General features: G+C 44.5%; 2 protein-coding genes across 3 annotated transcripts; both read left to right on the forward strand.

Moving 5' to 3' along the window:
• The first annotated feature begins 15968 nt into the window (after window positions 1-15968).
• On the forward strand, window positions 15969-162759 carry GUCY2C (guanylate cyclase 2C). Its single transcript, XM_054989132.1, has 27 exons — window positions 15969-16299; window positions 17887-18005; window positions 18717-18784; window positions 19596-19811; window positions 38182-38303; window positions 56521-56617; window positions 58522-58636; window positions 63797-63932; window positions 66184-66269; window positions 68524-68635; window positions 77856-77937; window positions 78243-78348; window positions 79641-79703; window positions 90694-90765; window positions 92281-92385; window positions 98671-98757; window positions 111010-111142; window positions 112767-112904; window positions 123049-123137; window positions 129762-129853; window positions 136563-136721; window positions 139925-140117; window positions 140448-140622; window positions 144232-144330; window positions 151261-151355; window positions 151826-151902; window positions 161817-162759. Exons 1-27 carry the CDS (start codon window positions 16095-16097, stop codon window positions 161989-161991), a joined length of 3216 nt encoding a protein of 1071 aa, XP_054845107.1. The 5' UTR covers window positions 15969-16094; the 3' UTR covers window positions 161992-162759.
• Window positions 162760-170816: 8057 nt separating this feature from the next.
• Window positions 170817-235010, forward strand: PLBD1 (phospholipase B domain containing 1). Of its 2 annotated transcripts, none has more exons than XM_054989266.1 (11): window positions 170817-170839; window positions 203274-203493; window positions 203852-203935; window positions 204510-204648; window positions 214450-214611; window positions 215698-215842; window positions 220620-220820; window positions 220905-221045; window positions 223319-223504; window positions 225649-225755; window positions 234752-235010. In XM_054989266.1, exons 2-11 carry the CDS (start codon window positions 203300-203302, stop codon window positions 234917-234919), a joined length of 1527 nt encoding a protein of 508 aa, XP_054845241.1. In that variant the 5' UTR covers window positions 170817-170839; window positions 203274-203299; the 3' UTR covers window positions 234920-235010. The 2 variants fall into 2 exon arrangements, with proteins under 2 accessions (XP_054845241.1, XP_054845239.1); XM_054989264.1 differs by lacking the exon at window positions 170817-170839 and adding an exon at window positions 170975-171237.
• The last annotated feature ends 37139 nt before the right edge of the window (window positions 235011-272149 follow it).

A 272149-nucleotide genomic window follows, 5' to 3' on the forward strand; every position in this document is an offset into this window, starting at 1 on the left:
CTATCTAACTGTCAGATTTGCTGCCCCCCACAGGTATTCTGTGTCTTCTGTCTTCCCTGTACACAAGACATTGTATTTTCAACACTTTGCACTCATACAGGGGAAGAGAGCTAAGTCCAGAATGTCTGACTGCCACCCAAGTTCCCTCACAGGTTTACCTGACTCATGAGTCCTGGCTTGGGAAGGGCCGAGGGCACACTGACAGGTAAGAATGAGCTGGGAAGGTGACTGCCCCAGCTCACTCAGTCACATGGGCCTCGTCTCTCCCATGCCCCCCCCAAACAGTGGCCTCTGTGGTTGATGCTCTCTGTGGGGGGCGGTCCAGCCTGTGACCCAGTGCGACTCATGCCTGCTATGGAGGCGGGCGCTCAGGGAACCACACTCAACATAGCTGTGGGAGGGGGCTTCCAGCTGCCCATGTTGGGGCCCCATTCTGACTCCCTTGGCTGCACTCCCCTCCAGGCAGAGGAGAGAGCATGGCTGCAAGTTGGGGTGACTAGATGCTTGTTCTCTTAACTAGGGGTGTGCAAGGCCAGAGCGATTTGGTATTCCTGTTTTGGTTATAACCAAAACAGGAAACCGTTTCGGTAATCGTGAATACCAAAACGGCAAGCAGTTTCGGTATTCCCGATTTGGTAATCGTTTCGGTATTTCGGCTTGTTTCGGTAATAGATTTCAATGGGAAAACCCTCTCCAGGCTTTCCGGAAGCTTGAGGGGGGCATTTCCTCACCGAATCAAGCCAAACTTGGTGGGGACCTCCTCCTAACTCTCCTCTAACTACCCCCCAAGTCTCAAAAATATTTGACTTTGGGGGGCCATGTTATGTCCCCCCAAAGAAGTTGCCCCCTTCCTCCTACACTCTCCATGGTTCTCTATGGGGAAAAACAATTCAACCTCTTTCTAGGTGGCCTTGGGTGGCATTTTGCTTGCCCAGCCGTCAGGGGACCTCCTCCTACCTGTCCTCCCTCCCTCCACCAAGACTCAACCTGCTCCCACCTTGGGGGGCCATTTTATGGCCTCCCAAAGTAGGTGCTCTCAGCTCATGCCCTTTTTCTCTATTTTTTTCTATGGGGGAAAAATAGAGGCTTGTCTGGCTAGGGGTGGCATTTTGCATTCAAAATGCCACCAACCCTCAGGGGCCCTTCTCCCACCTGTCCTCCCACCCACCACCAAGGCTCAGCCCACTCCCGCTTTGGGGGGGCATTTTATGGCCTCCCAAAGTAGGTGTTCTCAGCCCCCCAAATCCACCCCCTACAGCCCCACACAGACCCAGATCCCCCCAGCAGCCCCATGCAGACCCAAATCCACCCCCAGCTGCCCCACACCCGCCAGAACCCCTGGAGCAGGCTGGCCAGCCGTCCCCCATTGTTCCCTATGATGGTAACTTTTGAACTCTCATTCCCAGGGCAATTCTGCACAGCCCAGGGGTGCCACAGTGTTGGGTGCACTCCTGAGTGCGAGCTTGTCCCTGTGAAAGAGCACCTGATACACAGACACCCTCCCCCTGATACCTCCACCACCCTCAGAGGTGAATGGCCAGCCTGCCCCATTGTTCCCTATGATGGGAACCAACCTCACAACAAAGAATGAACTGCAAACACACACTGAATAAAGTTTTTTAAAAATTATTTTCTCACTTTCAAAGTACAATTGGGCAAATCATCATGATACATCACACTAGCAGTCTCCCACACACAAGAATAACACAATTCACTTCACATCAAAGAATCGCAAAACAACAACAACTCCTTTAATAAACAATTAATTTTTTGAACTGCTTTAGGTTACACAGCAGGAGGGCACAATAGGGCACGATAGCAGCCTATTACAGAAAAATAACTCACTTCAGATTAGAGAATTACTAAAAACACAATAACCGTTCTAAACACTTTATTTCTGGAAAAGATGTGGGTTACACAGCGGGAGGGTTACACTACACAAAAATAACACAACTCACTTCAGAAAAGAGAATCACCCAAAACACAATTCCAGTCAAAAACACTTTATTTCTTGAACAGATTTAGGTTACACAGTAGTAGGGCACACCAAAGGGCATGCCAGCATTATCCTAGCCAAAAAAATAACACAACTCACTTCACATCAAGTAAGCACAACACAATTCCTGACAAAAACACCTTAATTCCTTAACACCTCTAGGTAACACATCTCCCATTGCTGAAAACAAGGACAGAATAACAAACAAAACACACACACTTTCCCCCCCACCCAAAGTCTCTTTATTTCTTGGCATGTGAGGCCATCACCCATCCCTCCCAAACCAAAGTCAGTAGGGGGAAACCATTGCAACAAGGTCCAGCAGAACCATTGTTATTTCCTGCAGCTATGCTTTCAGTTCAGCCAGTGGGGAAATGACACAAAGCTGAACCGGGCACTGCCACGGGCACTACACAGTGGCATTTCCACAGCAGTGTTGCAGAGGTATCCCCCCCCTCCACCTGCCTCAGCCTCTATCTGAAAACATCTGTGAGACATCATCATCAGCTGGTGGTGGCCACCCGCAACATCCCCAACTCTCCCCCAACTGTCCCCCAACCCCACCAAGCACACCCAACATTAACATTTCAACTTTGAAACAACATTGAAAACATTCAAAAACCATTTAACATTTTAACATTGAACATCAGCATCCCTACCTAACCAGTCCCTATCTTAACCTATTTCTCCCTCCAGTGGCAATCAACATTTCTGGGGCATGTCATTATATTTCAGAATAAATTTGATCCCACAGGGTCTGTCACAGTATTGGGAGATGTTTTAAATTCCCTTTGGTGGGGGGTGTTCAAATTGCAGGGTGGATTCCCTTTGCCACTGGTACCTAACCACCCTCCTTCTGCTGGCCGGTTTTAACCGCCTCTAAGATTTTTATGCAGGGGAGAACGCAGTTCCAAAGGACTGGACTCTCAGAGGATGCAGGCCACAATGTGGGCTCACCTCATTCACTCTGGAAGTCCAGTCCTGAGAAATCGAAGAGGCGAGAGTTGACCTTCAGGAAGGTCGCATCCTCTGTGACCTTCAGGAAGGTCAACTGCTCGACTCTCCATGGGAGAAGGCGAGAGCGATGTGGGCTGACAATGTTGCCCGCATGAAAAAAGACGCGCTCGCTCTCCATGCTCGTCGGAGGGCATGAGAGCAGCCGCTGCGCCTCGAAGGAGAGGTCCGGCCAGACTGACGCCTTCTTGGCCCAGTAGCTGAGCAGATGGGTGGAGAGCAACTCGCAGGCCTCCGCAAGGTAGTCCCTGACCACTGCCTCCACCGAATCCTCTCTCACACGCCTCATGATTCCAGAGGGGCCAAGGGCCCACCGGAGCATCTCCATCGGCACTCCAGTGGTGGCTGCGGGGGGAGCCCGCTCAGAGGGGGCGTGAGAGGGACCCACATGGCAGGGCCCCTCTCCCATCCCCTCTGTTGACAGGTGTCCCCTCGCGGCCTGCTTGCGCCTCACCCAAGTGCAGAGGCCGTCTCTGGCTTGGGTGAGGTTCCCGTCCCACTCGGCGAAAGTGCCCTTGATTCGTGGGTCACACATGGTGGCCAACATGTATGACATGTTCTGTGTGAGAGGCGTTAGCCTGGCAGCTATGCCATGCTGCAGCCTTTTCACCAGCGCGTGCGCTGCTGGAACTATGTCAGCACGAGGTGCATCTAGGTCTGAAAAGGTGGCCAGATTCCTCCGGAGCATGTGCACCAGGGGAATGACCAGACCCAGGGTCGCCGTGTCTGACGAGACCGCCACAGTGAAGTCCTTGAAGGGCTTCAGGACCTCCACTGTCTGGGTGATGGTGAGCCAATCCTCACGGCTGAACTCACCCACCTGACTCACTCCACTGCTCTTGAGAGCCACGCATGGAGTGCAGCCTGCTGCTCCACCAAGCGCTCAAGCATGGCACAGGTGGAGTTCCAGCGAGTGCTGATGTCAGTGAACAGTACGTGCTCCGGCACACCTGTCCTGACCTGCTTCAGGCGCAGTTCGTGAGTGGCTGTCACGCTGCGCGAGAAGTGACTCGTGAGCCTCTGACATTTCTGGAGCAGTAACTGGAAGTCACAAGTCCGGGGATCATGGGGTCCCTTCGAGGAGCCCGCCCCAAGCGCATCTCTCACCACTAGGTGTAGCTTGTGGGCCACACAGTAAATGTGCTTTTGGCTCACTAGTTGCGCTGCTGCCCTCATGTTGCTGCCACCGTCCGTCACCATGCATCCCACGGTGGCGGGTCCCTGGCCTATCCACTCCTCCAACTGTCTCCTTAGGGTGGCAGCAATGTTCTCCGCAGTGTGTGACACGTCGAGAATCTCGGCGTGGAGCAAGGCCTTGCGGCAGCTGGCCTGGCGGTCTCCCATCCGTCCCTGGCTAGCTGCAGACACCTCCCCCCGCCAGAACCTCCTCGGTTTCCCACCAGTGAGCAGTAAGCGACAGGTACACTTGCTGCACACTTGGGCAGGTCCAGATGTCAGATGTGAAGTGCACAGTTCTCCTGGCAACCCGGGACAGCTGAGCCTTCACATGGTCCCTGGAAGCCCTGTAAAACGAGGGCAACACCGATCTGCTCAATGTTGTGCAAGCAGGGATGGTGTACCAGGGAAAGAAATCGCAGAGCAGCCCTGAGAAACCGAAGTCTTCAAATGTGGAGAACGGTCTTCCATCCACAGCTACCATATTGATGATGTGGCACGTGAGGCCCCGGCTCACCCTCTCGATCCCCTCTCTGGGCACACTAGGACCCTGCTTACCAAGCACCTCCAGCAGAGAGGCTTGGCATCCCTGCCCTACAGGAACCCTTGGGGGGAGAGCACCAGAGGAGCCTGCCTCCTTCTGGCTAGCTGGCAGCCGTGTGGTGCCACTCGAACTCTCCCCCCGAAGAAGCACTGCCTGGTGGTGCCTCTTCACGTGGGTCCTCATCCCAGACGTGGAGAGATGGTGCACATCTCTGCCACGGCTGACGCACTGCCTACAATGCAGGCACTGGGCTACTTGGGGGTCCTCCGTTCTCTGGAAGTGACTCCAGAGTTCGGAGCTGAAGGGTTGCCCACACTTCACAGGAGAAGCGCTTATGGGCCCACCCTGAGACACCTCCTGTGAGGTGCTCTGGCCGGACACACCGTGTCCCACTCTCGGCCGGGCAGTTGGGGATGGACGAGGCTGAAGGGGCAGAGATGTGGGCTCTTCCACCAGTGTCTCTTCCTCTTCCTCCTGCACCCTCTCCTCCTGCACAGCCACGAGAGGCCTGCTGCTGGCCTCAGAGGAAACAGGGATGGACCGCCCCACAGGTGGTCTCACCGGCAGTTCCTCCAACATCCTCCGGGTTCCTGGGCTGATCATGAGGGATGGAAAAGTCACATGCCCCACATCCATCCCAGGAGACACCACATGCTGCCCCTCCTCCAGCAGCTGGCTCACAACCACTGGAGGAGGAGGAGCCTCAGCAGCAGGCCCCTGCCCAGGGCCAGCCCCTGCCTGAGACACCTGGGTTGGGGATGGCCCTCCAGCAGCTGCCTCAGGAAAGAGAGCCTTGCAAACCCTCTTCCTGTCACCAGAAGCCAGGCTGGTGAACGGCAGCAGCGCAGGGGAGGGCCTCCTCCGCTCAGATGGGGGCGCTGCTGCAGCAGTCCCCCTCCCCCTCCCCTCCTCCCGTCTAGATTTCTCTCTGGCCTTTCCCCCAGGGCCCCTCTCTGCTTTCCTTTCTGCCATGCTTTCCCCTCGCGCAAGCTACTCTGACTTTTCAGAAATCAAGAGAAAACAAAGGTGAACTTTGTTTTCAAGACCTATCTACCTACTTCTAAATCTGTTCTTCTTGTGGCTCTGTAACTTGTCTTGGAGACGGTCAATCTAATGTCTTTTTAAACAACCCTATTTATGTTGGGGGACCTGAGCCTGCCAAACAGCTGAATTCCTCCAGAACTGAGCTGGCCCTAAACCCCAATAACAAGTGAAAGCCTTAGACACTAACAAGACTAGTATGCCCGGGCCAGCCTGGCTCCACCATGGGTGCCAGAGATGGGCCAGTGAAACCCTAGTTATGGGAGCACTAATGGGAAGCCTATTAACAACTATACCAATATGAATAGAAATCAAATATAACTTAACTCTAACTACTGCTTGTCCTGCTGATCCCTATTTACTGTTTTAAACAAGCTACGCTTGGTTCCCTATCGATTAAGTTGAGGTAAATTATCCACTGAATGCCTACAAACTGGCCTACCTTCCTAAGACAGTATTTAACAGGAAAAACTTTTATGTGGTGTGTCTGTGTGGGGTGTGGATGCGGTGTCCTGAAAATGTACCTCCCCCCACCCAGGCAAGCAAAACCAACCCCTATGCTCACCCAAATGTTAACCCCAGGGAGTCACAGACTCACTTACCAGTCCTGCAGTCCAGCGATGTTCAGGCAGACAGGCGTGCAGCAAGTTCTCTCCTCCTTGAGGCTGGGAACAGAAAGGTGGGGTGTTAGCAGAGATCCATAAACTGCACAACCCCCAATAGTCAAGGCCCAGGTCTGTTTTGGGCCTGGCCAGGCCCACAGCCACGGTGTAGAGCCAGGCCAGAGAGTTAAAAGGCAGGAAACATGCAAGCAGGGGTGCAACCCCCCCACACAGTAAAAATGCTCCCAGTTTGGTGCCATGGCTGGCCCCAAAAGATGAAACAGGGAACAATAATCCAAGCCATAAGCAACCCAAGGCCCTCCCTGCAGTGCAGAGCCAGGCCTGGTTTGGGCCTGGCCAGGCCCACAGCCACGGTGCAGAGCCAGGCCAGAGAGTTAAAAGGCAGGAAACATGCAAGCAAGGGTGCAACCCGCCCCCAACACACACACAGTAAAAATGCTCCCAGTTTGGTGCCATGGCTGTCCCAAAAAGATGAAACAGGGAACTATGATCCAAGCCATAAGCAAACCAAGGCCCACCCTGCAGTGCAGAGCCAATGTCACAGTAAAACATTTTTTAGAAAAGGCCAGCAAATTGGCCCAGCATCAATTTGAACAAACTCTGTGCCTTCCCTTCCTCACATCTCTCCCCTAAAAAGAAAAATATCATACCAGCCCTCTCCTGAATATCCAGCCCTGAGTTGATCCACAGGCAGAAGTCTACTCCACAGGCAGAAGTCCACTTGGTGCAGTCCAGAAGGCCAAGGCAGAGAAGCAGCAGCAGTCTCTCACTCTCTCCACAGTCCAGCACAGCAGCAACAGAGGTTGTCCCAAGTCCAGCCTCTAATTTAAATCCCCTGCCTCATCTTCTGCCAAAGATTTGAATCTATTGGCTGGAAGAAGGAAGCAGCATTGGGATTGGACACTCCTAAGTTCCCCCTCCCTTGCCTTACCCCCCCACATCCCCCTTGGAGTCCTACTCTATCACTCCTTCCTGCTCCCCCCTCCCTTACTTGGGAATTTTGGCGGCAATTTTTTGCTGCTTGCTTTGCATTGCATTGCAAAGAGCAATGCTAGCAAGCAAGCACCTTGCAAAGCAAGGATCCCCTCCTTTCCTAGCAAGAGGGGTGAGGGGTGAACAGGAGGTAGTGAGTCACTCACTCCTTCTTCCCCCTCCCCTCTTCTAAGAGCCTGCAGGAAGCTGTAGCTTCCTGCAGGATTTTTCTAGCCGCTTGCAAATGCAAACGGCTAGCAAAATGGTGATTCTCTGATTACCGAAACATACCGAAACGTTTTGGTAATTGCTGTTTCGGTATTACCTACACGTTTCGGTAATCAGAAAAAGTTTCGGTAATACCGAAAAAAACCGAAACAGGTTTGTTTCGGTAATTTTTCAGTAATCAGATTACCGAAATGCACACCCCTACTCTTAGCTCCCCACAATGGCAGGCGTGCAGCCCCATGACTGTCTCCCCCACAGGGCCCAGACTCAATCTGAAATCATACAGTCAACCAATACACACAGGTATTTCTCAGATTTTCAAACTGTAATCTGCAAGGGTAGAAAGGGTAAAATGAGCAGCATCTTTACAGCTACAAGTAGCAAACAATGCCAGATATAAAGCCTTTTGATACAAAAATGATCTCACCAGCTGGTGGAAGAGGTACACAGATAGGGTGTCTGTTGGGTGTCTAGGGCTGCCAATCTCTAGGTAGAGCCTGTATATCTCCTAGAATTACAGCTAATCTCTTGACTACAGAGATCAGTTCCCCTGGAGAAATAGCTGCTTTGGAAAGTGGACTGTATGGCATTGTCAGGGCTTGCCGCGGCCGCCGCTTGGCAGGGCACCGGGCTGTCTGCTCCTGACGTCAGAGGGGTGCCAGGGATGCTGCAGGACCCTGCTCTGTGAAAGGAGGGGCGGTATACATCACCCAGACTCCCTCTCAATCCACTCGCTGGTCTGCTCAACCTGTGCCACTCACCCCCTTTGGCCTCTGGCCTCTCCTCCTTCATCCGCCCTCGCCCTCGCCCTCGCCCTCGCCCTCGCCCTCGCCCTCGCCCTCGCCCTCGCCCTCGCCCTCGCCCTCGCCCACTCCATCACTCCTACTCAAACCCACCACCTCAGAGCTCTTCCCAGCCATCCTTTATAGGGCTTCCTTTCTCTGGTCCGCCCTCCTTCCAGCCTTGTCTTGGGCTGCCCCAAGTAGTTGCAGCTGGGGTAGCTGATCTGGCTCCACTGACCAGCACCAGCTGTGCCTTGTTCTCTGGCTGCCAAGCCTCCCTGCCTCTGTTGATTGCCAAAGGCAGGTCCAGCTGCAGCCCCCTGGCTGGCTGCCAGGCCTCCCTGGCTGAGCTGATTGCTGAAGGCAGGCCCAGCTGTGGCCCCTTGGCTGGCTGCCCAGCAGAGTGCCTCCAGCAGCTCCACCTGGAGGGGCTTGGCTCTCGGCATCTCCTGGGCCAGGCTACTCTCCTCTAGCTGGGGCGTGGCTCTGGGCTGTTGGGGCTGCTGCTCCTTCTCTTCAGGTAAGGGCTCTGTGTGGGTGACTGCTGGGTCCCCAAACCCGCTGTCCTTGCCCCCTTCCTCTGCTCTGCTTAGCCCCCTTTCCTCCCCCAGGGGGGGGTGGGACCAGCTGGGCTCCCTTTGTCTCCTCTCGCCTTCTGAGGCCTTGAGGCCTCGCCCCTTCCCCCTGGCACAGGCAGGTTCTGGCTCTGTTTGCCAGTCAGAGCGGTTGAACTGCTGTCTCCTGGCTGCCCCCCGCCGCTGCCTCCCGGCAAGTCCAGGGACTGGGCTGCTGACCCCGGACAGACATAACACTCTGCTGATGTCAGTCCCCTCCCCAGGCTCCACCTCCAAATCTCCAGGAATTTCCCAACCTATAGTTGAGAACCCTAGATATCAGCATGCTGTAGGGCATGAGAGTGGAACAAATTTAGGCTACTTATTGTGTGTGTGTCAGGTGCTGTCAAGTGTATCAGGTGGCGCAAATTTAGGCTACTTATTTTGTGTGTGTCAAGTGCTGTTAAGTCACAGCCAATTTTTAAGGTGAGACAAACAGAAGTAATTTGTTATTGTTTACCTCTATGTAGCTAGTTATTACATGCTAGTCAATGTAAATTGATTTTGTTATGAACTTGTTATTATGACATGTCTTAACATTCTCCAAGCATAAAGAATATTGAAACGTTTGTAATTTGGGCTTTGGAAAAGACTCATTGATGTGGAATATACATAAACACTACTTAACCAAACTTCCTTTATCACAGCATCATGGAAAGTCACTCTGGCTTGCTGTATATTGAATGCTTCAGTCATTTGTGCAGATAGTGTCTAATTTCCTGTGTGTGCTTGTTCAAAAATCTTCTCTAGAAGGTAATAAAAGTTAACGGTGTTTGTTCAAGTGAACTGAAAGCCATTCTAGAGCTCAGTGACCTATTTTAAAAGGCAATTTAACACCATAAAGTATCTTAGTGTAGAAGTTAATGTTAGAAGTACCTAGAAAAGAAAAACAGGGTGAGATGTATACAACACTTTAATACAGCATACAACACTTCAAATTATCAACAAATAAAATAAAGATGCAATACTTGACTGGATAAAACATTATATTATTGCTTTAGAGTTATTGTGCAATACGATTAAAAAGCAATAGCAGTACTGTAATATCTTATTTGGACCAACAGTAGCTTTTGGGCTTTTTCTAATGGACCAACATGAATACCTACAATTTTGGTCAAGAGGGACGAGATTCAGTAAAATTAACCAATGTGAGCCAGCACATTGAGCCGATTGGTTACAGTATAGTGGATAGAGGTTCAAATACTCCCTTTGCCATGGCAGCCTGGGGCAGTCACACATTCTTAGCTTAACCTACCTCAAAAGTTTGTTGTGAGGATAAAAAGAGGAGAGATGTAAGCCACTTGGGGGCCCCATTGTGGGCAATGTGAGAATTTTGTTTGTCATTTTTAACAAAATACATATGCAATGAATGCTGAAAGGGAGTTTATTTATACCCTACCTGTCCATTTAAATATCTGTGAAGTAGCTCCCAACAAGAAAACAACAAAACCCCAAAAAGGTAAAAACAACATTTCACATTAGATAAAACAATAGAAAAATAAATTATATAAAAAAAGAATATAAATAGAATCAGGTTAAAAATTAGGACAATGATCTTTAAATGGCAATACATAAGCCATCTTGAGCAAGAGTATGAAGATATGGCATAGAAATATCCTAAATAAATAAATAGAAAAGTGAGAAAAATGTTTATCACATGCAGCCAAAGGCCATCACAACTGAGCAGATAAAACACACAAGTAAAACATGAACAAAGAATGACAAATGACAAAACTATAATGTTAAAAGCACAGAAAAGTACATTTACAGCCCAATCCTAAGTGGGAGGGTGGAAAGTGCATAGGAAGAGGCTTACATGGGCGCAACATGCACTTACACGGGTGTAACCCTCCCTTCCGCCAGCAGGCAGGGAGGCGCGCTACCATAGGTGGGCCGCCGCCCGTGACCATGCCGGGCGGCCGTACGAACATGTAAGTGAGGCACAAGACCCTGTGCCAGCACTGGAAGGGGTGGGGTGGGGGTGGGCTGCAAGTTAGTCGGCTTCCTAAGCTTCTCCAGGCCCGAAAACGCGCCCTGTAGTGGCAGAAAGTTATGCCACAAAAAAAGCAGGCGTAGCCCATAGGTGCCCATTGAACGGGAAAACGTGGGCCCCTCTCCTTGTGCCCAGTCCCACCCCCACGGCCTGAATGGGGCATAGGATGTTGATTACCAGGCGGACCAATCCACGTGCGCTTTCAAGGTGGGCAAGTCCCCTTCCCTGTGCCCAATCACCTGCCCATGTACCCTACAAAACCTCTGGCTGTGCCACTCACAAACTCAGGTAAGTGGGCGGCGGCTGGAGGCTCTGGCCAACAGCCTCCTTCCGCGGGGACTCTGTGCACAAGGCGGGAGGGTGGGTACTCACGGTGGTGGGCCATGAGTGCACTGGAGGGACATAACGGGAAAACTGGAAGAACTTGCTCAATGGAAGGACAAAGTCCAGAACGTCTGACTAACTAACAATAACCACCCAGGTCCCCCTGCATGTTTTCTGACTCTGGAGTTCCAGCTCTGTAAGAAGCGAGGTAGTACTGACAGGTAAGAAAGAGCTTGGGCGGCAGCTAACCCGACTCGCTGATTTGTGCCAGCTGCCACCTCACTGAACTCGCCTGACTGCCAGCCTCTTCAGGTGAGGCTCGGCGGGGGGAGAGGGCGGTGGTGGCAGCCCCTGCCTGCCACACAGGCAGTTGCCTAGATAACTACCCATCATGATACAGTCAATTTGGAGGGGCGGTGCTCTGATTAAATTTCTTCAGCTGGGGCCCCTCCCGGCAGAGGAGGAAGTGTGGCCAGTGTTTGGGTTGACTGGGTGTTTGTAACACCCTGTTGCTGGAGGGTGCTTAGCCACTTGACTTTCTCCCTTATGGGATAAGATCATCCCAAGGCAGAGCACTGTCTCACCCGAAGGTCATGCATCATGTGGTTGCGAGCTGTACCTGTGGAGCTACTGCCTCAGCTCTCAACCAATGGACACCTTCCCAGACGTTGCAGATTGGTCTTGGCCTTGGCAACGCATCGGCCTGGATCATGTACAATATGTGTCTGTTTCCCTTGAAGGCAGATTACTACTCGTCCAGGAGACCAAGGAGCATGGCTGTCTGAGCCCCCTGTAAGCCTCCGTGAGTGCTATTCAGGTCCTGCCCAGGGAGCAGTTTACCAAGGCAGCCCGCGGCTCGGCCAGATTGGCAGGAAATACTTCCAGAGTACCTCTGTACCTTTTGCAGTTTAATGTGTTGAAAAACAATAAACTACTGTCTGTTTGCTCACTCCCTTGACATTGACAGTAGCAACCACTGCCCACAACTCACTGTTGGGATGTCTTCTCACACATGCCTACAAATTTTTCCTGCCTTGGGGCTGAGGTCGATGGGGGGTGGGCAGGGGGAGCAAGTGTCAAGTAGCACCCTGTCTAGCTTCTCTACCCCCTCCCCTCTCCTCAGTGTAACTTCAGGCAGTGGGGTGGGAATTGAAGTGTATTTGTAACACCCTGTCTGGCAGGGCGGTTGGGGAGGGGAGGCTCCACTGAGGACGTTCATTTTCTGACAGACTGAGCTGCTGGCATCTGATAAGCCAGGCAGAGGGGAAGGCAGAAGTTACTGCTGGGAGGTGGGGGATGTGGAGCGACATTTTAGGATGTCCAGGAGGATGGACCACCCTCCATTTCGCTATTTGCGGAAGCAGAGATGGACTTGGGAAATCTGGCACGGGGAAGGGGTGAATGGCAGCCCTCGGAGCAGTTTCTCTGCTCCTACGGGATGTCAGTCCACTGGGGGGGCATCACCCCTGGACTCGGGCATCACGTTCTTGCATCGTTGTGACGCAGTGATATGTTCAAATGGCGCCACCACAAGTCTGTGGGCGCTATGCACTCCCTTCTGGCCTTTTGTGTGGTTTCCAATGGGCATTCCTGTCACTCACGGAAGAACCCGGCCCTCCACCTAGATCCCGGGAGCTGCTCCCAAGTGCTGCAGGCTTTCTGGTCCCACTTTTTAGGGAGGGGGAACCTGTTTCTCATGGTAGTGGCAGTGGCGGGGGGGGGATTTGCATGCGCACCAAGCTGCGGCCACCGGCCTGGCCCTCATCAGAAGTGGGGGGTGGATGGGTGAGAGGGTGAGTGTACGATCCAGACCTTCACTGTCATCTTTGCTCCCCTCCCTGGCAGTGATGCCTGCTCCTTGATGGGGGGGGCTGTCGGTGGGCAGCTGGAATCATGGCATCCTCATTGGTTGCGCCACCGCTTGCCCCTCACCTGCCTGTCAGGGGAGCAGTGTGGCCATTGGTTGTCAGGGGAATGGCGGGCAGGTGCTCCTGGTGGCGGATGCACCTCGCTTTGCTGCACTCAGGCACCAGCGGGACTCTCCTGCACAAGTCCATAGGGAGTGGCAGAGTGGTGTTGCATTTATGTCAACGCACGAGCTGAGGCATTGACTCAGGGCTTAGGATTGAGCTGCCCAACACCTTAGCACCTTTGTTATACATAGGTGAAGGAGTCTCAACCATTAAGCACAACTCAAGCCCAAATGATCAGCTGCCAGAGTGAACTGTGCTACTTTAGAAGAGACATGCAGATTCAAATCAGAAAGGAAGAGAGTTCATTTTTCCACCACCGGAGAAGAATCTTCAAGAAATTTATTTCTGGACTCTGTATATGGAGGGCAGAACAAAATATAGCGTGGAAGGTCTTTGGGGACTAAAGCTCCACAAATAAAAATACGGGCAGCAATCGCTATTTCTGTATAATGACCGTCTAGAATGGCTGACGGCATGGTTTGAAAACTCAGAGAAACCCATTCTAAGACTAGGAAAGGTGATTTTGGTCAAATAAGAGGCTCTGCCATGTTCCCTCTTAAAAAACTTGAATCAGGGAGAATTTTTGTAACAGAGAGTTGTACTTCTGTCCAACACAACATCGATCTTAAAGATCTAGTCATGTATATTGAGACCAGGCAAGGGTACACCTCGAAAGTCATCCATCAGAGAATAATGATGGAGGATGTAACAAAATGGTTACAAAGGGTGAAATGAGTGCTGGTTGCAGTTAATCTGTCTTAAAGAAAAAAAATGTTCCCCATGAGGTTTAATGGGCTGTAGGGCCAGGGAGGGGCCTGCAGGAGTCTTGGTAGAGGATGCCCTTCTTCCTGGACTACAGCTCCCAGCTGCCCCAGGGCCAAAAAAGTGCAGGAAAAATAAGGGGTGGAGCAGCCTCCATGGAAATACCCAGCCCATTCTGAGGGGAAGTTAGTCACCTTCTTGGTTGAAGAAGGAGAGGCTCCTGTTACTGGGTGAAACCCGGTTGCCTAGGCCCTAAATGTGGAGGGCCTGGGGGCAGCAGAAAGGAAAGGAAGGGGGAACCTTCCCTAAGACCCCCCCGCCTTACGGTAGAGTAGGGAACAGTGTGGTAGGGAAAGCAGACAGCGGTTCTCTTCAGTTTGATTTTCTGCCCTAGGAGTTCTGAAAAGAGGGGGTCTACCCCTATGTGTTGTGCCTTTACCTGCTTTGTATATAGTGCTCTGTATATAGTTATTAAATTACACTTTTTGAATATAAAGAAACTTGTGGTGCTCTGACTACATAACCTCCCCCACTTGGCACGCTACAAGAAGGGAGGGAGCCTGGGAGAAACTGATCAGGCCAAACCTTGGTAGGTTGCCAATTCTCCAGGGCCCAACCGAAGACTGGGTCATTCACTTCCCAGCACAGAAATTCAGCCGGAGGGGTCTCATTGCCCCTCAGCCAGGCGGTGTACAAATCAGTGAGTGGTGGCAGCGATGGAGAGTGTGAGTCACGCCCACCAGGGACAGTGGGAGGCGGATAGCGGGGCTAGCAGAAAAGTGATGGCAGCTCAGTTGCCTGGACTGAGAGCCAGTGCCCGTTCCGCCACAGTGGATATTATTAAATCCAGCTGTGCAAATGGCATCCGAATGCAGCAGTGCATTGCGAACTAGTGGAAAGATTCCTTTGCTTTCTCCAGAATCTTAACTGGGCCAAGTGCAAATGGACTCTGATAGAAGGTAACTCAAGTTCAGCCCACACTAAAGCCAATCAAGTGCCATGAGGCAAAGCTAGAATTCTCTTTAAAAAGAGATTTTGGATTGGTTCCAGGATTGACAATACATGCATATATACATACATACAGAGAAGGAATGACTTCTAAAACTACAGTGACATAAAAACAGGATAACTACTAACAGAGAGAGGAAGATGGGTTGTCTAATGGCTTGGTAAATAAAACCATCTTCACTTGGCGCAGAAAAGATTCTAAAGAGCCAGCGCAATGTATTGGTAAGTGCTGAACTATGATCTGAGAGACCCATGTTAAATTACCACTGCAATGGAAGCTTCCTGGGTGACTGTGGGCTAGTTACACACTCTCAGCTTAATGTATCTCACAGTGTTTTTTGGATAAAATGGAGAAGGGAAAAACGTTGTAAGCCATTTTGGGTCCTCACTGGGGAGAAAAGTGGGGTGTCAATGAACTGAAATAAATTCTGTGGGGAAGGGTTTCTACAACCTGGATGTTGTAATGGATGTAAAAAAGGCCAGTTTTGTGTGAAACAAAGTTCCATTTTTTCCGAGATTAGGAAGTTATATAAACAGTCAAGATTTGACACCCACCCACCACTCAACCTAGAATTATCTGTGGACTTTGCTGTGCACCCATCTCCAAAAGTTCTGTGTGGAAAAGCACAAAGGATCCTCTGGAATTAGACAACTGGTTTGGATCTTTTTGGAGGGCACATTTGCACGCACACACACCCCTTATGATTGGTCAAAGGGCCCTCCTCTTTTTTATTTTTCCGACCTATAACATTGTATTCTTATCTAGCAAGGTGCGGTTATTGCGTCAGTTTTATAGGTCTCAACAGCAAACATGTAGAACAACCTTTGGCCCTTTCTCATTTCATGAGTTCTGCTGCTGTTAATTGTTCACAAGCAGAAGTACCAGCTGGGGCAGATGGGTGTGTGGGTGGAAGGGGAGACAAGAAAGGGAATAGAAGGACCCTTCACAGAAGTAAATTTTGACTGAGTTAGTGGGTTTGTGACAAACATCCTTCTTTTAGTCTAATACACCAGTCATGTAGCACCTGAGACAACAAAGGAAGAATGAGACAACAGAAGCTGGGTCAGATTCTTTGGACACTGTTACTCTCTATCCAGCTGCTGTGGCAGATTGGTGAGAGTAGATGTCAGAGAAATGATTGTCTGATCAATATAATGATGCTTAATGACTCTGAATTCCCAATAGCCTCAAAGAACATAGAACCGGCTGTGAAACTGGGATTGAGTAAGGTGGAAGAAGACCTGAAAGGTAAGAGCACTGTGTTATGGCATTCCAGTACCCTGTTTATGAATATATGCGTGATGGTCTTTGGATATTGTTAGTGCCATCCTAATTAGAGTTACACCCTCTAAGCCAATGGACTTCAATGAACTTAGAAGGATATAACTCCTCTTAGGATGACACAGTGTATCTCCTAGCTATGTTGAGCAAAGCAATAACCAAGATTGTTCTTGTAAGGCCTGCTGGGCCTTTCCAGAAAATTGGATTTGTTAACTTTTGTGATTATTTAGACTGAATATTAGGTAGCATTAGATAATACTTAGTTAAGTAGAATAAGTTTTTAGAGGTTGAGACTTACCTTCTGTATTACTTCAGGGTAGGGTTGCCAGGTCCCTTGAGTCCCCTGGCGGGAGCCTGGCACTTACCCTGTGGTGGCTTCAGTGTCTTCCCTCGCACTTCCAGCATGCATGATGACATCACTTCTGGGAAGTGGCATCATCACCTGGGTCAAAGGGCAGCCCAGGAGCGCTCCCGTGCTAACCAAAGGACTGAATCCCCCCCCTTGCGGGCCCAATTTAGCCCAAAATGGGCCCATTGTGGAGCATGGGAGAGCGTCGCAGCAGGACATGGAGGTGTGCCGTGCCACCAAGGGCACCCTGGAGGGGTGTCCCCCCACTGGCCAGGTTAGTGGGGGCGGGGGAGAGGAGGTGGGAGCAAGGGATCCCCCGCCCCGGGCGGGGGAATGGGAAGCCTACTTCAGGGTCTCATCTAGCCTTTAAAAATTGGGCAAATGGGAGCATGGTCGCTTTACTTGTATGGAAAATGTTCCACCATGCCATGAATGTTTAGCTTCTCAATGCTGTATATGATATGGAATTTCTGCACTTCCTCTATTTACCACTGAAGCGCACTTCTGTACTTATCAGAATAGGAAATATGTACTTATAGCACAGCAAGACTTATGAGTACAGTATACAATCTCTTTCACATAGGAAAATTGGTGGTGATTATAGCTTCTGTGCCCCCCACCCCCCACTGGCTCCAGATCCAGTTCTTCCCTCTTTCTTCTGGTGGAGTGGCTATCCCTGCAAGATCAGGCACAAATTCAGGTTACTATAGCAACCCAATATGCCATCTGGACTCTGTTTTTTAAACAATATCTGCACATGCAGATATTGAAGAAGTGAGCTGTGGCTCATGAAAGCTCATACCCTAATACAAATTTTGTTAGTCTTATAGGTACTACTGGACTCTTGCTCTTTTCTACGGCTACAGACAGACTAACATGGCTTGATCCATTTGCACATGCCCAGACATTGTTTTTAATGTTTGTTTTTTATCCCCAAATTAGTTTTTAAAACCAGTTTTCTGCAAAGCTGAAGGTTCCCTTAGGTTTGCAGAGCACTGAATTTTAGCCCATAGTACAGATATCTGTGTGGGGGAGGGGGGGTCAGCCCTTGTCTACTGGATAGAAGGAAATTCTACTAATATTCCTCTTAAAGACAAATAAATCAAGTGAGTATTTGATCAACCAATCATCTAATAGATTCAAATAACTATTGGAAAAATTTCTTTAACAGTGCAGTATCTAATCCTCCTGTGTTTTTGTTGTAGCCCACAATGTGAGTGTTCCTGTTGAAGCAACATTTGATGGCTTCAATACATCTCTCTATGTCTCAAAAGGCTGCCGCACTAGCACTTGTGAAGGTGTGGAAATTATTAGGCAGCTCTTTGTAAGTATTTTGTGAGAATTATTTTTTAGATTCACGTAAACAATGACTGAGCATTCTGGTCAGAACTGAATGTAGCAACCAATGGAAAAGTATAAACTATTCTTATATCAAGAGAGTATCTCATCATAATGCATAATCATAATTTACAGAACTTCTAAACTACAGTCCTGTATATATATCCATACCCTGCCCTGGATATCCCAGGCAAGACCCATTTAATCAGATCTCGGAAGCTAAGTAGGGTTAATAATTGGATGGGGGACTTTCAAGCAAGACCAGGGTTGCTATACAGAGACAGACCATGGCAAACAACCTCTGTTAGTCTCTTGCCTTGAAAACCCAGAAGGGTTTGTCATAAGTCAGTTATGACTTGATGGCACTTTCTGACACCACCATATATATCCACATGCATTGCTCTGCTGATGCTACCATTCTCTCACATTAAAGCTCCAACTGTTCCTCAACCACATACTTTCTATAGCTTTGATTTATGCCACTAAATAGACCATACATGAGGCTTTATCTTATTTCATGATCTCCATGTCTGGGATCTGCTCTCTTAACCAATATTCATCTTCCTATCCCTATTGCCATTTTTAGCATCTTCCTACAAATTGTTCCATTGGCATGGTAGCATTTTGCATCTGGGTGGCATTTTTCCCCTGTCTGAACTTTCTGCCTCCTGCTGATAGTGGTATTTTTTAATTACAGAATAATGATAAACTTGGGTGTACTGTTCTGGGTCCCTCATGTACCTATGCCACATACCAGATGGTCTCGTAAGTATCTGGCAAACATTATATTTGAGGTTAAAAATATTGAATAAACTTGATCCTTATTTAAGAGACTAGCTGAGACATGTATAATACTTCAAGGCCATTTCTGTCTGCATTTCCTAACTTCAGCATTTAAAATGCATGTATGAAATGCCTTGAAAGACATGCACCTTTGTAAAGTTGGAAAGGTAAAATGTTATGAGTGCTTTTTCCTAAATCCAAGAACCTGGTAATTGCACCATGATCTCTCTGACAATGCAGAAATGCATCTCTTCACTTGCTTTTGGCCATTCTGCTGCAGATCTTTCAAAGCATGAGTAATGCAGTAGTTTTTTGGATGGAGTTGCTCTCCACCTAAAAAAGCTGGTTTGCAACTTGGAGGGGCTGTTCGAATGATCCATATGGATAGAAGGATGTTCAGATCTCAGTGGTAGCACATAGCATATTTAACCAACTTTAGTTGGTGTGTCAGTTGTAATTTTTCCTTGCTTCTCAAGATTTGGCCTCGGATTCAAGCTCTAGGTTAGATCAATGGCCTCTAAATGACTTTAAAGGCTATTCAGAAATGTCAGTTGTTTCGAAATGCAAGATTGCTAGCAGGAATTGATTAAAGAGAACAGATTTCACCGGTATTGAAAGAACCTCATTGGCAAACAACTTGTGGACTTCCTTTGAAAAACTATTATATCATAGTAAAGAGATGGGCACTGAAAATATGGAAAGAATATTGCAAATGTGATCCACACTTTACTTTGATAAGACGTCAATAGATATAACACCCATACTGGAATAATTTTCTTTTCATTTTTTTTAGAGTAGAGACAGTAATGGGCCTCCCTCTGATCTCTGCAGGGAGTTTTGGGCTGTCTTGTGACTACAAAGAAAATCTAACACGGATGATGACACCAGCCAGGAAAGTGAGCTATTTCTTGGTCGATTTTTGGAAAAATTCTGGATTGCCATTCAAAACTGTCTCTTGGGAATCTGCTTATATCTATAAGACAAACGAGCTCACTGAAGACTGTTTCTGGTAGGGAATTCTCCTTATATGCCAGGTTTCTATAAGGTTTTTGTTATTTTTAGAGTTGATGACTCCAAGGCCGATTCCACATGGCTTACCTGAAGCTGGGATGTTGTGGAACATGCCGGAAAAAACGTGGAAGATCGCATTTTCTCACACGAGTTTTGCGCGACATTGCACAAAACTCACACGATAAAACGTGATCTTCCACGGTTTTTCCGGCATGTTCCGCAATGTTCTGCAATGTCCCGGCTTCAGGTAAGCCCTGTGGAATCAGCCCAGGTTGGGATATTCACAGAGATTTGGGGGTGGAGCCTGTGGTGTGGCAGGGTTTGGGAAGGTGAGGAACTTTAGTGGGTCCACCCTCCAAAGGGTGTCCTCCCTCCAAAGCAGGCATTTTCTCCAGAGTAACTGATCCCTGTCCTCTGGAGATCAGTTGTAATTCTGGAAAATCTCACCTGGAGACTGGTAACCTAGTTATTTTTAGAACACAGGCTGTTTTCACATATGAGACTTATATCATGACAGAAATATCTGTGTAAAAGACTTGCTTAGATCTTTTGTGAACGTATTTCATTTAAAAGGAATTCCTGCAAGAGAAATTCCTAGTTTATTGAGCACCTACTCTCCAGCATTTATTTTCCTCTGGTGCAGGAAAAGTATAGTTAGGGGTTCAACCAGACAAGAGGCTGGAAGATGTATGAATGGATTACCAACCTCAAATGGCCCTTTGGAAATAGTCTGCCCACTTCAGAAACATACAGGTTGCTTATATGCTTTACTCAATGGGCAAATAGTGACTGGTGCTGAGGAACCATGAGGTTAGGAAAGTGTTAGACCTTCCTCCCCTTTCTCTGTGGCTTCAATCCAAATTGAAATTTAGCAACAAAATATGTGCTAGATATCAGGTCTTACTCTAAGATAAAACAACAGGTGAAGATGCCCAGGGTGTGCCTCTCATCATGGAGAAAAGGGCATCTCAGGGAATGAAAAAGAATGTTCTTTTGTGCTTTTGACTGATTGTAAAGTGCATAGGTTGGCACTGCTTATACTCCCATTTCTATGTTTGAAATAACAAGATTTTTGAAACATCTGAAAGTTCGTATGGGAACAGAACAAACATTTAGTTCATCTTCGTTCTTCTGTGCCTCCACACATGGGGACTGCGCAGGCGCAGGCCAGCCGCCGGAGAATTTTCTAGAGCTTCCATGGCTCCGAAGGGGCCGTTTGTCGCGCGCCTCAGCGACCGTTTTCCTGCCCAAACGGTCACGTGATCCTCCAGCGACCAACGGCCCCTTCCCTCAGTTCTCTTCTTGCCGCCGCTTGGAGAGAACGTGAGCTTTGTTGCTCTGTGCTTTTTTTGTGCTTCGTGCTTTATTCTGACTGATTGCTTGGCTTTTGACTTCGGACTTCGTGACCTTGACTATTCTTCGGATCTCGTTTTGGACTTTGTTGTGGACTCGGTAATTTGACTCGGACTGTTTTTTGACCTTCCTTTCGCGTGCCCCTGAAGATGGCCTCAAAGGCTCTCTTCAAGCATTGCCTCCAATGCCACACGAAAATGGCCAAGACCGATGGCCATGAACTGTGCCTGTTTTGTTTGGGGGAGACCCATAACGTGTCGGCCTGTAAGATTTGCCAGGGCTTCACCAGCAAGGCCCGGCAGGAGCGCAAGGCCCGACTGAACTCCTCCCTGTGGCAGAAGGTCATGTCCGGAGGCGCTCCGTTGCCCTCCCCCAAGGCCGGCCCTAGCCCCTCTGCCGAACGGCATTCAAGAGCTGGCTCAGTGGCCTCCGCGAGGTCGGGGTCGAAACCGCGTCCCCCGAGTACCTCGGCGTCGAGAGCGGCCTCTCCAGCGCAGGGACCGGTGCGGCCGCCCCGTAGCGCGTCATCTACCAGGTCGGATCCGAGACCTACGTCGGAACCGAGGATCCTGGTACCGAGTCCCCGGTTGGAACCGACGTCCGGATCGGTTCCGATGAAGCCTAAGAGGTCGAAGCCGAGGTCCCCTTCGAAGGCGAGGAGCGCGTCGGTTCCGAGGTCTTCTTCGGAACCGGCGAAGAAGAAGAAGAAGACCAGGCATCATCGGTCGCCGCGTCCCGCTCCTCAGGAGGAGGTCATCGTGCTTCCTCACACGCCTTCCCCTCATCTGGGCTCCCCTGAGCCAGAAGGCATCTCCATGCCGGTGCCGGATCCGATGGCCTTCGAGACGGTGCCCGCAGAATTCTCGTCGGGGCCGGAGCCGAGCCCGCACCGTCGGAGCCGACCATCGCCTGCCCTTCGGTCGCCGAGGCTGGAACCGAGCCCATCTCCTCGTCGGAGCCGTCCGTCGCCTGTCCGTCCGCCACCTCCGGTCGGTCGTGAGCGGCATGGTTCCGGGGACAGTGTCCGATCAGTCCGGTCCACTGCGTCCCAGCATCGACAGGCTTCCTACCTCCCCTCGCCATACCGTTGCCAATGGGAGGGGGCACCTGCGGGCTTCTCTGTGTCGGAACCGAGGCCTTCGACATCGAGGTCGGCGTGGGCTCCCCCTCCACTCCGGGCTCAGGAATCCGAGCTCAGTTCCGATGAGGAGGAAGTGGGGAGTTTTGGCTACCAGTCGGAGTCCTGGTCCGAACCATCGCCAGCTGAGGAGCTAGTGCCATCTGCGGACTCGCCATTCGAGGACCTCCGCATCTACGCCGACCAGATGGCAAGGATGGCCAAGGCTCTCGAGATGGATATCTCTTCAGCAGTCCCCCAGACCAAGGATAAGCTCCTCAAGCGTATCTATGGGGATAATCCGGCGTCCGTTGGCTTCCCCATGCTCGAGGGTATTGAGGAGATTGTGGAGAAGGTGTGGCAGGTGCCCTGTGATCAACCTCCAACATCCAAGCGCATCGAGCAGCTTTACAAGATCAAGCAGGGCACCTGGCCGGCGTTGGTGAAGCACCCTCCACCTTCCTCCTTAGTCACGGAGGAATTCAACCCCCGACGGTCGGGTCACTCCTCGGTGCCTGCCGATAAGGAGGGCAAGAAGCTGGATGCCATGGGCAGGCGCCAGTACATTGTCTCTTCACTGGGTCTGAGGATTGCCAACTACCAGACCATCATGGCAGGGTACCAATTGTACCTCTGGGAGAAGTTGGCATCCTACACTCGAGACCTCCCACCTGAGCAGAAGGCTGTCGTCTCCCTGTTGCAGACAGAGGCTGTCCGGCTGTCTAAACAGCAAATGAATGCTGGGAGCCACGCTGCTGACACTGCTGCTCGGGGAATGGCTTCGGCGGTGGTCCTCAGGCACCACTCTTGGTTGCGGTCGACGGCCCTGTCCCAAGAGGTGCGTTCCAGGGTGGAGAGCATGCCCTTTGAAGGGGACTCGCTGTTCTCCAAGTCCACCGACGAGACCCTGAAGAAGAAAAAGGAAGACAGGCAGACGGCGCGGTCTTTGGGTCTGGCTCCAGCGGACAAGCCCTCCTCCAGGTCACGGTACGCTCCCCGGTCCGGCCCTTACCATTACCAGGGCAGATACCAACAACAGCGGCCGGGCTACCAACAGTATCCTGCCTACCAGCAGCGGCCTTACCCTCCCGCACAACAGCAGAGGAGGCGTCGGCCCTTCAAGCCTCGTCCGGCACAGCAACCGGCCCAGCAGAAAGATCAGCAGGGCGCCGGGAGGCAGTACTGACGGGTCGCGCCAGCCGTATCCCCGAACTTTTCGGACAGACTGAGTCCACTCCTCTCTGAGTGGGAGTCAATAACATCTGACTCATGGGTCTTAACGATTGTTGAACTGGGATACGGGCTGGAGTTTGTTGAGCTGCCTAGATGCAGTTCACCCCTGACAGCTGTCAATAACACTATGGCCGAGCTGGATGCGGAGATCGTGTCGCTCTTGGCCAAGGGTGCTGTGGAAGAATTGCCCTATGAGGACTCTGTAAGGGGTTTCTTCTCTAGGTTCTTCCTGGTCCCTAAGAAGGATGGGGGCTTACGTCCCATCTTAGATCTGAGGGGCCTTAATGCCTTCCTCAAGGTGACCAAATTCAAAATGGTAACGTTGGCGGCTGTGATCGCCTTGCTGAAACAGGGAGATTGGTTTGCGGTTCTTGACTTAAAAGACGCATACTTTCACGTGGGCATACGGAAGGAGCACAGGAAATACCTGAGCTTTGTTTACCGGCAAAGGGTTTTCCGGTATAAGGTGCTCCCCTTTGGCCTGTCCACTGCACCACGAGTGTTCACGAAATGTGTGGCCCCTGTGGTTTCCTTCCTGCGGGAAGAAGGCTGTACCATCTTTCCGTACCTCGATGACTGGCTCATCGTGGCTGAGTCGGAGTCTAGGCTGGTGCAGGACATTGGCTTGGTACTTAGCACTTGCCAACGCCTGGGGCTCCTGGTGAACTTGGAGAAATCCAAGCTGGTGCCCAACTGCAAAGTGTCCTACATTGGTGCACTGTTAGACTCTGTGGAGGGTAAGGCTCTGCTTCCCTTGGAGAGGGCTCGGTCCCTAAAGGGTCTGGTGTCCATGTTTAAAAGGAACCGATTCCAGTCTGTGCGCACTATCCAGTGCTTACTAGGGCATATGGCAGCGGCCACCTCTGTGGTGCCTTTCGCTAGGCTGCGTATGCGCCCTCTCCAGAACTGGTTTGTGCGGAGGTACGATGCTCTGCTGCACCCTCCGTCCCTCAAATTCTCTATCCCGAGGGTCATCCTCTCCTCCTTGGACTGGTGGCTGTCTGATGACAACTTGTTTAGAGGGACCCCTTTTGGGTATCAGCACCATGACATCACGGTTACCACTGATGCCTCTCTGTTGGGATGGGGGGCTTACTGTGGTGATGTGTCTGTGCAGGATGTCTGGTCTGAGAGGGAAAAGACCCTCCATATCAATGTGCTTGAACTAAGGGCCATTCGTTTCGCACTTGTGTCTCTTACAGCACTGCTGAGAAATCGTCAGGTGTTGGTGCAGACGGACAACACGACTGCCGTGTACTACGTGAATCAGCAGGGGGGCACAGTGTCCATGGCCCTGTGCCGGGAAGCCACACTCACTTGGCAGTGGGCTATCAAGAACGGCGTGTCGCTCCGTGCTATACACGTGGCTGGGTCAGACAATGCCCGGGCAGATGCCCTCAGCAGGGTCCCTTTACTGGACCACGAGTGGGAACTGAACGTAGAGTGCGTTGGGCCGATCTTCCAGATGTGGGTTCATCCAGTGATAGACGTGTTCGCCACTGCGGCGACCACCAAGGCCCACACGTTCTGTTCCAGGGCAGGGAGCGACCCCCTCTCTATTGGGGATGCCTTCCAGTTTACGTGGACGCAGGGCTTGCACTACATGTTTCCTCCATTCCCCTTGATTCCCAGGGTCCTGTGCAAGATAGAGGAGGACGGGACGGACTGCATCCTGGTGGCCCCCTTCTGGCCACGGCAGGTTTGGTTCCCGAAGCTCCTGCGGATGTCCCAACGGACGTATGTGAGTCTGCCCCCTCGGCAACACCTTCTCCTAAACGGGAGCCTAGTCCACCACGATCCCAGGAAGCTGCACCTAACGGCTTGGCGGATCGTTCCTCCCCGATAGGCTTTACTGACGAGGTACAGAGGGTCCTCCTGAATGCTCGTCGGCCATCCACTAGGCGCGCTTATGCGGCCAAGTGGCGCAGGTTTGAGCTCTGGGCACTTGCCAGAGGAGTGGTGCCTGACAGAAGTCCCTTGGGGGTTGTGTTCGAGTATTTGTGCCACTTGCGTGGCCTGGGCTTGAAGGTTTCCTCCCTCAAGGTCCACCTGGCAGCGATATCAGCTGCTCACACCCGAGTTGAGGGTGCTACGGTGTTTTCTCACCCACAATCCCGCCAGTTCCTTAAGGGCATGTACAATCTTTACCCACCTGTGTCGGCGCCAGTGCCTCAGTGGTCACTGTCCTTGGTGCTCTCACGTCTCATGTTGCCTCCATTTGAACCAATGGCTACCTGCCCCTTGGATATGCTATCCTACAAGGTGGCGTTCTTGGTGGCCGTCACATCGGCCAGAAGGGTCAGTGAGCTGTCTGCGCTGCGGTCTGACCCTCCCTTTCTTGTGTTTCATCCCAACAAGGTGGTCCTGCGTCCCTGCCTCGGGTTCCTGCCCAAGGTGGTGTCCGCCTTCCACCTCTCGCAGGATATCTCACTGCCTGCATTCTTTCCTCAACCTTCCTCTAAGGGGGAAAAGGCCCTCCATTCCCTAGACTTGAAGAGGGCCCTAGCCTATTACCTGGATAGGACAAAGGAATTCCGCACCTGTCCTCACCTGTTTGTATGTTTTGGGGCCAAGGACAAGGGTAACAGGGCTTCCTCACAGACCCTGTCTAGGTGGATTGTGGCGGCCATTAGCAAGGCCTATTCCCTGGCAGGGGTGGCTTGCCCGCTTCATGTCAGAGCCCATTCCACGCGGTCCCAAGCATCCTCTTCGGCACTCCTCAGGGGGGTGCCCCTGGTTAACATTTGTAAAGCCGCCACATGGTCCTCTGCAGACACCTTTGTCAGGCATTACGCCATTGATGTCAATGCGGAGCAGGATGTATCTGTGGCCAAGGCTGTCTTACACTCCCTTTTTTCCTGAAGGAGTTTTGGTATGACTTTCTTGGCGTACCTGCTGGGTACCCTTGAGTGAAAGTGTGTATATATGTACCTGGGGTGTGTATATATGTAAATATTGAGTATTTATGTGTCCTTACACAGTTTTTTACATAGATGTATATATGCATATCTATTTATTGTTGTTCTTGTTTGTTCAATAAAATTGTGTTGGACTTCACCCCCGCCTTCCTTATTGTGTGAAGCTTGGTACACTCCCATGTGTGGAGGCACAGAAGAACGAAGATGAAAACAGGGTTAACATACCTGTAACTTATGTTCATCGAGTTCTTCTGTGCTGACACACAACCCTCCCTCCTACCCCGCTGTGAACTCCAATGCACAATACTGTGATGGCTGTAACGGAAATTGGTGTTTTTAAGGTGTTATGGCTGAAGTGTGTTGGTCAAGCGGCGGCAAGGGAGAACTGAGGGAAGGGGCCGTTGGTCGCTGGAGGATCACGTGACCGTTTGGGCGGGAAAACGGTCGCTGAGGCGCGTGACAAACGGCCCCTTCGGAGCCATGGAAGCTCTAGAAAATTCTCCGGCGGCTGGCCTGCGCCTGCGCAGTCCCCATGTGTGTCAGCACAGAAGAACTCGATGAACATAAGTTACAGGTATGTTAACCCTGTTTTTTCTAGAATTGCAGAACTGTAATTGTAATTTTTGCTTAGCAATGGAATGAGATGTAGCCTTTTAGCCAGGATACAGAAATGTCTACTTAAATCTCTGTGCCAATGTATACCTTTAAGGTAACTGTCAGTCTGAATTCTCTTGACCTGTCTTTAGGAAGCAAGCTAGTTTCTTTTAAATGTCTTTTAAGGATGTTTATGAAAACAACTAGGCATTCAAATATGTATCTGCATTAAATGGAATAAATTAAATCTGTCATGGCTGGGAAGAATAGCGGCAGTCAAGATGAATATGTTACCACGGATTATGTTTTTATTACAAACAATTCCAATTATTAGAGACAGTAAGCAATTCAAAAAGTGGCAGAGGAAGATTTCTGATTTTGTATGGGCAGGCAAGAAACCACGAGTAAAAATGAAAGTTTTGTGTGATACCAAGGAAAGAGGTGGACTGCAATTGATGAATATCAGATTATACTATGAAGCAGTTTGTTTGGTTTGGCTTAAAGATTGGATGTCATTGGAGAACTGTAAGCTACTAACTCTGGAAAGCTATAAAAAATTGTTTGGATGGCATGCCTACTTGTGGCACGATAAATTAAAAGCTGATTCTATGTTTCTACATCACTATGTGAGAAGGAGTCTCTTCACAATCTGGAAAAAATATAAAAGTTATTTGGGCAAAGGTATCCCCTCGTGGGTGGTACCATATGAATCCATCGACCCGAGAGTTATTTATAACAGAGATCAATGTCTGTCCTATAAAAAGATTCTCATTCAGGAACAAAATATGATAAGAATTAAAACAGAAGAAGAGTTAGTTTCATGTTATGGATGATTTCAATATAGGCAGATAAAGGACTTATATAACTCGGATCGCTCAAAAGGTGGAATTAAATGGAAAGATTCGGAATTGGAAGAAGCTATATTGCAAGAAAGTAAGAAGAAAATTTCAAAAATTTATAAAATTCTTTTGAAGTGGCACACAGAGGATGAAACTGTTAAAGTCTAGATGATGAAGTGGGCTATAAACTGTCAAAGAGACATAACAATGGAGTCATGGGAGTATTTGTGGAAAAATACAATGAAGATCTCAACTTGTACCAGTATTAAAGAAAACATTTTTAAGATGTTATATAGGTGGTATTTGACACCAAAAAATAGCTTATGGAAATGCTAAAATGTCTGATAAATGTTGGAAATGTAAAAGGCATGAAGGATCATTGTATCATATGTGGTAGACTTGTGAGGTAGCTAGGGAGTACTGGGGAGATATTTTAGAAATGATGAGATTTTGCAGATTTCAATAATAAAGAACCCAGAACTCCTGCTACTGAACTTAAATATGGAAGATGTTCCTATGCAACACAGGACATTGCTATTTTATACAACAACAGCGGCAAGAATACTATATGCACAGAAATGGAAAGTGCAAGAAATACCATCTATTGAAGAATGGATACAAAAGTTGCTGTACATGGCAGAAATGGACAAGATGACAAGAAGGCTGAGAGACCAGAACTCTGAAGAATTTTTTAAGGACTGGGGGAGACTGAAGGAGTATTTGGAGAAAAAATGGAATGTGAAGGGGAAATTATGGCAATGTGATAGTTACTAATTGGGGAAAATATTGGAGATAGGGATTTTTACCATTTAAAGTGAAGTTTTAATTATTGTTAAGTATAAGTTTTGAATAGATATGAATTTAATGGATATAATTTAGTTTATTAGGGAAATATGAGATAATATATAAATGGAATAGATAAGTAAGGAATAGAATAAGATAAGGGTTGGAAAGCTGTTGGAAGTCTGAGAAAAAGGGGGGAGGGAAAGGGTGGGGGGAAATTGATATTTAGGTTTTAAATAAATAGGTTATTTGTAATATGTACTCACCTAATAAAATTTTTGTTTAAAAAAAATATGTATCTGCCAATTTACACTAACTATGCATTTTTATTAATTTGTTTGTATGATCCACGCATACCTCTTCAAGAGCTCCACAGGGAATGTCAATTATCCTAAGTATTGGGTGTGCTACATTTTGTATCTGGGAAAATCTTATTTTCTCACAAGTAGCTCATTCATTTCTATTTTGTGTGCTGTGTGGAATATGGTTGTACAGGTATCTGAGACATCAATTGGATACTGTCTCTGGCAAGCCAAATGTTCCTGCAAGCTGATGTTACGATCATTTGCAGTTTTTTATTTACTATCTGTATGTTCTCACATTGTTCCACCCCAGTGCTGGATTCTTCACTAAAGCTGATTTCTATTTTAAAATGTGCAAACTGTCAGGGCTTGCCACAGTGGCCACTGGGCGGGGCGCCGGGCAGACGGTTCCTGACATCACAGGGGAGCCAGGGAGTCTGCAGGACCCCACTCTGTGGAAGGAGGGGCAGTATACATCACCCTGACTCCCTCTTAGTCCACTTGCTGGCCAGCTCAACCTGGCCTCCTTACCCCCTGTGTCCTCCATCCTCTCCTCCTTCCAGAACTCCCCTCCAGTCTTCCACTCTCCTTCTCGCCTTGGCTCTCACTCTGCTTCACTCCAACTCTACTCCATCACTCCTTCTCAAACCCACCACCCCAGAGCTCTTCCCAGCCACCCTTTATAGGGTTTCCTTTCTCCACCCCGCCCTCCTTCCAGGCTTGTTCCCTCTCCTGACCGGGCCCAGCTGTGCATTCCTCCAGGTGTTTCCCTCCAACCACTAATCCCTTCTGGGCTCCTTTGCCTTGCTGGCAGGGTGGGGTTGAGTGCAAGCCATCCCCAGCTGAGGGCTCCTTGGCCTTGCTCATGAGGAGCTGCCCCAGCCAGCCTCTGTGCTATTGAGCTTGCCTGGCCTTGCTCACGAGGAGCTGCCCCAGCCAGCCTCTGTGCTATTGAGCTTTCCTGGCCTTGCTCACGAGGAGCTGCCCCAGGCAGCCTCCGTGCTATTGGGCTTGCCTGGCCTTGCTCAAGAGGAGCTGCCCCAGCCAGCCTCTGAGCTACTGAGCTTGCCTGGCCTTGCTCATGAGGAGCTGCCTTAGCCAGCTTCTGCGCTGCCTGCTCAGCAATGCTGGGTGGGGCTACCCATCTCCTCCCCCAGAATGCCTGTGGCAGCCCCCCCTGGAGAGGCTTGGCTTCTAGCAACTTCTGAGCCAGGCTGCTGTCTTCTAGCCATGGTGTGGCTCTGGGCTGTAGTGGCTGCTTCCTCTCCCTGCCAGGTAAGGGCTCTGCTTGGGCTGCTGCTGCTGGACCCACATTCCCCCTGCTGTGGCCCTTTTCCTCTGGCCTGCCTAGCCCCCTCTCTTCCCCCTGGAAGGTGGGACTGGCTGGTCTCTCCTTGCCCCCTCCACCTCTCTGAGGTTCTGGCCTTTTGCCCCTTCCCCCTGGAGTAGGTAGGTTCTGGCCCTGGTTGCCGGCCTGGGGGGCGGAGTTGCTGCCACCCTTTTGTCCCCTGCTGTTCCCTCTTGTCAAGTCTGGGGGCTGGGGCTCAGACCCTGGAACCCCCCCCCCGCTTGGCTTTGAGTTGTGGGGGTCCGGTTCAGTCTCGAACATGCAGGTCATATAGTCCACGTCCACATGCCGTGCCCCCCGGCGGTATTTGATGGTAAATTGGAAGGGTAGGAGGGAGAGGTACCATCGTAGCACCCTGGGGTTGTGCGCCTTCATGCGATGGAGCCACTGCAGGGATGCATGGTCTGTCAGCAGTATAAAGGGGTTGTTGGCCAGGTAGTACTGCAGGGCCCCCACCGCCCACTTGATCGCTAGGGCCTCCCGCTCCACCGTGGCATAGCGCTTCTCGGCGGGCTGTAGCTTCCAACTCAGGAAGAGAATCGGGACGTCTGCTCCATCATGTTCCTGGGTCAGCACAGCCCTGAGGCCGGTGTCTGAAGCGTCTGTGGCCAGTGTGAAGGGCCGGTCAAAGTCCGGGTTCCACAGGGCAGTGGCTGTCATGGTCCAGCCTGGGCTCAGTGAGAGTGAGGACTCCTCCTCAGGAGGAGAGGGGCTTCGTGTAGCCAGCCAGGACTCCTCAGGAGAAGAGGAGCTCCATGCAGCCAGCCCTGACTCAGCAGAGGCTGGTAATCAGGAGCCACAGCTGTTGGCTAATCAGAGCCTACAGCCAGCAGCTGAAGCAGAGCCATCAGTACTCTCCAGCCCCAGCACCACAGGGGAAGTGCAGCCAGGGACTTCCACAGGGGAAGCTCAGTCAGGGACTGCCAGCACCACAGGGGAAGCCCAGCCAGAGGCTTCCACCCCCCCAGGTTCACCCACACCCAGAGAACGCCGCAGACAGCGCCAGAGACTGGAGCTGCAGAAGAGACGGCGCAGTGCTCGTCTCCTGAGCCAACGCCAGCTGCTGGAGGGTGATGATGAGTAGCTTCAGGATGGAGCCCCAGCAGCTGGCTGAAAACCATGCCTGGCTATAAAAGCCAGTCAGGAGCAACAGCCAGGCGTGGAAGCAACGTCTCTACTGTCTGCAACCACTCTGTGCTCCGTGAACCTTGCCCGTGCCTACTGTTGGACCTGACACTACCGGTAACTGACCTTGGACTGTGCCTGACCTTGCTCTTGGACTCTGGACTCAACTCTGGCATTAGCTTGTGCTCTGACCACTGCTTTGACTTGGCTTTTGGCTCCTGAAACTCCCTCTGGACTTGGTATCAAGGTTTGGACCTGCACCACCCTGCTTGGGCTGGCCCAGCCCGTGACAGATTGCTTCCACCTCACTTCCCGGCATGGACGCAGTGATGCCCACCCCGGGAAGCCTGGCAATGCTGCAGGACCAGGTGCTGCAATTAACCCAAGCACTGGTGACTTTGCAGCAGCAGATTGCTACTCTTCTTGTTGCCCCTGCTGCACCTCTGCCTGCAAAATGCCCAGTGAGGCCTCCTGACAGTTTTGAGGGCAATGTGGAAGAATTCCCAGCGTTTCTTGCCCAGTGCCAGTTGTACATTGAACTCCGGGCCAGAGACTTTCCCATGGATAAAGTCAAAGTTGACTTCATCCTCAGCCTGTTAAAGGGGCAGGCAGCAAGATGGTCCACACCCTTGCTACTGGCTAAATCCCCTCTGCTGGGGGACTTTCCAAACTTCGTGGCTCACATTACCGCCGTCTTTGCCAACCCTCTGAAAGCCATCAAAGCAAACCAGAAAATCCGTGCCCTCACCCAGGGAAATGGGACTGTGGCTCAGTATACCACAGAATTCCAGCTACTGGCTCAGGACCTGAACTGGAACGAGGCAGCCCTAGTGGATCAGTACCTGGAAGGGCTGTCCGACGAAGTTCCTGATGAAGTGGCTCGATCGGAACGGCCGGTGGATCTGCAGGCTCTTATTCTCCTATGCCTACGAATCGAGGGGAGACTGGAGAGCAGGAAAACAGCCCATGCATTGTGCCATCGGCCTCCGTCCAGAGCCTCACCTGAAGACAGGGGTAAGCCTGTGCAGTTAGGGGGGCCTCGCCCCCCCTTGCCCCCAGAGGAAAAGGAGCGACGCCAGGCCCACCACCTCTGTTGGTACTGCGGTGAGGCAGGCCACTATGCCAACAGCCGCCCTGCAAAGAAGAAAATCTCCGCTACAGGGCGAGAGCAGCCTCTTGTAAAGCAACTGGTTGGGGTGGCCAATGCCTCCGACGACCATCCTGAACCTTTCTTGGTGCCAGTGAAGCTTTGCTTACCCGACAGCCGGGTCCTGTTTGTGTATGCCATGATAGATTCGGGAGCCTCCCACTGTTTCATAGATGCTCACTTCGCAGCCCAGCACAAAATTCCTCTTCAGTCCAAGGAGGCACCCACCATAGTTGAAGCCATTGACGGGCGCCCGCTATGCTCTGGCCCAGTGGTCAAAGAGACCCAGCCACTCACGCTACGAATCCAGCAGCATCAGGAGAAGCTCTGCTTCGATGTTGCGAGTACACCTCGGTTCCCCCTCATCTTGGGACTTTCCTGGCTCAGCCTCCACGACCCCATCATCAGGTGGGGCCAACTGGACCTCCAATTTCGGGACCCATGTCCGCACCTGACCCAGCCTACGGTCCTGGCCACGGTCACAGCTGCACCAACCTCGTCCACCCTGCCCAAACTGTATATGGACTTCCAGGATGTGTTTGAGGAGAAGGGAGCGGACCAACTTCCCCCCCACCGGCCATATGACTGCGCCATTGACCTGCTTCCAGGCTCACCCCTGCCGGTGGGACGCCTGTATTCACTGACAGAGCCTGAGCTGGCTGCACTCAGGGATTTTCTTGCCAAAAACCTGCAGCGGGGGTTCATCCGCCCGTCCACCTCGCCCACCTCCGCTCCTGTATTATTCGTCAAAAAGAAAAGTGGGGAACTCCGGTTATGCAACGATTACCGGGCCCTGAATAAAATCACTGTCCGAGACAGGTACCCACTTCCCCTGATCACCGACCTGCTAGAGCAATTGAAGGGAGCCCAGATCTATACCAAACTTGATCTTCGGGGGGCATATAACCTAGTGCGTATCCGGAAAGGCGATGAGTGGAAGACAGCTTTCAGCACTCGATATGGACAGTATGAGTACCTTGTAATGCCGTTCGGGCTGACCAATGCACCAGCTGTGTTCCAGAGGTTCATGAACGACATCTTTCGCAACCTCCTGGATCAGTTTGTCATAATTTATTTGGATGACATCTTGATTTATTCCCGGGATCCTGCAGACCACCCACAGCATGTACGAACCGTGCTTCAGCGACTACGGCAACATGGTCTGTTTGCCAAGTTGGAAAAGTGTGCCTTCCACCTCCGGACGGTGGAATTCCTTGGCCATGTAATTTCACCCCAGGGGATTCAGATGGACCCCAGGAAGGTTGAGGCCGTACAGACTTGGCAAGCCCCCCGTTCCCGAAAGGATGTGCAGCGTTTTCTGGGCTTCGCCAATTATTATCGCCAGTTTATCCCCGGCTTTGCCGAGACCACTGTACCACTGACGCAGCTACTGCGGCCCCGGGTGCCATTCCAATGGACTCCTGAAGCAGACCAAGCTTTCCAAGCCCTGAAGGGCTGCTTCACTGCTGGACCGGTCTTGCGATACCCAGACCCCCAGCTGCCATTCACTGTGGAAGCGGACGCTTCTAGCACCGCGATTGGGGCTGTACTGTCCCAGCGAGAGACATCCTCAAGCCCTCTGCGACCCTGCGCCTATTACTCCCGCCAGCTCACCCCAGCAGAGAAAAACTATACCATTTGGGAGAGGGAATTGCTCGCCATCAAGGCAGCCTTTGAGGTTTGGCGGCACCACCTTGAGGGGGCACGACACCCGGTCCAGGTACTCACAGACCACCGAAATCTGGAACACCTCCAGACAGCTCGTCGCCTGAACCAGAGACAGATCCGGTGGTCCTTATTCTTTTCCCGGTTCAACTTTAAAATCACCTATGTGCCCAGCTCCCAGAATAAACGAGCTGATGCCCTCTCGAGAAAGCCGGAGTACGCTTCACCGGCTGGAGAGGAACATCCCCTGACCACCATATTACCTCCAGAAGCTCTTGCAGCCGTCCAAACCACCCCGGGACTCTCTGCCAGAATTCGCATGCAACAATTTCAGGACTCATTCGCCCAGAAGCAGCTCCAGGACCTCCACATGTCCTCACACCCAAATGCATCTGGATTTGGGGAAGAACATGGCCTGCTCACCCAGCGGGGTCAGGTTTATATTCCCCCAGGCCCATTGCGCACCGAAGTACTACAACTGGCACATGATGCCAAGCCTGCTGGACATTTCGGCCGTCACAAAACCACCCACCTACTGACCCGGGAGTTTTGGTGGCCCCGGATTCAATCTGACGTGGCCCGATATGTGAGCACCTGTGATACCTGCAGACGGGCCAAGGACCACCCTGAGAAACCATCTGGACTCTTATTGCCCCTGCCTACACCTCCGGGGCCCTGGAAATTTATCTCTATGGACTTTATCACTGACCTGCCCTGCTCCAAAGGTCACACCTGTATCCTGGTGGTGGTGGACCTGTTCACTAAGATGGCTCATTTTGTTCCCTGTCCCGGACTTCCTACAGCCCCGGCTACTGCACAGCTCTACTTACAACACGTCTTCAGGTTCCATGGTATACCAGACCATCTGATCACAGACCGGGGAGCCCAATTCACCTCCCGGTTCTGGCGTGCCCTGCATACCCTCCTCGGCACCCAGGTCCACTTGTCCTCTGCGCACCACCCCCAATCCGATGGGCAAACTGAACGCACTAATGCAACCCTGGAACAGTACCTGAGGTGCTATACGAACTACCAGCAAGATAACTGGGTGGCCCTACTCCCCCTGGCCGAGTTCGCCTACAACAATGCGGTGCACACGTCCACCCAACAAACACCCTTCATGGCAAACTATGGATATCACCCTCGGTTCTTCCCCAGCACTACCCCCTCCACTGGTGTTCCTGCTGCCAATGACTACCTCCAAGAACTCCAGTCTCTACACCAACTCTTGAACGAGCAGTTGCAACAGGCCAAGGAGGCATACAAAAAGGCTGCAGACCGGAAGCGCCAACCCGGTGAACCCTTGAAGGTGGGAGATCAGGTCTGGCTCTCAACCCGCCACATACAGACCCAGAGACCATCCCGAAAACTGGATGCCCGATTTATCGGCCCATTCACCATCACGGACCAGGTCAACTCTGTGGCTTTTCGACTGCACTTGCCTCCTACGCTCCCGATCCACCCGGTCTTCCATCGATCTCTCCTCATTCCTGCCTTGCCCCTGGACCCACAGAGACCCAAGCCACTTCCTCCCCCACCAGTGCTTATTGATGGGCAAGAAGAATATGAAGTTGCCCAGATCCTGGACTCCCGCCGCCGCCGGGGACAGCTGCAATATCTAGTCGACTGGAAGGGTTATGGCCCGGAAGACCAATCCTGGGAGCCTGCCAGTAATCTCCATGCTCCGGACATCATCTGCCAGTTCCACAGGGCCTACCCCCGGAAACCCGGTCCGCGGAATGGAGGGGGGCCTGAGGGAGGGGATGGTGTCATGGTCCAGCCTGGGCTCAGTGAGAGTGAGGACTCCTCCTCAGGAGGAGAGGGGCTTCGTGTAGCCAGCCAGGACTCCTCAGGAGAAGAGGAGCTCCATGCAGCCAGCCCTGACTCAGCAGAGGCTGGTAATCAGGAGCCACAGCTGTTGGCTAATCAGAGCCTACAGCCAGCAGCTGAAGCAGAGCCATCAGTACTCTCCAGCCCCAGCACCACAGGGGAAGTGCAGCCAGGGACTTCCACAGGGGAAGCTCAGTCAGGGACTGCCAGCACCACAGGGGAAGCCCAGCCAGAGGCTTCCACCCCCCCCCAGGTTCACCCACACCCAGAGAACGCCGCAGACAGCGCCAGAGACTGGAGCTGCAGGAGAGACGGCGCAGTGCTCGTCTCCTGAGCCAACGCCAGCTGCTGGAGGGTGATGATGAGTAGCTTCAGGATGGAGCCCCAGCAGCTGGCTGAAAACCATGCCTGGCTATAAAAGCCAGTCAGGAGCAACAGCCAGACGTGGAAGCAACATCTCTACTGTCTGCAACCACTCCGTGCTCCGTGAACCTTGCCCGTGCCTACTGTTGGACCTGACACTACCGGTAACTGACCTTGGACTGTGCCTGACCTTGCTCTTGGACTCTGGACTCAACTCTGGCATTAGCTTGTGCTCTGACCACTGCTTTGACTTGGCTTTTGGCTCCTGAAACTCCCTCTGGACTTGGTATCAAGGTTTGGACCTGCACCACCCTGCTTGGGCTGGCCCAGCCCGTGACAGTGGTGTTAGAGAGGGCTGACCGCAGGTCTTTGGAAGCTGCCTCTAGTTTTGGGGTCCACCGGACTCAGTTGGGCATCCCCTTCCTTAAGCAGTCCGTCAGAGGTGCCGCTTGGGAGGCAAAGTGGGGGATGAACTGTCCATAATACCCCAGCAGTCCCAGGAAACGTCGAACCTGCTTCTTGGTCTTGGGCTGTGGGGTGTCAGCTATTGAGGCCACCTTGTCCAGTGGTGGTCTGACCCATCCTCCCCCGACCACGAAGCCCAGGTACTGGAGTTCCTGGAACCCCAGGTGGCTCTTCTTCGGGTTGGCCCGTAGCCCGGCCCATTGGAGGGCTTTTAAGACAGCTTCCAGGTGTTGGAGGTGGGTGGGCCAGTCCGGGCTGAAGATGATGATGTCATCTATGTATGCCATTGCGTACGCCCGGCACTCCCCCAGCACTTGATCCACCAGCCGCTGAAACATGGCGGCTGCCCCATGGAGACCAAACGGCATCTTCTTGAACTGGAAGAGGCCTCGTGGGGTGGCGAAGGCCATCTTCTTCCGATAAACACAATCTGATTTAAAGTTTATCATATAATTAATGGTATATGTAATCTTTTTTTAACATGGCAAATAGCAGCTCCTCAGGGCTGTTTTGTGTCAGGAAAATAATGTGTAGGGGAAGGCTTGAATTCCTTCTCCTTACATGCCATGGTCCCAACCCAATTCAGACACTTGCACACTTCAGAATTGAGTTCCAAGGATGGGATTCACAGTGCATATCTCATCAGAAGCCCATGCGGCAAATATAGGGAGGACATAAGGAGAATGTAATGTGTAGTTAAGCCCTTCATAGAAAAAGGAGAAAGGAGAGGAGAAGTATGAGAAGAGAATGATCATATAAATGGTCCCTGTCCACCATGCCTCCATGCTAAGGATCAGGACCAGACCACCATAATAATGAAATGTTTCCCAAACACTTAATCCAGAAACTGGATTATATTAATCAACCCTGTTTCTAACATGAAAGGGTGAGGAAGGGGTATTGCTGTAGTATTGCTTTAATTTTAAAATATAGTGTAAGGAGGAGGGAAAGTTTAGCTCCCTGTTTCTGTGTTCCTCTTCAAGGAAAAATAGATCTTCCACTTCCCATTTCATATGTGAATAGGCAGATACATAAATAAATACATGTATGTGTCCTCATCATGTCTGGTTTGACACTTAGTTTGTACATTTCAGTATGTTAATAGTATCACTGCCAATGTATAAGAGGTGTTCCCTTCTTTGGATGAACACAGATCCATGCTTCAGAGAGGTTGTGTGGCAAGTATTGAGCCAGCATTCCAGTATCCCGTGGCCCAACATTTAGTTCAACGGTGTACCACTGTCCACAAGATGATTTGCAACATGCACTTCCTTTCCTAATTTCAGGTATATGAATGCCCTAGAAGCTGGAGTTACATTCTTCTCTGATATGATAAAAGACAGGGAGATCATAAGGACCAAAGAACTGCTGCAGCAAACTCTGAAGAATCCATCTCGAAAAAGTAATGGTAAGGAAAGATGGGCAATTCTTTCATCTATGTGACTGTGTTACCAGAACTGCTCTTTATTATAAGGGGGAAATTAGCTTAGCAGTCTGTAACTTAAAATAAGCGCGGATCTTAACCTATGTCTACGGAGGTCCCGATTCCAGACACTCTAGTGAAAAAGAGGCAGACTACAAATAGGTTCCAAACACGTGTATTTGCTATCAATGTGGCGTAAGCCTAAACTTGCACAAGCATACAAGAAACACACAAGATCTAGGAAATACAGAGTATGAAATACAGAGACGTTCGCATTAGCTGGTTCCCAACGATGATAGGGGGAATACTCACTTATCCTGGAGCGAAGCAGAGACACAGCAGCGAGGGTGGCCCAATGCCAGCACTGGAACCACAGGCGGACAGCAAGGAAGTCTGAATAGGGAATGGCCGAGGCCACGGGCAGCAAGGGGGGGGGGTCTGGATAGGAATGGCCTAAGCACAGAGTGGTCTGGGAGACCAGCTTAAATACCCCAAAACGTACCCTGGGGCTGGTGCTGTACTTGGTGGTTCTCACAGATTAAAACAAAGGGTCTAATGGGTTACTGAATGGCTTGGATGGGCCACTTTGGTAATCAGATCGTGATAAGTGACACCTCAGGAAGAGGGGACAAAAGAGGGAGGGGGAAATCCAAGTGGGCTGAAAGGATGTTCCAGTGGACAGGGCTTGTCCTGATGTCATCAGCTCTGGAATGTGGAGGTTTCTTTGAGATGCATTCTCTAAGTGCTTGGGATGGTCAGCACTTAGTTCCTTCTCCGGGGCGGCTCCTAAGATATGCAGAGCGGGGCGAGGTACTCTCGCTGCGGACGTGGTGTGCCCGCTTCGCCGAAATGGCTTCTCAAAGCAGTCTTCTTCCCTGGGTCTTCTGGGTGCCTGAGAACATGGATGCCGGCTTGGGTATAGCTGGGGCTGGATAGCAGGCTGCCCGGTAGCGAGGGCAAGCTCGGCGACCGGCCCGCGGGAAGCTCCAGGCGGGAACTGACCAGGGAGCGCCTAGCCAGGCTCGCTGGAGGTTTCCCCGGCAGGCGCCCGGCTGCTAGCAGCGGCTTGGGCCCATATGAGGCAGGCTTCCATGGAGGCAGGGGGAACAACACTTTAAAACACAGTCCAAGGCAGGGAACAGGCACGGTCCGTGGCAGATGGCAATGCAGGCACGGGGCACACTTGTAACACAGTCCAAACGCACACTAGGAAGTCCAGATACAGGTCAGGGCAGGGCTGCCCAGAAAAAGAGTCCTTTGTGCAGTTAACCAAACATGGAGTCAGTAAACTACACAGGTTTATAACAGCAGCAAGGCAATTGACACGCAGGCAGGAAACTGACACGTGTATTAACACACACACACGTGCAAGGCAGTCTTTGGTGTAGCAGTGAAACAGTAATGCAGGAAACTTTAACACAGTTCATGGCAGGCCTTAAAGCAGGAGAGGGGGCCTACTTGGCAACAATTCCCCCCCTCGGGGACTCCGGGACGTCAGGCACGACGGTCCCCGAACTTGACTTCAAAGGCGAGGTGGTCGGCAATGTCCGGTGGTTGAGCTTCGAGCGAGGAAAGGAGTGGGAAGGGAAGGAGGGGGAGGCATCACTCGAAAATTTAGTTTGGAGAACCACCTAACCGAATAAGTGCAATTTAGATCAGCCAATGGGCTGCAGGTCTCTGGGTTCACACCAGGGGGTGTGCTAAGTGCAACCGTCAGAATAAATAGCAGTAATTTATAAGCAATAGCAATTCATAGTGATATAAGCAGCAATGAGCAATTCATGCATATAAATAGCAATAATACATGTTTGTGTACATTGATCAACTCATGGATGGGGGTAATTCATACGTAATTCATGGTGGATTAAAAGCACTAAAAGCCAGGAGCAATTCATATACATGGATTAATTCATAGGCATAAGATTAAAAGCAAAGGCAATTCATGGGTCAATTCATGAATGCAGGATTAAAAGCAATTCATACAAGATAAAAGTGAAATGTGCAAGCGAGGCATATACCAATTTCATTGAGAGTGGAACAATTCATAGGTGGTTGTTGGGGGTTTTCCGGGCTGTATTGCCGTGGTCTTGTCGTGGTCTTGTATTGCCAAGACCACGGCAATACAGCCCGGAAAACCCCCAACAACCATCGTTCTCCGGCCGTGAAAGCCTTCGACAATACAATTCATAGGTGATTAAAAACATAAATACGGGTATCTATATAGGATAAAAGCAATGATCTAGGCAGTTAAAACCAATTCATAGAGATAGTAGCAATAAAAGCAAGTGCGGAGAAACAATTCATGAGGGTAAGCGGTGGAAGGGCTCATAGGGGGTCAGAAAAATAGAATTCCCAATTAAAAGACCAACTCATACGGCCAGATTAAAACCAAATCCATAAAGTTTAAAATCAGTAATTAAATAACCTTTAAAAAGAGACCATTCCGGAGGGGTCTCAGTTAAAACCAAATTCATACGATGATAAATAGGCTAAAATCACTTCGGCGGAGGGAGTCAGGTTAAAAGGCAATTCATAAGGTTAAAATCAAATTCATAAGGATAAAGTTAATAGGGGGTGATAAAAGGGTCCCAGTTCATGGGAAGATCATGGGCGCACTTGCATTAAATAGAGGGAGGGACTAGTTCGGGGCTAAATTCATGGGAGTAAAATTCATAAAAGCAATGGAAAGAAACTCATAAGACCATAAAGCAACAAAGATCACAGATGGCTCAGTCCACAGTACAGCTGCTGGACTGGGTTGCATATTTACAGAAACAAGCAAACTTAGTCCATGTGTTCCAAAACACACTTCCACCCCCCCTTGCTGTCTGCGTTAATCCGCAGAGCAGGGCCGGCAGGCGGCGAGAAGGGCTTCAGGCACACAGTTCTAGTCCTCATGGAGGTAGTGCCGCTAGCGGTCGTTTGTAGACGGGCCGTGGGCTGGGAGGCAGGGAAATACGTCCTCCCCTAGTCCACAAGAGGGCCTCGGAGCGGTGTCCAGCAGCAAAGCGTCCATGGAGCTGGCTCAGGATCCGTACACATAAAGGCACAAGCATAGTTCATAATCACACAAGCAACAAAATAAACAAGGGTTAAAAACGGGGTGCCAAGAACAACCATTAAGGCAAGAGGAGGTCGGGATTGTAGTGATCCAAGCGGTAAGACAGCTGGAGTTGCTGGAGCTGTCGGCGGCTCCAACAGCCCAAATAAAGTAGTGAGGCACATAACAAAACTTGAAAGGCCAAAATAACGATGATTGGGTGCAAAGCCAAATTGTAAATTCCAGTGGCAGTGGGGCTCCAGCCAAAGAGGGTTTCCCACCACAAATGCTCTCCGGTGGTCTTAATCCGCTGGACAAGATCCAAAATCTCCTTGCCGTTGTGGGACACAACCAAAGCAGTAGTGTCCCCATCCCTCTGGATGCTCTGGAGGGTGCGGTGGAGCTGCGGGTGGGTCAGGAGCTCGTGGATCAGCTCCAGACCGATGCCAAGGGAGACTGGCTTCACATAACGATAGATGGAGGGTGCCACCAGGATCTCTTCTTGGGTCCAGACCGGTACCGTGTAGGTGAAGTCGCAGGCTGCCACCGAAGACAGGTTGCAGAAGCAGCGATTGACTCCCGGGATCACGGGCTTGAGCTGGAACGAGTTCAGGATCACAAAGTCGCAGGCCGTTCGCACGCAGGCACATCCTTTCCCAAGGTAGACCACAGCGGAGCTGTTCTCCCGGACGACCTCGAAGGAGCATTCGTTGAGGGCGTCGACTTGCGGGGCTACACAGGGGTGATGAGGTGCAAAGGCTTGGTCTTGGCAAATGAAGCCGGTCTGGTCTCGATGCTGGCACCCTTGGAGGCTGACGAGCTGCCATCCGGTCGGGGTGAAGTGGGCCCAATGGTCGGGGTGGCGGGCGTAGAGGACTTCGGTGTCGCTGACTTGGAGTCCCAGAGGCACGACTGGATACACATGGAATGACTCGTGCGCACTGGCCGTTAATAAAAATAATTTAAGCTCCTGGGTGGTCGGTGAGAATGAGGAATTTACGAGAGACCACCAGGATTCAAGCTCCAGTTCTATGGGTGACAATTTGGGCATAATCAATCTTTTAATTTCCAGGGGCAAGTGCCCGTCCGTGGCTTGCCGAATTAGCCCCATGGCCACAGCCTGGTTTAATTGTTGGGCTTGCATACATGCCATGGCTATTGACACGTTGCGTTCAAAGGACTGTGTTCCCTTTGAGCAGCAGAGAAAAATCTCTTTCAATTTGACTCTCCCAGTTAACTAAAATGGAGCTGATCTCGTGTTGCCCATTCGAAATGGAATTTAGGGACTGCACCACCGGTTTACCTAAGTCGGAGATGCTAGTCGTGACATGGGCAAACTTATTAGCGAGAGTCTCAATATTGACCGAATCCATGATTGCTAAGCCTCCAGCTGCAGGAGCAGTCCAGTCGGCAATGCTTCGTCTGGCATGCGAGAGAGAGGGGGAGGGATCGATCCACAGTTGTAGCCATGCATTCCAACCCTTGCTACCGGCCTCCAGATAGGGAGCGCACTGCAGCAGCCTCTGGGTTATATTTAGCTCAGCTAAGTCTATGCGGATCTCTTTTAAAGACATTTGCGGGCGGACTAGAACTCTCTCTCGAATGTCAGTTTTCAAAACATGGGAGCCCACTATATGCGTGCCACCTTGGCTTAATTGTTCATTGCTAGCAATCAAAGGGTCAATTTGGATGGTGTGGGTCTCCTGAGTCCGGATCAGCAGGGAATAATTGCCTGGTTCGTGAGTCAAATTTACAAAGAGCAGCCCAAGCCGGTGAAATTTCTCTACTAGGGGCTTGGTTTGGCATTCGGGCGTCTGTTGAACCAGTATCCAATCGGGTGGGCCGTGTTTGGCTAGGTCTTCTTCTTTTACAATCCAGGTTAGGTTCTCCCAGCGCTCTATAGCAAAGGAGAGAACTGCACCTGAAGGGGGCGTGATGGTGACTGATGCAGATTCAGTGGTGGTGGTGCCTAGTAGGATGGTCATTCTAAAGGGGTCTCCTGCCTTCCATACTGCGGCCGACACTAAAATAACTTCACAGTATGGTCCGAAAGCCTCAGTGACAAATGGCGAGGTTTCGAAGTTGGCAGGGGTGGTATATTTGTCTACCACCGGGACTGCGGTGGGGGCTGGCCTGATACGGGGAAGGAACATACAAGGAATCGGAGCAAGTGGTGACACTGTGTCAGTAGGCGAGTAGCACACTAGTTCTTGGGACATGGTTTTCACTCCTATGCATAAAATAACAAGCTCTGGGGGTCGGATCCACTGCTCTTCACAACTGCGGAAGTTTGTGCGATCTGTGGGGGTGGTCATATTAATCTGCTGCACAACTTTGCAGACCATCATTTCGTTTCCTGCTAGTGTATTGATACATCTCCAGTGGGGGTAGGGCATTAATTTGGACGGGCGTCCCTCTATTAGGGTGCCTGCCAGCACGAGCAAACACAGAGTAGCCAGGTGCCTCATCTCCTGGCCTTCCTTTCCTTTTGTGGCGAAAATATCCTGGGGAGACCTGCGGATATAAGTACAGGTTCCCTGAGTTTGTTGCAGCAAAATAAATGAAGTGAAGCGGGGAAAAAAGGGGAGGGTGTTTTTCTGCCAGCACTGTATGTTAAGCGGGGTTCGAACGAGAAGTCCCAGGGGCACTAAGCGAGCCTTCCAGCTTGTTGCTCTGGGGGACTCCTATGCGGGGGCTTCTTCCTAAGGCATGTATATTTCAGAGGGTAACGTCTTTACGTCGAGCGGGGGTCGGCTGTGCGTTAGGCGGGATTATGCAAACTCGCCCCAGGGGTCCCTGGGTGCCTAGACTATGTGGCCTTCAGGTGCCCCTTGCTCGGTGGCGGGCTGCTTTTATTTTGCGGGCTGAGAGCTATCGGTCCGGCTCGGCCTGGCCTTGCTGCTTTAAAAGGGAAAAAACTAGAGAGCGGTATCCAGCAACTGTAAGGGTTGCTGCTAAAGGAGACCTTCGTTCTATTTTTCTAAAATAATTTTTAAGTAGATGAGGTTAGGGTTGAAGGTATGTTTTATGATGGTTTGCTTTTGCTTTGCCTTTTTCCCTCTGCTTTTTTGCAGGACCTCATGTATGTATTTCAGCGGACCATTTTTTTTTCCTAGGATCAATTTTTGGAGGGACTCCCTCGGGAGGCCCCAATTTCATGTTAAAAGAAAGAAACACACAAAGCAAAAGCACACGGGCGTGGGTTACTTTCAGGTTGCCCTCACTTGGAAGGCCTGGCGCGGCTTCATTAAAACTTCAATATATCTCCCCCCCTTCTTTTCCCTTATACGGTACGGGCAAGGGAAAAGATTACGTGAGGCGGGCGGCTGCTGGTGGAAAGGGCCGAAGTGGAGCCGAAGGTGCTCGGCGGCGTTTATCAAAAAGCGGCGGAGGCGGCCGAGATCTGCCGGCGCCACTGGGTCTGGGTTGTTCGGGGGTCATCTTGGCGCGGGGGATCCTGGCTATGTAAATGAGGCACGCTGCCCCTTGTGCGTAGCGAACGCACCTCAATAACATATTCCAGAAGGTACATATTTACAAAATACTGGCGGGTCTTTTACCTTTGCACTAAAGCGTACTAAGTGGTGGTGCCGTATAGCAACTCACCATGACGACTATGAGCATTAGTAAAAGAGGGGGTTGACGGGCTGGACGGGGGTTTCCTTCAGGGGAGGCATGGCCCTCAAAGCCAAAGCCGACCATCATGCGAAAGCGTGGGTCTGGCAGGTGAGACCCCGAATCTACGTAGATGTGGGATCTTCACCAGCACGGCGGGTGATATATTTTCGAATACAGGGATCACCTTTTTTGGTGGTTCCACTATGTTCGAAAGAATGTATTCACCTTTGGGCTAACGCCTCTCCAAACACTTTCACACACAGCAAATCTCTTTTGCCTGTGCAATTTTTTTCCGAACATGCGGCTTAAAATCCTATTAAGAATCACTCTCGGTGGTGGTCCTATTTGGCTTTGGTTGCCGTGTTTCCCCCTAGGGTCCCAACTGTGGGGCCCGCCTAATGAAGTTAAAGAATAGAACTGGAAAAACTTTTGACATTCACACCTACATCTACATATTCTGCTGTTTCTTTTATACTAAGGCTACAAAGGTCTGGTCTAAGGGGACACAGGGTATCTCTGGCCCAGGGTGAAGGGATATCTGGCGAATCACTGGGCAGAGGGGGGCTGGGCTGGCGGCTGTTCCCCCAGGATCATACACAGGCGTGGCGGTTTGGAGCGGCTTCCCTTTCCATTCCTTTAATTGAGAGGCATGGAAGTATTTTAACCAAGTGCCTCCTGTCTTCCTCTGGATAGCTACCTGATAGACGGCTGGAGAGACTCTTTTCGTGATTGGGACGGGGCCTTGCCATTTTGCCGCTAGTGAGTGTGCCTTCTGTGAGAACTTTCTATATAAAACGAGCTGTCCTTCCTCCCACTGCCTGGGGTTCCTGACCCATCCTAGTTTGCGGTCCATATCCTTCTGAGCTGTGCCTAACTTCTGGGCCACTTGCATGTGGACGGCGTGTATGGATGAGATGAGGTCCTGAACCCAGGCGTCATTAATTATTACGGGTTGCATATCAGAAGGGAGCTGCGTGTCTAGCCAGAAGGCTTCTGGGAGCTGCATTTTCCGTCCTGTCATGACCATATGGGGCGTGAGTCCGTGAACTGCGGTGGTGCCTCTGATGGCCATTAGAGATATGGGGAGTTTTTCATCCCAGTCTCTCCCGGAGGAGTGAACCATCTTGCGGAGAGCCTCCTTGAGGGTCCGGTTGGTTCTTTCTATGGCGCCGGAAGCCTGGGGATGGCCGGCTATGTGAAAGCGTTGTTGGATGCCTAATGCCTTGCAAAGTTCCTGGGTTACCTCTCCAATAAAGTGTGAGCCCAAATCGGAATCCATGACTCGCACAGTGCCCCATCTCGAAAACACATTATTGAACAGTAGTTTGGCCGTGGTGGCTGCAGTGTTATGCTTACACGGGAATGCCTCGACCCATTTACTAAAGGGATCTGACAGTGAGACAGTAGCGATTGCCGCGGGGAGTGGGAGGAAGGGGACCGATAAAGTCAATCTGTATACGAGCCCAGGGTCCATCAATTCTCTGATGCTGGAGGGGAGCTCTAGGTCCAGTTGGGTCTGCATTGACCATAGCACAAGACAGACAGTTGTCCACCCATTGTGCTACTTCGGTACGCATGCTAGGCCACCAACCAACCTCTTTGACCCTCTCCAGAGTCAGATCCTTGCCTCGGTGTCCCTGTTCGTGGACAAACTGAATCAGGTTGGCCCTGACTTCCAGTGGCACTACCCAGTGGCGTTCACCGGCTGCATCTACTGCCCAAACTATGCCTTCCTCTTCTCGGATCATTAGTCTTCCTGTCTGATCTCTTCCTGCGACTAGGAGGTCAGCTACTTCTGGGTCAGATATCTGCAGTTGTGCTAGGTCTAGTGTTCCTGCGGTTCCCTGAGCCTGGCTGCGGGCTTGTGCCCGGGTTGTGACAGGGTGGAGGGGACAATTGGTGGCTGGTTCCGGTAAGGGAGCATTCTCCGTGGCGGCCGTCTTGGCTGCGAGGTCTGCCTGGTCATTCCAATAAGCGGTCTCTGAGTTTGTCTTTTGGTGTCCTTTAACATGGGTAACCTGCGTTGGGCCTGTGCGGGACTGAAGGAGCGCGGCTACTTGCTGCCATAGCTGTAGGTGGGCTACGGGTTTCCCATCACTAGCTCTCCACCCTTGATTCTGCCACACCGGGAGCCAGACCGTGGCGGCTTTGGCCGTCCAATCCGAGTCTGTGTAAATGGCAAGTGGGCTTTCTGGGGGCTCAAACTCAAGCACTGCCAGAAGCGCTTGCACCTCAGCCGCTTGGCTGGAATGGGGGCGGGCTGGACCCTTTAGAGTGCATGTGTCGCTCACTCGCACGGCGCCGTAGCCTGTCCGAGGGGAGCCTCCAACGTGAAAGGAGGAGCCGTCGCAGAACCAGCACGTGAAGCTGTTCAGTCGGGCTTCCTCTAGCGGGACTCCCCAAGTGACTGGCCAAACAACCTGCGGTGGCGGGTCCAGGGGGCACTCGTGCTCGGTCCCGGTTACTAACAGGCCATAGGGGGCTGGTGGTTCAGTGGCTTCCTTTTTAAACTCTACTCCGCAGTTAACCAGGGCCAGGGTCCACTGTGCTATGCGAGCGTTTGACACTTGTCCATCTTGTATTTTGCCAGACAGAATATATTTGAGGGGCGTGTGAGTGGTTTGAACTATTGTGCGTGAGCCTCCTATGATAAATTCCCAGTGGGTCAGACTCCAAACTAGAGCAAGGCAAGTCTTTTCGCATGGGCTGAACTTGGTCTCTACTGAAGTTAGGTTGCGAGAGGCATAGGCTACTACTCTAGCGGCTCCCGCTTGCTGCTGGGTGAGCGTAGCTCTGATGCTCTTGTCTGACACGACTAACTGAATAAAGAATGGCTGGGTAACATCTGGATGGGCTAGGGCCGGGGCTGCGGCTAGGCTGCGCTTCAGTTCGGCTAAGGCTGTCTGTTGATCCGGTCCCCACTCCCAGGTAGTGTTCTTCTTAAGGAGAGCATAAAGGGGGCGAGCCTTGTCTGCAAAGGACTCGATGAAGTCTCGGGAAAAGTTAAAGGTTCCTAGAAGGGCTCTAAGGGAGGGGACGTCGGTGGGTGCAGGCAGCTTGGAAATGACCTCCATTCGCTGGGCGTCCGGGGTGCGACCCTCGGGTCCCAGGGTCAGACCCAGGTACTTGACGCTGGTCTGAACCAATTGGGCCTTTTCCCTGCTTGCCTTGAACCCAGTCTCGCGGAGGAGTTCTAGGACTTCCCTCGTGACTTGGCGAGCTAATTCTTCTGTGGGGGCGTGGACTAAAATGTCATCCACGTAGCTCAGAACATGGGGCCTCGAGGAGGGTTGGAGGCGTTCCCACATCTGAACTACATGGGCATGACAAATACTGGGGCTGGAGTGGAAACCCTGGGGTGTCCGCTTGAATGCGTATTGCTGGCCGCGGAAAGTGAACGCGAATTTGTACCAGCAAGACTCATGCAACCGGATGGAGTGGAAGGCGTTGGCCAGGTCTATGACCGAGTAGAACCGGGACCCAGCGGCAATGGCCGTCAGGATCTCGTTGTACTTGGCCACAACCGGGGCAACTGGAGGGGTGGTGGCATTCAGGGCACGGAAGTCGACCGTCATTCTCCAGGTCACTCCATCTGCTTTCAGAACTGGCCACAATGGGGCATTGCAGATGGACTGCATCGGGAGTATGACGTCCCACTCAAGGAGTCCTTCTATGGTCTTGGCTATCCCTGCCTCGGCTTCGGCTGGGTACTTGTACTGTCTTTGGGGAGGGGGGTCTTTTCCTTCAATCAGGACGCAGGCGCCCTTCACTATCCCACACTCGGCTTTGTCTGTCACCCAAACTTCGGGAAAGTTCTGAACCCAGGGGTCTCCTGTGATGGGGGCGAGAGGCAAAGGGGCCTTAAGGGCTGCACATCGATGGACTGCATTGACGAAGTCTGGGCCTCCTGGGATGCGCCACAGGAGCCCATTTGCTAGGTCAATGGTCAGTCCCTCGGCTCGGAAGAACGGCATACCCAAAAGTCCATCATCTTCTCCCCGGTTTGCGCATGCTGAAATCCAGGTGGCCAGGCTCCCAACGGAGAGGGGGATATCCTGCCAAACCGGGGATTCCTGCATGCCGCCTCCAAAACCGGCGAGCTGCATGGTAGTAGAGGTCTGAGTTCCCTTCGTAACTAAGGTGGGCCGGAGTATATTAAGCGAAGCTCCGGTATCTATGAGGAGGGTGGCAGGCTTCTTCTTTTCCCCGGGAGTCCCGATCCCTGCCTTTACTGTCGGTCTCCCCCATGTGTCCGGCTTTAGTTTGGCAACTATGCCCATGGAAGGAGACTGGGACTCGGGGCGACCCTATTCTGATCCTGCACCCTGGTCGGTGGAAGCGGCGCTTCCTCTAAAGGGGTTGTTGGGGCTCGGGCGTTCCCGGACCACAGCTATCGGGGGACTCGAGAAGGGAGGGTCTGGCAGTAAAGGGGGCGCCGACGGGGGTACTGGGGGCTGCTGCTGGTCTTCCCACTCCATGATCGCCTTCATTAGAACGGACATGGGCTTCCCATCGAATAGCTCCATGTTCGCTCCAATGTTTTTGAGGCGCATCCACAGTTCCCAACGGAGGGGGTCCCTGGACTGGGGCGTGCTGCCGCGGTCCCGGTAGCCCTCGTGGTCGCCCTGCGATGCTCCCCAAGCATTAGACTGATCTGGAGGTGGGTAGACCTGATGGTTGTACGGGTGCGATGCTCGAGAGTGAGAAGGGGCTAGGGGCGCATCCTGTGATCGGGGCTCGTGGGGTCCCTGCTGGGAGGAGGAACCATAACTCGGGGTGGGTGCAAAGGAAACTCCCGGGCGGTAGTCCCTTGGCCCTCTTTCCCGGTTAAAACTGCTGCTCCTTCCCCTCAGGATTCCTCCCCTTGTCTCCGAGTACGAGTTGCGTCCCTGCGGTCGGTACTGAGAGTGGGGGCCATGATTGGCGTAAGTGACTGCACTTATCGACTCGCTCTCCTTCCTACGAGAGGCCGGGGACTTCACATGACGGATTGCTCCGGTCTCTCGCAACAGGCCAGCAATGCTCCTGATGCGGGATTCCAGCTCTCCCCATGTAATGCTCCCGGGTTCGACTCCCGCCAGGGCCAGGCGAGTGGTGCTGTTGAGCCCATCTATGACTGCTCTCCTAAACTCTAAGTCATCGAAGTCAGGCATGTCGCTCAAGTCTAAGTCTACCTCGTCTGCTAGTTCGGCTAGGAGCTGCTTTCTGGCTAAATATGCCTCTGGGTCCTCTCCGGGTTTTTGAGATTCTGCTATGTATAAGGCCTTCAAGCTCTTGGTAGGCCAGAGGAAGGCGCACAACTCCTTCATGGCACCATACTGACTGCGAGTGGCTAGTCTCCGGTTAGAAATATATGCGTTAAGAGAGGTAACTATTTCGGGGCTGGCACAATGGCGAGCCAGCTGAGCTACATCGGAGCCACTGGCAGAGGGCTGGGACATGGTCACGTGTGCGAACCATTGTATAGCTGATTCCCGGTTCAGGGGTCCCATGCGGTCCGCTATGGCTTGGAGCTCATTGGGCCTCCAATTGCAGGTCTCTTTAACTATCCGGTCTGTCTTCCTGCCATCCTCGTCTGTGGAGACAATTTCTTTGGTAGCTATTGGATGGAGGGGCTGTGGAGCTTCCTCGGGCTGGGATGAAGGGGGTGACCAACTGTTGGTACTACCTTCAGGGAGGGCCAAGAGGGCTGCGGGGTGCACGGCGGAGATTACGGCCTGCTGCATTCCCAGGTGCTGTTTTAGGGCCTCTAGCTCCTTCTTACAAGCGGAGTGATCAGCGGAGGTTACCTTGGAGTGGTTATGCTCTGCCATGAACTGGGCGGCATGGGTCATCTTAGCGATTCTTTCCTGTCCCTCAATTACTGCATGCTCAGCCATGTCGGCACGAGCAGTGGCCGCTTCAGCCTTGTGCTGAGCGTCCTGGAGGGCAGTAGTTAGTCCTTGCTTTTCTAATATGAAATTGACGCGTTCAGCGCGCCACTCAACTGCCTTTTCCTCATGGTCTCTTTCCTGTTCGGCTAGTTTGGCCCTGAGACTCTGGATTTCTAGATGCAGGGTGTCCTGTTCTCGCTTTGCTTTTTCGTCTAGCTCCTTCCTCTCTTTGTCCTGGGCTATTCTAAGCCTCTCTATTTCCTGCTCACTATCTTCCTGCGCTACCTGCAATTTATTAATTAGGGACACGCTGTCCTGTAGGGCAGTGAAAAGTGCCCAAGCTCCGTATCTGTCTTTCTTACTCGACTTAGGTTTCTCCTTCTCGCAAAAATCCTGGAATGCGCTTCTAACTATCTGGAGCGGGTCAGGTCCCTTGAAGGAACCAGCTTCCCAAGGGCAATCTCCCTTCTTCACTAGCCACTTCTCCAGGCGGGGCACGGTGGGGTTTGCTCGGTACATTTTACTTTCGTTTAAGGCTGATCTCGGGGGAGGTTAAAGAGTGGATCAGCGGCACCAGGGGTGGGGCGGTTTGAGCTCCCTATAAGTTTTCCCGTCTAGGGGCCATTCGGAGAGGTATTTTCCTTCGGGTCCTCGGGGATTCTTACACTGGATTCTTAGGGGTTTTTAACAACTTTTCCTCTCTATGTTCCTTTGGGAGGTTTATCCTTCCCTCCGGTTCTCAAGGATTTTTAAACTGGGTTCTACACAGGTTCTTACCAGGGGGTTTTAAGGTCCTACTTTTAGGGTTAAAGGGTATTTTAAGGGTCCTACACTCGGTTCTTCTCCACCGGGGGAGAAGGAAAATTCCTATTCCCGTTTCAAGCTTGCCTACAAGCCACAGGACCAGGAAAGCTTACTGGCTCAGAAGGTGCTCCCAAGCTCTCTAAGCCCAAGAACAAAAACGCTCAGTGCTCCCAAGCCTCTGCTCAGAAGCCAAAACTCAGGGGTCTCCCAAGCCTATACTCGGAAAACCAAAGCTCAGGGGTCTCCCAAGCCTATGTGCTCAGAAAACCAGAAAGTGTCCCCAAGCCTCTGCTCAGAAACTGCAACTAAGGGGTCTCCTAAGCCTCTGCTCAGGCAACCAGAAATGCTCCCAAGCCTCTGCTCAGAAGCTACAAATGCTCTCAAGCTCTCTGCCCAAGAACTAAACTCAAAAAGTCCCCAGGCCTCGTGCTCAGAGACAAACAGTTAAACTGTCTCCAAGCCAAGACCAAAAGACTAAAGCGCTCAAGGACTGCCTCTGCAAGTCCCCAAGCAAAAGTGCCCAGGAGTAAAACTTACTGTACTCCCAAGCGAGGTGCGCTCAAGAGTTCTACCAACTCCCAAGCGAGGTGCGCCCAAGAGTCCTACTAACTCTCAAGCGGAAAGGCGCCCAAGAGTCTTCCTTAAAACTCTCAAGCGAAAAGGCGCCCAAGAGTCTAACTTAAAACTCTTAAGCACGGTGCGGCCGGCTGCCGTGGGGCTTCAGAAACCTGGCTTTAGATTCCCAAAGCTAAACTGACCAAACGGACTATCGATCCCTTCACATTTCCTCCGGAGCGGGGATTGAAGACTAAGTGCTGGCAGGAACGGGGTTTTGGACGGACTTAGGAGAGACGGGGGAGGGCGAAAAATAATTTTATATGTGCTGCTTCAGGATGTATATATGCGTATATATCTAGAGCCTACTTCTGGGATCCCACCCACATAGATGCGTTTAGGCGGCCCGGAAGGTGGCCAGGAACTTCACCAGTTCAGAGGTCCTCACCCACAGTACACCGGTTATAACGGCTGGAGGGCCTCGCGGTGCACCACAAAAGGCAAGTAGTCCAAAGCTGGCTGAAGGAGGAAATGGGGGAAAAGCCAACCCACAAGATAGAAATGCTCGCTAGAGCCACACACATTCACACTTTTAATTCCCTGAGCTAAATTGCACTCTTTACACTGAGGTCTGGAAAATTTTCCTCTAAGTCAGTTCGCTGAAGACACGCGTGTCGACTCACGTGTATTCACACGAACTGGGTTATGCCCGCATTCTCCACCAGTAAACTGTTACCAGAACTGCTCTTTATTATAAGGGGGAAATTAGCTTAGCAGTCTGTAACTTAAAATAAGCGCGGATCTTAACCTATGTCTACGGAGGTCCCGATTCCAGACACTCTAGTGAAAAAGAGGCAGACTACAAATAGGTTCCAAACACGTGTATTTGCTATCAATGTGGCGTAAGCCTAAACTTGCACAAGCATACAAGAAACACACAAGATCTAGGAAATACAGAGTATGAAATACAGAGACGTTCGCATTAGCTGGTTCCCAACGATGATAGGGGGAATACTCACTTATCCTGGAGCGAAGCAGAGACACAGCAGCGAGGGTGGCCCAATGCCAGCACTGGAACCACAGGCGGACAGCAAGGAAGTCTGGATAGGGAATGGCCGAGGCCACGGGCAGCAAGGGGGGGGTCTGGATAGGAATGGCCTAAGCACAGAGTGGTCTGGGAGACCAGCTTAAATACCCCAAAACATACCCTGGGGCTGGTGCTGTACTTGGTGGTTCTCACAGATTAAAACAAAGGGTCTAATGGGTTACTGAATGGCTTGGATGGGCCACTTTGGTAATCAGATCGTGATAAGTGACACCTCAGGAAGAGGGGACAAAAGAGGGAGGGGGAAATCCAAGTGGGCTGAAAGGATGTTCCAGTGGACAGGGCTTGTCCTGATGTCATCAGCTCTGGAATGTGGAGGTTTCTTTGAGATGCATTCTCTAAGTGCTTGGGATGGTCAGCACTTAGTTCCTTCTCCGGGGCGGCTCCTAAGATATGCAGAGCGGGGCGAGGTACTCTCACTGCGGACGTGGTGTGCCCGCTTCGCCGAAATGGCTTCTCAAAGCAGTCTTCTTCCCTGGGTCTTCTGGGTGCCTGAGAACATGGATGCCGGCTGGGCATAGCTGGGGCTGGTTTGCAGGTTGCCCGGTAGCAAGGGCAAGCTCGGCGACCGGCCCGCGGGAAGCTCCAGGTGGGAACTGACCAGGGAGCGCCTAGCCAGGCTCGCTGGAGGTTTCCCCGGCAGGCACCCGGCTGCTAGCAGCGGCTTGGGCCCATATAAGGCAGGCTTCCATGGAGGCAGGGGGAACAACACTTTAAAACACAGTCCAAGGCAGGGAACAGGCACGGTCCATGGCAGATGGCAATGCAGGCACGGGGCACACTTGTATCACAGTCCAAACGCACACTAGGAAGTCCAGATACAGGTCAGGGCAGGGCTGCCCAGAAAAAGAGTCCTTTGTGCAGTTAACCAAACATGGAGTCAGTAAACTACACAGGTTTATAACAGCAGCAAGGCAATTGACACGCAGGCAGGAAACTGACACGTGTATTAACACACACACACGTGCAAGGCAGTCTTTGGTGTAGCAGTGAAACAGTAATGCAGGAAACTTTAACACAGTTCATGGCAGGCCTTAAAGCAGGAGAGGGGGCCTACTTGGCAACAACTGCATTTCCTATGTATTATACTCTTCCTGGATCTCAGGAGGTGAATTTTACTCTTAGGACAGGAAAAGGGTAGACAGGGAGAAATATACTGATTGTTATCTATATTTAAAGGTGACAGGTAATATCAAAACTCTTGCTTGTCCCTTGATAAACTGGGCATTAACACTCTGGGCAACGTCTAGAAGACATTAAGAACTCTCTTCTTGATTGTATGGATTATTTTCATGGTATCCTGGCTATTTTTTTAACCAAACTGCCAGGGTGGATTGGTGGGCCAATGTCCTGGGGGGGGGGCTGCCTCACAGCCCTCACCCTACCAAGGCCACCCTGGCTCCAAGAGAAGGGTGGCCCTCATAGCCACTGATGCAACAAGCCAGAAGCCTTTGCAGCTGCCACAGGCGAGTCGCCTGCCCCAGGTCTTTGTGAGGTGAGATGCAGCAGTGACAAGCAAGCCATCTGCCGCAACCTCATGCACGACAGGTGAGTCACTAGTGCAAGTGAGCTGGCTGCGCCCCAGCACTGTGCTGGGTGGGTCACTTGCAGAGGGATCAGCTTGCCTGCCGCACATGGGGCCCATGCAGCTGGATCACTCATGGCAGCGGCTCCACCATCCTGCAGTGAACCAGGGCAGTTGGCTTGCTCACTGCAGCAGTAATACAGCTGTCTTTTGCTCCTTTCCCCCCCTCTACTGGGGGGCATGGCTGGGGCAGGCCAGGAATGAAGCCCTTTCCTGGGCTATTTTTGCTTCCCAGTCCACTCCTGCTAAAAGTCCCCTGTCCAAGCACCGAGTCATTACTGACCCATGGGGAGACATCACAGCATGATGTTTTCTTGGCAGACTTTTTACGGGGTGGTTTGCCATTGCCTTCCCCAGTCATCTACATTTTACCCCCAGGAAACTGGGTACTCATTTTACTGACCTCAGAAGGATGGAAGGCTGAGTCAACCTTAAGCCGGCTACCTGAACCCAGCTTCTGCCAAGATCGAACTCAGGTCATAAGCAGAGCTTGTGCTGCAGTGCTGCTGCTTACCACTCTGCACCATAGCCCTACAATTCAGGGCTAGAAAATAACCCTTTCAAAATGGACAACATTTTGGAACGTGCTAAGCCTGTGCAAGCCCTGATGTGGATAGCCCAGGCAAGTTCGATCTTGTCAGTTCTTGGAAGCTAAGCAGGGTCAGCCTTGGTTAGTAATTGGATGGGAGACCTCCAATGAAGACCAAGTTTGCAGAGGCAGGCAATGGCAAACCCACCTTGGTTAGTCTCTTGCTATGAAAATCCCATCATGGCTCTCCATAACTTAACTATGACTTGTTGGCACTCTCTACCACCACCAAGCCTGCACAAAGGAGGTGCGTTTTATGAGAACTGTAGTGGAACCAGGCCCGACACCAAAAAGACTCCAGAATAGTTTGTAATCTGGAGCTTTGGACCATCCACATGGGGATTTTTTCCCTCACGGATGCCACAAAACCTGTTAATTTAAAAGGAATGTCCACACAAAAATGTGGTTCTTCTGAGAATGACTTGTGGGCTTCCCAGGGCTTTTCCCTTTAAACCATATTTAACCAAAGAAATCCTCTTTGATCTGGTTCAAAGAGGAAACTGTGGAATGGCTGTAGGTGGAGCATCCATTTGGATGCTCTAACCTCAACCAATTTGGGGAGGGGGTGGAGCTAAGCTCTGATTTCAAATGGCATAGGGCAACTCAGTGCAGTGCACTGTTTCCCATCCTCTTTTTTGCTTTTTAAAGAGCACTTTCCCTTTCCCAGATCAGTTATGCTGTATCCTTACAGCATGGCTATGCTGAGAAATAGAAACTGAAAGGGAAGGCATTCCAAGTCACAGGGAATCTGGAACAATCACTTTTGTGCTGCAGTTTTGAACATAAGAGGAGCGGGGGTGGGGGCAGCAGGAGCAAGTGGAGTGAAAATAGGTGTATGCAGACCCAGTTCTATCCCATTCTCACTCCACTTGTTTCTGCTGCCACAGAGGGGTGCATTTTTGTATCTCTGTGTACATGCAAGTGATGTGATCTGGCTTGCAATCTTGAGCTATACTTGCTGCTAGATTTTTGTGTGTGATCGCAAATGCCTTTTCCACTGCTTTAATGCATTATTTGCTGTTCTAAATTTCAGTGATCATCATATGTGGCACACTAGCAGACATCCAAGAAGAGTTAAAGAATGGAGATGTGGATGAGGACATAGTTATTATCCTGATAGATCTTCACAGGTAAAACAAAATGGAAATAAATTGAAATTGTAAAAAAAGGAACTCATATCCCTGCTATGTTTCTACCAGTAACTGTATCTGGAGCTAGGCATATTTTTAAAATTTTTAAACCCATGTTAAAATGCTATGGCAAGACAACCAAAATTCTGTACCAAAAAAAAAAAGATTAATTCTGTGACCTAAATACAGGGCCGGATTGAGGGGGGGCAGGGGGGTAGTCTGCCCCCGGCACCACCAGGGAGGGGGCGCCGGGAGTAGCTGCCAGCGGGTGCAGGCAGCAGCCCCCGCACCTGGCAGCCCCCCGCGCTGCCTTTCACCTGCCCCGTAGGACAGGGGGCAGCCAGCTTGCCGCGCACTCCCTGTCCTGCAGGGCAGGCAAAAGGCAGCGCGGGGGGTGCGGGGCCGCCCGCGCCATTCGCCTGCCCTGCAGGACAGGGGGCGGCCGGCCTCCCCCTGTATTGCGGGGCAGGCGAATGGCGCGGGTGGCCACGCTGCCTTTTGCCTGCCCTGCAGGGCAGGGGGTGCGTGGCAAGCCGGCTGCCCCCTGTCCTGCGGGGCAGGCGAAAGGCAGCGTGCGGGGCTGCGAGGCCACCCGCGCCATTCACCTGCGGGGAGGCGAATGGTGCGGGCAGCTTCCCAGCCCCGCACGCTGTCTCCGCCGTTCCGCCCTGCGTGATGATGTCACCGAAGTGATGTCATCACGCAGCGCGAGGAGCACACACGCGCTGTGCGTGCGTGAGGTGGTCAGCCTAGGGTTCCCCTGGGCGCGGGCAACCCTAGATCCGGCGCTGCCTAAATAAATGATGCAAATCAAGCCAATTTGCTTTTTAGTAATTGATTTCACTTCAAGATATGGAGACAGACAGAGAGCAATGCAGGTCATTGAAGTTTCACCCCTGCTTACCTCAGTTCTACCTTATTGGTTCCTGAGATACTGTCACACACTTCCACATCTATGTTTGTGGCCATCAGGGCCAGGATTTTGAATTTATAGCAAAAATGAAAATGAGATTTGTAGAATGCACACATTGCATGTAGAATACATACACTGGTATGTTTTTATGTCCTTCTCATGATCCTCGTAATCCTTTTTTAATATTTTGGGAAATGAGCAATGAGCATACATGCTCCACATTATATGATTTCATGTACATTAGGTTTTCCTAAGTCTTTTGCTATTTAGCCGAGATTTCATTATCAACAAAATGCCATCTTAATATGTAATGGAATGGCAGAATTAGGGACCTCTAGTTGGAGGAGACTTTTGAATTGCATATTGTTCTGTTGTTTGCACCAGTAGGTCACATAGGACCATTAATTCACACAGGTTCTGCTTACAAAGATTTTTGAAGATCTTTATGAGAAAAAGTGATGTGTAGACCGATGTCTGAGGTCAGATTACAGTAATATTTATGTAGATCTCAAAAAGTTTCAGATATATTTTGAAGTAATCTTTACAACAAACTTGCAAGTTGACAGTATCATGAACAGGTTAAGGCTTCTACAATCCGAAGTATCAACTGGTAAAGTATCAGGTGGTAAACTATACTATTTCAGATAGCTATCGGTGGCAAGACTGTCACCATGTCCAAATTATTGCTCTCTGAGGGCTTCGCTGTCTCAGGCATCATCTCAGCAATTCATATATTCCATCCTTGCCATTGCAGTGTTACATTTTTTATTAGCTAACTACCATTGTTACCATAAGAAAGATGTGAGGTCTAGAAAGCAAAGTAATCCAGTGAGAAGAGAACCACAATATGAAAACAAGAAGGACAAATTCTGATCGTACGAATATACCTGCTAATCAGCAGTTAGGAAAGCATCACTCTCTCTAGGCTGTATAACTTTCTGTTGCCCTTTATCTTCACTAACCTGTGGAGCATTTGTGCTTTTCTTCACAGTAATAAGTACTTTGAAAATAGCTCTTCATCCTTTTCTATGCGAAACGTCCTTGTCCTGACATTGGCACCACTGAACAGTAGCTTGGCTTCTGTGGATCCCAAAGATGTCCACTTGGTAATATTTTATAGTTATTCCTTCACTCATATCTACAGTGTTCTAACAACGTTGCCACAGATACAACAGTAATTTAAGATTGTACTTGTTCCACAAGGTGGACCTATATGAAATGGAAGCAAAAGAAAAGTTCTGTGGCAAACCCACATCTTTGTAATACGATGCAATCTATGCCACTGGTAACGTGTGTGTCTACACACATACATGCACACATTCAACTGGTCTAACTGGATGTGGTGGGATCAACTTCGCTTTAACAACCCCCAGGCCCCTCACTTACTTAGCCATAGTATAGCTGATTAGGTGTGAGAGTGACAGATTTCCCAATAAATTATAAGGTCCAGCTACTGAATGGTTAAACAAATTAAAATTTAATTTTATAAGTAAAGCACTGCCTTTAAATTAACAGAGTTACACCCAAAGGACACAAAATAGAAATAAAATCTGTGTGTAATGCCAGTCTGTGCTCTAAGTATACTGGTGTTGTCATGTCTCCATTTAAAGCAGTTACTAAATATATTTCTGAGGTAACTAAAATGCCACAACCCCGCTGATTCTTCTCAGCTTTTTCTCTTGCTGCCACTCACCTTTCAACTGTCAAAATCGAACTGTCACTTCAGACTTTGTCCATGGAATAATGGGTGCTCCAAAATTTTCCACCTGGCATAATCTTTAGCAGTATTTTTAAATAATATTTGACATTTGTAGAGGGCCACTAGCAGCCAGCAGCATATGGGTTGGGATAGGGACAATTTCTAGTGGAGAAGCAGCACATTGGTCAGTAGTGCTGCACTCTTCTTCCTGCTGTTCTCCACCCCCCAAATGCTCTCCCCCAACTACTGCCCCCCCAGGTTCTGACTGGGACACATTCTGATTCTCTGCGTGTCCTTAATCCACTTTAGCATGCTTTACAAGACAGCATGCGTGTCCTGCCTGCAAGGAAACTCTTCCACATTCCAACTGACATGCTGCACAACAGGGATTCTTTTCACCCAAACCAATCATAAAGTTAGATTTAACATGATTTGGTGGCAGGAAGGCCTACTTCATAGCCTTATATCTAATAGCCATAGGTGGTACCTATACAGACAGGGGTGGGAAAATCCATTCAACAGCGCCAGCCAGAATTAGGATATAGATTTCTAAAAATCCAGGGAAAACTTTAGGTTTCAAAAAAAAATCTGATTTTTTTTTTAAATGTGTGTGTGTATAAAGGTACTAGCAAAAAGAAAAAAAGAATGTAGGGGGCATATTGTGTTGCTGTAGCAAACAAAAATGTCCCATGAATATATGGCAGCAGTAGCCACAAGCATACCATTATTAATGGTATGCTTGGTATGTGGATGACACCCAGCTGTATTTGTTGTTGGACAGATGGCCTGGATTGGTCCCAGTTGTTCTGGAGTGTGCTTTTGAAGCTGTGGCTGGATGGTTGAGGCAAAGTCGGCTGAAATTAAATGCTGTGAAGATGGAGATCCTGTACTTGAGTCGTGGAAATGTGGATTTGGGACCCTGGCTTCCTACACTCGATGGGGCAGTGCTTACACTAGCTCTGAGAGTTAGGAGCCTGGGGGTGATCCTCAATCCCATCTTGACAATGGAGGATCAGATTACTGTGGTTGTCAGGTCTTCTTTTTGTTACCTTTGACAGACCAGGCAGCTTGCCCCTTATCTTTTGTCTCGCAACTTGACTACTGTGGTCCAAGCAATGGTCACATCTAGGCTGGACTACTGTAACACACTCTACGCTGGGCTTCCCCTGAACCTGATCTGGCGGTTACAGCTGGTGCAGAATACGGTGGTGCGGGTCATCACCGGAACGCTGATATGTGTGCATATAACACTGGTATTGCGCCAGCTGCACTGGTTGCTGGTGGAGTACTGAATCAGGTTCAAGGTTTTGGTACTAATCTATAAAGCCCTATGCAGACTGGGACCGGCGTATCTGCGGGACTGCCTCTCCCCATATGAACCCCAGAGGACTCTTCGCTTGAGCGATAAACATCTATTAAAGATCCCTGGCCTTAGGGAGGCCCACCTGGCATCGACCAGGGCTTTTTCTATCCTGGTCCCAGCCTGGTGGAACACTCTGTCCAATGAGACCAGGGCCCGGAGAGATTTGTTAGCTTTTCGCCAGGCCTGTAAGACGGAGCTGTTCCGCCAGGCATATGGTTGATGTGAGGCGGTGCCCCCTAGCCAGGGGAGTATAGCATATGCCCTCCCTTCCAGTGACACCTTCCATCTCTCACATATTTCCCTGCCAAAATGCTCTGGAGATAGCTAAAAAAGTGGTCGTCCAGATTATGTGCCGCTGTGTCTACATTTATATATATATATATATATATATATATATATATATATATGTATGTATGTATGTATGTATTTTAATCTATGGTATTTAAGGTGTTTTATGTTTTTAAATGGTATAAATTGTGAAATGTGATTTTAAACTTTGTTGTAATCCGCCCTGAGCCTGCTGAGGTGGGGAGGGCGGAATATAATTTGAATATAAATAAATAAATAAATAAATAAATAAATAAATAAATAAATAAATAAATAAATAAATAAATAAATAAAATGGTATAAGAAACTGCTGAAAGGTCCGGGAAAATCAACAGGGTCAATCTTGGAAGATCTTGCAATCCTGTCCCGCCCCATTGGTAAGAATGCTTAAAAGATAAATATGATGTACCGTCATATCTTTAATAGAACGTAGTATAGAAGGTTCTTGCAGGATCTGACGAAGTCCGTTACTGATAGGACGTTTTGGAGGTCTTTAATTCATAGGGTTGCCATAGGTCAGAGATGACTTGATGGCTCATAACACATACATACAGTATAGAAGGTAGCCCCCTTGAAACTGTGCCTTATTTAACCTTACTGAATATTATTTTCAGGAAAAATTATCAGCAGCAGTCCCTATTTTCCTGCGGGTATACTGGGTTACAAGGAGCAGGTGAGAAAAGGAAGCTTCATCTTGCTTCCTTTACATGCCTGCTTCTTCCCGTTTTCACTGTGCTGATGGGACTGCAGGGATGAGTTGACGTGTGAAGGGAAGACGGGGTAATTTCATGTTCAGTCTTTTCCTCATTTTCAGTACTTGTTCCGCTTTCCATGTTTGTCTGCGTTTTACACTTCCGAGCTAGTCATGTGATCTCAGTGTGTACACTTTTGTTTCCTCTCCCCCCTCCATTCTTCTCGGTTTTTGATTGGTCACAGCTGGTTTAACCGCACCCACCTTCCACATCCTTTATTTTGGTGATTTTAAAGTGGCAGTAACATTTCAGTGTTATTGTCGAAGGCTTTCACGGCCGGAGAACGATGGTTGTTGTGGGTTTTCCGGGCTGTATTGCCGTGGTCTTGGCATTGTAGTTCCTGACGTTTCGCCAGCAGCTGTGGCTGGCATCTTCAGAGGTGTAGCACCAAAAGACAGAGATCTCTCAGTGTCACAGTCTCAGCAGCTGTGGCTGGCATCTTCAGAGGTGTAGCACCAAAAGACAGAGATCTCTCAGTGTCACAGTCTCAGCAGCTGTGGCTGGCATCTTCAGAGGTGTAGCACCAAAAGACAGAGATCTCTCAGTGTCACAGTCTCAGCAGCTGTGGCTGGCATCTTCAGAGGTGTAGCACCAAAAGACAGAGATCTCTCAGTGTCACAGTCTCACTGTGACACTGAGAGATCTCTGTCTTTTGGTGCTACACCTCTGAAGATGCCAGCCACAGCTGCTGGCGAAACGTCAGGAACTACAATGCCAAGACCACGGCAATACAGCCCGGAAAACTCACAACAACCATTTCAGTGTTATTTTGCTACATGTGCACACTGATTTCTTTAATATCTAGTATCCCCTCACTATTTCTGTTTTGTTGCCATCCTTCTTCAGGATCTCTGCTGAGCAAATTTTCTTTCTTAAATATGGGGCAGGGGCAGGCAGGTGCCACTGCACCTGCAAACTTGCACAGTGAAGCACCGTTCGGTGCTTCACTAGGTGGGCTGAAGGTGCTTGGTGTGTGTGGGGGGGTAGGCGGGCACCAATATAAAAATATCCCGCTGTTGTGCTCCTCCGCCGTCGCTTCCCAGGTTTTATTTTTTTTAATGCAATGCAACGTTACAGCCACTACACACCCATACCATTGTCACGTGGACACGTTGGACAAATGGAGGACTGGCATTTTGAAGGGGGAGGGTTAAGGGGAAAAAAGACATGATGTGGATTTCAGAGCCCACAAAACCTACTACTGAAACAGTGCCTGATAAGAAGTATAAAATCAAATGCAGAACTTTGAATCAACTCTGTTGTTAAAGTGTAAAATGCACGGGCACAAAACCGATGCCATTGAGATTACGGCAAATGGCGATTCAAAATGTGAGTGGGAAATCAGCAAGGGAGGGTGGAAGAGGGAAGAGTGGACAGGTAAGCAGGTAGGTAGACTGCACAGCGGGTGAGGAAGTTGAGGGAAAGCCAGATCAGGCAGGTGAGAGGGAAGGAAAGTGTCAGCAGGGGAGAATGGTTGGGGGTGAGTTAGTGGAAGGGAGAGAAAATGTAGCAGAAACAGTTAGGGAAGTGCGGGCTGGCAGAGGAGAACAGTCTTTTCCCTTCTCTGGATTTTCTCACTGATCTACATCTCCGATTCTCCATTTCTTCCTTGAGTGAGGTTTAAAATATGGTCTCTGTGATTTTCTGCAATGAAAGAAACTGATTTTTCATTTTGTTTCATTCTCTAGGGATTTTTCAAATGGCCACTGGTGTGTTGGGAGGTAATTTCACATTCATAGGCAGCAAGAGTCACAATGTATCTTTCTGCTCAACCATTTTGCACCAGCAATATGTTTCATTCAAAGCCCACACATTACGCTGATTTAGACGATGCAATTCAATTGAATATAGCTTGCGGATGGATCTTAGAATTTACATTCTTGGGAGGCACAGCTGACTAGCCACAAACTGTTCTTCTCAAGCGTGCAGATGATGGACATCTACTTTCTTAAGAGCCTGTTTTATTTACAATTTCTAATTGCCCTCCAGCAGGGAACAATATCAGGGGCAATATTCTGCTGTCTTTTGTGGAAGCAAGAGTTTCACACAGCCTTCAAGAGGCTCACTGAAAGAAATGCAAACTCTCTGTCTTCTGTGAATTATTTCCTTTCCCCATTTCTTGCAGCTGGATGATTACTTCCTTGTTGGTTATGTGGATGCAGTCTTGCTCTTTGGACATACCTTAAAGAAACTTCTTCTCACACAAATAGACTTTTCTGCAGCAGATTTCATTCAGCACTTCCGGAATGTCACTTTTCCAGGTAATCAAATCTGGTTCTTTCCTATTACCAATTGAAATTTAACTCTCTAAAGGCTTTTCATCTCATTAAAGCAAAACATTCAAATTTACAGAATATTAAAATATGGATTATCCTTAAAATATTTATTTATTTTAGAAAATTGTATGCTGCATTTGCATCCAACAATCAAAACCATGTCTAAAATGCAGATAAAATATATTAACTATTTTAAAACAATTAAATAAAATATATGACCATATAAGCACACAAACAGAGGAGTAGCAGTAAGACTTAATGAGAGAGCCAAACAAAACACAAAAGTCTTCCATCGACTGGCAGGAGACAATGATAGAGGGAGACAGACATATCTCCCAGGGAAGGGAGTTCCAGAGCTTTGGTGCTGCAACTGAGAAGACCCATTCTCTGGTTGCCACCCATGTAGCCCCAGATGGCAGGGACACTTGAAGCAGGGCCTCTGAAGATGACCAGAGCAGTCACCTGTGGAAGTAGGTGATCTTTAAGGTAAGCTGGGCTCGCTCTGTATAGGGCTTTTAAGGCCAATGCCTGTACCTTAAATTGGGTCCAGAACCAAATCAGGAGCCTGTGTAAGAGAAACAAGACTAGAGTTATATGGTCCCTATGACCCACTCCAGTCAATGTTCTGACTAGAGCATTTTGTACCAACTGTAGCTTTTGGACACTCTTCAAGGGCAGCCCCACAGAGACCACTGTGCAGTAGAGTAATCTAGATGTTACCAGGGAATGCACCATCGTGGCAAGAACTTTTCCACCTAGGATGGGCTGCAGCTGGCTCACCAGCTGCCTCCTGTTTATTCAGCAGGAGGTCCAGGTCCAGCAGCACCCCCAAGCTATAATCTGCTCCCTTAGGGGGAGTACAAACCTTTCCAGAACAGGAACATCACAATTCCTGGGTCAATTCCCCTAGGAGTAGCACCTCTCTTTTGTCAGGATTAAGTTTCAGCTTGTTAGCTCTCATCCAGACCAAAACTGCCTCTCTAGGCATTAGTTCAATTTCCACAGCCTCCCTGGGATCAGCTGGAAGCACATAGTAAAGATGAGTGTCATTTGCATGTTGGTAGCAACTTAGAGCAAATCTTCAGACTACCTCTCTCAGTGGCTTCATGTAAATGTTGAAAAGCTTGAGGGACAAGATGGAACTTTGCTGGACCTTGTAGGCCAGAGCCCAAGGACCCAAACAGCAATCCTTATACTACATTCTGAAACTTGCCCTCGAAGTAGGACTGAAACCACTGCAGAAAGGCAGTCCAGAAGAATGCCATTGTCAATGGTATCAAAAGCAGTTAAAAAGTCCAGGAGAATCAACAGATTCAGTCTTGGAAGATCTTGCAATCCTGCCCCCCATCCTACCCCCACCTCAAGCAAAAGGCAAAGCTGGAGCTTTGTATGTATTCTTGATTGGTCAGGATGCTAAAAGATCTGGGACCATCATACCTGAAGGACCACCTCTCCTGATATTATCCCCCACGATGTCTGCGCTCTTCAACTTGCGGCTTACTTGTAGTGCCTGGCCCCCGAGTGGTTTGTGTCTCTTCTGCCAGGTTGAGGGCTTTCTTTGTGGTGGCCTCCTCGTGGTAGAATGCTCTTTCTGATGACATGTGTGACCTGTGGGACCTTTCTAGGTTCCACAGGGCATGCAAGGCAAAACTGTTCCAGCAGGCCTTTAACTAGCCATGATGTAGTATTGGAATTGCCACCTGGTTGTTTACCTTTGGGTTGTCCCAGTCACTGGGATTACACTGTTTTATTGGTTGTGGGACCTCTCTCAGTTTTGTTGATATATTTTTTAGTCTTTTTAATATATATTTACTGTGGATTTTAATGTAAACTGCTTTGGGCCTCGTTTCAAGGGAGAATAAGTAAATAAAATATGATATATCTTCACATGTTGTAGCATAGGGGTTAAATGGTTGGGATGAGAATCATCAAGCTGCTGGTTTGAATTCCACTACCACCATGAACTCAGCAGGTGGCGCTAGGTAAGTCACTCCTCTCAGTCCCATCTTCCCAGCTATATCATGGGGATAATAATACACTGACTTTGTTCACCACTCTGAGTGGGGCACTAGTCTGTCTAGAAGAGCAGAATATAAGTGCAGTTATTATTATATTTAATAGAAGGTGGTATGGAAGGTAGCCCCCAAGAAACTGTGCCTTTCCTCATTATTTTATCCTTATTACTGAATGTTATTTTCAGGAAAAAAGATCAGTGACCGTCTCTCTTTTCCTGCAGGTATACTGGATCGTGTAATCCTGGATGAATCAGGGGATATTGATGTCAATTTAACCCTTATGTATACATCTGTGGATGACAATGAAGTAAGCACAGTCATAAGGAAGTTGTTCCATGATGAGACATGTCAGAGAAGGGTGGGGGATGGCACTTAAATTAATATATGAGATGCAGAAAATGTCAATGCTAAAATGCGGCAAGAAAACAAGAGACAAAGGTGAAGCAGTAAACAAAGAAAGTATCCTCTGTCAATCCTGTTCTTTGCCAAGGGGGTCGTGTGGTTAGTGGATCGGCCAAGCAGCATTGTCTGATGGAGTGTTTGTGTTGCGAGGAGAATTTGTTGTAACAGTAATTGTATGGCCTTTTCTGCATGGGCAACTTGCTTCTCTCTTTTTGGATGCTTGCTTTTCAAGGCTCATTTTCAGATTCATTTTGGCCACCTATCTTTTTGCATGCCACTTTTAATCCTGACGTGGGTGCTGTCTTTTTTTGCCCACATTGCCATGAAATAAAAAAAAAAATTATGTGGTGAAGTGTGTGGATGTCATCATTGACGTCACTGTTGGCATCACTGGTGCCATTACACCACCACCACACCTTTAAAACAATTTTTGCATATGCTCAATCATGTTATTACATTATGACATTATGACAACTGGAAGTGCCTATCACTCAATTGTTAGCAGTGGAAAAGAAAACCAAAAAAAAATGAAAGCAAAAGGAAACACAACATGGTGTGTGTGCAGTGTTGGCGGAGGAGGAAAAAATGAAAGAAAATTCTGCATGAATGAAAAAGCCAACTCAAAAGTGCATCAAGAAAAACATTAGGAATAAGTGCACACAGAAAATTCAGAGAACCCATGAAAACACTGCATCTGGGAGTTAAGCATACGGAATTCGGAAGAAAGCCTGAAGTAGTATGGGGCCAGAACCAGTAAAAATTGCCCATGCAGAAAAGATCTATCTCCTGTTGAAGATGCAAGTAAACTATGGTTCCTGCCTGAAAACGCTGTTCCAGGTCTTTTGGTGCGGTGAAGGTGACTTACTGGTGTCAGTGACAGCTATTGGATGATGTCCATGTTGTCATGGGACAAATACCTTTCCTGACTACTCACAGCATTTTAAATTAGTATGGCATTCCAAAAATCATTCCTCATGTTTTAACCAAAAAACTCCCAAACTTTTGGACAGATTTCTTCTGTCTATAGCAAGTATGTATATTTATTTTCAAAATAAACTATCCCTGCTTTTGCTAGGCTAATCCTGTCCCTGTCATTTTGTAGTCTCCAAATGGGATATCACTGTGCATAGTGACAAACTATGAAAGCAAGATACTACAGAAGAAGGACATCTGCATAAGAAATAAATGCATATATTAAAAAGTAAACCCTCATGCGTTAATTGATGAATATATTTTAGAATCGAAAGAGTCCAGTAGCACCTTTAAGACTAACCAACTTCAAAGAATTAATATCTTCACTATTGGCAGCAGCTGATAATGCCATAGCATCAAGATGGAAATCGCATTTTCCTCCAAGTTTAGATACATGGTACCTTAAGGTTTGGGAGCAACTTACTATGGAAAAAATTACAGAGAGAATACAAACATCTGCAGACCCTCTTAAACCAACACATTTCTATGAGAAATGGTACCCTTTTTTGGACTTTCTTTCTAGGAATGATTTTTAGTTACTAAATTACCTTATTATAATATCATTAATCCAGAAATTTGAACTTCTGTATTTAAGCTTAATATAGACATGGTTTTACTAATTGGCATAACTACTTCGGAACTAGATAGCTCTAATAGGACTGGATTTTACCTATTACTTAAAATATTGTTATGAAAATCTTATGACAATATCGCACTTTGTAATTGTTGAATGTTGTTGTTGTTTTAAAAAATTATTAATAAAAGTTTTTTTAAAAAAAGACTAACCAACATTACTGTAGCATAAGCTTTCGAGAATCACAGTTCTCATTGTCAGACGCATCTGACGAAGAGAACTGTGATTCTCGAAAGCTTATGCTACAGTAAAGTTGCTTAATCTTAAAGGTGCTACTGGACTGTTTTCGATTTTGCTACTACAGACTGACATGGCTAACTCCTCTGGATATTTTAGAATGTTACAGAGCGTCAGGGTCTGTACACTTTCTTTTGGCAAGGATAACAAAACCAGAGATAATATGGTAGAGAAAGAGTGGATGCAAGATTAAGTTAAGAAAAGTATTGGGAAAGTGCCCAAGGTGATTAGTCTTCATTTTATCATTACTCAATATAGTTATCCAGTGGAAAAGAGCCTGGAATGAATTTGACTTTCCACTGCTTTCTCATTCTAGTATAAGACCCTCCTTCAGTTTGACACGCATTTGAATAAGACAACGGCAAAAACAGAGAAGCCATCTTTCAGCTGGAGAAAACACACTCTGCCTAATGATATTCCTAGCCGCGGTGAGACAATATGTTTCTTGAGATCTGATTGTATCGGGTTATACCATGCTGCCCCCTCTCCTTATTCAAAAGTATACAGAATGGTTAAAGTGCTTCATAGGTTCCAACTGTCCCTGTTTACCATGTCCAGTCCTTAGTTCTTGCTACCTGTCCCTGGTAAATTACTGTTATTTTGACCCTGGGATGCCTTATACATTTTGATAGCATAAATTACTACTGTTGTCATTCTTTAGGGTTCAGTTCCTTCCCTAAGTTCCCAGAGGGTAAATTTCTGAATGGGGAATGGATGAATTTTACCTCTAGCACAGATTCATGTAAATAAATGCTAAGGCATCATGCTGCGGATAGCCCTCCATTTTGCGTGCTGCAGATGCTGTTATAAATTTTGAAACTTTGATAACTATATTTGAGGACAGGTATGTTTTTTTAGTATTATTTATTTATATAAAAATTCCTCTGCTGTCTTTTCAAAAAATCTGCTTGATGCAGCTTATAAAGTAAAACATGAGAAAAAAATAGAGTAGCATAAAATCATTAATAGTCAACAAATCATTAAAATCCAGAATTAAAAATTCAGCGTATAAAAATAACAAATCATTGAGTAGCTTAAAATAAATCTTGTATATCAGTTCTTAGGCTAGAAGCAGATGTAAAAACGATCTAAATGATTGATCACTTAATTAAAATCCCAGGTAAAAAGGAATGTTTTGGTCTAGTATCTACAAGAGAGTAAGATAGATGCCAGATGATCCTGAAGAGGAAGGACATTCCATAGGCAAAGTGCCATCTCTGAAAAATCCCTGCCTCTGGTCACCATTTATCTTACCTCTGTAGGCAGGGGAACAGAGAGCTGAGCTTGGGAGGAGGTTCTTAGCAGGTGGGCTGGACAGTATGGGAGGAAGTAGACAGTATGGGAGGAAGTGGTTCTTCAAGACTCCTGTCGGGGCTTAAGAAGTAGCACTCTGAATTGTACCTGGAAACAAATGGTCAGCCAGTGCAACTTTTCAGTACATGGGCATATCTTGATTCTAAATATCAAACAACTTACTGGCTTTTAAAACAGTCCAAGGCTGACTATTGGATATAGATATTTCACATATAGCAGGCAGAGAAGAGCCTTCAGTAAAGGATGAGTCTGTGGGGCTTTTGTGGTTATCCTTAGGACTGTTACAAGCATATTTTTATTTTATTTATTGAGTTTAGATATCGTGCTGTGATGTTGCTAACCAACTATAACAATGATGAAGCTGGTTATGATGAGGTGCCATAGTTTTCCTCTGGAAATAATTTCACAAGTGTTCCCATCCTCCATTATCAATACCTTTGTGCAGTTTGCTTGCTATTATTTCACAGTATACTGACTTACTAATTTACACCAAGCCATTTCACTGTGAAACCTATGAGAGCGATTTTGCGGGCAAAATCTTGTCCCTCTGCCACGCCTTACCAGCCACGGTTGACACAGTCAGGGAACTGGAGGCCCCTTGGCCGTTTTCTGGATCTATATCAGATCATTTCAGTCTGCTCTCCAAGGACAAGATCAACAGTGTCCTGCGGGGGGTGGTGCCCACCGCCTGTTCATTGGACCTTTGCCCGTCATGGCTGGTGAAAGCCAGCGCTAACAGGCTGTGAGGTTCCTTGGAGGCCATTGTCAATCTCTCCTTGAGCTCTGGGGTTTTTCCTGGAGTGTTGAAGGAAGCAGTAGTTTGGCCCTTCCTAAAGAAACCATCTTTGGACTCCACCAACCCGTCCAATTACCACTCAGTTTCAAACCTCCCATTTCTGCATAAGGTGATTGAACAGGCGGTGGCAGAACAACTGCAAGTATTCCTGAAGGCCTCCTCTGTCTTGGATCCATTCTAGTCCGACTTCTGTCCTGGCCATGGAGCGGAGATGGCACTGGTTGCCCTCACAGATGATCTCCACAGACACCTGAACCAAGGCAGGTTGGTGCTGCTAGTGTTGTTAGATCTCATGGCAGCATTTGATACAGTTGACTATGATCTGTTGGCCCACCATCTTGCCAATGTGGGGATCCGCAGGACAGCTTTACAGTGGCTGATCTCCTTCCTCCATGGTTGGGGACAGAGGGTGGTGCTTGAGGAGGAGATATTGCCTTGTTCCCCTTTGGTGTGTGGTGTACCCCAAGGGATGATATTCTCCTTGATGTTATTTAACATCTATATGCACCCCCTTGGCCAGCTGATGCCGAGTTTTGGATTGGGTTGTCACCAGCATGCTGATGACACCCAACTGTATTTGTTGATGGATGGATGGCCAGATGCTACCCCAGATAATTTGGCCAGGGCCTTAGAGGCCATTACTGGTTGGTTAAAGCAGAGCTCACTGAAATTGAATCCTACTAAGATGGAGGTCCTGCACCTGGGCTGCGGGATGTCAGGTCTTGGGATCCAGCTTCCAGTACTTGATGGGGCGCCGCTTGCACCTGTGATGGTGGTGAGAAGCTCAGGTGTGGTTTTGGATGCCTCCTTATCGATGGAGGCCCAGGTCACAGCGGTTGCCAGATTGGTGTTTTCCCAACTTCGCCAGGTCAGGCAACTCTCTCCCTACCTCTTAACCTGCATCCTAGCTGCAATGACCCATGCAATGGTCACCACCAGGTTGGACTACTGCAAATCGCTTTATGTTGGGCTCCCCTTGGTTCTGCTCTGGAAGCTGCAACTGGTCTAGAATGCAGCAGCGCATGTTCTGACCGGGACTCTGTTCCGGTCTCATATAGCAGCAGTGCCAGCAGCACTGGCTCCCAGTGGAATTCTGGATCATGTTCAAGGTTCTGGTCTTAACCTTTAAAGCTCTTAATGGACCGGGACCAGAATATTTCTGGGACTGCCTCTCACCCTATGTTCCCCGAAGGACTCTCCGTTCAGCAGATAAACATCTTCTGGTGGTCCCTAGTCCCAAAGAGGCTCGCCTTGCTTCAACTAAGGACCTTCTCAGTCCTGGCCCCCACCTGGTGGAACTTTCTGTCTATGGAGACCTGGGCCCAGCAGGAATTGTTATCCTTCCACCGGGCCTGCAAGACGGAGATGTTCTGCCAGGCATATGGTGGTTGAGGCAGGCGGGCCGTGGAAACGGCCTCCTGCCACGGGGAGGGGGTTACCTTCCCCCATTTTGCTAACATCTAGCAGTTAGCCACCTGGCCCCATGGTTTGTTGTTATTGCTGGGTTGTGTAATATGCGTGTCACTGCCACTATCTTTTAGAAATTGCTGTTTTTAGTTGGTTTTAAACTAAATTGTTATGCTGTTTTTTATTGGTTGTACTCCACTCTGAGCCTGCTTGCAGGGACAGTTGTCTAGAAATATAATACATAAATAAATAAAATTCCTTACAGTCCTAAGCAGAGTTACACCCTAAATCCACTGGAGTGGGCTTAGGAGGGTGTAACTCTGCTTAGAATGGCATCACTATCCTCCCAGGATGAGAAAGCCGAATGAGTGGTTATTAGTATAGAAACACTTTGTGGTTGAATTATGAAGCATTGATATTTGTATTCAAGAAAACATTTGGATTTTAGAATGGTCACATGACCAAATACTCACCTCTAGCAAAAGAAGCAGCTATTTAGGTTGTAAATGAAAGCTGAGATTCTCAAGATAAGATGTCCTGATTTCTCCAATGTCAGTGCCACACAGTCCCTGGCAATACAGTTTTCAAACTACTTGCAAACTATGTAGAATGTAGTTCTCAAACTACATTCACTCAGTGTATTTTTAATAAAGTTTTAGAAGTGTTTTACAGCCTTAGCTACCTGTATTTCTGTTTGTTTTATGAGTCCTACCATGCTGTCTGATCAAACCAGAAAATAGCTTTACAGATTCTAAGTGCAAATGACAACACAGAATCTCTCCTAAAAATCTAGTTTAAGACTAATTTTGACAGTTCAGTGAAATTATAACCAATAAGAAAAAGCAGTAATCAAATTCAAACTGAATGTTAAAGAAAATTGGAGGTGGTGATCTCTAGCTCCCAATAGATATCTATATGTTTTGAAGTGACTGTCCTGGATATCTATGGTGAACATACTTTCTTTTCTCTGTGCCTGCTTTCCCCTGTTACCTGCTTTCCTATACCAATGCCCTGCCATTCAAAAACATCTTTAAAAATCTCTTTTCACTTACTCAATGCATAGTCCTATTCTCCAGCACCAGCATTTTTTTAAAGGAGTGGCCAGACTTCCCCCTGCACATCTTCCCTTCTCCTTTGCTATGTTTTTTATAATTATCACGCTACTGATGCTAAATTGGGGTTAGCATCAAAATAGAGGTGAATGGCAGGAGCAGTCCTGTTACTCCACAGAAATAATTGTCTATATACAGGATAGCTGTATGCATAGCATGCTCCTCACTTGGGTAAAACTAGCTATTTTCTTCCTTTCCTATGTTAAATGAGAAACTGTATGACTGCCAATGCACCACGAGATACGCCTCTTTTGTTAAAGTAAGGAAAGCTGTATATCATACCCTTGGTAGAAGAGAGACCCCTCAGACAGCCATCTAGTTCTAGGAGAGAAATATGGAAGGTGATGATGAAGCAGGAGCTGCTTTCTCTCGGCAGGAAGGCTAATAAGAGGCACAGTCTCTGTTGCCTGTGAACTCAGAAGCTTTGAAGAAGGAAGAGGAGGAACATTTCCATAGCACCTTGGCTTGTTGGAAGTGCTTCACATAAATTCTCTTAAAGGATCTTTTCTACAACCTTGTCAAATAGATCCATATTATTATCATCATGTTAAGAATGGGAGGTTGAGAATGAGAAAGGTATGATGCTTTAAGAGATTCATATTGCCATGAATCAGAGCCTGGCTTTGGCTGTGGTTCATGCCGTAAACCGTTCCACACTGGAAAGCTTCATATTGTGTTAATGTCTGATGCACAGAATTCCTGATTCATAGCTTAGTCCAGGCCTGCATCAGGGGTTAGCATCATTGGGCAGCAGTTGGGCTCCTAAAGTCAAGGAAAGCCTACTACTGTCCCCTGACTGTCAGAGGATGGGACCCCAGAACTAACCTCTGAATAAGACTATTTCCACACAGGTTATAAAGCTCTTTCCACACAGGTTATTTGCCCCAGGTTCAATGCTGTTGGGAAATGGGATTGTTTTCCTGCTTCCCCACAATATTGTGGTACATTCATGCAGCTCCTGAGGTTTCCCCAACTCATCTCTCAGATCTTTCCCAAATCTACTTTGCTGCAGTTTTCGGGAACTATTGCAGCAAATTGAGGTGACCTGCTACAAGATAAGCCCAAATAAAACAACAACAGAACGCTGCTGGTAGTCTCATACAGTTTCCAGCTCAAACCAGTTCAACACATCATTAATCATTTACAACCTATGCTGGACAATGAAACTGCTCTTTCACAGGCATTAGGATAGAAACCTTTTCTTGCCCGTGGATAGCCCCCTCACTCACAATAATGCCTTTCCCAACATGGACACGAACTCTGGGACCAGGGCCTGCAATATACCAAGATGCCAGTTCTGTCTCCGTATTCACTCCAACTACACAATCACTTGACCTTACAACTCTTTACTTTAAAACGTTTCAGTCTTTGAACAGAGATTAAGTCCGTTAGGGGAGATAGTGCTCTTTACTCTCTTTCACTCTCATAGGGTTGTACTCATTGCCTCTTTGGCTCCCTTCTGGTTAAAATCTGTTTCTGAAGCTTGGGTATGAAGATCCTATGCCAATTAAATGACTCCAAAGGTTGCTGCAGAGATATTAGCCGCCCCTCTGGGAGGGGATCTTCAAAGCAGATGGAGAATCCTTGATTCAGAACCCCCCCCCCCTGCCGAGATCACACCCTCTTAGGGCTATCGAGCGTCCTTGCCCAATTTCTACCTGAAATTGGGGGGCTATGGGTGATCAAAGTACCCTCCTAGCCCAAAAACAGCAACCTGGATGGCTCAGCTCCCTGAGACACTTCATATCCCCATGATCCCCAGCCGGAAGTCTCCACTTGACCTTGCAACACAAGTTATACCATCTCAGACACATTCACTTGTTCATCTTCCAATGTTATATATGCCCTCAAGTGTCAGCAATGCCCTAACTCTCTATATTGGATAAACAGACCAGTCCCTTTGCAAAAGAATGAATGGACATAAATAGGATATTTAAAAAAATCACAACATTCAAAAACCAGTGGGAGAACATTTTAATCTTCCAGGACATTCCATCACTGACTTAAGAATAGCAGTTCTTAAGCAGGGAAACTTCAGAGGAAAATGGCCTTGGAAATCTAGTGGGTCTTTAAGGTGCTATTGGATCCCAGATCTTGCTCTTCAACTGCAGACTAGCACAGCTACCCACCTGAAACACAGACTGTTATAACAATATTCCTGGTTTTAAGAAAAATGAAAAAGCCCTCATGGCATGGGGAATGGCAGCTGCTGGGGTATGGAAACAGCAAGAAAGCCTGCCGTGTGTGAAGCCCCATTGCTGCTACTCTGAATTGGCAGCCATAGCAGCCTTGGGCAAATTATACAATCCAGTCCTCATGTGCAAAACACCTCATACATGAAAGAATGGGAATTCCACTGCTTCTTTCTGGGTGCTTTTGTCAAACAGAAATGGGAGATCATGCTAGGAGGTTCCTGCATCATCATGAGGCCTTTGTGAGAATCTCCAATTTCCTTTGTCTTCCTTTATTTATGTACTTCATTTATACTTTGTTTCTCTCTCTCATGGGCCCCTCAAATGGCTTACATGGCTCTCTGTTCATCCTCACAACAACCCTGTGAGGTTGGAAAGGCTGACAGTGTGTGATTGGCCAGAGCAGTGTGTGATTCACCCAGCAAGCTTCCATAGCAGAGTGGAGATTTGAACCAGGAGTTTCCCAGATCCTAATTCAACTCTCTGGCCACTACAGTTCTCTCTCTCTCTCCCTCCCTCTCTCTCCCTCTCTCTGGTGGTGCTTGAAAGAGTCATTGTCTTCTTTTTCCCTGGGCCCCCTTTCTTGTTGCAAAAGGATAATTGGTCCAGCTGCCTCTGTGATATCACTCTCTGCCTTTTGGCCGCCTTGTTGGCAATTCCCATCTTTCTCCTGCAGGAGGAAAGTGTGTGAGTGTAAACATGAATGCATGAAAACAGACAAAGAAGGCTATTTTCCCTCCCTCCCCACCAGTAGCCCTGGATCTAGTACTGGCTTAAACCTGGTGTACTTTAGCGGCTAAGAGACTAAGCCACCGTTCCTGTTTTGGCTAGCAATAGCTTTCCAAAGTCTCATGAAATCATAAAGTTTATATCAAAGGAATGCCTTTAATTGCCAGATTTAGGTTGAACTAAATTAGGAGACCTTCGAAGAAGAGTCACTGTGAAGAAGCAGGGAAGGGCATACCACTTCTGTGAATCTCGTGCCCTGAAAACCCTGGTAAGGTTTGCCATAAGTCAGCTATGACTTGACAGCACTTCCCGTTATCATATTACCCTGATGTCCATTTCAAATGATTGTAGAAAAGTTTCCCTATGCTTTTATGGGTGGAGAAAAAAATGCTGCAGAACCTAATGTTGTAAAACCCTGCTGAAGCTGTACCTTCAGCAGGGTTTCAGTCTGCCAATTTAAAAATATTTTCCTTTTAAATTTAAATTAAATATTTCTTTTTCAGATTCTAAAAGCATGATTCTTCAATTTATCTAGACACTATTCGGTCTGTGCAATTTGATGTGGTTATAATGAAATGTCTTGGTTCTTGTGGTGGCTGCTCTGTTTCTGGCTGCAAAAGTTATTACATTTCTTCTAAACTAGATGTTCAATTAAAATGAACCACAAAACTCATCACTGCAGATACCACCACCTCCCATCTGAATGTGTTGTAAAGATTAAAGGGTTTCAATTTCTCAGTACCTTGTCTGGTTCAAAAGTTATTAAGTATCCTTTCACCCATATGTTCTGAAATTCAGAAATGCAGAGTCATTTTAATAACTACTATAACACGTACCACAATTTACAAAATGCTCATGAAGTTTAGGATTCTTCCTTAAATAGAGGAGAAATAAGTAGGGTGGGGAAGAGCAGATCTGCAAGTGAGGACTCTTGCATGATCATAACCGCTAGGGGGCAGCAGACTCTCATAAATATGAATACGTCTTGACACTTGGCACCACCTTGCTTTTCTCTAAAGTATGCTTGGAACTATTTAGCCTTCTGTCACTCAATCCGAGATGCAGGGCAGGAAAGCACCCTGTACCTTGCCAAATACATTTGCTTGCCAACTGATTTATTTGTGACCCAATGTCCTGCCTTCCCAGTAGGATCAGAGGCCCCAAATGTTTTAACAAGGATGATGTTGTCGGGAAAATAAGATTTCCCTTGAATGAAAAGATTGATGGAGAACATGAACATATGCCAAACAAAATAAAGGTCAAGAGTTTGCAAGGTAGCTGATGCAAGAATTGCCAAAAGAGTTTCCCACAGCTCCTTAGGACCAGATTGTCAGTAGAGACTTGTTCTCCCCACCCCTTGTGGGGTTCTAAAACTGGAACAAGAGACTATGAGGTTAACTTATCTTGTTGTAAGTCTCTCAGCTTTTGTCTACACTACTGAATTAATTGGAAACTATATAATTCTTAAACTTTTGAACAATAAAAGAGATTAAAGATGTATTTTAGCCTTTTTGTACCACTCCCTTGAGATTACCTGGCAGGCAGGCATCCCAGCAACTATTCAAGCTAATCTTCTAAACCAATATGAAAACAAAAGATACACAGCACATTGAATTTCAAACAAGTAACTGTATTCATCTGTCACAGCAAAAACATAAAGTATCTTGTGCCAGCTTAAAAAAATGGTTTATTGGTATATCAGCTTTCATGGACTACAGCCCACAGGGGTAAGAAATTGTTTTCTAACAAGCTTGATTCCAGAACTGTCTCTTTCTACAACAATTAAAGAGGAAGTGTTCATACAAACATACCCCCATCCTCTTAATTTGTTTACTGATAACCTGAAGTCCTTTGATTTGGCTGGTAAGATATTACAATAGTGCTTAGGCTTGGCGTTTTCTCCCTGGAACAAGGATGCAGACAATAACTTATCGAAGGTTTAATTGTATTAGCCATTTAGCCACTAACTGTTGAGCCTAAAATTATCCATTGTTTAACGGCTGCTTTTGTATGTTTGTACTAGGTTGTTCTATTCTCATTCAACAACAGTTTTAATATTCTTCTTAAGGTTTTCTGATTGCCCATTTCACTCTCACAGGTCCACACATTCTGGTTATAGCTGTTTTTACACTTACTGGGACAGTGGTGCTGGTTCTGATCATCGCTCTACTAGTGCTGAGGTATAATCCTGTTCCTTTCCTCTGTCATTCTTGGATATGGGTCCCCAAATTATTTCTGATATTTGCCTTTCTAAAGCCTTTCCTCTTCACAGGCTATTCAATGCAAATGACATTTACTGTGATACTCCCTGCTCTGCCAATTAATCAAGTCTCCTATAGCAATTTGTTATCTAATCCTAATGTCTTATATGTTCTATCTATCTTGCATTAAGGGTTCTTTCACTCAATACACTCTTTCCCCCTCCCTATTTCTTCCTCCCTTTCTGTCTCTGACTCTCTGTTACACACGCCACATATATGTAAAGAAAGTACAGAAGAGACAATGAAATCCGGCAGAAGAGATGGTCGCACATATCACCTGACAAGATCCTGCCTCTGGAGACCAATGAGACAAACCATGTCAGTTTGAAGGTATGAGGCAGTGGCCATCCAAGGCAGTGCTTTTTTCTTTATTTAATACATAAGGTATATTTATTTATTTGATTTTTAGCCCTCCCTCCCCACAAACAGGTTCAGGGCGGGTTACAGCAATATAAATAGTACAAAAATAAAGCATATAAATACATTAAGACCAGAAACAACAATACAAATACAAATACATTCAGGATCTCAGCCCCCTGCATTTTCCCAATGATGATATAAGCAAAAGGGGGGAGGGAGTGTAGGGGAGGGGAAGGTGGAAGAGGTAGAGCTTGTCCTGTACACACTGAATGATGATATCATAGATGCTATCTGTAATAGTGCTCTACAGTCTTCTAATCTCTCCTGCTCTGCAAAAGAGAAAATTATCCAGTTTAATATAGCTCCATGAAGAGTCTTTTAATCAGAATGATGACAGGGGAGGAAGCAATGGATTACTTTTAGATCTTTTTCACTGGACTTCTGTGCCATGTGTTGGTATGACAGTATTACTAATCAAAATGCAAGTCATTATATTATGTGAGTAATACACTTTCCAGTGAAATGCAGACCCTTTTCACATAATCTGTCAATGCATGCCACAAACACATTTTAGCCATTGATTGATACTCCCACAAATGGCTTTTCATGATAGCAGCACAATATTCCATCTACCTGTTACAGACTGCTGGAGGATAGCTGGTTAGACTATATTCCTACACCATCATTGTACAATGAGGGAGTAGTTCTTCTCACCCTCTACCCCCCATAAGTTTCTGTACAGCTGTACTGCTACACAGAAGCTATGTAATGGGGGAATGTACAACCTTCCAACAAATAGATCTCCCTTCACACATACACATAGCAGAAGTTAAGCTAAAAATAAAACTTTCAAAAGTGTCAAAGGGGCAGGAATTATGATATATCTCGCTAAGTGTATCCCAAATAATATCCAATAGATGTTCCCAGCTCTCACATTCTGCACAACAATCATAATAGCAATGTGTGCAATATTTAGAGATAATATCGACTTTCCCAGGTATTAAATACTGTGTTTTAAGTACTTGGGAAACATAATAAACTTCTCCCCCTACCTCACTTTCCACAAAAGTGCTTTCTATGGACTGTGAGTCGCTTTGGGGACATTTTAAAAGTAGAAAAATAGCTGATATTGACAGATATATACATAAATAATGGGAAACGTACGTGGCTCATGCACAAAATGCCAAAACAGTACTCACGTTGGGCATTCCATTTTGCTTTCTGGCACACACAGCACATAATGAATTTTCTTTGTTTCTCAGATAGATGAAGACAAAAGGCGTGACACAATCCAGAGGCTGCGTCAAGGCAAATATGACAAGAAGGTATATCTTTCCTAGCATCTTTGCTTTCCTTGTATTCTCTTGAAAGGATCTTTCGCAAAACGAATCTCAAGGTGCGGTTTCTGTAGTAAATTGCAAAGCTTTATAGATTAACAATGGGGTAGAACCTTTGTTGTAGAAGATATGATTTTAATCATATATACTCTTGTTATACATGTATATTTTGGTGAACTTTAGTATAGTTTGTTAGCAGGTTGTGGAAAAATAGATGTTCTTTTATCTTTGACAACCAATTAAAAGTAGTTGGAAAGGCTAGATAAATGTTTTTTAATTCACAGAATCATAGAGTTGGAAGGGGCCATACAGACCATCTAGTCCAATCCCCTGCCCAGTGCAGGATCAGCCTAAAGCATCTCTGACAAATATTCATCCAGCCTCTTCTTGAAAACTGCCAGTGAGAGGGAGCTCACCACCTCCCTAGGCAGCTGATTCTACTTCTGACCTACTCTGATCGTGAAAAGGTTTTTCCTAATGTCCAGCCGGTACCTTTGTGCATGCAATTTAAGCCCATTGCTTTGGGTCCTACCCTCTGCTGCCAACTGGAACAGCTCCTTGCCCTCCTCCAAATGACAGCCTTTCAAATATTTAAATAGAGATTAGAAAGTAGAATCATGTCCCCGCTCAATCTCCTCTTCTCCAAACTAAACATTCCCAAGGCCCTCAGCCTTTCCTTGTAGGGTTCAGTCTCCAGACCCCTGATCATCCTCGTCGCTCTCCTCTGCACCCTCTTGATTTTGTCCACATCCTTTTTGAAGTGAGGCCTCCAGAACTGCACACAATACTCCAGGTGTGGCCTGACCAAGGCAGTATAGAGAGGGGCTATGACCTCCTGTGATTTCGACGTTATGGCCCCTTTGAGACAACCCAAGATTGAATTAGCCTTTTGTTCTGGTAGCCTATTTTGTGTGTAATTAGCTGTAAAGGCAGCCTTGCCCCAAAAGATGTGTGGTAGGTGTGAACTTTTAATCATGCATCTCACCGCATCCAGTAGATAGTGATTCTTCCTTTCAGCTATGCCATTTTGTTCTGGACATCTGGGGATGGTCCTTTGGTGAACGATGCCTCGGTCTCTCAGGAACTGTTGGAGCTCATTGGACATGTATTCGCCTCCGTTGTCTGAGCGCAGGACCTCTGGCTTTCTTCCAAATCTGTTGGACACCATCGCTATTTATTCTTTGAGCTGGCAAAACACTTGAGACTTTTCCTTTAAGAGATAGCAAACATCATACTTGCTAAAATCATCTATAACATTCCTCCCACTGTGGTTGGGAGTGGTCCACATAAGTCTTTGTGAACCAGCTGGATTGGGGCATTTGTCCTCCTGGCTTCCCTTTGGGAAAGGCTGCCGCACTGCCTTGCATTCTAAACAAGAAACACAGCTTTGGTTAATTTTGCAATCATTAATACACATATTTCTGACAAGCCCCTTTGTATGCACTTCCTTTATAGTTTCTAAGTTCCTGTGAAAAAATCTTAGGTGCCACAGGGTGGTACATTCTTTATGGTCGCAGGTTGTAGTGAAATTTACTTGCTCCTCTCTATTTTTACAATCAGAGGACTCTTGCTGCAACATATCAGTAAAGTCTTTCTCTTCATCATCTTCCTCTATGTCTGATCCTTCTTGATATTTGTCCATGTAAAATTATTTTGGACAGTCTCTGATATTTTTCCAGTATATAAAGTTCACTTTTGGTACTGCCTGAGAGATAAACCTTTCTATTCTTTGCAAGTACAATGTTCTCTTTATCAAAGTGTCCCTCCAGGTTATGTTGTTCACAGATTTGCTTTACAGAAAGCATATTGCTTTGGAATTCAGCAGCATACAAAACATGTATTTCTAGCTGTTCTTTGGAAGTGTCACGTGGAAGAGGAATGCTGATAGTTCCACATCTGATGGCAAGGATTTCATGTGAGTCAGCCAGTTTTAACTTGATGGACTGTTCTGAGTCCTTTAATTCTTTGAAGAACTCTTTAGAGTGAAAGACTGATACAGATGCTCCACTGTCTAATACTATGTTATTTGTATTTGTAAGGCTGGTGCTGACTGAATTCTGACTAAACTTCTTTTGCTGATCTGTATGCGTTTAAAATTATTTGCTTTCGTGTTAGGAGAAGGAGGGAGAGCTCCCATTGCTCTGGGGGAAGAGCAGTCGATTTGCTTATGGTCTATACCCCCACAATTGTAACATGTTAATTGTTTTGCCTTTGGAGTGGTTGCAAATGAGTTTGCCCTGTCTCCTACTGGGTTGCTGTAGTGAACCTTTGTTTGCTTAAGGATGCTCTTTTTCTGGCCAATGTAGTCCCCTTATGATGCTTGCCAATTTGATAGTTTGAGAAATGTCTTTCTCCAGGGCTAGAGATGGCAACTTGCATTTGTGCTCTTAGGGAGATTTTATGAACAAACTGGTCGGGCAATTCTTGTAAATTTGAGTTTAAAGCTTTACATCTTGCAAGTTCCTTTTCTTTTTCTTTTTTTATTTTTAATAAAATTTTTATTGGATTAGAATCATTTAATTTCACATTACAATCAATTCCCCCATTTCCCAATTTCTAACCCCCTCCCTTTCCCCCCCTTTTTGTAGACTTCCAACAGTTTTCCAACCCTTTGTCCCTTTTCCCTTACTCATTTTAAATTCATCTATCTAACAAACATATACTTTCCCTTTATTCTAAGCAATAATTCTTTAACTATTTTTAATACTCTGTACCCTATCTTTAAGTCCCTTCTTCCATGTTAGACAAACAATTTGTCCCATTTTTTCATAATTTCAAATATTTCTGTAAACCATAAACCATATAAACCATACATTCATATAAGTCAACCAATTTAACTTATACTCTATATGTTACTTTTTCTGCATATCTTATCTTCATTCTGCTTTAGTTATATTTAATTATATTATTATTTTTATTCTACTTCGATTATACATCTATATAACTATCATCAAAAGTTATCAATCAATTTGACCCATATATATCTTCAGGTAGACTTATTCAATTTAGTACATTATACAATTTTTACCCAAAATAGTATTAGTTAGTCAGTCCTTATAGTTAATTATTTTCTATCAATATTCTATGTATTATTCTATATATAACAATCTAACAAGGTAGCTGCTTAGAAATTCTCATTTGCCTCTCCGCCCCCCGGTAAAGTCACCCCCCTCTGCATTTTATTATGTTTCAATAGTTCTCAAACTGCCACAGTTCTCCTCCCACCTCCCATTTCTTCACCAAATATTGTTTCAGCTTCTCCCAGTCTGTGTTGAACTGCCCTGGGTCAAGGTTTCTCAATTTTCTTGTCATTTTGTCCATTTCCGCCATATACAGCAATTTATAAATCCAATCCTCAATAGTTGGCACTTCTTGTACTTTCCATTTTTGCGCATACAAAAGTCTAGCCGCTACTGTCATGTAAAATAGCAATGTCCTGTGTTGAGCTGGAATGTCCTCCATTCCCAAGTTCAGTAGCAGGAGTTCTGGGTTCTTATTAATTTGAAATTGTAAAATCTCACTTATTACTCTTATTATTTCCCCCCAGTACTGCCTAGCTACCTCACACGTCCACCACATATGATACAGGGAACCCTCATGTTTTTTACATTTCCAGCATTTGTTAGAAGTGTTCAAATTCCCTAGCGCAATCTTCTTTGGTGTCATGTACCAACGATAAATCATTTTGTAAATGTTCTCTTTAATATTAGTACACGTCGTAGTCTTCATTGTATTCTTCCACAAGTATTCCCATGCCTCCATTGTTATTTCTTTGTTGAAATTTATGGCCCACTTCACCATTTGTACTTTAACTATTTCATCTTCAGTATACCATTTCAGCAGTACTTGGTATACCCTGGAAATTTCCTTCTTGTCCTCTTTTAAAAGTGTCTGCTCTAGTTCCGAGTTTTCTGTTCTAATGCCTCCCTTTGCACAGTCCGAATTATAGAGATCTCTAATCTGTCTGTACTGAAACCAATCATAGTTTGGTGATAACTCGTCCTGTGTCTTTATTTTAAGTTTAGAAGATTCTATTCGGGTTATCTCCTTATACGTTAAACACTGTTGCTCAGTATCGACAGCTCTCGGATCTATTACCTCATATGGAACCACCCATAGGGGGGTTCCTTCTTGTAAATAATCTCTGTACTTCTTCCAAGTTGCATAGAGGCTTCTCCGTATGTAATGATGTAAGAACATAGAGTTCACTTTTACTTTATCATACCATAGGTATGCATGCCATCCAAATATTTTTTTATATCCCTCTAGGGCCAATAATTTCTTATTCTTCAGCATCATCCAGTCTTTCAACCACACTAGGCAGATTGCATCATAGTAAAGTCTTAGATTGGGCAGTTGCATTCCGCCTCTTTCTTTTGCATCTTGTAAGCCTTTCATTTTCACTCGAGGCTTCTTGCCTGCCCAAACAAAATCTGATATTTTCCTCTGCCATTTTTCAAACTGCTTAGAGTCTCGAATAATTGGTATTGTCTGTAGCAAAAACATTACTCTTGGTAACACATTCATCTTAACTGCTACAATCCTTCCCAACCATGACAAGTTCAGTCTATTCCATTTAATCAGATCTTGTTCAATCTGAGTCCATAATTTTTCATAGTTATTTTTGAATAGATCTATGTTCTTTGCAGTCAGTTCAATTCCCAAATATTTCACCTTACTTGTTACTTCGCAGTCTGTTATTTCCATTAACAGTTGTTGTTTTTGCTTAGTCATATTTTTACATAATATCTTTGACTTCTTTTTGTTAATATAAAACCCTGCCAAATCTCCAAACTCCTTAATCTTCTCTATCACTTTTGGCATGTTCTCCGTTGGGTCTTCTACAATTAACATTATATCGTCCGCAAATGCTCTGACCTTATAAGAAAAGTCTTTTATTTTTATTCCACGAATTTCTTCATCTTGTCGTATTTGTATCATCAGAATCTCCAATACCAGAATAAATAACAGCGGAGACAACGGGCAACCTTGTCTTGTTCCTTTACTTATAGTCAGTTTCTTAGTAGCCTCGTCATTCACTACAATTGCTGCATTCTGGTCTCTATAGATTTCTTTAATTGCTCTTATGAATCTTTCTCCCATTTGTAGCTTTTCCATAGTGGCAAACATAAAGTCCCAGTTCAGGTTGTCAAACGCTTTTTCAGCATCAACAAAGAAGAGACCAACCTCTTTATCACAACGCTTATCATAATATTCAATAGCATTGATCACTGTCCTTAGGTTATCTCTAATTTGTCTATCTGGCAAAAAGCCTGCTTGTTCCTCCTCAATAACTTCCGAAAGCCATCCCTTCACTCTCTCCGCCAGTATCTTCACAAAGATTTTATAGTCATTATTAAGTAACGATATAGGTCTGTAATTTTTCACATTAGTCAAATCTTGGCCCTCTTTGGGGATCAATGATATGTTAGCTTCATTCCAGGTATCTGGAATCCGTTGATCCTTTAAGACTCCATTGATCACCTCTTTTAGGAATGGTGCCAGTTCGTTGGCCATTGCCTTATAAAATTTAGCTGTAAGTCCATCTGGCCCTGGCGCCTTTCCCAGATTTGTTGACTGTATTGCCTTTCTTATTTCTTCATCCGTTACTTGGTTGTTCAATCTATCTCTCCAGGCTTCCGAGATTACTGGGAGCTTCATTTTCTCCAAATATGCCGCTATTGATTCTTTGTTCACCTCTTTCTTGTTATACAGTTTAGCATAAAATTTATAGAAGGCTCTACTAATGGCTGTCTGTTCCAAATACGTTTTGTTATCTTCACAAATTTTATTTATTGTTTTCTTTTCCTTTCTCTTTTTCAGTTGCCATGCCAAATATTTCCCAGGTTTGTTTGCACCTTCAAACGCTTTTTGATTCAATCTTTTAAGATTCCACTCCAATTCTTTGTTATTCATTGCTGTCAACTGTTCTTGAAGTATTTTAATGTCCTGATAAATTTTCTTTTTCCCTGGTCTCTTTTTTAGCTGTATTTCTTTGGCTTTTATTTTCTCCACAATCTCCTGTCTCTTCTCCTCTTTCTTTTTTCTGGCTCTTCCATTTAAATCCATTAGTATGCCCCTAATTACCGCCTTGTAGGTGTCCCAAACCTTGTTGGTTGGTACTTCTTTATTCATGTTGTATTGTATGAAGAACTTTGTCTCTCTTCTCAGCATCTCCTTGTTCTCTCCCTCTTGTAACAAATCCTCATTTATTCTCCATCCTTTCCTTTTGCTCCTTCTCCCCAATTTCCACATAATTGGATTGTGATCCGAGCCTACCATCGGCATTATTTCCACCTCCTTAGTCCATAACGCTAAGTCTTTTGAGGCCCAGATCATGTCAATTCTCGATAATGTAGAATGTCTTGCGGAGAAGAACATGAATTGTCTACTTTTAGGGTTTTGTCTTCTCCATACATCTTCTAAGGTTTCCTGTTGTATCAATTCAAAAAACAGCTTTGGTAACAGTCCTCTTTTCTTTTGTGCAGTTGATGATTTTTTATCTAATTCCAAATTTGTCACTCCATTGAAATCTCCAGCAAGAATTATCTGGTCGTATGAAAGTTCATCTAGTTGCTTCCTCAAATCCTCAAAGAAGCTTTCTTTTGCTCCGTTAGGTGCATAAATTCCGACTACCAGCACTCTCTTTGAATTCCATATACATTCCACTGCTATGAATCTGGCTTCCACATCCTTCATTACAAACTTTGGCTGCAGCTCCTCTTTTATATACAGCACCACTCCTCTTTTTTTCTTATTAGAGGCCGCTGCAAAATCATTACCCAATTTTTTCGATTTTAAGTATTTTACGTCCTGTTTTCGAATATGGGTCTCTTGCAAACATACAATATCACATTTTTGTTTTAATAGCCAGTGGAAAATGCTTTTTCTCTTATTCGTTGAATTAAGTCCATTTACATTCCAAGATAAAACTTTACACTCCATAATCATAATCTTGTTGCTGGTAAGTCCTTTTCATTGTCCCTTAAAAATCGCTCCATCTCTCGTTCAGATCTGATACGCTTTTTGGCCCCTCCAAATTCAAAGGACACTCCTTCTGGTAATTCCCATCTATACCTGATTTTCATGTCCTTCAGAATCTGAATTAGCGCTTTGTATTTTTTCTGATCTAGTAACACCGATCTGGGTAATTCCTTCATAATGATAATCGTCTTGCCGTCAATCTCCAATGGATCTTGAAACTGTTTAGTCACAATCTTCTCTTTCATATTTCGGGTCGTAAACTGCACAATCACATCTCTTGGTAATTTCCTCTGGGTCGCAATTCTTGAATTTACACGATATACCACGTCCAGGATAGCCACAACTTCCTCCTCCTCCTTTCCCAGGTATTCAGCTAACACCTCAGTCATCTGTTCTTGTGCTGTCTTTCCTTCCACTTCTGGCAAGCCGCGAAATCTCAGCTGCTTCTCCATGTGTTTACTTTCCGCAACCGCCATTCTCCCCCTCATCAATCTCATCTCTGTTTGTTGCGTATCAGCTAGATTCTCCACCGCGCCTTCCACCACTTTGACTCTCTGCTGTGTTCCTTGCAATTCATTTTGCATTGTTTCCATACCTTTCTTCACTTCTGACAGCTCACTTTTCACTGTCTGTTTAACCTCTTTAATCAGCTCCGGTTTCATGTCCTTAAGTTCTTTAATCACTTCTAAGAGTTTTTTGTCTAAATTTTCTATTGCCGATTGCCACTCTTTTTTCGACATCGTGGGGCTTGCTTTGGCTCGCTCCCACGAGTCCGCTCTCTTCCTTAACTCCGTGGCGTAAAATTTAGTGTCCTTTTAATTTAAATGTCCCGGTCTTCTTGCAAAAAAAAGCTTTTAGAAAATCCAAAATGTCGGGCGTTTTTTCTCTATGGTTTTTCTATGATTTTTGTAATCCAAAATGGCTTACTTCCTTTTCTGCTGAAGCCGCGACTCTTCCCCTTTCAAAGATGGCGATTCCCTTCTTCCTGCCCTCCGGCAGGGGCCGTTTCTCTCCAGCAACTCTATTATTATTATGTACTTCCTGTTTCCCGACTTCCCACAGTAGCTCTCGCGATGGTAAAATCTTCTCACAGCTCCATAACCGCAAGTATTCAAAACAATAGTCCGATTTCTTTAATAACTTCTTTAAACTTAGTCTTTTTTCTAATACAACTCTTGCCGAGTCTTCCCCTCCTTATAATTAGCCTGTTGCAGTTTGAAAATCTACTTTTATTCTTCTTTATTTTTAACAATCTGTCCCGTATCAGAAGATAGTGATCTTTACCTTCTCATTCACTTTCCTTGGGTTGTAATCACTGTTTCAATCTTAATTTCTCCTCAACTCTTCTTTCCCCTATTGAAGCTTGGGTACGTAGGTCTTATGCCAACCGCATTGGCCCCGAAACTGCCGCATAGATCATAGCCGACCTGTCACAGGGTGGGACCTCAAGGGTCGAGAGCGGGCCCGTTGCGCAGAACCCCCCCTCGCCCGAGATCAACGCGCCCTGAGGTCTTGAGCGTTCTTTGCCTGCTCTCCGTCTGAGAGCAGTCGGCCGCGGGCTGAATTGCCCCCGCCGGCCGCTTAAAACGGCAGTCCGGTCAGCTCCGCAAGTGGAGCTGCGTCAGACCTCCATAGATCCCAAACCGGAAGTCCCCTTGAAGTTCCTTTTCAATTTGTATGACTGCTTCTCGAAAATTTAATTTCCCCGTTATTTCAAGTTGGGAGATTATTGGCAGAAACGTGTGGTCTAGAGATTTAAACAAAGCTGCAACCTTGGCAGAATCATCTTTTTCTTCCCATGCTTGGGCATACTGAAAGAACAGGTACTGTAGTTTTCTCACATGACTTTTAAAGCAGTTTCTGTCTGAATATCTTAACTTTCAATTGTTCTTGCAAAAGTGACCTGGTTGCCCAATCATCTGTCACATGCTCTTTAAGTATAAGGTCATACATCTGCTTAGCTGTTTCACAGTCCTGAATCAATTCTAGATAATTGGTAGAGACAGAACTTACAATGACTGCTTGTGCTACATCGTCTTCCTAGTTCCACTTCACTCTCTTGTGGCCCTCAACTGGTGGGCCTTCTGTGAGGTATTTCCCCAGGTGCTTTTTCTTGAGATTAAATTTCAGCCTTATTTTCCATTCATCAAAGTATCATCCTCAAGAACAAAGACACGTGTGTCTTGATCCTTTATAGTAGCAGCCATTATGCCTTATACTTTCTTTTTCTCTCTCCACAGTTTTGAGGTTCTACTTGGTTAATCAGCACTCAAATAGTATGTTCTGATAATTAACTTGGTGAGGCTGGGCCCATAACCATTGTTGGGTTTCAGTTAAGGCACATTAACTAAACAAACTGCACGTAGAAAGCTCTCATCCAAGTTAGAGAACCGATAACTGTTTATTTATCTAAAGAAATATATTTGCATAAGTTTAGTGGAGAGAAAGAACTAGTAACTGATCTAACTAGCTAGGATGGCTTAAGATTGAAAGTAGGTCATCTCTCTCAGGATGAGACACCATGCTGCTTCTCCTTGTGCATGCAGACGAGAGGAAGGGGAGAGAAGGGAAGGAAGTTCCCCTGGCAAGAGGGGGACTGATAGCAGCCTATCTATCTAACTGACTCTATGGTTGTTGCCTTCCTTCTTCTTCACTGGCAGTCCTAAAGACCTGAGCAAGAGACATTGCCAGTCCCTTCTTCTAACAGGTTCTGCTTGCAGCTACTGTATAGTGCCATTTCCCCTCTAAATCAGAGCAAAGGGGTTTTTCCTTTGTCCAAAGGCAGAAAGGAGAGGCTCAGATGGAGCCTTGGTTAGGAAAAGGCAGAGCCCTTTCCAGGGTTGTTTTGGCCTTTGAGAGAGGACTCATTAGGACCAAGACTGGCAGCAACCATGGGCAACTTGCTACCATGCGACTTGCATGACTCACCCATGCCCAGCTGCTTGCTACTGTTCAACAGTAGCCACTCCATGAAAGCTGTTGTGGTGTAGTGGTTAAAATTTCAGATTCAAATCTGAGAGGCCCAGGTTTGAATCCCCACTCTGCTGTGGAAGCTCACTGGATGACTTTGGCTTGTCACACACTCTCAGGCTAATCTACCTCTCAGAATTGTTGTGAGCATAAAAATGGAGGAGAGGAGAATAATAATAACAACAATAACAGCCATTCGATTTATATACCAGCCTTCAGGAAAACTCAATGGCCACTAAGAACGGTTTACAAAGTGTGTTATTATTATCCCCCCAACAATCACCCTGTGAGGTAGGTGGGGGTGAGAGAGCTCCGAGCAGCTGTGATTGCCCCAAGGTCACCCAGCTGGCTTCAAGCAGAGGACTGGGGAATCAAATCTGGTTCTCCAGATTAGGAGTCCTGCCACACTTAACCACTAAACCACTAAACCAAACTGACTAATGTAAGCAGCTTTGGGTTCCCACTGTGGAGAAAGGCAGAGTATAAATGAAGTAAATAAATAATAAATGTAGCTGAAGATGGGAGGCAGATAAAAATAGGATGGTGGTTGATGTGAAGGAGAGAAGGAAGCAGGGAAAGGTATGGATATGGAGGCTGCCAGGAGGCAAGAAAAAGAAAATAACATGGAGAGGGGAGAAAGGGGGAAGTAAGGTACGCCCTGCAAGTCCTTGCAGATTTACCACCACACAACTGGGCCCGGCTCAGCCGGGTACCATGAAATTTGGCCAGAATCTTCCTGCAGAGAGGGGCTGCCTGGGGGAGGAAAGGAGGTAAGCTGGGGGGCAGATAAAGGTAGGATGGCTGGTGAGTAGGAAGGAGAGATGGAAGCAGGAAAGGAGGAGAAGTTATGGGACCACCAGGGAAGGGAAAGAGGAGATAGGGGGAGGGGAAATGAAATCTGCTCTACAAGTCCTTGCAGGTCCTTTGCTTATGTCTTTCTAAAATATAAGCTATTTACATCTCTCATGGTCTTCTATGTGGATTACTCTTGATTCCAGTATTGTTTCTTTCTGATGGTTTTTAGGTGATAATCTTGAAGGATTTCAAACACAACGATGGAAATTTTTCAGAAAAACAGAAAATAGACCTCAACAAGGTAAGCGTTGGATCTCCAGCTAGTAGGTAAGTACAATAAACATTAGTAACTAATGCATAAAATACATGATCCTTTATCTATGTAAACATGTTTTGTTTAAACATTATTTTGCAAAATCCCATTTCTCTTTCTCGTGAACTTTTAGATTTTTCAGATTGCATTATAGATAGCAAATAATAAGGAAATATCTCTGCAGTCATTGCTATTCACGTGTGAATGATCTGAACTAGAAGACACTAGGGCCGCTTCCACATGGAGATTTTTCTGTGTCTTAGCTTCAAAGTGAAGCTTTCCCCCCCAAGCCTCCACATGATGTTGTGCTGTAATCATCCTTTTTCTAGGTTTTCCCTATCCTCAATATGCTCTTTCCCAAAGTCAGATCTTTTTTTGAAATAAAATTCTCTCCAAGTGTGTTATTGTGCCATCTGGTGCCATTTTGGCACTGTTTTCCTATCATCAGCTCCTTATGGATGCCATTTCCCCCCATTTTTTTCCTTCCTCACCTCTGCTGGGCTTTCAGCAGACTTTTTGTAAAAAAAGTAATTGCTAGTGCGAAAGAGCACAATCACATTTTTACTTCAATATCCATTTCCATTACAAATTTTAGTTCTGAATTCCAAGTTTTTTTTTTTTAAATGAAGTATCCAGCCCTTTTGGTCTTTGTTTTATAATAGGAAAGGTAAGGCAGTTTTTATCCAGATTGCTTGAGAAGCAATGGAGAGGGGAAGCTGAAAGATGGCTGGAGCAGGCAGAAATTCACCGCTTAACTGTAGAAAACGTCCTCTGTGGGAGCGCCATTGCCAGTGTATATGTCTCTGTGTTTGTCACAACTATAAAAGTGGAGAATCCTCGCTGTATGGAAGTAGCCTCGATAACAGCAGCTCAGCAATAAGCCCCTGTCCAAATCAGCAAAAATACCCCCATATGAACATGAAATACTGAGAGTTTCTTTAGTCTGTGTTGGCTCAATTCATTGTGCTGACTGAGGTTAGCCTCATCACCCCCAGACCTCAACTCGCATCCCTGCCTCTGATTCCACACAGGTGCTTCAGCAGTGAATCCACCTTTCTCCTTTGGCTCTCTTTAAAAACAAGCCACGTATGCCCTAGTGGGCTTCCTACACACCCTCTTGCATGAGTTTGGCCAGCAGTTTGGTTTTCCTGAAAACTCTGCCAATTAACTGTGGCTGCTTTGGCAACCATAATAATAGTGCAACACTCATGATAGGAAGAAAACTCGCAAAAATAGCTTGCTTTTTGAGAATGGGCAGGGAGGATTAAGTGCTCTGGCTCTCAAGTGGAGGTGGAAGAGATGACAAAGGCAGTGAGGTGGTAGGGAGGAGGAGAGTAACAGCCAGGGGATGGGAGATTGCTGCCCCTACCCAATCTGCCACCTAACCCAAATGTCTCAGCTTCATAATTTAGTCCATCCCATATGTTTCTCTGATAACTAGCCTCTTTTCTTGCCTTAAAGTAATCTTTCTGTTTCTAATGTATATGATATTTTTGTTTGTAGCTCCTTCAGATTGACTATTACAACCTGACTAAGTTCTACGGAACAGTCAAGATGGATACTATGATCTATGGAGTGATTGAGTATTGTGAGAGAGGATCACTGAGGGTAACTATCTTTGAAACCCACTGATCGGTTTACATGGAGACAAGCTTTTGATAAGGCCTGGAGATGTTGGGGAAGAAGGGTAGCCACAAAAGATTTCAGATTTCATTATCATCAGGCATGGCTCCATTAGAGCCTATGGATCTATATTATTTTATTCTGGACTCTTCTCTCACTGACTTAATGCAACCTCATTGAAAGTTCATTCTAATAATTTTATTAATTTCAATTTAACATTAAGTGTGCTTGTCCTTTTCCAGATTCAGGAGCAGAAGTCAAGTTAAAGGGGTTCACTTACCCTTCATAAGAGGCATAGATTGACTTGGGAGAGTAGGGGATGTTCAAGTTAGCTGTTGTGGTTCCTGTAAAACACACAGTATGTATCAGAGAATACATGGCTCTGGGCCCAACTACACAATATGTTGGGAACTCCATGTACAGATCTCCCAGTGTTTTTTTTTTAAACTAAGTGTATGGAAGCCCAGTTTGGAATAGAGACTGCCCCATGAGGTAGGGTTGCCAGATCTTTCTGGTGACAGGTGGGGGGAGGCAGTACTCACCTGGACTTCTCTTGCCCCATTATTGATGATGTCACTTCCTTGTGGAACACAGGAGTGATTGCACACTTCACACCAGAGCTGACCCCAGGCAGCAGGAGAAAGGGGCTGTCAGTTTCACAGACCCCGCACCGGTTTCAGCCCATTGGCTGAACTCAGCATGGGGTCTGTGAAACTGACAGTCTCTTTCTCCTGCTGCCAGAGAGGCAGGAGAAAGGGCCTGTCAGTTTCACAGCCCCCACACTGGGTTCAACCACGGGGTCTGTGAAACTGACAGCCTCTTTTCCTGCTGCCCAGACTGTCAGTTTTACAGACCCCGCACCGGTTCCAGCGTGGGGTCTGTGAAACTGACAGCCCAGGCAGTAGGAAAAGAGGCTGTCAGTTTCACAGACCCTGTGGTTGAACCCAATGTGGGGGCTGTGAAATTGACAGGCCCTTTCTCCTGCTGCTCTGGCAGCAGGAGAAAGAGGCTGTCAGTTTCACAGCTAGGTTCAGCTGATGGGCTGAAACCAACCCAAAAATGGCTGTTCCTGCAACAATACCAGTTGGAAAGAAGAAGGGAAAATTCCCTGCAGGAAGCAACAACACTCAATGTGCAAAATCTCTCTTATAATAATAAATATTTGATTTACAAAGTGCACGTGCCTCTTACTTCTTCTGACAGTGTTACAAATCCATTCATAACTACAATTCCTAAACATACAATAATCCAAAGACGGCGAAGTATACAAATGGACTTAGGTTTGGACATTTTGGACATTTTGTACTCACACTCCCCCTCCGAGGAACCATCACCACTTCATATCTCTCCCGTCCTGGACAATGGCTAGACCTGCGCTCTCTTGCGTATTCACCCCTGCGAACTGCACCCTTATCTTCTACACCAGTTGATTGGGAACACTCCTTCTTAAAAAGACAGCACATAATTTTCACATCACCTAGCATAATCACTGTTCTACGTGGACCACTCACAAAAAACAACTCAAGGACAGTTCATTGTTCAGTCCCTTGGGCCTGACGGTATCAAGTCTGTGTATCCAAAAGGCTTCTCGGCGGAGAAGCCAAGTTTGTAATGTGTCAGCACTACTCCTAGTAATGACCTCCAGAATCATTACCTTAAGGGCATTCTCTACATGACTATACTCCTTGTAATGTTGTGTAAGGGGGGCTTCCTGAATGTTGTTGCGGATGCGTGATATGTGTTCTAATATTCTCACTTTCACAGGTCTTAACGTGCACCCCACATACAACAATCCACAGGGGCACTCCAAAGCATATATTACCCCTTTAGTATTGCAATTTGCAAAATGGTCAATGGTCACCCTAAATCCTCTTATCATAATTTCCTTCCCCTCACAAAATACATTACATATTTGGCAGTGGCCACATCTGAAATTCCCCCGTGGTAAGTTGTGTAACCTGTCTCCGTCTTTAATATCTGCCCGTATCAGATCATCTCTCAAGCTTTTAGTTTTACGAAAGCCTATTCTGGGTTTCAATTCACAGCCTTCTAATGGTCTGGGCTTTGGATTATACCCCGAGAGCCAATCAGATCAAAAGGATAGTGTATCAACATTGGACGCTGTTAGAAGGCATAGAAGGCTGTGAATTGTCCAGGACGGGAGAGATATGAAGTGGTGATGGTTCCTCGGAGGGGGAGTGTGAGTACAAAATGACAAGTATAAATGTGGGAGAAGTGTTTATAGCTGGTATTAGACTCATAGATCCTTGTCAACCACAGGTGACACGCTCCTGAAGAAGGTGGCACGAAATCTGTGTTCGTAGCCGGCCCCAGATTGAGCGTGGCGGTCCTTCTTTCCCCTTAACATTGAGAACGGTATCACCTACCTGGAAGAACCTGGGATTGAAATAACAACATGAGAAGAATGAACAAACTAACTAAAGGAAGTATTTGAAGGACTGGAGCTGGACTGAGTTTCTACCAAACCTAAGTCCATTTGTATACTTCGCCGTCTTTGGATTATTGTATGTTTAGGAATTGTAGTTATGAATGGATTTGTAACACTGTTAGAAGAAGTAAGAGGCACGTGCACTTTGTAAATCAAATATTTATTATTATAAGAGAGATTTTGCACATTGAGTGTTGTTGCTTCCTGCAGGGAATTTTCCCTTCTTCTTTCCAACCGATGGGCTGAAACCGGCATGGGGTCTGTGAAACTGACAGCCCCTTTCTCCTGCTGCCTGGGCTGCCAGTTTTATAGACTCCGCAGGGGTTCCAGCGCGGGGTCTGTGAAACTGACAGCCTGGGCAGCAGGAAAAGAGGCTGTCAGTTTCACAGACCCCACGGCTGAACCAGTGCGGGAGCTGTTGGAGCTGCCAGAGCAGCAGGAGAAAGGGGCTGTCAGTTTCACAGACCCCGTGCTGGGTTCAGCCGATGAGCTGAAACCAGCATGGGGTCTGTGAAACTCCGAACTTGCCATGGAACGGTTGGAGAAAGTCGTTTGTTCCGTAAAAACACGGTCCCACGGAACGCGTGTTTCTCTGCAAACGAGCCAGCCATTCCGTCTGGAATTTTGTTCCATGGTTCATTTCGTGCACATCTCTAGTCAGGAGACAAGTGTTTTCATAGCTTTATAAATACTACTTTCTTGAATTATTTTTAATTGGGAAAATGGTTGGGAAGAGTCATTGGTGTGAGGCATTCCACAGGGGGCAATACTCTTCCCTCTGTTATTCAATCTTTATATGCGCCCCCTCACCCAGCTGGCATGGAGTTTCAGACTGGGTTGCCATCAGTATGCAGATGACACCCAGTTGTATCTGTTGATGGACAGATGGCCTGGCTCTGCTCCCAATGTGCTAATTAGAGCTCTGGAGGCCATGTCCGAATGGGTGAAGCAGAGCAGACTGAAGTTGAACCCCACAAAGACAGAGGTCCTGTACTTGGGTCGTGGGATGGCAGAAGTGGGGATCCAGCTCCTGGCCTTTGATGGGGCACCACTTGTGCCCGTTCCATCAGTCAGGAGCCTTGGTGTGACGCTGGACTCCTCTTTATCAATGGAGGCCCAGGTCATGGCAGTTGCCTGGTCTGCCATTTCCCATCTTCAGCAGGCCAGGCAGCTTGTCACCTATCTCACTGCCCATGACCTAACGGCAGTGATCCACACAATGGTCACCTCCAGATTAGATTACTGTAACTTGCTCTATGTAGGACTTCCCCTGGGCGTGACCTGGAAATTGCAGCGGGTTCAGAATGCTGCCGCATGGGTCCTGATGGGAATCCCATTCAGGGCACATGTGACTCCAACTCTGCAGCAGCTACACTGGCTCCCTGTGGAGTTCTTGATCAGGTTCAAGGTTTTGGTCTTGACCTATAAAGCCCTAAACTGACTGGGATCAACATACCTGAGGGACCGCCTCTCCTTGTATGTACCCCAGAGAGCACTTAGATCTGCAGATAAACACCTACTTGTGGTCCCTGGCCTCAAGGAGGCTTGATTGGCCTTGACCAGGGTCAGGGCTTTTCTGTCTTGGCCCCCACCTGGTGGAACTCTCTGTCAGAAGACACTTGAGCCTGCCAAGATCTTGTATCTTTTTGGCAGGCCTGTAAGATTGAGATGTTCCGCCAGGCATATGGCTGAGGCCAGAAAAGGATCCATCTAATCAGCCTCCCTGCCGGTCTCCTACCAGTGGAAGGGCTCTATGATCATTTGCCCCCCCCCCATGTATGATGAACTAGAGTTGAGTTATAAACTCACACCTCCACCCTCTTTCTATGTGTATGATGTGCAGGGAAAGAGGAAGGGGGGCCATCTAGGTTACTGGTAATTTCGCTGTGGAAAATGAGTTTGTGACTTTATCGTCTATTTACTGTAATTTTATCTACTGCTGTAACCCTGAGCCTGCTCGTGGGGAGGGCGGGCTATAAATTGAATAAATAATAATAAAAATAATAATAAAAAGCACCTTCCCCTCACACCATAGTCCCAATCCAAACCAGGCCCCTGCATACCTGGTAAGTCAGTTAACATTAAGTCAGCCTAGGAACTGGAAGACCCAGTTTGAATCTCCACTGTACCATACAAGCTCACTAGATGACTTTGGGCTAATCACACAAACTCAGCTTAACCTACCTCATAGGGTTGTTGCAAGGATTAAGTGTAAGAGAGGAGAATGATGTAAGCCTCTTTGGGTCTCCATTGGGGAGGGAGGCACAGTAAAAATGAAGTAAAACGATTTTTTCAAAAACAAACACTAGTAGTTTGTACACAGAACTCTCAATGTACCATGCAGTTAGGTTCAAACTAGATATAACTTGAGATGGGGTGCAAATATAGGCCTTGCCAATGGGATGAACAGCATGCCCTGGGGCCATTTCAGGTTACGGAAACAGAGCAGGAGGAGTCTGAAGCCCATTCTTCCCTTGTGCTGTGGTCCCAATCTCAATCTGACTGTGGAGATTTAAGGGGTTCCCCTGATCCAACCTCTTAAAAAAAAATCACATTTAATTTTAGCCTCAGGCCTTCAGTTTTAAGGTAGGAATGCAGGACCTGATTCAAAGTGTGGCAGACAAAAGCAACAGAAATAAGATAGTTCCAGGTATTCCAGGCTAGCCATTATACACCTTACAAAGAGTGGGATGAGAAGATCTTTGGATATTTTATCACCTTTGTGGTATATTCATTGTACTCAAAACTACAAAGTCAAGTGGTACCTGGAAGTAAAATACCGCATTTCCCCCAAAACAAACTCTTTTTTGTCTTTTTGAGTGCTGGTCAAATACCAGTTTCCAGTATCACCACTTTCTTGAAGCAAGACATCTGCACTCTTCTATAATTACTGAGAAAGGACAATACATTCAGCCTGAAAAAAATGTGTCTTCCACACAGCAATGATACTGTGTGCTTTTTTCTTTGCTGCTGTAGCTGCCTATTCATTGCAGTGGCAATAGGGGTTTCCATATGGCAGGTTACCCGTATTTTCCCTGCCTCATTTCCTATGGTGACCATTTACCACCTATTGCAGACCGTTAGGGGTTTGTTTCAGTGACTGATATATCATTACAACATTCTAACATTGTAACAGGTCCTTTGAATTTCCAATTTCCATTTTTTTAAAGTATGTCTCTAGCCACTTTCACTACAGAGATATAAGGAGAAAGACATCTCTGCAACAAAAATGACTAGAGGTTTATTTTTTTTAAATTAAAACTCAGATTTCCCAGGATCTCATAGACAGATTATAATCTTTTAATGCTATAATGATCTGCCAATTAAAAAAAAACCCCTTCCAATGGCACAGGGGAGAGGAAACGGCTGCTGCATTGAACTGAGGCAGAGGATACAGTGCCCGTGTTAGTAGAACCAGAAAAGATCCAGACTTTTTCATTCATATGGCGGCAGCTTTGGTTTTGCTATAGTCTTTCCTAACTGATCATAGTAAAGCAGAATTTCAAGATTTCAGGAAAGCTGGACAAAGCCAGATGGTACAAGGAGCACCCCAATGCTGCGTGGAAGTGGGAACCCCCTCCCCTCACTTCCCATCAACTACAACACTGGACTAACTACTCAGCATGGAGACAACCTTGATTGTATGGATAAGCACAAATTGCCTTGCGGCTGTTCCTAGAGGATGATTCCCCCTTCTCTGTTCCTTGAATTTCCCTAAATTTATTGCATAGATAAAACTGAGAAGTGTCTTTCTGGTCATTAAACTAGTCTGTTAATTTTACCCAAGATTCCTACCATATTTTTTTATCTGTTTATCTCAGGATGTCTTAAATGATAAAATCTCTTACCCTGATGTTACCTTCATGGATTGGGAATTTAAAATTTCTGTCATGTATGATATTGCCAAGGTAAGTAGATGAATGGCAGCAATCAATTAATGATGAATATAAACTTGCATTTGCAATATTATCTGGATAAGAAGTGAGTGTTATAACATTTTGTTAAAACTATCCAACAACAAAATTGTGAGTGCCTTCCCTGCCCATAGCATAAATCGGAAATCTGGAATTCTGGGGAGAGGTGAATTTCAGTTAGTTAAATTTTGACATTTTTGTCAAAGTGGCAGAATAACAGTCCTATGACAAATCAATAGAATGAGCTCTATTTTACAAATGAAGAGTAAAAATGAACTTCGTTTCAGGGGAAGTTTTATAATTCAAGAGGCCCAAAATTCAGTCTGCAAATAAGTTAAGCAGTGTTGGGAACTACAGATTAAAGTGATTGTTGTTTTAAACAGAATTACAAAAGAACAAGATGGGGACCAGAAGCTTCATTTTAAGCACCTCTCCACACCCCTTTCAGTCTCCTGAGAATTGTATGCAAATTACATTAGACACGGTAAACATTCATTTGGGAGAGTGTCTTTGTACCTTCTCACCCTGCCCCAACCCTCTATGTGCAACTAATGTAATTGTACAGCATTCTGCTATTTGTATGCAACTCAGCTTTTTCTAATGTGATGCTGAAGGGCTGGGATGGGGCAAGTGGGCGTGCTTCTTCTTGCCTCATATGTGTTTTCCTTGTCCACATATATAGCCTTTCTCAACCTTTGGGTCCATTCCATTTCACGGTGAAGCCTGCATGCGCAGCTATGCTGCTGCAGCTGTTTTAATACCAGGTAATTCTGCTAGCTGAGACAGAGGAATGTACCTCTGGCTAAAGCTGGCCTCATCTGGCTCCAAAGTGGACCTTTGTCATTCTCCCTGCCACAAAGAGTATGGAGTGGGGGTGAGAATGAAGATGCACTGGAAAGATCCTTGGGCATGAGAGAGTCAGTCTGGCTCTGGTAGAGCAAGTCTAGCAAGACTTTCCACAGGCTTTGGGAAGAAGGAAAGGAGAAGGAAAGCAGATAATTGTACCACTTGATCACCACATTCTGTTAAGAGTTATGCCAGTGATGTATCATGTGATACCTAGACAGCACTGGCCTGGGGACTAGTGGGGAAGCTTCTTGCATAGGGTCTAGTGAAAACCCGAGGACCTGTAAGTCACAGAAGGCGCTTTTCTAACAGTACAGGAACACCAAGAATGGAAATTCATGGCAAGTACAAACTTTATTTTTAGATAAAGGATTATAAATGATTATTTTTTAGGTAATAGATTATAAAAAACTCTTTAATTTTGGTTTTATCAGTAAAACAAGCTTGATTGTCTTAGTCAACAACCTTCATGAGAGATGGATTTTGATACTGTTAACCTTGCTATCCTTCTGGATGGGTTATCTGGATGGGATTGGGAAGTAAAGTGTTGCTGTGATTCGAGTCCTTCCTGCAGGCGACCACTGCTCTTCCCTGGGGCTGTTGGCCAATGGAATCTCTCAAGGCCATGTTCTTTCTTCTAGATTATTTCATGTCTACATGAAACTGTTGGGAAATCCTCAGGTGATTTGGAGTGAGGCAGTTCTCTTTTAATAGACTCCTAAGTAGGCTGTAGGTTTGCCTAATGAGTGCCCAGAATCAATGATTGGCTGAATGAGGGCGAACAAGTAGAAGCTTAATCCAGAGAAGGTGTTCTGCTGATCTGTGAAGTTAGGATAATCTGGTAGTAGATGGGCTTGTGAGAGAGCTTCTGGACCTGAATTTGCTCCTGGATGACCAGATAACTGTGGCTAAGAGTGCCTTATACCAACTGAAACTGATATACAAACTTAGAAAACTTATACTAGCCATGGTGGACTTCAACACTGGATCATCTTAATGTTGTGTATCTTGTCTGCCTTTAAAAATATTTTGGAAATTTTAGCAAGGCCAAAACAGCTGTCCAAATGTTTTCTTGGGTAAATTATCACGAACATATTAAGCCAACCATAATGTGATGCCAGTAGCTTCCAATTTGTTTTAGGGCTCAATTTAGGGTTGCCAGTAGGGTTGCCAGGACCTGATACCCTCCCAGTGGGAGGAGGGGGAACTGGTACTAACTGGGATGATTTTTGATGTACACGCGCAAAGCCTTCATATGCTCCCAGTGCTGACACAATGATATCACTTTTGAAAGTGACATTGTTGCATCTGCTGGGAGCATGCACAGCGCACATGTGCTCAGGATGCCTGCTGGTGGCAGGTGACCACTGGGCGGCTTGAAATCTCCCTCTGGTCACCAGCGAACGGCAAACAATTAGGCAAAGCAGTGGGTGCCTGGGATCCCTACTTGCCAGACCTGCATCTAGCACTCCTGGGAACTTTTGAGGGATGGGCATGGGAAGAGGAGTGTTGTACAACAAGAGAAGACCCGAAAGGGACACAACTGCATCATGTAATGCTGCAGGTCTTTAACTCTATGGTAAAGACCATAGAGATTGGAAAAACCCCGGGATAACTGTGGTTGCTGTCACCAGAAATGACATCACTGATCTATGACTTTAATCCCCACACTCCATTTTCTCTTGTTGAGAGAATGGGTGGGATTCAGAAGGGTGGGAGGTTGCCTGACAAAGTGGTAAGCCTAGCCAATTCAAATGGCTGGCCATGACACTTAAAACCCTGAAAGGTTTGGGACTGAGGTAACTCAATTTTTATTTTTTATTAATGCAATTTATATCCCTCATTTATGCCTTTCTAAGGGTCACTTTCTCCAATATGAACCTACCTATGAACTGAAATCAGCTGGATAGGGCCTGCTGTGTGTTTTGCTGCCTTTAGGGTTTTATCAGTTCATTATTAGATGAGAGAAGGCCTTCTCAGTGGTGTCATCAAGATTTTGAAATTCACTCTTGAGTTGGGTTGCCAGCCCCCCAGTAAAAAAATTAAGAAATGGCCATTGGGCTGACGGCGAGATGTCACTCCTCTCTAAGGAGTGATGTCAGTCCTCTCTAAGAATTGCTGGAAACTCTGTGGTTTTAACACAGAGGGTCAAATTACACATTTGTGTTTTTAAAAAGCTGAGTCTGGATTTCTTAGATCCAGCTCAAGTTCCCCACAGCCACACAGCAGCTGCATGGAATGACTTTTTAAAAAATAAAGGACAGCTCAAACGGGTTTGGAAAACCATGCAGGACAAGGAAGAGCTCCTGCCTCCCCCCATCAAAGCCATTTTTCCATACTGAAACAGCACTGGCGTTTTTTTCCTGGTTTGCTGTTCTACATGCATAGAATACTGCACATGGAACAGCAAGAATGGGGAAATAACTTCCCCAGTAGCAATTTCCACATGGACAAACAGCTTGGGGGAGAAGGCAGAAGCCCTTGCTCCCGCTGCTGTGGTGTTCTGAGCCTGTTTGGACTGTCATTTTAAAAAAGCCATTCCCCACAGCTGTTGTGCAGCTCTAGAGAACTTGAGTTTGGTTCACTCTTAAAAAACACAAATACTTAGTTTTGCCCAGAGTTTCCAGCGATTCTTAAAGAGGTGTAATGCCACTCCCAGGTTCTCCACAGAAGTGATGTCATGCTGTTTCCTATGGCCACCCCCATATTCTTGTCACTTTGGAACAAAATAAAGCCCAGTGATATCTCAATATCGCTAAAGTGGCCTCTATATGTAGCACCGATGCCAAAAACAGTTGGCCACCTCATCCATTTATTCACACTATAAGCTCAGCTGCTTATCAGACATAAAGTAGCCACCTATGGAATTATGATCAGAAGATCTAGGTTCAATATGTAGACAGGCTGTCTCAATATTTCCTTGTTAATTATGACAGCAAGAAGCACACATTTTTACTGGGTATTTATGGAACAAAGAAATCTGGCATAGGAGCTTCATGGTGCCTGAAAAATCAATGCCGAACAACTAATTGAAAATATTTTGAATCACCATAACCCCATGGCATTATAGATTATACTGTAAATTAAAGTGAGATATCTGTGGCTGTTGGGTGACAGAACCTTTCAGGTCATTGTTTGGGAGACACTGGATGCATTGCTCACACATAAGCTGGTCTTCCGTCAGTAATAAGTGGATTCAGAGAAACTTATAAGCAGTATCCAGTTTAGACTTTTTAAAAGTTCGGAAAATTGCACAAGGTATTGTGACAGATGATGATTCTAAACCTTATGTGACAATAAATACTACTGTCCTATTCAGTACTTGATAAGTTGGGCAGCAATGCTCAAAGGTCACAGGCAAACATGCAGGCAGGCAAGAATCTAGTGGTTAAGGCAGGAGCAAGACTAGCAATTTTCATGCAGTGGGTGGGGGAGCCTAGATAGCACTTGACAATAAGCTACTATCCAGGCTGAAGCACAAGGTGATTGATAGAAGATGTCAAATCAGCAAAGGCTGAGATAGATGCAACTGCAGGATTATATAGGGAACCGAGAGCCCCAACTTTTCCTGTAGCCAAGACTAGGTGCTTGATCCTGCCAAGATCTAAAGTTAGGTCCTTGATGTTGCCAAGATTTAAAGAGTTGCATCTTCTTCCTGAGAGAGCATGGAGTGTGAGAGGCCCCAAGCATGCAAGCCTTGTCTACTTTTGGGGTTCTGGGAGAGACTCTGGAGGTGCAGAAAATAGGTCCACTCAGGAGGGGTTTGCTGGTACCAAAGAAACTTGAATAGGAGCCTGCTGTTGGAAAGGGTGAGTAAGTCTTCCCCTGAAGTTTCTTGAGTACACAAAGCTCTGGCCATGGGAACCATGGGGAGCTCTTCTGCTGCTGAGTCATCTTTTCATGTTCTGGGCAGGCTTTGACAACTCCATAGAGACTGCTTCTTCACAACCTGTATCTTTTTGGTGTATCAGTGCTTCTTAGGGTTTTTCAGTACATTCCAAGGTATGTCACATATCTGTAAGTACCTTGATTGCATCTTGATTACAGGAAAAATCGAGAAGGAACACTTGCAACATGTAGATCAACTACTGACAAAACTGCCAGAAAAGCATTTCTCAGGCCTCTGATGAGGAAGTGTCAGAACCTGAAACCCCAGGGACACTGGCTAATTAAATTTGCAGGAATTTTTCGTTGTATACATAGGGAAGTGCCTATGTATTCAGATCTCTGTGCACTTTTTTTAGTTGCAGGATCATGAGTCATTTGCTTATGTTTTCTATGCCAGCAGTGACACAGAATGATCTTGTTTAGAACAGCATTTCCCAACCTGTGAGTCCCAACCCAAAAGTGGGTTGTGAAGCCCGTGAAAACGTGTCCCAGGCTGTTGCAGTTTTATTGCTTTCTGCTTTCTGTTTTTTTCAAGCGAATCACCACAGCTGTTCCCTCTGGGCTTCTTTTCTAGCAGTGGGGAGCAGCATTTGGCTGTCGCTGCCATGGAGAAGCCAGCTGGCATCACCCACCCCCTTCCACAGCCAGCATCTGGTGGGCTGACCCACTTCCCCATTCTCTACCCTGACTGGACCGGCATGGCATGCTGCCTCACCCACCCCACACCTGCTTCGGCCGGCCCCAGCACCCTCCCAGAAGGGAGCTCTCCCAACCTGGGCTGGGAGGGGGGCCATGCGGGGCTGCTGCACCTTCCCAGGCACTGGAAAGGAAGCCCAAAGGGAACAGCCACTTCTCCCCCCTTTCCCACCCACCTGTCTCACTCGCTCATCCAGTGCCTGGGTTGCTGGCAGGCAGAGCGCAGGGGAGGGAGCAGGGGAGCCAGTCCATATGCTGCTCTGCAGCTGGGGATCTCCACGGTGTGGGCGTGGCAAGGCCCTGGAGCTCTCGCCCCTCCGCCCGAAGGACGGCAGAAGGTGGCAGGCACAGGGCAGGCAAACCAAGTGCGGGGTGGGCAGCAGTCAGACGAGACGCCTCACTACATTTCCTGTCAAAACTTGCAGGAAACTGACACTATTTTCATGTCTGGTGTCTCATCTAGTTTGCCTGTGAATGGCCTTGTTGCAACCTGGAGAATGAGCAGTTACCTTTGAATGCACAAATAGTTGGAGATGAGGTAGTAGTGGTTGTCCCTACCAGCCCTTTTCCCATCTCTTTATTCTCTCTCCTCCCCCATCTATGGTAGTGAGAAGAACTCCACTGTTGCTGTTCTGCAGAAGTGACTGAAAGAACCAGAAGAGTGATGGGTGGGTACGTGGGAACCAGTCAAATCTATGTCATTTCCTGATTTATCAGTGTTTTAAAAGGTGAACACTCATTCTCCAGGCTGCAACCTGACCTTTCTACCTGTCAGTCTTTGCTTCTTATGTCTGCTAAAACAATAAAATGACAGCAACAACATCATGGTTTCTAAAAGTAACAGTAATTTTAGAGAATTAATGTTAGAAACTATTATGTTGTTGTCATTTTATTTTTGAGACATATAGTCTGGTAAAATTGAATTAAAGTTTATCAGGGTCATTTCTGCATAGCCACATGTTAACATTTAATATATTTCAAGATCAAGGGTGTTACCGAGGACTATCATGTATCATATCTTGCATGCATAGGTCAGTTATATTTCTTTTTCTTAGTATACAATACATTTTATTTATGGAAGATGGCTTCCAAAAGTTCTTACTGACATGGATACTTCTGAATGCATTTATATCTACAAGCTTGTAGCTGGTCAGATTGATCTTATTTCAGGAACTGTTGTGGCAAGCTGGGAAACTAAGATTACTGAACATTTCTATAATTACTTTCAATTTCTGGCACATCACAAATGTTTGTGGTATGCATAGAGAAGGAGAAAAAGTCTTCAATGAAGAAGTCCTGGAATCTTCTGCATGTTTTCAGGCTCTGGACCATAGTAGCTTAGAAGGGTACCTGTTGCCAAAAGCCAACTGTTCCATTGCCAGGCTGTAAGGCAAGGTGAAGTGAGGAGGTGGCACACATTTCTTCAGTTTCTTCCAAGGCAGATGTTTATCAGTTCAGCCTGGGATCAACTACCTGAGTATCTCAGATTAGTATCAATGCCAGGTAGTATTGCCAGGAAACACCATCAAACACCTAATAGAAGGTCATCAAGACAAAGAGATGTTTTTGCATGGTTTGAAAGCTTGGATTGCAGAGAAAAGAGGCTTTAAGTAGTTTTCCGAACATGGACAGTTTTACATTTGCATTACAAAGTGATTTAAGCTTCATGTGTGAAAACTCTGATAGAGTGCATGTGTCAATTTCCAGCACAGAACATGCACATTATTTTGTTTCCTCTGAGTCTATCGCAAAAACAGAGATTCCTAGAAGACGGATTTGTCTCAAACCAGCTCCAGTTTCAAATTTCTTTTTGTGTGGATTGCTAGTGCAATTGATGCTAATTTGACCTTCTCAGCAGCAGAGAGGGTGTGTCAGGAAAGACAAAAGAGTGCAAGTAAGTACAAGTTCAAGTATCCCATTGCTACTTTAATTTCCATCTAAATGTGTGGTGGTTTTCCTTCTGTTCTTCTTTTCTGATGCACTGAAATACAATTTTCTTAACAGCTTTCACTTCCTTTAAATCACGGTCCTTTCCTGTGGAGGAGCACACAGCTGCCAAACATTTTTTAAAGAAGAAGAAGAAAAATTAAAAAGAGAAAAAAACAATGGTCTGTAAGAAGAATTATTAGCTGGCTGCTGAGGTGCCTCCCCCTTTCCCCTTCTTTAGATGGAAAGCAGGGGCACCTTTGAGAATGTCCAGTAAGCCTTCTGCTACTTTTCCTTACGAACATAAGAAAAGCACAGCTGGATCGGACCAGTGGTCCATCTACGCTAGGATCCAGTCTCACACAGTGGCCAACCAGTTGCTCTGGAGTGCCGACAATAGAGCAAAGAGGCTGAGGCGTTCCCCTGACGTTGCCTCCTGGCACTGGTCTTCAGAGGTTTACTGCCTCTGAATGTGGAAGTTTTCTTTAGTTACCATAACTAGCCACCACTGATAGAAGATCCATCCTCCATGAATCTGTTGAATCCTTTTAATGCTGTTTATGCTCATGGCCATCCCTACATCCTCTTGCAATGCATTACACACATTGGTTACTCAAGAAGTACTTCCTTTTGTCTGTCCTGAATCTACTGCCCATCAGCTTCACTGGGTGCCCTCACATTCTTGTATTTTGGGAGAAAGATAAAAGGTTCTCTCCCCCATGCATAATTTTATGAATGTCTATCGTGCCCTCGTCTTAGTTGTCTTTTTTCTAAACTGAAAATCCCAGACTCTTCAGCCTTTCCTTATAAGAAAGGTGTTCCAACCCCCTAATCATCTTGGTTGTCCTCTTTTGTGCTTTTTTCAGCTCTGCAACGGTGACCAAAAAAGCACACAGTATTCCAAATGAGGCTGCATATAGATCTACACAGAGCATACTAATACTGGTTGTCTTATTTCAGTCTGTTTCCTCATAATAATCCCCTGCATAGTTTGCCTTTTTCACTGCTACAGCACAATGGGTTGACATTTTCATCAAGCTATCCACAGCAACCCCGAAGTCTCTTTCCCTCTCAGTATCAGCAAGTTCAGTCCCTATTAGCATATACTTAAAGTTTGGATTTTTTGTTCCAATATGCATCATCTTACATTTACCTAAACTGAACTTCATTTGCCACATTGTTGACCACTCACTCAAGATGTGGAAATCGTCCTGGAGCTCTTCACAGTCAGCCTTGGTTTTCACCATCTTGAATAATTTTGAGTTATCTGTAAACTTGCTGCTGCACTGCTTACCTCCAGGTCTGGATAATTTATGAACAAATTAAATAGCACCAGCCCTAACACTGATTCTTATGGGACCCCACTGCTTACTTTCCACCATTGAGAGAACTGTTATTCTTACTTTCTGCTTCCTTTTGTTTAATCCATTTTTAATCCATAAAATGACCCATCCTCTTATCTCACAACTGCTATACTTTCTCAAGAGTCTTTTGTGAGGTACTTTGTGAAAAGCCTTTTAAAGTTTTTTTAACAGTAGACTGCCGTCCTGGTGAAGTGTTTGGAGGCAGAAGTAAGTATTGGGGATGTGCCTTGAAGTGGTTTAAATTGTTCCTCAAAGGACTCAAAGAGTTGCTGTTAGTGACCAGCTATCTTCAATGTAGGAATTACCTTGTGGAGTTCCACAAGGAACAATCTTAGCCTCCATGTTAGGAGAAATCACTCATAACTTTGGAACTGGATGTCATCAATATGCAGAGGATACCCAGATATTTTGAATAACAAGATGTCAACAAATCCCCTGATGATGCAGTAGATGTCCTGAGGTACTGCCTGACAGCTGTGGTCAAATGGCTGAAAGTCAACTATACTGGTTGGGAAGGTGGAGATCGTGAAGGACATTGTGCTTCCCACTTTCGATGGGGTTCAGTTGACCCTTGCTGACTCAGTTAAGAGGCTAGGGGTTATACTGGATCCAGCACTACTGCTAGAGGAGCAAGTAAATGCAGCTACAAGAAAAGGCCTTCTCTGAATTCACACTAGCCTCGAAGATCGCCTCCTATCTTGACACAGCCAATCTGGCCACCTGGATTCACACCATTGTGATATTGAGTTGAGACTTTTATAATGCACTCTGCTTAGGTCTTCCCTCAAAATCAACTTGGAGACTGCAGCTGGTGCAGAACACTGCAGCTCAATTGTTACTGGGAGTTAGGCAGACCATACATATTACTCCCATTCTGCAAGTCACTCCATTGGTTACTTCTCAGTTACCAGGCTCAATTCAAGGGATACCACATCTGTTCCATTCCCTCGATCGGAGATTCTCACCGGCAGGATCTACCGCAGACATTTTTGGAACTACAATACCCGCCTGAAGTAATAAGGAAATAGATCAACAAAGCCAGAATGATACCAAGGGATAATCTGCTACAAGACAGACACAAACAAACAAACAACAATAGAATGCCACTGGTGGTTATATATAGCTCTCAACTCAAACCAGTTCAGCACATTCATCAATGACTTGCAACCTATGCTGGACAATGATATTCTTCTCTCACAAACAACTTCTCACTCATAACAATGTGCTTCCCAACACTGACATGGACACTTGGACCAGAGCCTGCAATAAACAAAGATACAAACTCTGTCCCCATATTTATGCCAACAGCACGATCACTGGTCCTAACAACACCAGTTATACCATTTCAGGATAATCCACTTGTTCATCTTCCAGTGTTATATATGCTATCAAGTGCCAGCAACGCCCTTCTGCTCTCTACATTGCACAAACAGGTCAGTCCCTACGCAAGAGAATAAATGGACATAAATCTGACATTAGAAATCACAACACTAAAAAAACAGTGGGGAACATTTTAATGTTCCAGGACATTCCATTGCTGACCTAAAAGTGGCAGTCCTCAAACAGAGAAACTTCAAGGGGAGATTACAATGTGAGATTGCTGAAATGGAGTCCATTCACAAATTCAGAACAATACAGAGATTTAGGATTCTTGTCTCACTACAGATGCTAATTTCTGCTCTAATCAAATTGCATTGTACCTTTACCTCCTGATGTCTTCCTTTGCTACACTTGTTCCATCTATCAAGCTGCATCGTACCATTACATCTTGATGCCCTCCCTTGAAACGCCCTACCTACCTTTGGCTGGGATTCAGGGATCTCCATTCCTACTTTTGTCTGAAGAAAAGAGCTCTAACTCTTGAAAGTTTAAACTCTGAAAATCTTGTTGGTTTCTAATGTGCCACAGGACTTGAATGTCTTTTCTAGTTGCTTATTCACCCTCTCTCAAACCAGTGTTTCCTATACATTCTTCAAGGTGACATTTATTCCTCATTTGGTCGTTTAATTGTTTGAACGATATGTTCTTCTTTCTTGTTGGCTTGAATGGTTTTAAAATGTTATTGCATTCTGTAAGTTTTAATTTGTTGGTTGCCTTGGTGGCCCCTGTAAAGGCAGAAAGGCAAGATATAAATTTTGTAAATTAAAATAAAAATAACAAAATAAAAATAACAAACCTGTAGATCTAGTTCTGTTAGATCTATGCTTTTCTGTTATGCAAAGAAATGGACTCCATCATCATAAACCTAACCACTGGAATACCACTGGTGCTGGTGAGGCCTATCCTATTCTCTCTTAGCAAACAGATATTTTCAAAAAGATCCAACTGCGAGTTCATAGCAATTGCATTGGAGTCCACAGTGACATCACTCACATCATGAAGCAGTTAAGTCATGACAGTTCCAGCACCTGTTGCAGACATCACTCTACCTCTACCCACCAACAAAGCACAACAATGGACGCAGCAAATCAAACAGTTCCCAGTGCTGTAGGGAGAACCAGGATGTAGATGGCAGGAGCCCCTCAATTGCCACCTGAGAAGCACTTAGGTAAGAAAAATGAGTGAGAGGGTTGAACCCATCCAAGAGGGGATCTGGTATGAATGCAAAGCTTATCTTTTGGTTAGAAACAATCCGATCAACGATGAAACAGGAGGAGGAGGGAGGACCTGAACCCCCAACTTACCCACTCTAGGCCATTCCTGTAACCATACACCTATCTGGCACACAGGCGCAGTTGGACTCATTAGCTCATATATACTAGGACATGAAAGACTTCAGATAAAGACAGTGCTGTGGAACAATGACATTAATATAGTACTGATGTTTAATTTATGATTGAATCACCTTTATCCCATGCCAGAAGGTACATCTGTTTAACAGGTAAGTAGCCATGAAAGAATAGTGAGGAAATAATACTTCGTACTTTCCATCTAAGTTAATTGTACATGCTTACTATTTGTAAATAGATAAACAATGATAGAATACAGGTTTTAGAAATATTTTTGGACCACTGACGTGTAAGAAATTTCCTTTTACATATGGCTTCATCCTCTTGGAAATCTGAACTTGTATTATCGTGAAGACATAAAAGAAGCTGACAAAGTCACCTTTGACTCAGGAAAGCATATACCCTGGAAAATTTCTTCGTCTTTAAGATGCTACTGGACACAAATTTTGTTCTCATAAAAGAAGGGCTCCTAAGCCTGATTAAATCATTTTGCTGGCAGAATGATTGCCATTGTGAAAAGCAGGCCAACTGAAAGCATTTTATTGATGTGGTTAAAATCAGCTTAAGATATGTGAGAGCAGCTTCACATACATGACTTAACAGTGAGGAAAGGTGACCATGTAGTTTCCTTTCCACTGGTAATCTTTCTGCCAGTGTACGTTTCAGGTAATGTGTCAGTTGGGTAGAGAAAAATTGCCATATATTTGTGTTATATGTTGGGCCACACTATTGTTGCTGGCAGTGTTGTTAATGGTGAAATCTGACAAACAATTTCTGTCACTTTCTTCAAATCATAGGGAATGTCCTACCTGCATTCAAGCAAAACAGAAGTCCATGGGCGCCTCAAATCTACAAACTGTGTTGTGGATAACCGCATGGTGGTAAAGATCACTGATTTTGGATGCAATTCTATTTTGCCACCGAAAAAAGGTACACAAGAAGCTGTTTTCCTTCCTTGATCTAGAATTGTCAAATGCATATATGTATTTTTGCAGAAGAAGAATCTTAAATGTGAAAAAAATGTTTAGCGTAGGTTGTTTGTACATGGTGCCATATTTCTGGCATAATTGATAATTGTAAATGATTTCTGCCTCTTTCTCTGCATGAGCATACAACACCACAGCTTTCACAGATTTCAGCCAGTGCTACAACAGAACAAGAAGCATGTAATACATTAAGTTGTCATGAGAAGGTATCATCATATTGCAATCTTGTGACATTTAGTTGTAATAATGGCTGTAATGTAGTAATACGTATCTCTGTTACGTGTATATAGATGAGGATATATAGAGAGAGGATATATATAGAGAGAGGTATATGTGATATATACATCCAGGGGTCATTTTGTAGAAAAAGAGCTGGAGGAACTCATTAGCATAACCTATTAGCACAGGGGTGGGCAAATTGCGGCCCACGGGCCACATGCGGCCCGCTACAGAGTTTTTTGTGGCCCGCCAAGACAGTCAGAAAAATGCAGCTATAGATGATATGAAATTAGCACAATAAATAAATTGAATAAAACTACCACTATTTTATTTAATTTATATTTATTGATTTTTATGATACAATTTATACCTTTTCTGAAATGCAAAGTTAACTAATGAATGCAATCATTTTAAAAGGTTCGGCCCTCCACTAACCTCCGCTCCCACAAAGTGGCCCCCGAGCCAAAACAATTGCCCACCCCTGTATTAGCATATGCCATCACCAGTAGTGTGTCATTAGCATAACTGATTTGCATATGCCACACCCCCTGACATCACATATCCTGGCTGTTTTGGACCCAATCCTGGCCATTCAAGGCCAAAATTGGGCCCAAAATGGCAAAAAGGGGCTGAAAATGGCCCCAAAGGGGCCCAAAATGGTCAAGATCTGTTGAGTGGGAGAGTGATCCACCACCCATCAGAGGCCCGATCTGGACCGTTTCGGCCCCAATCCAGGCTGAAACGGGCCCAAATGGCTGAGAATCAGGTGGGCCAGGCCACCTGACATGTGACCTCTTTGGGGAACTACCAGAATTGCGTTCCTGCGCGTTCCCCCTTGAAATGAGCCCTGTATACATCTATGTGAACCTATGGTTGAAGACAGGTAGTAGCTTTTTTCCAGAAAGTTAAAAGTGGCAAGACAGCTCCTAAAGGTTATAGAACTTAACAAATCATGGGGACACTATTGGAAATCGAACCACTGTGGGAGTGGATTAAGCTGTGAAGAAGCTATCCATCTCTTTGCCTAGATTTCTATCAGGCTGTATCCACATGAAGATTTTCTTTGCCTTGGCTTCTAAATTCCAGTGGGTTTGGGAGGAGTCTTTCCCTGTTCTCAGTCCTTCCCCCCCCACACACACACACACCTGGTTTCGTACAATCTTCCAGGAAAGAATGCTGTCCAAGCATGTTAGCAAGCTATCTCCTGCCCATATCAGCATTATTTTCCTCTGTTAACCCTTTTCAGCCACTGTTTTCCCTTCAGCACCACCAGAGGACTTTTTGAGGGCTTAAAAATCTTTGCAGCTTCACATGCACATAGAAACATAGTTTACTGCCTTGCTCTTCAGATCTCTGGACTGCTCCTGAACATCTACGCCATGGTGATGTATCTCAAAAAGGTGATGTGTACAGCTATGGAATTGTAGCACAAGAGATCATACTGCGTAGGGAGACCTTCTACACTAACTATTGCCAGGACCATAAAGGTAATCATGGATCTTACTGTCAGAGAAACATATGCATGCTAAGGCCTTGCTACCAAAGTAGGTTTTCATTCAAAACTGTCACCCTTTATAAAAACTGTGTAAAATGGAAATGTTCAAGAGGATATTTTTGCAAAGAGAATAAGCCTGTAGTTTTAAAGTCTGTGAAATTGTTTGGCAGATTTATACTTATTTCATTTTTTTAAAAAAAATTGTAGTACATCTTGAATCTCAGCAAGAAAGGCAGACTATACGTGCAGTAGCTAGGGCGCCTTTCTCCAGCTTTTGCTGGTGAGCCAACTGCAGCAATACCTGGGCAGGAAGACCTTGCCACTGTGGTAATATCTGGATTCAATGCACTGTATGTAGGACTGCCTTGAAGACTGTCCAGAAGCTACAGTTGGTACAGAATGCTTTAGCTAGAACCCTGGAGTGGGTTGTAGGGACCATATCACTTCAGTCCATCTACCCTGGCTACCAGTTTGCTTCTGTGCCCAATTCAAGGCATTCATATTTATCTTAAAAAAACTATATGGCTTGGGACAAGCATACCCAAAGAACTATCATATGAACCTACCCAACCCCTCCAGTCATTTTCAGAGGCCCTGCTTTGGGTGCCACCATTATCTGAGGCTAGATAGGTGGCAACCTAAGAAAGGGCTTTCTTGATGGTAGAGCCCAAAGTTTGGAACTCCCTTCCCAGGGACCTTCATCAGTCTCCCTCTATTGTTATCTTCCACCAGTGCATGAAGACTTTTTCGTTTGGTTCAGTGTTCCCTTATTAACTCTTACTAGCCTTCTTCCCTGTTTCTGTGTTTTACTGTGTTTATGTTTTATTTGTTTAAAATATTTTTATATATTTATATTTTCAATGCTTTTAATATTTGAAATGTTTTAAGTTTTTTAATGTTCACCACCTTGGAGACCCTGAATTGGGTAGAAATGTTTTAAATAAATAAACTCTAAAAAAAATTGCCTCTAAATATGAGTATTTGTAATTGTAAGGTTTCCCTGTCGGGCATTGACACTCTTGGGGAAGCCTTTTACAGCAGGAAAATAGCAGGGGGAAAGGGTCAAAAAGTCCTGTCCCTCCATTTCATTCTTGAAAAAGAAGCCCCAGGTAGCTGCTGTTGCTGGCATGTTGAACTTTGAGCTGAACAATTTCCAATATATTTGAATAAAATAAAACCATTAGGCTTTTTTTTTCTTTAACAAGAGGTGCTGCTATTCATAATATTCTCTCCTCTCAGCCCATGTTCAGAATACCGAAGAGGTGCCAGTACTCCATACCAGAGCATAGCCCTGAAAAAAAGCACTGGGTTATTTGAATAAACAGTCTAATGCCAACAAAACATTGTGGGAACAGTTATCATGGAATCTTATTTCCCTCTAATATCTGAAATTTTTTTATCATTAATTATGCAGTGAGGCAGATATATATTGCATAATCAGATAATAACAAGTAAGGACCTGCAACAATATGCTGCAGATTGTTTTCAGATTGCTCAAGGATATCTGCAAAGGTGAGAACAGTTCTACCTTTGCAGCCATTCTCAACCACGCTAAAAAGATCTGTTTGCCCTTTCCAGACTTCCCTTGGGCTCTGAGAGCAGGGCTGTTGGGGCACTTCCAGCAGACATACTCTTTCAGTCTGTTTGTCTACCTAGTTCCCACACTGCTCCATTGTGTGGATTTTTTGATCTACATAGTGGAGCCAAAGCTGGAAATTAATACGGTATTATCACATACCAAATTCAGAAACGGCCATTTATTTCCATGAATTTTTAGATTACAAAAGAGGAGAAACTATGACTTTATATCAAACATTTTTAATGGGTTGAATCCAAAATCTGATCACTGTCACAACTCAATGTATGTGATTTTTCATCTGGTTCTCCACCTCCCAGCAACCTCCTGCATCCACTGAATGGTCACTGCTGGGGTTTAGGGGGCCCTGCAGAATGGGATGCCATAAGAAATGAAGACTCCTGTGTGACAATGGGGACTTGGCAAGAATCACACTCTCTCCCTTTTCTGCAAGTGTTGTAATTTTCCATATCATGTGACTGTCAGCCATATTTGCCCAGCGGAGTACATAGTGGATCCTTAGGGCTATCTCATGTGGGGAAAACAATGTATAGTGGCTGGCTTAAATGTGCCCTTCCCTTATTCCCTGTGCATCTGTTACTGTTAGGAAAGGGGTGAAGTGGCTTTCCTTGCTGGGCTCAACATTAAACAAATGTTTCCCTGGAAAGCACCCTAGAAGTCATTTGCCATCACTCAGGTACCTCCTGAGAACATCTAGATTGATCTACTGGGAAGCTGCCCTTGCAGCCCAGTCCTAGCAAGATAACCAAGTAACAGGGTGGAACCCCTGAAAAACTATAGCAAACCAGGTTGCGCCCAAAAGGTCTGGCATGTAGGGAAGAGATTCAGAGAGATAGCACAGAAAAAATGTATTGTACTAAGGAAGCCAAAAATGCCTTTATAGAGTTTATTATAGGGGAAAAGGGAGAGGGGGTAGGGAGAGGGGGTGGATTTAAAAGGGGTAGGAAGGAGGACTAAATACAAAATACAGGGAAAGCACACTATCACACAGCACACAGTGTCTCAAATAAAACAATAACATTGAGCTAACTTAGCTAAGTACACTTTACCTAAATTGTAGTAGATTCCTCAGAGCATGTCCAGAGTTTCTTGCAGTACCAAGATAGTGGAAGAGTCCTTAACCCCTAGCCCAGTGGTCTTGGAGGTTTCCAGATGTTCCAAAGTGGGGGATATAGAAAAGTCCAGAGATATTTATGGGCAATGGGGTCTGACCTGAGCCAGCCTCTTCGGTGAGATTGATTAGCAAATCTAACCAATCCCGAGCAGAGCTCTGATGTCAGAGACCATTGCTACCAATCATTGAATTATTACAGGATGGTCCCACCATTTTAATGGCTCTGCGCTAACATGAAAAATAGGGAATCTGTCCCAAACTGATTACCCTTTGTCAAAAAAGGATTAAGCTGGCCAGGTAGCCCTAATGTAGAATGGAAGATAAAGCATTATTCTTGTGTAAGCCCCAGGGGTCCAAGAATCCAGATGCTCTAGGTGGCACTCTTGAGCCATATTGACTCTTAGGGTTCTGTCACATATCAGGGCCAATTCCAGACGGCCCCCCGCCTTGCGAAACGTCGCGCGTTGTCGTGCAGAAAACGCGATATTTCGTGTTTTCTGCGTGACGACGCGCGACGTTTTGCGAGGCGGGGGGCCGTCTGGAATCGGCCCTGGTTTAGCCCTGTTTTTATCACTATCAGCATCCACCTCAACAAACAGTGTTTCAGATAGAAACTTCTAGTGCAATACAAGAGGAGCTAAGCTCTGCTTTCAAAATGGTGTAGGGCAACTCACTGCAACATGCCACCCCCCCCCATTTAGCCTTTTAAAAGGCATTTTTTATTTTTTGTGAAGGGCAGTTTTCCAGTTTTGGAGACCCCTCCAAACACCAAATTCTAACTAATCAAGGCAGACAACACTTTGTTGGTTCAACAAAGGAAAGTTTATTGAGAGATATCCTCACATCAACTTGATGCATATATATAGTAATAGTGCATGCCCATAAAAGATTTTAAAGTAACATTTATAGTTTCTCATAGACCGGACAAAGTAAACAATATTGTTTATAGTAATAAAGAATTTACATAGGCATGCAAACAGAAATCAATGGAATTTCAAAGGTTTGTGTTGTGGGCCAGGTCAGCACAGGCAGGATAGTCTGAGTCCAGTCCAAGGTCAGTGCACAAGTTCAAAGCCAGATGAGAGTTTCAAGTCCAAAGTCCAGAATCCAGAAGCCAAGTCAAGAGGTCCATAGGTCAGTTACCGGTCAGGGCAAGGGCTAGCCAGAAGCAGGGTCAAGGCACGGTCCGGTGGTCACAAGGCAAGGGCAGAGCAAGGTTCAGTAGCGTAGTCAGAGCAGGATTCCAAGGTGCTACTTCCACGCCTCCTGGCTGTCTGTGGCAGGCTTTTATAGGCAGGCTGGGCTGGCGGCCAGCTGCCTGGGAGCTATCCTGTGCTTACTCCCTCATCACTCTGCACAAGCAGCTGATGTCTGGCCAGGAGGCGTGCACTCTGCCACCTTTCCTGCAGCTCCACCTGCTGCTTTTGCCTGCGGCGCTCCCTGGGTGAAGCTGGAGGTTTGGGCGTCCTTGGCAGTGCTTCACCAGTGGTGGTGGAACTGGAGGGCATTGGTGCTGCTGGCTCAGCTGCAGACTGAGGGCTTTGGGTAACTGCTGGCTGGGCTTCACCAGTGGTGTTTTGGCTGCAGGGTGTTGGGGCTGCTGGCTCAGCTGCTGGCCGTGGACTCTGGTCTTCCAGCAGCTGTTACTCCTGATTGCCGGCTTCTGCTGCATCAGGGCTGGCTTGGCTGGCTACACAAGGTTCTTCTTCCTCCGAGGAGACCTCAGCCATGACAGTTTGTAATTAATATGGATGAATTACGGGTCAGCTTTTAAATTCAGTAGGTCACATAAACTAAAAGAAATATATGATATTGGTTTGGCCCCGCTTGTTATCTGTGAAAGCTTCAGACGGAACACACTCAAGGCTGGGAGGGGATACACTACAGAGAGATCCATGGCTTTCAAGGCTTCTTCCCTGGAGCCTGCTCCAAATAGGCTACCCCAAACACTCCCTCTATTTTCTATAGATGGCCTTCCTTTTATCACATTTCTCTTTAGAGTAAACAATGAATATGAAAATAGAGGGTAGAAAGTACCAGGGTAAATGTAACAGGCAAGACCAACTTTACTTTAGTTCTCTTTCTAGGGTAAAATAAAAGAAACATGGGTTCCCTTCCAAAAACCCCTTAAGACTTTCCCAGCCAAGCTGCCATGTCGCTACAGTATGTCAAGAACAAACAGTTCTTCCTTGAACCAACTGAGACTGCAGCATAGGGTAACAACAATAGTACATTGTCTTTAGTTACTGGTTTTGGTCTGCTAATGACACCAGTGCAATGATCTCCCTTGTTGGCATAGCATTGGAGCGCTCTCATTAGCCATAACTAGGGATGTGCGTTTCGGCATTCAGAATGCCGAAAGAATGCCGAAACAAAAGTGTTTCGGCTTCTTTCGGGGAATGCCGAAACGTTTCGGGGAATGCCGAAACGTTTCGGGTAGCCGAAAGAAAAAAGCCGAAACGTTTCGGGATTCTTTCGGCTTTCCTAAGGGAAAATGCCTCCGTCTTCCAGGACACCTGGAGGAGGCATTTTCCCACCAAATAAGCCCAAAATTGGTAGGGACCTTCCTCTAACCCTTCTCTAACAACCACCCAAGTTTCAGACAGATTGGACTTTGGGGGGCCATGTTATGGCCCCCCAAAGCAGGTCCCCCCATCCTCCCATAAGAAAGCGAAGGAGCAGCATATTGTTAGCATGCTGCTGCTGATCTTTCTTCATTATTTCCTATGGGGAAAAAATGAAGAGGCAGGCTTCCTTTGCCAGGGGTGGCATTTTGCATGCAAAATGCCCCCCAGCCCTCAGGGGCCCTTCTCCCACCCCTCCTCCCACCCCCCCACCAAGGCTCAGCCTGCTCCCACTTGGGGGGGGGCATTTCATGGCCTCCCCAAGTAGGTGCTCTAATCTCTACCACTGACAGCTGGGGGAGGCTTGTGTTGCCAGGGGTGGCATTTTGCATGCAAAATGCCCCCCAACCCTCTGGGGCCCTTCTCCCACCCCTCCTCCCACCCCCCACCAAGGCTCAGCCTGCTCCCACTTGGGGGGGCATTTCATGGCCTCCCCAAGTAGGTGCTCTGCTCTCATCTCTACCACTGACAGCTGGGGGAGGCTTGTGTTGCCAGGGGTGGCATTTTGCATGCAAAATGCCCCCCAGCCCTCTGGGGCCCTTCTCCCACCCTTCCTCCCACCCCCCACCAAGGCTCAGACTGCTCCCACTTGGGGGGGCCATTTCATGGCATCCCCAAGTAGGTCCTCTCAGCCCCTAAAGTCCACCCCTTACAGCCCCACACAAACCCAATTCCCCCCCAGCTGCCACACACAGACCCAAATCCCCACATTAGCCCCTCACAGACCCAAATCCACCCCCACCTGCCCCACACCCATAACCCCAGGAACAGGCTGGCAAAGGCCAGCCCTCTCCCTTTGTTCCCTATGCTGGGAACTTCTAAACTCTCTTTCCCTAGGCAATTCTGCACAGCCCAGGGGTGCCACAATGGTGGGCACACTTCTGAGTGCCAGCTGGTCCCTGTGAAAGAGCACCTGAACCACAGACACCCTCCCTCAAATTCCCCCACCACCTACAGAGATGGCTGGCCAGCCAGCCCCATTGTTCCCTATGATGGGAACCAACTGCACAACAAAGAATAAAACAAGAACAACACAAAATAAAGTTTTAAATTTTTTTCTCTCCCTTCCAAAGTACAAGTAGGCAAAGCATTATGACACATTACACCAGCAGTCCCCCACACAGAAAAATAACACAACTCACTTAACATCAGAGAATCACAAAGCATGATACCTGTCAAAAACACTTTATTTCTTGAACAGCTTTAGGTTACACAGCAGGGGGGAACACCAAAGGGCATGGCAGCACTATCTTACACAAAAATAACACAACTCACTTAACATCAGAGAATCACAAAGCATGATTCCTGTCAAAAACACTTTATTTCTTGAACAGCTTTAGGTTACACAGCAGGGGGGAACACCAAAGGGCATGGCAGCACTATCTTACACAAAAATAACACAACTCACTTAACATCAGAGAATCACAAAGCATGATTCCTGTCAAAAACACTTTATTTCTTGAACAGCTTTAGGTTACACAGCAGGGGGGAACACCAAAGGGCATGGCAGCACTATCTTACACAAAAATAACACAACTCACTTAACATCAGAGAATCACAAAGCACGATTCCTGTCAAAAACACTTTATTTCTTGAACAGCTTTAGGTTACACAGCAGGGGGGAACACCAAAGGGCATGGCAGCACTATCTTACACAAAAATAACACAACTCACTTAACATCAGAGAATCACAAAAGCACAATTCCTGTCAAAAACACTTTATTTCTTGAACAGCTTTAGGCTACACAGCAGGGGGGGGACACCAAAGGGCATGGAAGCAGTATCTTACACAAAAATAATACAACTCACTTCACATTAAAGAATCACCCCAAAAATTGCTGTCAAAAGAACTTTATTTCTGTAACTGCTTTAGGTTACACAGTAGGAAGGCACCGCAGAGCAGGAAAGCAGTGTACTACGCAAAAATAACACAACTCACTTCACATCAGAGAATCACACAAACACAATTGCTGTCAAAAACGGTGAAGTGGGTTGTATTATTTTTTGTAGTACATTGCTATCATGCCCTGTTGTGCCCTCCTACTGTGTAACCTAAAGCTGTTCAAGAAATAAAGTGTTTATGCCAGGAATTGTGTTTTTGTGATTCTCTGATGTTAAGTGAGTTGTGTTATTTTTGTGTAAGATAGTGCTGCCATGCCCTTTGGTGTTCCCCCCTGCTGTGTAACCTAAAGCTGTTCAAGAAATAAAGTGTTTTTGACAGGAATCATGCTTTGTGATTCTCTGATGTTAAGTGAGTTGTGTTATTTTTGTGTAAGATAGTGCTGCCATGCCCTTTGGTGTTCCCCCCTGCTGTGTAACCTAAAGCTGTTCAAGAAATAAAGTGTTTTTGACAGGAATCATGCTTTGTGATTCTCTGATGTTAAGTGAGTTTTGTTTTAATTTTTCTGTGTGGGGGACTGCTGGTGTAATGTGTCATAATGCTTTGCCTACTTGTACTTTGGAAGGGAGAAAATAATTTTTTTAAAACTTTATTTTGTGTTGTTCTTGTTTTATTCTTTGTTGTGCAGTTGGTTCCCATCATAGGGAACAATGGGGCTGGCTGGCCAGCCATCTCTGTAGGTGGTGGGGGAATTTGAGGGAGGGTGTCTGTGGTTCAGGTGCTCTTTCACAGGGACCAGCTGGCACTCAGAAGTGTGCCCACCATTGTGGCACCCCTGGGCTGTGCAGAATTGCCCAGGGAAAGAGAGTTTAGAAGTTCCCAGCATAGGGAACAAAGGGAGAGGGCTGGCCTTTGCCAGCCTGTTCCTGGGGTTATGGGTGTAGGGCAGGTGGGGGTGGATTTGGGTCTGTGAGGGGCTAATGTGGGGATTTGGGTCTGTGTGTGGCAGCTGGGGGGGAATTGGGTTTGTGTGGGGCTGTAAGGGGTGGACTTTAGGGGCTGAGAGGACCTACTTGGGGATGCCATGAAATGCCCCCCCCAAGTGGGAGCAGTCTGAGCCTTGGTGGGGGGTGGGAGGAAGGGTGGGAGAAGGGCCCCAGAGGGCTGGGGGGCATTTTGCATGCAAAATGCCACCCCTGGCAACACAAGCCTCCCCCAGCTGTCAGTGGTAGAGATGAGAGCAGAGCACCTACTTGGGGAGGCCATGAAATGCCCCCCCAAGTGGGAGCAGGCTGAGCCTTGGTGGGGGGTGGGAGGAGGGGTGGGAGAAGGGCCCCAGAGGGTTGGGGGGCATTTTGCATGCAAAATGCCACCCCTGGCAACACAAGCCTCCCCCAGCTGTCAGTGGTAGAGATTAGAGCACCTACTTGGGGAGGCCATGAAATGGCCCCCCCAAGTGGGAGCAGGCTGAGCCTTGGTGGGGGGTGGGAGGAGGGGTGGGAGAAGGGCCCCTGAGGGCTGGGGGGCATTTTGCATGCAAAATGCCACCCCTGGCAAAGGAAGCCTGCCTCTTCATTTTTTCCCCATAGGAAATAATGAAGAAAGATCAGCAGCAGCATGCTAACAATATGCTGCTCCTTCGCTTTCTTATGGGAGGATGGGGGGACCTGCTTTGGGGGGCCATAACATGGCCCCCCAAAGTCCAATCTGTCTGAAACTTGGGTGGTTGTTAGAGAAGGGTTAGAGGAAGGTCCCCACCAATTTTGGGCTTATTTGGTGGGAAAATGCCTCCTCCAGGCGTCCTGGAAGACGGAGGCATTTTCCCATAGAAAAAAGCCGAAAGAATGCCGAAATAATGCCGAAAGAATCCCGAAAGTCGAAAGCCGAAAGAGATTCTTGTTTCGGCTTTCGGCTTTAACGATAGAGAATCTTCTTTCGGCTTTCTACTTTCGGCTATAGCCGAAAATTTTTGGCTTGCACACCCCTAGCCATAACTCCATGATATGTGTCCTCTGAGTTTAGGAGAGTCTGTCCTTCATATTAAACATGTGTGTTCTGCGGAATAGCAATATAAACTGCAGGAGGTTTTAAGATGGGGAACATCCACACAACATTTATGGGTGTTTTAGGCCATTTTTAATTAGTTAATGTCCAACTGTTCCTCTCTATTAAAGACCATGCTGTACTAGAGATCCTGTGCTCAAGATATACGATTGGTTCTCCCAATGTATTTTATTTTAAAGCAGCTATGCAGGGTTCAGGATATGATTGGTTTACTGCTTCTGGGAAGGGAGGGGTTCAGCTGTTCCTTCCAAGAGGAAAACCTGAGTGGAGGCTTTTTGCAAGAGACAGAGGGAGAATCACCCCCACTGCTTTTCCTCTGGTGGAGAATCGCATGGAGTGATTGTTCTTTGTAAGACTACACTATCCAGGGAACTTTGAGGGACCCAACACATGAAGAACATATGTCGGGCATCTCGTGTAGTTTGGCTCTTTGTTGGAGGAATATGGAGGCAATTTTTGCTGCTTTCCCCTCCCATGTCAGACTTCCATTTCACTCCCTACACTGTTTATGAGCGTCCCTTCATCCTCCAGAAGCAGAATTTCAGGAAGCAAAGTGGAAAGTCCCGTTCTGAGATTTACCAACACATTTTGTTTTCCTGTGTTCTAAAAAGAAATGCAGCAATGACCACTGGGATTATGCCATAGCTCACTGTACCAGGCCCAACAAATGCTAGTAGCTTCCTTAATCCATCACTTTGCATCAGTAGCAATGTTTTAGCCTAAAAAACTGAATCTTTATCAAATAACAATTATGTTCAGATTTATTACTTTAGTTCGGTCTTTTTTCCCTTAAAAATACTGCCTTACTATGTTCTGCTTGCCTAGGGAAACTGCTTCTCATGCTTTATTGTGTTCATATAGTGAATCATCAAATGTTGACCTTCTTTTTTGCTTTAGAGAAACTTTATAGAGTAGAGAGCTGCAAAGGAGAAAGACCATTCCGACCAGATCTTTCCTTGGATTCAGCAGAGGAAAGAGAGCAAGAAGTAAGACTATGTTGAAATAAAATCATTTCTAGTATAGTGAAGTAATGCTTATGCACAACCCAAATAAGCAAGATTAACAGGAATAAATTTATTTACATTATGTGTAGTCCTCCTTTCTCATTGAGACTCAAGGTACATTACACAATGGCTGTTTTCACACTGTTTACCAGCTGCGGAACATTGCGCAAAGCTCCCAAAACGACAGCATCTTTCTGGTGCAATTTCCTGTCATTACTCCATTTCTTGTGCAAAATAGCTCTAGGAAGACACTGTTGTTCCGGGAGCTTTGTGCGATGTTCCGCAGCCAGTAGGCAGTGTGAAAATGTCCAGTGTAAATCAATGCAATCAATAGGATGGGACATCCAATAACCAATATAATAGGATGAGGATTACAGAAATCATATATCTAATAGCCAAGTGCCCCCTCATGTGGATCCTTAAACCTATGGATCAAGGCCACTTGGTCACAAAACAAATGCTTCTGCAACCTTGGGGACCCTCCCCCACAGGAGGCAAAGAACCCCCCAAACCTCCAAAGATTACATTGGGAGTTTCAGTCCCCCCTCAAAAACGTGTTCTAAAGCCAGCATTGCCAGCAGAGGAGCCCCACATGCCCAGCACCCAGGGCCAGAGCCAGGGAGCCAGGCAGGCCCTGGTGTCATCAGGGAACTGGCAGTGGGGGAGAGAGGTCCTGCCCACACCCTGATCAAGAAGGATGCCACCTTCACCCAAGTAAGGGGACTAGGGATTAGGATAAGCTGTGATTGCCCAGAAGGAGAGCTGCTGCCACAAAGAAGTTGTGTGCGGGTGGCCTGCATGCTAGCTTCTGCCACACTAAAGCTGTAGAGGGCTGCAGCTGGGAGGAAACTGCTGTCTGACCAAACCTAGGAGCCCCCCTGGAGGATTTACAAATATTGACCTGGTATGGAAGAGCAGTGATGGTGGGCTAGGAGGCCCGCCATGGTTCCCTGGAATCCCACTGCAATTTTCCCAGGCCCCTATCTTGTTAAAACCAAATTTAAAAGTTTTCTATTAGCAATTGCAGTGCATTGTTGTTACAATACTTTATAATGTATACAACATGGTAGCTTCTAATTTCACTCTAGGTTATTTTAGAATTGATCACTAAATACATATCTAATAGCAGGAGGGAGGCATTTACCAGGCTGAGAGGAAGGAGCATGAATTACTAGAATATATCCTAACACTGTGCTCAGCAAAGTTTGAAGACTTCCTCCAGCTGACAGAGCCTTCCTGTAATTTAAGTGGCTCTTCTGTCAGTGGTAAAATATACAAAATCTATAAAAAGATTTTTGAGGATGTAACACAAAAGATGCTTTTATGTCTCTAGCTCCCTTTCTATCAATCTATGGAGGAATTGTATATACATAATAGGATACACATAAAATTGATATTGGGAACAGCTGACTCAGACTTTAATAAGATTTTTTAAATTGTGGAGATGGATTTCTCACAGCCCAACTGAATCATGGCTAGCTTTAACCCAAGGCTCTCAAACTATACACTGCAGCAGCAGAACCATTTGTTAGAATGTATGTTGTGCTGAATTCCTATAAGGTAGGGAAAGGGGAGGGGTTAAAGTAATGGACAGAAGGCAGAATGGATGCTGAAGTCTTCCCGCCTCAAATTTTATTCCCATCTTTTCCTTCAGTGGGGGATACTTCCAGTCTTAGAGCCTACTTGGAGAAAAATATGATAGCAGAGTTGCATACTAAGTAAATAGATGTGGGGCATAGGAGACTTCATTGCATAGTGTGGGTGGGAGAGAGAAACAAACTTACATCAGAGCTTTGTCTTTTATTGGAGGAACTACATACAGGATAGTATAGATAAGAGATAGATATCTATCTAGCTGTCTAGTCTAAGGATGTCAGTGGATAGCAGGACAGGTTGTCCTGCCTCCTTAATGGGTGGAGATTGTGACAAAGAGAGGAAGATGAGGTGTCACAAAGAGGAAGTCCCTGAGAATAACAATTTACACATCAAATGAGAGTGCCAGAACAGTAAAGAGCAAAGGGTAAACAGATTCCTGACTTCCTTATCGTTCCAACTCTTTGGTTTGTCCCCCTCTGAAACCTGAGCAAGGGACAGTGCTTGGTCCTCCTCTTCTTACAAAATAGTTGGGCAAGGGTGTAGACTTTCCAGTTTCCCATGGGGGAAGCTGGGGCTGGGCCAGAGGTATTGCTATGCCAGGTCCTTAAAAGAACTAGGGCCCAGTGACATCATAGGGAGGAGCCAATGACACCATAGGGAGGGGCTTCCATTGCCACCATCTATGGATGATTTCACCATCTATGAAAATAACAAACTTACACTTGCCTTAGTTTTAAAAAAGAAGTAAGAGTTGTTTATTATAGGAACTCCATACTTTGATACGATAGGATACTTTGATAGATTCCTATCTACCGATCTGTTCCTGAGGAGGAAGTCCTGAGATTAGCAATCTACACATCACAGGATAGTTCAGGGCAGTAATTGAGTAAACAGTAAACAGATGCCCTGACCTGTCTATCTTTCTAACTCTCTGGTTTCTCCCCCTCTGAAAACTGGGGAAAGGGACAACGGAGTGTAGAAGTGGAGTCTTGTTGTTGTTGTTGTTATGTGCCAAGTCACCTCCGACCTATGAGGACCCTATGAAGGAAAGACCTCCAAAAATCCTATCATTAATAGACTTGGTCAGATCCTGCAAACTGGAGGACGTGGCTTCTTTTATTGACTCAAGCCATCTCGATGGTTGTTGGGGGTTTTCCGGGCTGTATTGCCGTGGTCTTGGCATTGTAGTTCCTGACGTTTCGCCAGCAAAAGACTTTTGGTGCTACACCTCTGAAGATGCCAGCCACAGCTGCTGGCGAAACGTCAGGAACTACAATGCCAAGACCACGGCAATACAGCCTGGAAAACCCCCAACAACCATCGTTCTCCGGCCGTGAAAGCCTTCGACAATACATCAAGCCATCTCGTTTTAGGTTTTCCTCTTTTCCTACTGTCTTCCACTTTTCCTAGCATTATTGACTTTTCCAGAGAATCTTGACTTCTTATGATTTGACCAAAGTACTATAGCCTCAGTTTTGTCATTTTAGTTGCTAGGGAGAATTCAGGCTTGATTTGATCTAGTACCCCCCTTATTTGTCTTTTTGGCTGTCCATGGTATCTGCAAACCTCTCCTCTGGCACCACATTTCAAAGGAATCCATTTTCTTCCTGTCAGCTTTCTTTACTCTCCAACTTTCACATCCATACATAGTAATGGGGAATACCACAGTCTGGATTATCTTGATCTTGGTTCCCAGAGAGATATCTTTATCTTTAAGGATCTTCTCTAGCTCCATCACTGCTGCTCTTCCAAGTCTGTTTTCTTCATTGCCATCTCCCTTTTGGTTGATGATTGAGCCAAGGAATGGAAAATCTTGGCGAATTACAATTTCTTCATTGTCAACTTTAAATTGGGTAATTTCTCAATAGTCATTACTTTTGTTTTCTTGATGTTCCTGCTTTGGCGCTTTCTCCTTTAACTTTCATCAGTAGTCATTTCAAGTCTTCACTGTTTTCTGCCAGTAATGTGGTGTCATCTGCATATCTCAAATTGTTAATGTTCCTTCCACCAATTTTCACTCCACCTTCTTCTAATTCAGCTTTCCTTATGATATACTATGCATAAAGCTTGAACAAGTAGGGAGATAATATGCATCCTTGTCTGACACCTTTGCCAGCTGGAAGCCAGAATGTTTCCCCATATTCTGTCCTGACAATAGCCTCTTATCCAGGTTGTGCATTAAAACAATCAGATGTAGCACCCTCATTTCTTTTAAAACTCTCCATAGCTTTTCATGATCCACACAGTCAAAAGCTTTTCTGTAACCTATAAAACACAGGCTGATTTTCTTCTGAAACTCCCTGGTATGTTCCATCGTAAATTTGCTGTGTGATCTCTGATGCCTCTTCCTTTTCTGAATCCAGCTTGAACATCTGGCATTTTCTTGTTCCGTATATGATAAGAGTCTTTGCTGTAGAATTTTGAGCATCACTTTGCTTGCATGGGAAATTAACACTATAGACCAATAGTTGCTGCACTCTTTGGCAATCCCTTTTTAGGGAATTGGAATGTAGACTGAACATTTCCAGTCCAGGAGCCATTGTTTTCCAAATGTATATTGGAGCCAGGCAATTATGTTTCACTTATGTCCAACAGAGGCCTTGCAATCTGACTGCTGCTACATTGAAAGTGGGTGGAGCCAGCCAGGGTTAAGGACTAAGCTACATAGTATGGGCCATAGCTATAGGTATTCTAAGGCAATGTATAAATTATTTTTTATATAAAATTTGTTTTTATAAATATAAGCAGAACAGAAAAATAAAATAAAAACAGTAGCTCAATTATAATTATATCAAAAGAAAAAGAAAAGAAAGAGTAAACATAATATAATAAACAATATAAATAACTCAGGTGTTTTATATCCAACACATATCAATCCTTGAATGTGTTTGGTGTCTGTCAGAAAAGAAAGTATAGTGTTCAGTATTCAGATTTTTGATCCTCCAAGCATCTTCCAACTGTAACATTTCCATATAATTAAAAACATTTGGGGGAAGTTTGCCTTCTTTGGTTTTTTTCACCTCTCTCTCTTTTAGATCCATTACTCCATTCATGTCTCCGAAGATCATTATCTTCTTGAAAATCTAAAATGGATTGGAAAACATGTTCATAATTTTTTTCTCTTGCATTGCTTGGCACATATATTGTTGCTAGTGTGTAAATCAGGGGTGGGGAACCTTTTTTCTGCCAAGGGCCAATTGGGATATTTATAATATCATTCGTGGGCTATACAAAATTATCAACTTAAAAATTAGCCTACTATATTGAACCCTGGAAAAGTCATGATCCATGCCCCCACCCCCCCACCCCCGCTTTCCTATCATTTTCTCTTCACGGTAGCAAAAACCGGAATGTCTGCTGGAAGCTACTTTGAGGAGGTACAAACTGACCTTCCCAATGTCCAATACCCACCAAATTTGCAGGGGATATAGTCCTCATTGTCCTCTATAGACCCCCCAAGTTTCAGAGAGATTGAACCCCAGGAAAGGCATGATCCATGGGTCCCTCCCTTTCCTGTCATTTTCTCTTCACAGTGGCAAAAACGGGAGTGTCTGCTGGAAGCTACTTTGAGGGGCTACAAACTGACCTTCCCATTGTCCAATACCCACCAAGTGCACGAAGCAATAGGCACAGCCTGATTGCTTCTGTGCTGCGCATCCCGCGGCGCTGCCACCGGGGTGGGCCAGGGGGTGTATGAAGCAACAGCCTGATTGCTTCTGCGCCATACATCCCGTGGCACTGCCACCGGGTCAGGCCAGGGGGCGCAAGCGCATGAAGCAACAGGCACAGCCTGGTTGCTTCTGTGCTGCGTTGCACGGCCCGCAGCGCTGGTGCCGGGTCAGACCAGGGGGTCGTTGGGGGCCAGTATGGGCCACAGTGCCTCCTTCAGAGAGCTGTGGTCGAGGCAGATGCCGGCTCCACTTCAATGGATGCGCCGGCCCTGCAGGCCAGACCAAATGATTTTGCGGGCCGGGCCAGACATTCCCCACCACTGTATAAACCTTGCCTTCCAGGAGCCTGATTTTCAAAATCATATATCTTCCGTCAGAGTCTCTTAATTCTTCTGTATCATTTATTTGTAAATTGTTCAGGTAAACCGCAATACCTTTTTTAAATTATAAATTCTTAATAAACACACAAATACATATGAGCAAAAAACAAGAATAAAGCCCCAAGAATAATGGATATTGTAATATGCTACAACAGGAAGGGTGGACAGTTCTGTGCTTCATCTGCCATTGTAACTGAGTTCCTCGTGTGAGTTTTTCACTGGTTGTCCCACTTGGCCAAATCTGGGGGGCTTGAGTCCCTCAGCCCCCCTGTAGTTCACTGGTTGTCTGAGGGGCTTAGTCCCCCTGGCCAAATCTGGGGGAGCTTGAGCCCCTCACACACCCCCTCACACAGTTTACACCTATGAGTTAGGGAGAAGTGTTTGGAAGGGGAAAGATGGACAAGCAAGATTTCAGCAATTCCCATGATCCATTCTCTCTGCACTTCAAGTCCTTCACCCACTTCTTAGGAATTTGGCAGCAACTCAAATTTAATTTCCCATGTAAGACAGCAGTTAATATTGATTATTTGACACTACTGCTGCCACCATCTATATAATTTTGTGATCGCCAAGATTTAAAACTTGTGATCATAATTGTAGTTGCAAGCAATCGGGAGGTGAAGTTCAAAAAATAAATAAATTCCAATAGCATCATGTCTTATTTGTGCCTTAGATGTCTTGGCATATGTAACCAGTAGCCACTGTGGTAGGGGTGGGGATGTTTGACTGGGATATACAGGAGAGTGGAGTAAAACTAGGGATTTCTGCAAAGTGCATGTGATGACTGCTGCGATAGAGGGTATGGAAGTAAGGTGAGGTTTTGTTACAGATTGGCAATTCTTAGATTCAGGTTGGATGGTACAAAAGACAGGGTTATGTGAATGGAAAGTGCTATTTTAAAATTTCATAAATACCAAAATCTAAACTAGCCTGGCCATGTTTTGGACTATGCATTTTAGGTGTATCTTCTTGTGAAAAGCTGCTGGGAAGAAGACCCAGAGAAGAGGCCTGATTTTAAGAAAATTGAAAGTACCCTTGCTAAAATATTTAGGTAAGAATTACTTTGGTAATATTTATGTGACATGATGTCAAGATGATTCAATGCATGGAAAGATGGACTCTTACTGAAACTGAAGGATTTTATTATAATTGAATAAAAAGATGAGGGGGGCACAACTAGCCAAGACACGGGACTTCTGTGATTATCCCACACACACACACACACACACACTTCCAAAGTTACTATTTGTCTCAGTGGGGAAATACACAAGTACTCTAGTGGAGTAAATAGCAGCATTACTGGGGTTAATTTACATTGGGAAAACAGCATGAGAGGGAAAGATATCATCTCCCATTCCCTAGTGCCATAGCTCTAAATGTGGGATTCTCATGGCTGCTTTTGAATAAAATTAAAGATATTAGCAGTTCCAATAATGGATCTCCCCAGTATCGTCTAGGAGAATATCAGCCTTTGTAAGTAGGCAGGTCAGTTTATACAAGTCATTAGAGAGGCAGGGTATCCAAGTTATCATATGGTTGTGATGACTTATTTTTTTCTGATAGTAAAAATACCATAATGTCTTGGAGCTAAAAAGGCAAGAAAATGTAGGTAACTTGAACCTAGTGAGGAGAGCTACTGTGATATCTGATGGATTTGGACAGGGGAGATCAAAATAAAATCTCACTCAGCTGTAAAGCTCACCAAGTGGTGAGCTTGGCCCAACCTAACCCCTCTCACAATATTGTTGAGAAGATAAAATGTGTGAGGAAAGAATGCTTTAGTACAGGGGAATGATAAAAATTAAATTGATTTAGTGGTACATATGAGGTATATTAAATGGAGAGGTAAGTGAAGGTGGATGTCATTAAAACACCCAGTAGATATTGAAGTGTGTGTTTGTATATAAGGGAATCACTGTGAGTTTACACCATGGGTATGGAATGGTGGTGGTGAGGAGGGCGGCATGGAGTTGGGGATCCTAGTATTCCGGGGACAGGGGAGGTATGGTGGAGAGGCAAGGTCTAGAAATGGAAGGGCACGGAGATATGGTATGGCTTGGTGCCTTCCAGCCTGTGCCCTACCCTGGGGTATGTTGGTTGTGGGGCTAGGAAAATTACCCCTTCTCTGACACTGATGTTGTGTAATGCCCGGTCCATTAATAATAAGACTGAAAATTTAAAGGGGAAGTCTCCGAATGAAATGAGAACCAGTTTGGTGTAGTGGTTAAGCATGTGGGACTCTAATCTGGAGAGCCGGGTTTGATTCCCCACTCCTCCACTTGAAGCCAGCTGGGTGACCTTGGGTCAGTCACAGCTTCTAGGAGCTCTCTCAGCCCCACCCACCTCATAGGGTGTTTTGTTGTGGGGATAATAATGGCATACTTTGTAAACCGCTCTGAGTGGGCATTAAGTTGTCCTGAAGGGCGATATATAAATCAAATGTTGTTGTTGTTAAATGTCAAACAACAAAGGAAAAAACCCAAGGAAACTGAAAACAATCTACTCACTGAGTCCAATTAGTCCTAACCATTTATATACAAAGTGCAAGTGCTCCAAAGTGCCAAGATATAACAGTAAATAAATAAATGAAGCAACCAGACGCTGCAGAGTAGGCAAAGGCAACAGGTGTGCTAGCTGCCAATATAGCCCATTTTGCAAAGCTTCTTCATAAGCCTTAATAAAGTTGCTCTCTTTCTTTCATAACAACCTATTCAAGTGCATTGGTCATAATCCATTATGTTCAGGATTATGGCCTTCATTCCAGGACAACGTTGGATGAGACTTTCTTCTCTGCAATGACGGTTTGCCTGTGAAATGAACACAGAGCATTATTAGTAGGAAAACTTATGAACTTACTCTATATACTTAACTTATTGATTTTGGATATTGAATTTGGATTTTTGCATTGAGTCAGATTTCTGATATTTACATGGGGTGGATACCCTCTTGAATGGTTGTAAATGAAATGATGTAATAGGATTCTTAGTATACATTGTAATTTATTGTTATGTCTTGGCACTTTGGAGCACTTGCACTTTGTATATAAATGGTTATGACTAATTGGACTCAGTGAGTAGCTTGTTTTCAGTCTCCTTGGGTTTTTTCCATTAATAATAAGACCAGGACTTTGCCTGAGTTTTTTGCAGTGAATAATATGGACCTGGTATGTGTGACCAAGACCTGGGTGAGGAAGGGCAAGATAGTTGCCTTGAAAGAACTGACAATCCCGTCTCAGGTGTTTTGGTCCTTCATCAGTCCCAGACAAGTGGCCAGGGGGGAGGGGAAGTGTTGTTCATTCAAGATTCTTTCTCCTTTAGGCCACTCCCCACCCCAAAGATCACTGGCATTGATTGTGTAGGGTGGGATGCTGAAAAGAGTTTGGCTATCTGTTTGGTATACTGACTGCCTAGCATGCCAGCAGATACCCTGTTGATCCTGCTGGAGGTGGTGGCCGGCTGGGCTTTGGAATATCCCAGGCTTTTGGTATTGGGGGATATCAGTGCCCATGCTGAGAATGCCACTTCCTCACAGACTGCGGACCTGGTGTCACCCATGGCAGCACTAGGACTCTGTCAGTTTGTATTAGTACCCATGCATCAAGTGGACCACATGCTGGATTTGATCTTTGGGATGGGGATTCAGGTGGACCTGGACACAGTTGAAGCGGTGCCTTGATAAGACCACTTTGTCCTGAAGGCTTGTCGCACCAGCCCCCCTTTGCATGGGCAGTGAGCGTATTTTTGCTCACCTGCAGAGGCTGATGGATCCTTTGGGCCTCCAGAATGCTCTGTGGGATCTGAAGCTGCCTGACAGTTTGTTGAATGCACTGGAAAACTGGCACATCCGTCTCTCCAAAGCCATCAATGAAATTGTTCTCCGTTGCCCTCTTTGTCCCTGTGCCTGGTTAGCCCCTTGGTATACTGAGGAGCTACAATGGATGAAATGGGAGCTGAGAGGGCTTGAGCAAGTGTGCAGGTGGGTTGAGATGAAGAGGCAAGAGCATCTTATAGAATGTTTATGAAAGCCTATGAGATGACAGTGAAAGCGACTAAGAAGGAGTTCTATGCTGCTTCCATTGCATCCACAAGCTCATGCCCAGTACAATTATTTCTTATCGTTCGGTCCTTGACCTCCCTCTCACAGGGAAATTGCCAAATTATGAGTTTGAATATTAGCTGTGAGACTTTGGGGAGCTATTTTGTGGGTAAGATCTTGTTTTTCCGCCATGACCTGCTGGCTATGGTTCATACAGTAATGGAACTGGAGGCCCCTTGACTGTACTCCAGTCCTGTATTAGATCAATTCAATCCACTTTCCCAGGACGAGGTTGACAAAATCCTGCGGGCAGGGAGGCCCAGCACCTCCCCTTGGATGGTTGGTTGGTGAAGGTGCTGACGGGCTTGGGGCTCCATTGGAGGACATTGTTAATCTGCTCCAGGGTTTTTCCTGGAGTGTTAAAGGAAGCAGTGGTGTGGCCTCTCTTGAAGAAACCATCTTTGGACCCCACTGACCTTGTCAATTACCACTCAGTCTTGAACCTCCCATTTCTGAGCAAGGTGATTGAGCCAGTGGCGGTGGAACAACTGCAGGTTTTCCTGAAAGATTCCTCTGTCCTGGATCCATTCCAGTACAGTTTCTGCCCTGGACTCGGGATGGAGATGGCATTGATCTCCCTCACAGATGATCTCCATATGAACCTGGATTGAAGTGGGTCAGCGCTGCTGGTATTGTTGGATCTTACAGCAGCGTTCTACATGGTCAATTACGAACTATTGACCCACTGCCTCACTGATGTGGGGATACGTGGGACAGCACTATAGTGGCTGGTGTCTTTTATCCATGATCGGGGACAGAGGGTGGCACTTGGGGAGCAGTTTTTGTCATGCCACCCCTTGGTGAATGCCATCCCTCAAGAGGCGATACTCCCTCCAATGTTGTTTAACATCTATATACGCCCCCTCACGCAGCTGGTGCAGAGTTTGGGGTTGGGTTGTCATTAGTATGCTGATGACACCCAACTTTATTTGTTGATGGATAGCCAGCTGGATTCCATTCTGGATAATTTGTCCAGGGCTCTGGAGGTCATGACTAGGTGGTTAAAACAGAGTCGACTGAAGTCAGTGGGGTGCTACTTGAGCTGGCACTGATGGTGAGGAGTCTGGGCATAATCCTGGATACCTCCTTATCAATGGAGGCCCAGGTCTGTGTTTTTGAATCTTCACCAGGCCAGGCAGCTTGCCCCCTACCGGTTGACCTATGACCTAGTGGTAGTGATCCACACAACGGTCACCTCCAGGCTGGACTACTGTAACTTGCTTTGTGCTGGCCTGGCCTTGTGCCTGCTCTGGACATTACAATTGGTCCAGAATGTGGCAGTGCATGTTTTGACAGGGACTCCCTTCCAGTCACATATTATACCTGTTCTGCACTAGCTGCACTGGCTCCCAGTGGAGTTCCAGGTCAGGTTCAAGGTTCTAGTTTTGTCCTTCAAAGTCCTTAGTGGACTGGGACCAACATACCTGTGGGATTATATCTTACCCTATATTCCCCGGAGGTTGCTCCAATCAGCAGACAAACAGCTACTGGTGATCCCTAGCCCCAAGGAAGTTTGCCTCGCCTCAACCAGGCCAGGACTTTTCCAGTCCTGGCATCTACCTGGTGGAACTCTCTATCTGTGGAGGCCTGGTCTCAGCAGTACCTGTTATCATTTCACTGGGGCTGTAAGATGAAGATGTTCCACCAGGTTTATGGAGGCTGAGGCAGATGAATAATCCAACCGGTCCCTCCCGGGGGAGGGATATATATATATTTATAAACCATAGCCATCCTGCCCTGTGGACCTTGATGATGTTTGAGATGTGGGATGCAATGTGGGCTGCCCCAGGATGTTTTAGTACAGTATTTATATGATTGCTACCAGTTTTATTATATGTTTATTATTGTTGTTGTTGTTATCATTATCATTATTATATTTCAATTTATAAACCGCCCATCCTCAGAGGCTCTGGGCAGTGAACAAGTTAAAATCAATAAAAACAAGGAAACAACAATTCTAAAATCAACATACAATAAACAATAATGAAATAAATTAACCAGATACATTAAGGTGCAATGGTGAAGAGAACCCCCCCATTCCAAAGTTGGGAGGCCAACATGGCACCGCCCCCTTCAACCACCAAACGCCTGGCGGAACAGCTCTGTCTTACAGGACCGGCGGAATGATAATATGTCCTGCTGGGCCCAGGTCTCCATTGACAGAGAGTTCCACCAGGCTGGGGCCAGGACTGAAAAGGTCCTGGCCCTAGTTGAAGCGAGGTGGCCTTCCTTAGGGCTGGGGACCACCAGTAAACATTTATCCACTGATCGAAGCAGCCTCCGGGGAACATACAGGGAGAGGTGGTCCCGAAGATATGCCGGTCCCAACCCGCTCAGGGCTTTAAAGGTAAGAACTAACACCTTGAACCTGATTTGGAATTCAACCAGAAGCCAGTGCAGGTGTGATATGTGACTGGTAGGATATACCAGTCAAGACCTGCGTCACCACATACTGGACCAGTTGTAGTTTCCGGATCAGGCCCAGGGGTAGCCCAGCGTAATCTAGCCTGGAGGTGACCGTTGCATGGGTCACTGTAGCCAGGTCCTTGGGCGTCAGGTAGGGGGAAAGTTGCCTGATCTGACGAAGATGGAAACATGCAGACTTGGCAACCGCCATGACCTGGGCCTCCATCGACAGGGAGGCATCCAGGAGCACACCCAGACTCTTTACCACTGGCAAAGTTGCCAGTGGTGTCCCATCCAGGGCAGGGAGCTGGATCCCAACATCTGGCAGCCCCCATCCCAGCTGCAGGATATGTTTTTATATGTTGTTAATCTGCTCTGAGCCCGCTTGCAGGGAGAGCAGGCTATACATTAAATTAAATAAATAAAAATAATAAATAATAAATAAATAATAAAATAAAATAAATAATAACATAAATTTTCATACAAAAATCGTGTTTGAACATTTAATCTGTCATATCCAGACTTATTCACTACATTTTTGTATTTTGTATTTATTTCTAACAGTTTTCAAAAATCTCACACAGTATTGTAAAATCCCAGATAAAGTAATTACATACACTTTTCTAATTATTATTATTATTATTATTATTATTATTATTATTATTATTATTATTATATCTATTTATTTATTTATTTACTTATTACATTTCTAACCGGCCCTTTCTGCAAGCGGGCTCAGGGCGAGGTACAGCAGTTATAAAAATACAATACAAATATTAAAAACAATTCATACAATATAAATATTAAAAACAATTCATAAAACAACAGTTCATCATAAAATCAACAGATAATAACTGTCCCAAGATGGGGTCAATTCCAGATTCCTGCCCATCAGCATACAGGGGTAGGGAAGCGGATAGATAATGTACTGCAACCCATACATGGGTCAGCTAATGAATGGGCACTACATAGCCCTGTGCTGTACCCATACGTTGGGCAGCCGGCCAGCGGACACTGTATAACTCCACACTTAGTGGGAGACTGGTGGGAGGCTCTAAGAAAACTCATCTGTAACTTCTATAAAACCATTCTTAGTAAGCCATTTCTGCCAAACTGAAACTACTCAAAAGAAGTTATGAGATTTCCATTTTTCCATTTTGGTCATATGATAACCACACAATGCCATAATTATCAGTAGCTTCTTTTTGCTGTCTGTCCTGAAATGCACTTTCATCACCTTTATGCTCACATGTTGCCAGCAATTACCACAGCCAAACCAATGAAAGTTACATGGACACCTTAATTCGCCGTCTGCAGCTGTATTCACGAAACCTGGAACACTTAGTAGAAGAGAGGACAGAGCTGTATAAGGCGGAGAGGGACAGAGCTGATAGGCTTAATTTCATGCTTCTCCCAAGGTGAGTGATGCATTGGCGGAGGGGGGGGGAGCAATAACCAGTGCTTGTCGTTCATGTAAGAAATCATTGAGGTAGATTGTATTCCATTGCCTGGAACACACATTTATATGTTAATATTGTTGCCATTCACAGTGTTTGCCTCTAGATAACTTAAATAGAGACAATTCCAGAGGGATAGTCCTGTTAGTCTATTCCAGAAAATAGACAGGAGTCTTGAACATTTCTCAAACATTAGCAACCTGAAGACCCTCATTTTAGTTTAAATATCTCACCTCCAAGCCCTCTCTCTTCCCTCGTTCTTTTTGTACAAAAGAGGAGAGGAAGGGGTTAAAACAACACCTGTTCCATCCTGTCTGCCCCACTTGCTGCTTGACTGGATGGGAGGCATAATGTGTCCTCCTTCCCCTTCTCGCAGCCCTTTTGTGTGCAAACGAGCTGCACATGTCCCATGAAGGTTTGCAGTCTGTCAGAGGCCACAGCATCTGTCATCCTGGGCATTTTCGCCTGCCTGACTACTGCCACTTTCTGCTATGGCAGGCAATAGCCTAAAGGCAAGTGAGTCCCCTCTCCTCAATTCTACTGGCAAGACCAGTCCCTATTCCAGCATGTTATTTGGATATGACTCATAGACTCCCTGGAGTACTCTCATGGATCCCCAGCGATCTGCAGACCCTAGTTTGGGAAATTGTATTCTAACATAATTTTTGAGATAGTAATTATTAAATTAACAGCTTTAACTTGGGTTGTTGCATTAAATGGGGGGATGTTGATTAGAGCTAGGCAAACACATACATATCTTATATCCTCATTTACCCATGTGGATCCACTGCTCTCACTTAACAAAATAGGCTCTAGTCTGTGAAAAGTCTTTAAGATGCCATAAAATTCCTGTTTAATTAGAAACAGTGAACTAAAAGATTTAATTAGCTATTGTCTTTAGCCAAATTTATTCTTTGACAGTTGAGTAGAACTGAATGAAGCCTGAATGAAGTGCTGTACTTTGCAGCACAGGAACAAGATACTCATGGTTCCTTTTCTTACATTTGAAATGGAGGACACTTGAAAAATAAAGCATTCTTCGTATTGTCGAAGGCTTTCACGGCCGGAGAACGATGGTTGTTGTGGGTTTTCCGTGCTGTATTGCCGTGGTCTTGGCATTGTAGTTCCTGACGTTTCGCCAGCAGCTGTGGCTGGCATCTTCAGAGGTGTAGCACCAAAAGACAGAGATCTCTCAGTGTCGCACTGAGAGATCTCTGTCTTTTGGCGCTACACCTCTGAAGATGCCAGCCACAGCTGCTGGCGAAACGTCAGGAACTACAATGCCAAGACCACGGCAATACAGCACGGAAAACCCACAACAACCAAAGCATTCTTCCTTCCCTCTCCACCCAAAATAGCTGCAAATTCATGTTGTGGAGACTGTTTCTGTATGTCTCAGACTCCAGGCAGGAGAGATGCAAAGGTATTTCAGATGAGAGCTTTTTGTCAGAAAACAGGAAATACAGAAGCTTGCATATCTTTATCCTGCAACACAAAGTAACTTCCAAAGCTGCTTGAGGAAGCAATGGAAGAGGTACCTCTGCCAGAAATGTACATGGCTAGTGCTGGGTGATGGTGGTGGTGTTGCATTAAATTGATTTGTACTGTGCCACTGATCCTGCTAGTTTGTCTGTGCAAAGACAATTATTTCTCTTAAACAACAAATGGAACTCTCTCTTTACTGCTACAATAACATTAACCTCAATCCAGTATCAGTAGCATCAATACCAACATGACAAAAGAATTGTTGATTTGGATATTTTCAATCATTATTGTTTTATTAACAATTTTATGAACTGGTAAATCAAAAATGGAACATATATTTTATAAACGAACGAACGAACAAGTAAGAGAAACCTCATTGCAAGGAAGAAAACACATTCTCTCAGTTGCACTCTTAACGGGAAGGGCCTTTTGGTATTTCACTGGTCGTCCCCCCCCCCCACCGTTTAATGCAACAACCCAAGTTAAAGCTGTTAATTTAATAATTACTATCTCAAAAATATTCATCTAAGATTAATGTATTAGTTCAAAGAAAATAACAAGATCTGTATCATATCCTCATAAACAATTATCTGTCATGATTTGCAAAGTGTGGGTGAATGAAACGATATTCTGCTCTATCAAGGTCATTCCTAAATCATAGCTGTAATTTATGAAGTTTGATTTCTAATATTTAAATTTCTCTTGCAAAAGATGAAAATATTTATAGCTCTTTATACCCCAGACCTATCTGTTATTCTAACTTATCTGAACACCAGCATTTAATTTTTTTTTAGTCCAGTGGCACTTTCATCAGATCTGACAAAGGGAGTTTTGACTTTTGAAAACTTATATCCTGAAAATCTTATGGGTCTTTAAGATGCCACTGGAGTCAAATCTTGCTGTTCTACTGAAGACCAATATGGCTATACACCTGAAACTATTTAAAAAGCTTATTTGGCTAGAACTTGTGAAACCAATCTTTGATCACTAAATCACACAAGTGTATGTCATTGATGGAGTCTAAAAGTAACCTGGATTTAAGTTGTTATGATGTGGCCATGGGGAGGGAAAGAAAATGGCAACAGAAGGGTTGGGAGGAGGAAGTGATGGAAGCAGAGGGAGTGGCAGGGGGGAAGATGACAGCAATGGGACAGAGCACGAAGAGGTAATGAGAGGAGGTGGTGGTGAATGATGAGAGAAAGAGGAGGGTTAAGAGGGGGCAAGAAGGTTGTGGTGATGGGGGCAGGGAGAGGCAGTAGCAACATGGAAAGGAAATGGGGGCCAGCAGAGAATGAGATTTCTGATCCACAAGTTCCACAAAGATCCCCTATTTGTACTTTACGTGTGGAGTTTAAAATACAGCATTTTCCTTGAATAAAGTTAAGGGGTTGGCATGGATCAGAAGATCTTTCTGTTCAATCCATAACTGGAAAAAAATCAGTTTTCAAAATGCTTTGAAATGAGATGAATTGCCAAATCATTAGTGCTTTGAGGTTTAATTGATTAATTAGTACTAATGTAGGGCTTTGAAATCATTACTATTAATAGAAATGCAATTCACTTTATTCTTCAAAAAACTAAGACCATCACCAACAATCACCAAGCGGTAGATGTAGCCTTTTAAAGTTACATCTGGAAACAAAGAAAACCTTTCCCCTAATCTTTCCCATTTTTGACAGGCCTGTGGTAAAGTCCTTGAAGGAAACAGGACTGGTAGAACCAGAACTGTTTGAAGAAGTTACCATTTACTTCAGTGATATTGTGGGCTTCACGACCATCTGTAAATACAGCACTCCTATGGAAGTGGTGGACATGCTAAATGAAATCTACAAGAACTTTGACCGCATTCTAGATCATCATGACGTTTACAAGGTAACCAGAACTGAGAACAGAGCATAGAAGGTTAGACACATTGTTGAGGTGAAAGGAGGGGAAAGCACATTTTTGCCTCCGATACTTGAAGGAAGACAAAACAAAAAGCAAGAATTATTTTTCTCTGAGACATCCTCTTCTAAAATTGTGTGAAACAGAGAGCAGGCTTCCTTCTCCTTTTATTTTAGATGTTATTATAATGACAGTACTTCCTCCAGAGAAAAGCACTCTCACACAGACTTCCTGTCCAGAGCATTGATTGCAACTGAAACTACATTTGTAAATGTTAGTTAATTCCAAGATAGTTAACATTTGTTCATATTCCAACAGGTGGAGACCATTGGAGATGCATATATGGTTGTAAGTGGTTTACCAAAGAGGAATGGCAATTGTCATGCAGTGGATATTTCTATGATGGCACTGGATATACTCTGCTTCATGGGCTCCTTTGAACTCCAACATCTTCCAGGCGTTCCTATATGGATTCGAATAGGAATACACTCTGGTAGGTAGTGATATATCAAGTACACAACAAAGATAAACAACAATGAATTCTCAGTCTCTGTTTGATTTTTCATAAATTGATCATTGAAGCAAGTCATAATGGGTTGGATCCTGTGGATTTGTTCTGCCAACAGTGGCATTTTCCTCAGTGCAATAAACCTTCTGACTCAGAAGAACCACCAACAGAAGTGTCTGTAGCATAAGCAGAAGTCTCCTTGTGCAGGAGGAGAGCACTAGTATATGTAGAATAAATCCAGAGGATTCAGCCCATTATGTCATAATGTGTGTCTAGCAGGCATTTATTTATTTACTGTATTATGATCTGCCTTTCTCACTGAGACTCAGATAACACAATATAAATCAGTAACAGTCCATATGAAGAGACATCTAATAAGTGCCGTGTAAATCACTATAGTTTGTATGGAGAAACATCAAATGACCAATGTACTAGGACTAGGATTATCAAAATCTGAATGAGTTTAGCATATTAGGCATGATATAGAGTGTAGATATAATGAAGAAAAATGGTATCACCTCAGCAGAAAACAATGAAACAACAAAGGGTAATACGTACCCAAACTGATAATACGTCCTATAAATAGAGGTACAATCCACAGCCTCTTTCTCTTAATAAAGTGCCTTCCTGAACTATTCTGTTATAGTATAGACCTATTACCTTTACATAAAAGCTCTCTTGAATAATTACATAATTTGCAGAATGATAGGAGTGTGGATGCTTTCCTGACATTTTGGATATTATCTTTTTAAAAGCATTAGTGGTAATTATTGGAGGAATAACGGTATGAGAAGAGGGGGTTGTCTTACTCGTTATTTCGCATAACAGGTAAATCCAGTAAATACCACTCACATAATTTCATCCCACACACCAGTAGAGGTGAGCACAAACTGGGGGGAAAACAAACCGTGTGGTTCATCTCATTTCATGAACCACGAACTTGCAGCAGCAGGGAAAGGGGCATTCCCCCCACTGGCTTGGATCAGCTTCTTGTTGGGAAGTGAAATACCCCTTGTTGGGGAGTGAAATGCTGATCAGGGGTGAAACACCCCTTTCTGTGCTGCTTTGCAGCAGCAGGGAAAGGGGCATTTCACACACACCCCACACCAGCTTGGATCAGCTGATTGTCGGGGAGATCCCCAACAAGCAGCTGATCCAGGGGTTTAAATGCCCCTTTCTGTGCTGTGCTGCTTCGCAGCAGCATGGAAAGGGGCATTTTACTCCCGCAGGCTTAGATCAGCTGCTTGTTGGGGATCTCCCCGACAAGCAGCTGATCAGGGGGTTTATATGCCCCTTTCCAAAAAGGGTATTGGGCTTTTACATGAACCAAAAGAACTGGCAGACCAGTTTGTGGAAGTTCGTGGAAAATGGGCTTTAGTTCATCTTGCGATTTGTGCCCATCTCTACATACCAGTACCAATACCAGCATTTAATGCCTCATCAATAGTTTGTTCTTTTTTTCTTTTTTCTTTTGGTAATATTGCTGTTGATCCCAAGCTGCTCTTGTTTGTCAGATACAACTAATAGCATAACATATTCTGGTGGTTAAGCCTCCTTAAGCCTGAAAACCTCTCTTATTCCACTCTGACAATACTGCCTATGTGCTACTCTTTATCTTCAGAAGGTGACCATGAATCTGGCTGATAAGGAGACTGGCAGGACTGACCGCCTTGCAATGGAGCAAGAGACAATTGTGTCTTTCTGATCTGTGTCTTTGTGTTTGCCATAATTTAAGCTGCCCTTGAAAAAGCATTGCGAAACAGATGGGGGCTAGCAGTCTGTTGAGCAGACCTTGCAGCAGCAGCACTCCCTGGGCTGGAGTTACCTACAAGAGAAGGGTTAACAGCATGAAAATTTACTCATAAATTCCAACACTTACCCAGGTTGATGCTGGACTCTGCCACTGGCATTCCTTGGTTGATGTATAACAGACAGAAAAATTGCTTGAAGTCTCTAAAGGCGAAACTGCATACAGAGACCGGATTCCATTTGGTTGTGATACTGAATGGAAATTATTTATTGCAGTATTTATTGTACCTGTGACCTGTGATACTGACTGAGAATTATTTATTGTAGTATTTATTGTACCATTCATGCTTGAGGTTGCACTTCATGCACGGTTGCACTTTTCTGTGCACTTGTATGAATATAGGAATTCTGTATAAGAACTGGTTGTATTTGTTGACTGCATTCCCTTGCGGAGGGTACGGGTTGTTGCCCAGGCTTGGTAAGGAGAAAGACAAGAGTTTCAGACTTTTGCAAAAATACAATAGCGATATTTTAGTTTTGGAGTAAATGACAGCAAGGGTGGGGGAATTCAGACACCCTGTGCATCAAGAAATGGGCCAGTCTGAATACTGAAATGGAAGGATGAACATAATATAGGAAATAAGTACAGAAGTGAAATCTACGTGATGGGCAGCTAAGCACCAGGGATGGTGCAAGTGATAAGGTGGCCTAACTGCTTCCAAGGGAGTTCTCTCCTGGGTCATACCTTCATTTATAACTTATAACTTTGGGAAGTTTAGCTAGAAGCTTGTTCTTAGATAGCACAAAGGGCCAATAAAATCTATATAATTTCATGTGGCCTAGCAATTGCCTATATTTTGGTGCTATCGAGCGGCATGACTTTCAAAGAATCTCTTCATCCTTCCTCTGAAACACTGCAGCATAGGGCTGAATAACATTTGGACAGAAAGCTGAAGGTGTCAGAACAGAGACATCTGGATGTGGAGGCGAAGAGGAAGACAATTTGTGAAAGTGAATACAAGGATCTGTGTAGGTGCACTAGGTGGCAGAGCTCTGGAGTTCTCTTTTCTGGGTTCGTGACTGAGGTAGTCATAAGGGGAGAATCAAAAACATTTGGACTTCTTTTGTTTTTTTCAAATAGCAATCTATCTTTCTGTACCTGGATTGTCTCTAGCTGTGCTCTTGCTTGGCTGTTAATCAGAAAGAACCCGTCAGATCATTGGTGGGTTTTGGCAGAGTGAGGTTTTTGTTCATAAAGAACTACACAGGGAGGTGTCTAGATAAAGAGAGCAGACGGTGTTTATTTAGAAGTTGCATTACTAGCCAAAGAGTTTTAAGCTTCCAGCTATATGGCTGAAGGAAGAAGAGAGTTAAAGAAGAATCAGGAAGCAAGCCCGAGAGGACAGAACAAGGAAACAGCATTTAACAGTGGAAAGAGAGGTAGCACCCATATCCCTAGCTGACTAGTTTTAGAAGCTGACTTCCTTTTTGTATACTTTTAAGCACAATCCTATGCAGTGAAATCAATGGGCTTAGACTGGAGTAATTTAGGATTGTGCTGTGAATGTTGCTTGCTCCAAACATGGGAATAGGATTTCCATTAAAATTTTTGGTGCGCATTGCTAGGTTCCCTCCAGCCTTCTCAGTAGTCTCAGGTCTGTAGAATTTCATGCGGGTAGGAGGGGGGAGAATAGCACAAACTTTCTACTACTGTCCTGATCCAACCTTCAAGTCTTGTCTGTTTCCTGTTTTCGTGATTTTATTTGAATTCAGCTTTATTCTTCAGTTTATAAAATGTGCCTGAGACAATATGGGCTCAACTTAACCCTTACTTTTCATCTTCAGGTCCTTGTGCCGCTGGTGTTGTTGGGATCAAGATGCCTCGTTACTGCTTGTTTGGAGACACAGTGAACACGGCTTCAAGGATGGAATCTACAGGTTTACGTAAGGATGGCAATTCAATCCAAGACTGACAAATACTTTGTTATGATTACATACATTGTTTGTTTTCCAGAAAAAAACCCCTATTTTCTCATCACTGAGAGCATTATTTTTCCACTTTTCTGACTTCAGACAAAACTTCCTCCAGAGACTTATCTGCCATGAAACCCCTGAGCATCTGTCATGGAATCCTTGTAAAGGATTTTGGGGTATTTTATAGGGTGCACAAAGTTCCAACAGGGCACTGGCCACATCTATTGGTTGTGAGTACTGATTCATAGGAAGTGGGTACATGGTCTAGAACATAGCCAAAATTCCTCTGCATCAGAGCACTGCAGCAGAAGACTGGTTGTGATAGTAGCTTCTTTTCAAAAAGTTCATAATAGCGACTTCTTATTCAGTGGCCTCAGCTTACAAATTTTATTTAAGCTATAAACAGTAAACATAAAGGATAAAAAAAACACAACAATCTAAAAAAACCACACTAACAATACATATAAACATGAAATAACAAACAAGACAAGCAGCTAATAATAATAATAATAATAAAGAAAATACAGTTTAGAAAGATAAGAAAAAGACAAAAACTAATTACAAACTGAGTTCCAATTTTCTCCGCAACAACTATATATTCTCAACAAAAAAGTCTCTGGTTTCCACTGGATTTTAATCTTCAAAATCTTCTGAACCGATGTTTGTATCTGCAATCAGAACCTTTTTGGTTTCTTACATGTCCACTACATATAATAAAACATCCCTTCTTGTTTAGCACATTTCCAGTATACATTTGAAGCATTCTTCTACATTCTAGCCAATTTTTTAGGAGTCATATACCAACGATACATCATCTTATAGAAATTCTCCTTAATATTAGAGCTTAATGTAAATTTCAACCCTCTTGTCTACATATTTTTCCATTGCTCTATTAATATGTCATGTCCACAATTTTTGCTCATAATCATACATTCTTTTATGTATTGTTTTCAATACATTGTATGTATTGTATGTATTCTTTTACTTGCTCTCCTTCTGTCTCAAACATCAACAAAAGTTTGTACATTTTAGAAATAACATGTTCATCATTTGTACAGAGTGCAATTTCAAATTCAGTTTTAAATTGCTCAAAGTCATAGTATCTCTGGTTTATCTTAAATCTCTCTGAGATTTGCATATAAGAAAACCATTGGCAAACATATCCTTCTGCTACTAAATCTCTTGATTTAATTTTAATTTGACCTTGAGAAAATTCCAACAAATCATGATAAGTTAACCATTTAATTGGACTTGCCATTTCTCATCTAAAACGAGCTTCTTGCGATGATTACCAGAGAGGTATTATTCGGTCACCTCAGCATGCAGATCTTTCTACCATTTTGGAAAGGGGCAAAAAACTTACAAAGCTTGATATGCATTCACATGACCTGCATTGTTTAAAATTTCTTAGGGTTTTTTCTCCCCTTTGGGGAGCAGCAGAGGAGAAATTTGGCTTATGAACGTCTGGCCTGGTTAGATATGTTTGAAGCATTGCTGTGTAAGACTGCCTGAATACCCTCCGCCCCACCTTTGCCCTTGCAAACATAAGAATGGAAAGAGGAGCAATTTAGAACTTGGATACCATGGCCTTGGATTAAGAGTTATAATTATTGAAAAACAAATGATTCAGAAGGATTTGGTGTTTGAAATCAGAAATCATTCTGCCTTGTACTCAGTTTGTGGTCTTGGCAAATCACTTCTCTTTCAACCTCATTAATGTCCTTTTCTAAGAGGAATATTGTGTTGCAGCAGCAAATACCTGAAGGGGTGAGTGACTAATTAAAATAGAGAAGGATGGATCCCCAGGAGGAAATAACAAATATCTTGGTGACTTCTTGTGACCAACATGCTAAGCGTTTTATGGATAAAACTGCCAGCAGCCCTGTAATGGAGCAGAAGTAGACACCCTGGGAGTCAGTAATGGCAGGGCAGGACCAGATATGAAAAAAGTCCTACTTGAGAGAAAAGGTCTCCTTGGAAGAAAAGACCCTATGCCTACTCAGGAGTAGGCATAAGGCAGCAGGAACTAGGTGGGTCCAGGAGAAGGAGGATAAAAAGGGCCCAGCTGAAGGAGGTAGGGGTGGGGCAAGTACCTCGCTGGAACTAACTAGGAATGGGGAATGACAACAATCAGCCTGGTATGAGCTCTTTACAGTGGGTAGAGACTAGAGATTGGCACGAACCAAAATACGAACCAAAATTAAGCATGAACCAGGCTGGTTCGTGGTTCACAAACCACGGTTCGTCAGATCCCATTTCTGATGAACCGCCACGAACTTTAGGTTGGTTCATTTGGTTTGTTTTTTGGTTTGTCACTGCAGGCAGCCTGGTGCCAATCAATCAGTTTCCTAGGCAACAGGGGATGGACTTTCTGCTGACCTGCTGACCCGGAAGTGACCTTCTACTGACCAAGAAGTGACAGTTTTCTGACCTGGATGTGACGTTTTCACGAACCAAATGAACCAGTTTGCGAACCAGGGGCAGGTTCGTGAAAGTTAGTGGTTCGTGAAATTTGATGAACCACAAACCACATGGTTTGGTTTTTTTCCGGTTCGTGCCCATCTCTAGTAGAGACACAGGACTCCTTGGGACTGGGAAGGTGGCATTACCAGCCAAGAGGCCCCAACTACCACTGGACCAGACCTGGGGGGGGGGGGGGCTAGCTTTGGCCTGTGGTAACTAGTAGTGTGCAGCAAAAAAAAAATCAGTTTTATTTGGAACTGGATAACAAGAATACCATAAATGTTCAGTACTCCTGATATTTGGGCCAGATTCTCTATTTGGATTTGGCTTTATTAGAGAATCCTGAATATATCTGGCCATTATCTCCTATGGAGGAAACTGTTTGCGGCAGGGGGCATTTTGCAAGCAAATTCCACCAAAACTTCAGTGGAACCTAGACCTTCCTGTCCACTTCCTGTCCCCTCCCTGCACATTTCAAGAAGACGGTACTCCAGCCATTCTCCATTCTTTCCTATGGGGGAAAAATTCCAAGGCTTTCTAGGGCAAAGAAACCTTAACCAAGCACACAGGGGCACCCCCTGGCCAAAAGCCAGTCCCAGTGCCAGCTGAACCAACAAAGCTCAACAGAACCAACACCAAACCAGAGAATCCCAGCAGAAGCAATATCAAATCAGAGAATCTTAGCAGAACCAAACTGAAACAAGGGATACTGTTGCAAGCCTGACAGAACCAGTGTCACCCAATGATGCTAGACCGAATCCAGGGTGAATGCAAGCCTGACAGCTCCAACATCAAACCAAAGAATCCTGGCATCCAACTAGCAAGCCAGTAATACCAAGGCAGCAGCCAGACCTGGCAATGGCAAATGGCAAGCAAGCAACATTGACACAGACACACACACACACACACACACACAGAATCAGTAATTCTGCCTCACTTCCCCCCTTTCCTGTTGCCTGGGAAGCTTGGGAAGCCTGCAAAGGGAGGGAAACAAGCCGCTGCAACCTTAAAAATGCAATTCCCAGTTGTTCCCAAATATATCTAGATAATTTGGTAAAGCAAACATTGATTTATCTGGATATATCAGACTATGCTAGATCTATCCATATACCATTTGAGGGGGGGTATATATTCAGTATTCCTGACCCAAATCACACACATCTAGTGGTAACCCTTCCAGAAGAAGAGGTAGCCAAATTTGGGAGCTACCAAGACCAGAGGAAGGGCCTCAGCAGAGGAAGCAGGCCTAAGAACCTGCATGAAAGCCAGTGGAGATATTAAAGGACAAACGAGCCCCAGCTGCACGGTGACTGTTAACTTTCAACCAACAGGAGCTGCTCCGGAAATACAATTGCTAACACACAAAACCAACTATCTGAAGTAAACCATATATAAACCAAATACCAAGCATTTAATAATACATATAAAGTGCAGAAGTGCTTCAGTGCTAACAGTCAATGACATCAATCAATACAATTGTAAACATATCCAACTGGTGGAAAAGTACAAGGACAGTTTCATATACTCTCCAGAATGTACACAGGCATTCAGTAATACATAAATGGAAATATAAGTATCAATCTCTGCAGTTTATGCTTGCAGGAATCTGTGTTAAAGTCCACCTTAAATAAACATGCCAGAGTATAGTATCTTGTAGTCTCTAGAATGCACACAAGCATTCAGCAAGGCTTTATAAGATGACAGTCTTTGAAGCATATGCCTACATAAATCAACGTGTAACTTTGTAATAAGCCACGTCAAGCCACGCCTACGGGTTTTGCCAGCATATAATCATCTCCCCGTTTCATCCACTCACTTCTTCATAGGCACTTTGGAAACTGCAGATTAGAACTGAGCTAATCAATAAAAAAGGACAACCTTGGCTTTCCTGGAGTGTTGACTCATCTTTGGATACACCATGTCACATCTGTTGGGGTATGGGACCCCTGGCTGTGGCAATTTCATGCCTTAATATGGCGTAAATAGGCCCTTAATTACCCTAATAGTCTTACTATGCATCACTGGAAAGATACTTATGTAACAGACACATAGACATGTGAATGAATCACATTGTCCAGTTTGGTCCAAATTTATACTAGGGAACTGAAGCCTAGGAAAGAGACCTTCCTTTCACTGATTCTCATTCTTATTCTGAAAGGAGCTGCAGGATTAGCCTTCGCACCTCTTGTACGGGGGATAAAAAAATTCTAAGTGACCATTTGGACAAAGTAATAAAATTCTGAGGGAAGCTTGAGACCTTGATATATGGAAAAATAAGGATAGCTTTTATTGAGGGGAATGGTCAATATATTTGAGCAATCAAAATAATATGAGGCATACAAAATAGCACCAAATACTAGAATGTCCACTTGGAGACAAATATTCCAAATGCACCCACAGTTTTGCAATGTGTGTCACTGAAGAAGGGGATGTGGAGTTTTAAAAAAGAGAGCAGAAGAGGAAGATATTTATACTGTCTATCCTGATAGGATCCTGAATGGGGATTTGTCCAGAATGATTCCTAAGTGCCTAGGCACCAAGATTCCTAAGTGCCTAGGCAGCCAATAGTCCAAAAGAGTCCTTGGAAGCGTATAAAGCAAGAAAGTTTGGAGCCAACCAGAGGGGTGCATGTTGGGGCCAGAGGCAGATATTGAAGCAAACAAATCAACATAGAACAACAGAAAGCAAGAAGGCACATGGAATTTGTGTGGAAGGCAAGGCTAAGGATATCAAGGGACCCAAAACACAGGCTTCTCAGCAAGACCAAGTAGGCAAAGCATAATGCATGATTTGAGGAGAAAACTGTATTATTTTATTCCTTGTTTTTAACAAGCTATTGAATTTTATCTTTTTATTTGTACACCACCATATGTACTCTTATGAGCAGAAAGATGGCCTAGAAATGTACTTCTTGCAGCAGCAGCAGCAGCAGCAGCAGCAGCAGTAGCAGCAGCTCAGTGCCTTGTTGACTATAGTCACAGTTGCTGTTCTGTTTACAAATAACTGCTATGACTACTAACTTTTTAAGCATATCTCATGCTCAACATGGCCAAATCTGTGGATACTGAAATCCGGAGACTGGAGCCATGAACGGAAAAGATGTCTTTCTACAAAGCTGAAAAAACTAGGGTTGCAGAAAAATCTGAAATCTAAAAAAAGAGAACACATTGGGGGGTTAAACCCTCTTAATCATTGGCCACTGTGTAGCTGCTAGGAAAATAGCATTTCCAGCTTTTAAGCCTTGATTTCTGTCAGTAAAAGCAAAGGGGATTGGGAGGGGGCAGGGCCCTTGGCCTTTTCCAGGGCTGTTTTGGCCTTTGAGGAAGGACACATCAGGGCTAGGCCTGGCAGCAACCATTGGGTAACTTGATACCACACAACTTGCATGACTTACTAAGGCCCAGCTGCTTGCTACTGTTCAATGGCAGCCACCCCACAAAAGCCAATGTGGTGTAGTGGTTAGAGTTTCAGATTAGGACCCAGTGAGACTCAGTTTCAAATCCCCATTCTGAGGTGGAAGCTTGCTGGGTGACCATTGGGTCAGTCACATTCTCAGACTAATCTACCTAACAGGATGGTTGTGATGTTAACATGGAAGAGAGGAGAAATAATGTAAGCTGCTTTTGGTCCACACTGGGGCAAAAGGTGAGGTATAATCGAAATAAATAAATAGTAGATGTAGCTGATAAGGGACAGATAAAAAGTAGGTTTGTTGGTGGGTGGGAAGGTGAATCAGAAGCAGAGAAAGCTGACTAAATGGGGTTTGGCAAAAGGAAGGGAAAGTGGAAATTGTGTGAGGAGGGGATACAGGGGAAAGTAAGGCATTCTTCCCACAAGTAAGTCCTTATGGATAAAGTAAGTTGGCTTGTGGTGGGAATGAGAGAAGGGAGTTGGAAAAGGGGGAGGCTATAGGGGCTTTCAGGAAAGGGAAAGAAGAAATAGTGGGAAGGGGAAAATTAGATGATCCCCTGCAAGTCCTTTTGAGTCCCCCGCTTGTAATTTTGTATCTTGTAGTTTTCATTGGTGCAAACTTATTAGCTAAGCATCAGCTAAAATAAGACAAGAACATAAAAACATCCATTTTGGATAAGGGAACAGAGGCCAAAGCTTCTTGTAACACCCCACCACCACCCCAGCACTGGTATTCAGAGGGTTTCTACTTCTGGACCTGTGGCTTTTGATGGACTTGCCTTCTACTGCCATTAACTTCAGTGGGTGCCTACATTATGGGAGAGGGTTAACAACTTTTCTCTATCCATCTTCTCTACTACATACATACTTGTATAAAACTCTATTACATTTTCCCTCACTCGTCTTTTCACTAAACTAAATAGCCCTAACGCCTCAACCTTAATATAAACTAGCACAACCCAAAACCAAATATTAAACAAAACCCCAAATTAAGCATGAATCTATTTGTTGTTTGTATATATACAGCTCTACGGATTCATGTAAGTGGTTCCACTATTTCTATCCTGAAGAGGACAGACTGCCAATTCCAGTATGAAGAGCGAGGAGAGACTTATTTGAAGGTATCATACGTACTTATATACACACACACCCATGCATTCACAAATCAAAAAGATCTGCCCATAGATGTCATACACCTAAAAGGTTCATGCATTTTTAATTACTGGCTGGCAACAAAGAACCCTGCCCTGTGAGCTTCATAAATAAACAAGGATTTGAGTTGGATTTTCCACATCAAACCCACACAGTCCAACCATTGCACTGGATTGTCTGATTTATCTAATCTCAGTGGTAAACTCATTAATTTTATCAGGACTTCCCTATGCATAACTGTGGACTGGAAGTTTGCTTATGCTGGTTTCTGATACATACATTTATACATGTATTAGTTGAAAAAGCCTAGATGTACATCTTGTACAGCACATGCTCATTACATAAATTAAACAAAGACAGAATAATGCTGCAATGTAAAAAGAAGATAAATAATATAATATAGAAATCTAATTTGTGATTTAATTTCATTTTATATTAGGGAAAAGGAACTGAGATTACTTATTGGCTCACAGGAGTGAAAGATCAACAATATCATCTTCCAACTCCACCTTCTGTGTAAGTGTTTTTTTGAGTAAACTTTCCTTGTGGTAATTCTTTGAAGTGCTATTAACAGCACTTACACGTCTGTCTTCAGCACTTAAAGTACCTATCTATTCTCTTTCCCTTGATATATCATTTGGCATACTCCTGGGAAAGGTCAAGATTGCATCAGTGCATAAATGCTCGTATCTATGTTCTAATGAATACTAATCATGATAAAAAGGGGAAAACCCACATATATGCTCTACAGTTATTCAATATTGTATCTTCTATTGTATTCCTCTTATAGTGGTGAAGGCTCATCAGAAACTGCTCATGTGTCAGGAAGAGTTCTGTGTATGTATTAGAATTTACCAGCCAATGGGTTCGATCTAGACTAAATTGGCAGTTTCCATCAAGTCCACCTGCTGTAAACCCCCCTCATGTCATTCCTCAGAGTCCCCTATCCCCAAGGAGTATAATTTTGTGGAGATCAGAGGAGCTGCAGTGAGAGGAGGGAAGCAAGAAAGATTTGTTCCGCCATTAGAAAAGTTAGTTGGATCCAGCCCAAAATGTTGACTTTAGGCCTTGTATGTTGTGTACATGTGTGTATTCTGAAAAACAAAAGGTACAATGCTGTGACTGAGTACTTGCTAGCTCCCCATAGGATGCATTAAATCACAAGAAATGTGTATGTAAACAAGTAACTGACAAACAGAGAGAGGATTAAAATAGACTCTACTGGACTTGTGTGGGCCTCTGAATGACTCAATGCAGACATCATAAACAGGACGTTGTGAATGAAAGGTACAAACTTAGTTAATTTTGGGCCTCGTATGCTCCCTCTCTGCTCCCCTTGAGCATTCTGGATTCATACTAGTAAAATAATATGTTGCGATTCCTCCTATTCTTTCTGCATCCAGGGCTCATTTTGAGGGGGAACGCACAGAAACGCAGTTCCAGCAATTCCCCAAAGAGGTTATATGTCAGGTGGTCCCACCCATCTGACTCTCGGCCATTTTGGGCCTGTTTCAGCCTGGCTTGGGGCCAAAACGGCCCGGATCAGGCCTCTGACGGGTAGTGGATCAGTCTCCCACTCAGCAGCAGCTCAAACCTGACCATTTTGGGCCCCTTTTTGGCCATTTTCAGCCCCTTTTTGGCCATTTTTGGGCCCAATTTCAGCCCTGAATGGCCAAGATTGGGCCCAAAACAGCCAGGATAGTTGATGTCAGGGATGTGGCATATGCAAATCAGTTATGCTAATGACACACTTCCGGTGATGGCAAGGGGCATGGCATATGCTGATGAGTTATGCTAATGAGTTATGCTAATAAGTTCCTCCAGCTCTTTTTCTACGAAATGACCCCTGTCTGCATCTATCAACTTTATATACACACTCCCAGTGTTTCCTTCCTGGGAGTGTATATGTCTGCATATGTGTGTGTGTGTGTGTGTGTGTGTGTGTGTGTGTGTGTATATATATATATATATATATATATATATGCAGACATATACTATTTTATATATATATATTATATATGCTATATTTTATATATGCTATATTTATATAGACATATACTATTTTATATATGCTATTTTATATATATAAAATAGCTACTGAACTATATATATAAAACAGCTATTGAACAGCTATTGAAGAGCAACAAAACATTTAGATATATAAAAGCAGGGCTTTTTTTCTTGGAAAAGAGGCGGTGGAACTCAGTTGGTTGCCCTCGGAGAAAATGGTCACATGGCTGGTGGCCCCGCCCCCTGATCTCCAGACAGAGGGGAGTTGAGATTGCTCAGCGGCGTGGAGGGCAATCTCAACTCCCCTCTGTCTGGAGATCAGGGGGCGGGGCCACCAGCCATGTGACCATTTTCAAGAGGTTCCGGAACTCCGTTCCACCACATTCCTGCTGAAAAAAAGCCCTGTATAAAAGTAATAATAAAAGGAAAAATGTGATCAAAGGAGAGGAAAATACATGAAGGAAGATAAAAAAGAATGGACAAATGAAACAACCTCAGATCTTATAATAAACACACCAAGAACAGCATAAGCCACTGTATCACACAACCAGAGCCAGCATCCCACCTAAGATTGCCAACAGGTCAGGAGAAAAAATGTCCAGGCAAAATCTCAGCTGTCCCTGGGACTCTATCGAGACTGGTGGATGCTGCCTTTTTGCCAGCATCCAAGCCCATGCCTCCCAGTTGTTACATGGATGCTTTCCCCCAGTAAGCTAATGCAGAATTCATGGGTGGGCTTTCTATGGCCCTTTCCACACATCCTTAAAGAGATGGGCCACTCACCAAATGCTGGTGGCTTTCCCCCTTGATTCCAGACGTCTCCATTTTAAAACGGTTGCAGGCTGTTTAGCTTCTGTTTTTTTGGTGTCTTTTTGGGACCGTGGGAAAGTGCGCTCCCAGAAAAGGCACTGAAAAAATGGAAGCCAAACAGCCTGCAACCATTTTGAAAATGGAGACATCTGGAGTCAAGGGGGAAAGCTGCCAGCGTTCGATGAGTCAGCTGTCCCTTTAAGGTCATGTGGAAAGGGTCTGTGTCTGTGCACTTATTTGCTTCCTGCTCAGTGTCTGTGTTTACCTTGTTTGGCAAAACACTGGTGTTTATTAGCCCTCCTCCAATCCTTTTGCGGGAAGGGGATCTTGGGCATTCTCTCAGGGTTCCCTCTGCCAAGTGCACTAGGAGAGATAGAACTGATGCGTCCAAAGTGGCAGTGTTTCCTTCCTGGGACAGTATATGTCTGCAAAATGTAACTCAGTTGCAGGAGGGAACTCAGATGCAGTTCTGTGGGACTCCATGATGTGTTTGTTCCAGGTCTCCTCCTCCTTCTTGAAAGAAAGTGTGCCTGTGTTCACTTTGTTCCCTCCTTTGAGGTGTTATTTATGTTAGGGGGGCATGGTCATGTCAGCATGCATTAGTTGACTGCTTCCATAGCTCCCTCTGATAGGGACATCATCACAGACATGCTGCACTGTAATTAGTAGGTGTCAGCAGGGTTACTGTGGAATCTGGTGAGCAATTGCTATGCTCTCTGCATGTTGGCTCAAGCTCTTTTGTATACTTTTCTTTCTGTTGCTGAGAAGCACATGATACCAGCTAACACCAACACCAGCAATATACCAGTATTGGGGTCTTAGGGTTGGGCTGCCCATTTATTAGCCCTTACCGATGCCTCCAGACTGGTTCAGATTATGTTGTGATTCTGATTAGAGAAAACAGAGTTGGGTGTTATCAGTATATCAATGACACCTCATCACAAATCTCTGGACAACCTTATTCAGCAGTCAAATCCTGTTAATTTCAATGCTAGAGAATGATTTAACATTCTCATTTAATCTCTCTCATTAAAATCGACACGATTTTAAAATGATCAGCTTTGGCTAGATTTTGTTATGTATTTTTTTAAAAAAAAATTATTGGATTAGATTATAATATCATTCAGTACATTCATTACCCCCTTGTAAGTCTATTTCTAACCCCCTCCCTTTCCTCCCCCCTTTTTAGTTGACTTCCAACAGTTTTCCAACCCTTAGTCTATTTTATTACTTAATTATTTAATATCTCATATACCCTGTTAAACACACACTTAATACTCTTTTCTCTAAACTTATTAAATCTCTACTAAAAATATCTCTATATCTCTATGGTACAAGTTTCCCTTTAAATACCTCAGGTAAACCATATATTCTACCTAAAATAATGCTAGCATAATCATATATATTAGCAATCAAGATATTAAAAATATAACATTACATCCATTTTACTTTCCGATTATCTAAACTCTTTACTTTCCACAATCCTCCTGATTCTAATATTAACTTAAACTCTAATATTCTATTACACACCCATCTTTTACTTTTTCTTGTTCTGAGCTTATTTTAAGTCTATAAGGTAACTGTTATACTCAAATATCTATTATATACTCTTTACTTAAACTATATATTGTACATAATATCTAGCTAGCTTAATCTTATATATCTTATGTATCCATAGTAAAACATCTATTATTTAATACTCTATAATTTTTACTTTTATCATAACCCCAATAGTAGCTTAGATTTCTATAATTATATTCCCCCTTTCCCGGTAAAGTCACTTCTCTCTTCTTCTTCTATTACATTTCAATAATTCTCGAACTGCCACAGTTCCCCTTTCACGTCCCATATTTTTTCTAGATATTGTTTCAATTTCTCCCAATCTGCATTAAATTGTCCTGGATCAAGATCTTTAAGTTTTCGTGTCATTTTGTCCATCTCAGCCATGTACAGCAATTTATAAATCCAATCTTCTGTAGTTGGTATTTCTTGTACTTTCCATTTCTGCGCATATAAAAGTCTTGCTGCTGTAATCATGTAAAATAACGATGTTCTATACTGCATTGGAACATCTTCCATTCCCAAGTTCAGTAGCAGCAATTCTGGGTTCTTATTTATTTGGGTTTGCAAAACCTCATTAATTACTTCAATTATATCTCCCCAGTATTGCTTCGCTACCTCACAAGTCCACCACATGTGGTATAATGATCCTTCATGTTTTTTACATTTCCAACATTTATTCGACATATTAATATTTCCTAGCGCAATTTTCTTTGGTGTCAAGTACCAACGATAAATCATTTTGTAGACATTCTCTTTAATACTTGTACATGTTGTAATCTTCAAAGTCGTTTTCCACAGGTATTCCCACGCCTCTATTGTTATTTCTTTGTGAAAATTTATAGCCCACTTCACCATCTGGACTTTTACTGTTTCATCCTCTGTAAACCATTTTAAAAGTACTTTATAAATCCTTGAAATTTCCTTTTTACCTTCTTGAAAAATTACATCTTCTAATTCTGAATTCTCCATTCTTATTCCTCCTTTCAAACAGTCTGAATTGTAAAGATCTCTGATCTGTCTATATTGAAACCATCCATAACATGGAGACAGCTCTTCTTCTGTTTTTATTCTCAATTTTGAAAATTCTACTCGAGTTATCTCCTTGTAGGTTAAACATTGCTGCTCATTATCAACAGCTCTCGGATCTATTACTTCATACGGAACCACCCAAGAAGGAATTCCATCTTGTAGGTAATTTTTATACTTCTTCCAAATTGTGAAGAGGCTTCTCCGGATATAGTGGTGTATAAACATAGAGTCTGCTTTTACTTTATCATACCACAAATATGCATGCCATCCAAATGTTTTTTTGTATCCCTCCAAAGCCAATAACTTGCGGTTTTTCAACGTCATCCATTCTTTTATCCATGCCAAACATATTGCTTCATGATATAGTCTTAGATTGGGCAGCTGCATTCCACCTCTCTCTTTAGCGTCCTGCAATACTTTCATTTTCACACGAGGTTTCTTGCCTGCCCACACAAAGTCCGATATTTTCCTTTGCCATTTTTCGAATTGTTTGGAGTCTCGGATAATTGGAATTGTTTGTAACAAGAACATCACTCTTGGCAATACATTCATCTTTACTGCTGCAATTCTTCCCAACCATGACAAATTCAACTTATTCCATTTTATCAAGTCTCGCTCTATTTGTATCCACAATTTCTCATAGTTATTCTTAAATAAGTCTATGTTTTTCACAGTTAGTTCAATACCAAGATATTTCACCTTATTTGTTACTTCGCAGTCCGTTATTTCCATTAGTTCTTGTTGTTTCTGTTTAGTCATATTCTTACATAGTATCTTTGACTTCCTTTTATTTACATAAAATCCTGCCAAATCTCCAAATTCCTTTATTTTCTCCATTACCTTTGGCATGTTCTCAATTGGGTCGTCCACAATTAACATTATATCATCCGCAAATGTAGGAAAACTCTTTTATTTTTATTCCTCGGATTGCATCATCTTCCCGTATCTGAATCATCAATATTTCCAAAACCAAAATAAACAACAATGGTGACAAAGGGCAACCCTGTCTTGTACCTTTACCTATTGTTAATTTTTTAGTCACATCATCATTCACCACAATTGCTGCATTCTGGTCCCTATAAATTTCTTTCACTGCTCGTATGAACTTTTCTCCCATTTGCAGCTTCTCCATAGTGGCAAACATAAAGTCCCAGTTCAAGTTGTCAAATGCTTTTTCAGCGTCCGCGAAGAAGAAACCAACTTCTGTATCACAACGCTTGTCATAGTATTCAATAGCATTTATAACTGTCCTTAAGTTGTCTTTGATTTGTCTATTTGGCAAAAATCCAGCTTGCTCCTCCGCAATAAATTCAGACATCCATCCTTTTATTCTCTCAGCCAAAATCTTCGCAAAGATTTTGTAATCATTGTTCAGCAACGAAATTGGTCTATAATTTTTAACATTGGTCAAATCCTGTCCCTCCTTAAGAATCAATGATATATTAGCTTCTCCCCAAGTATCGGGGATCCTCTGATCTCTCATGACTCCATTAATCACTTCTTTCAGGAAAGGCGCCAGTTCATTAGCCATTACTTTATTGCCTCTTTTATTTCCTCCTCCGTCACTTCCCTATTCAATTTTTCTCTCCAGCTTTCAGAAATTGCAGGGAGCTTCATCTTTTCCAAATACCTCGTTATAGAGTCTTTATTCACTTCCTTTTTTTGGTACAGCTTTGCATAAAATTTAAAAAAACCTCTACTAATGGCTGCCTGTTCCAAATATGTCTTATTCTCCTCACAAATTTTATTTATGATTCTCTTCTCTTTTCTTTTCTTCAGTTGCCGCGCCAAATATTTCCCAGGCTTGTTTGCACCCTTGAACGACTTCTGGTTCATTCTCTTAAGATTCCATTCCAATTCCTTGTTATTCATTGCCGTCAATTGTTCTTGTAGGATTTTAATATCCTGATATATCTTCTTTTTTCCCGGTCTCTTCTTAAGTTGAATCTCTTTGGCTTTTATTTTCTCCATAATCTCTAACCTCTTCTCCTCTTTTTTCCTTCTAGCTCTTGCATTTAAATCCATTAGTATGCCTCTAGTCACTGCTTTATAAGTGTCCCATACCTTATTAGTCGAAACTTCCTTATTCATATTATGTTGTATAAAGAATCTGGTCTCTCTTCGTAACAACTCAATGTTTTCTTCTTCATGCAAAAGATCTTCATTTATTCTCCACCCTTTTCTTTTATTTCTTTTCCCAAATCTCCACATAATTGGGTTGTGATCTGAGCCTACCATAGGCATTATTTCCACATCTTTAGTCCATAACGCTAAGTCTTTGGAGGCCCAGATCATGTCAATTCGTGATAAAGTAAAATGTCTTGCAGAATAAAATGTATATTGTCTAGTTTTGGGGTTCTGTCTCCTCCACACGTCTTCTAAAGTCTCTTGTTCCTTTATTGCAAAAAAAGACTTTGGTAGTAATCCTCTTTTCTTTTGTGCAGTTCCTGATTTCTTATCTTCATCCAAGTTGGTAACTCCATTGAAGTCTCCAGCTAAAATTATCTGATCATAAGATAGTTCATCCAGTTGTTTTCCCGAGTCCTCAAAAAAATGTTCTTTTGCTCCATTAGGTGCATATATTCCAATCACCAACACCTTTTTTAAATTCCACATAATTTCCACTGCTAAATATCTGGCTTCCACATCGCTCACTACTAATTTTGGCTGTAATTCTTCTTTTATATACAACACCACACCTTTTTTCTTTTTTTTTGAAGCAGCCACAAATTCACTTCCCAATTTTGCAAACTTTAAATACTTTATATCTTGCTTTTTAATATGGGTTTCTTGCAAACATACAATGTCACATTTTTGTTTTAATAGCCAGTGGAAGATATTTTTCCTCTTATTAGGCGAGTTAAGTCCATTTACATTACAAGATATTATTTTGCACTCCATAATCATAATCTTGTTGTTGGTAAGTCCTTTACATTGTCTCTAATGAACTTTTCCATCTCCAATTCAGATCTGATGCGCTTTTTAGCTCCTCCAAATTCGAAGGACAGTCCTTCTGGTATTTCCCATCTATATCTTATCTTCATGTCCTTCAAAATCTGGACTAAATCTTTATATTTTTTGCGATCTAACAGCACCGATCTGGGCAATTCCTTCATAATAATCACCACCTTGCCGTCGACCTCCAATGGGTCCTGGAATTGTTTACTCACAATCATTTCTCTTGTGTTTCTAGTCGTGAATTGCACAATCATGTCTCTTGGTAATTTCCTCTGGGTCGCGAATCTTGAATTTATTCTGTATACCACATCTAGGAAAGCCGCAATTTCTTCTTCCTCTTTCCCCAGGTATCCAGCCAAAACTTCTGTAATCTGTTCTTGGGCAGATTTTCCTTCACTTTCCGGCAAACCACGAAATCTCAGTTGTTTCTCCATATGTTTACTTTCTGCTACAGCCATTCTGCCTCTCATCGCCCTCATCTCAGTTCATTGCGTGTCTGCTAAAGTGTCCATTGCATTTTCTACTACATTAACTCTTTGCTGTGTGGCTTGCAAGTCGTTTTGTATTTTTTCCATACCTTTCGTCAGTTCCGCCAATTCCTTCTTAAGTGTCTCTTTAAACTCTTTTGCCATCTCTTGTATCATATCTTTAACTTCTTTGTTTCCTTCTGAAACTTTTTTATCCAAACTTTCAATTGCTGCTTGCCACTCCTTTTTTGACATCGTGGGGCTAGCTTTGCCTCGCTCCCACGAGTCTGCTCTTTTTCTTAACTCCGTGGCATTTAACTTTATATACTTTTACTTTTAAAAGTTCCAAATTTGATCTATTCCTTTAAGGAAAAAAAACACATTTACACAGTCCAAAATGTCGGGCGTCTTTTCTCTATGGTTATTTCAACTATACTTCTAATCCAAGATGGCCTACTTCCTCTTCCGCTGAAGCCACGACCTTTCCCTTCTTCAAAATGGTGATCTTCTACTTCCTGTCACATAGAAAAGGCCGCTTCTCTCCAGCTTCTCTATTGTTCTGATGTATTTCCTGTTCCTCTGCCACACACAGCAGTTCTCACGATGTTGAGACTTTCCCACAGTCCACTATCTCTTACTCTCCGCAGGTATGTAAACAATAATCAGCTTTCTCTACTAACTCCATTATACATAGTCCTTTTTTAAAAAAATTTCTTGCCGGAACTTCCCCTCGTTATAATCAATCTGTGGCAGTTTTTAAATTTCCTTTAGTACTTTATTTCTTAAAGCAATCTGTCCCGTTTCAAGAGATAGTAATCTTTACCTTCTTAGTCGTTTTCGCGGGTTGTAATCACTGTTTCTATATTCAATTCATTTCAAGTCCCCTTGTCCCTGTATGAAGCTTGGGCATGCAGGTCTTATGCCAACCAAATTGGCTCCAAAACTGCTGTAGAGATCTTGGCAAAACCTTTCTTCGGGTGGGACCTCAAGGGATGGGAGAGAGTCCGTTGCACAGGACCCCCCTCGCCCGAGATCAACACGCCCCCAGGTTCTTGAGCGTTCTCCGCCTGTTCTCCGCCTGAGAACAGTTGGCTACGGGCAAATCCTCGCCCCTCTAGCCTCCAAAACAGCAGCCCGGACAGCTCAGCTCTTAGAGCTGCGTTAGACCTTCATGGATCCCAAACCGGAAGTCCCTATATTTCCCATGTATTGAAAACAACTCATATTATCAGATCCAATGGGATTTTCCTACCTCTTCCCACTGTAAGATACTGTGCTCCTAGAAATACTCCTGGGGATTGAGAGAATCCTGAGAACATCATGGAATATAAACTGGGGGTCTTCATTGAGGGGTGAATTGATGAAATTGCTCTCTGTTGCACAAACAAAAGTGCCCTTCTATTTGTAGAAGAAACCTTTAGATCTGCCATCTCCAGTTGCTTGAATTTATACAGTATCTTAGTTTTAGGTGAATGGATTTAGAACATCCAGTAAGGATAGAAGAATGGAATGATTAAAAGGGTTTATTAATAAGAATCATAGTTGTTATTCCTCAGTGAGTTACTGAAACCTTTTCTCTCTTGAAATTTCCAGAGAAAATCAGCAGCGCTTGCAGGCTGATTTTGCTAAGATGATATCAGACTCTCTGCTGAAAAGACAAACAGAAGAATTTCATATGCGGAAGATTTCTCGTGTGGCTAGTTATCACAAAGGCACTCTGGAATATCTGCAAGTGGCTACTGCAGAAACCTCAAGCACTTACTTGTAATACTGGATAAAGAATACATCTCATCAATCTCAGCAAGGTAGCATTAAGTATGATAGACCTTACGCATCCAATGGGTTGGATCCAAACTAAATTGGCAATTGGCATACTGTCATTGTTGTAGACAGCAGATGTGACTGAAGAGAGAAATATGGTCCTTTCTTTGAGTGTTCCTTATAATAAATAATCTGTAAAAAGAGCATGCCCTGTGCTGCTTGGCAAAAAAACCAGCCCAATGCAAGATGCTGCTTTTTGATGACTGAAAGCTTCACTGACACACTGCTTTTTGAAGTTAGGGAAGGACAAAATAAGAGGTTTCCAGATGACAGCTGCCTGCAATCCAAAGTGGAACTTGTGAGCTAAAGTAGAAGACTGAGAAGATAGCAAAGCAGACACTTACACAGTGTAAGAAAAGTACTGATGCTGTGTGGATGGTGCAGGTCATGCTGGTCCAATGTTTGTAATGATCTATAGTGTAGACAGATGGACATAGACCATAGATCTAATGCAATTTGGAGGTATATGCCGACCACATTCCAAGATCTTGTTTTGTCATTGAATGCACATCTGTTCATGCTGGAAACTGCAGTTTAACTATGCTATCATTCTTTTTGACACTAAAGCCAGCTGCATTTTTAATCTGAGCTTCTCTGTCATATTTAAGTAGCTTATACTGCAAAAACTTTTTCCTATTGTATTAACAGTCTAAACACCTTTTCCTATTGTATTAATAGTCTGCCTGATATTTAAAACGTGTTTGTCTACTAGGCACTTTCATCACAGTGAAGTTTTGATTTGTCATGATTTTTTTGATATGTTATGTTTGTTTGGAAAAATTAGTATCAATGTATTTGAAAGTAAAATAAAACATTTTGGATAAAGTCTTTGATATTTTGTTGTGTTCACTTTTGCTATACAACTAGAGATATAATTGGAGAATGTAACAGTCAGCAAAATGAAATCTTGCACAATTAGGCTTTCATAGTATTTTTCTCTACTTGTGTTTCTGGGAAGTATCTAAAATACCAGGACACCTGTGGAAAACCTCCCTTAAATTAAATGTCAATGCTTCATTTCAATGCTGTTTAACAGATGAACAGTACTGAGCGTTTATGTGAATTGAACACAGTAAGGAGACAGTGTTATATAGGGCTCAGCCTCTTTTAGTTCTTTATATGTTAAATCTGTTGCCTTGAATTCTGCCCAGAATACAATAGGAAGCTAGTGTGCATATGAGAACACTGATATAACATGCTTCTGGTGACCAACCCTAGTTACAAGACAGTACACTAGTAGCCAAAATTGTGGAAACCTTTTGGAAAAAGGCCTTTTTTGAGATTTGATGGCTTATAACACCACTTTTTTGGGGAGTAATACCATAAAATTATATATCAATGGAAAGATAATTTAATCAAGAATGTAATGCAATAACTTTTATGAAGGAGTTTTTTTAGAACAGTAGTTATAAAGAAGAAAATTGAAACAGAGAAAAAATGAGTTATACAACAATTCTCACCATGTCAGTTAATACTTAGTTGGGTAACCTTTCCCTTTAATTACGGCCTTACAATGCCTTCCCATGAAGTAAACCAAGTTTTTTAGTTCTGCAGCTGTTATAATGTGAAACCACGATTGAGTTATTGCTTCCATTAATTGCGTTTTATTGCTGGGTTGCTTCTCACTAACCAGTTTTTTTAGTCGGCTCCATAGATTTTCGATGGGGTTAAGGTCTGGGCTATTCCCAGGCCATTCCAACAGTGGAATATGATTATCTTGAAACCACTTTTTGCACACAGCAACAACATGACATGGAGCAGAATCTTGTTGAAATATAAATGCTTCATTATCTTGGAAAAGATCACATGTGGAAAGCTTCAGTTTGGCTCAAGAATTTCATTTATGTATTTTTGGGCATTTATGTTGCCATTTATCACGCAAATTCTGCCCACACCTTTTGATGTCATACACAGTGCCGGATCTAGGGTTGCCCGCACCCGGGGCAACCCTCGGCTGGCCACCTCGCGCACGCACAGCACGCACTCCCTGCGCTGCGTGATGACGTCACTTCAGTGACGTCATCACGCAGGGTGGAATGGAGGCAGCATGCGGGGCTGGGAAGCTGCCCGCGCCATTCGCCTCCCTGCAGATGAATGGCGCAGACGGCCTCGCAGCCCCCCGCACTGCTTTTGCCTGCCTCGCAGGACAGGGGGCGGCCGGCTTGCCACGCACCCCCTGTCCTGCAGGGCAGGCAAAAGGCAGCGTGGCCACCCACACCATTCGCCTGCCCCTCAGGACAGGGGGCGGCCGGATGCCCCCTGTCCTCCGGGGCAGGTGAATGGTGCGGGTGGCCCTGCAGCCCCCCGCACTGCCTTTTGCCTGCCCTGTAGGACAGGGGGTGTGCGGCAAGCCGGCCGCCCCCTGTCCTGCGGGACAAGCGAAAGGCAGCACGGGGGGCTGCAAGGCTGCCCGTACTGCTGCCTGTGCCCTCTGGCAGCTGGCAGCTGCTCCCAGCGCCCCCTCCCTGGTGGCGCCGGGGGCAGACTACCCCCCCTGCCTCCCCCTCGATCCGGCCCTGGTCATACAACCCCATATCATAACACTAACTGGGTGTTTCACAGTAGATGTAATGCAATCAGGATGCAAATCTTCTCCGATTCTTCTTCTCACGTATTTTATACCATCACTACCAAACAGGGAGATTTTGGTCTCATCACTCCAAATAACACTGTCCCATTGTTCCACTGTCCAGTTAACATGGGTTTTAGCCCAGTTTAATCTTTTCAACCTTTGTTTGAGAGATAACAATGTTTTTTTTGTGGAATTCTAGCATTAAGACCAAATTCCTCAAGTCTGCGCCGAACAGTCCTTGCACTCAACTTCACATTGAATTGTGCCATTTCGTTCTGTATACACCCTGATGATTTTATTGTCACCTAGGTTCAGTCTCTCAATTCTTCTATCATCCCTTGCTTGTGTGCACCTTTTCCTGCCTTTACCAGTCTGGTTTTGTAATGCCTGAGTTGCCTTGTACCTCTTCAAAAATTTAGAAATGCCTCCTTTGGTTAAGTTTCCACCAATTTTTCTTCTAATTTCTTCATAACTGTAGCCTTGTTCACTTAATAGTACTATTTTACATCGCTTTCTGGATGACCAGTCAACTCTTTGTGCCATTCCTTTCATTGTATTACGTTGAATGGCTACATTCAAATGAAGGAAAGCTACTTCATATCAACCTAAGCAAGTTGTGCTTCCTTTTCCTGGTTATTTGGCTATAACATTTGATAGAATACAGATAATTGAACAGACTTTCTTGCATTACATTCTTGATTAAATTATCTTTCCATTGATATATAATTTTATGGTATTACTCCAAAAAAAAGTGTTGTTATAAGCCATCAAACCTCAAAGATGCACTTTTTCCAAAAGGTTTCCACGATTTTGGCCACTAGTGTATGTTATCTTCCATGTTTGCTGAAATATCCAATCAATTTCTAAGTACAGTTTTATGTCTCATGAAGAAACCCTTATTGGACTCAGATGATTTGAAAAAATATCAAATAGCAGCAAAGCAAGGCACTTAAGTGAATAGCAGTTGTGCAACGCCAAACTTTTCTTGGATGAACTGGACACATTTCAATGTGATTTCTCATGTGGCTTTGGGTCTCACACTGATTTGGGCTTGAAGGCAGCTTCCACGTGGGGATTTTTTCCCACATGGAAAACAGGAAGCCCCTGGATCAAAGGAAAACATTCACACACTGTTGTTTGGGGTGTTCCACTTTGAACTGGAGAAAAAACCTGCTTTTTCTCCAATTCAAAGAGGAATGTTGAGAGTGGCTATCATAGAGTGTCCGTGGACATTCCTTCCATTAGTGCTATAGGGAGAGATTGTAGAACATAGCTGCAATTTATTTTTCCCAACCATTTTAGCCTTTTAGAAGGATTTGTTCCTATTTCCTTGACAAGTATACGGACTCCCAATATTTGTCTAAATAGCCTGCTTCTGGACTATTTTAATTATTTTTTAAAAATTATTATTGATTTTATGTTTTTGTGATTTTAATGTATTTTTTAATATTGTTAGCTGCCTTGAGCCCATCTGTGGGGAGGGTGGGGTATAAATCAAATCAAATCAATAAATAAATAAGTCACCCAGTATCATTACAGAGCTGCTCAGGAGAAAAGCAAAAAGTGAAAGGGAGAGTTCTAGGCCATGTGCAGGAATGACTAGGGAAAGAGAGGAGTGGAAAGTGGGAGCAGCAACAGCAAGTGGGCACAGGGACAGAGCATGTGGATGCCCTTCCACTCCTATGCTGCTTGCTTCTGTTGCCGTAGCAGGGCATTATTTTTATGCCCGCCCCCACAGACATGATTAGATGGAATGGTCAGATGCTGGGCAGATGCATGGAACTGGCTGTAACACACATATCCCTCTCTTGACAGCTCTCCTCTGCTAGATAAAGCACTCAGGCTGCAAAGGAGGGAATGAAGATGTCCCTCCTGCCTCCATGCATGCACAAGAGCTGACCCCCCCCTTAAAGATAATCTTTGGGCCACATGTTAATGACCAGTTGAGTTGGGGTTTTCCCCGTGCAAACTTGAGTTTGGCACATTTGTAAAGAGACCCTCAGATGCTGCTAGTTAATCATAATGCTGACCAACGTTTAAGGAGACCACTACTCTAGACATAGTTGCCCTCTCTCTAAAAGAGCAGGTTCACATTTTGGGGGTATTACTAGATTCTGATCTACAGTTTTGGCTGGTGCACTAGCTGTAGCCATTCTTTGACTGATGGGATTTGGCCATTAGTTAAGTATGCTCTGATCACATCTAGATTAAATGTACTGTATCTGGTGCGTTCTTCCAAAGACTGTTCAGAAGCTTCAGGTGGTTTAGAAATCAGTAGGTACTCTGTTGATAGATATGAATGACCGTGAATGTAACTTTCCAGCACTACATGAAGTGCCCTGGCTGGCCATCTGGTTCTGGCCTACCATTCAGCATGCTGATTTTTACCTTTAAAGTCCAAACACTTTGGGACCAGGCTACTTAAAAGACTACCTTCTCCAATACCTGCCTATTTCAGAAATGATATCGGTGATTACCAGGGAGAGTTTTTGGTAGTTGCATCCTCATCTATATCATGCCCTGGACTGGTTTAAGTTATTTATCGTGGAACAGATAGTTGCTGTTGGACATTAGCTATCTTCAGTGTGGGAATCCTTGTGGGGTTTCACATGGTGCAGTCTTATCCCTCATGATATTCAATCTCTATGGAAAGGCTTCAGAAGAAATCATTGCTATGGAATTGTATGTAGGGCCGGCGCCAGAGTTTATGGAGCCTGCGGCCACAAGTGTGCGCGCTATGCGCACGCACACCTCTGACTGCATGATGACGTCACGTCATCATGAAGCGCAAGATGGATGGGGCGGCGCGTGGAAGCTTCTCCACGCTCCGCACGCCGCCCCAGCAGCTGCTTGCAGATTCTGCACCCGGCTGGGGCGTGTGGGGGTGGAGGAGCGCGCAGCAGAGCAGGCATGGCTGGCTGCAGCCGTAGCTGCAGCCAGCCAACCCCATGCCACCGCCGCTGCCACACATCCCAGCTGGGCGCAGAAGCCCCAAGCAGCTGCTGGGGCGGCGCACGGAGGCTGCTCTGCGCGCCGCCCCAGCAGTGGCTCGCGGCTTCTGCGACCGGCTGGGGCATGTGGGGGCAGAGGAGCATGCAGCAGAGCTGCCGTGGCTGGCTGCAGCCAGCTCCATGCTGCTGCTGCCGCCACGCGCCCCAGCTGGGCGCAGAAGCCGCGAGCTGCTGTTGGGGTGGCGCCCGGAGGCTGTGCCCGGCTGGGGCGTGTGGCGGCGGCGGCAGCAGCGGCAGCACGGGGCTTGCTGGCTGGCGGCAGCAGTAGCTGCAGCCCAGTCATGCCAGCTTCGCTGCACGCACCTCCGCCCCCGACACCCCCTCCAGCGCCCCTCCAGTGCCCTCACGCCCAAGGCCACCGCCTACCTGGCCTCCATGGGCGCGCCGGCCCTGATTGTATGTCATCAATATGCTGATTAGTAAAGAGTCCAGTAGCACCTTTAAGACCAACCAACTTATTTGTAGCATAAACCTTCGAGAACTACAGCTCTCTTCATCAGAGCTGTGGTTCTCGAAAGCTTATGCTACAAATAAATTGGTTAGTCTTAAAAGTGCTACTGGTCTCTTTACTATTTTGCAACTACAGACTAACACAGATAACTCCTCTGGATCTATCAATATGCTGATGACACCCAGTTCTTTATCTTGCTACTCAAATCCCCTAGTAATGCGGTAGAGGTCTTCAGTTGCTGCCTGACCATTGTAGTCAAATGAATGAAAGCAAACAAATTGAAACTGAGTCCAGACAAGATGGAAGTAATGCTGCTTGGGAAGGTAGAGATCTTGAAGTACATTATACTGTCCACTTTCAATGGCGTTCAGTTGACCCTTGCAGACTCAGGTAAGATTGTAGGGGTTATATTGGGTTCAGAGTTGCTGCTAGAGTTCTTCTGTTTTGCTTGATGATTCCTGTTATCAACATTGTGTGTGTGTCATGTGCCATCAAGTCGCCTATGGTGAACCTATGAATGAAAGACCTTCAAAATGTCCTATCATTAACAGACTTGCTCAGATCCTGCAAACTGGGGGAAGTGGCTTCTTTTATTGAGTCAAGCCATCTCGTTTTAGGTCTTCTTCTTTTCCTACTGCCTTCCACTTTCCCTAGCATTATTGACTTTTCCAGAGAATCTTGTCTTCTCATGGTGTGACTAAAGTATGATAGCCAATATTACTCATTCCAAAAGTATGACTAAAGAGGGGCTGCTTTATAACAGCATTATAAAACTGTGTAAATAATTATAGAAAACCATCTTACACAAAAACATCTTATGGAAACTGTGAAAGGATTTTTCCCCTATACTCCTTTGAAACACCAGTCTTAGATTTATCAAGGCAAACAACACATGTTAATTAAAGAAAGGAGAAGTTTATTGAGAGATGTCCTCACAATAAACTTGATGCACTCATTCAACACTACTGCATACCCCTAAAGGGGTTTAGACTTGCATCTATACTTTGTCATCATCATACTTGGATCATACTTTCTCATATACTTTCTCATAAAATAAACAATATTGTTTATAGTAATAAAAGAATTTGCACAGACAAGCAAACAGAAATCAATGGAATGTCAAAATTTTACAATTAATATCGATGAATTATGGTCAGCTTTAAAATATAACAGGTCATATAAATCAAAAGTAATAACTAACTTTTTCTGGCACCATTTGTTATCTTTGAAGGCAATGAAAAGAATACATTCAAGGCTGGGAGGGGAAATGCTGTGGGTAGAACTATGGCCTTCAGGGTTTCTTTACTGGAACCTGTTCTGAACAAGTTACCCTAAACATTTCCTCTCAGTGTCCTTTTATTAAATTGTCCTGTAGATTAAATCCGCCCTGAGCCTGCTTGCGGGGAGGGCGGAATATAAATACGATAAAATAAAATAAATAAAATAAAATTACACAGAAAATATGAAAATAAGAAAGAAGAAACCATCAGCGTGGATGTAACAGCCAAGACCAACTTTACTTCTAACTTCTTAGTAGGCCAAAAATGAGACTGTGGCTTCCCTTCTGAAAAAATCTCTTAACAGAAACTAAAATTGTTTTCGCACATTTCATTAAAACCACCTCTGATCCTTTTATTATTTGTATCCAATAACTATTGTGAGTCAAAAAAAGAAGAGAGCACTTTAATAAATATACATTGTAACTAACATAAGGATTTCAAGTTACATTAGACAGCAACTTAAGCTACAACTCATTTAAATTCAATTGTGAAAATATGCTAAGACCAGTCTTTTTACTAAATGTACATGTAGTCATCATGGGTAAAGATGGTGATCAAATAAACAACTTAAAAACAAAGAGGCATTAAATTTGAAATGGTTCCTTTCCATCAATAACTTTGTGTGTGGTTAGCATTTTTCCTATGTGTTAAGCAGATATAAAAGCTAGAATAAAGCTACATTACAATAACTGGTTTTAAAAACTATTTCTTCCCAGACAGGTCCACAGTATGAAAAAAAAATCCCCTTTTCACTTAATGGAGAACATGCATAATGATGTGTTTTGAATTAGGAGAATACAGAGCCTTGGCTATTTACAGGTTAATAACTGGTCTGCATGCTAGTGTTTAAGAGGGATTTTTTAAAATCTAGAAAACTAAAAAGGGTACTCATTGGTTTTAATGGATTTTATCTACAAAACTGCATGAGCTCTTTTTCCCACAGGTAACACAATGTTTAAAGCCAGGACTGAACTAATCTTCTGACCCAAATGTGAGATCATCACAAGAGAATTAGAATGACAACCATGTATTTGTGAGCTATGCTTGATTACAAGTTTGGCAACAGCTTCTGAAAACGGAAACACACACAACCTCGCCATTCCCGAAAACCTATTTGATCTTGCTTGTTTCTTGAAATGTAGCGAAATGGGATTAAAGAGATCAATATCTAAAGCAACCTCTGGCACAAAATGAAATCCACTTTTCTCTTGCCTTAAGGACTAAATCACAAGAGAGCTTGACAAATTTCGACAGGTTTGAGTACTTAAGTCATACACTCTTCCAGATGTGTAAAGAACTGGGCCACCTTTTCATAAATGCCAGATGGTATTCAGCCGTTTCAAAACTTGGAATATCGGTTAACCTTAATCGAGACCGAATATGCATCCACTCAGGACAGAAACTCTACCTTTTAACCACTTTGAAACGATCCTGTCTTATGAGGGAGACGGCAAGGAGCCGCTGCTACGGGGAGCTCTGAGGTAATTTCTTCCTCTTTCTCAAGTGAGTTTGGGAGTTGCAAAGACAATCGGCGGTAGCCGCCGGTGGGAAGGTCCTTATTCTTGGCAGCGCCTCGCTGTCCCTCAGCCCGAGCACTCAAAATGCCCCGGACAGGAGCAGAGGGGAGTTTCCGTTCTTTCTACTCCCACCCCGCCAAGGCTAGGGCGGGCCTGCGGTGACTGCTCCGGGGCAGCGCGGTTGGGTGAAGGGCGTGCCTGCCCTCAATGAGAAAATTGCCCAAGTCGCGGGGCTGCCGCCTCCGTCAGAAATACAAGGCGCAACGTGCTAGCCAGCATGGCCCGGCTGGCTTCCTGCCTGTCCTGCTACTGTTGCTGCTGGGGTCTTTTCCTTCTCTGGGCCGCGGTGGAAACTCGAGCAGGTGAGAAGAGCGTAGAAAAGGCTGGGGACATGGCCAGAGGACCTCGGATGGCGGTGGGGGCGAGGGGGCAGATCCCAAAGAACGGCGAGGCGCAAGCAGCGTAAAGACACGGCTCTGGAGCGCTTTCGAATGTCTGCAGAGGCGCTCAAAACTGAACGAGAGAGACCGCGGGAAATCTCCTCCTCAGACATTCCTTCGGGGTCTCGCAGAGAAACTCTGCTCTGCTTTCTCGCTTTTCACTCACGCTCGAAAGCTTTGGGTGTCAGTCTTCTCTCTCTCTCTCTCTCTCTCTCTCTCTCTCTCTCTCTCTCTCTCTCTCACACACACACACACACACACACACACACACACACACACACACACACACACTACCTCTCTTTCTGTCATACATAGCCTGTAGTCAGAGTTTTTTTTAAAAAAACGATTAAAAATGGGATAGCAAAATGATAGCTGAACGTTGAGGCTTCAAGGTTTTAAATTTAAACAGTCAAATGTGCTCTGGAATCGTAGGGGCAGTTCTCTATAGCTATAGATTGCTGGCCAGCGTGAGTGTTCCAAAAACCATTATGATAAAGAAAGATGTTTTGTTCTAAGATTACTTTGATTTTTTTAAATTAAAACGAGAGATTCTCTCCCCCCCCCCCCCCATCTTGTCTTTTTCTGCTATATTCTGGAAAGATTTCATGGATACTGGAAGCTTGTTTAGTATTAGTAATAATAACTGCACTTATATACCACTCTTCTAGACAGACAGTGCCCCTCCCAGAGCCCCAAACAAAGTCAGTTTTATTGTTATCCCCACAATACAGCTGGGGAGCTGGGGCTGAGGAGTGGCTTACCCAAGGCTATTTGCTGAGCTCATGGCAGTAGTTGGATTCAAACAGGCAGAGTGCTGATTCACAACACAACCTGTTGCTAGATTTAGGTGTTGATAAAGTACATCAGCAATATTTTTAAAAAACAAATGGGTTAGATTAAAAAAAAATCACATCCACTATGTATAAACAGTTATCCACATACCGGGGTTTGTGAAGGTGCTTTTGGGTTATTATTGGGGTTATTGGGTTATTATTGGGGTGCTTATTGGGTTATTATTGGGGTTAAATATGGAAAATGTTAATGTTAAGGATAGAGTCCTGGTTTATTACATGACGGTGGCTGCAAGACTACTGTATGCTCAACACTGGAGACAGGAAGAGCTACCAGAAATTCAAGATTGGATTCAGAAATTATTGCACATGGCAGAAATGGACAAATTAACAAGGAAATTGAAAGAACGAAATCCAAGGGAATTTGTGGAAGATTGAGGTAAACTTAAAAAATATTTAGAAAAGAAATGGGACATGAAAGATCAGTTGTGGTCTCTTGATAACTACTGAGAGATTTAGAAATATAAGATAAAACTTTGCCTTAAACAATAGGGGAAAAGCAGCTTAGACTGGAGTTAGTTATTAGGGGGAAAGGGGTCAGAGTGCTGTTGGGAGTCAATAAGGGGAAAGGGGAGGGGGTGGGATAACATATATTAAGAAAAGGTATATTGTTGTAAAATGTCTTTGAAATGTATGTGAATCCATCCAATATTTTTTTTAAAAAGGAAAAGCACCTTCACATTATAGCATTTCACTATATTAAGGGCCAAAACAGACATGGTGGCAGCTGTCCACCCACAAGTCCTCCCCTTGTTTCTCACTGGTGCTCACCATGCATAGGACAGCTCCCATTCAAAGTAGGGGGCAAGCTGTGCATGCCCTGTGAAAACTTCCATTCCCTTGTGTCCTCAAAACAGTACAGTGTGAATCGCATCAGATGCATTTTCGTAGTAAATTAAGTTTTATACAGTCTGTTCATGATCTACAAGGTCAGGTCTCAGAGGGTAGCTGATTTCATTGGGGCACAACTCAAAAGGCCCTGGCCCAAGTTCTGACTGGAAGGGATTTTGTGCTGGAAACAGTGAAAAAATTCTTTATTAGCTAATAATGGCTTTCTCAGTGATACTCAGTTCCTCAGGAGCAGCACCAGTTCCCTGGAAAAGAGTGTCAAAGGCCCCCCTCACCCCCTGCTCCTGCTTTCTTCCTCCCATGTTTCCTAATTGTCTGAGCATCCTCCCGACATCTGAACTTACAGTTATTCTCACTGTCTGCAGCTAGGAGTGTTGGTGGTTCAGGACTTGAAAGTAAGTGGGTGCAGGAAGGACGGACATACAGGCCGGTGGTGGAGAGGTGCGTGAGCAGGGAGCCAGTGGCAGTGGAGCCCACCAGAAGCCCTAAGCCCCAGCAGCTGTCCCACCTGATCCATGCGGATGTTGGCTTTTTCAGCAGCCATACATGGATCTGATATGGCACCTGTGGCTCTGCTGAGCACTGTTCCCCAATGAGTCACCTGCCCTATGCTTCAAGAAAGTGGGCAAGACCCTTTCCCAGTGAGGCTTGTGGTTGCCAGACATTTCCTACCTTGAATGAGCAAGCTACAAGCCTCTCTGCGGTTCAGGCCTCATACTAGGAATGGAAGTAAAAGTAGCTCTTTTGGTTGGTGCACTTTCTACTTGGTTTCATGTAGAAAGCACACTGGACATGGTTTCTGCTCCCAGTCAATTAGAGTTCTTAGGGTTGAGCTGTTAGATCCCAACTACCAATGAACACATTTTGTTGCTTGTGTACTGAGGTGGTCTGGAAGTTATCTTATTGTAGGACCTGGAACCTCTAGAAGACACCACCATTCAAAAGAGGTAGAAGTTGATTCCATGCTCTTCTCCTGAGGGGGATAGTCCCTGCCCATATTCCTAGGAAACAGAGGACTTTATTTTAGCATTACCTGAGTGTTCTGGAGTGGGGTTCACCCTGGCTTTATGAGTTGCAGACTAGGAGTTCCTAGATCCCAGTTACAGAAAATGTTGCTGTAGTAGAACATTTTATCTGACATCTCATAACTGAAGCTGCTACAACACTTTTCCCAGTGGTCCTCAAACTTTTTGAAATTGGATTTTCTTCTAACTTACTGACTTTACGGGATCCACTTTTAAGCAAACTGCACCTTTGGGGTTCTTACTGCAAAGTAATTCTGTGCTACTTTCCCCTCCCCAGCATAAAATACAGGAATCTCACACTCATTTTCAATGAACACAATTATAAAACATTTTCCTTGTTTAGTATGTATAAATATTAAATACCCCCTCTGCTGGTCCCTGTGGTCCTTACTGCAGCTAGCTCCTTTCTATCAGTAAGGTGTTAGGAGTGGGTTCGATTTGGAGCAAAAACACACAGGATGTGCTTTCTGCTCCAGGCCTTCTCCTCTTCCTAGCCAGGGCTGTATTATTCATAAGGCTGACTAGTCTGAAGCCTAGGGGCCATGAGGGATTAGGGGCCCATCAATTTTTTTTGCTGAGGCACCCCCCCACATAAATTACAATTAATTGTTTCTCTTATATAACTTCTATTAATAAGATAATTAACTGCTTCCTTATTGAAGTAAAACAAATTGTCTCTTATATTAAAGCAATTATCCATAAATTATATATTTTTATAAATAATAAAAAAATTATTCACTTCAAAATATTATAGTATTGAACAACAATAACCCCAAAATGTGCTTTCCTGAAGAGTTCTTCTCGTGCAATAAAAATATTTTAAAAATTGTGAATAGAATTCTTCAGGAGACCCTCAAAATGGATATAGGGCTATGTACTGCAGCCTAGTACCTACTATACCAGGGTCTGGCTGTCAGCTGTAGCGGGGTGAAAGATTGATAAGCTGCAGGGGGCCCAAAACACCTGAAAGCCCAGGAGCCCGGCCATGGTTTTATATGGCCCTGCTCCTAGCTGCCCCCAGCAGTTCAGAGTCTGAGCTTCAAGTAGAAAGTGTACTGGACATAGTTTCTGCTCCCAGTCCTGTCCCCATGTCTGGCTCCTGCTGGTAGGGGAAGCTTGAAGCAGAAAGTGTTCCCACTCTATGCATTCCGCCACTATCCATTACCAGCCAGGTTGCTGTTGAGTTGCAATATCTGCAATTTATTGGAAATAATTGTTTCGTTTGCTAGCAGAGTTACCCATTCAGAAGCATTTCCCAACATGCAGTAATTAGGCTCTTAGACAAATATTTTTAATAAACTTTATTTCTGTTTATAAACTCAAAAGTATAATCATATAACCACTAAATCATACATCTGATACAATCTACTTCTACATTTATATACATAAAACATAAACCAGACATATACATTTTAACATACCTAAACTAACATCATGGCTCTTAGATAGATATTGTAGAAAAGATAGAACGTACATTTTATTAAGGTAGATTCCAATCACAGCATTTCTTGTAGAAGACAGAAGAAAGAATCCTAGTCTAAAAGTTAAATTTCCCTATTGGGCATGACCAGCTAATCTGGCATCATGTTTACAGGCAGGTATGTGGATTACATGGCAGGAGCTGTGGAATATGATAAGGCAAGAATGAATCTCTCATAATAGACACAGGAAGAGAATGAAAGTCAGGGAGGCATTCCCACCTTGGACAAAGAGGTATTATGCTAATCAGGAAATTAACACAATACACACAGAGGCACAAGCAGGGGTACCCAATGTCAAGGCATACTAAGTCACCTGTTACAACACAATTGTGCAGACATAATTTCTCTGTTTGGGTGTTTTTTTTAACACCCTCCCCCCACCCCAAATTTGGGGAGATTTCCTGCAAACCCAGGATTTGCCCTAGATTCATAGAGAAATTTCACCTCTCTATACACAGATCCATTGTGTGGATTTTAAAATTCATATTCTCAGGCTGTGTTCAGAATTAGATATATTGATAGAATTACTGAGCAACAGACTGAATTTCATGGCCATTTTGCACATTATGCAGAGGCAAACCCAGATGTTGAGTTCCCTAAAGCCTCCTCTCCCAACTCACCCTGTTCTTCCCCCATTTCCTGGCTTTGTAATCTACATGCACAACCCTCTTTTGGGTCATGATGATCTCCAGTTTGTGAGCCACTTGCTTACAGAGATCCTTATTATCTCTCTGCTTTTAAAAACTTTATTGAACGTATTGCCATATGCTTAGGAATGCAGACATAACGGATTAATTTGGTATATAATATTATGACATATTGCCATTAGCCACGTGTTATAATGTTATCGTGCTTTGTATTTCTTTTGGATGAGATGTAACTTAGTGAAGAAAGATGAGCACCAACTCACAAAATAAAATATATATTTTGAATCCATAAATTATATCTTCCATCCATAAATTACATTTGGTATTGTTAAAGTCAATAGTTTGGGGGCACCTGGAAGACTATACACATACAGACAATTTTGTGGGGCATCTCCTTATATAGTAGCGAAAAAATTAAAATTGAGCCAGCTGCTCTCCATTACAGATGTCAGACTTGAGCGCAAGTCTCTCAAATCCAACATCTACTTTGTATGCTCTGGAAAACACATAACTGTATAATGGTCATCGATCCGGAGGAGTTAGCTGTGTTAGTCAGCAGTCGCAAAATAGTAGCACCTTTAAGATTAACCAACTTTACTGTAGCATAAGCTTTCAAGAACCACAATTCTCTTCATCAGATGCGTGCATATCTCATGATCAGTCACACCATGTATAATGGTGTGACTGATCACATGATATGATCAATCACCACGTCAGGCAGACTCCCTGGAGAGCCAGTATAGAAATGTTTTAATTAAATAATTATGATGGGATTGTTTTCTTTTTTAGGATAATGTTCAATTTGACTATGCACTCAGAAGAGTATTGAAAAGTGTTTTTGAAATTTCTAACACCAGACTTAAATTTCCTGATGATACTTCTGAATTAATGCTAGCAGAAGCAGGAAGGTTAGATTGTAGAATGATGTGTTCTAATTCCGTGACTTTAAACATGTAGTTTATGTTACAGAAGAGAGTGATAGTAATGTTTCATCACAGGTTTGGTTTTTCCACACAATGGGAAAAGTGTTACTTCAAAAGGGCATCCTAGGTATAACCATGGCTGTTTCCACACGGCTTACCTTCCCTCAGAATGACCCGGAACATCGTGCAAAAAATGTGGAAGATCGCGTTTTCTCGCACGAGATTTGCGCAACGTTGGGCAAATCTTGCGTGAGAAAACGCGATGTTCCGGGTCATTCCGAGGGAAGGTAAGCCGTGTGGAAACAGCCCCAGTTTGTATTGCAGCTGTTGTTGGTAACTTCACAGAATGAAGCTATATGTTCTGTCATGCAATGCGAATAACATGATAGCCCACACAAAGATAGCTACTTCCACAGAGGCAGTAGCAATTCTATGCCACCCACTAATCACATCATCATTCCAAGTGATGTCCTTAGATTAGCTGCTCATGTAAACCACCATGCAGAATGCAACAACAGTAGGAACACCATGATAGTATCACTTATCCCATGCCATACCTTACCACACACAACACACAAGTATATTGCCAGGAACAGGACAGAGGACCTGTGGGTGTGCAGACAGAGGTAGAGTATGAGGGGTAATTCCTCACTTAATTTTTTTGAGAGAAAGGGGGAGAAAACCCACTTAGCATTTGTAGATTATGGTAGAGTATATTTATAGAAATGTATTTCTCTGCATCTGTCACATGTACATTAATGGCATGCCCTGATCTTGTGAGATTTGCTGGGAACCAATGAGAAATAGTGTTACAGCAGAAGAAGCAACATTCTGAACAGTAAAATGCTTTCCCAGCACAGGTCGTTCTTTAGAACATGAAGAGAGTGCTTGCACAATTGAACTTTAAAAAGTTAAGTGGAGATACTTCATACATCTTTATTTTCCCCATGCTCCAGGTTGTGAAATTCCTGGAGATATTGGGGGTGGAACTTAGGGGAGAGTGGGGTTTGGATAGGGGAGGGACTTCAGCAGGATACATTGCCATAGCGTCTACTCTCCAAAGCAGCCATCTTCTCCAGGAGAACTGGTATCTATGGCCTGGAGATCAGTTGTAATTACAAGAGATCTCCAGCCACCACCTGGAGACTGGTAACCCTTCAGTGAAATGTGCGTAGCGCTGTGGATTTTTGCACTTTGCCACATCAGCAAAAGCTGAAAGAAATTTCAGCAGGCTAGCAGTAATAAAAAAAAATTGCAGGCATTTTACTGTGGAGAAAGAACAGTTAAGCCTCCTAGCTATTTTATCAAGTGTGAACATGCAAGAGCAATTAACTTTGGGGAGATCGTTCATGACTTTGCAATGAAGAAGGCCAGAAAAACAAAGCTTTAAATTGAATTGGTGTATTTCTAAAATGTTTGCTGCTGCACCGCTCCATTGTAATTTTAAAAATGAAAATAATCAACAGGACCATAGGATTAACCAAAACATTGCAAAAATAGTAAGCTTTGTAGGACTCTTGTTTAGACAGGATATTATGTTAATCAAACATAACCAAAAGCGAAGGAAAAAAAGAATTGAAAAGAAAAGGGGCCATTGTAGAAAAGCCCCAGTGTGGGGTGGGGTTTAATTTTAGAACTATAGAAAGTATAAATTCAGAACTAAAATAGAAACTTTTCTTTCATGACTCATGTAATTGTTCGTACACATGGGATGGGCATAGAGAGACCCCACGAGCACTTGCAGGTGGGGTGGGGAGGAGGTACCTAAGCTTCCCCTGTATTCCACTTCCCACATTATTTCCTCTTTGTAATCTCAGCAACACCTACTTTCATTGCTTCCTTCTCTTTTTCCCACCTACCTTAACCTCAGTGTTGTTTATTTTTATTTACTTTCTCCACAAGAGGAACTTAAAGCAGCTTGCATAATTCCCTTCTCAGGTATGTTAGGTTGAGAGTGTGTGCCTGGCCCAAAGTCACCCAGTTTGCTTCCACAGCCGAGAGGGGATTCAAATCTAGGTCTCCCAGATCATAAATTGCAAGTCTAACCACTGCAGCACACTATCTGTCATGGGGGTGGATGCCCTTGTTGAACAGTAGCAAGCAGCTGGGCCTGGGTGATTTGTGCAAGTCTTATGATAACAAGTCACCCAGTGGTTGCTGCTGGCCATGGTGAGTCCTCCCTCAAAGGCCAAAACAGCTATGAAAAGAGCCCTGCTTCTTTCCTCTGCCTTTTATTGACAGAAACCAAGGCTTGTTGGCTGGCAATACTGTTGTGGTTGTCTAGCAGCGGCCACTGAGAACATTCCTTTCTTAAAGCTATAGGCACTTTTTCGATCATTGGGTGGTTTACCCCTAATGTATTTTTTTAGATTTCAGATCTTTCTGCAAGCCTGGCGCTTCTCTCAGGTTTATAGAATGATCTCTCTTGTCTGTCCATGGCTCCAGTTTTAAGAATTCACAGGCAGAGTCATGTTGAGCATTAGATATACTGAGATTACAAAGTCTGGTCTTTAACTTCTGCATTTTTTGTGTGGCAGAAAATGAAAGAGGTAGTTTTGTGCAAGTTCTGTAAATGTGGATATTCAGCAAATCAGAAATTGTTTACACTAAAAAATACAGAAAGCATTTTTTAGTTCCTTTGTTAGTTTTAGATACAAATATATGTTGGTAGAATGATTCCTAATAATTCTTTAAAAATCTAAGCTGCCGTGTAGACAAAAGGACATAAAAATAAAGGATGAATCCTAACATTCACCTGTGGATGGGGGCTTATTTGAGGCACATGTAAAAGTATCATGATACATATATTGTTGAAGGCTTTCACGGCCGGAGAACGTTAGTTGCTGTAGATTTTCCGGTCTATATGGCCGTGGTCTTGGCATTGCAGTTCCTGACGTTTCGCCAGCAGCTGTGAGCCTGTGACTAGGAGTGTGCGCTTCGGGAATCTGATTCTGGTAAAAGGCCTGAATTGGACCCGATTTGGAAAGCTCCAGGATTTCCGAAAAGGGGGCAGCATGCTGACCCCGATTCGGAAGTCCCGAAGCAAAGGCTTCAGAAAGCTTTGGGTCAAGGAGTTTAAATGCCCATTTAAACCTGTCAAGGGGTTTAAATGCCCCACTGCACAGCGGCAGGAAAAGGGGCATTTAAACCCCTGAATCAGCTGCTCATCAGGGGCTTCCCCAACGAGCAGCTGAGTGCTGGCGCCGCTGTAGGGGCCAGGGAACTCCCCGGCCCCATCTGCAGTGGATGAATGGGGTGGCGGGGATGCAGGCAAATGCCTGCAAGTCCCCTCCCCACCGGGCGCTCCCTTCAGCCGCCGCAGATGGGTCCGGGGAACTCTCCGGCCTTATCAGCGGCTGAATGGGGATGCAGGGATGCAGGCAAATGCCTGCAAGTCCCTGCCGGGCATGGGAGAAACAGCCCAGTGCTCACCCTCCCGGTGTGAGAGAGAGGAGGAAATCCCCCCTCCCTTTCTCACCAGGAAGGTCTGCGCCGCCAGGCTGCTTCTCCCCCATGTCAAAGAGACAGGGAGTTTTTCCCTGTCTCTTTGACACTGGGGAGAAACAGCCCAGCGCTCGCCCTCCTGGTGTGACAGAGAGGATACAGTGAAGCTTCCCCCCTACTTAGCATTCCACGCCCTGAGAAACTCTTACAGGATGACTCAGCCCAAAGCCACCTTCCTGAGTAGATATAAATTACCTAACATCTTCTCCACACGTTGACACTGAGAGATCTCGGTCTTTTGGTGCTACACCTCTGAAGATGCCAGTCACAGCTGCTGGCGAAACATCAGGAACTACAATGCCAAGACCATGGCCATACAGCCCAGAAAATCTACAACAACTATCATGATACATCTAGAAATGTGTAGAATCAACACAATCAAACACTTTTGCTTGTTACTTACAAAAATTAATGTAGATAGAAAACCCACAAATGGACTATAACACAACAGGCTCCAGAAGGAAGAAGTCATCTCTTGAGTCCCTATCTATTTTCCTCCTTCCTTTCTTATATTTCTAGAATAATAGTATGCAGAGTTCTTAATCTTTTTTTAAAATAACTTTTTGTTTCTGAATTTTAACAATAATAAAACAACAATAATACAACAATAACAGGATTCCAAACATGAATACCATATACATGGATTAGATAGTTAATGTAGTTACAGGTTATAAATAATTAATAGAGACAGATGTCAACATATTTATTAGGTACAGTATATTCCTTAATAAGATGATCAGTAATATGGTTTAGAAAGGGAAGCCATCTCTCCATGAAGACCGATTGATAATTGGGATTCTCTGATGAGAATCAGACAGCCCAGAGTTCTTAATCTTAATAGGCCATGTTGCATAACTACAATATGGATCACCACCACTGAATGTGGCAATGATCAATAGTTTGGATGGTTTTAAAAAGTAATTAAATCCATGGAAGATGTATCTAAAACATTTAGTATAATCTCCATGTTGAAAGGCACTACCTCTTTAAATACCAGTTGCTGGGCAGGGGGTGGGGTGGAAGTGGACAATAATGAGGCAGGGATTCTTGGTAGCATCTGGATATGGCAAACAGGATGCTGGATTAGATTGGCCTGGTTCAATGGGCTCTTTATGCAGTGATACAATATACAGTAATACATGAAGAAATGAAAAATTGATTCTGAACATAGTTTTGCCACCATTTAACTTGGCAAATTATAGACAGTCCAGTCATTTACAAAATAAGTGAAGTAGAACGAGTATGACATCTTTTTGCAGCCAAGAATAATCCTGTGCAGCTAGTAACATTGCTTTAAGTTAATTATTAATACTTAGTTAGAAAAATGGGTCTCTAATGCCTAAAGGTAATTATTACTTTTTATTACCCCAGACAGCAATTTCAATCTCACAAAGCAATCTACAGCATACCTGCTGTTAATCTTACTCCAAAAAAAGCAGTATAATTTGGCTTTGTTCCCATGGTAAATTTCTGCTAATGGAAGGTAGGTGGGATTTTACTGGTTCCCCCATCCCACTGTACACCTCTCCAGTTTACCTCTCATGCTGCCCCTGGTGGTTCCCTGAGCCTTTTGGGTTGCAGCAGGAGAGGGAGGTGGGGGTGATACCATTCTGTTGACAGAAATGCAGAGTTGGGGGTGGAGCACCACTACGAAACATGGTGGATGCTTCCTTCTGAGGCTCCAGGCCCTTCCTGTGCCTTAATAGGCTCACCTGGCTTCAAAATACCCGAAAGCGATGGGAAAAGCAGGAGCAAGCAGAGCAAACCCCCCCCCCCAGCACAATCAGCCTCTGTAAAAAGCTTTTTCCAGAAGACCTGAAAAACAGCAAGGAGTCTCAGGCCGGTAAGAGCCCTAAAATGGCCGACACGAAGCATAGCAATAGCTACCTAACCAAGCAAGATCTAACAGACTCTTTAAAAGCCCTTGAAAGTAGTATTATTTCAACAATTACTACAACTCTGGTTGAAAAAGTAAATGCCGGCTTGGAACCTATTACTAAGCAGCTTGCAGACATCCAGGGATCTATCTCTTCAGTAACAGAGACTGCTGAGACAGCCTTAGAACTTGGGCTTACACTACAAGAGGAAACAAGGCAAATTCAGATAGCAGAAGACATGCTATCTGCCAAAGTAATGGAACTTGAAATGAAACTTAAAGCTAAAAACCTTAAGATTAGAGGCGTCCCAGAGAAGGAGGAAGCTAACTTAGACCTTGCCATATTTATCTCCGCATGGCTGGCATCAGTTATACAGCTTGAAGAGGGGATCGCCCCTAGTATTGATCTAGCCTACAGACTAGGCCCCATGAATCCAAATAAAGCTCGTTCTCCAAGAGATATCTTAGTGTCTTTTCGCGATTATAGAACAAAAGAGAAGATTCTTTTAGAAGCTCGTAAAAGGGACCATTTGCTCTACAAGGATAAAGAAATACATATCTACCAAGACTTACCAGCCGGAATACTACAAATGCGACGTGATTTGAAACCAATCACCAACATCCTCTCAAAAGCCAATGTAAAATATAGATGGACTGGCTCCATGGCAAAACTTTCTGTGCTGCATAATGGGACTCTACACTACGCTGAAAATCTTGATGAAGGCCACGCTCTTCAGGAAAGCCTGGGCTTGAGTACACCATCTGAGGCCCCTACCAAGCTACCAACAAAAGACTAAAAAATTCCTAGAATGCTAGATAAATGGAAACAAGTCTCACCTCAATCACTTTCCAAATGCTGATATCCTTTATCTTGGACGCTGTCTTTATAAGGGTACAATATTAACCTGAATACCTCCATCAGCTGATTGTGGGCCGGGAACAGAAAGGGTTTGAAGTCCTCAGGAGACTTCCCTCTATTCTACTTTATTTTGTTTGTTTGTTTTTTCTTCTAAACCCCCCAGGAGTAAGGGCCATGTGCCCTTTGAAATTGTCCTTCAGTGTTCAACTGAAGCTAGGGTGGTGTTTTTTTAATTTTTTTTTAACAATTTTTTTATTTTTTTTAAAAAAGCCAAACAAACAAACAAACAAAAACAATGTACAGAAGTAAAATAGAACAACAACAAAGTCTTAGTGAACTATATACAATTATATGCATAGATGTGAAATTTGTGAAATGCTTTAGTTTTTATACAGGAATAAGGAAATTAGATAATAAACGTCATGCCAATATAGTTAAAACAAAGACAACTAGCATTTTTTTTTCAATTATTTGATAGTCGTTGCTTCAAATCTGAGTAACAAAAAGTAAATGCTTAGGTGGAGAGTGTTTTGTATTGGAAATGAATTCAATGAATGGTAACCATTTTGCAATAAAATCAGTTTCTTTCAAATAGTGTTCACTCTGGTATAATTCGTCTTGTATTTTTTCTTGTATATAGTGGTCCCATATTTTTTCTAACCATTTTTCTGCTGTGGGAACCGTCTTTGATTTCCAATGTAAAGCTAGCAAGTTCTTAGCTACAACCAAAAGGTTGCTAATTAGATCTTTTCTTATTTGTGGAATTTCGAAAGTATCCCATACATTCAAGAATATGATCTTTGGATCAAGGGGGATTTTGTAGCCCGTTATTTCTTTTATATAACATAATATATCATTCCAAAAAGGTTCTATTCGGGGGCATTCCCACCAGCAATGTTTAAACGTTCCTATATTTCCACACTCTTTCCAGCAGAGCGGAGGATTTGTTTTAGTTATTAGTGAGAGTTTTCTTGGTGTTATGTGCCATCTGTGAATGATTTTGTAATTTTGGATTTGGGAGGTAACTGTCTTAGGTTTTAGAATGTTTGCAGTCCATATTTCTCTCCATTGTTCAGGTGTTAGCTCTATGTTGCAATCTAAGTGCCAATTTGTTTGGCATTTTAGAGTTTTAATTTGGTTGAGAGATAAAAGGATGTTGTATAGTTTAGAAATTAATCCCTTTTGTTTGAGTGATTTGGTATCAAGTAGGAGTTCAAAATCGGTTGCGTTCTTTTTAAGTAATTCTTGTATTTTTATTTGTTGTAGCATGTTTGAGAGTTGAAAATAGGTAAACCAGTGAATCTTGTGTTTTATTTTTTGTTCTAATTCTATTTTGTTTATGATTCCCTTTTTTGTTGTTATATCAATTATGCGGATCATATTTGCTTGGAGCCATATATTGTTAAAGGCTTTAGTTTGCCCTGGAGGGAACCAATGCTGTTCTATAAAAGAAGAGAATCTTGAGAATTGTGGTATAAGTTTGAATCTTGTATGATCCCAGGTATTGATTATTGATTCTAGAAAAAGGTTATTTATTTTGTGGGGTCGATCTTTTTTTGTGTTCCAAAACATATTTTGTATATTGCAATGTTTAAGTTCTGACTCCAAGATTGCGATCCAGTCAGTCTTATTTGCTGTAATTAAAATTTGTAATGTATTGAATAGTCTGGTGGCTGTCTGATAGAGTTCTAGATCAGGGTATTTAAAGCCTCCTTGCTGTTTTGTGTTTTTTTAATTTGATGTTCTGGTTTATTCTTGTTATTTTTCTTTTCCAGTGGTTGCACGATACCAACCACATAAACAGAAGGGGAAAGGGAGGAGGAATTAAGGGAGTAAGAGTGTTCTTTGCAAGATTAGCTGATTTTTTTTGTTTTACTTTGGGTAAGGGTGGGTAAAATTGGGAGTTGGGGAAACTGTTTGTTTTATTGTTGGCTTGTAAATAGCTATGATGGGGAAAGGGGACTGTTGAAAGTTCTTACTTGGGAGAGGGGGATTGGGAAATGTTTTTTTTTCTAATTTGTTAGTGGTACTACTGACAAGTCCACAAGACAGAAATCTTGAAATTAAGTTACTTCATATATACTTACATCTACTTTATTTAAACATAGTGGAGAACTACTTGATGATACAAGGAAGTAAAACTGGGGTATATATCTTGTTGTCTATTGGTGTATTATGACACAAAATCAAAATCATAAGGTCACCTCTGTAAACTGTCGTGGTTTGAATAGCAAAATCAAGGCTAAAAGGGTGACAGCAGCTTTAACTAAATTGAAGCCTTCGATCCTTTGCCTCCAGGAGACACATCTGAAAAAAATCAACTTTACCTGTCTTACACTCTAACTGGTTTCCCCAACAATTCCAATCCCCAGGCTCATCCAAGTCTAGAGGGGTGGCAATTTTATTTTCTAGAAATGTTTGCTTTAGTTTAGAAAAATCCCTGTGTGATTCCATGGGTAGATACCTATTCTTAAAGGGCCTTTTAGACCAGACACCAGTTACAATAGCAGTCATTTATGCGCCCAATTTATTGAAAACACGATAACTAAACTAACTTCCTTCGCAGAAGGGGAAACAATTTTGACTGGAGACTTTAATTATATTATGAATTATGACCTAGACAGATTAAAAAAAAGAAGCATTCGCTGCAAGGGGAAAAAAGGAAATTCAGAATTAACAAAGTTATGACTAAATTTGGCTTTGCTGATATCTGGCGTCTTCAAAATCCCCTACAAAAAGATTATACTTATTTTTCTTCCTTACACAAGGATTGATTATATATTTTTGTCCCCTAATTTAGCAAAGCAAACGATCTCGTCCGGCATTGGAGATAAGATCTGGACAGACCATGTATGGACAGAATGCATCTTATATTTAAGAGATAATAAGCAAACATGGTCAAATTGGAAATTTAACACTTCACTTTTATTTAACAAACAGATATCTTCACAAATAGCTTTAGACATCAAACAATATTTTGATCTTAATTTGGAATGTGGAGTCTCCCAAATTTTTGTGTGGGATGCCATGAAAGCTGTACTCTGAGGAAAAATTATTCCTTTGGCTCCTATCATAAAAAGCAAAAGGAAAAAGTTAAAAATGCTATACTAGTTAAGATCAGAAATTTAGAAGAGGAGTATAAAAAAACTTGCAGCAAAAAAATTTATAAACAGCTATTAGTTGAGAGAAAGGCCCTGGAAAACTTAGAGATGGCTCAAATCCAAAAGCAACTTTTATTTACCAAACAGAAGTATTGGGTAAGGTCTCCTAGATCTGCGAAATTATTGGCCCAGAAAGTGAAAGAAAAAATTCTCTCTCGCAATATAAATTCCACTAGAGACCCAACTGGTAGATTCTACACCAATTCGGAAATGATTACTAAAATCTTTGCTGACTTTTATCAGGCTCTTTACACCTCCGACAACCCTAGCCCTGAAAATATCCTGCGTTACCTAACCGGAAAAAATATCTCACTGAAGATTTCAGACGAGCATAAGCTAATTATGGAGCAACCAATTACATTACAAGAGGTAAAAACTGTCATTAAATCTTTAAAGAACAATAAAACCCCAGGGAAAGATGGCTTTCCGGCTGAATTCTATAAAAAATACCTAGATTTAATTTCAGCCCCCCTAACAGAGGCCTGTAATTTGGTTTTGACATCAGGTACTATGCCCCCTTCCTGGAAAGAAGCTGAAATCACAGTTATACCAAAAAAGAATAAAGACCCTTCTGGTACAAAATCATATCGCCCCATTTCTTTATTGAATCAAGACCAAATTTTTTTTACAGCTATACGTGCCAATAGACTAGCCAGTTTTATCACCAGATACATTCACTCCGACCAAACTGGGTTTATGCCAACTAGATCCTTATTTGATAACATATGCAAAACTTTGGACTTAATTAACTTATCTACACAAAACAAAATTTCACTTGATATTGAAAAAGCGTTTGACAAGGTAGAAGTAGTGTACCTTTGGACCTTGCTCAATGAGATGGGATTTGGAACCTGCTTTCTTAACGCCATCAACACCCTCTATCACTCCCCATTGGGCACAGTTAGAGCTAACAATGCACATTCACCCAATATTTATATATCTAGAGGAACCTGGCAAGGTTGTCCCCTCTCCCCGCTTTTGTTCGCCATTGCCATGGAACCCTTGGCTTTGGCTCTTAGGGCAAACCCCGAAATAAGGGGAATTACATTACATAATCAAGAATATAAAATCAGCCTTTTTGCCAATGACCTAGTACTGTATATAACTAATCTTAAGGAATCTCTTCCAGCTATCGAAGCAACCCTAGAGGAATTTAGCTATGTTTCCGGCCTATCTGTTAACCACTCCAAATCAGAACTCTACCCTCTAAATTTACATCGGGAAGACATACTGCGTATCAAAAATACTCATAAATTTAAATGGGTTGAAAAATATTGGAGTTATTTAAGGATAAAAGTTCCACTTAAATTAAAGGATATATGGAAATTCAACTATGAAGAGTTATATTCTAACATCTCTTCTATGCTGACCAGTTGGAAAAAGGTCAACCTAACTTGGCTAGAGAAAATCAATCTTGTGAAATCTATAATTCTCCCAAAGATTTTGTTTTATTTTAGAGCTTTGCCCATACCAATTAAGCATAAAACTTTGGAAGCCTAGCAAAAATTACTGAATCAGTTCATTTGGGAAGGAAAAAAGACCCAGGATTGGCCATTTTGCTGTGCGCATCCATACAACCCTAGGGGGACTGGGTGTACCTGATGTCAAATCATACTATGATGCAACGCACCTTACATATTTATCCCTTATGCTTAACCAAAATTACAATGCAGACTGGAAAATAATAGAAAGCTATTATACCTTTCCTAAAACTTTACAGGAATTTGTTTGCAATAAATCATCGGAACGTCCCTCCAACATCAAAAATAACATCTTTTATGCTGCTTTGGATACATGGGACAGGCATAGACTTAAACTAGCACCTCCCATATCCCCTCTCTCTTGCTTCATAGGCCAAACCTGGTTTACACCAGCAATTCATCATGAATAATTTACCGGCTGGAAAAAGGGAGGGCTGATTAGACTGACTGACATTTCAAAACATGGAATTCTTTCCTCAAAACAAAAAATTGAAACTAAATTATGTGACAAAATCCCATGGTTCCAGTATTTTCAAATAAGTCATCTGTTTACTCAATTTTCTTTAAAAGGGACTTTAAATTGAAAAACAACAGATTTTGAAAACTTTCTCTTGAAAGAAAAACAAAGCAGCAAAGGCTGTCTTTCAAAAATATATAAAATGCTCCTTTCAACTTCCAAAACAAAGCTCTTTCCATACCAATTAGCGTGGGGAAAAAGACTGTGGCATAAAATTTTCTGACACCCAATGGACTAAAATTTGGAACTCCTCAACTATTAAAACCAGATCAATTAACATTAGGACTCAGTCCATTAAGCTCCTGACCAGATGGTACATCACTCCACAAAAACTTAGCTATAACACCAGATCTATCTCCCCTAAGTGTTGGAAGCTCTGTGGGGAAATAGGCTCATTTTATCATTGCTGGTGGTCATGCAAAGTAATCCAAAAATTCTGGTTTGACGTAATTGACTGTATTAAACAAATCACAGGCCACTTAATCCCACCTAAGCCGGAATTGATTTTATTAAACCTGTGATCCGACTTTGACTTGCCAATAGACACTAGAGACCTAGTAGCAACGCTGTTATCCGCAGCAAAACTATCTATAGCATCGTCCTGGAAAAGCCCACAACCACCTTCTTTAACAACTTGGCACAATAAGATCTGGGATGCCTTCTTTATGGAAAAAAATTCCTATCAATTGAAGCTAATGGATTCTGTTAACCTGCAGCAAGGCTTTTGGGAGAATTGGTTACCAGTAGTTGATTATATGACCGCTCGTGAAATATCACCTTGTACCCCTTACCCAACTGATCCTTTTAGTTTTTAAGTTTCTTCTTATGTATATCGATATACATTGACACCTGTACTGTTACGCGTAACACTCTTATATGCCATGGTTCTTTAGCATATGCCTATTGTGGACTGTTACACTTACCTTTGAGGTTACTTGTTAGCAGGCCCGGTGCGCCCATTGAGGCCAGGTAGGCAGTGGCCTCAGGCGCAAGGGCACTAGAGAGGCGCTGGAGGGGGTATTGGGGGCGGAGGCGTGTGTAGTGGAGCTGGCATGACTGGGCTGCAGCTGCTGCTGCAGCTAGCCAGCCCTGTGCCGCAGCAGCCACCACAAGCCCCAGCCAGGCGCAGAAGCTGCGAGCCGCTGCTGGGGCGGCATGCAGAGCACGGAGCAGCCTCCGTGCGCCACCCCAGCAGCGGCTCGCAGCTTCTGCGCCCGGCTGGGGCATGTGGCGGCGGTGGCACGGGGCTGGCTGGCTGCAGCAGCAGCTGCAGCCAGCCACACCAGCTCCGCTGTGCACTCCTCCACCCCCACACACCCCAGCCGGGCGCAGAAGCCGTCAGGCTGCTGCTGGGGCGGCATGCGGCGCACGGAGCAGCTTCCGTGCACCGCCACAGCTAGCCTGTGCTGCGTGATGACGTCATGATGATGTCATCACGCAGTCCATGGCGTACGCGCGCGCGCACGAGTGGCCGCAGAAACTCTGGCACCGGCCCTGCTTGTTAGTGTGTTTGCTTGTTTAGTTTCGTTGTGTTAGATGTATTTAAAAATATGAAAATTGTCAAAAATAAAGAATTAAAAAAAAAGAAAAAGAAATGCAGAGTTACCACAGGATCCAAGCCTTTATATTTTTGAAACTGAAAGTAGAACTAATTGAAACAGTTCTGTTTTTTCAGAAAATGTAGACAAATTCTATCCATAGTAAGTTATCTGTGTATTACAAGCATAGCTCTCAAACCTGTCTGCTGTGCAATGCCTTTTTAAGAGGCTAACCCAGAAGGCCTCAGAATAGGGCTACCAGGTTCCCCAGTGGGGGCAGGGGATCTCCTGTTTTCACGGTCTGGTTCCTACCACCAGCCCTCTCCTGGCCAACAAGGGGAAATGGTGGAAAATGTTCTCCAGGAGAGTTCCTGAGGTGGTATGATGACATCACTTCTGGGAGTGATGTCATCACGCAGACCCCCAAGAGCACACCTGCACTTCAAACTGGGTCCCAATGGGCGTGGGACCCAAATTGGCCCAGTGCGAAGTGTAGGCACAGTCCCAGGGCCTGCATGATGACATCACTCCTGAAAGTGATGTCACGCCATCCTGGGAATGCACCTGCACTTCACACCTGCACAAAGACAGGAAAAAAGGTGAGTGCCTCCCCCCCCCCCCGCTGGGAGAGTAAGGGGACCTAGCAACCCTTTCTCAGGGTAAGCAAGACAGAAACAGCTTCACTTGTTTAACCGGCACAAAGTGCAAAGTATTCAAACCAGGCCAGGACAATCCTGGGCTTAGTGGTCAAGAAACTTTTAGTTAAGTATTGTTACATTTCCCTTTCAAGCCAAGCTGTCTGCCTGAAGTTTTCTTTCCTGTTAAAAACAAACCAAAGTTAAAGTAGCTGTTGTTGTTTTCAGTGAATGCAATACTAGTTGCTGGCGGGTGTGCATTCTGGAGCATGGGAACAGCAGTGAGGCAGGGCTTCTTGACAGCATCTGAATGTAAGAAACAGTGCTAGATTAGAAAGACCTGGTACAAGTGGGCTATTTAAGTAGTGGCTCATTTGCCCACAACTAAGAAACCATCGCTAGATAAAAATGAGGTGGCCAGTTATTGCCCAGTCTCTAATCTGCCTTTTCTGGGCAAAGTTGAGAGAGCAGTAGCAGACCAATGCTAGGTATTCTTGGATACCTCTAGTGGTCTGACCCTTTTCAATCTGAGTTTATACCAGGGATATGCTGTGGAAATGGATCTAGCTGATGACCTCCATCTGAACATAGATAAAGGCCATGCTTCCATATCGCTTCTACTGGATCTCTCTGTAGCCTTTTCATGCAATAGATCATGCCATCATGTTGAGGCTTTTGGAGACAGAAGTAGGTATCAGGGGTTGTGCCTTGGAATGGTTTAAATTGTGTCTCATGGAACAGACTCAAAAGGTTGCAGTTGGTGCCCAACTTTCTTCAGCATAGGAATTATCTTGAAGGGTTCTACAAGGTGTAATTTCATCCTCCATGTTATTCAATCTGTATGTAAAGCCTTTAGGAAAAATCATTTGTAACTATGGCATTGGATGCCTTCAATATGCAGATGACAACCATCTCTCTCTCTCTCTCTCTCTCTCTCTCTCTCTCTCAATCCCCTGGTGAGACAGTAGAGGTCCTGAGTAGAGATGGGCATGAACCAGAAAACCCCTGAACCATGTGGTTTGTGGTTCGTCAAATTTCACGAACCACGAACTTTCACAAACCTGCCCCTGGTTCGCAAACTGGTTCATGAAAACGGCACATCCCTGTTAGAAAATCAGCACTTCTGGGTCAGCAGAAGGTCACTTCTGAGCCAGCAGAAGTTCACTTCCGGGTCAGCAGAAGCTCTGCAGGAAGTCCTTCCCCTGTTGCTTAGGAAACTGATTGATTGGCACCAGGCTGTCTGCAGTGACGAACAAAAAAACGAACCAAATGAACCAGCCTAAAGTTCGTGGCGGTTCATCAGAAATGGGATCTGACAAACTGCTGGTTTGCGAACCATGAACCAGCCTGGTTCGTGCTTAATTTTGGTTCGTATTTCGGTTCGTGCCCATCTCTAGTCCTGAGTCACCACCTGACAGCTGTGGTCAAATGGCTGTAAGTGAACAAATTGAACCTTAACCCAGACAAGATGGCGGTGATGCTGGTCAGGACAGTAGAGATCTTGAAGGAGATGGTGCTTTCCACTTTTGATGGGATACAGCTGACCCTTGCAGACTCAGTTAAAAGCATATAGTTATATGGGCAAAATCAGCAGCTGCCAGCACTAGGGTTGCCAGGACCCCCAACTACTCCAGTGGGAGATGAGGGGCCCAGCACTTTCCTAGCCGTGTTTCTGTTTGGCTCCTGGCTGGCATGATGACATCACTTCTGGGAAATGATGTCTTCATGCGGGTCAAGGGTGGCCTGGGAGCGCTCCTGTGCTAACCAAGAGGCTGAATAGGGCCCACTGCAGGGCATGATTTGACCTGAATCGGGCTGCTGTGGGAGCAGGAGCGCACCACTCCACCTGGGAAGTGTGCCCCCTGCCAGCCAGGTAAGTGGGGGCAGGAGGTGGAGGGTGGGAGCAGGGGATCCCCTGCCATAGGCGGGGAAACGGCAGCCCTAGCCTGCACACACCCATTCTCTGTAGTGGCCCCCACCTTATGGAATGGCTTGTCTGATGAGGTCAGGAAAGCTCCTGCTCTTCTAGTTTTCCACAAACTATATTAAACTGAATTATTCAGGAGAGCTTTTTTATTCAAGCAATAGAGCTGTGCTTTAAAGAAATAGTTCAGAGAGATGCTTTGGGAAGGGATAGGAACTGTAGATTATGTCAGACAGTGGCTTGCTAAAAGTTGCAATCCCGACTACCTCTTGCAATGAGACAAGAACCCATTGATTTCAAAAGATTTACTGAATGATAACAACCATTATAGTCCACCCTCCAAGACCCTAGGATCTTGGCTGATACACGTGTTGTTACGAATGACAGGCAAAAGCTAAGGTACAGAATAGCAAACCCCTGTAGGCCCCATCCTCCCCCACAGTTCTCAAAACAAACGGCCTGAGGCTGAGAAAATGGAAAGCTTCCCAGGACTGGGAGAGTTGTAGTCATAACAATCTTCTTCTCTACGATATCTTCTACTGGAAGGCATGCCACCTGTAAGAAAGACACTTAATATAATGACAGGATTAAAATGGAGTCTCTTTGGTTAAAATATACATGAAACATTGTCAGAACCTGACATTCTGCCTCCTCTAAAATGCTCCTCCCCCTGGTTTGTGAGGGTATAAGGTATGTAAGGATCTTAATAATTTAGGAGCATGAACATGAATTGATTCGACCCACTCATCGTACCCAGAGTCAAAGTCCTTCCATCTGATGAGATAAAACAGCTTATTGCGTTTAATTTTAGAGTCTAGAATTTGTTGTACTTCGTAATGGATTTCATCATCAATTAAGGTAGGTATGGGAGGAGCGCGGGTGTGCCATTGATTTGCTGGGGGAGCCCTTTTTAATAAGCTGATGTGGAAAATTGGGTGCACGTGGCGTAGATTCTTTGGCAAATCGAGTGCTACAGTCACTTTGTTGATTACTTTACGAACAGGGAAAGGTCCCAAAAATTTAAGCGCTAGTTTATGGCTGGTTTGGGCAACTTTCAAATTTTTTGTGGATAAATATACAAGATCCCCAGGATGCAATTCCCATTCAGCCACACGATGGCAATCGGCGTATTTCTTATAATCTTGCTTAGCTTTGTTAAGATGTTGTTGAATAAGAGTCCACTGCTGAGCTGCCTCCCCCCACCATTCCAAGACATCTTTGGAAGCTGCAGGGGGGAGAGCTTCAAAAGGAAATGGTTTAAAATCATAGCCATGAACCACTTTGAAAGGAGTTTCTCCCGTAGAAGCATGTACACTGTTGTAGGAGAATTCTGCTAAGGGTAATAAATCGATCCAATTGTCTTGCTGAAAGTTGATGTAGCAACGGAGAAATTGTTCTAATAATTGATTAGTTTTTTCTGATTGCCCGTCGGTTTGCGGATGGTGAGCGGAGCTTAAACCTTGTTCAATGCCTATAAGCTGAAGAAGCTCCCGCCAGAAGTTGGCAACGAATTGTCTGCCGCGATCGGATATCACCTTCGATGGAAAAGAATGAAGTTTAACAATATGTTTCAGAAAAATGTCCGCTAATCTTTTTGCTGAAGGCATAGTGGTACAAGGAATGAAGTGGGCTTGCTTTGAGAATAAATCCACTACAACCAAGATGCAGGTGTGATTTTTTGAGGGGGGAAGATCTGTGATAAAATCCATAGAAATAATTTCCCACGGTTTCCTTGGGGTTTCTAGGGGTTGCAAAAGTCCAGGGGGCTTGCCTTTTCGTGTTTTGGCACTGAGGCAAATGGGGCAGGAAGCCACATATTGAGAGACATCCTTGCGTAAGCCTGGCCACCAAAATTGTCTTTGTAGCAGATGGAGCGTTTTTAAATATCCATAATGGCCAGCAGTTGGGGCATCGTGACAGCGTTGTAATACTTCTTTCCGTAAGGTGGCTGGTACATAAAATCGATCACCCCAAAGCCATTCCCCTTGCATGGATTGAGTTAGTTTGTCTTTGGGCACTTTCTACCCCTCTTTTTCCACTTCGCTTTTCAGTTTTTGTCTCCACCCCTGATCTGAGTGAGGAGGTTGTGTTGTGCGGCTGCGCATAGTAACCACACCTCCCAGTTGCGAAAGCGAAAATACTGTGTCTATTGTCTCTTCCCTCCTGCTCTTGAGTTGGGGCATGCGTGAGAGGGCGTCCGCTAGGAAATTAGTTTTGCCAGGCAGGAATTTGAGGGTAAAATTGAATTTTGAAAAGTATTCCGCCCATCGCAATTGTTTGGCGTTGAGTCTTCGAGGACTACGTAACGCTTCTAAATTTTTGTGATCTGTCCAAACCTCAAAAGGATGGCAGGCCCCTTCTAGCCAATGTCTCCAAGTGGAGAGCGCCGCTTTTACAGCAAAAGCTTCCTTTTCCCAAACGTTCCAATTTCTTTCAGATTCAGAAAATTTACGTGAAAGGTAGGCACAAGGTCGGAGAAAATCGTCTTTCCCCCGCTGCAGGAGGACGCCCCCAATCGCGGTATCGCTGGCGTCCACCCGTACTATGAAAGGGCGATTTTCGTCGGGGTGTTGCAGCACTGGTTCGGATATAAATTGCTGCTTTAACAGATCAAAGGCTAATTGGCATTGCGGTGTCCATAATAATTTCGCTTTCGGTTTTTTGGCTTGCTCCCCTTTGTTTTTTGTTTTTAAGAGTTCTGTGAGGGGAAGAGTTATTTGGGCAAAGTTTTGTATAAATTCTCTATAGAAATTGGCAAACCCCAGAAAGGATTGCAGTTCTTTACGATTTGTGGGGGTTTGCCATTCTTGAACTGCTTTAACTTTGCCTGGATCCATTTTTAACCCATCTTTTGAGATGCAGTATCCAAAGTAACTGAGTTCAGTTTTGTGAAATTCACATTTAGACAATTTGATGGGCAATTTATTGCACATGAGAGTAGTTAATACTTGTTGCACTAAGTGTACATGTTCTTCGGTTTCTGAGTAAATCAACACATCATCTAGGTAAACAACTACTCCTTTATATAAAAAGTCGTGCAACACTTCATTGGTCATGGACATGAAAACCGAAGGAGCCCCGGCCAAGCCAAAAGGCATAACTAAATATTCATACTGCCCTAAGGGCATATTGAATACGGTTTTCCACTCATCCCCCTCTCGTATACGAACGTGGAAATAGGCATATTTTAAGTCCAATTTCGTGAAGATCTTACCTTGGGCCACGACGTTGAGTAGATCTCTGATGAGAGGTATGGGATAGGCATTTGTGGAGGAGACTGCATTAAGTCCTCTGAAGTCAGTACACAGTCTTAACCCTCCATCCTTCTTTTTAACAAACAATACCGGGGCGGCATGAGGGCTGTTTGCTGGTCGAATGAACCCCCTTTGGAGATTAGTGTCAATGAATTTTCGGAGTTCCTCTCTTTCATTTGAGCTCATTGGATAAAGTCTACCTTTGGGCAATGTGGCTCCAGGGATGATTTCTACTGCACAATCTGTTCTCCTATGGGGAGGTAAAGTATTGGCCTCTTCTTCGGTGAAGGCTTGCAAATAGGCTCTGTAATGTTTAGGTATTTGATTAATTTCCTCCTGGGTTAAGAGTGCTTGTTCCATGAGGGTAGGATTGTTACCCCAATTCCGGTCCCAACGATGATTTCTGCAACTATCGTGTTTATGTCTGGGTTGTGGTCCCACAACCATCTGCTCCCCAAAATTAAAGGGTACTTCGTTGTAGAGCTAATTACAAACGATCTTGTCTCCCAATGTTGTCCCATGCCTGTGATGACAGGTACTGTTTCGGTGGTGACTGGATTCATATTAGTGCCATCCATTTGTTCAAAAATGACTGGAGTTTCAAGATTTTTTATTGGAAGTACTAATCCGTTCACTAGAGCTGGTGCAATAATATCTCTGGAGCATCCAGAATCAATGAGCGCTTGCACCCGAATATGAGTCTTTCTTTCAGGATTAATTAACGTAACAGGCATGAATAGTATGGACCCTTGAGGTCTTTCCACTATGGGAACTGACTGAGTTTTGATCTGCCGTTTGGGTCCGTTTACAACAGATCCATTTCGTTTCCCGAATTAGGACTTTCGGGTGCTTCTTCACTGATTAGAGCGGTTGAATCAAAGTCCATGATTTCCTTGAGCTCTAATCCTTTCTCATGAGGATTTCTTCGGAAAGTTCCTCTCCCTCTCGTAGTTCGCGGAGCGGGCATTGGGCGGTACGGCGGGGGAAGAGTGGCAGAGGCTGGGCGCCGTGGCGGGAACGGAGTTCTTTGCACAGGCCTGGAATGACATTGTGCTGCGAAGTGACCACCTTGGCCACAATGTAGGCACAGTCCTTGTTGCCATCTAGCATCTCTCGCTCCTCTAGCTGCATATCCTGCTCCCCTGCCCTCTCTTACAATTATTGAGGTTCGCCAGTGCCCTGCAGTTTGTTGTTGTTCCACAAGACGTACTTCTTGCATACGGTTTTCTACTTCACAGGCTAATTGAATCCAACCCAAGAGTGTGGGGGATTATCTTGCATAAGGGCCCGGTCCAACAATCTGGGATTCATGCCTTGTTTGAACAAAATTATTTTGGTGGATTCCTCACACCGTGGACATTTGGCGGCTAGCTGTCGGAACTTTGTAACATAGTCTCTAGCTGACATGCTACCTTGTCTAATCGATTATAATTCCGTTCGGGCTCTGCTCTCCTCTAATGGGTCTTTATATTACGCTCGGAGTGCGTCTACCAAACCCTGTAGGGAATCCAATTCTGGGGCCCCCAATTAGTACAAGGCTACATACCATTCTGCTGCCTTTCCTTGCAACCGGGATCCCAAATGTTCGATTTGACTGGCCTCATCTTCGAACAAATGTCCCCAACGATTGAAGAATTGTAGTGCTTGTACTAGAAAAAATCCCAACTTTGAGGGGTCCCCGTCGAAAGTAGCTTCCAATTTTACCCATCCCATTGGTAACTCCTGAGGTCTGGTAACTGGTTCTGGGAGTGGGTAGTATGGCACAGGTGCCAGTTCTTACCTTGGCTGCCAGTCAGGTCGATGCGGGAGCGGTTGTATTGGAGGGTGCTGGGGCCTTGGCCGCGGGATCCCTTGGGGTCTTGGTATAGGAGGACCTTGCGGCCTCAGCTGTGGTCTCTGCAGTTGCGGAGCCGGAGGGCCTTGCGGAGGTGGACCTCTCCGTCTCAGCGGTGGAGGTAGCCTAGGCGCTGGAAGCCGTGGAAGGAGTGGCTGCCCTTGTAGCGGCAGTGGCAGCGGTGGGAGTACCGGAGCCTCCTCCTGCGGCTGTAGAGGTGGTTCTCCTGGGAGGACCGGGAGCTCCTGCAGCTGTTCTTGCGGCTGCTCCTGCGGTACCTCTTCCTCTTCTCCCGGTGGCCCTCCTGGCACATCAGGGGGAAGTTCCTCTGGTCTCTCGTCTGCTGGCCCCTGAGGTTGTTCGGGCAGCTGTACCGGTTGTTGCTGATCGTCTGCTAGTAAAAGCGGTTGCTCCCTCAGAGTGGTACGTAGTCCCGGGACAATACTCTGCAGGGCCGCCAGGCCTTGGCCAACAACTCGACTGTGGGCGCCCTCTTCTTGCGTGGGGCCTTCTTCTGATCCTCCGACAACGAGTACGGAGAGCAGGTGAACAGCATGGGCTAAACTCTCCTCCATACTACAAAGTCTCTCCTCTAACATTTGTACGCATCCTGGGGCCGCCATAGCACCCACCGTTTCAGAATATTCCTGGGGAGGTTCGTTGGGAACTTGGGTAGTTTCCATATATTCCGCATAGGAAGCAGTTGCCCGAGGCCGTGGCCGAATTTCTCCCATGCCCCAGGCCCCGTTACCTTGCTCTGCTTCCGATATCCCCGCCAGGATTCCTTTTGCTAACCCTGTTACCGCTGAAATTCCAGCATCCAGCGCTAAAGTTCGGCTCTGCAATTGTATCCAGCTTTGTTCATTCAGCTCGCGTTGCCCCGTCCACGGGGTGACTTCTGCGTAGTCCCAACTCATCACATCGCGACGGGACGTCTCCCACACCTGGGTACTTTCTGAACCCCTTTGGTCCCACTCTAATTGGTCGGCTTCTCGATTCCAATGATACCACGGTTGGCTACTTGAATGCTCTGCTACCAAACTGACACTTCGTTTCCCGTCCATTTGCGACTTAGTAAACACTGCACTCGCTCTCCTTTCCCTTGTGTCCCTCGGCCTCGAACCCCACTGCCTCGGCATAGGCAAGGATATCAGAGGTTCTGCTGCCGCCCTGGGCCGGGTTTCAGCTCTATCGGGTGCGAGGGTATACAGCGTAGTACGCCTGGACTCCGTTCCTCCCTGAACGGGTCGAGGAGGTTCCAGTCCTTCCGAGCCAGGGGAGGTATAAGGATCAAACAAAGGGTCCGTGTTGGACACGGCCTTGGTATCCGTCTGCCCCGGCTTAGACATTAGAACAGATGTGATTCGTAACAAAATGTCAGACAGTGGCTTGCTAAAAGTTGCAATCCAGACTACCTCTTGCAATGAGACAAGAACCCATTGATTTCAAAAGATTTACTGAATGATAACAACCATTATAGTCCACTCTCCAAGACCCTAGGATCTTGGCTTGTTACGAATGACAGGCAAAAGTTAAGGTACAGAATAGCAAACCCCTGTAGGCCCCATCCTCCCCCACGGTTCTCAAAACAAACGGCCTGAGGCTGAGAAAATGGAAAGCTTCCCAGGACTGGGAGAGTTGTAGTCATAACAATCTTCTTCTCTACGATATCTTCTACTGGAAGGCATGCCACCTGCAAGAAAGACACTTAATATACTGACAGGATTAAAATGGAGTCTCTTTGGTTATAATATACATGAAACATTGTCAGAACCTGACAGATTACACAGGGTACTGTCTGTGGATGTAGAAATGATCCTACTGGGTAGTTTCTGCATCATTTTATACGTCACATCAAATTACTTGTTTTGTTTCAGCAATGTTTCATTTCCATATTCCATTTGGATTATATGCCACATTTCAGATTCTATTATATTGTTTGTTGAGTATCCCAACTATCAGTCACATGGACTTAACATTGTGTAATCCACCTTGGGTCCTAGTGAGAAAATTGCACAAAGTGTTGAGTGGTGGTTTCAAATGAAGCTCACTTGGGCCAATTACTGTGTTTCATGGTTATTACAAGAATAAATGGAGGAACCTTAAATGCTACCCTGGAGGAATGTTAAGACAAAACTGTATCTAATAAACAAATGAAGCCTCACTTTTTGTTAGCTGCTATGAATCAGAAAAAGTCATTATTTACTATAGGACACGATAAGCTGTTAGAGCCCTGAGCAGTCTTCCTCCCATTTTCCTTCAACTGACTTTTAATTAGCCTCAGCATTCTGTGACATCTAGAGGACAGTGAGCATGCTTTGCATTTGTTGGGTCATTTGGGGTTTCTTCTTTTATTTTCCTGCATATATGGGAGGTCTTTTGGCTAGATGCAGAAACCCTTATCTTGTCTGTGGGTGGCCCCATTGCATTTCTGTTTGAAGAAGTAAAGCTGTGTGTACCTGTAATTATACTGTAGGAGAGCCTGGGGACTTCGGTGTTATGGAAATGGGGGAAAGCAGGGTGTTTTTTTGTGTTTCTTTCACTGGTATAACATGTAACTTTCAGTGCAGTGTTGTATGACACCAATTATTTACAGCGATATGATTCATTTACTTCACCATACTGATGTTTCTATGGGGCAAAGTTAAACAGGTCTACTCAGAAGTAAGTCTGCATTTAATCAGTGGCACTTTATTAAAGAAAAAAGGAAGGATGAATTAGGATAGCAGAGTAATTAGATGTAATATTCTACAGAGAAAAAAACCATTCAGGTGTTGGTAACTGTGAAGGTGACCCTTCTTATTTTGATAGATAGGATCATTTTTGCAATTGAAAAAGAAATGCATTTTTTCTCAGCTTCAATAAAGTAAGTAGGCTTTTCTTTTTATCAGTGTGACAAATTGGAACTGCCTTGAAACTGAGTTTAGTTGCACAACCATCCAGAAATAGTCCAAAGAAAACTATTCAAAGCCTGAATGTACATATGGAGGGCAAGAGGATAGCGGCTGTGCCATCATTTAGAACAAATATTTATTGTTTGACATTTTTATGTGACTGCATATTTCTTTGATACAGCATCTTTTTCATTTCTTTGTAAAGCCCCAAGGCTGAACCTTGTATGGTGTCATATGCTGGAAATATTTTCTAGGTCTCAACTAGAGATTGGCATGATCTGCATTACAATAAAAAAAACCCCACGATAATGGCATTCGCGCAATTGGGACCTGGTGGATCGTTGTCTTCCACGGCAAACGATCCAGTGGTCGGGAGGGGGCTGGACCAGGGCTGGATGATCGTGATAGGATCGAGAAGCTAGACATTCAGGCGCCAACAATCTATTCCCCTGGCAACGGAGGCAGGGGAATGCCTGAGCTCTGTTTGAAACTTGATAATATTTCCCCTAGCGAGGAAAAGCAAACAATTGTGAGTGAAAAGGTGGCTTCCTGAGAAAAATATAAGCAAAGTGATTGGGAGACGAAGGGGTTAAGAGAGAGAGAAAACAAAAACCCCTGACTTTGAGCGTGGCTATCAGCAGAAGCTGTTTTGCGCTCCTCTCATCCTGAGTTCATTCAGTGCGTTGAAAGAGTTAACACTGAGGAGAGATCGCTCTCTCCTCCTGGCTTCTCAGCCCAGTGGGTCAATGGTAAATAGAGGGCTCAGGGGAGCAGAGCGGGAGTGTATACTGTCCCAGATCATGTCCAATGCCACAAACAGGACCAAAAGATCTAAAATATGACAGCCTTTTTGTTTTGCTTCAATGTAAAAATCATATGAATTCATGAGGATCCGTGTCTCAGATTCCTGTTTTTTCACTGTGGCAGCGCCAAATATTTTTGGATCTGTGTTTTTTATATTTTAGTCTGTGGACCTGGCTGTGATATGTGATTTGATGATTCATTTGTGTCTTTCCTATTTAAAAAACCATAGGATCTGTCATGGCCCAGTCTGAGAGTGAGGTCTCTTCTGGAGGAGAGGAGCCTCGTGTAGCCAGCCAGGACTCCTCAGGAGAAGAGGAGCCCTGTGTAGCCAGCCCTAGCCCTGATTCAGCAGAAGCCAGCAATCAGGAGCAACACCTGCTGGCTGATCAGAGCTTGCAGCCAGCAGCTGAGACACCAGCACCCTCTAGCTCCAATACCACAGGGGAAGCTCAGCCAGGGACTTCTACAGGTGCAGCGCAGCCAAGAGCCTCCACCCCCCCAGGTTCACCCATGCCCAAGGAATGCCGCAGGCAGCGCCAGAAACTGGAACTGCAGGAGAGACGGCGCAGTGCTCACCTCTTGAGCCAACACCAGCTGCTGGAGAGTGACGATGAGTAGCATCAGGATGGAGCCCCAGCAGCTGGCTGAAAACCACGCCTGGCTATAAGAGCCAGTCTGGAAGAACTGCCGGGCGTGGAAGCAACGTGTCTATTGCCTGCAACCACTCCGTGTTCTGTGAACCTTGCCCGTGCCTGCTTTTGGACCTGACGCTATCGGTGACTGACCTTAGACTGTGCCTGACCTCGCTCTTGGACTCTGGACTCACTCCTGGCTTTATCTTGTGCTCTGACCACCGGTTTGACTTGGCTTTCGCTCTTGGAACTCCCCTTTGACTTTGGCCTTAAGGTTTGGACTTGAACCACCCTGCTTGGGCTAGCCCAGCCTGTGACAGGATCCGTGTGGATCCTGGTTTTACTTTCTTCCTGTTTAAAATATGCTTTTGGAAGACTGGCTGCTTGCTTTTAAAATCGGGTGGGGAGGAATGGAGGATTCTATCCCTGCTTTTTTTAAAAAGCTAACTGAAACTTGTTGACGGGGTGTCTCTCTATTTGGAGAGGCAGGGATGGGTTAAAAACTTCCCCCCCCCCTCTGCTTTAAGTGCATGCATGCGTGTGTGAAAACGTCCCCTCCCTGAGGGGAGGCGGCTCATCGCTGGGTTAAAAACTTCCCTCCCCTCTGCTCTAAGTGTGTGTATGTGTGTGAAAACGTCCCCTCCCTCGGGAGGCGGCTTATTGCCGGGTTAAAAACTTTCCCTCCATCTGCTCTAAGTGTGTGTGTGTGGGGGGGGCTCCCCTCCAATCCCAGATCCCAGATCGGAAACGGGACTTGATCGGAGTGAATCGGTGATCTGGGGTCGTCACCAGCGCAGATCCACGATCAGCTTGATCGGTATTTTTTTTGGATCGTGCCCATGTCTAGTCTCAACTAATATTATGTAAGGTTTTTTAAAATTTTAAATGCAGAATGTGGAATTGCTTTTCTATGGAATATACATGTGGGTAGTGTGGAATAAACAGATGTAGTGATGTTTGCATCTTGAAGGTTTTTTTCCATTAAATGTTCAATTATTCTTGAAGTTGTCCTGGAAAATGATGGGCTAACTTTGTCTCATACAGCCAATATGATTATTTAAACCCCATAAACTCTGCTAGTTTATTATATGGTATTCTTACTGTACACCACCAGACATGCATTTAGTTCTTACTGTCCTTTGATTACAAGTGGTGAGTAGGAAGGCCCCTCCCCCACTAATAATCCTACAGATCTTTCCCTTCAGAATGAGGTCAGTGCTTCTATTTACATTGTAAAATTCTCCAATTTCTTCTTTGATGTCTTTGCAGATATTCACTATGCAACTGTCTACTTGATGAAAGCCGAAAAGAAATTCTGTGTTAAAGATGTAATGGATAGGAATGGTGATGCTTATGGTTACTACAATGACACTGTACAGTCTACAGGATGGGGAATTCTTGAGATCAAAGCAGGCTATGGGAGCCAGTCCATAAGCAATGAAAACCTCATGTATGCTGCAGGTTTCTTGGAGGGCTATCTCACTGCTTCGTAAGTACTTCTACAAATGTAATTCAGTAAATGAAAATTTATTGTTAAAACTTACATTTCAGCAGGATTTTAGTCCAGTGGCATCTTAGAGACCAACAAGATTTCCAGGGTGTAAGCTTTTGAAAATTAGAGCTCTTCAGACACTTGTCTGAAATTGCCACATCCTCTTAGGAAAACTCAAGTGCTCTTATGTCTTTGGAATGTGTGACTAAAATTTGGCCTTCATAGCTGTCTTCCATTAGAATTGTGGAATAGTTTCTGTAATAAAGAGTTTATTTGAGGGACACAGCTTATGAGTTTGTTATTTATAAGTAAGGGAGGAAAAATGACAGAACAGTAATATTTCTCCTTTTTCCAGACATATCCGTGACCATGCTGCAAACCTGTATCCACAGCTGTTTAAGAATGTCATCATTAAGAAAAAAGTTGAAGCTTTTATGGGGTAAGTACAGAGTTGTCAAAAACTGGGTTGAGGAACTGAAGTGCCATGATAGGGTTCAGACATCCCTAGTGATATTTGCACTTCATAACTTAGCCAGGTGATGCAGAAAGAGCTTATGCTGTTATACATTATTAATTTTCAAGGTGTAGAAGACTTTCTTTTGTTTTTGCTATAATAGACTAAAACTACTTACCTGGAAACATCATAGAAAACCTGCAAAATCAGTGTCCACAGACACTGGTGTCTCCAGATTATGTTAGGAGTAACTTACATGCAGTGGAGGAGACATGTTTTGCACACCATACTTATATGGGATTATGAGAAAGCATGCTGAGGAAATCTGGTGTCGTTACTTCTGAACACAAGAGCACGTGTTACTGCGGCTGACATTTTATCAATTAGCTACAGTTTCTTTGCTTGATAAACGGTACAACTATAACAGTACAACTTACTCAGAAGTAAGTCTCACTCAGTTTAGTGGGACTTAGTCCCCAAACTGCAACCGAAGCTTATTTCTCTGGGATGATTCACAGTAAGAAAAACATTCTCTAAAATCAGATTTTCCCCCATACAGGAAACAAGATCAATGGACCAGAGAACAAATTAAAAACCACCCGGATGACCCCTTTTGGAAACACACTGGATACCTCATTGCTCAGTTGGATGGGCTGTATATGGGGACAGTGGAGTGGGCTAAACAGCAGCAGAAAACAGTAAGAATCATCAAACTGCCTTTAATTAGCTTGGAGATAGAATGGGAAGGAGAATTGAGATCAATTTTTCATCATTTAAAGATCCCAAACGTACCCTTCCACTCATAGGGGAAAAAACCCAGCCTTCCTTGAGTGGAAAGGAACTTCAGTGCTTCCCCAATCTAGCAGGCAATCCAGAAAGTCTTCTGTTAGCTCCAGCTTCCTGTCGGTGTAGTTTTCTAAGGAATTCAATTATACTGTTGCTATCGGTTCTGTACAGGGCATGTGATATAGGTGTCAGAGCAGAGGATTATTCTTTAAAACCCTCTGTTTGCTGCTATAGCTTTTTTGGAAACTATTTGTAGTAGCCCACAGTCAGTCCATGAATCTTTCTGTTGCAAGCGGTGGGGGAGTGTGTTGTGCATCTATGGATATGCTTCCGTTCTGATTATGTTTATGCCCAGGATGAAGTGAGTCTTTTTCTACTCACGAAACGGGTTAATAACAATTTGCCTGCAAACTCCCGTCGGCGTCTATTAAATAACTATTTCTACTCTGGACCGTGAAAGAACAAACAACTTGCACAAGTCTCCCTTCCCATCGGCTTTTTTCACTGTACTCAGCATTTGCACTTTAAAATCTTCAAACATATTCCGGACGGTGAAGATTCAGTTTATAAATAGATGGACTTTGAGATTCTGATATTGTGACAATTTGGATGTTTCATTGGATAGACTTTGTATTTTGTAAATGTATTTATGATGCATATTTAATTAGCACTTCTGCACCTTGCACTTTAGAAAATATACAATTAATTTCTAGAATCCTGGTTCCCCTAATTGTTGTGTGGGCTGGTGGTGACCCTCTACATTATCAAAAGGCAGCAGCATTGTGAAATTAGCAAACTGAGAATTGACTGAATACAAATAGCTTTTACCATTATTGCCAAATTCAGCCACTTTATTTCACACTGTGAGGGTAAAGACATGAATAACAACTGACCTTTCTATCTTTGGCTAAGCATTACAAGGAAACATGGAGCCTGGGAGCTGATGAAATCAGGATCAACAGTATTCAAAACAAATAGTATTTATCCCCTGTTCATTTTATTTCCCGCTTCCAATGAAATTAAATCATGCAAACAAAGAAGAAAGGAAAAGAATTGTTTTATAACCAGATCTGTGATCCATTCCTAAGTACATTTATTTGGAAGTAAATATTCCATTGAAATCAGTGGGTCTTACATATGAGTCAAAGTGGTTAGAGTTGGTTTGCAAGAAAGTTTTATTCTAGGTCCCAAATATTCTGCTTGTAGTCCTCACCTGTGGGGTCGATTCAGGTGAACTAAGCTGGTGACATAAGCTGTGAAATCACCATGTTATGGTTACCCTTTCCCCAAAAAGCTTAGATCAGTATACATGGTTCTCATCTTATCTCCTCGCAGACACCCCGCAAAGCAGATTGGAGAGTGTGTGACTGGCCCAAAATCATGCAGCCAGTATGGATTTCAATCTGGGTATTCCTTGTCCTAGTATTTTGCTCTACTCACTATACAATACTAGCTCTCCAACTAGTGTTTGCTGTGTAGATAAATGTACTATTGCATGGAACCTGTGCCCTCTCTGCAAAAGATGTCGTGTCCTTCCCCCTTAACACTTGAGATGGTATAAACATATTTATTATGGATAGAAATGCATTACCTTTATGACAGGACTGGAATTCTCTTTGACATACATGTGGGGGTAAACATGGAACCAAAGGCCCAACTGTACCTCTACCACTTGTCTTTGGTATGAATGCTATTAATGGTCAACATGCCCATGATTTTTCCCACTATTTCGATCACGACTGCAGCAAGTCCCCATCTCTGTTCCTTGTATGTTTACTTAGCATTACCAAGGTTCTTTTTTGTACCAGCATCAGTAACATTTTTGTTCTTGACTTCACTAGTTGAAAAATGTACAGTGAATGTGATAATAACTTTTGACAGACTACCTGCTGAGCTTGTGTGTTTACTGCAACAATCCAGTAAATAGCAATGTAGTCATCTTTTTTACTGCTTTACTTGTCAATATAGTACCTTAACTGCACTGAAGTTATACATGAAACATTCATCCCATCCCCACCATTCTAGGCAGAGAACAATCACAAGTATCCCATCTGTCAGGTTTTGTTTGTGCCACAACTTCCTATGCTTGCCACATCTAACTACTAAGTGGGCTTAGAAGTGTGAAACTCAGCTTAGGAAGGCATTGGTGTGGTCATTTTTCATTTGGAGTTTTGTCCATCTGTAGTCTATTTTTGCTTTCCTCAATGTGTTTATAATTGATCTGAGTTTTTTTCTTTTGTTGAGAATTTCTTTAGGCAAATCAGTGAGTACTAAAATACAAAGGCATTCTGTGTTCTTGCCACTTCTAAGATCTTCCTTGTCCTCCAATCTGAGAATGTTGTCAGTATATCTCTTGGATTTTTCCTTTGAGGATGATTGGGAAAGCCAACTTGGTACACTTTAGTAATAAGTGGGGCAATTCCCTCTTCTAATTTCAAACATTTTGCCAACCAATTTGCCAGAAATATGGTTAAATCCTTATTTATTATTTCTCTCTCTTCTATTCCTCTGAATTTAAGATTGTGCTGACAAATTGAAAGTTCAAGGGCTTATATTGTTTTGCATATAGTCGTTGTCTTTTTGTAAAACTTGGATCTCGTTTTGCGTTGTGATACTGAGATCCATTGTGCAGTCTGCCTTTTGAATCGCCTTATTAATATCTAGTTTTATTTCTGCTATTTGCTCTGTTAAATTTGTAATTTTGTCCAAAATATTGTTCTGTAGACTGTATTAACACAGATAAATCAATTTCAGGTGAGGAATTACCTGATCGATTTCCCTCCATTGCCATTTTGTCTGTTTTTTCCAACTTTGTTTTGAGTTGCTGGCAACTGTGTTGTCGGGGAAAAATCTTGGAGTCTTTTGGTTACTTTGTTGTTTGTTTTGTTCTTCTCTGTATTTTGTTTGCCCATAGCATTCGTTATTAGGTGTGTGTATAGGGGGGGTCGGAGCTCAGTTTCACGCGTCCATCCTCCTCTGCTGCGATGCCATGCCCCCCCCCCAAACATGGTCATTTTTCTGCTTAGCATACTCCATTCTGCTTCCCATGTTCTCCTCATTTCCAGACATTGAAAGTAGTCATGGAATGCAGATATGACATTTGCCCATCTTTTCCCTATATTTTTTCCCTGCGCGTATTCTGTGATTTATTTTTGAAGCTGATGTCTAGTCAACACTGCCACGTGTTATGTCTGTGAGAAATACCATACTTCTGTTCGGCTTCTCGTGCCCTCCTCTTTCTTTCCCCCAGGAACTAATTGGTCTGTCCGCCGGTAACCACTTCTACCCTGCTCAGCTCTCTGAACTCCTTTTCCACCATTTTTATCAGTAAAGCGAGGTAAGGGTCATAAAGCTTCTTCTCTGTTTGCGTCCATCCTTCAGGGTATGCACACACTCTCTTAAGGGTTAAATGGCTGCTGCCATTGCTACTGCTGCCTCTCTGACATGTCCTCCCCCAACCTCTGAGCTTTCAGAGGAAAACCTGAGCTGAGTGTTTTTGCTGAGCAGCAGCAGCAGAACCAGAAGGTCAGGAGGGAAAGATTCAGCAAGGGGAGCCCAAAGAGAGCCTTCTACCACTGCTAGCCACCTGTCAGCTTCAGACTCAGCTCTCTTCAGGCTCCCCTCACTGACTCTTTCCCTCCTGTCCTTCTGGTTCTGTGCTGTTGCTCTGCAAAAACACTCTCTGCTTGGGTTTTCTTCCGGGAGCTCAGGAGCGAGGAACATGTCAGTGCAGCAGCAGCAGCAGGATGGGTAGGTAAGAGTCAGTGAGGGGAGCTCAAAGCTGCCAGGCGGTTAGCAGCGGCAGAAGGAGCTGCAGAGGCTGTTGCCACTGCTGTCTTCTTCCCCTCTCTGTGAGAAGAGATGGTTGAGTCTAACAGTGGCGGTGGCAGCTCCTCCTGCTGCTGCTAGCCTCTTGGCAGCTTTAGGCGCCCCTCGCTGACTCTTTCCCTCCCATTCTGCTGCTGACTACACTACCTAGGTAAACTTGTGATGACTCAACATGTGTCGGGCATCTCATGTAGCTTGGCTTTGAGTCTGTGAGTTTCCTTTTTTTTGTTCTGTATTTGCAGCTGCAACAGCAATAGGAAAACTAAACATGCGTGTCCCTGTGTTGAATGCTAAATATTTGTTTGTTTGTTTGTTTATAGCCTGCCTTTCTCACTTAGACTACATGCTGCAAAAATAATTCAGTCAAGTAGGAGAGATCTAATAAGCAATGCAATAGGACTAAAGAAATTAGAGAGAGTGCAAAAAAGTGTCAGGCATGATATATCAAGCAATACAGAAAATGGAATTACAATTTTTTTAAAAAAACAGTGCACTGACAGCAGGTTAATACATACAGAAAATAGATAATACATTGTTATTGTTGTTATTATAATATATACCATTGCACAATGGCATAGATGACAGTCCTGTTCCCTTTATTAAAAAAGCCTTCCTGAACCATTTTCTTATACTATAGCTCCATTATCTTTATTAGAATGTCCTCTGAACAATTGTTTTTGAAAGTAATATAAAGACATGTGTATTCTGTTTAGCCTCAGAAAGGAATCCAGTTTTTGTATTTACTATACTAAAACCCTAAGTTTTCAGGTGGCTTGTTTTTCTAGGGTTTAATACTTTGCAAAAAATGTGTTTCAGTCAGGGCTTTTTTTGAGGGGGAACGCTCTGGAATGGTGTTCCGGCAGCTCTAGAATCTGCCCTCATGATTCCTTCCTTCTTCAGCCCCGCAGGCTCTGCCAAGGAGATTAAGCTGCTTTGAGTTCAATATGCTTTCTTGAGTGAGAGAGAGCAAGCAGAAGCTGTTCGGGCCTGATGCGGGCTCTGCAGAGGAGGCTAAGCAGCTTTGAGTTCATTCTGCTTTCTTTTCATTCCTCTGTGAGTGAGAGAGAGAGGGCAAGCTGGGGCCCAGTGCAGGCTCTGTAGAAGAGGCTAAGTTGCTTTGAGTTCATTCTGCTTCCATTCAGAGGTTTCTGTCTGTGTGCTGCTTTGAGTTCATTCTGTTTTATTTTCATTGGGGGAGTGGGTGGGTGGGGCTGTGTGTGTATGTGTGCTGCTTTGAGTTCATTCTGCTTTCTTTTCAGGGAGGCTATGTGTGTGTGCGTGCGTGCGTTTGTGCTGCTTTGAGTTCATTCTGCTTTCATTTCATTCAGGGGTTTCTGTGTATGTGTGTGCTGCTTTGAGTTCATTCTGCTTTCTTTTCATGGGAGGGTGGGAGCTGTGTGTGTTGCTTTGAGTTCATTTTGCTTTCTTTTCATGGGAGTGTGGAGGCTGTGGGGGGCTGTGTGTGTGTGTGTGTTGCTTTCATTCTTTTGTTGACTGAAGTTGACATTGTTATGGTTCCCACAGTTTTGGATGCAGATTGGTTCTGTGTTAGTTAAATATATCAGTTATCGTTATTTTTATTAGTTAAAATATCAGTTATGGTTATTCCAGTTTTATGCTAGGAATGGATAGCTATGTCCAAGTCACAGAAGGCTTTCATCAATATATTTATCACCATATAGGTGTTCTTATGTCTTAATAGCTGTAACTCAAACGGTTCTCCCCATCCTCAGCTGATTAACATCACTGAAATTGCTGCGGACATATGGGTGTTAAGGAAGTTTTTATGAATATTGTTTGTCTGGGACATTGGAATATTTATGAGCATTTCACAATGTCACAACAGCTTAGCCATTGGTAAGGTAGAGTTGGCAGGCAACAAAAAAAAGCCATTTTAAACTAAGTATAGATCTAATGCAGCTAAAGTTGAGTATCTTCCTTTAAATTTCTCCAGTAAAGCAAAACCCTCCCTGAAATTTTGAAAATTCAATATTCATTAGGTTAGGAATTTCAGACTCTAGGGAATTTTGAGAAAGAATTTTGGATTTTTTTTTCTTCGCTGGCAGAGGGAATCTGTTAGAATTTAGATTTGTGAGATGGGGTTTGGATTTTTAGAGGCCCCCTACTTCTTGCATATTTTAAAATATGGTTCCAAAGAAATGAAATGTTTGGGAAAGGGAATGGAAGATTTCACTTTTTGTAGAGGACACAGAAAGGAAAAAAGCCCTTTCTCATAATAGTGTAATATTCCAAGCTTACTAACATTTATCTCGACGTAATGCATTGTGTTGGGTTCCGGGAAGCAGCGTTGCTTCCGGGAAGTGGCGTCACTTCCAGAAGTGACATCATCACACCATGCATTTCCGGGAGCACGCGCGTGTGATAATAGAGAGTTCCACCACCTCTTTTCCCAGGAAAAAAGCCCTAGTTTCAGTAATTTGTTTCTCACAAGGGGCATGCATAAGCATTTAAGCACCATCTTTCCTTTCAAAAAGTTCAGTTCGCCTTCTGTGATCTAGTTTTTTTACAATTTAGAAATATTGTTGAGTAGTACTGAAGGGTAATGGTAGAAAAGTACTGAAAAGTAAAGTTATTTTTTCAATATTGCATGACTATGCAATGATTTGGTTAGCAAATCCACTCTAGCATACTGTTTTTATTGTGCGGTATATATGAAGCAAGAGTTTGGATTTCCTGTTTCCTAATAATCAGATGAAAGTATGAAATACAGAGGAGGAAGGTAACTTGAAGAATGCTGTAAAATGATCAGTATTTTCTTCACAATATTATTTTTACCCTCCTCCTCCTCTGTATTTCATACTTCCTGTCAGCTTTCTTCACTGTCCAACTTTCATATCCATACATAGTAATGGGGAATCTTGGTTCCCAGAGAGACATCGTTAAAGGATCTTCTCTAGCTCCTTCACAACTGCTTTTCCAAGTCTCAATCTTCTTCTGATTTCTTTATTGCAGTTTCCCTTTTGGTTGATGATTGAGCCAAGGAATAGAAGAACAATTTCAATTTCTTCCTTGTCAGCTTTAAAATTGTGTAATTCTATGAGTCGCTCTCCTGCTTCATTTTGTGATCCTAGTCCAAATTTTCCAACTATGTTTGATTCTATTTTGTCTCCTACTTTTGCATTCCAGTCACCTATGATTATCAGCGTAGCTTGTTTAGGTTGTATGATCAATTTTTTCTTGGACACTTGCATAAAAGTTTTTGATTTCTTCTTCCTCAGCATGTGTAGTTGGAGCATAAACTTGCATGATGGTTATGTTAACAGGCCTTCCCTGAAGTCTGATTGATATTACTCGGTCAGACTTTGCGTTGTAGCTGTTGACTGCTTGTGCTATGTCTCGCCTCACTATTAGAGCAACACCATTTCTTTTGAGTTTGTCATTTCCCCAGTAAAACACTTCGTGGTTTTCTGACTGAAAATGTCCTGAGTCGGTCCACATTAGTTCACTCACACCCAGGACTGCAATGTTTAAATGTTCCATTTCTTGTTTTACGATTTCTAGCTTACCTGGCTTCATACTTTTCATGTTCCATGTTCCTATTATGTGTGTTGCACAGCTTTGGATGTTCCTTTTGCATCTATTCATGTCTGCAACTGGGTGTCCTTTCAGCTTTAATCCAGTCCTGTCATTAAGAATAGTGCTATTCGTACTTGTCCTCGGCTCTTCCCCAGTAGCCAATTGAGTGCTATCCGACCTGGGGGCCCTGTCTTCCAGTACTATATCTTTTTAAATTTTGGATTGTCTTATCATAGGGTTTTCAAGGTAAGAGATTAGCAGAAGTGGTTTACCATTTCCTTCTTCTGCACAGTGCTAACCAGGGTTAGCTAAAGTGACACTGATGTTGTCTGTGAAAGATCCTCCCCAAGCGTCACCTTCCACTACTACTGCTGCCCAGTAGCTAACCTTCAAGAATTCTTCCACTCCCATCACCACTGGAACTTTCAATTCTCTTCTGCTGATGTGACTGTTGATTCCTGAAAAGGGGGGGAGGGGATGCATTTTAGTTTGGTGTCTCAGCTTTGACCATTCTGCCTTGAGTGACTCTTCCCGGAGTTTAGGCTGTTGTCCAAGCCTATGCTCCTGATGGTTGCTCTCAGCTTCATTGACACACTCAAACCCCCTCACCCAGTTAAGGTGCGTATCTAAGTGGAGGCCTCTCCTCTATACTCACAACAATAACCCTGTGAGGTAAGTTAGGCTGAGAATGTATGACTTGCCCAAGGTCACCCAGCAAGCTTCTGTGGCAGAGGTGGGATTTGAACCTGGATCTCCTAGATCATAGTCAGGGACACAAATCGGTATACCACACTGGCTCTGATCATTCAGGTAGATTTTTAAACCTCCTTTGTTTTGTAAAGGAGGGGATATATTTTATCCTCCCAGTCTGAGCTGCCTTTCTCCCCAATGGGTACCCAAAGTGGCTCACATACTTCTCCTGTCCTCCATTTTATCTTCACAACAACCCTTTGAGGTACATTATGCTGAGAGAGTGTAACTGGTCCAAGGTCACCTAGCAGCCTTCCATAGCAGGGATTCAGACCTGGATCTCTTAGATCCTAGTTAGACACACTAACCACACAGGCTTTGATAGGGAAGTTGATAAGCTCTTGTTATTTCAGAACAGAGAGGATATTTTTCAAGCTCCTGTCAATGCTGCCTGCCCTTCCTGGCTTCTAGTGGGTAAATGTTTGCTTCCATTGCAATACCAGAGGGATACTCAGGAGTGTATCTGTGTCAGGAATCAGATGTTGCACTTTCCTTCATTTTTGGAACTGCAAGTCCCATCATCGTCCTAGCTTTATTTTCTGATGAGTTCTGTCTGCCATGCAAAAACCCTTAGCTTCTATTGCAAATAACATGGGAGTGGGGCTTCTTGAGATAATGCAGGCCAGCATGTTCCAATTCCCTTCGTGTTTCACACTGCTGTTCCCAAAATCTTCATAAACCTGATGGCCAGTTTTGAGGCTCTTAGTTTTATTTTCTGATGAATTGTGCCTGCTAGAAATGGATGGAAAAACAGAGGTCCACCCCCCCCCCCCAGTTGGGATCCAAAGTGGCTTACAGTGTTCTCTTTTCCTTCAGTTTATTCTCACAACAACCCCGTGAGGTAACTTAGGATAAGAGAGTATGACTGACTCAAGGTCTCCCAGCAAGCTTCCATAGCAAAATGGATAATCAAACCTGGACTTCCATTATTCTAGTCATAGAATCATAGATCATAGAATCATAGAGTTGGAAGGGACCTTATAGACCATTTAGCCCAACCCCCTGCCCCCAATGCAGGAACAGCCTAAAACATCCCTGACGAGTATTCATCCAGCTGCACCTTGAAAATTCCCATGAGGGGGAACCCACCACATCCCTAGGCAGCTGATTCTACCACTGAATTACAGTCAATGTGAAGAAGTTTTTCCTAACATCCAGCTGGCACCTTCTATCCTGTAGTTTAAACTCATTATTGTGAGTCCTGTCCTCTGTTGCTAGCAGGAACAGTTCCCTTCCCTCCCTAAGTGACAACCTTTTAAATACTTAAATAGAGCAATCATGTCTCCCCTCAACCTCCTCATCCCCAAACTGAACATTCCCAAGTCCCTCAGTCTTTCCTCGTAGGGCTTGGTCTCCAAGTACCTGATCATCTTGATTGCTCTCCTCTGTACCTGTTCCAGTTTGTTCACATCCTTTTTGAAATGAGGCCTCCAGAACTGTACACAATACTTCAGGTGTGGCCTGGCCAATGCTAATCACTAGACCACATTCTCTTTCAAACAACCCACAAAAATGTGGTTCATTCATAGGTATCTCTTACCCTTCATATGTAAACCTGAGTTTAAGCATGCATGTTTGTTATCTCTCTTTCCTTCCAGCCTCTCACTGTCTTTGAGGTCCATTTCCTGAGTGCAGCTGGAGATCTGCTTGACTTAATTCCTTCATTATTCTCACACTCAGCAGAGATGGACTATAATGTTTTACCGAGCGGCCATGTGAGATACCGATGGGATATGGGGCATTGTTCAGCTCTGATCAAGGTGAGACAACACTTTCCACCTTTAGGGCCCCCAAGAACTGTTCACCATTTCTTCCTTGTATTTGTGGACTCTGTAGATAAGGATGAGCATTAGATAGATGCTAATCAGAGTCTGATGCAAACAGACAAAATTGGTTAATGTAATTGTTATAACTAAACCAAACAGAAAAATCAACGACATTAAGAAATAATGAGGGACTGTTGTTAATTTCACTGCATCTCTGATGAATTTCAGGCACTTGCAAACACAAGTGCCTGAGATGTGATGGAGAATTTTCTGGGGTGTGTGTGAGAGGGTCTGAATGATGGCTGTCAGCCTAAAGAATAGCTGGAGAGAGATATTTTGACTCTCCTCTCCCATAGGAAATTTCCCTGTTGCATCCAAGGGGCTTGTGTTTGCATACATGGGCCATAATAAGCTGTTTTGCATTATGGGGTGTTCTATGTATCTCCAGTCAAGATTCCTTATGACCTGCTTAGATGAGCTGTGTACCCCTGGTCTAAACTATCATCCAAAATATATGTAGATTGCCTCAGGCTATTCTCTCCTATCATTGAAATAGCTCTAAATAATCCTAGAGTAAATGCCAGACATATCCTAACCACAATGGCTCCTGAATGATCTCAAGATGTTAGGACAATAATTTGAATCAAAGCTCATCTAGTTGGGAACCAAACAGCAGATAACTTGAAGTATACATTTTTCTGTGAAGGATGTTCTAAGAAACAACAAAATGATATATATTTCTGCTGGAAAAATGACAGCATACAGTGGGAACTCTGACATGTAATTTAAGCATGTACATATGTAACTGCAAACAATGAAAGAGAAAATAATCTGAAATACATTGAAGTTTTAGGATTCCCACTCTACTACCTACTTTCAGACAAACAGCTGGAAATCTTGGTGAACAAAATTTAACAGAGAAAATCCGACTTATTCAAGATTTGACTGTTTTCATGCTAATCCCTTTAGAAAGAAAAAATTAATAGGATGGCTAGACTTTATAGTATACAAGATGTTGATTGCCGCTGATTAAGAGGATTCTAGATAGAGCAGGTTTTCCCCTCTCTTTCTCTTTCCTAGGTCCTTCCTGGGTATGAGAACATCTACTTTGCTCATTCCAGTTGGTTTACATATGCAGCCACATTGAGAATATTTAAGCACTGGGACTTCAAGATTAATAATCCAGAAACAAGGTCAGGCCGTGCCTCATTCAGCAGCTACCCAGGTAATCAGATGTGTGAACCGGGCTCCAAGTGCAGTGGCAGTGTCTGAATGTAGGACTTTTCCTTGTGTGCTGGAGAGCAGGACTTTTTTTCAGCTGGAACGCAGTGGAACGAAGGGCAATCTAAACTCCCCTCTGTCTGGAGATTGGTGCGGGGCCACCAGCCATGTGACCATTTTCACTGAGGACAATTTAAACATTAAAAACTCCCCCCTTGTTCCAGCTGGCCCAAAGTGACGTCATTGTGCAGTCCTGGGAGCGTACACGCACTTTGCACATGTGCATGTGGTACCAGGGGCACTACCTCCTGCCAAGAGTTGCCCCCTGTGCTGGCAACCCACTGAGTTCCACCACCTCTTTTCCCAGAAAAAAAGCCCAGCTGGATAGTCTTGAAAAATTAACTGCTCTGTATTCCAGGACTAGAACATTTTGATTAGATGGCACTGTACAATATAATTTCAGAGGGCTAGTTGCATTAGCCTGTTGTAGCAAAATAAAACAGAAATCCAGTGGTACATTAAAAACTAACAGCATTTATTCCAGCATGAGCTATCTCATTAAAAACTCTTGCTGGAATAATGTGAATCTTTAAGGTGTCACTGGACTTTTGTCTTATTTTACACTACAAAAACAGCCATAGATTTACAGTGCAATTCCAAGCAGACTTACTCCAGCCTATGCCCACTGATTTCAATGGGCTTCAACTAGAGTAACTCTTCTTAGGATTGCACTGTCAGTGTGTGATCTGTTCTTGATGCTAAATTCATGTTCTGTGTGAATGAACCCACTTTCCATTGGATCTTTGCAAGTCCCACAAAGATCCAATTTATTTAGTTTATTTATTCAAACAATTTCTATCCTGCCTCAGCTCCTTGGACTATAGGCAGGCGGGAAACAGACTTGTCCTATGCTGCCACCCTTTCCTGTTCTTACAGGAAGTGCTGACTTAGGCTTCAGTGCTCATCTCGAGAGAAACTTGCTCAAATCTGGGCCTCAGACCACTACACCCTATTTTTGGAAATCATTGTTAAAGTGACAGGGATCCAACATACGTTTGGACAAGTAAGACTGAAGTGAGAATATGATAGAATAATCAAATATAATTTATCTGAGGAGTTATAAAGTAAAGGCATGCAGTGTAAGTAAATAAGTACTTTACTTATTTAAGTATCTTTACTTATTTAAGTAACTTTACTTATTTAAAGAGGAAGGTTTACCCCATGAAGTGAGTAGGAGTACAGGGTTTTGGCACAAAAAGTGTATGTTAATAATTAGGCATGCAAGAAGAGAATTTAAGAGCAGATTGTTAAAATAATAATAATAACATTCGTTTTATATACCAGCCTTCAGGACAACTTAATGCCCACTCAGAGCGGTTTACAAAATATGTTATCATTATCCCCACAACAATCACCCTGTGAGGTAGATGGAGCTGAGAGAGCTTTGAGAAGCTGTGACTGACCCATGGTCACTCAGCTGGCTTCAAGTGGAGGAGTGGGAAATCAAACCCCGTTCTCCAGATTAGAGTACTGCCAGTCTTAATCTTTACACCAAACTGGCATCTGTATTCACTTTGCATCTGTACTGGGGAAATTAAAAAACCCATATGTCTCCAAGTCTTGATGGACCTGGAGTTCTTAGGGAACTCAAATATGAGATTGTTTATCTAGTAACCCTTATATGTAACATCGCTAAAATTAGCCACTGTACTAGGACAATGGAGAGTAGCTGATGTTTCATTCATTCATTCATTCATTCATTCATTCATTTATAACCCACCTTTCTTGCTGAGATTCAAGGCAAATTACAAAGGGTAGGCCAATACAAACATTGTTTGGAGCTCTTTCAAAACGGGCTCCAGAGGGGAACCAGGAAATTACAGACCAGTTAGGTGCCCAAACTGTACCTGTCTAAGCAATACTCTGAAGTCCCTATTGGACTCCCTACCTATTTCAGGATACCTCCTCTCCATTCTCCCTCCAAAAACCCCACTGTCCTTTCTTCCATGGGTTGTTGGATGTTAAACTCCCTCAGCTCCTGCCTCCCCTCCCATCCCTAGGGCCAGCACGTCCATTGGGGCCAGGTAGGTGGTGGCCTCAGGGCACGGGGTGCCGGAGGGGGTGCCGGAGGAGGCGTGGGGGGCGGGAGCGCGTGCCACAGAGCTGCAGCCTCCTAGCCATCCTGCCCTGCGCTGCTGCCACCACCAGCACATGCCCCTGGTTGGGTGCAGCAGCCGCAGGCAGGCGTCTGCGGTGGCGCAGGGCAACCGAGCGGGAGAGCTCGGAGGCCACCCATGCGCCATCCCAGCTGCCTGCCGCAGCGATTGGGCCGGTGGTGCGCGCACTCCCTTGATGACATCACATGTGACGTCATCACGCAGGCCAGTGCGTGTGTGCGCGCGTGCGCGTGGGGGTGCCCAGCCCACCGGCCGGCTGCGGGTGCTGAAAACCCTGGCCCCACTGCTGCCCATCCCATTCAACATTTCAAATCTTATTGGTTTGAGCTCAATGGGGAAGAAAAGAGGGCAGAATTTTCTCCTATCCATCACAGAGGCATTAAAAACAGAAGTATTTTTAAACTGCTGGTGTGCATGTCAGCCTCCCTAGACCTTTATGATAGACTTAACAATTATTCAATAATAAAGATTACAAAGTTACAAGGAAGATCTCCAACTGCATCCATCAAAGATGGCTTAAAGAAACAATAGTAATGGCTAGTTCACTAGAGAAAGTAATGGGTCCTCTCTAGAGATTCATATACACTATTCATCTTGCTTTGCTGAACCATCACCATTTGGGAGAGGCCCTTACCTGCTCTAATTGGATCATTTACTGTTTGAATTGGCTCTTGGTTTCATTTGTACTCTGCATAGTAATGAAACATTCTTATTTCTTGGATTGCTTAGTAATATTTTCTTTTGGGTGTAATCATTTCTGTATTTTTCTGCCAGCAAAGGGCAATGCTTCCTGCTTCTGAGGAATGGCTCTAACTCATGAAAACTTCTACAGTAAACCTGTTAGCCTTTAAGGTACTACAAGACTGTTATTGTTTGTTAGTGCTACAAGAGATTAACAAGCTACCATTCTTGAATTCAGAAAGAATGTTTGTAGCACGTAGAAGAAGTAACCTCTGCATGCCATTGGGATGTAATGGTTAAGAGTGTTGGGACCGGGATCTGGGAGACCCAGAATCAAATCTCCACTCTGCCCTGCATAGGTAGTTGTGCCGGTGGAGCTTTAAAGTAACTTGGCTAGAGTACTTTGTGCAGGCTTAGTGGCTTTAGTGTTGTAGCCTCCCCAGATTTTACCTTACTGCACTCTGTTATATTGTAAATGGGAATATGTGTTCTTGGAGATAGACACTGTGTTTTGTTATAGTTTGTGTTTACATCATTTCCAGCTCAGGCAGTTGTTTCTGATCAAGTCTGGCCGTCTGGGGCCTGTTTGAAATACTGTTACCATTAATTAATAAGGCTGTGATGAATAAGGTTGCAAGCCCTGCAACATCTGCTGAGTGGCATGCTGGCTTGTGTTCAGAAGATGTAATCAGAAGCACTTTTGTTAGCTTTGCTAGAATTATGGAGCTCATGCAAAATTGTTTGAGGGCTGCTGGTAACAGAGAGAGAGAGAGAGAGAGAGAGAGGAGAGAGGCTTACAAATGAAGTAGATAAACATGTAAAGAGGCAATTTAAATTACATCAAATTCTCATAAACCCATACATATGGAACACAACATAAAGCTGATCGAGCAGAACTTCATATAGCTGCCAATGCCTGTAGTTTTTATTTCTATTTGAATGTCTTTTCTTGTTGATACTGAATTTTTCCTACTGTTTTCTAGAAGTAATTTCTGTAACAGAATATCAGTGAAATACAGATGGATTCAGAGGGGGAACCAAATTAAGCTGTTGAAGCCAAAACAAAGAGTCTTATGGTACCTTAACGAGTAACAAATTTATTATGGCAGAAGATTTTGTGAACCAGAGCCCATTCTATCAGATGATTAGTGTAGGTAGGCTCGTACAGAGGAATGTGTGTGTGAGAGAGTAAGATGTGCGTGGAATTAAAATTAAACATGGAACTAGTAAATACGCTTATGTAGGAAATTATGTGGATACTTTCTGATTTGGTTACTATGTGCTTACTGCTTTTACTTATTTCTAAAAGATAATCAGTCATGTTCAAGGTCACATAGGAAGTTCATCGTAATGGTGGTGCTCAAAATGGAAATGAAGTCAGACTTCTACGTTTAACCGAAAGATACTTCTTCATTTATCTTTTCTAACTCATGTAATATTTTTCGGTGCATTATGGGCAGACCATAGAAATTTAACTATGCACAAAAGGATGAAAAGCATATCATACCACTAATTGTGGCTTCATCTAAATTGCAACATCCAGTATACCATGCTCAAGGGGAAGCTGCACTGCTGCTGAGAAGTTAAAATTTGGATGCCTGCTTATCCTGAAGGAAATTTCACTGCCGTAAGTGGGTTGCCCTGACTAGGAGCCACTCCCCTTGCCATTCTCTGAGTGAAGATCAGAGAAATCTTTCTCTCACCTTGGATGCTCTCGTGGTCTGCTTGTCCTGCACTGCCTCACATTCTGCAAGCAACTCTTGTGTACTCTTAAGTTGTTCACAAATGATATGAATAAATGGTGGCATCACCCTTTGAGAAATAAGGCTATTATTCTTTTTTTAAAAAATCCTGGAAAAAAGAACTAAAAAGCTGTGAAGTGCCCACTTGTAAATAACAAGTATTCTTTTATCTTGTATCCAGGTACTTTGGCATCAATGGATGACTTTTACATACTTGGCAATGGCTTAATAATGCTGCAGACAACAAACAGCATATTCAACCAGTCTCTGTTTAAACAAGTGGTACCAGAGAGTCTCTTTGCATGGCAGAGAGTCCGTATTGCCAACATGATGGCAGACTGTGGAAAAACTTGGGCTCAAACCTTTGCAAAACAAAACTCTGGTTGGTATTATTAAGGTGGAACCTGTTATATATTATTACCCTAAAAGTAGTGCTGTATTTAATTGTCTCCTCCCTGCCCTGTAGGTACCTATAATAATCAGTATATGGTCTTGGATACAAACAAGGTCACATTGCAAAAGAGTATTGATGACGGAGCTCTCTATGTCATTGAACAAATCCCCAAACATGTGGAATATTCTGATCAGACAAATATTCTCCGTAAAGGTAACGACTTCCCCAGGAGTTCTAGAGTTAGATTTCTACTAAGACCTGTTGACATTTTCTTCAGTTTTACTTATTAGAAATGATCTAGGTAACATATTAGGTGTTCCAAGTTGGTGTTTCTGTGAGTAAAGGTGGCTGGCAATTCCTGCTCGTCAGAAGATCACCAAATATGAATCCAGTTATTTGGGGAACTATAGAAGATGATGGGTATTGCTCAAATGGAAACAATTTTTTCTCTTTTTTGTTGAATTCTGGAATTCTTTGTAGCTTCAGGCAAAGGCCAGCATCAGGAGTCAGCAGGGTTGGGTACATGTCAAGGCCCTCAGACTGGCAGAGGGCCATTAGAAATGCCAGGCCAATCTAGAGGCCAACTGTATATAGTGCTGCTTTTTCCAGGACACAACACTCACCAAGAAATTGGGGTGGGGGGCATGCTTATGGCTGTTGATCTGTGTTGATTTATGTTGATCTGTTGCTGCCAAACTCTACCATATTCCCTAGATTTTCATGGTTCGGTATATCTATATGACCGCCTCTCTATGTTCTCCATGGCAGCTTCACTCATCTGTACAGGGCCCTCTGCAGGTGCCACCTTGCACATGGGCAAAATTTATTTATTTATTTGTTTGCAGGGCTTTTTTTCTGGGAATAGATGGGTTATCTGGAACAAGGAGGGAGTTTTTTAAAGCTTATATTGCCCTCGGCGGAAATGGTCACATGGCCAGTGGCCCCACCCCCTGATCTCCAGAAAGAGGGGAGTTTATATTACCTTCCACACGGCACGGAAGGCAATCTAAACTCCCCTCTGTCTGGAGATTAGGGGGCGGGGCCACCGGCCATGTGACCATTTTCAAGAGGTGCTGCAACTCCATTCCACCATGTTCCCGCTGAAAAAAAAGCCCTGTTTGTTTCCATTTATATCGCACCCTCCCCTCAAGCAAGCTCAGGGTGGGTCACAACAGTAATAACTCATACACAATTAAATATACTTTAAAACAGAGATAAATCACATAAAAGCAGTAATTAAAAGGTTTCTACCATCAGAAACAAAAAGGCTGTAAGAAAACCATAAAATGCAGGCAAGTGAGATGTACACATGTGTTCTCTGTTGTGGCCCCCACCTTATGGAATGACCTACCTGAAGAGGAAAGCTCTCACTCTTCTGGTTTTCCGTAAGTGATGCAAAACTGAATTATTCAGGAGGGCTTCTTTTACTCAGATAGAAGAGCTGTACTGTGAGGAAGCAATCTCAGAAGGATGCAGAAGTAAAGGGATAGGGACCATAGACTTTGCTACTATGTGCTATTGTTTACTATCTGTTCCTTTGTGTATATCCTACTGGGTAGTTCTAGGTTGTTTTATGTTGATTAATGTATCCTTCTTAGAATTGCTGATGCTCTGTTTCAGCATTTCTCCAACTCTGTATTAGATTTCTGCTAGTTTTAAATCCTTGTAAATTTGCATTTATAGACCCTATTACATTGTTTATTTTTTTGTAATACATTTTTATTTTGAAAAGTAGAATAATAGTAAGGGGGATACAGAAAGAAAAAAGAGATTATATAACATAGTTGTGTAAATCAGAAATAATTATATATACCAGAATATATATAGCTCCCCAACATCCTCTTCATTAAATTTCTTTCTATAAGATGCAATAATACTTATGTTAGGATATATTTATATGCAACATTTTAAATTTCAAATTTCATAGCTAATCTGTTTTGCAACTACATTATTAATTTCATCATTGCTGCATTGTCATTATTACATACTTTCGCCACTTCTATATAGCCGATACAACTTTGATCAAATAGATAATATATCAAAATACGTAAGGAATTACATTTATATTCAAGGTGTTTCATTTAGAGCTTATTCTCATTCTTCTTTTACATTTCCTAAATTTGTCTTCTGTTTGCATAATACACACTCCATCTCTTCTCAAAATTTATAATTGATCTGTTTCTCAAATAAGCTGTTAATTTCACCATTACTGCATATTCCACAAGTTTGTTTTCCTATTCTTCTAAGCTTGGACAGATGTCTGATTTCCCTATTACATTGTTTATTGAAATGTCCTTAAAATTGACTGTACTAACTCACACAGTGTAATCCACCTTGAGTCTCAATGAGAAAGATGGACTATAAACAAGGCAAATAAAGAAAGAAATGATAATGAGTTCTTTAGACAGAATAGCATCTCTTTGAAATTCAGATGTTTGAAGCAATGTAGCTGGTGTGCAAAACAACTGTATCTACTCAATTTGCAGGTTACTGGCCTTCTTACAACATCCCTTTCCATGAAACTATCTACAATATGAGTGGATATACAGAGTATGTTAAAAAATATGGCTTGGATTTTTCATATGATATGGCTCCCAGAGCAAAAATCTTCCGACGGGACCAGGGAACAGTGACAGACATGGAAACCATGAAGCACATAATGAGATACAACAGTATGTAATTTTTCTTTTTCTTAAACATTCCCCCATCCTACAAATGACAAGCCTTGCTACAAAGCACTTGGCTGCCATGGTCTATACCTGCAAATATTTTTCAGGTAATGTCCAGAAAATTGTAATAAGAGAGAGTTCTTCTCTACTATTATGTTGTGGAACAAAACAGAACAAGATAATTTTCTGAAGCTTAAATATTTTTAAATAGATACAATTTTTCAAATTCCTTCTAGAGAGATGGGAGCCAAAATTTCACTTAAAATTAGTGTCTTCCTAATATCAGACCAAGAGCTCATCAAACCTTTTTGCTTCTGAGGAAGTAACCTGGGCCCTTTTACCTGCTCCCAGAACGTTGCGAAATTTCACGCAAAACCCACAGAAGATAGTGTCTTCTTGCGAGAGTTTTGCATGATGACGTGCAAAACTCTTGCGAGAAGATGCTATCTTCCACGTTTTTTGCGCGATATTTCGCAGCGTTCCGGGAGCAGGTAAGCAGTGCTTAAGGGGCCCTGCATTGTTCAGTTTCTCTAGATCTTGGAATCATCACAGTAAATCCCAGTGAATCTTGAGAACCCTGTTGCAACTATGTCTGTAAATATCTAGTCCTGTAACTAGCTAGAGCTGTATGCATTCTACATGTTCACCATTGTGCTGTATAACCGCATTATGTTTAATATTTATCACAGAACGCAGCATCCCAGCTCTCCCATTCCAAGTTACAGCCAGCTGAATAAAGTGTGTAAATTTCTGCATAATCTGATTTTTTCTTGAAATGTAGTTTGGTTCCCTTTTCTTGCCTCTGTGCAGAAAAAAAGTATCTGGACCTAACTGCTCAGTGCTCCAAAGAAAAGAAGTTCATCATCACTGCACTTGTTGCTCTCTTCTATGAACAACATTGACTGTGTGAGGGGAAGCCTTCCAAACGCCCTTCCTCAGTTGATATCATTTTTAGGACAACAAAAGTGTTAAGGAGTTTCTTTGGAGCACAGAACAGATGCTTGTACAAACTATTATTGGCATATGTGGGTTTTGAAACAAACAGCAAAATAATTTGAATTCCACCCTAAGCTATTGTCTAAATTTTATACCAGGGTTAAATGTTGGTTCACATTTCACCTGATATTTGTGCTTATCCTTAAAGTATGTTTAAGGTGTAAATGAAAATGGAGGCCCAGATCATGGCGGTTGCCAGGTCATCATTTTTCCATCTTTGACAGACCAGGCAACTCGCCCCCTTTCTCTCGACTCGTGACTTAACTACAGTGGTCCAAGCAATGGTCTCCTCTAGGCTTGACTACTGTAACACGCTCTACGCAGGGCTTCCATTGAACCTGATCTGGTGGTTGCAACTGGTCCAAAATGCAGCGGTGCGGGTCATCACCGGAGTGCCTTGCACTGCACATATAACACCGGTACTGCACCAGCTGCATTGGTTACCGGTGGAGTACCAGATCAGATTCAAGGTTTTGGTACTAACCTATAAAACCCTATGTGGACTGGGACCGGCATATCTATGGGACCACCTCTCCTCATATGAGCCCTGGAGGATGCTTCGATCCAGTGATAAACAGCTGTTAGTGGTCCGTGGCCCCAGGGAGGCCCGTTTAGCGTTGACCAGAGCCAGGGCCTTTTCGGTCCTGGCTCCAGCCTGGTGGAACACTCTGTCTAAAGAGATCAGGGCCCAGCCAGATTTGCTATCCTTCTGCTGGGCCTGTAAGACAGAGCTGTTCCGCCAGGCATATAGTTGACACTTAGGGCCTCCCTGCCAGCCACCTACAAAGGGTATCTACCACCTAGCCTTTGCCATATATTTCTGGAGGTGGTTGGGCAGTGGTTCCTGGAGGAATCTGCTGCTATATATCTTTTTAAAATCTGCTGCTGTATTGTTTGTTGTGTGTTTTTAAATATTTAAGGAGTGTTATTGGTTTTAAAGGTATTTGTATTTTATATTAGTGTATTAATTGTAATCCGCCCTGAGCCTGCTGATGTGGAGAGGGTGGAATATAAATCGAATCAAATGAATGAATGAATGAATGAATGAATGAAGTTAATATTCTCCCCCACATTAAAGAAAGGTTTTGGTTCTTTGCAGTGGATGGGTATGTCTAGAATTACTCAACTACTCTGTTCCTTTTACTTTGTAGACTACAAGAAAGATCCCTATGCAAGGCACAATCCCTGTAATACCATTTGTTGCCGGGAGGATTTGAACCTCCGATATCCAACTCCAGCTGGCTGCTATGACTCTAAGGTAAAAACTATAAGAAGAAATGGCTTACTTAGAGATGCTGTTTGGGAGGAAGTGGGAGAAGCAAAAATGTGTTCTGTTGGTTTCTCCCCCTCTTTCACACACTTACAGCATCCCCTTACATGCATCTGGAATTATGGGTGCTAGCAAATTCACAGCTGAGTAAATTTTCAGTTTATTTTTTCATTCTTGGAAATACATGGGGAATTTGGAGTAATTTGGCAGTCCATAAGCCAGGCATATTGCCAACAGCAAAAAGTACTATAAGAACTGGATATAAGTCCTTGATGTGTATTGGGCTGTGAAGTCTGGCCACTTGTGAACTTCTAGAGTTTCATGTTACAACCACTACTGTTTATAGCAACTTCGTGCTTAACCTTTACTCTAGGGAAGCCAGTGCCAGCACAATCTCCAGTGTTTAAATCCTATAACCTGCCTAGTTTTCTGTCTTAAGATTCTTTCTTCTCTGTCCTGTTATATGACCTTGTCCTGCCTAAGCAGTAAGGTCAAGAGAAACTTTAAAGAAATATCTTGGCAAGTTGTCCAGATGTGTCAGCTGATCCATCAAGTAGCTTTTGAAGTAAATGGTTATAAAATGTCAGGTTCTGGCTCTTGATAGGTATACGCAATGTTCTGCTTGGGCCATATCTATTTGCCATATCTATTTACACGATTCCTTCTTTTGCCTCTTGGAATCAACCTCCATCTTTTTGCGTGAGGTCAAACAATTTAGGTAAGCAGGGCCTGTCCAAAAACATTTTGATCCCTGAGGGCAGAACTTATCAGACACTCGGAATTTCCTGATATTTTTCTTGTAAATATCAGGGTTCTGATTCTTATTGGGACCACTGCACCAAAGTGTGGGGAGGATTTAATCCCTCCCCTTCCACACCATTTTCCTGCCCTGAAACAGTCCCCTGAAACTAGGGTTGCCAGCTCCAGCCTGGGAAATTCTTGGAGAGTTGGGGGCAGTGCCAGGAAAGGGCAGATTTTGGGGAGGAGAGGTGACTCACTGGAAATGTGATGTCATAATGTAGAGTCTGTCCTCTGAAGCTGCCGTTTTCTCCAAAGGAAGCAATCTTTGTAGTATGGAGATCAGTTGTAATTCCGGGATAACTTGAGAACTCACCTGGAGGTTGATAACTTACATGGTACTAGTATTTGCCTTTTGGGGTAAGCATAGTTTTGCCCCAGCAGGGCAGATGGTGACTCCATGGGGCTGTTTCAGCTTTTGAAAACAGTTTTTGCATTTGGACCCAGTCAGAGTTTGACCCCTGCATGCCTGATTTTAATAGAAGAAAAAGCATTTGGGTTCCTTTTACTGGTTCCATGTACAGATCTAAGACCTGCGTATGACTCTCCATTCTGCCGTGGAAGCTCGCTGGGTGACCTTGAGCCAGTCACAGACTCTCAGCCTAACCTGCCTCACAGGGTTGTTGTGAGAATAAAATGGAGGCAAGGAAAATGTTATAAACCACTTAGGTTCCTCATTGAGAAGAAAAGGAGGGTATAGGTAAAGGAAATCTGTTCCATACATACGTGTGTGTGTGTGTGTGTGTGTGTGTGTGTGTGTGTGTGTGTGTGTGTGTGTGTAGCCCAAATATTTCCATAAGACATGCTAATAATCCAAAGGTAAAGACACCTAAGCATCTGCATGTATTTCATGCAATTTAAGTCCTTTTCTTTGCATTTCTTTCCCTATCAAATGATATACAAACTAAATAGTTTTAATAACCCAGTATTATTACATTTGACAGGAAGAGAATGGGGAAAGGCATATACACAAGGTAATTGAGGCCGGTGTAGCTCTCCATACATCTTTGGTTTGGTTGGTTTGTTGTAGATCCCCTCACTGTTGCCACGCGAGCCTATTGTAAGGAAAAAAACACGGGGTTTTTTTTAGTACCTTGGAACTATTCAGCACAGAACAAAGATCACATTTCTTTGTCAGTCAAAAGAATCTGTTGGAAGTGAGACAACAACTATACATTCTGATAGCTTATTGTTATTTGCTGACTTTTACTTTTACTTTGATTTCAATGGGCTTAGACTGGAGTAACTCTGTTAGAGTAGAGAATGGAGGAAGAGAGAAAGAAATAGTAGGAGTTTGTGAACTTGTACTGAAAACTGAACAAAAGGCAGGAGAAATTTGCTGTATAAAATAGGTGAGAGTTTTGCATTGTTCTGAAGTACGGGCAATTGCTTTTGGAGAGGGTGATAGATCCAGAATTTGCACTGCTGTCTGCTGTCAGTAAGGATGGCTCATTAAGGAAGGACACAGATGCGAGGTGCTGCCATATCTTCACTACCCCGACACTGGGGCGAGGTGTTTTTTTTCCCCTAATGGCCACTCCTGTGATTAAGCCCATTGTGAAAAAGAGAGAGCTCAGCTTGGCCTTGGTGGGGATTGCAACCACCTCATCCTCTCTCAGGTCATCTCCCTCCCAGTGTGGAGAGTGCCTGCTTCCTCCCTCCCCTTTTATTCCTTTGCACAGGGCCATGCTACCCAAAACAAGGCTCTGCCTCCTCCCAAGGAGTCCAAGTCCCAGAAGAGGCCAAGGAGATCCTGGCTGTACCTTTGGTTCTTACCCAAACCTGCCCCCACAGCAGTGACCAAGCAGGTGTTCTTCATTGTAGCTGTTCCTACTGTAGCTTTTAAGGGATCGGTTTATCTCATGTTGGCCCTGCTAACTGACTGTCTGATGCATGCCCAAACTGACTCAGTCTAGCCTGTGTTTGGCTCCAACTAATGAGGCTTCAAGGATGATGATACTGTTGAAGGCAAGGGTAGATCTGGGCTTATACTGTGATCTGGACAACAGAGGCAACAGAAGGGGAAATTGAAGTTCTTCAGCCTATTGACCAAAGGCTGAGCTTTGCTTGACATTCCATAGATTTTTCTCCTCAAGTCAAATCCAGCCACAAGCCAGATGGGTTTGCATAAGGAAATATTTACCAGCTTTTGCAAAATGTGGCTGATTACTTGTCTAAAGGGTAACAAAAAGATTTCTGTCCTTCAACAAGCCTTCGGTTTCGTGGTTCAAAGTGCAGTGTTAGGTTATCATTAGCCCAGTCTTCTAATGTTTGAAGCAAATACCTTCCATAAAGTTTTGATGTGGTATCAAGGAGACTTATGGGACGATAATTATGCGGATTAGTTTTGTCTCCTTTTTTGTGGATGGGGATCACTATGCTGGTTTTCCAACCTACGGGAAATTTGCCTGAGTTGTTAATTTGAGAGAATAATTTGGCTAGAATCAGATTCCACCAACTGGGAAATGCCTTTATTAGATCAATGGGAATCAAATCCTCACCTGGAGCTTTACCAGAGGCCAGAGATGAACTAAAGATTCTACCTCAGCTTCTGTCACAGGGGGCCACTCAGGTGATGGTAAACAGACTAAGGCAGAATTCTTAAACCCATTCACCAGCTTCTTATCATCTGACATCTTGTGAGTAAGTGCAATGGATTTGTCCATTTTAGAAAAGTGTGCATGCCAAGTTTCCCCTGAAATTTGAGCCTCAAGTTGAGAAGATCTGCCTAGGCTTGGAGGTACCAGTTCCCAAAAGCAAGCTTCCTTCTCTGAAACAGCTTGAGCCAATTCTCCCCATAAAAGCCTGGCATGTGAAGCTTTCTTATTTTTAAGCAAGCATTTGTACTGAGTTCTAAGCTTTATTAGTTGTTGGATTCTAGGAGCATCCTTGTAGGGATGGGCTAGTCTTGCCTGCTTAGTTAGATTCCTTTTAAAGGCTCTGCACTCTTGATCAAACTAGCCATTATTAGGGTAAGAATGCTGTTTAGGGATTTTATTATTCACAAGAAGAGGTTTGAGGGTTTGAATTATCTTTTCATAATTTTTCATCACATTTCCAGCTGGTTGAAGTAATAATTGTCGGGCGGTTATAAGAGTGGCATTATTCAAGGCTGATGCGATGGTACTGTACAACTGCTCAGTCCACCTGAGAGCCAAGCTACAAGTGACACCTGACACAGGTTGGACACGTGTCAGCTTCCCTCAAGTTTTGATGGGAAATTTAGGCATCCTGTTCTTGCAGCTGTAATGGAGAGCCAAGCTGTAAAACCAGGATGCCTACATTTCCCATCAAAACTTGAATGAAGCTGACAAGTGTCCAACCAGTGTAAGGCGTCACTTGTAGCTTGGCTCTCAGTCTCCTGAAACCCGAGGAAACATCCACTGAGGATTCGGGAGAAGGGGACAAGCAAACTTGGTTATTGCAGTTAATTACAAGCCTTAGAGGGCAATGGTCACTTGCAGAATAATCACCAACATCAAAAGAGCTGACTTGCGCTAATAAGGCAGAAGAGACCGCTATGTAATCTATAGTGCTCGCTTAGAGTGTAGATAAATAGGTATAAGCTCCGCCAGATTTGTCAAATTTTGACCCCTGCAAGTTATACAAATTAAATGAAGAGAGCAACTCTAAAAATTTTAAGCCAGGCTTATTAATTATTGGGTCCATTGAATTACGATCCAGTAGGAATGCTTGCTCGGCTACGAAGGTATTAGTGTTCCTTCAGGTACCTATGTTGCCAGGACCAATCCTGGCATTAAAATCACCACATACAATGATTTCAGAATGTGGATATTGAGAGGTTAAGTTTTCAAAAGTCATAAATAATTGGTCCCATAATTTCCCAATATCTTGAGATTTGTATACATTTAAACACAAAAAAGTACCCAAATGTTTGCTGTTAATCAGTAATACCTATAAATAACTAGGACATAAAGTAACAATCGTTTGAATATCTAAATTTAGATCCACTGAGATCAGAACAGCTAATCCCCACTGCCCCGTCCCTTGGAGCAAGTCTTTGTAGCTGGTGTAGCGAATACCCTATAACCCTGGAGAGCTAGAGAAGCAGGCTCCTGGGCTCAGGTTTCCTGCAAAAAAAGCATGTTGAAGTTGCATAAAAATACAGAGAATTCTGGGTCAAAGAACTTATTATGCCAGCCCCCCAGGTTCCATGACAGGAGCTTTAGTTGTCAATCATTAAGTATTTTATCCAGCTCTCTCTTGGAGTCATGGATAATACAACCATTTCTGGGGAGAGCTGCAGGGGCTGTTAGAGTACAGTGTAGTTCTATGGGGCAGACCAGTGAAAAGTTGATGGGTGGTTCATCTGGATGTATAGAGTAATCTGTTATGACGATAGAGGGTGAAATGACAGCCCGGGGAGCTGGATTTATTGGCTCAGTTGTGTGAAAGCTGTCGCCCATTGAACTGGGTGGCTGTTGGATAGGTTGAGCCTTCTTCTGGCCCAGGAGCTTTAATCGTAGCCATTCCAGTCTTCTTGTTATCTCTAGTTGGTCAGTTTCGGGAAGGTTTGAAAAGGAGTTGATTAGATCTGCTTCAATGGAATTTTCAAGCAGTAAGTGCTTCTTCAAGGTGAGGTACACTGATGGAAAGAACTTTCTCAGTTTTTGAGGGCTTTACACATTGTGAGTTCAGGAGCGAAGGGAGCAAGGAAGGTATTATAGTATTATCCCCACCAAGCTGGATTCAGAAGAGGCCAAAGTACAGTGGACTCCTGTCAAACACTTTACCAGTTAGCCCATTCCAGTATGAATGGCCCAACTAAAGCCTTATATGCAGTTTTTGTTGATTTAGCTTCGGCCTTCGATTCCATTGATACAACCCGTTTATGGGAGAAGCTTGAGAAGACTAATATTGACAAGAGACTATTGCTCTTAATTCAGGAGTTATATACAGACACATTTGCTAAAATCAAAGTGGGCACTTTGGGTTCACTAACGCGGGATATCCCTGTCAGCAAGGGAGTGAAGCAAGGGTGCCCCCCTACTTTTTAATTTATATATTAACAACGTTGTTCAGAGACTGTCAGGCCCTGAATTTATTGCTTCCTCCTTAGATCAGCAAAAAATATCAATCTTACTATATGCAGATGATATGGTTTTGATCACTTTAACCAGAATGGGACTGAAGAGGCTTTTGCACAGTCTAGGTGAATATTGTAAGGAAGAAAAACTTATAATTAATTACTCGGAAACCAAAGTTATGGTTTTTCAGAAACAGACCAAAGTGTTTAAATGGAGCATACAAGGTACTCCAATAGAACAATGTAAATCATATAAATACCAAGTGCAGTGTTAGGCTCATGACAGGGTGAGTCTAGGCATGTCTGCCAACATATGTGGTGAGGCAGACAATGGAAGGGCTAAAACAATCCAGATTCAGACTGCTTCCACAGAGAGATGATTCTCTGTATAGGTCTCATCAGGGCTTTTTTTCTGGGAAAAGAGGAGGTGGAACTCAGTGGTGGAACTCAAGACCGCACCATGACGTCACTTTGGGTCAGCTGGAACAAGGAGGGAGATTTTTAAAGTTTAAAATGCCCTCGCTGAGCAGCACGGAGGGCAATCTAAACTCCCCTCTGTCTGGAGATCAGGGGGCGGGGCCATCAGCCATGTGACCATTTTTAAGAGGTGCCAGAACTCTGTTCCACCGCGTTCCCACTGATAAAAAGCCCTGGGTCTCATTGCTATTGTGAATGCAAAGCATTCACACTGGCAGTGGAGCTTCCACACCACATCATATCACAGTGTTTCCCATACTTTCCTTGTCTCACCTCCCTGCATAGCTATCTATTGCCATGACCTACTAGTTCCTAGCTTTAATTTTTAAAGCCTCTTTCCCTTGCTATTTCATGGCCTCTGAGCATCACACTGATGGACTACACAGAATGAGATCTCAGAAACTTATGAAGCTACAAAATAGGCACAATCCCTCCTCCCAAGTTTCTGAGATCACATTCTGCGCAGGCACAACATTTCAGTGTGAATACACAGACAAACACTAAAAAAAACAACAGTCACAGCAATCTGTCTTTTTCATTGCACAGATATAAGGGGAAATGTGCATTATTTATTTTTAAAAGAAAAGATGGGAACTAATGGCAATAGATTGTTATAATGCTGTAATAATCTAAGAATTCCTGTTTGTTTTTTTGTTTTGTTTTTTAAAAAACAATTCAAAACAAGTCCTCCAGCATATGTATGTGGGTGGGAACTAGTGGGCCCACTTGCTGAGGCAGAGAAAATACACTCTTTCGTATCCACGCACTAGCCCAAAGGCACTTTGATTGTGACCTTTCCAAAAAGTTTACATCAAACCAGGGCCGTTTCCACATGGCTTACCTCAACCTGGAACACTGCGCAACATGCTGAAAAAAACACGGAACTCACTGCAATGTTTTGCAATGTTGCACAAAACTCGCGCGAGAAAACGTGATCTTCCATGTTTTTTTCGGCATGTTGCTCAGCATTCTGGGTTGAGGTAAGCCGTGCGGAAACAGCCCAGGTTTGGGAAAGATATCAACAAAGTGGGTTGGGGGGGGGCACAAAAAGCAGGACAAATAGAGGACAATGTCATATGGATGCACCTGAAAACAGTGCTACTTTAAGGAAGATCAGATGGAGCAAAACATCAATGTGCAAAGAGCATCAGATATGTCACAAGCAGAAAGTCAGATCTAGAAGAACATTCTGGCAGAAAGCTCCAAGTGACACAAGCAGTGAGGAAAAAACCACACAATACAGGACAAGTCAAATGCACATAATACACCTGCAAACACTATATTGCAGATATAGCATTTAGGTGATACTGGCTGTTTTACAGCTGAAATACACTGAAGTAAAGCCATAGGTGATTAGGCCAAGAGTGGTCAGAGAATCCATTCACAGAGTGCTTTTGTTTTTTCACTGAGCAATTGCACCCCTCCCCCACTGATGTTTAAAAGCGGGGTTTGCAGAGTGATGGCATTATCTCCCCCACAAACTCATATTCCAGCTATTGAACACTGATCTTACCTCTGTGGCCAGCCAGTTATAGAGAACACAAATGCTATTCCCCTTCCTAGACTGATGGACTAGGAGCTGGGCAACCCAGGTTCAGTTCCCCACTCTGCCATGGAAGCTTGCTAGGTGGTCTTGGGCCACATACATTCAGTTCAACCTTCCTCATAGAGTTGTTGTAATGATAAAATGGAAGAACAGAGAATGACATGAACCACTTAGGGTCCTTATGGGGGAGAAAGGCGGGGTATAAATGAAACAAAACAAAATAAAAAATATAACTATTTCTTACTGTTTTCATTATTTTTAACCAGAAATTCTTCATAAAAACAGGGTGGAATTTTCCCTGAGACATTTTTTCCTCTATAAAGTGTGGTAGTCTCCAGGGTTCCTAAAAGCCCCCACAGACCCTTGAACAAATCTTTTATCTCCCACCATACTGCCTCCAAAAAGATCATCTTAAGAAAGCCAATCACATGATGCAACACTTAATGTACCATCTACAATTAATATCTAGAGCTACTTCTTAAGAACAACCACTGTGTCATTTTTCTTTACTTTGTTCTGTGTTACAAGAGATCCGTGTGATCCACCTAACACTACAGCTGCAGTCCTGTGAAGCTGCTTACTTGTTTTCTTTGGGGAAGTTAGCCCTCATATAGTTGTTACGTTACTACACCATATTTATTGTAGTTGTGAAACCTTGAAAGGTTGACCTGTTCAACAGCCTTTCACCAATTAGGGAAGTACAGGACTCAAGCTGTTTTGCTGGGTGGAGTTTGAAGATATATCTCCTTTCCCTCCACACACACATGCATGTGTCTATAAAAGAGAATGAAGAAATCTACTCACCAACTGGTTGGGTGTAAGCTATGCCCTTATATGGATATTGCCATTTTTGGCAAACATTTTTCTCCAATCCTATTAGTAACCCTGTTTGTGGGAGCCCTGAAACCTCTAAGCAACCACAGCTGGTTTTTGCACACACAGAAAGGGATACAGGACAGATTGTATGAGTATTTTGTAGGGTTGAGTCACAGTCTAGTTGCAGAAATTAAGCAGCAGACATGACAGATGCACTTGGTTACATCCCTGAATTAAAAGGGGCCCCTTTCTTCCTTTTACTTCCTGAGCAATGAAATCATCTCCTGTGATTCTTTACAGGTATCAGACATCTATACAGCCGCAAAGTTTACAGCATATGCCATCAATGGTCCCCCAGTGGAGGAGGGTCTGCCAGTGTTCAGCTGGACACGTTTCAATCAGACAAAGCACCAGGGCTTGCCAGACTCGTATAACTTTGATTTTATCACTATGAAGCCAGTGCTATGAAAGTGGCATCAGAATTTTAACATACGAGGGGAAGTTTTTTCTATGTACTGTTTTACAGATATACCAAATAAATTGATCTGTGCACTCCTAAGATTCTGCCTTTCCTTTCCTAGTTTGAGTTGCGGGGATGGGTGTGGTGAAATAGATCAAGAAATAAAAGAAAAATTAGAAGTCTTCTTTACAAAAGCAACAAATGGGAGGATTCCAGTGAGGGAAATGGAGAGCTAAAATCTCCGGCAAAGATGGAGAGGCAACACAGCTAATTATTGGTGAGAGGAAGCTACTCCAGCCGGCCAATCTGCCTGGATTAAAGGTTCAATTGTGAGTTTACTCATACGTATTCCTTAGAACTGCTGGGGAGGGGGTGTTCTGCAGGAGCGGAAGTCGCAGTGGTTTTACTCCTGAACTGAGCAGCCTGGAATCTTGGGGCTCAGGTGAGCTCAGAGCTCTGTATGCAGCCATTTTAAGAACATTAAGCTTGCCCACCCCTCATTTCTTTAAGAATTATGGAAATAATTATCTCAAGGACGAAGGAAGATTTTCTCCAAGATAAAGACGCAATTCCTTTGGTGAGAAGCCCTTTTTTTTGGAACTATAAAAAGTTGGCTGAATAATTACTTTAAAGATTTATCAACTTATGAACGTTGAGTAAAACTTTAAGCTTTGAATTGGAAGAGGGAAAATTAATTTTTTAATTTATTTTTAATGTTCTTGGTGATGAAAGTGCGTTTGAGACAAAAGTACACCTGTGACAAACTTGCTGTGTAAAAAACACAGACTACAGTGAGAACACACTTCAGTTTATTTTTAAAGACTGAACAGAATAAGAGAAGTTGCAACATGGAGGCTCTGATTGCCATAGTGATGAGATCTGAGTTGAGAAGAAATTAAAAAGGAGACTTGCTGGATCTGCAGACTGTGATCATGGCAGCTCTTTGCTGGCTGCTATTGGACAATGACCACCACAACAAAAAAAAATGTCCAGAAGGGGATCAATTGATGAATCTTCAGAGAAAACAGTTTCAATGGATTTGATTTAGAAATGGTTTCAGCAAATGGAGGATAAGATGGAACATTTGGGGAAGGATTGTGGGGGAATGGAAATTTTTGAATAAAGGATGGATCAAAGGTTTGTTAAATTAAAAGATGAAATGTCAGATCAAGATAAAAAATTGGAAAATTCCATGAAGCATGTGGTTGCAGATATGAGCCAAATTAATGAAAAAGTTTTCCTAGAGAATAAAATGGGTACTTTTGATATACAGATGGAAAGAGAACTAGATAACTTTGCTTTACTGGAAATGAGAGAGAAGGAATTCTGCTTGAGGTATAGAGCAATTTCAGAGGAGGCTGGTGAGGATATCAGGGAGAAAATGGTTATAGTTTTGGCCAGGGGTCATTTTGTAGAAAAATAGGTGGAGGAACTCATTAGCATAACTCATTTGCATAACTCATTTCATATGCCATGCCCCTTAACATCACCAGAAGTGTGTCATTAGCATAGCTGATTTGCATATGGCACACCCCCTGACATCACCTATCCTGGCTGTTTTGGACCCAATCCTGAATATTCAGGGCCAAAATTGGGCCCAAAATGGCAAAAAAGGGCTGAAAAGGGGCCCAAAATGGTCAGGATCGGACCGCTGCTGAGTGGGAGAGTGATCCACCACCCATCAGAGGCCCGATCTGGGTTGTTTCGGCCCCAATCCAGGCCGAAACAGGCCCCAAATGGCCAAGAGTCAGGTGGGCGGGGCCACCTGACATGTGACCTCGTTGGGGAACTACCAGAACTGCATTCCTGTGCATTCCCCCTAAAAATGAGCCCTGGGTTTGGCTAACCTTTTAGACTGTGAGCAGGAAGAGATGCAATCAGAAACTGATAAAGTATACAGAATCAATTCCAGGTTTGCTAGAACAAGAAATACTCCAAGAAACATATTGGTTTACTTTGTAAGGAGGCTTGTGAAGGAGCAGGTTTTGCAACATTTTAATAGAAAATTAAAAATTGATAATATAGATATGATTGTTCTAAAAGTAATCCCTGTAAGAATCCTGCATAAAAGAAAAGATTATATATTTTTGGTTGAAAAATTAAGACAGAAAAAGATTGCTTTCTGATGGGATGCTCCAGAACGTGTAATATTTGCATTCAGAAAACAAAGATTGATATTGAATTCAGTTCAAAATGCTAAGAGAGTTCTTAGAAAGACATAGTGACCCTGGGTGAGATGTCATCAGAAACTTCAACAAAATTAACACTGGAACAACAACAGGATTTGGGCAAAGAAGAACTCAAATTGCAGAATTTAATAACCATTATGTTAGATGTGCCATTTTGAGAGTATGGAATAAATATAAACTGAGGATTTGCCTGAAAATACCCCTGTGGCTATCGCTGCAAGAAACCTACTTTAGAAGGGAAATAGTGAGTACTAGGGGTGTGCAATTCGGGTTTCTGAAACCCGAAACAAACCTGAAACAAACTTGTTTCGGGTTGTTTCGGGTTATCCGAAACGTTTTGGGAAACCCGAAACGTTTCGGGTTATCCGAAACAAAATAACCCGGGTTGTTTCGGGTTTTTCAATGGGAAAATGCCTCCGTCTTCCCGGATGCCTGGGGGAGGCATTTTCCCACCGAATCAAGCCAAAATTGGTGGGGACCTTCCACTAACTCCTCTCTAACAACCCCCCAAGTTTCAGACCGATTGGACTTTGGGGGGGCCATGTTATGGCCCCCCAAACCAAGTCCCCTTATCTTCGCATAAGAAAGAGAAGGGTGAGCATATTGTTAGCTTGCTGCTGCTCATCTTCTTCTTCATTATTTCCTATGGGGAAAAAATGAAGAGGCAGGCTTCCTTTGCCAGGGGTGGCATTTTGCATGCAAAATGCCCCCCAACTCTCTGGGGCCTTTCTCCCACCCTTCCTCCCACCCCCCACCAAGGCTCAGCCTGCTCCCACTTGGGGGGGGGCATTTCATGGCCTCCCCAAGTAGGTGCTCTTTTCTCCACCAATTTCACCTGGGGGAGGCTTGTCTTGCCAGGGGTGGCATTTTGCATGCAAAATGCCCCCCAGCCCTCAGGGGCCCTTCTCCCACCTCTACTCCCACCCCCCACCAAGGCTCAGCCTGCTCCCACTTGGGGGGGCATTTCATGGCCTCCCCAAGTAGGTGCTCTCAGCCCCCAAAGTCCACCCCCTACAGCCCCACACAAACCCAATTCCCCCCAGCTGCCACACACAGACCCAAATCCCCACACTAGCCCCTCACAGACCCAAATCCACCCCCAGCAGCCCCACACCCATAAACCCAGGAACAGGCTGGCAAAGGCCAGCCCTCTCCCTTTGTTCCCTATGCTGGGAACTTCTAAACTCTCTTTCCCTGGGCAATTCTGCACAGCCCAGGGGTGCCACAATGGTGGGCACACTTCTGAGTGCCAGCTGGTCCCTGTGAAAGAGCACCTGAACCACAGACACCCTCCCTCAAATTCCCCCACCACCTACAGAGATGGCTGGCCAGCCAGCCCCATTGTTCCCTATGATGGGAACCAACTGCACAACAAAGAATAAAACACGAACAACACAAAATAAAGATTTTTAAAAATTATTTTCTCCCTTTCAAAGTACAAGTAGGCAAAGCATTATGACACGTTACACCAGCAGTCCCCCACACAGAAAAATAACACAACTCACTTAACATCAGAGAATCACAAAAGCACAATTCCTGTCAAAAACACTTTATTTCTTGAACAGCTTTAGGTTACACAGCAGGGGGGGCACACCAAAGGGCATTCCAGCATTCCACCTCACAAAAATAACACAACTCACTTAACATCATAGAATCACAAAAACAATTCCTGTCAAAAACACTTTACTTCTTGAACAGCTTTAGGTTACACAGCTGGGGGGCACACCAAAGGGCATGGCAGCAGTATCTTACACAAAAATAACACAACTCACTTCACATTAAAGAATCACCCCCAAAAATTGCTGTCAAAAGCACTTTATTTCTTTAACTGCTTTAGGTTACACAGTAGGAAGGCACAACAGGGCATGAAAGCAGTGTACTACACAAAAATAACACAACTCACTTCACATCAGAGAATCACCCAAACACAATTGCTGTCAAAAACGGTGAAGTGGGTTGTATTATTTTGTGTAGTACACTGCTATCATGCCCTGTTGTGCCCACCTGCTGTGTAACCTAAAGCTGTTCAAGAAATAAAGTGTTTTTGACAGGAATTGTGTTTTTGTGATTCTATGATGTTAAGTGAGTTGTGTTATTTTTGTGTAAGATACTTCTGCCATGCCCTTTGGTGTGCCCCCCTGCTGTGTAACCTGAAGCTGTTCAAGAAATAAAGTGTTTTTGACAGGAATTGTGTTTTTGTGATTCTTTGATGTTAAGTGAGTTGTGTTATTTTTGTGAGTTGGAATGCTGGAATGTCCTTTGGTGTGCCCCCCCCCTGCTGTGTATCCTAAAGCTGTTCAAGAAATAAAGTGTTTTTGACAGGAATTGTGCTTTTGTGATTCTCTGATGTGAAGTGAGTTGTGTTATTTTTGTGTAAGATACTGCTGCCATGCCCTTTGGTGTGCCCCCCTGCTGTGTAACCTAAAGCTGTTCAAGAAATAAAGTGTTTTGACAGGAATTGTGCTTTTGTGATTCTCTGATGTTAAGTGAGTTGTGTTATTTTTCTGTGTGGGGGACTGCTGGTGTAATGTGTCATAATTAGGGATGTGCGTTTCAGCTTTCCAAATCCCGAAAGAAATCCGAAAGAAATGTCTTTCAGGTTATTTCGGGTTATCCGAAACGTTTCGGGGAAAGCCGAAACGTTTCGGGTTATCCGAAACAAAACAAGCCGAAACGTTTCAGCTTTTTTGGCTTTCTTTCGGCATTCAAGAATCGCCATTTTGTTTTTGCTAGGCGTTTGCCTTAGCAAGCGTCTAGCAAAATCCTGCTGGAAGCTAAGGCTTCCTGCAGGCTCTTCGAAGAGGGGAGGGGGGGAGAAGGAGTGAACCACTCACTCCTTCTGTCATCCCCCACCCCTCTTGCAAAGGAGGATAGGGAATCCTGTGCTTTGCCTTGCAAATGCAAGGTGCATTGCTAGCATTGCAGTTTACATTTGCAAAGCAGTGGAAGCAGAGATTCCCGCCAAAATTAACAGGTAGGGGAGGGGGAGCAGGAGGAGGGTGACTGTTGGAGTGTGGGTGGGGAAAGGCAGGGGAGGGGGGGCTTTAGGAGTCACCAATTCCACTGCTGCATCCTTCTGCCAGCCAATAGATTTAAATCTTTGGCTGAGGCTGCAGCAGGGGATTTAAATTTGGGGCCAGACTGGTCTGGAACACTTCTGTTGCTGCTGCTGACCGAGAGAGGAGAAGAGAGACTGCACCTGGAGGACATCTGCCTGGAGAATCAACTGTGCTGGACCTCCTGAGAGGACACCTGATAGGCCTTTTTAAAATTTTTGTAAGTTTTTTGATGCTGGGCACTGTGCTGCTGTGGCCTGCCTCTGCAAAAAGGTGTTTCAGTTAAGTCTTGGCATGGCTTGGGGGGACAGGTTGAGCAGACAATGTTTGGGGGTGGGGTGGGGTTCAGCATTGGTTGTTGTGCTTGCCTTCTTTAATGTTTAATTTCTCATGCTTGAGTGTGGGGTGGGCTTGATCTACTGTTTCACAGGAATTTAAAAGGAGTGTGCCAGCTTTGGGCCTACACAGGCCAGAAGCTCTGCTGGGTGTCTTTGGTGCCTTTCTTCTGGCTGGCTCTCACAGTTATGCTTCACAAACTGGAATGGTGTGAGGTTGTTTTTCTGAACAAGTGTGCCAGCCTCTGGCACACACACAGGCCTGCTGCTCCGGCTTTGCTCACCCCTCTGGTAGCTGGCCTGGCACTCACAGTTATGCTTCATAAACTGGAATGGTGTGAGGTTGTTTTTCTGTGTTTGGTCCACTGCTTCCAAGGCTTCCCACCAGGCTCCTGAACAAGTGTGCCAGCCTCTGGCCCACACACAGGCCTGCTGCTCCAGCTTTGGTCTCCCCTCTGGTAGCTGGCCTGGCACTCACAGTTATGCTTCACAAACTGGAATGGTGTGAGGTTGTTTTTCTGTGTTTGGTCCCCTGCTTCCAAGGCTTCCCGCCAGGCTCCTGAACAAGTGTGCCAGCCTCTGGCCCACACACAGGCCTGCTGCTCCGGCTCTGGTCACCCCCTCTGGTAGTTGGCCTGGCACTCACAGTTATGCTTCACAAACTGGAATGGTGTGGGCTTGTTTTTCTGTGTTTGGTCCCCTGCTTCCAAGGCTTCCCACCAGGCTCTTGAACAAGTATGCCAGCCTCTGGCCCACACACAGGCCTGCTGCTCCGGCTTTGGTCATCACCCCCTCTGGTAGCTGGCCTGGCACTCACAGTTATGCTTCACAAACTGGAATGGTGTGGGCTTGTTTTTCTGTGTTTGGTCCCCTGCTTCCAAGGCTTCCCACCAGGCTCCTGAACAAGTGTGCCAGCCTCTGGCCCACACACAGGCCTGCTGCTCCAGCTTTGGTCTCCCCTCTGGTAGCTGGCCTGGCACTCACAGTTATGCTTCACAAACTGGAATGGTGTGAGGTTGTTTTTCTGTGTTTGGTCCCCTGCTTCCAAGGCTTCCCGCCAGGCTCCTGAACAAGTGTGCCAGCCTCTGGCCCACACACAGGCCTGCTGCTCCGGCTCTGGTCACCCCCTCTGGTAGCTGGCCTGGCACTCACAGTTATGCTTCACAAACTGGAATGGTGTGGGCTTGTTTTTCTGTGTTTGGTCCCCTGCTTCCAAGGCTTCCCACCAGGCTCTTGAACAAGTATGCCAGCCTCTGGCCCACACACAGGCCTGCTGCTCCGGCTTTGGTCATCACCCCCTCTGGTAGCTGGCCTGGCACTCACAGTTATGCTTCACAAACTGGAATGGTGTGGGCTTGTTTTTCTGTGTTTGGTCCCCTGCTTCCAAGGCTTCCCACCAGGCTCCTGAACAAGTGTGCCAGCCTCTGGCCCACACACAGGCCTGCTGCTCCAGCTTTGGTCTCCCCTCTGGTAGCTGGCCTGGCACTCACAGTTATGCTTCACAAACTGGAATGGTGTGAGGTTGTTTTTCTGTGTTTGGTCCCCTGCTTCCAAGGCTTCCCGCCAGGCTCCTGAACAAGTGTGCCAGCCTCTGGCCCACACACAGGCCTGCTGCTCCGGCTCTGGTCACCCCCTCTGGTAGTTGGCCTGGCACTCACAGTTATGCTTCACAAACTGGAATGGTGTGGGCTTGTTTTTCTGTGTTTGGTCCCCTGCTTCCAAGGCTTCCCACCAGGCTCTTGAACAAGTATGCCAGCCTCTGGCCCACACACAGGCCTGCTGCTCCGGCTTTGGTCATCACCCCCTCTGGTAGCTGGCCTGGCACTCACAGTTATGCTTCATAAACTGGAATGGTGTGGGCTTGTTTTTCTGTGTTTGGTCCCCTGCTTCCAAGGCTTCCCACCAGGCTCCTGAACAAGTGTGCCAGCCTCTGGCCCACACACAGGCCTGCTGCTCCGGCTTTGGTCACCCCCTCTGGTAGTTGGCCTGGCACTCACAGTTATGCTTCACAAACTGGAATGGTGTGGGCTTGTTTTTCTGTGTTTGGTCCCCTGCCTCCAAGGCTTCCCACCAGGCTCCTGAACAAGTGTGCCAGCCTCTGGCCCACACACAGGCCTGCTGCTCCGGCTTTGGTGGTCACCCCTCTGGTAGCTGGCCTGGCACTCACAGTTATGCTTCACAAACTGGAATGGTGTGGGGTTGTTTTTCTGTGTTTGTTCCCCTGCTTCCAAGGCTTCCCACCAGGCTCCTGAACAAGTGTGCCAGCCTCTGGCCCACACATAGGCCTGCTGCTCTGGCTTTGGTGCCTGTTTGCTGGCTGGCCTGGCACTCACAAGCACGCTTCAAAACACTTTTTTGTGTTGTGTTTTGTTGTTATGGAGGAGGTGTCGAGGGGATGAGCAAATTAGTATTTTATTTCATGATAGTTGTGTTATTTTCCGACTCAGAGTCTGAGACAATGCTGTCCTACCTGTGGGTGTGCCCTGCTGCCATGTTGCCTACATCTGTCCAAGACAGAAAGTGTTTTTGACCCATTTTGCGCCCCCGCTGTGCAACCCACATCTTGTAATGCTGGTTACAAGTTTTGCTGATTGTCTAATATTAATTGAGTTGTGTGTTATTTTTGTGTAGTGTGAATCACTGCAAGCATGCTGTTTCCATGCCCTTTTGTGCCCTGCTGCTGTGTAAATTTAAGCAGTTCATGGAATAAAGTGTTTTTGAAAGCTCTTGTTATGGTTTTGTTTAATCTGTGATTTGAAGTTCGTTGTGTTAATTTTGTCTAGGGGACTTCTGTTTTCATGCCCTGTTGTGCACTCCTACTGTATAACCCAATTCAGTTCAAAAATTTTAGAGTTTGTTAAAAAAATTTTTTTTAAGATTCTCTGATGTGTAGTGAATTGTGTAGTCCTTTTGTGTGGGGGACAATTTGTGTGATTTGTTGTGATTTTTTGACCCATTGTACTTTGAAAGTGATAAAATAAAGTTTTTTCAAACTTGAATCATTGTGTGTGTGTTCCCTTCTTTGATGTGAGGTTGGTTCCCAACATTGGGAACAATGGGGCAGGCAGGCCAGCCTTCTATGTAGGTGGGGGGGGGTGTCAGGGGGTGGTTGTGTGTCAGGTGCTCTTTCCCAGGGATAAGTTGGCACTCAGGAGTGTGCCCACCATTGTGGCACCCCTGGGCTGTGCGGAATTGCCCTGGGAAAGAGAGTTTAGGAGTTCCAAAAGGGGGAGGGCTGGCCAGCCTCTTCCTGGGGTTATGGTGGGTGTGGGGCAGCTGGGGGTGGATTTGGGTCTGTGAGGGGCTACTGGGGGGATTTGGGTCTGTGTTTGGCAGATGGGGGGAATTGGGTTTGTATGGGGCAGTAGGGGGTGGACTTTGGGGGCTGAGAGCACCTACTTGGGGAGGCCATGAAATGCCCCCCCGAGTGGGAGCAGTCTGAGCCTTGGTGGGGGGTGGGAGGAAGGGTGGGAGAAGGGCCCCAGAGGGTTGGGGGGCATTTTGCAAGCAAAATGCCACCCCTGGCAAAGGAAGCCTGCCTCTTCATTTTTCCCCATAGGAAATAATGAAGAAGAAGAAGATGAGCAGCAGCAGTCTAACAATATGCTGCTCAGTGCTTCTTAATGAGAGGATAGGGGGACCTGGTTTTGGGGGCCATAACATGGCCCCCCAAAGTCCAATCGGTCTGAAACTTGGGGAGTTGTTAGAGAGGGGTTAGAGGAAGGTCCCCACCCATTTTGGCTTGATTCGGTGGGAAAATGCTAGCCGTTTCGGCTTTTGCCTGTATCCGAAACAGATTCTTGTTTCGGTAAACCGAAACAAGAATAACGAAACAGAGTGCCTTTGCACACCCCTAGTCATAATGCTTTGCCTACTTGTATTTGAAGAAGAAGATGAGCAGCAGCAAGCTAACAATATGCTCACCCTTCTCTTTCTTATGCAAGGATAGGGGGACCTGGTTTGGGGGGCCTTAACATGGCCCCCATAGTCCAATCGGTCTGAAACTTGGGGGTTGTTAGAGAGGAGTTAGAGGAAGGTCCCCACCCATTTTGGCTTGATTCGGTGGGAAAATGCCTCCCCCAGGCATCTGGGAAGACGGAGGCATTTTCCCATTGAAAAAACCCGAAAGAAACCCGAAACAACCCGAAACAAACCCGAAACGCTAAACCCGAAACGGCTAGCCATTTCGGGTTTTGCTGTTTCCGAAACAGATTCTTGTTTCGGGTAAACCTGAAACAAGAAACACAAAACAGGGTGCCTTTGCACACCCCTAGTGAGTACATTTAACATACAGAGATATAGAGATATATTGGAATTTTCACAGGGTGAGATTAAAATAAAATCAAGAAGTCAACAAAAAGGGGGGGGGAAGGGAGGGGGTTAGAGATGAAAAAATTGGGGAAAATTGAATGTAAATGTGGAAATAATGGATTCTAACCCAATAAAAATTTTTCAAAAAAAAATAAAATCAAGAAGGAAATGTCTGTCAATGGTTTTCTTATATGCAAATTCTGGAAAGGTATGAACTAGACAAAGAGATTTTATGATTTTGAGCTGAAACTGAATTTGAGACAGATCTATGTACAAATGATGAACATGTTATTGCCAAATGGTATCAACTCTTGTTGAAATCTGAGATAGAGGAAGAACAAGTGAAAGAATGTATGACTAATTGGCCAAAAAATTAGATATGATATATTAATGAAGCAATAGGAAAATATATGATTAAAAGGGTTAAAATTTACTTTAAGATGATGTATCATTGGTGTATGACTCCTAAGAAACTGGCTAAAATGTACGTGGGTTCTTCAAACTTATGTTGGAAATATGCTCAACATGAAGGATCATTTGAAAATATTAATATTTGTTGTGGAGAAAATCAGAAGCCTTCTTTTATATAGGATTTTTTCCTATGTATATTCTGTTTTGTTTGTATGGTTTGTTACTGTTCTTTGTTTGCTAGCTGATTTTATTTGACTAGTCTATGTGTTATTGTATCTTTATGTTTGTCTTTTTTTCTTTTGTTTCTACTACAAAAATCGTTAATAATAATAAAAAAGCAACCAATGGAAGCCCCAGCATGGCAGAGACAGATTAATTTAACATTACATAGAAAAGAATAACTGACATGTAAATAATCTTTGCCCTTTTCCGATTCTATACAAAACAGTGTACGGTAATGAATGTTTCCAAGTATTGTTCCCACACAATATTTATATATTTTGCACTGTGTGGTCTTCTTGCTATTAATAATCTATTTGTATGGACCTACAACAGAGGACCTGTTAGAAGCAGATCATGATCAAAAGCTATTTGAGTAGAGACCAGAAAGTTTGGCTTGCCATGGCAAAAAATCAATGTCACATCCGTCTATCTCTGTATCTCTTTTGTGGTTGAGAGAACTGAATCATTTGTGGCTTATTTTTTGTTTTGTTTTAGTGAGGGGGCACATCCCTATGGTATGACAATCCTGTAACAATTCACATTTACAATATTTTAACAGAGTATGGCTCCAATTGTCAGACAGTGGCTTGCTAAAAGTTGCAATCCAGACTACCTCTTGCAATGAGACAAGAATCCATTGATTTCAAAAGATTTACTGAATATAAACAACCATTATAGTCCACTATCCAAGATACTAGGATCTTGGCTGATACACTAGTATTGTTACAAATGAAAGGCAAAGGCTAAAGTACAGAATAGCAAATCCCTGCAGGCCCCATCCTCCCCCCATAGTTCTCAAAACAAGCGGCTCGGAGCTGAGAAGGTGAAAGTTTCCCAAGGCTTGAAGGGCTGTAGTCATAACATTCCTCTTCTCTAAGATATCTTCTACTGAACTGCTTACCACCTGCAAAAGAAGCACTTAAAACACTGACAGGATTAAAATGGAGTCTCTTTGGTTTGCACATACAAAAAACATAGTCAGAACATGACATTCTGCCCCCTCTAAAATGCTCTTCCCCCAGGCTTGAATGGGTACAGAGTGTGAAACGCATTCAACAACTTAGGAGCATGAATATGAATAGACTCTACCCACTCATCATACCCAGAGTCAAAGTCCTTCAACCTGATGAGATAAAACAGCTTATTACGTTTGATTTTAGAGTCCAAAATTTGCTGTACTTCGTAATGGATCCGGTCATCAATTAAGGTTGGTATGGGAGGAGCACGGATGTGCCATTGATTTGTTGGGGGAACCTTTTTTAATAAGCTGATGTGGAAAGTAGGATGCACATGACGTAGATTCTTTGGTAAATCAAGTGCTACAGTCACTTTGTTGATTACTTTACGAACAGGGAAAGGTCCCAAAAATTTCAACGCCAATTTACAGCTGGTTTGTGCAACTTTCAAATTTTTCGTGGACAAATAGACGAGATCACCAGGATGCAGTTCCCATTCAGCCACACGATGGCGGTCTGCGTATTTCTTATAATCCTGTTTAGCTTTGTCGAGATGTTTTTGAATAAGAGTCCATTGCTGAGCTGCCTCCCCCCACCATTCTGAAACGTCTTTAGAAGCTGTAGCAGGGGGAAGAGCTTCAAAAGGAAATGGTTTAAAGTGATAACCATAAACTATTTTGAAAGGTGTTTCTCCGGTAGAAGCATGTACACTGTTGTTGTAGGAAAACTCTGCTAAAGGCAATAAATCAATCCAATTGTCTTGTTGGAAATTAATGTAGCAGCGGAGAAATTGTTCTAATATTTGATTAGTTTTTTCTGATTGCCCGTCGGTTTGCGGATGGCGGATGGAGCTTAAGCCTTGTTCAATGCCCATAAGTTGAAGAAGCTCCCGCCAGAAGTTGGCAATGAATTGTCCGCCACGGTCGGATATCACTTTTGATGGAAAAGAATGAAGTTTTACAATGTATTTCAGAAAGATGTCCGCCAACTTTTTTGCTGAAGGCATAGTGGTACAAGGAATGAAGTGGGCTTGTTTTGAAAACAGATCTACTACAACCAAAATGCAGGTGTGATTTCTGGAGGGGGGGAGATCTGTGATGAAATCCATAGAAATGATTTCCCATGGTCTACTTGGGGTTTCAAGAGGTTGTAAAAGTCCAGGAGGCTTGCCTTTTCGCGCTTTGGCGCTGAGGCAAATGGGGCATGAAGCCACATATTGTGAAACATCTTTGCGCATGCCTGGCCACCAAAATTGCCTTTGGACCAGATGGAGAGTTTTTAAGTATCCGTAATGGCCAGCGGTCGGAGCATCATGACAGCGTTGCAATACTTCTTTTCTCAAACTAGCTGGTACATAGAATCGATCACCCCAAAGCCATTCCCCTTGTTCGGATTGAGTCAGCTTCTCTCTGGGCACATTCTCCCCCTCCTTTTCCACTTCGCTTTTCAGTTTTTGTCTCCACCTCTGATCTGACTGAGGAAGTCGCGTTGCGCGGCTGCGCGTTGTGACCACTCCTCCTAGTTGCGTAGGCGAAAATACTGTATCCACAGTCTCCTCCCTCCTGCTTTTAAGTTGGGGCATGCATGATAGGGCATCCACAAGGAAATTCGTTTTACCGGGCAGGAATTTGAGAGTGAAATTGAATTTTGAAAAGTATTCCGCCCATCTCAACTGTTTGGCATTTAGTCTCCGAGGACTACGTAAAGCTTCCAAATTTTTGTGATCTGTCCAGACTTCAAAAGGATGGCGGGCCCCTTCTAACCAATGCCTCCAAGAGGAGAGCGCTGCTTTTACAGCAAAAGCTTCCTTTTCCCAAACATTCCAATTTCTCTCTGGTTCAGAAAATTTTCGAGAGAGATAAGTGCAAGGTTTAAGAACATTGTCCTCCCCCCGCTGTAGAAGGACACCCCCAATCGCGGCGTCGCTGGCGTCCACCTGTACTATGAATGGACAATTTTCATCAGGGTGTTGCAGCACTGGCTCGGAGATAAATTGCTGCTTTAGGAGATCAAAAGCTAACTGGCATTGCGGTGTTGGAGGGTGTGTATTCAGCGTGACTGCACCAGCTTAAGGAGGATCCACAAAGAGTCCACACCTTGTTAGTTTAGCAAAGGTGTATAATACAGTTTATTTATAGGTGGATAAAGAGCAATATATACAAGTTTACAGTCCAGAGAGACAAAGTGCTTCGCCTACACCTGGACTAGCAAGAAGCTCCTACCATACTGTACATGGTAGCTATATATACATGTAGACACCCAATCAGATACATGCATGAGTTTAGCTGAGTCATTCACTTCATGGTCTCCTGACCCTTATGTTAACCATCTGACTCTATGTCACCTGATGTGTCTACCTGTCATACTGATCGTTCTGATCTAAAGCCTCTGCACACTGGCTTTTGACACTTAGATATCAACACTCCTCCAAGCCAGTATGAGAGCAGTTTAAGGCATCACGTAATCGTTCAAATGGTACAGCATACAAACTTTTAGTAAACATGTCTGCAATATTGTCACCAGATGTACATCTAAACAATCTTATGAATCCTTGCTCTACAGCACATCTTACGTTCAAATACCTGATTAAGATGTGTTTACTGCGTGTTTTGGTTCCACCATCTTGGGCTAACTGTTGTGCTGCTGTATTATCTCCATAAACAGCAATAGGTACTGCACAATGCAGTTTCATGTCAGACATGAGCTGTTGTATTACTTCCAGCTCTAAGATACCTTGACTCATGGCAGCGACCTCTGCCTCACACGATGAATGTGCTAACAAAGACTGTTTTAATGTCTTATGTGCAATGAGAGCACCTCCTACAAATATGGCTAGTCCTGTAGTGGATTTACCGTCAGGGCGATCTGCCCAACTAGCATCACAAAACATAGTGATCTGCATAGGTTCAGTGGCTTTTAGAACCAAAGAGAAATTGAGAGTAGCCTTAAGATATTTCAAGACGCGTATTGCTGCTATCCAATCCCTATGGAAAGGCTTAGCACACCTTTGGCATAGCATGTTTACTGCTTGTGTTATATCTGGACGGCCCCAACATGAGAGATACAAAAGACTGCCCACCAATGACTGATATCTTTGTACATCTTCCCAGGGAAAATCATCTGGCTCCCTGATATACCCTGTAGTCATAGGAGTGGACACACCATGTGCTTCAGTTAATCCATACTCTGAGAGCAACTTTGTAATTTTATCTCTCTGATTCAGTTGGAAAAATCCATCCTCAGTTTTGGACACTTGCACTCCCAAATAATTGGAGATGGGACCCAAATGTTTCACTTTGCAAATATCTTTGGCTATTTGTTTAAACCAACATAATTGTTCTTCTGTTTCATATGTACACAATATGTCATCTACAAAAATAAGGAGTTGGACTTCTGAACCTCCTACCATTTTTGTAAAAATGCAGGCATCACCTTTGCCCTGCTCAAAGCCTGCTGCTTTTAGTGATTGTGACAGGTATTGAAACCAAGCTCGTGCTGATTGACGCAACCTATACAAGGCTCGGTTTAGTTTGAGCACCATATGTTTATTTGACACCTCATACCCTGGTATCTGCTCCATGTATAAACATTCCTGTATAGGAGCATGGAGATAGGCTGTACAAACATCAAAATGATCTATGTTTTTGTGTTGAGCCCCTGCCTTACATAAGGCTAATTTTACTGTTTCAGGCCTAACAGTAGGAGAAAATACCTGGTCATAGTCTTGGAATTGTACCTGAGAGAAACCACGGGCTACCAAGCGAGCTTTCCTCTGCACATTGCCTGAGGGAAGTCGTTTCACCTTATACAGCCACCTACAACCAATAATATTTGTGTCTTTTGGCTTAGGTACAACTGTGAACACTTCATGGTCAGTTAGATACTGATATTCGGCCTTCATGGCCTCGAGCCAAGCCTTTTTCTCTTCCCCCTCATAAGTGAGAAGCTCAGAATAATTAGCTGGCTCTTTAGCCAGCACACAGTTTGCTGCAGCTTCAAAACCATACCTTTGAGGTGGGACACCTTTATTAGGACGACTGGACACACGTATAGGAGGACTAGACCTCTGTGCGTCCTGTGTTACCTGCCTGGCTGGAGAACTAATCTCCTCTTTCACACTCACGTCCCCCTCTGGACTTGTTTCAGGCATTTCATCAGTAACTGGCAACACAATCTGGCTTTCACTCTCATACCCGTGAAGCCTTTTCCAACTTCCATGCTCACATATACTAGCAGACCTGCTGTACGATACCTTTTTGTTTTCATTTGTAAACCTGTAGGCCTTCATGCCACTCTGGTATCCAATGAATATCATCTTAGAGGCTTTTGGGCCCCCTTTTCTCCGCTGTTTTAAAGGGATATGCACCCAAGAAGTCATGCCAAACACCCTTAGTAACTTTAGGTTAGGGTCCCTGTTGAAAAGTAACCTAAAAGGTATTTCATTCACAGCACGGGACCACAGACGATTTACCACATAACAGGCACAGATAATTGCCTCAGCCCAGTAAGTTTTTGGCAAACCAGCATCAGCTAACATAGCAGCCATTTTTTCTTGTATAATGGCACCATGCCTTTCTGCCAGACCATTTTCTTGTGGCACACTTGTATTTGCTACCCTGTGCAAAACACCATATTTATCACACCAGTGAGAGAATTGTGCAGACATGAATCCCCCCCCTTGGTCAGACTGGATGGCCTTTATGTCCAGCCCCGTTTTTGTACCCTTTTTGCCCAAACCTTAAACAAATCAAACGTTTGAGACTTGTGTTTCATAACATACAGCCATGAGTACCGGCTAAAATCATCTGTTAGGACCAGGGCATAACAATTTTGAGAATGGCTTTTGGGGAATGGACCAATCAGATCCATGTGAATTAATTCAAGTGGCTTTGTAGACACCCGGCCACTTTTCTTAGCTACAGGGAATGCCTTTGTTTTGACTGCTTTGCAAACAGTGCAGTCTAGGAACTCTGAGCAGCTTGACACCTTTTCTCCCTTCAGGAGTGTTAGAGTTTTGTTTATAACCCCAAAGCTAGCGTGCCCTAAACGCCTGTGCAATAAATGCACACAATTGTCATGGCTACACTTGTTTGTAACCGTGTCAGCCTTTGCCTGCCTATTCTCTACAATATAAACATTGTTTCTCAGTTCCCCAGTAACCAGAACTTTGCCAGCTTTGCTTATTTGGCATTTGTCCCCCACAAACCGGACCTCAAACCCCTTTTGGGTCAACCTACTTACTGATAATAGATTATGGTCCAAAGAGGGAACACAATATACAGGCGCAAAGTCCTCCTCCAGAGCTGTAAACCGTACAGCTCCCATGGCACTCACTGGAGATTCTCTCCCATCTGCCAACAACACGGACTGCAGGTTGCTTCTTTGTAAATCATACAGCACCTCCTCAGATCGGGAGAAGGAATCGGTAGCGCCACTGTCAACTGTCCACTGGGAATGCGTATTTACAGTAGATGCAGTGACCAGCCTCGCATGTTGATCTGGAAACCGAGGCTCCTGTACACGTCCTTGCTTCTGCTCCTGTTGTTTTCTTCTCCTGTCCGGGCAAAACCGACGAAGGTGAGAAGTGGAGCCACAGCTGTAACATTTTCTCACGGCTGCTGCTGACAGCTGGGTGACCTCACGCTGCTTGTTAGCAACTCCTCTGCCGTCAGTAGCTGAAACCCCTCGATGGGCCCCTCCGTCTGCTCGTTGCTCCGTCCTTGAATGCCAGCCTCCGTATGTTGAAACACGAGCCTCTTCCTCAAGAAGACGAGACGTAACATAGGAATAAGTGAGTTTATCTGGCTCCAGGCTCTCAAGGCTTGCAATAAGAGGAAAATATACATCAGGCACACTTGATAATAGAATGTATGCCTTGTCAGAGTCCTCCGTGGGCTTTCCACGAGCAGCCAGTTGCTGGAAACATTCCGTCAAACTGTTTATATGCTTCTGCATGCTCTCCCCCGGCTTGAGAGCAAGTCTGTAGAGGCGACGTGTCAGCATAATTAATGACCCTGCAGATGTTCTTGCATGGATCAGCTTCAAATCTTGCCAGGCCTTTGAACTAGTAGCCGAGTCCCTGATGTGAAGCAATTGGTCATCTCCCACAGCCAGCACGATATGAGCTAAAGCACGCTCATCTGCAATCTTTTCCGCATCATTGGGGGCTGCTGGGGGGTTGCTGACACTTTTCCACAGCCCCTCTCTCTTTAGAAAATGCTCCATACGCAACGACCAAATGGAGTAGTTCACGGAGGTCAGCTTCTCCACCAACACGACCGTACTCTGTGCCATACTTGCTTCTGCACTGGTCTGAGGGAGCTCGTTTGCCTCCTCCTCCTCCTGGTCACTGACACTTTCCACCGCCAATAATTCCTCCTCCGAGGGATCGCGGCCGTCAGGTGCCAACATCCACCACCGACTCTGTTGCGTCTCTACTTCAGTAGAGCCTCCTCAGCAGCCTCCTTGGCGCAGTCTATCTGGGCCCATAACCCTGTTGGAGGGTGTGTATTCAGCGTGACTGCACCAGCTTAAGGAGGATCCACAAAGAGTCCACACCTTGTTAGTTTAGCAAAGGTGTATAATACAGTTTATTTATAGGTGGATAAAGAGCAATATATACAAGTTTACAGTCCAGAGAGACAAAGTGCTTCACTTACACCTGGACTAGCAAGAAGCCCCTACCATACTGTACATGGTAGCTATATATACATGTAGACACCCAATCAGATACATGCATGAGTTTAGCTGAGTCATTCACTTCATGGTCTCCTGACCCTTATGTTAACCATCTGACTCTATGTCACCTGATGTGTCTACCTGTCATACTGATCGTTCTGATCTAAAGCCTCTGCACACTGGCTTTTGACACTTAGATATCAACAATCTACTACAACCAAAATGCAGGTGTGATTTCTGGAGGGGGGGAGATCTGTGATGAAATCCATAGAAATGATTTCCCATGGTCTACTTGGGGTTTCAAGAGGTTGTAAAAGTCCAGGAGGCTTGCCTTTTCGCGCTTTGGCGCTGAGGCAAATGGGGCATGAAGCCACATATTGTGAAACATCTTTGCGCATGCCTGGCCACCAAAATTGCCTTTGGACCAGATGGAGAGTTTTTAAGTATCCGTAATGGCCAGCGGTCGGAGCATCATGACAGCGTTGCAATACTTCTTTTCTCAAACTAGCTGGTACATAGAATCGATCACCCCAAAGCCATTCCCCTTGTTCGGATTGAGTCAGCTTCTCTCTGGGCACATTCTCCCCCTCCTTTTCCACTTCGCTTTTCAGTTTTTGTCTCCACCTCTGATCTGACTGAGGAAGTCGCGTTGCGCGGCTGCGCGTTGTGACCACTCCTCCTAGTTGCGTAGGCGAAAATACTGTATCCACAGTCTCCTCCCTCCTGCTTTTAAGTTGGGGCATGCATGATAGGGCATCCACAAGGAAATTCGTTTTACCGGGCAGGAATTTGAGAGTGAAATTGAATTTTGAAAAGTATTCCGCCCATCTCAACTGTTTGGCATTTAGTCTCCGAGGACTACGTAAAGCTTCCAAATTTTTGTGATCTGTCCAGACTTCAAAAGGATGGCGGGCCCCTTCTAACCAATGCCTCCAAGAGGAGAGCGCTGCTTTTACAGCAAAAGCTTCCTTTTCCCAAACATTCCAATTTCTCTCTGGTTCAGAAAATTTTCGAGAGAGATAAGTGCAAGGTTTAAGAACATTGTCCTCCCCCCGCTGTAGAAGGACACCCCCAATCGCGGCGTCGCTGGCGTCCACCTGTACTATGAATGGACAATTTTCATCAGGGTGTTGCAGCACTGGCTCGGAGATAAATTGCTGCTTTAGGAGATCAAAAGCTAACTGGCATTGCGGTGTCCACAATAGTTTAGCGTTTGGTTTCTTTGCTTGTTCCCCTTTGTTTTTTGTTTTTAACAGTTCAGTGAGGGGAAGAGTTATTTGGGCAAAGTTTTGTATAAATTCTCTGTAGAAATTGGCAAACCCCAGAAAGGATTGCAGTTCTTTACGGTTGGTGGGGGTTTGCCATTCTTGTACTGCTTTTACTTTGCCTGGATCCATTTTTAGTCCATCTTTTGAAATGCAATATCCTAAATAACTGAGTTCAGTTTTGTGGAATTCACATTTAGACAATTTGATAGGCAGTTTGTTGCACATTAGAGTAGTTAAAACTTTTTGTACTAGATATACGTGTTCTTCTGTTTCAGAGTAAATTAGGACATCATCTAGGTAAACAACTACTCCTTTATATAAAAATTTGTGCAAAACTTCATTGATCATGGACATGAAAACAGAAGGGGCCCCAGACAGGCCAAAAGGCATAACTAAATATTCGTACTGTCATAAGGGCGTATTGAATGCGGTTTTCCATTCATCCCCCTCCCTTATACGAACGTGGAAGTAAGCATCTTTTAAATCTAATTTTGTGAAGATCTTACCTTGTGCCACGACGTTGAGTAGATCTCTGATGAGAGGTATAGGATAGGTGTTTGTGGAGGAGACTGCATTGAGTCCTCTGAAGTCAGTACACAGTCTTAATCCTCCATCTTTCTTTTTAACAAACAGTACTGGAGCAGCACGAGGACTGTTTGCTGGTCTGATGAATCCTCTTTGAAGATTAGTGTCAATGAATTTGCGGAGCACCTCTCTTTCATTTGGGCTCATGGGATATAGTCTGCCTTTGGGTAAGGTGGCTCCTGGAATGATTTCCACTGCACAATCTGTCCTCCTATGTGGAGGTAGGGTGTTAGCTTCTTCTTCTGTGAAGTCTTGCAAATAAGCCCTGTATTCTTTTGGTATTTGATTAATTTCTTCTTGGGTTAAGAGTGCTTGTTCCATGAGGGCGGGATTGTTACCCCAATTCTGGTTCCAACGATGATTTTTGCAGCGATCGTGTTTAAAGCTAATGCTTCCAGCTGACTAGTCTATGTCTGGGTTGTGGTCCCACAACCATCTACTCCCCAAAATCAGAGGATATTTAGCTGTAGAGCTAATTACAAACGATCTTGTTTCCCAGTGTTGACCCATGCCTGTGATTAGAGGTATTGTTTCAGTGGTGACTGGGTTCATACTGGTACCATCCATTTGTTCAAAAATAACTGGAGTTTCGAGCTCCTTCATTGGGAGTACTAGTCCATTCACTAGAGCAGGCGCAATCATGTCTCTGGAGCAGCCGGAATTGATAAGGGCTTGTACACGAATATGAGTCTTTCTTTCAGGATTAACCAATGTAACAGGCATGAATAATATGGACCCTCTAGGTCTTTCCACTATGGGAGTCGACTGGGGCTTGATCTGCCGTTTGGGTCCCTTTACGACAGATCCATCTCGTTTCCCGAGTTGGGGCTTTCTGGTCCCTCTTCGCTGGTTAGGGCGGTTGGATCAAGGTCCATTATTTCTTCTAGCTCTAACCCTTTCTTGGGAGGATTTCTTCGGGTAGCCCCTCGCCCCCTTGCTGTTCGTGGAGTTGGCGTTGGGCGGTATGGTGGGGGAGGGGTGGTAGAGATTGTTCGCCGTGGTGGGAACTGAGTTCTTTGCACAGGCCCGGATGGACATTGTGCCGCGAAGTGACCGCTTTGGCCACAATGTAGGCATAGTCCTTGTTGCCATCTAGCATCTCTCGCTCCTCTGGCTGCGTACCCTGTTCCCCTTCCCCCTCTTACAATTATTGAAGTCCGCCGGTGCCCTGTTGCTTGCTGTTGCTCTATGAGCCGTACTTCCTGCATGCGGTTTTCTACTTCACATGCCAATTGAATCCAACCCAAGAGTGTGGGGGGATTGTCTTGCATAAGGGCTCAGTCCAGCAATCTGGGATTCATGCCTTGTTTAAACAAAATTATTTTGGTGGATTCCTCACACCTTGGACATTTAGCGGCTAGTTGTCGGAATTTAGTAACATAGTCTCTGGCTGACATACTGCCTTGTCTAATGGTTTGTAACTCTGTTCGGGCTCTGCTCTCCTCCAAAGGATCTTCATATTGGGCTTGGAGTGCTGCTACTAATCCCTGTAAGGATTCTAATTCCGGGGCCCCCAATTCATACAACGCTACATACCATTCCGCTGCCTTTCCTTGCAACCAGGACCCCAGGTGTTCAATTTGGCTAGCTTCGTCCTCAAATAAATGTCCTCAACGATTGAAGAATTGTAGTGCTTGCACAAGAAAAAATCCCAACTTCGTAGGATCCCCATCGAACGTAGCTTCTAGCTTTACCCATCCCATCAGTAACTCTTGAGGTCTGGCTACTGGTGCCAGAAGTGGGTAGTACGGTAAAGGCGCTGGTCCCGATCTCGGCTGTAGCTCAGGTCTGCGCGGGATGGGTTGCATTGGAAGCAGTTGGGGTCTCGGTTGTGGGGGCCTCTGCGGTCTCAGAGGTGGAGGACCTTGTGGCCTCGGTGGTGATCCTTGCGGTCTTGGACCCGGAGGGCCTCGTGGAAGTGGAGGGGGTCCTTGGGGTCGCAAAGGTGGAGGACCCTGTGGTACGGGCCCCGGCACTGGACCTCGTGGGAGAGGTTGAAGGGGCGGCTGTTCTTGTGGTTGAAGAGGTTGGAGAGGCGGTGGGAGACCCAGAGGAATCTCCCTTGGCTGCAGAGGTTGTTCTCCTGGGAGGATTGGTGGTTCCTGCGGCTGGAGAGGAGGTTGATCTGGCTGACCTCCTCCTCCTCCATCTCCCGGTGGGCCTTCCAGAGGGGATCTTACTGGCTCCTCTTCCTGGAGGTCCTGGGGTTGGTCAGGTGGTGGTATTACTGGTTCTTGCTGATCATCAGCTGGCAAGACCGGTTGCTCTTCTTGAAGGGGAACCGGATCTGGTACTGGACGCATTCCAGGTAAAATTCTTTGAAGAGCTGCCACCCCTCGACCAATCAAAACTCTGGTGTGCTCTTCTTGCTGGGGCTCCTTCTTTTTTCATTCGTAACAAAATGTCAGACAGTGGCTTGCTAAAAGTTGCAATCCAGACTACCTCTTGCAATGAGACAAGAATCCATTGATTTCAAAAGATTTACTGAATATAAACAACCATTATAGTCCACTATCCAAGATACTAGGATCTTGGCTGATACACTAGTATTGTTACAAATGACAGACAAAGGCTAAGGTACAGAACAGCAAATCCCTGCAGGCCCCATCCTCCCCCCATAGTTCTCAAAACAAGCGGCTCGGACCTGAGAAGGTGGAAGTTTCCCAAGGCTGGAAGGGTTGTAGTCATAACATTCCTCTTCTCTAAGATATCTTCTACTGAACTGCTTACCACCTGCAAAAGAAGCACTTAAAACACTGACAGGATTAAAATGGAGTCTCTTTGGTTTGCACATACAAGAAACATAGTCAGAGCATGACACCAATGAGGGAGCAAGCAGTAATTTCCCTTGAGATATATTTTTGCAGTACTGCCTGGTGATATGCCTCTTGACTACTCACTCCCAACAAAGTTCTGGCAATAAGAAACAAGAAGAGAGTGAACATAATAATTGTCATGCTGGATCATACCAAAGGCCCTAAAAGTGTATCAATTAAGTTCATAGGTCAATTAGATGCAAAAAGTATTTTCTCTAGTTAAATGAACTTGTTGCCACTCAGCTTCACTGGATAGTTTAAAGTTCAAGAATGTCGAGAGAAATGGACTTTCTAGAGTCATCGAGTCTCTCACTTCATCATCTATTTTTCCTAACCTAAAATATTCCTACTTCTGAAGTTATACTTGATGTAGAATTTTTGTTTTTACATAGTCATTAGGGTTTAGGGATTCCTTACTCTTGCAAAATATGAAGAATTCCTTCCCTGATGAGAAGACCTCTGATTCAACGATCAATGATACCACTGTACATATTTACATATCAGTGACATCAACAAAGCTCACTTCCATGGAGAAGAAAGCAAAAAGTGCCACTGCTTCTTTCCCCTTGAAGACTGCTTTCTCAGCATTGTGACAGGAAGAAAGATTGTTGTAGCTGTCAAGATTTAGCACACACTTGAGCAGTGTGCTTGTTCTGTGTGTTGGCCTCAGAGCATAGAGCAGCACATGCAGTTCTGTCTTTAGCACATGCTTGGTTTGGGTAGTTTATCCATAGCAATAAAATTATACAGCACACAATACAATGCACCCCTTTATACAATCTAGCTTTTCAAGGATAACCCACTCACTGTGATTAGGAAAGTCAGCATAAGATGGGGAACAAATCATTGCCTGAATCCACCCTACATTTTGTACGCAGCTCTGCATTTTAAGGTGTGCTGAGTTTCTAAGCTTGTACATCATCTTTGTAAGGCTGCAGTAAAATAGTTTTTCTGGTGCAATTAGAAGGCTCCTTCAGGTGTGTGGCTGGACATACCTTCCTCTTGCCTCTCTGATTTCATATTGCATTCTTGACTACAGCAATCATTCCTTGACACAGGATGGGTATTATTTCTTTGGCTCCTGGCAGCAGTAGTTGCTTAAATTACACATGAACATTGTTACCAGGCACCTGCTGCTCTCACTGAATGGTTTTATTTGAAGGCAAGCAAAGATCATACCATCATATATACTTCCAATATTGCCATTACTATTGATTTCTTCAGCACAGCTCCAGGTCTTTCCAAATCTCCTGCAGTCTGGAAGTCAAACAGAGCAGCAGGCACTAGGTAGGACACAGGGCATGCTTTTCGTCTGCTATTTGCTTTACTTGAGTCTTGCATTTTCTACAGGAGCCATCAGATGGCAGCAGAATCCCACTTATGTGCAATGTATTCTGATATCATCCAAGTAGTCCTTCCATTCCATACATTCCACACCTAGTATGCCAGTTTAACAGAAAATGCAACAGGATCCTGGGCACAAAACGCACTCTCCCTGTCTCTCAAACAAAACACACTGTCTCTCACACAAATACCCCATTTGCCTATTTATAAAAATGGCTAGCGTTCTAGATACCCAGATGGTAACACAACGTATACAAAACCTCATAGACCAGAGTTAAGACACCTTTTGGCCAGAGTGAGACCCCTACTCCCCAAACATCTACTAACAAAAATGTTCATTGGTGTGCTGAAAAAACAAAGGTGGGCAGTGGGAGAGAAGGGTGGTACTCGGCCAGAGACACTGCATGCGTAAAGATCTGTTTTTGATTTTGTATCTGATTTTGTATGGGAGTAAGGTAAAAAGATTGACAACCCTCAGTATGCATGCCAAATGGTGGTATGTGTTGGTGTACTGCAAAACCAGGGAAATGGCCAGCAACCTCTGTACCTACCTGATAGTATGAGCAAACTGAGCACCAACTACTGGAGAGATACAGTACCAACTGTTGGCTGCCGGCACTTAACTATGGGCAGGGCCAGAGAGACCTAAGATTGAAAACATCACAGTCCTGTTCCATATGTTGTGCTCTGTCCTGTCCCAGCTTGACTACAGCCCTGATTTTTGTGGTGGAGCAAGGGAACTACTGGGCCAAACAAAATGGTCTGGAGGACCACTGTTTGGTTTCAAAATAATGAGTTTTTATTATTAATAACAGCATACTCTTAGATTCTTCATGTACCTATTATTGGAATGTACGAAATACATATGCCGTACTGAAATGTGGCTTTCTATTACACTTAGACAAGCCTAGTATATAATGGGACCGTGAGAAAGAATAGTGAGCGAGAAAACCTGAGAACAAAATAAACTAGGCATTGGTCTAGTCAAGCAACTATGGTGTGAAATCACAAATCTTTAACAGTTGCAGCTGGTAGTCACTGGCGCTGGTGGGGCAGAGGGCAGGGCTGTCAGTGGGAGGCAGAGCCAAAGCCAACAGCAGGCAGCATCAGCTTACTCTGGTTTTGTATACACATAAGCACTAACCCTCAAGCTTCCTCTTTTGCTCCCATAGCCTCTTCCCTTTTTCTGCCTCTAGGGCTGTCAAGAGAGAGGGATTGTGGAGACAAAATTCCCAGGGCCCAGAATCAGCTTGAGGGCCCTGAGCTGGGGCTTTCTGACTGCCGACCCAGTACAATTTAGCTTCCCTTGATTGCCTCTGCCCTTTTGGATGCTGCTGGTGTGCCATGAATACACACAAACAGAGTAGTGAGAGGTAGATGCTAGCAATTGGCTCAGCTTCTCTTACTTGCCCCCCATTCTGCACCTATATCGACGGTCAGTCTCCCTCATATGATGATCTGCACAACAGCAGCTAATCCCTTGTCATCCCCCTCCTTGCATCTACATTGCAAAAAGTCCACCGTTTGGTGCTCATTCCCTGCCTCATTTCCTCAGCTATGTGGAGAGGCTTCTCTACCCCAAGAACAGATTGTCATCCAGTAAGAGTCCCTAGCAGGAGGAAGTGGAGGCGGTGGAGGGGAGGAGTGTCTTGTAGGGATAATAACAACACTGACTTTGTTCACTCCTCTGAGTGGGGTACTAATCTGTCTAAAAGAGTGGTATATAAGTGCAGTTGTTGTTTTGCTTGTCTATACTTTGGCAAAACTAGGCTTGCAACCAATTTTAACTTTCATTTTCCGCTCAGGTTTTTCTGTGCTTCAAAAGCAGCCTTTCTAAATTAAAGCTGGTTTTGATTACCTTTTCTGCAGTTAGAAATGCAGAAGGGATGTAAACTCTTAGAAGGTCTAAATCTGGCAAGGGGTAGATGCTGAGCTTTTTAAAACAGGATTGCACTTATCTGTTACACTTGTTTATTTAGATCTTCATGCAGATACACACTGGGACTGCTTGCACAGGCTAGCCACTCGGAACAGGAGTTTGCTTGCTTTTAGGTTCCTGAGAGGGTGGCCCCTACCCCCCCCCCAGACCACTCCACAGCCACATGAATGGTCACATGACTCAGGGGAGTCAACAAATGGTCACATGACTCAGAGGAGACACCTCTCCCTGAGTTCTCCTGTGCCACCACAGATTCTCTAATCAACTTTATACAGAGAGTTCACAGTGGGGCAGGAGGGAGGGAATGTGTGCACAAAGACCTAGATGAACAACAGTTACAGGTAAGCGCAACCCTGTTTTTATCAATGGTCTTAGTGCATTCCCACAATGGGAGACTTGCAAGCTACTCACCAGGCAGCGGGGTGGCGCTCTCATGTAAAAAGTGACTGTAAGACTGCTTGCCCCATCACGGACTCCCGTCTAGAGTTGACATCCATTGCGTAATGTTTGGTGTAAGTCTCTTTCATCAACCAGGTGGCTGCTCGACAGATGTCTGCCAGCAGTACTCTCCTCAAGAAGGCTGCAGATGTAGCTTGTGTCCTCATTGAGTGGGCCCTAAGTGTAAAGGGACATGCCACCCTGGCCAGCTTATAGCATAACCTGATGACCGACACCAACCACCATTTCGACTGGGAAGATGTTGCTTTGCCCTTTTTCGGACTTGAATGACAAACAAAAAAGGCTGAGTCTTTCCGGAATGGGTGCGTCCTGTCCTTATAAAATAAAACAGCTCTCCTCACATCCAGAGCATGCAAAGTACATTCGTGGGGTGTTGCAGGGTTAGGGAAGAACACAGGGAGGGATAAACTCTCTGACTTGTGGAATCTAGAAACCACCTTTGGCAAGAATTGCAAACTGACATGCATCACCACCTTATCTGGTTAAACTTGTAGGAATGAGGGTTCTACACTAAGCGCCCTAAGATTGCTAATCCTTCTTGCTGAAGTGACTGCCAAAAGAAAAGCTATTTTCGCTGACAGGAGGAGCAATGGACAAATTGCCATTGGTTCAAAGGGTTTCTGAACCAATATGGCTAGTACTAGGGACAAGGACCGTTTTGGGGCCAGTTAAGCCCTTGGAAGGTAAAGATTATGTAACCCCTTCAAAAATAATTTTGACAAATAATGCGAAAAGATGTCTTTCTGTCCACATCACTGTAGAAGGCTGAGATTGCAGCTAGGTGGACCTTTATGGATGAGGAGGATAATCCTGACCCATGTAGGGATATAAAATATTTGAAAATTTGAGACTATTGGCAAGCATCAAGACAAAGTCCCTTAGGTACTGCCCATGCCACAAACTTGTTCAATTTCAGTGCATACGACTGTCTAGTGGACAGTCTGCGAGCATTGAGCAACACATTTACCACTTCCCTTGAGAATTGTAACCCTAGCGTCCTAGGAACCACGCCATCAGGTGTAACCTGCTCAGGTCATGATGTCGAGTGCACCCATACGTAAGTAAGTCCTGCACTAACGGCAGATGGACATACCGTCCCCTGGCTAACCATTTGATTATATGAAACCAGGATTGCCTTGGCCAAAAAGAGGCAATGAGAATGCAACTGGTATTGTCCGTCTGAATCTTGCAGACCACCCTGTGTAACAAGGGAATCGGTGGAAAGGTGCAAAATAACTTCCCAATCCAACTTATCTGAAAGTCATCTCCCAGAGAGGTCTTGTCCTTCCCTCCCTGGGAACAAAACCTGGGGGCCTTCCTGTTCAGCCTGGTAGCGAACAGATCTACCTGAGGAAAACCCCACTGTAGAAAAACCTGATGGGCATATTTCTCATTTAGAACCCATTCGTGGTGTGACCTCCCCATTCTGCTGAGGCGGTCTGCCTTGATATTTTGCACCCCTGCAATATGCAGTGCTGACAGAGAAGTACCATGGGCAATAGCCCAGTCCCAAATACGGATAGCCTCCTTGCAGAGCTTTCTTGATGCTGTCCCTCCCTGTTTATGTAAAAAACAGTTGTCATGTTGTCCGACAGGATTTGGACTCTTTTGTTTGAAAGCGTATCAGCAAGTGAGTTAAGAGCATAATACACCGCCCTCAGATCTAAAAAGTTAATGCAGTGTTCTCTTTCTGAATTGGACCACACCCCATTCATTGATATGTCCTCACAGTGACCCCCTCACCCCTCTAAGGAGGCATCTGTGGTGAGGGTAATCTCATTACTAGACATACCGAAAGTCACTCCGGAGGACAAATTACTTGGGTTCGACCACCACTTCAGGGAGTGAACGACCCTCCTGGGAATTGAAAACTATATTTGAGGAGAGTGAATACCATGTCTGAACAGTTTAATAAACCAAATTTACAAGACTGTCATTCTCAGGCATGCAAATGGTACAGCTTCCTAACACCTGCTGATAAAGAAGGGAAGAAATGAGATGCCTTGGGGAGGAAAGTTTACTCCGGCTCTGCCCTCATGGTAAAGATGGCAAATTACTTGGCCATTATGAGTGGCTACCAAATTTTCCTGTGGCAGAAGATGGCTATTTTCATGGACATTATGCCACAAGAGAAGAAACCTCTGACTAAACTGATATTTGACAAGGTTATGATGCTCTCTAGACAGCAGATTAGTGCAAGTCAGCATGTCCTTGATGTTGCAACTACAGGGCTCAATACAGCAGTGGTCCTCCGCAGGCAGGCATGGCTTAGGTCAATTGTACTGCCTCTGGGAACCAGGTTGAAGATAGAGGGTATGCCCATCGAGGGGACTAACTTGTTTTCTGACAAGACAGATGAGTATCTATCTAAGAAAAAGAAAGTCAAACAGCAAAGTCATATGGCATCCTACTGTCTGGAACTGGGGCCAATCTTACTGGAGGGGAAGTAGATGAGACTACCAGCAGTGTCAAGATTACAGACCATACCTGTTCCAGTCTGTGACGGACAGGCCCTGTTTGAGTGATAGGTCCTGAATAGAATGTTGAGAGAGAGTGGCAGTGAAGAGCAGTTAAGACCATTTAGAAGAGTTAGTTGGGAGTTTTGGCAGTTAAGGGAGACTCTGGAAAAGGGAGTGGAGGGCTAGCAACCAGAGAAGGCAGATGTGTTTAGAGAGTTCTCTGAGGAGGACTAGTTAATGAGGTATCTGGAACGTTTGACCATTTAAGGCTGTGCAGGAGGAAGATAAAATGTGTTTCAGTAAAGTTAATTTGTTCTGTTAACCATCTGAGTCCGGTTTGATAATTCCTGCCTATCTTATACGCCCTGAGGAGAACCAGCTCTCAGCCTGTCAGACTAAGTGGCAGAATTTGAGGAGGTGCTGGTGCAACGAAGTGACATTCTAGTTCCAGTTTGTGTCTGTGAGAACTGAGGAGGATTCCATTCTGTCTAGAGAGTGAACCCGCTTTGAGCCAGAGTTCTAGCCTCATGAGGAGAGGTCTACAACACACCAACTGAGCCGGAGTGTAAGTGGTCCCTATTTCTATTCCCTGTCAGAAGGGTCCCTTGACCAGTGAATACTTCACAAGTGGTGACAGGAGCTGTGAGATCCCAAATCAGAACCGTCCTAAGCTAGCAGAATCATTCACAAGGGGTGGCATCGAAGGGTGTCAGCCAGATAAGGCTGGGGGATCCGTCACAAGTGGTGGCAGCATTGCGATTCGAGAATAACCCATGTAAGCAGAGTGAAGGAATACAGAGAGGCAAGGCGACCAGACTGTATTCAATCTGCTAGCTTAGTGGGAGGGAGGAATTCATGACAGAGATGGCCCCTCCACAGAAGAATGTCAGGGCAAAGGGAGATGAAGCAGCAGCTGGGGAGATTGCTGAAGGAAATCCCACCCTTGACATTGAAACAATGAGATTGAAGGTGGAACTGGCACGTATAGAGGCAGAAAGGGAAGCATAGAGGGCAAAGATAGAAGCAGAGAAAGAGTTACAGATGGCGAGGCTAAAAGCAGAAGAAAAAGAAAGAGAAAAACAAATACAAATAGCCAAATCATTCACAAGGGGTGGCATCGAAGGGTGTCAGCCAGATAAGGCTGGGGGATCTGGCACACAGCCCTACCGGCCTCTGTATCCTACTAGAATGCCCTACTCCAGCCAACCGCAGTCCAGGAGGAAGCAATCTGGACATTCTAAGGCTGCTCATCAGGGGCAAGTGAGTAAAGAACCCAACCCCCGAAAAACCAGTTCTGACTAGAGGTCCAGACCAATAGGGTTGCACTGCTCTTTGAGAGAAGATTGTCTAAATTCTCCCAGGCCTGGGAGCGTCTTTCTAACAATGTTTGAGTTCTTTCTATTATTGAAGTGGGTTACTGGTTGGAGTTTAATGCTTTGCCTCGTACTTATTTATCACTGTTAGCCCCCAATAACTCGATGCCCGAGTTACAAGAAGAGATCAACTCGATCCTACAAAAAGGAGTTCTTCAGGAAGTGCGGGGGTCAGACACGCCATTTGGATTCTTCTCCCGGTTTTTCTTGGTAGATAAAAAGGATGGGGGCAAAAGGCCTATCCTAGACCTGAGACGCCCCAGAATCGTATCCAAGGGGAATGCGCCTCTCTTCAGCATCTCCCTTCCCTCTTGATGTCATCCACAGATACTATGGATCTAGAGCTGGATTGTCTACGGGGCATGTTTGTGCTCGGAGAGCGCGCCCGCACATTGGAGATCAAGGTAGGTTCTGATAGCTCATCCCAGTTCCAAGATTTGCGTTGGTACTTGTCCTTCTTAACATTTTTGGTCTTATCCTTGTGTTTTTTAGGAGGCAGATGAGAATGAGTCACCTCAGCTTCCGTAGCTCTCATCAAACCTGAGAGCACCTCTGGGACCGACCTCGAGGATGGGCCTTCAGATCCAATGCAATACTGGATGGCCCCGATTCCGAAGCTGTAGCCAGCTCGGAAGCAGATCTCGCAGAGCGCTTCGCTGGGGCAGATGACTTAGCTGCCGAGTGGTTGGTGCTGGACATGGTCTTCTCCCAGAGCATAGCCTTCAGGCAGGAAGCTCTCTCACCCCTCACCTTCGGGGTAAACAACTGACAATGCTTGCATTTTGCTACCACATGGTTCTCCCACAAGCATGCCGGGCACAAAGAATGGCTATCAATTTTTGTCATTTTAGTGCCACAAATTGTGCATTTTTTTAAAATTTAAACAACATTTCATTAATAAAATGCATACAATAAATTACAAGATAGCACAGATTAACAAGTAACAATTGGTAACTAAAACACAACCAAAAACCAAATAACAATACTATATACAATGTAAAGTAACAGTGATAAGGCTTAGATTCTAATAACTACATTATAGCAATTAAAAAACCGATTTGTGAAACTTTGATACCGCCCAGATATTATTGTTTTCCAGATATACATAGAATGGAGACCATTTCTCCTGAAAATTAGTGCTTTTGGGAAAGTGCTTGACTTGATAAATTTTGTCACTCAATTTTTCTGTAATGAAATGATCCCAGATCTTGTTATGCCAGACAGATAATGTTGGAACATTATTACTTTTCCAATAAGTTGCAATAACGCTCTTTTCAGCTGTTAGCAGGCTTGTTATAAGGTCCTTTCTTATTTTGGGCATGAGTAGGTCGTCCCATTGATCCAAAAAGATTAATTCAGGCTTTAGAGGGATTGTGTAGTTAGTGATGTCTTTAATTGAAGTGAGGATTTTCTTCCAAAATTAACGACATGTTGGCATTCCCACCAACAGTGAGAGAATGTTCCAACCTCTCCACAGCCTTTCCAACACTGAGGGGATAAAGAGGAGTAAATTTGAGATAGTTTTTTAGGAGTTAAATACCACCTGTTTATGATCTTAAAAGTTTTTAGTTTGGTAACAACTACTGGAGAGTTGTTTAAATTTGAAGACCATATTTTGCGCCATTGTTCAGATGTTAAATTAGTTTTGCAATCATCTGACCATTTAGTTTGATAATTTAGAGTCTCTTGGTTACATGTATTTAATATAATATTGTAAACTTTGGATATTAGGCCTTTGTAAGACAATTGTTGAGAATCTAATAGTTCTTCAAAATCAGTTTTAGGGGTATTCATTATTTGATTAATGTTGATTCTGTCTGTTAAGCTTTGAAGTTGCAAATAGAGAAGCCATTGAATCTTTTGGTGTGTCTTTTGTTCCAGTTCTAGTTTACTCAGAAGACCATTATGCGTTGCAATATCTATCAATCTAAATTTTTGTGTTTGTCGCCAAAATTGACGAAATGAGTTACTCAGCCTTGGTTCTAGCATGGAATTTAATATAATTGGAGAGAATCTAGAGATATTTGGAAGAATCTTATGTTGAATTTGATCCCAAACCTTTAATGTAGCATTTAGGAAAGTATATTTTTTTATTTTAGAAGGATGATTACAGGGTTTTTCCCAAATAAGTTCAAGTGATGAGCTTTTGATTAATAAAGGCTGAAAGATAAATGCCCATGAGGGAAGATTGTTGCTTGACAAACCTGTGCATTTCTTAAACAGGGATTTGTCCACCATGTCCATTGTCTCAAAGCAGAGGAGGAAAAGGAAACTTTCACCGCAACGATTGAAACTCACTGCGTTGCCGGTGTCGTTTGTCTTATTCTTCCTTTTTTTGTTTTTGTTTTGCAAAAATACAATCAACTATCAGCTATCAACTAACATCAACTATCAACTAACTATATTAACTATTATTACTACAAAGCACACAAAAAGGTGAAGCCAAAGCATAGAAAGAAAGACGTCTGTCTCTCATGGCAGCAAGAAACAAACTGGGGAAAGAGGGGGCGAGCTCCCTTAACATGTGACCAGCTTCGGTGGGAAGAACTGGAGAGGTCTGCGGAGGAACTTGTTCCCCTTAATAGCCTAGAGGTTAAGAAAATTCTGTTCTGAGTGGCTGGCCTGCGCAAGCGGAGTTCCCAATGTGGGAATGCACTAAGACAGTTGATGAATTTTGAACTTGGGTAGTTTCAGATAATCTCATTGCCTGACTCAGAAGACACAGCGCATGATCACCTGTTTGAGGCAGGCTGGACAGGCACTTTCTCAACTGGATTAGAAGAAAGTACTGATTCTGGGCATGCTGCCGACCACCTACTCTTGGCTCTGGGCTTTGCAGTATGAGGTGACCTGGTATTTCTGTTCCTGGACCTCAGAGTAGCATCTTCAATAACAATTGTGTTGGAAGCAGACCATGTCAACCCTGAAGTCTTGTGAGATTGAGAGTGCAGCTTGTACTGACCCCTAGGGGAAGGCATCAGATGGTACACCAGCAGACATCGGATTTGAAGTTGAGGGTGGTTCCCTCAACTAGCAAGACATCTGTTCTTTGTGGCAGCAAGTAACAAACTGAGAGAAAAGGGGGTGACTCTCTGAGTCATGTGATCATTTCAGTGGGAAAAACCACTCTGGAACAGTCTAGGGGGGAGGAATCACCCCCTCAGTGTTACCCTAAATAGAGGGATTCCTTGTGAGTGAGTTGGGGAATTAGCATACGAGAAGCAGTGAGAGGGGGTAACTGGGATCTCCACCAATATATGCCAGAATCGTTCCCTTAGAGAATGCTCTAATAAACAGCCTGGTGTTCAACAGGAATGGTTTTTATTAAAGGGCGGTAAAAAGCAAACACACAGGAAAACATATGGCATATACACAGAGTTAACTAAGAAAATTAGAAGGAAGAGAGATTCAGGGTTAGGCGATATCTACCAGTCTAGGAAATAGAGGATGTCCATAGAAAGTAGCAGTTTGAACGATCAGTGCTTTGCAGCAAGAAGACAACTTAGATATGCACCTGAGGGTGTGCATAGGATCCCAGGACGCACACATGGCTATGGTGGAGGGCAGCCCAATTATACTGTGAAACACACCCCAAAGCAGGATTACGTCTTCTGCCCCAGGAACAATATCTTAATGGCTGTCTGTGGAGGTGAGACAATAAATTGGGCGAGCATATATGGGCGGAACTATAGGTTAAAAGGTGATTGATGACCTGTGATTAGCCGAAGAGAAGTTATCAGGTCCCTGAATATCTCTGATTAGGAAGGGGGAAGATCGGAAGGATGCGAATGAGATTAACTCAGGCACTCCTCTTTCATCTTCTTTGCACATCTCTGGGGTGTGGGACAGCTAGCCAGTCTTGCCTCATGATTCACATTTCAGTAATTTTCCAACTCCAGCTGGGTTGGGAACTGTTCTGCCTAGCCTGGCTGTGTGGCTTGTGCTCAGGGTACACAAGGCGAACGGGTTTATGATATTGCCATATTTATAAACTGCCCTTTCTGTGAGAGGGAGATCTGACCACCAACAGCAGGAACCTAAAAGCTTGAAATATCCTGTTCTGAGCAGCCAGCCTGCATAACAGCAGTTCCAGTAGACTGCACTAAAGACCGTAGATGAACCAACAACATTCCTGCCTAAAACTGCCTCCCATAGCTGTTTTTTCTTGATGTATCCAAAAGAAAAAAACTTCCAGATGTGGAATTTCAAGGGAGTGTGCGTCTGTGAGGAAGGGGGGAAGCTTGGGCCAGGTAAAGACCCAGCATTTGTGACTCTCAGCCCTTCTGTACTTAAAATTGGAGCGCTGGTTTTCCAGACACTTGTGCACCAATTATAGATTTACATGCTTCTGACTGCCACATATATTGAGCAATCTGAGAGGAAGTCTGTGACACATTCTGAATGCATTTTCATAGACCCTTTCAAGAGCCAACTGGTTGTTCTTCAACTAATATATTATAAATATCATCTGTATTCTAACTGGGTGGTTAAAGATAAGAGTTGACTTTCTTCCTTTGTGATCCTCAAGTGCATGGCTCACAGTAGTCAGTATTGAGGATATTGATTTAAAAATGTTTATATTCATTCATTTTGTTCTTGAAGGTCCCCTTCAGTGCATTTTCACTGAAGGCTGGAAAACAAACGTTTTGTAATATGTTCAACAGTACTTGATGAGGATGCCCTGACCTGGATAGCCCAGGTGAGCCTGATCTTGCTAGATCTCAGAAGCTAAGCAGGTCGGCCCTGGTTAGTAATTGGATGGGAGACCCCCAACAAAGACCAAGGTTGCAGAGGCAGGCAATGGCAAACCACCTCTGTTAGTCTCTTGCCATGAAAACCCCAACAGGGGTCACCATAAGTCAGCTATGACTTGAGGTCCCTCTCCACCACCACCTGATGAGGATAGTTCGAGGAGGGTAGCATTGTCAGTCTGTAGTAGTAAAATAAAATTCCAACCCAGTAGCAGTTTAAAGACCGACAGAATTGTCCAGGGTATAAGGTTTTGTGAGACAAAGTTCATTTAATCAGATATGAAAGTTAAATCCTGAAAATTTTGGTCATTAAGGTCCTACTGGCTTGAAATATCAGATGAAATGAGGTTGTCAGTTGCCCAGGTCACAGCAGTTGCTAGGTCTGCATTCCTTCAACTTCATCAGATCGGGCAACTTGTCCCTTACCTTTTGGCCTCTGACAGTGATCCACATGATGGTCACCTCCAGAATAGACGACTGCAACTCACTCTATGCTGGGTTGCCTTTGGGGCTGCTCCAGAAACTGCAACTAGTCTAGAGTGCGGTTGCATGTGTCTTGACCAGAACTCCATTCTGGTCGCATATAAACCAATACTGTGCCAGCTGTACTGGCTCCCAGTGGAGTTCTGGATCAGGTTCAAGGTTTTGACCTTTAAAGCCCTTAGTGGACTGGGACCAGCATACCTATGGGATTGCCTCTCGCCATATGTTCCCCAGAGGGCCCTTCGTTTGACAGGGCCAGGGCCTTCTCGGCTCTGGTACCGGGCCCATGTTTCTTTCTGTAGAAACATGGGCCCGGTAAGATTTACTATCTTTTCACCGGCCCTGTAAGATGGAGATTTCTGCCAGACATATGGTGGTTTAGGTGGAAGGACCTCACTTCTTTGACTGGCTTCCTGCCAAGGGGGACACTAGCCCTCATTCCGTATAACATCTGTCAGTTCTCCACCTGCCCTATGGGTTTTAGTGAGGGAAGGACAATATGAGCACCACTGTTTTTTATAAATTGAATCTGGTTTTATTATGCTACCTGTTTTTATACTGTGTTGTAATCTGCTGAGCCTGCTCTGCAAGAACGGAATAAATAAATAAATATTGTGTATGTTTCCACAAGGTGTGTATTTGTTGTATTTTCTTACAAATTGATTGATAGTAGTACTTCATACTCACTTCTTCTATAGAACACAGGAAACACTGGCACAATCTGTGGTTCATATTTTTTAGTCCATTGTTTCTGCTTTTCATCTCTCCTTACTTGTCCAGCAACAAACCCTGCCTTCATGGATTAACTGACCCTCTTACCCTATTTATTTACAGACGACCTTTTGCTAGCATCCAAGGATGGTCTCAGGTTAAAATACAAAGGCATGAATGCAACACAAAGGCTGTCTTTTCAGGCAAGGAAATCCAGATGAGCTTTTTGCTGCAGGGCTCAGGTGGAATGCTATTCTTACGCAAAAAAAATTGAAGTTATTTCTAGAAGATGACCCCTTACCTCACGGCTATTCTGGCCACCTGGATTCACACCGCAGTAAAATTAAGACTAGACTACAGCAACACACTCGACATACGTATCCCCTGAAAATCAACTTGAAGACTCCACTGGTTCAGAATGCCACAGCTTGTTTACTATCAGAAGCTAGGCAAAGCATGCATATTTCTTCCATTTTGCAATTACTCCACTGGCAACCCATCAGTTACCAGGCTCAATTCAACGTTTTGACATACGAAGTCCTTCGTGGCCTCGGCCCCTCATAACTGCCTTTCCCATTATGCCTTAACACAGCAGTTTTGCTTATCTGAACACAGCCTTCTGCAGATACCACCCTACAACTGGGGCAAAATCTACAGCTGCCTGTACTAACAGTCTGTGGTAGTCTCCACTTTATTGAATGGCCTGCCTGAAGTCAGGAAAGCTCCCGCTCTTCTGGCTTTCCACCAACTATGGAAAGGTGAACTTTTTTACTCAGGTAATAGGGCTGTAAGAAATGACTCGAGAGATGCCTTGGTAAAGGAACAGGGACTGTAGACTGTTATACTGGATACTTACTGCCTTGATGTATGTTTCTTCTTTGTTAAAGATGTC

The sequence above is a fragment of the Eublepharis macularius genome, chromosome 9 (assembly GCF_028583425.1).
Source record: "Eublepharis macularius isolate TG4126 chromosome 9, MPM_Emac_v1.0, whole genome shotgun sequence".
Taxonomy (NCBI): Eukaryota; Metazoa; Chordata; class Lepidosauria; order Squamata; family Eublepharidae; genus Eublepharis; species Eublepharis macularius.

Coding starts and splice junctions, on each gene's coding strand:
- PLBD1 (XM_054989264.1), top strand. CDS start 171,153: ATGGCCCGGCTGGCTTCCTGCCTGTCCTGCTACTGTTGCTGCTGGGGT. Junction 171,238..203,273: donor CGCGGTGGAAACTCGAGCAG/GTGAGAAGAGCG, acceptor ATGTCTTTGCAG/ATATTCACTATGCAACTGTC. Junction 214,612..215,697: donor ATTGTTCAGCTCTGATCAAG/GTGAGACAACAC, acceptor TCTCTTTCCTAG/GTCCTTCCTGGGTATGAGAA.
- GUCY2C (XM_054989132.1), top strand. CDS start 16,095: ATGAGACAACAGAAGCTGGGTCAGATTCTTTGGACACTGTTACTCTCT. Junction 18,785..19,595: donor GCCACATACCAGATGGTCTC/GTAAGTATCTGG, acceptor CATTTTTTTTAG/AGTAGAGACAGTAATGGGCC. Junction 140,118..140,447: donor ATCATCATGACGTTTACAAG/GTAACCAGAACT, acceptor ATATTCCAACAG/GTGGAGACCATTGGAGATGC.